The sequence below is a fragment of the Rhinolophus sinicus genome, linkage group LG03 (assembly GCF_036562045.2).
Source record: "Rhinolophus sinicus isolate RSC01 linkage group LG03, ASM3656204v1, whole genome shotgun sequence".
Lineage (NCBI taxonomy): Eukaryota > Metazoa > Chordata > Mammalia > Chiroptera > Rhinolophidae > Rhinolophus > Rhinolophus sinicus.
Genome location: NC_133753.1, coordinates 79259447 through 79508468, shown reverse-complemented (window position 1 = coordinate 79508468; position 249022 = coordinate 79259447). Strand labels below are relative to the sequence as shown.

The 249022-nt window shown below is 38.9% G+C and overlaps 1 protein-coding gene, 1 long non-coding RNA gene, 2 other non-coding genes and 2 pseudogenes across 7 annotated transcripts; 1 reads left to right on the top strand and 5 right to left on the bottom strand.

The window, feature by feature from the left end:
• Positions 1-10986: 10986 nt before the first annotated feature.
• LOC141570374 (uncharacterized) lies at positions 10987-68022 on the bottom strand. The gene is made up of 3 exons (XR_012494377.1): positions 67960-68022; positions 18621-18876; positions 10987-11126 (listed from the first exon to the last, which is right to left on the bottom strand). It is a non-coding gene; the product is annotated as an uncharacterized LOC141570374 (long non-coding RNA).
• Positions 68023-68154: 132 nt separating this feature from the next.
• On the top strand, positions 68155-68261 carry LOC141570974 (U6 spliceosomal RNA). The gene has a single exon (XR_012495399.1). It is a non-coding gene; the product is annotated as a U6 spliceosomal RNA (small nuclear RNA).
• A 994-nt stretch (positions 68262-69255) lies between these two features.
• On the bottom strand, positions 69256-69362 carry LOC141570973 (U6 spliceosomal RNA). The gene has a single exon (XR_012495398.1). It is a non-coding gene; the product is annotated as a U6 spliceosomal RNA (small nuclear RNA).
• A 9343-nt stretch (positions 69363-78705) lies between these two features.
• ARHGAP5 (Rho GTPase activating protein 5) lies at positions 78706-186335 on the bottom strand. 4 transcript variants are annotated; one of them, XM_019754531.2, is made up of 8 exons: positions 186113-186335; positions 160091-160179; positions 142993-146889; positions 120670-120817; positions 90003-90080; positions 87256-87387; positions 85450-85555; positions 78706-81644 (listed from the first exon to the last, which is right to left on the bottom strand). In XM_019754531.2, exons 3-8 carry the CDS (start codon positions 146719-146721, stop codon positions 81317-81319), a joined length of 4521 nt encoding a protein of 1506 aa, XP_019610090.1. In that variant the 5' UTR covers positions 146722-146889; positions 160091-160179; positions 186113-186335; the 3' UTR covers positions 78706-81316. The 4 variants fall into 4 exon arrangements, with proteins under 4 accessions (XP_019610090.1, XP_074184228.1, XP_074184229.1 ...); XM_074328127.1 differs by lacking the exons at positions 160091-160179; positions 186113-186335 and adding an exon at positions 159271-159415; XM_074328128.1 differs by lacking the exons at positions 160091-160179; positions 186113-186335 and adding an exon at positions 158898-159068 and having other exon boundaries at positions 120670-120814.
• Positions 186336-197202: 10867 nt separating this feature from the next.
• On the bottom strand, positions 197203-213821 carry LOC109459756 (prefoldin subunit 4; annotated as a pseudogene).
• An 8720-nt stretch (positions 213822-222541) lies between these two features.
• LOC109459757 (large ribosomal subunit protein uL23) lies at positions 222542-229063 on the bottom strand (annotated as a pseudogene).
• Positions 229064-249022: the final 19959 nt, after the last annotated feature.

The following is a 249022-nucleotide window of genomic DNA, read 5'->3' as shown; positions in this document are numbered from 1 at the left end:
CAGCCACACCCCTATAGTCATAGTATGCTGTGGACTGAATTTTGTCTGCAAAAATTCATATGGTAAAGCCCTCATACCCTATGTGACTGCATTTGGGGCTCTAACAAAGTAATAAAGGTTAAGTGAAGTCGTAAGAGTGGGTCCTAATCCAAAGGGACTGGTGTCCTTACAGAAGACAAAGAAATTTCAGAGCTCTCCCCCCACCACACACACACACACACACCCCCACACGCATCAAAGAAAGGCCAAGAGAGGACACAGCAAGAAGGCGTCTGTCTGCAAACCAGGAAGAGACTTCTCACCAGAAACCAAATCAGCTATAACCTTGATCTTGAACTTCTAGCCTCCAGAACTGTGAGAAAATAAATTTCTGTTGGTTACACCAGTTAATCTATGGTATTTTGCTATGGCAGCCTGAGCAGACTAATACACAGGAAGTTATAGTTACCTAAAGTCAGTGGGAGCAAACTGTGAGATAATGTTGTCCAAAAGACTAATGCAGTCTTCATTTGCATTGAGAAAACAATAATGCACTGTTGATGAACAATAATTTTCATGTTTTTCTCTACCACAGATAAAAAAGAAACAGTCAGAAGCCAACCGGGATGATGAGTCACCATTTAGGAAAAACTGAAATTGCTGACTTAGAAAAAAATGAGGTAGTGGTTTTCAAACAACAAAGGGGTGTCATGCTGAGGAGTGAGCAAATCTTGTTCTGGGTACCTAAAAAAAAAACAACTAGAAGACCAATGGGGAAAGAAAAGGTAAAGCTGGTTTCAGCTTAACATTAGAAAGCTCTCACAAAGAGCTGACCAACAATTGAAATGGAATATCTTGTTACTGAAAACAGACGAGCAGAGCATGAATAAGCATCTCTCAGAAATATCAAGCAAGTAATTCTCAGCATAAGGTTGAACTATAAAATTCTATTTCTTCTTCCAAGTCTGTGATCTTATGAAATCTCTGACTAATAAGACTGCTGGTTTCAAATCTCACCTCTGTCACAAACAGTGTGATTGTGAATAAGTTACTTGCTCATCTGTAAAATCAGGGCACTAAGAGTATTTTCTTCATCGTGTGATGGTTAAGTTAATACATGTAAAGAACCTAGGACAGCACCTAGCCCATGGTAAGCTTCCATTAAGTGTTAGCCATTGTTACCAATAGCTGAGTGACAACTTCCTGCTCAACCCATGAGAGCTCAAGTAGGATACAAAGATGTACACCTCGTCCTGGTCCTCAAGACTAAAAGTAGGAGAAGGCAATGATAGCGATCAACTTTTCAGTTTCTACTACAAATTAAACACTTCATACAGCATCTCTATTCTCCCAAGAACCAGAAAAGTAGGCACTCCCATTCTCATTTAAAATGATAAAACCCAAAATTATGAGATTAAATAATTTGTAGCTAGTTACAAAGTGATAGTAGAATTCAATTCCTCCTCTGTGAGGCTCCTAGTAGCCATCTCAAAGCTAGTCTTCTTTCTATTACTGAATTGATGCTTTGCCATATCCTTTGAGGTATATATAGTGGACAGTACAGTAGAGTTGAATATAGTATATAGGCTCTGGAATCAGGCAACCTGCGTCAAATGGTGGCTCTGTCATTTACTAGCTGTATGACATTCAGTACTCAACTCACATCTCGGCTCCTTCATTATAAAATGAAGAGGATGAAAATAGCACCTCTGCAGAGAAGTGGTTAATCCTAATGAGGTGTATCAGCTATTATTATCATTCCCATTGATGGATCAAGAAAGTGAGGCAAATCAGCTAAAGAACTTAAGACTATAAATCAGATTTCTTGTTTCTCAACCATTTTTCCACTTGACCTTATAGTTCTACTGATATGACACATTAACATTTCTCTTCTAAAATAAAAGACTACATATCCTATTTCCACAAACTTAAATATTCGTAACACTGAGCTCTTAATCAAAATGATTATATTTCTGCCACCTCTGCAGAGCTCAAACATTCAATCTGTTTTAATTAAAGACTCAACCTTTAACCATAACAAAGTGGGTCCCTGGTCACCCCTTTTGCCCACCCTCCCGTATCACTCTGGAAAAGAAGACGCCCCTGGGGACTCTGTACCACCGCAGCCACCACAGACAAGAACGCTGCCAGGCCTCAGCCCCCATGCTTCCTGCCCCCCTACAAATCTGGGCGTGTTGCTGTTACAGAAATACTACTTTCCGCACATCTGGTTCCCATTTGCATTTCCAATGGTCACGTTTTCACTTTGTGACCCTTCCAATGATCCCTGCTGGACTTCCTAATAAACCCGCCACAGGCAAGCATTTCTTTTTGGTGAAACTCCTTGCCAGCCCAACCCTGATTATTGCTTTTATCTTATTATAGTCCCTGATGGTGACAAAGTAACACTGACTCCCCTCTCCTATTGTGGCTTGGAGACCAGAATAACGGTCCTTGGAGTAAATATAAAAAATAAAAAATAAAATGAGGCAATTAGAAATTCAAAGTACCTATTCTCCTCTCTCTCCCTCATTCTCAAATTAGGCCTCTGACCCACACTCTCACATGGATGAGGGGGCTTCTACCAGCCAGAAGATCCCAATTCTATGCCAAATATGGCTCCCCCATATGGCAACAAGGGCTGCGGCCATGGGACAGCTGCTAAGCAGAAGCAAAATCCTATTTGGAGCACTTATGGCCCAGAGGATGTCACCTCCAAGATGTTCACAGCTCCATCTCTCCCTCCCAGCCTGCCCATTAGGCTCAGAAGCAGGCATGCGGCATAATCACCCGAGCTTCTCCTGGATCCCTGAGGGGACCCCCTCCTCAGGATGGAGCGTCTGTCATATGGCTACCAGGCATCTGGTTTGAAGCCGATTTTTGTTGAGAGGAGAAATGGTGCCAGTATTGTACTGTGTCCCTTCTCTATGGACACTCATCAAAATAAATGACAACAGTAGAACAGCCCATCAAGAATTTGAGTCCCACTTTGCTAAAATGTGTTATGTTATTTGGAGCCAGGGTCTTGAATTTCATGTACTAGGAATCCCTTCCAGTCTTAAAATACAGGGGGCCTTACGTTGTTTTTCAGAGTTTATATCCTTTTCTGATTATGCCCCTACACACACACACACACACACACACAAACACACACACACACGCACACACACACACACACACACACACACACTGCAACTTGTACTTGCTTTCATATTTTTCCCTATAATTTCTCCATGTCCTTCCTAGTGATGTGGAAACACTTTGCACTTCAAATTCAGGTTGGTGAATGTTAAGGCTAAATCAGCAAGAGGCTGGGCAATACTGAGGTCAAAAGGGTCACCTCCTCCCCCAGCATCAGAAAATGCCAGAACTGGAGGGCTGGGAAAGCAATCTGGCTGGGGATAGGCACAAACCAAAAGTCAGGATAAAAATGACATTATCCAACAATGTGAAGAAAGAGGAAAAATAGGGGAGAGAAAGAAGCAAAGAGAGTGGTGAGAGATGGAATGGGGAGGAAGAAATGAACATTTATTAAGCGTCTACCAAAACCTGACAAGATGATTCCATCTTTATGGAACGTTTAATGCCCACAAGGATCCTGTAAGAGAGATGGCACCCCATTTTTACAGAGAAGTAACTCTCTTGACATTGTCTTATAGATAGTAAGTATGACATAGTACTGGAATCCAAGATTGTCAGAATCCAGAACCCTTTGCTTGTCAATGCATCAATCTGTCTCTCTCAAGTCCAAATGACTGTTCATGCTCAATCACTGAAAAATGGCTGTAACTATGGATACAAAAAATGTTAACATTAGAGGAAGCTGGGTATATGAGTATATGGGAACTCTTCTGTAAGTCTAAAATTATTTCAAAATAAGAGTTTTTGTTTTTTTCTAAAGGGATGTAACTGCATTTCACAGGGCACATGTCACCCGGACAAAGAGCTGGTGACATTGTGGATTAAGAACCCAGTGACTCAAGGATCAATAAACAGGCTTCATATACTTTACTGTATTTTTTACCTCAGATGCTAATAAGTCCAAACATTGCATCTTAATAAAATGAAGTAGTTACTTTAAAAATTGCTGTCAATCTGAAGATACTTTCCAGCTAAACCTGTTAGTGTTGCTAATGTAAGCACAGTATCAAAAACTGTCATTACCTACAATCCCACATGCTTGTAATGATTACACCTCACCTCTTTGGGATATAGGCCCCGGAATCTCATTCATGTCATAGGCAACTAAATACAGTGAAATATTTTAAGCTTTTCATGATAATACCTACTACTATTCTAATGATTGGTAACTCATCTAATTATAAATGATGGCTTTAGTTATAAAAGTTCTATGTATTTACCTGGCAGCATCCTTTCAGATATCTATTAGACAGGAAAGAGGACATATCAGAGGACACAACCAGGCAAAAGAGAGTGACAGCCATCTAAATTTGCTTCTACTTTGCCTGCTACCACCTTTTGTGTTTCTAAAGGGATGTTTTAGAAATATCCCTTTCTTTGGGGGATGTTCTCCTTTCACCCTCCTTGTGGTACTCCTGGGTCTCTCAGCCTTGACACCCTTTCCTGGCCGAAGGGTAGACATGCCCACAATCTACATCTGACCCTCTCCCCTAGTAAGTGAAATGTTGGGCAATCAAGGAACAGATGGAAGACAAGTGGAGCTGAGTCATGATGGCAGCTAAAGAGACTTTCCATGAGCTCCTCCAACTGAGATCCCTGGAGCAACCATGACTTCTATACTTGCGAGATCTTATTTTCTGTTATTGTATGAGCTACACAAAGCTATTCAATAAATTTCTTTTTCCTCTCTCTCTTTTAATAAAATTTAGTCAGTCAGTTTCTGTTACAAGCAAATTTAGAGAATCAGAACATCGTATCAGGAAGGCATCTTAGAAAGGGTCTGATAACAATGCTCCTTTACCCCTGACCATTATGTTGCAATTGAAGAAAGGGAATATTTTGTGTTTAGTCTTGCTACATGGAAAGTCAATTTTTGTCCTTGATAATGACAACACTCTAGTGTAAACAGTCTCGGAAGGCTTGTCCGTAAATATTCCACAGGATATTGCTATTAAAAAAACAAAAAAGCTTGCCTTAAAGAGTTATTGATGTCATGAACTAGCTCTCTCTCTCTAAATGAAGACCTAACAATATAGACTATTAATAGTTCTGCCGTATTTCCTATCACTGAAATGAATTACAATAGAAAGTACCTCTGAACCCTAATTTAAAGTAGCTCCTTTAAATTAGGAAAGCCTCACTGCTGTAGCTAAGAACCCCCAAATCTCAGGCTTAGAACTGTAAGAGATCACGTCTTATTCACATCACAAGCCAGTTAGGGTCATTGGAGGCCTCTGCTCCACAGTCATTCAGGACGCAGCTTCCTCCATCTTGTCACTCTGATCTCCTCTAAATCTTTGAAGCACTCCATTCAGCAGACAAATGCAGTGGGATTTGCCCAGAGGAGATTTTGATGGGTCAGGTCTGGAAGAGGAGTACATCACTTTCATTCATATTCCATTGACAAAACTCAGGCAAGGCCATACATGGCTGTAAGAGACCCCGAGAAATGAGGTCTAGTTTTGCTCCCAGAAAGAACAGAACACAGATATTAATGAGTTCAAGTGGACTCTGCCACAAGCAGCAAATTCCTTGACTTGAAAACAAGAAAAAAAAATCTGAGATTAATTTCTTTAGTGTAATATATTTCTACCTAAGTACAGAGATCACCCTCCTTAAATTAGCTACACACAGATAGGTTAAAAAAAAAACAAACAACACTTTGTCTTATAATGACACAATAGAAGCACTAAAATTATCTAAGTAATCAAGATCTGCAAGATTTGTTTCTTATTAAATAACGAAAGCAAAAAATGTATTAGGATAGAAAGTTGAATGACTAGGCCTTGAATGGAAAAAGGGGCTGTTTTCACAGACCTACTGTATTTCCCCAAAAATAAGACCTAGCCAGACCATCAGCTCTAATGCATCTTTTAGAGCAAAAATTAATATAAGACCTGGTATTATATTATATTTCATTATATTATATATATTTCATTTTCTTATATTAAGTTTTGCTCCAAAAGACGCATTAGAGCTGGTGGTCCGGCTAGGTCTTATTTTTGGGGAAACACGGTAGTTTGGTTTTGCCTGCCTCGTCTCTTTTGATGTCAGTATCATCATATCAGTAAAAGGAATGGGGTGGGGGCTACAGAAACTCTAGTGTAGAGGTCAGGAAATGATCAAAGTAAACTGTAGTTTTCAAACTGTGACGGAACATGGTCTACAGAAGTATAGTTCTGGAGGTAGGGGCAGAGAAGGACCCTTTTGGGCAGGACTTTCTATCTTCTTGCTGGAGTCTCTCAATCTTCCTCCTCCATTTCCACGGTCAGGTGGGCTGCCACCACCCCAGAACCTGATCCAGGTGTTCCTTCTGTGATTAATTGCTATGTGATTAATTTGACCCAGCCATGGTCAAATTAATAAGATCCTGGTTCTCAGCCTTGTGTGCTCCTTATGCTTCTCGTGGGCCCTGGTGAGGGCCAGCATACTGACTAAGGGGCCCTCAGGCTCACGGGGAAGAGGGGCAGACAGCAGGGACTTAAGTACCACAGAAGTACAGACTACGGTTGCCAGGGGGCACATGATGCTTCTCACCCAAATAAGGCCATCAGCTCTGGTCATCTGGTAACGCTCAGGTTTGGGATATCCCAGTAAGGAAGGCCCCAGGGTCTGAGGGCCTGTCCTGGCACACCCCACCCTGAGGAATAAAGCCCCTAGCTCCCCTGTCTCCATAGCACAAGGGCTTGGAGAGGGAGGAGGGGGAAGGCTGAGGGAGGGAAGGCCCAGCCAGCAGGCCTGTTCTGGAGGCTGTTTCTGTGAGCTGGGCCGGCAGGCCACTCAGAGCTGCCGCTTCCAGCAGGGGTTGTGCTGACCAGATCAGAGCCACACTTGAGAAGGCAGCAGCTGTGGCCGGATACATCTCCTCTAACTGCTTCTTAGCTAATGAGCTGGAAGGATCCAGAGGGAGCCAGGGAAGAATGGCTCCCCTGGGGTGTGCAGGGAGGCTTCTCCTTCCATGAATTTTCCATTTTTAATTAGGCCTGATGGTTTGGTCAGAGTAAGACTTTTTAGGTAAAATAGCATCCGGAGCAGAGGCTGCCCAAGGCTTAATTCATCAACTCCCTCAGGAACTCAGACCCAATACTTCCCCTGATTGGACCTCCTGGCTTGTTTTGAGGAGCAAAGAAGAAAGGAATAGGGTACTTTTAAAGTCTGTTTTTTGTTTCAAAAGGTACACATGATAACTATTAAAAATTGAAATATTTTTGAAATACATAACAGAGAAAGAAAATGTGCCCAAAAAACCTACCTCCCCAGAAGTAGTGATTCAGTGTTTTTGTTTAGCCTTTTTCATATGCATACAAAGATACCTGTGTGTGTTATTTACATACTCGTGTATGTAGATATTTAAGACAAAATTTTGATCATATTATACATACTCTTTTGCTACTTGCTTTTTTCCAGTATCTGTAGTTACTTAGAGATCTAGCACATTCACTTTAACAGCTGAATAGTGCTCCACGTTAAGTTTATGTTTTTAGTTAACCAATCTTTTCCTGACTAGTATTACTGCATACTTTTCAGAGTGCTTTAGTAGAACAAATTCCTGATGTAGGGATTACTAGATCAAAGGATATATACTAGTATTTATATCAGAAAGAGAGAGACTACAAACAAATCCTATTTTAACAGTCATTGCCAAATTGTAGTCTTTTTATATTTTTTGTTCATTTATAAATATGTTTCTTAAACAAATTTAGGGCAAGTTATTTGAATGACTTGGCCATGAAATAAAGCCACCAGAGAAATTCCTGCCTGCATAAGTTAAGTGCATTCAACATCTTGGTGTGTAGCTATGGAAATAGTTGGCATGACCATAAGCAAAGAATCCACTCAAAATAGACAAAACCCATGAACAGACAAATCATTTGCACAATACATTCAATTTCTGATCCTGGAAATTATTCACAATTGAAAAATATTAACTTCTATTAAAGTAAAAAGCTTGCCCCCCTGTGTTTTTATGAGAAATTCAGTCCTACACAGTTTGGAAACTAGAAATGGTACAGGTTCTATAAGGAAAGAAGCTAAGATCCAGTGCCACAGTCCTTGGCATGGAAGGGTGGGAGGAATGTCTCTAGCCTGACAAACTCTTCTCCTATATCGATACTAGAAGTCCCTGCTCTAGGCACTGGACCAGCGAAGAAGAAAAACCAGGAAAACTAGCCTCCGACTGTTGCTCCTTGGGGCCACAATTCTGCAGCTCACACAAAATTTGGCTCATTTTGCCACCCAACTTCCCTCACTCCATAAGGAACGGAACGGTCTGTGTCCTCACTTTCCTAAGCCACTCCCCAGTACACAGTAACCTGGATCCAATCCCGAACTTTTTTTTGTTTGTTTTATTACATTTATTGGGTGACATGGGTTAGTAACATTATATAAGTTTCAAGTGTGCAATTCTCTAATACATCATCTATATATTGCATTGTGTGTTCACCACCCAGAGTCAGTTCTCCTTCTATCACCATGTATTTGACCCCCTTTATCCTCCTCTACCTCCCACATGCCCTCCTTACCCCCTGGTAACCACATAAACAGTGTCTATGGTTTTTTGTTTGTTTGTCTGTCTTGTTCATTTATTGCCTTCAGTTTTATACCCCACATATGAGTGAAGTCATGTGGTTCTCGACTTTTTCTGTCTGACTTACTTCACGTAGCATGTGATTAATGTGTGCCCTAGCAGAGGTTGTCATGGAAGCTTTTGACATCACTGGAGCCAAGTGTCAACCCAGAAGAAGAAAGCGGCTTGTTCATCCTCACCCAAGCCTGTTTCAGTCTTTGTAGACCATAAAAAGTGCTCGCTGGTATTTGAATAAGAGGGAAACGGCATAAGGTAAATATTTTATGGATGTGTTTGGGAAATAGCAATATGAATTCATGTGGCCTTAAATAGTTATTTCATCCACAAGTTAAATTTTTTTTAAGTGTGGTTCAAAATTAATGACTACTGGTTGTATTAAAGCTCTGTGTACATTGAAGATAATAGAACAAAAAATCAAAGAGAAGAAGGAAAGGAACCTTCCAAGAGTGGATAGATTGATTTTCAATAAAATGATTTGGGTAGTAAATTCCTTTGTTCATTTTCAAATTAGAAATATGATACAAAGAATTAAGTAGCGTCTTGGATTTGATATCAGAATTACATGAGAATGCTGATAATCATGGTTTGATGCAATAGTTAAATTTAATGTGGAGATTAATAAAGTGAAGGGTATTTTGAATGCATCAACAGACATAATAGTTTATGTATATAAACACATACATTACAAATAATTCCCTTTAAAAAAAGAAAGATAAAGTACTGTTTTATCACCATGCCCTTTTAATATAGAATTATTATTTTTAACGTAGAGTCAGATTAGCTAATTCCTCTCCCTAACAGGAAAGCGTGTGAGTGTAAGTACACATGAGCATATGTGTGTGTGTATATAGACACGCCTCAGTATGTGCAGGTTCAGTTCCAGACCCCATAATAAAGCAAGTGTCACAATAAAGCAACTAGCAATCATTTTGCTGGTGGAGGCCTTGCCTTCAATTTGTAAAAAATGCAACATCTGTGAAGCACAATAAAGTAAAGCACAGTAAAACTAGGTATGCCTATAGACACACCCTGCCATCTTATTTTATTTCAAATCAGTGTATTCAACTGTGTTATCTTATAGTATATCCATAACAAACTTTATTAAGTAAACCTAAACTTAACAAGTCTTATTTTTTTTTAATTATATAACAACAAAAATGGGCTTTGGAATGATGTGGAACCGTGTTCAAACCCTGGCTCTACCATTTACAATTCAGGAGACCTGAGATAAATGAGTGACCCCTTTAAGACATTGTTTCCTCCCCATAGGGTTGTAATGTGAATTAGTGAGAAAAGGACCCTAGCATGTACCAGACAAATCCTGGGCATTCAATAAATTTGATTCTCTTCCCTTTAATTGAAAAGTGAGTGATTTATGCAAAAATGCTTCCTAAAGTATACATGGTCCTGTTATTAATAAACAAATTACTACAGTTAATAATGTCAAAAAAAACATAACTTTAGTGGGTTTTTTTTTTTGCTAATATTTGTCTTACGAGACCAACTCTGCGTTAAATATATAGCCACTTAGCCCTAAACATTATACCAACCAAGAGAATTTAAAGAGGAGTTTTGATATCCTATCTATGTAATCTTTCAATCGAGTGCCCAAAAAGGCAATGCCAAACCTAAAACAGACAGACTGTAAACAGGATTGTTAAAAGATAATATATTGCCCTGAAAAGAAACAAATTATTTCGAATTTGTTTTTAAATCACTCATAAGCCTTAGATGGCACAGCAAAATAAGGTAAATAAAGGAAACCACCTGATATAACACTTGAAATATAAATTGTTAAATAAACCCTTTCTCTTGTCCCCATTTCTGGCATTGAAGATGGAGGAAAGAGGCCACAAGCCATGAAACATGGGTAACCTCTAGTTGCTAGGAAGACAAGGAAATGGATTCTCCCCTAGAGCCTCCAGAAGGGAATGTGGCCCTACTGACTTCTTGATTTTAGTCAAGTGAGATTCACATGAAACATCTGATCTTCAGAACTGTAAGGTAACAAATATGTGTTGTTTTAAGTCAGTATATTGGTGGTAATTTGTTTCAGCCGCAATAAAAAATTAATATAGCCCTCTCTGATCACAATGCTGATATACTTCAATTCAAGAAATCAGTGGCAGGAGTAGAGGGTAGGAGAGATCTGGCTTTACCCTGGAGTTTCAGGGGACCCAAACTCAGCATGTTCAAAATAATTGCTAAAGCAAATGTAGAGCACATACTACGCCAGTGCAGCACTCCCACTCAACCCCGCACTTACGGATTGCTGGGTCCAGTATGAGCATTGTGTCTGCAGAGGAACACCGGCAGCCAGAGTGCTCGTGTGGTATCGCAAGGACAGCCGGGAGCCCTGAGGATGTTCCCCTGGGAGGCGGCTTGAAGCACGGTGGTCACATCTGCAAACCTTATGAGGCTGTCATGGGGAAGCAAGAATGAGACTGTGTTCTCAATGGGACAGATTAGAACCCAGCAGTAGAAACAGAGGAATCAAATTTCATTACAATATATGGAAGAGCTTTTGATCATTCAGAGATGACCGCTGTTGGAGGGTGCTGCCTTGGAACACAGAGCACTTGATGTCTCTGGAAGACATTCCTAGATAGAGTGGGTCTCTTCTAAAATTCCTTCTAAATCTAAGGTTATATTGATTGATTTATTACTAGAGAGTAGCATGGTGTCTGTCATATAGTAGGCAACTCAAGAAATAATTGGTTGGGGCTGGCCCGGTGGCTCAGGCAGTTGGAGCTCTGTGCTCCTAACTCCGAAGGCTGCTGTTTCCATTCCCACATGGTCCAGTGGGCTCTCAACCACAAAGTTGCCTATTCAGTTCCTCAACCCCCGCAAGGGATGGTGGGCTGCACCCCCTGCAACTAACAACGGGAACTGGACCTGGAGCTGAGCTGTGCCCTCCACAACTAAGATTGAAAGGACAACTTGACTTTGAAAAAGTCCTGAAATACACACTGTTCCCCAATAAAGTCCTGTTCCCCTTCCCCAATAAAAGAAAAAATAATTTGTTGAATGATTGAATGATTGAGTGAGATGAGCTTGGAGGCATAGTCAGACTGCAAAATTCATCTACTTCAGAGCTTGCCTATGTTGGTGACGCTGTCACAGGTATTTCTGGCCTTAAGAAACAGGCTTGAAAACACTGTCAGCCCAATGGTCACTAATAAGTACTTAGTATCTTGGCGATACAATCAACAGAACTTATTTTGTTATTCCTCAGATGGTTTCAAACCAGTGGTAACACTGTTTCCAGCTATTCATCATGCCAAACAATCCTCCAGTAAAGACAAAACAATGAATTGCTTAACAAGCAGTATTTGGTGGTGATGAGGTTGAATAGTATCTTTGTATTTGCCCCATTGTTAGGACCCTTTTCAAGACTACCATCTGGGCTAGACCAAATGACAATGCTTATTTCTTGGCTGGCCCAGTCTCCATGCTTATTTCACCCTTTTGGTTTCTCCGAAATCCAAGGCTTGTCTGACTCAGAACCAAAATAAGTAGTTAGTTACTACAAAGGCTTCTGAGGGTTGGTTGGTTGGTTGGTTGGTTGGTTGGTTGGTTGGTTGGTTGATTAGATTTTGTTGTTGTTTTGGGTCCAGGCATTACTTTTAATTCCCTTAGATTAAATACTACAGTGCCCTTTCCTCTTTCTCTTTAAAAATGCAGATAGTTCTCATTCAGTGTAGGAGAGTAGAGGTCATGCACTGATTGCTTTCTTAGCCCTGGAGGGACAGGGGCATCAGAACTCTGAGCACTGCAAGGGGGAAGAGGGTAAAGACTGGAAAGTGGGAAAACAGAAACACAGGGCACTACTTGCTGAGGAACAATTTTTAGAACATTTGGCTGATGAGCAAATTCACTGATTAAACTTTTCCTTAACTGTCTGCTTCTCTCTCTCATAGTGTCATAGTGGTGGGTCTTGGTCCTGGAGCAATTCTGTCTAGTGTAACTCTGACTGGACCAACAATAGCATGGAATCTAAGCTGGACCAATCAGAGTCCATCTACCAATATTTGAATTGAAATAGTGAAGAAGGAAGAAGGGAAAGACTGAGAGACAGATTGGCTCAGTCTCTTGGGACACCTCATCCAGGTACCATGAATATAGCCTTGGGACCTGTGGGCTGGCCATCTTGTACTTGCAAGGTAGATCAAAGGAGCAGAGGAAACAGGCCGAGAGAGGGAATGAGGCAGCTATGCCAAGGGGCCTCAGTGAAAGCATCAGGATGGTTTGCCTGTGTCATGCGGGGTCTCAGCTACCGCTCCCCACACCAGAATGCAGGTCATGGTGAGGCCAAAAAAGAACAACAATGGAGCCATAGATAGGGGAGTCATATCGCTATATTCTCAATGGCGGCTGGTTGGTCAAGACACAAAAGCAAACATCCGCCAGCACTCCAACGAGGGGTCTTCCTGCACCCCAGTCTCGCTGGCGGCGGGCTAGACACAGGAAGTAGGATCCATACAATCCGCAATCCGCTATCAACTTCTCTGCCAACTAACCCACCAACCAACCAACTTGCTGGCATAGCCACGGCAGTTATATTAGTGGCCAATGGCTACTGGTTACAGCTGATGGCCATCTACTACCCAAGCCAGCACCTTTTCATGTGAGGTCGAGGGCCTGGAAACTGCTCTCTGGGATCCCCACAGCCACACTTGATTTCCAGGCCTTCCAGGGGCATGGCCACATTCTTACTCAGGGTGAGAGTTGCTCTGTTGTCTTGCAAGTTAGTTTTCTCTTAGCTAATTTTAATCGGAATCTGTTGCTTGACACAATAGTATACACTTGTGGTACAGGCTTTTTAAGGTGTCATCTTGACCAGGCTGAACTACATTTCCCAGAATTCCCTATCCTGTATATTTCTGATGATGACTGGCTACAAGAAAGATTCCTGTGGGAGGTTTGGTGGACAGAAATGATGCAGCGCAATCTGTAGCTCACACAGATTGCTGCTTATCTTTGCTGGATCACTTCATTGTCACGAAGCATCAGCTGGGCCGACAATTTGTTCTACTTTCCCCTGGATCCTCCCTGAGCTTCTCCAATTCCTGGGCCAGATGTGTATGTTTCGCTCTATGAAAAATTCTAAATATTTTTATCCACATATTATTTCACCCTGTGGATACCAGGCCCACTTCTCAATCTATCGAAATCATTTTGAGTATCTGCCATTCTGTACATTAGCTGCCTAGTCTGGCTATTCTTATGGCAAGTTTTGGCCCTGCACCAGAAAACAGGAAACCCCAGCTTCTCCCATCTCTGACGCATGGCAAACATTCCTCACCCTTTTCTCTTCCTTTCTCAGAACTGTACAACGGTAAAGTCAGGGAAAGTATCTGACGTGTTCACAGCCTATGCCCCCATCCTGCATATGCCTGGCACAAGTAGGTACTTGATAAGAATTGCTGTTCTCTGCGGTACTATAAGCTTACACAAGGCCCATTTTGACACTGAGGACTCAGGAAATCCTAGCAAACCCTACACTGCAGCACAAACGCCACCCTCCACGCCCACAGCGGTGGACACATCACCAGCCCTGACTCATGACAACATTTGGGAGGAAGAAAAGAAGGGAAGAAAGGAAAGACAGTGATTTACTCCTTTTTATCAAACCCACAATTTCAATTTAAAACTAGAGGCTAGGCAAATATATTATTATCCTTAAGCCCTTTTAATTCTGAGTCCTAGAAAGTAATTTAAACTGAAATGTACCTGCCAACTTGGAGAAGTAGCGAATTCCGGTCTGGAGCAGGAAGTGTGAAAGATAAGCCCGGAATAACTTGTTACACCAAAAAGTAAAGAAGTTATCAAACACTACTAGAGTTGTATCTAGAGGACCCTGGAGCCAACTTGAATGCTCCTGCTGGGCAAAATATGGAAAAATTTAGGCACCAATAAGGATAATGTCTGCAATGGTAGATAGTTGCTTATGTTTCTGCCCTGTTCAGGGGAGATCTGAGAACTCTTAATTTCCATTAAACAGAGAGAATGCTCATCCTTATTGTCTAGACTAGTATATAGTAGACCCTCAACAAACACTGCATAAATAAGGAAATGATAAATAGAAAAAAAGACATGCACCCAAACACTGCTTTTTCCTTGAGACATCACTCAAGGGTTCTAAGTCATATCAAAGACAGAACAGCAAGAACGATTTTTTAAAGTTTCAACTAAATAAAAAATAATTCAGATACACAAAATGCAATGCTTCTCAGACACAGATCCACTTTTTTAAATGTGTTATCTTTTGACAGATCATGAAAACAAATTTCAGAGTGTTCAAGTTTGAACTTCAAGACCATAATTACCTATTTTCTTACCTAAGAATATGAATAGGTTTCTACCTCATTTATTTTTACCTTTCACCAACCTTAGTTGGATCCTTTTGAAAGGCTTCCTTTTTCATAATGCTGCCAGTAGCACTTTTTATTTACAAGTTTTCATGAAACTGGCCCAGAGGTGATTAGGATTAGTCAGAAACTTGCATAATGACCATAATTTTTCATTACTAGAAATGTCTCTGCATTTTTAAATAGGTGAATCATTATATTCCAGATAATGACATATTTTTCATGTGAAATCTATACTGTGTGGTTAAATACATGGCAGGGAAGGGAGGATTTTAATTCTACATGTGATACCTGAAATAGAGTTCAACTTCCCCTCAAAAAGGTAGCCTGCTTGGGTTAAATAAAGTAAGATAAGTCTACCTGGCCCTGTCATCACCTCCAAGAACCCCTTCCCTTCTCTACTTAGAAACACACACACACACACACACACGCACGCACGCACGCATGCACACACACAGCAGGATGACCGAAAGATAACTTGTAAAGTGTATCTGCCTGCCTCTAGCCACAAGACTCTGAGTCCCTGAAGGCACAGAGCAAACATGATTCCTCTTTGATCCTGTGTCTGCCACAGGAAGCTTTGGATATGTCTCAGATGAATGAAGATTGGTCAGTTCTGGGTACAAGATTCAAACCAGATATAAATTGTGGAGGGATTTATTGTGCTACCAGGCTACGGGGTTTAATATTCTATTGTTTCCTATCCTGGAAAGCCCATTCCTTCACCCAGCAATATTAAGCAGCTTAGTCTAGAAACTAGGCACTGTTATATTTCTTGGGATATATCAGAGAATAGAACGGAAAGTCCTTTCCCTCATCGCCTAACATTCTAGTGAAGGGGAGACAGACAATGGCAAATAATTATAATAATCTATAGCCAATGTCAGTGTAGTGGAAAAGGAACAAGACAGAGCAGGGTAACGGAGATCAGGTGTGCAGGGGGCAGTGGCTGTGCTTTTAAGAAGGGTGGTCAGGGTAGGCTTCCTTAAGAAGGGACCATCAAAAAAGACTTGGGAGAAGTGAGAGAATAAGCCATGTGGGTATTTGGGGGAAGGGCAGTCAGAGGAAACAGCTCCTGTGAAGACCTTGTGTGGAGAGAGCCTGGGCGGCTTGGAGATTCACAGTAGGCGGCTAGAGCGGGGTGGGCAAGGGGAGAGGAGGTCAGAGAAGGGGTAGGGGAAGATCATGTGCCATGTGGGCCTGTGTACAGACTTTGGCTTTTACTCTAAAATAGAAATCCTCTGGGTGATTTTTGAACTGAGGAGGACATAATCCGACTTAGGTTAAGCAAGATCGTTCGAACTGCTCAGTTGGAAGAGGCTGAAGCAAGAAGAACAGGAGGCTCTTGCCGTCATCCAAATGAGAGACGATCTCCATGTTTGTTTGCTAGGGCTGCTGCAGCAAAGTGCCACAAGCTGGGTGGTTTAACCAAAAGACACTTAGTGTCTCACAGTCTGGAGGGCAGAAGTCTGGAATCCCAGTGTCAGCAGGGCCGTGTTCCCTCTGAAGGCCTTAGGCACCTGTTCCAGGCCCCTCCCTTAGTTTCTGGTGGCTTCAGGTGTGCTTTGGCTTGTAAACGGCTGACCCCTCCCCGTGTCTCTTCACATCAGTGAAGGTAATGAGAAGTGGCCAGGTTCTGGACAGAATTTGAAGGTTTGCCCACAGATCGTTTTGACAGATTGAATGTGGGGAATGTACAAAAGACAGGAATAAAGGACGAGTCCCTGATTCTGACCTACGAACAGGAGGTGGTGCCATTATAATGGGGAAAACTACAGACAGAGAAGCGGGGATGGCAGCCGTGGAGGTACATCCTTCAGGTCTCTCTGCTACTCAGCAGTGGAGTTAGCTGCCAGTCTGCAGCGCACGTCCCTCCCTCCAGGCCTGGAGGCAGCATTCAGGCCAAGGCCACAGACTCCCTGGACCACTCAGCCAGTGACTGCTCAGAGCAGGGCTGTGAGAGCAGGGCCATTCCTGCCGGGGCAGGAGGCCTCCAAGGGCAGCTCGGCTCTGATTCCCTACCTGCCTGCTGAGACCTTTCTCAGAGCTGCGCTGAGCCTCAGGCTTTTCTCACCCTTTCCTTCTGTCTTTCCTCTCCTCGTTCACAGGTTTCAGATGGACAGCGCCCTCCGAAGGCGCCCCCTTCTACTTCCGCTCCCCTTTATCCTTCACAGGGGTCTCCCCCTATGACTCCCTTGCACTCCTAATTCCACCTTGGCATCTCCATCTACAGAACATGAACTAACAATCGGTAGCAGGGGTAGGCTGAGAAAGCGGGCAGGGAGGTAGGATTGGGGGCTGGATCATCCACCCTTCTTGTGGCAAAGGAGAGCACATCCCAGGTGCTTTGTGGGGCATGGACAGTCCCCGCAAGAGGTGGGAGGCAAACTGAGCTGAAGATTTTACTACTAATGATGAGGGGACATGCGCCAGTGCAGGGGAAGACCCTTGCCAGTAAGGTGCGGGCATTTGAAAGGTAAGGGGGAAACAGTACATAATAGGACAGTGAAGTCAGTGGGCTGTCACTAAGTTGTATTTCCCTGCAGAAGGATAGTGAACACCTTGAGAGAACCTACTAACAGTTAAAGACTAAATATAGCAATCAGAAAACCTTTCTGGTAGTTTACAAAGAGGCTCTTATCTCTCATACTGGAAGAGTAGACACAACTGAGGAACAAACCCAGGGCTGAATGGTTACAAAGCTCCAGCACCATTTGAATGCTTATCCGAGGCAGGTTGTTATGCAAAACTCCTCACTGGAAAAGCCCAGGACCCATATGGGGGCATTAGGGTTAAAGCCCCTGAGGATTGTGGCTCTACAGACTCCACCGAACCCCCAGAGCCTGCAGAGGTGGCCCACCACTCCTTGTTAGGAGCGAGCACACCCCAGGCAGAAGACACCCCCAGGCAGCACACACCACCTTCAGGAGGGGCCCCACCTTGTCTCCCGGGTGTCAAAATGATAACTAGAGATAAGTTTCAGCATAATCTTTGGTGACATGCTAGGGCCAATAAGAGCAAAAAGAGAGAACCCTCCCAGAGGAGCTGTAAGAACTAGCCAGCAGGTCCCGACAGTCCAGGGTAGGACTTCAGTGGCTGGATTTTGAGGGTGCTTGAGCAAGGGAGGAGGACTGTAAGACTGTACAAGCAAGAATCTCTTGGGACATGGGATTTAACACCCTGCCAGAGACCCCAGGGAAGGAGCAAACTTTTAGGGTGGTGCCTGGAAGCCTGGGAAAAACTATAGCTATGCTAAGACAAGGGAAAATGCTTGAGTTGCCACAGCAGGCAGCAGAAGAAGGGTAAGAGGCTAAGGGGAGCGGCTACCTGCTGGAGGGAGGCAGCGCCGCTCCTGAAGGTGGCATATGCTGCCTGGGGCAGAGAGGTCTCTGCGGTGTCTTCCTGCCTGGGCGATGTGCCAGGTCCTAACAAGAAGGGGAAGGCCACCTCTGCAGCACATCTGGCTCTGTGTGTTGCCAAATGAGCCAACAGAGGATTACGAGTATAGTTTGTAGGAGAGCCAAGAGGGACACTTCACTTACCAAGGCCGTCAGGAACTGGCTGGTGTGACAGGACCGAGCATCAGGAGAACCCACTGAGAAAGCTTCCATGGTGGCTCTCCTCTGCAGGCCGGAGACTACGGCGGGAGAGGCGGTCACAGGGCGTGGCTTGTCAATACTGATAGTGTGGATGGGACAACCCCAAAGCAACAGAGGCCAGGTGGCAGCACAGCAGCCAGGAAGACAAAATTACTGCAATGGCTGGTAAGGTGAGAGGGACAGCCATCTGGTCAGAGATCTGAAAGGAAAAGATATCAGAAGATCAGAGGCAAAAAGATCCATGTTAATGGACATATAGTTGTGAGCATGAAGTATGAAGATTTTTGTATCATGTGTTAGTGCCCATTGGAAAGCATCCGCCATGGAATAGGCACTGAACAATTCAACAGGCAAAATGACTTGGCCAGGTGACATGAGTCAGCTTTGTCATCAACCACCCTGAACTAACAAGATGGGCACATGCCCACATTGGCAGAGAGGAAGGCTATACCTGGGCCCAACAGCGTGATTCCCACTTACCAAGGCCAATCTACCTACAGCCATCTCGGAATTTCCAACCTCAGAGATCAATGCAGGGCATCCTACATATATGGCACTATTCCTTGAGGAAACCAACTAGCCACTTGGTGGCAAGCTGACACTATGCCCCTTCCAGGGCCAATGATTCATTCTCAGAGGAGTAGACACTTATTCTGAGTACGGGTTGGCCTTTACTATCTGCAGAAACTCAAGCAGCACCACTATCCAGGGATGACAATGTGCCTATTTCACAGACACGGAATCCCATAAAACATAGCCTGTGACCAAGGAACCCACTGCACATTGAAGGACACTGGTCATGTCACATACTGCACCATCCAGAAGCCACCAGCCTGACAGAGTATTGGCATGTCCTGTTGAAGGGACAGCTGAAATACCAGTTTGGAAGCAATTTTCTGCAAGGATGGTGTGCCATCCTCCAGGATGCATATAGGTGTTTAATCTGTGCTCCAACAGGAAGACTCCATGTATCTGGGAACGAAGAAGCGGAAGCAGTGGCCCCATTTACCATCGTTCCCCATGACCCACAGTGGGTGTTTGCATTTCCCATCCTTATGACTCTGGGCTGTGCAGGGTTAGAGGTCCTGCTCCCCAAAGGAGGCGCACTCTGTCAAGGGACCCAGATTTCTTTGACAGCATGTGTCACCTGCTAAATGCAGAGCCCCTCGTTCTCTTCAGTTTGGGATTAGAGACATAGGCAAGACATCACCAACTACACTTCTAGAGTTCATGATTGGACCATGTGTGCATTGCAGAAATTGCATGTTTGGGATTCCCAGTACATCTGGTTCTACCAGTATTTTATAACGTGATTGAAGCACAAATGACTATCTTCTGGTTTATGTGCGTGCTGCTTACAAAACTGTCAAATTACTTAAACTGACTTCCTCAAGGACTGTTTTCCTGTAAAAGTCCCAGTTTAGTAAGAGATCAAAAGAACCCACCTACTGGCTGGGGCCAGGGCTGAGTTGGTTGATGAGTCACAGTTCATTTGTTTAACTCTTTTCCATTTCCCAGAGGTGAGTGACATACCTCCTTCTTTGGAAGGAGAAGAGGAAACATGATGAACACCTAAGACCAGATATTTAAAATAATGCATTTTTGTTGTAATGAATGGAATGTTAGAAATCATGTTCTTAATATGCAGAGGCTAAAATGAAAGGTCAGTTTTCTGTAGTGGATTAGAAAGTGGGCAGATGTTGTTTGTGTTACAAGAAAGAAGGCAGCATTCTAACCATACTCTTCCTCTAAAATTCCTATAGCACTTGTGATATTTTGTTGTTGTGGGTAACTAAGATATTTAAAATTCTGAGGCACTGGAGAAATTAAAGAGTTAAATCTCACTAACTCATATGACCAAAAAGAAAAAGAAATGGAGAGCTTAGCTATCTTTTCTCCTTCTAAAAAACAGCAGTCCCCCCCTTATCCACAGGGGATACGTTCCAAGACCACCAGCGGATGCCTGAAACCAAAGATAGTACAAAATCCTACATGGATTACGTTTTTTCCTATCCATACATCTCTATGATAAACTCCAGTTTATAAATTAGGCACAGTAAGAGATTAATAATAACTAATAATAAAATAGAACTATATAACAATATACTTTAATGAAAAATATAAAAATGAAAATGTGATCTCTCTCTCTCTCCCTCCCTCCCTCTCTCCCTCTCTCTCTCTCTCTCTGAACCAATCTGATAACCAAATGGCTACTAAGTGACTAGTATACAGCATGGATACACTGGACAAGGGGCTGAGTCATGTCCCAGGTGGGATGGAGTGAGATGAAGCAAGATTTCATCACACTCCTCAGAATGGCACACAATTTAAAATGTATGAATTGTTTATTTTTGGAATTTTCCATTTAATATTTTTGGATTGTGGTTAACCGTGGATAACTGAAATTGCAGAAAGCAACCCCACAGATAAGGGGGACTACTGTAGTGCACGGTCAGGGATTTAAGGCACCTTCCCTTAAAGTAAATTTTGTACAAACAGCGTCCAGAGTACCTGTTCTACAAGATTATTCCTTCTAGAAAATTCACATTCAACAAAGTAACAAAGATAGCGATTAGGATTCAAAAACTGACACTCCAATAAGCACCCCCTTTTTATACCCAAATAAAATTTTATTTGTACAGGCCTGTGGTATAAAAGAAAAGGGCTCGGTTTCTAAAGATAAATGCGGTGAAAGCTGGGGAGTCTAGACAGTATCCCCAGAGTTGCTGTTTACTTGGCAGCAGATACTTTGAGTTTTTGAATCAAAGCCATACTATGGTACAAAGGAGACCGTGGGTTTGAAGGGCCTTCCGTGGAGTTTGAATTTCCTGGAATGCCACGGGAGGAAAGTTTAGGCCAACCCAGCCTGTCCTTTCTGAGGGATAGCCAAACCTTTGTGATGATCTGATCTGGGCGGCCAAGAAGTCTTAATTTTTATCTTCTGTAAGGAAACGTTGGGACTCTGCCCAAGTCAACAGAAAAGGGAAGAGGCTGGGATGGGAATAAAGCCTGGGAGATGAGCCCCACCTACACACTGGGCAGGCATGGCCCGTCTGAGGCTTCCCACTTGCCTGCTTAGGCCCTGCGCAATTACTGAACTGCTGTGTACTGAACCTTTCCCTAGAGCATATATTCATTTACTGTGTCTCTGTCAGGCTGTGTTAAAACATCCTCGAGAGGGTCTGCCCTGTGACTTTTGACACTGAGCTAGACAGCAGAACCCTGTTCTCTCTCCAGAACCCTTTCCTGGGAGGTCTAAATCAACGCCCTGCTTCTCTGAATTCTGGACATGGAGGAGGATAAGACAGCTGGGTTCTACTGACCTATGCAAGCTGCTTTCTCTGTAGCATGTCCCTGAGGAGGCAGTATGGCGTAATGGTTTCAAACATGGGTCATGAAGTCAGAGCTGGGTCAGTTCCCACTCCTACCACTTACTATCTATATAAATTCCTGCAAGTGTTTTAAAGCTCTAAAAGCCACTATTTCCTCATCTGAAAAAAAACAGGAATATACCTTCTCACAAAAATTAATGAGACAACATATGGAAAGTGCTTGACATATAGTAAGTGTTTGACATCAGTGTTATCCTTATTACCAACAGAGCAATGAATTGAGGAAAAGAGAAACAGGAAAGCGATTTCTCATCTGTGACTGTTTCCCAAGTTATATAATAGGTGCATGATTACTATACCCATTTACCTTAACAGATATTTGAAAGACAAATGAGATGACAAATGTGAACCCCATTGGGAAAGAAACACAAGATGGTGTCATTAACCAAAGGTTATGACCTGAGGAAACCAGGACATGGCCTTGACGTTTAATTGCTCCCTTTTGGGAGTATTATTCCTGAACTCTACCTTTCTGCTTTCTAATTCTCCTAAGACATAGGAGAATTCACATTTTCAATTGCCATTGAGTGACATTCTGAGATTTCAAGATGCAGGTAATGTAGAAATCCCATAAGCTCTTTCAGGCAAGAAAATTAAAAAAACAAAAAACAAAAAAACTACCAGGTGATGAAAAATGAAGGTACTGTATGTCCAGCCTTTACTGAGTTAACAAGCAAATCCCAGCAAACTTCAATCCAATCACCTTCAATGAAAGAGAATTTAACTTGACCTAATTCTATCGGAAATAAGACCTCTTTTTGCCCCACTGGGGAAAAAAACTCGTTCTCTTACCAAAATTCTTCAAATGCTAACAATCCTGCAATGTTTCACTTTTGTTGAAAAGTTTTTTTCCTACAGTTTATTGCTCTTCCTTGAAAATAATATACACAAAGTCCTAAATATTTACCAGATGATACAGATCTGCCAGCGTTTTCAGCCAAGTTTCAAAAGTTTTATGAAATCACTTCTTGGACATATTTCTAACGATCTGGCTCACGAAAATTAAACTGGGGAGGACTTTTCCACCTTCTTCACATGGCCTTTAGGTCATAAGCCTCTGTGTGTGTCCATATGAAACTTACACCATGCAATCTGAATGTTCTTGTTCAGTTCAGAAGCAGTGGTTACCAACAGATAAATATACAAACAAAAAAAAAAGTTTATTCTCTGGGAACATCTATTTCCAATGAAGAGACCATGTGTTCTGGCTTCAGTACAAACTTATTTTCCCAGCCTCCACCTCTTCAGATCTCCACTATCTGCTCTCTTAACAAAATATCTTCTCAATGAGCAATTTCAGTTCAGTCTTTCTACACCTGCAATTTTCAATTCAATTTCCACGGAGCTGAGTACCAAACCTGCCTCAATCAGAGTAACTCCACTTTTTTTTTTCTTTAATCTTTGTATGTTATTTGAATTAGTCTTTAAAACATTTGAAAACCAATCCTACTCTTCTGTAATTATAACACTTCATAAAGAAAAAAGTCAGTTCATTACTTCAGTTATTAGAATCTTTGACTAATTAGAGTAAAATATCATACTCCCATTTAAAAATCTTGCAGAAGTGTTGTATGCCTCTGAGAAATTTTAAGAAGAAAACAGAGAGGCTGGACCTCCATATCCTGTCCCAGTTGCCTTGAGGGTCTGACTGCCAAAAAACTAACCCATGGGAGTTCCAAACACACATCCAACCAAGAAAGGTCACATTCCATCCAGACTCCACAGGAAGAAAATGACCCAAAGGGGTGCGAAACCAGGCCAAGCATTATCACAGACCAAATTTCATCTAGAAAGCAGCGACCCAGTTAGTGAAGAGATATTATCCTCATTCTGCTACACTATTATTTTTGTGTTTCTATGTGGGTCACAGCAGAGAAAAATCCATGGAGAATTTGCCAGGGAAAATATGGAAGTTACAATTGGGGATTGTTGACCCCACTTTTCCACTCAAGTTGTCACTCGGAGGGAAAGGTAAGACCATAGGGAATAAATAGCAAACCGCATTTGCCCAGACTTTGGAATTTCACAGATGGGAAAATATTTTAAAGACTAGGGAACTGATTTACACTTGCTAACTTTTCCTTTTTCGAAGTACGCATATGCTCAAAGTGATCCCTCTCATCGGTTACCATCATTTTACAAAAGTAGGGAAATTATCTCAGAAAAGAAGGGCATTCCTTTCCTGAATAGGTCTGTTGGTCCTCTCATACTGACATCACAACAAAGGCAGCCCCCCCCCCTTTAAATCCAAAGTAAATCCAGTTACTTTGGATTTAATCTTTTGTTTTGTTCCCACTTTAAACCAGTGAAAAGTACTTCAAGGCAATGCCAGTCAACGGACTGAGTACCCAGAGGAGGTGATACAAGCTCCCAAAGCATCCTGGGCCTGAGGTGGCTGAGCTCAGCAGACTGGTGGGTACATCTCTGTGGGACAGCTCTAGTTGTGAATTAAGGTGATCTAGCAGAAAACCCAAGGCACGGTGACATTGAACGAGCCTTGCTGCACTCTGCCCTGCCCTGCGAGAGGGATGGAGGGGCCAAGAATGCACACTCCCCTCCGCGTTGCTGGTCAGCTTTCCAAACTTGGTAATCCTTTTCCAGCAGATGGCAGAACACACACATAGAAAACTCCAAAGCCACCCAAGTTTTCTGCCTCTCTTTTGGTCCTCGGTGTTATTTCTTTAAATGTAGCCATGTGTAAGAAGAAATTTTGCAAATAAAAAGCCCCACCCACATTCCATCCGTGAATCCTGTTTACACAGCACTCTGGTCTTCATGAAGAGGCTGAAACTCTTTGCAAAGAGAAGGACCACTAAGTAAAGAAATCTTGATACACAGCAAAGACCAGGATAAACATCTCCTTGCTGTTAGAGAGCCCAGTAAATAAGTTGTGCAGTTTGGTTTTTATTTTATTTCTAAACCCAGTCAAAACGTTCATTAATCTTCATCACATGCACCTATAAAGGTTTAGTTCTGAAGTGTCTTTTCTTAAAGGAGACCATGGATTTTATGTTGCCTTTCTCCAAGAAGAGAAGTCATAGAGTATCCAAAGTTACACAGTGTCAGAAGTACAGCCACGGAAACAGATCAGGTGTCTCTCTACAGGAGTATGTTTTCACAAAAGCAAAATTGTGTTTCAGGCTGAAAAAGTATTTCCTAAAATATTTCAGGCACAATACAATAGTGAGTAAGTAGGTCACTTGCTCTCTAGGATTCAAAGAATATTTGCCTGTGGTATTCCATTTCTATCCTGAACAGGAAAGTTAAAGGGAAAACACTCTACACAAGAAGAAAACCCACACTGCAAAGCTCGCTACAGCAGCAGCTACAACTCGGGGATCAGATCCATGACCATGACTTTTAGAGATAACTTTCAAAACTCATCTGACCTACAAAAGTATGAGTAATTAGGCTTACCCCCAAAATCTGCAACAACTATATCCACACTACCACCCTCCCTTCTAGGTAATTGCTAGTCAGAAATTGGACCCAGGAATAAATGCCCTAGAAACATTTTTTCAAATGGCCCAAATTTGATTGTCAAATCATGCCCCCATCTTTTTTTTCAATGTCTAATCTGGTCCTTCCCCTGCCCTCAAAATAATTATCCAGTGTTCCCAGGAGTACCCCATCATCTGTGCCTTTCCCGGATGCTATCTGCCATGCAAATAGAAAGTGAGAGCTAGAAAGAACCTGACAGGAACTAATACAGCTGCTTCTACAATGAGGAAACTTGGCCCTGAAAAATAAACTCTCCGAGGCCACAACTTGACAGAGCCAGACTTATAACTCTATGCCTCCGTATCCACACCCCTCCAGGTCTCATCAGATTGCTCATTTTCACCAAACAATAAGTGTGGGCCCAAGTATCTGGCTTCATTACTACTTCTCGCAGAAAAACAGATCTTTAATTAACAAAGGGGTTTGGTTTAGAAATTTCAGGAAATACTTGTTGGAGCAGACACAAGTTTGAGCAGTGGGTACTTTCCATGTCCTCAAATCACATTCTGCTTATAAATAAACTGCTCTTTAAAAATGTAAACATGGAGGACTGAGCTGTGGTGACCTGGCCCTTGGCTACTGTAAAGAATGTAAGCTCCATGAGGGCAGGACTCCGTTTTATTCACGTCTGTAGCCTCAGTGCCTAGAACAGAAGCTGGCACTGAAGAGCAGCTCAACAATAAATATTTGTTAGATGAACAAAATGAAGGAATGGAATATCCTTCTTCCCTTCTCTCTATAGTCCAGCTCTAATCCCCTCTGCTCTCTATTATACGTAAGTCTAGCTCCTTTAATCACTACTCTGTTTTCAGGTAATATCCATCAGTCATTTATAGTTTAGTAGCCTTTTAGCCACTGCTTGGAATTTTAGTTTTACTTCTTAAAAAAAAACCTTTGGCCCTTTGCAGGCCCAGTCTCAGTCGGCACTGGAAGACCTTTGTGACCAGGCCCTATCCATCTTCCTCTCCAAGCACGTGGCCGAACTTTAAATTCTTTGGAAGAATGGCAAATTATTCATAGAACAGCTGCCTTCCCCAGTGATCTCCGGATTCCTCCTGTGGCTCTCCTTAGCTTTCACATCTTTATAAAATAATCTAAAATCCTATCTTCCTGCTGTCTCTATCTTCCTTCCTCAGCTGTCAAAACCTAAAAGACATGCGGCTGTCGCTCAGCAGCGCTGTTCAATAAATGCCAAGCTGCTTATTTCCCTCACCTCAGCCTGTGAAGCCAGAACACACCTATTTATTAAGTCAACCAGGAGCCCATATTGACACACTAGGGGGCGCTGTTGCTGTATCCACACCCAAGGAACTTGGCTACATGGAGGAAAAGGAAGTGACAGCTTTCAGGGTCCTGGAAGACATTTCTAGCTGGGCCTGTCTGCACAACCCCTCTGAACAGTTTCTCAGAATCAAAGACATTTACACCTCATCCAATTACACAATTCCAGGGTGAAGCTTACACATGATGCAATAAAAAGGGCGGGCTGACCACAACCACAAAATAATAAAAAGTTATTATAATTTAAAAAAAAAAAAAAAAAAAAAAAGGAGAGCTGAAGATCTCCAAACTAAAGGTTTTACTGTAAGACTCGTTTAGGTATACAGGCTTACATAATAGTATTTATGACGACTGCTGAATGTGAATAATTTTTTCAGGTGTACAAAGCAACTATACTAGTTAGACATTTACACCCCTCACAAAGTGACATCTCCCCCCCCCAAGCTACTACCCCTCTGACATCTTATATAACTGTTACAATACCATTGACTATCTTCCTTATACGATACTGTACACAGTATACTATACTATACCATGACTATATATATGATATATATGATATATTATATAATATATATGATATATTATAGTTAACATACAATATTACTCTACTTCAGCTTCAGGTGTACAGCACAGTGGTCAGGCATCTACACAGCCTGTGAAGTGATCCCCTTGATAAGTCCAGTGCCCATATGACACCCTACATAATCTTTACAACATTATTGATTGTATTCCCCATACTGTATTTCATATCCCCGTGGCTATATTGCATCTATTAATTTGCTCTTTCTAATCCCTTCACCTTCTCTCCTATCCCCTCCCCCTTCCATCTAGCAACCAAGAGGTTTTTTTTCTATATCTCTGAGTCTATTTCTGTTTAGTTTGCTCATTTATTTTGTTTATATAGTCTACATATAACTGAGATCATATGGTATTTGTCTTTCTCAGTCTGACTTACTTCACTTAGCATAATATTCTTAAGGTCCATCCATGTTGTTGCAAATGGTAAGAATTCATTCTTTTTCATATCTGAGTAATACTCCGTTGTATAAATGTACCACAGTTTCTTCATCCAATGGTCTATCGATGGGCATTTCATTTGTTTCCCTATCTTGGCTATTGTGAATAGTGCTACAATAAACATAGGGGTGCATGTATTTTTTCGAATTAGTGTTTTGGATTTCTTTGGAAAGATACCCAGGAGTGGAATTGCTGGGTCATAAGGTAGTTCCAGGCATCCTACTGAGTGGGAGAAGATATTTGCCAATGATACATCTGATAAGGGTTTAATATCCAAAATTTATAAAAATCTTATACAACTCAATACCAAAAAAACAAACAACCCAATTAAACAATGGACAGAAGACATGAAGAGCTATTTCTCTAAAGAAGACATACAGATGGCAAACAGACATATGAAAAAATGCTCAACGGTCACTAATCATCAGAGAAATGCAAATTAAAAGCACAACGAGATACCACTTCACTCAGGTCAAAATGGCTATCATCAATAAATCAACAAATAACAAGTGTTGGGAGGATGTGGAGAAAAGGGAGCCCTCGTGCACTGTTGGTGGGATTGCAGATTGGTGCAGCCACAATGGGAAACAGTATGGAAGTACTACCTCAAAACATTGAAAATGAAACTATCTTATAGATGTGAATAATTAATCCTCGTTCACCACCAGAGAAGAAAATTCTGTTTAGACAACCAAGTAGCAGACATTGTCACACAGAATTAGATGTTGCAAAGGCAACCAAAAGAGCCAGGAAACACTTGAGTTTGTCCTTGCTTTGCACAATCATCTTTCCTGGTATGTGATGTCTAAGACTTTGGGAATGAAAGCTTTGTACACAAACAAATGAATGTCAGCGTCTCTCAGCCCTCAGCTTGGCTACTGCACAAAGCCTGCAGGCTGCCAGAGAAGCCTCCAGGCCACAGTTAACTCTTTCTTTGAATGACTGGTGGACGTGCACTGCAGGAAAAGCTCTCTCCTACAGCAGAAGGCCTTCTCAAATTTCCGAACAAGTCACGACAAAGGATTTTGTTGGGTCCGTGGTTTTTTTCAGATCAGTTGAGAAAAATGTGTATTTTTAAAAAGTTCTCTGAATGAGATTCTTACCTAACAGCATGAACATTAAACATTCCCACACAGAGAATGGATCTGCACCAAGGGAAGTAACTCTGGTATTAATCCAAGGAGAAACAATCCTGTTCACCCTCCCCCCACCACAAGCTGGGTTTTCACACCCTTTGTTGGTGTGATTTGGGCATTCTATACAAATGCTAATGAGCAACGACTCACTAATGATAATGGTTAGAACTTTCTTTGGCTCGGAAAGCCACCCAGCTGAGCTAGAAACCTTAAGAATCCCAAAGTGGTTCAAGAGGGTCTCCAACAGCCAGAGGTGCTATTTTAGGGAAATAGTACACAGAATGGTTTTCTGTTTGCCCTCAACTCCCATCCATAAAAGGAGCAGAATCCCCACTAAAGGTACATCAAATTTTCAGATGCAATGCAATGAATTTCCAGTCCCTGGATTTTTTCACATAAAGCTTGATGTTTTTCACATAAAGCTCTGAAGACAAGGATAAATATAGAGTGTTGGGTAAACGTTTTAAAAAGTGGCTCTCCACCTAATTTCTGTCCTCACATACCCGAAAAATACACTCCTGTCAGTTACCAAGGCTGACTACTGCAAGGCTGACTACTGCAGTTTTACTTCACTGGGGCCCCTAGGGAGCAGATCAGAATGAGGAGGCTGGGGATGCGATGAGGGGTGTAGTTTGGAAAAGGCTTACTCTGAAAACGCAACTCTGAATTTCCTTTGGAAATCACTGAGGCTAACATCGTCCTATGCCAAAGACAGCACTCAGGAGGGCAACAGAATATATTCGTGGTTTAAGGTCCTGATAAATGGTGGGTGAGCATTTCTAGGCCTAATACGCTGAAATTTTAGTCTTTCAAATAAAAACACAAAGACAAAGCCTTGTACCAGGTGCCATCCAAAAACCTGCATATGAAAAATGCAAATTGGTTTAAAAAGTAATAGCAGAAAGCAAGTTCTAATTGAACATTATCAGCTACATTTTTAAAATTGTTTCATAGTCATTCCTATGATTTCCTAATCAAAATGGTGAAGATGAAGTCTTGTCCCCTTAGCTAATTCAGCAGTGATCTCAACCATGCTGGCCCATTAGATTAACCTGAAAAGATTAAAATATCCTTGCCTTGACACGCCCCCAAGGGATTGTCACTTTTAATTGGATTGGGGATGGCACCTAGGCCTCACCCTTTTTTAAACTCAGGTGTACAGCAAGGTTGAGAACCACTGCACTGGTAGATCCAGGCTTAGTACCTGAACATAACTAACTGCCTTCTTTGAACTTTCCCATATCTGAATTTTATTCTGCAACATGAAGTTAATCAAGAGTCCGGAGGTGGGAGGGGCCTCAACCATCAGGCAGAACCTGTGGGCCTATATGCCGGGACGACCCCATTGGTCTCCCAGTCTGTGAGGTTACCCCGAAAGTCCTGCTCCTCTTCGAAAGCCTTGGACAGTGAGTTGAAGTTGCCAGCTCCAAAACCCTGCGGCAGGAGAGAGGAGCCAGCCCTGCTGCCCGCACCCCCACCACTACATCTCCCCCCACCCCGGGCTCAGGGAGGACCCCACCTGGATCTGGGACTTCTTCCTGCCTGGTGCTGGTTCATTAACGGGCATCTTGATTGATTCCTCATAACTGGCCCCCACGATGACATGCACAGAGCTGTTCTCCGTGAGCACCCGCGTGTCATCCATGAACCAGAAACGGTGCAACTGCAGATTATTCAGGTTACACATGACGAAACTAAGGCCCGGGAAGATGAAGACTTGCCAAACAATTTGTCCACTGTGGTTAGAAAATGCTGACCCAGAACTGGGAGCCAGACCACAGTTGTATCACGGAGTTTGCTGCTGTCCAATCATAGAACCAATCCCTTCTTTCAAGGTTTCAAGGAGCTTAGCATCCGTGGGGGAACATGTATGTGAAGGCTGCCTGAACTTCGTCACTTTCTAAAGTCCAGAACAGGTCCTGGTAAGCATTTTCTGTAGAGCTAGATAGCAAATATTTCAGGCTTTGAGGGCCATATGGCCTCTGCTGCAAATATTCAACTCTGCTGTTGTGGTAAGTAAATGAATTGAGGAGGCTGTGTGCCAATAAAACTTCATTTACAAAAACAGGCAGTGAGGGGGGAAAAAGAGGCAGTAGGCCAGCTTTGGAGCAAAGGCCAATAGTCTGTCCACTCCTGCCCTAAACAAACAAAAGTTTCTTTCTTCTAATAGGGGAGTTATTAGGTTGATGGAAATTACAGTTTCTGCAATTTTTTTAATGTTTTAAATCACAATTACTTTTGCACCAACCTAATAGCTTTGGCCTCTGATTTGCTGAATTGCCTTCAATATATTGCTTAACCTCTCTGAACCTCCTATTCCCATTTCTGAACATCAGGGAGAACTGTAGAACAGAGAACTGTCTCTGTTATCTACAGGGATAAGAGCGACTATGTGTCCAATGCTTTGCATTTAATGTAACAACCCTGTGAGGCAGGTATTATTATTATACCCATTTTACAGTTCAGGAAACTGAGGCTCAGAGAAGCCAAGTGGTTCATACTAGTAAGTGGTGGAGTTGAGATTCATTACTCCTTATTCCCAGTCCAAGTTTCTCTTATTTTCTGGTGTGTCTCACAGCCTCCGGAGACCCTCAGGATTTTTACAGATGAAGGGGTCTGAGAAGCCATTACCTAGGGACTTAAATCTCAAATGATCCAGGAGCCAGGAGAGTGACATACAGTAGAAGAGATAAGAGCTGGGTGGGATTGTGGAGTTGCAAGCTCATGCTTTGTCAGTAAGACAATGATTACTCAGCTTCAGGCAGTTGTTGCCTGTAGGGACGTGGGCCGAGTTTGCTCAGATTTTGATCAAAAGAAGCTGGAAATTTGAATTGTTACGTGAAATCCATTGACTTAAAAATTACATTGTTTTAAATTCCACTTATATGAAATATCCAGGATAGGTAAATCCACAGAGAGAATGCAGGCTGGTGGGTGCCCGGAGCTGGGGGAAGGGACGAATGACTGCTAATAGACACGGGGTTTCCATTGGGGTGATGGAAATGTTTTGGAACTAGATAGAGATGGTGGTTACACAACATTGTAAATATGCTAAATGCCACCGAACTGTTCACTTAAAAAAAATGGTTGTTTATGCATATGTTGCATGAATCTCATCTCAATTAAAAAAGTCGTATTGATTCAAAAAAAAAAAAAGAGTCCACCCACCTGAATATAGTGAAAACACAACTATACTCATAAGGAACTTTGAGGTAACGGGGAGAAAAGAGGAAGTGGGTACTTTTCATCTTCATATTTGAAACCAATGGCACTGCTGATGATGAAGCCACAAGATGTTGATGAGATTGCGATCTGATATAGCAAATATGTAGCAAATAGTAATTCTGAGGTAATAATTAATGTACTAATCTCCTTACCAAAGAATCGATTGCATTGAAGAATTTAGCTCTAAATTCAAACAAAGCAGTAGAGGGACAGAGAAAAGAAAGGGACGTGAGAAGCCTGCATCATGAAAACTCTCAACTCAGCTCCAGATGATGGTAGAGGAGAGGTTGAAATCCCTAGTCCGGTGGTGCGAACTCAACAAAGTCACCTAAGGCCAAGTGCATCCTGCTGGCCAGCCTCTCCTTGCTTCCCCGCCCCAACACCCTCCCTACCGCTGCCTACACACCTCCATGCAAGAACAATGGACCCAGTGGGGGTTCCTGACTGAAACCATTCAGATGCCCTCTGCCAGGAATGGCAGAGCAGTCAGGCCCTCACTGCTGGCACAGGTTAAGGGGACACAGACCCCTTTAGGGCCTGAAACATAGCTCAGCACCAAATCAGATCTTGGGAGTAAGAATCAATAAACTGAACCATGGAAGTTAGGATTCTCTGAGTCCCAACTTGACTTCAGAAAAAGAGGCCAAGTGACACGCCTCAGATACACAACCTCTCAACCGGCAAATTTCACCTTCTCAGAAAACGAGAACCACAGACCCACGTGGCCAGCAGAAGATGGCACATCTCCACTCCCCCACACCTACAGCTTCACCATGACAGTAACACAGCTGCCTACATAAGGACAAAACACACGAAACACCTTACATAATCAAAGATATGCGGAAATGGGACATGCATGGACCTGTGTTGGAATTTCACACGGGCAAAGTCTCTAGCTCCTTCCAAATGTGTTTTTAATGACCTAATTTGGTCAGGATTTTGGTGATACAGCTTAGCAATCAGCACAAAGTAACTTCCCAATTCCTTACTACCATGCACCCACAAGCCCTGTTTCTACTCTTCTCTCAACCCTTCCTAGTCAGGGCAAGCCCTGGGTTTTCAGTTTCCTAAACAGGGCTTGGGCCACCGCCACAATTCTTCACGCAGTCCCCTCAAACTCTAGCTTCTAGAAAACGGAAGCATGCGGATGAGAAAACTAATAGCCACCAGTTATCAAGCACATGCACTGTCCTAGGCTTTTATCTCGATTTCACCATCACAGCAATTTATAATGTGGGCATATTATCCCTATTTTACAGATAAGGAAATTGGAGCACAGAGAAGTTAACTTCTGTCTAAGGTCACAGAATTAGTTAGCAATAGAGCAAACTTTGAACTCAGGTTTGTCGAACCCTAAACTCACATTCTTTAAAATAATAATGGTGGATTTTTACATAGCATGTGTCAAGGACTGATCTAAACACTCTTCAAATCGAACTTGTTTCATCTTCACAACAACCCTAGAAGAGAGCTACTATTTTTACCACTGCCAGCATGCAGATGAGAAAACAGAGGAACAAAGTGATTCAACAGCTCTTAAAGTAGCAAAGTTTCTAAGTGACAGCACCAGGATTTAGACCCAGGCAGGCTAGTTCCAGCATCCAGGCCTTAACCCCAGCACGTACTGCCCCCTCATTCTCCCTAGAACTTAGTTCTTTCTCTGTTCATTCATTCCAATATTGCTTAGGCCCCTTCTCTTGCACCTAACGTCCTACAGGTGTTATAGAAAGATAACCGCTATTTGATAGAGTCCTTCCCTCAGAGAGCAGCAATCGAGATGGGCAAAAGCAGCAAAATAGTATTAAGAAGGCAGTCGCCAGACTGTGAAGCCAGCTATTGCATGCTCGGGGCGGCAGCAAGACGCCAGCACTGGAGCTCACAGGACGACCTCACTGGGCGCTGAGAGTGAGTGGAATTTGGGCCGGTGGGGAGAATGGTCCAGGTTGGGGGGAATTATGTGAGCAAAGGGAAGAGTAGAGGGCTGGGATGGAGGGAGGTCACCACCCCATGCCACACTCTGTCCCACTGTTTTCTGTGTGTTATCTCATTGAATCCTCACACAGGCCTATACGGCGTCAGCATTTAACAGATAAAGAAAAGGAAGTGCGGAAAGTTCAACAACTTGGTCACGGTCACACAACCACCCAGGGACAGAGCTAGGTTTGTCTGCCTCCGACACCGTTTCTCTAAACAAGGGGCCTCTGCACACGGGTGAACATAAACTGAGAGGCCAAGGAACCCAGCAAAGCACTGGCAGGGCCCGGCCTCTTCTGACCAATCTGATTGCTAGAGCCCTTAGAGCGACCAGGGCTTTGTCCTCCTCCCATGCCCCAGACGGCTGCGTGCATTTTCAGCTCAGGAGCCTCTCTCTGTGGTGTCCCCACTCTGTTCCCCCGCTGCACACTGCATATCATGACTTGCCTGGTCCAAATATAGAGCAATCCTCTAGAGCCATTCAAGCTCGCCAGGGAAGGGCCCGGCTAAGGACAAGCTCTCTGCTGGGGAGGGCAGCTGGTGGGGACGTGGGCTAGGCCTGGGGGACCTCCAAGATCACCTAATCCAGACCCCTTTGTCAAGAGGAACAGGCTGAGGCTCAGAGAGGGGAGGAAAGGGAGTCACTGACGGCATTCCCTCACCCTACCGAAAAATAAAAATTAAAAAGAAATCTGATGTGGCTGGAATATGAAATGTATTTGGCAAGCAGAGGTCTGAAATTCCTCCAACAGCTTGGGGAGGAGGTAACTAAGGATCTGCCTTCCCACAGAGTCTGTCTTTAGACTCCAGTGCTGCTAAGGCTAAAAAGAGCAAATCTGTTTTCTTAGCAAGGTTCAAGCTTGGCTCAAATTTTGTTGTTGTTAAGGAAGGGATGGGGGTCGGGGAGCATCTAAATGTGAACCATCAGCTTTTTTTTTTTTTTTTTCAATTACAGTTGACATTCAATATTATTTTATATTAGTTTCAGGCGTACAGCATAGTGGTTAGATATTTATACAATTTACGAAATGATCCCCCAATTAGGCCAGCACCCATGACTCATCAGCTTTTAATCAGCAGCCTGGGGAGTGGGATGTGTTAGGAAACTGTGCCTTCTTGAGACCTTGAATTCACTCTCCTCCCTCTGCAGGGAAAGCAGGCCCTGAGGTGACAGCACCACCCACTACAGCCTCTTACAGCACCCACTCCTGTAATAGCAATACAGGTGTCACGACACTTCTGCCATTGTACCCTCAGGTGGCCCTCTAAACAGACCTCAACTGACCACAGCAATGGACAATCTGCTGTCCAGAGATAAAAGCAGCCCCCATTACACCACTGTCAAAATGTTAAAATGTGTATCAAGATCATTACTCATCCAACTTTCCCTCTGGGAACAGATATAGCCCATTGCTCTTTTTAAGGCCAAAGGACTGTGTGCTACTTTCTATTAATATTTCCTGTCATTCTTCAGTTCCATTTGTACCAATCATCACGTTAGACCACAGCCAAAGACACAACATTTTAAAAAAATGTGCTAACCTTAATGTGTTCAGAGTATTTATAGGTCAATTTCCCTGCCGGCTTCTTTTAGTGCAGTTGTACAATGTGTAAAGAGAATTTCTCCTCATTCTCTTCAGCATTAGGCAAAATCCTCAGTGGGAGCAGAATCTAGATGTGTTTCAATAAAGTAGACCAATGACCTTGGGCTATATCATTTACATGGCAGTGGCTGGATATGCACTTTTTTTCTAATCTAGGATTTATTGACCAAAAGTAATTTCAAATATTTGTGAACCTAGAGATTGGATGGCTTAAATGTGAGGAAGTTTGACCATTCCCTCTTTCTTTAAATTCTGTCTTCCCCTCTACTGTGCTTCCCTGAAAATAAGACCTAGCCAGACGATCATCTCTAATGTGTCTTTTGGAGCAAAAATTAATATAAGACCCAGTCTTATTTTACTATAATATAAGACCAGATCTTATATAATGTAACATACTGTAAGGCCCGGTCTTATATTAATTTTTGCTCCAAAGAGGCATTAGAACTGATTGTCCGGCAAGGTCTTATTTTCGGGGAAACAGGATATACACCTCTCTGTTTGCCTTCTACTTCTCTGACCACTCACGGCCCCTCTCCCTCTACCAAGCACTTAAAGGTTAGTACTTCCCTGAACGAACTTATCTACTACCACGTCTACATCATATCACCCAAAATCTGTGCTTCCACTGATCTCTCTTCAGAACTTCCGAGCCACTCAGCCAGCTGCCAAGTACACATCTCTAGGACGTCCCACAAGGTCCTCAACTCAACATGGAGAAAAGTGAACTCATCATCTCTCTATCACTTTCCCACATCCATTGCTCTTTCTCTTCTCTGTTTTGTTAATGGCACCACCTGCTCTCATTGCCCAAATCAGAGACTTGGGAGTCATTCTTCACTCTTTGCTCCTCCTCACCCAGGGTCCCTCACATCCAATCAATATCAAGGATGGTCAATTCCTTCTTTTGAATCCATCTTCCAAGCCATTCTTTACGTTGCACTCAGGGATCTTTCTGATATGTATATCTAAGCATGTCCTACCTCTCCCTAAAAACAGACCTGAAGCCCCTCTCCTTCTGTAGCCCCCCCCCTCCATTTAGGATGAAGTCCAAATGCCTCAACCAGCTGAAGAGATCCTGCGTAACTTGTAGAGGTCGTGGAGACCTCCACGACTTCTATAGTCTCATTTCTCACCAGAATTCCTTCACGTTTCATATTCCAGCCACACAGAATTTCTTTTAGATCTTCAAACCTGTTGCTTTCTCTCTTGCCTGCAAACCTTCTTAGGATCATAGAATTGCAGACAAAAGGGACTGAAAAATACCCAAATGAGAGCTTTCGACCAACTTTCTCCTTATCTTCAGAAAACTCAATCCAATTCCTTAAATATTTATTGAATGCTCACCAAGGGTGAAGCACTACCTTAGCAGCTGAAAAGACACTCATTAATAAGACGTAGTCCATGCCCGATGGAACTTGTCATTTCATTGCTTCACTCAAACTGTGTTTAAAAGTTCAACTTCCTAGGGCCGGCCCAGTGGCTCAGGGGATTAGAGCGCCTAACTCCGAAGGCTGCCGGTTCGATTCCCACATGGGCCAGTGGGTTCTCAACCACAAGGTTGCCAGTTCAATACCTCGACTCCCGCAAGGGATGGTGGGCTCTGCCCCCTGCAACTAAGATTGAACATGGCACCTTAAGCTGAGCTGCCTCCCGGATGGCTCAGTTGGTTGGAGCGTGTCCTCTCAACCACAAGGTTGCCGGTTTGACTCCTGCAAGGGATGGTGGGCTGCGCCCCCTGCAACTAGCAACGGCAACTGGACCTGGAGCTGAGCTGCGCCCTCCACAACTAAGACTGAAAGGACAGCAACTTGAAGCTGAACAGCACCGTCCACAACTGAGATTGAAAGGACAACAACTTGACTTGGAAAAAAGAAGTCCTGGAAGTACACACTGTACCTCAATAAAGTCCTGTTCCCCTTCCCCAATAAAATCTTTTAAAAAATAAATAAATAAAAGTTCAACTTCCTAAAATTTAGTTCCTGTCCTGAAACTTAAGTTCAAGACACACTAAGAAAGTATCTGTTGACATTGGCTCGTGCCTATGTTCACTTTTACCAGAATATTTCACCCCTTCTCTACCAATCCAGGGCCTAGGTATCTTCTCCCAATTTGTACACTTCAAAGAATCCCCAGCTGGCTGTTTATGCGAAGATTCAAGAACTCTTAAGTTTCTGTTGGCTTTCTCAGCTGTTGCTTAAGGCACTGCAATTGGCACTGATCACCAGCGATTCCCAGGAGCCAGAAGCCCTGCACTGAGTAACTATGTGTGGTGTTGCATCAGTCAGCACTGGATAGGATTTTTAAGTGTAAAATACTGGGAATCAGGAAAGAGGTAGAGGGAAGAGCCATCCTGAGGAAATGAATAGCGAGCACTTCTGGGTTACCCCTGGTCACACACACAGCAAAATGATGGAGCTAGGCAAAGAACACCTATCTAGAATCAGAAGACTATCTTTTATATCTTTGCTCAGTTAGGAATGTTATTTGATGATGAAGACACAACCTTGGGTATAGTTTTCCTTCTTCTTGGTAGGTAGATGACGAGAAGGCTGAGTATTACTCGAATTGCCAAAAGGCATCCCCTCCAGGTAGACAGATGACAAAATGTCACCCCTTCCTCCTGAATGACTGGAAGCAGGCTTTATTCAGGGCCTACGCTGCACGTCCACACATGCCTGGCCCTGTATGACCCCTCTTTGCCTTCCAAATTCATGGCTATCTACATACACAGGAGACACTGTCTCAGGTTTCTCACCACCCAGCCTTGAACAAGAGAGGGTCTACTTTCTAAACAAACAAAGTTCATATAATACATTTTACATACTTATTCTCTGCTTGAAAACTCATGTCAAGTTTCCTAATGCGTTGAACTTTCATCATCACTTCCTAACGGCCAATGCTCACCTCCCTCCTCCCCGTCACCCTCAGTGAGGCAGAAATTTGGATTGTTCTCAAGTAAAACACAAATAGAATTCCTGGCAACCAGAGTTTTCCCCAGAGGTGATACTGATGCATGATCATCCCTGGCTGACAGAAGCCCAATGACTATTCATAGTGAGAAGCAACATGAAAGCATCCAACAGGGGAGAGCGCATGCTACAGCTGGCTTGAAACACTAAATAATTAGGAATAGGATATAAAGAATCACGTGGCCGTTTGACCAATGTCTTATTCCCTTAGGATTTTGAGGCTGGATCGATTCCAGTCTAGTTCAAGGTGGGGCACGTACTAGCCTAATTTTGTTTGGGAGTCAACCAAGGATTCTGGGTGCTCCTTTTAAGGCAAACCCCAGACCTTAGAGTGTTCCTAGATGTAAGACACCTTCCCTTTCATCCATGGCAAAGTAGGTCTGCGAGTGTATGTCAAACAGCAACAGAAATAAGCAGGAGCGTCAAAAAGACTAGATGTGGCATCAACCCTGTATTGCACTTGCATCCCTAGAGGCCTGAAGATTCTGCATGTGGGGTAGCAAAACCCCAGGTGGATGGGCTGCACACAGAGCAACTTTCATATTTTCCGTACCTTTGGCATGGGCTTGATACTCAAAGGACATAAACCCCCCTATTCCACCTAATAACCTTTCGGTGAGTCTTTCAGTCTACAGGAAGAATCAAATAAGGGAATTAGTGATTTACAGGCCAAAGGTATTTATTGATTTTCAAAACATTGATCAATTACTTTTTCTGTGGAAACCAATCAATTTAGCACTAGGGTGGGGTAGGGTAGGGTGAGGGAGGGTTTGAAAGATGAGATACAGAAGGAGCCTCCCCTCACAGGACCTTAAAAATGGGAAAACTGACGCAGGCATGAAACAAATAATACAAAAGAGGGACTGAGCCCAGGGGTCAGAGCTTGTGCTTGCTGAAAGAGAACCACATTTGGAACTTGCCATACCACCGACACTTTTTAAATATCTTTCATTACTCCAGAGTAAAATCTTATCATCCTTGCCAAGGAGAGAAACTACAATAAACAGAAATATGCACCTTGGGGGAATATTTGTCTGCACTCTTTTGCTATTCCCAGAATAGCGGCCATGAGGTCCATTTTCTAGTTGAGTTGCTTTTGATGTGTGAATGATTTGGTCAATAAGATGTAAAGTAGCCCAACAGATCAAAAGGATTCGGAAGGCCGACTGAAGCAAGATTAGAATCCCGCCACCAAAAGGTGTTTGGGCTCTGCAGCAGGGCTGCACACCAACAGATTCAGGGAGATGACACCTCACTGTGTGCCCCAAGGGTCTTTTACACCCTGGGGGAGACAGAAATTGCAGTCCTAACAGGAAGGTCTGTGAAACCAACTGCAGAGCTCCACAGTACGCTGCATTACAAGCCATTGAAAGTGGAGGCTCTGCTGAGAAGAGAAATGGAGCATTAAAGAAAGACAGTACTCAGGATACTGAAAATCCTCAATGAGACCCACCACGGCTGCATTGTAATTCTCGACTTCAGGCCTATTTCTGAAAGACATCAAACACAAAAAGAAAAAGAAAGAAGTCTGAGAAAAACAAAGCTCATTCCATTTGGAGGAGAGAGAATGAGACATCTAACAAATGGAAAGGGGAAGGGAAAAGGGCTTAATACACTCGCTCCTGGATTAGGCATTCTTTTGATTAAAATCAGCATATGCAGGGCAGAGGCAGAACAACTTCACACTGCTCTGACTCATTGTGCTCCAGGGTACGCAGCCACCACCATGCAGGTGAGACGGGGAAGCCATACGCACAGGCCCTGCTATGAAGAAGCATCGTAATTGGTGAACTGGACTGTGAAGGTTCTTGCCTTGCTCTTTGATGTCATGAAAGTCCTGGCCACAGAAAGAACAACTCCTGCGGTACAGAAACAGAAGAGCTCAGCTCCTTAGTACCAAGCACAGTGCCAGATACATCAGCGCTTAGTTGTGCTTTGAATGAGTGAAAGCATAACTTTTTCGTTATGTCTGTGAGGTTTAGACGGGGTCAGGTGCAGTCTGTGGCCATACGTCCTGATCGGCCTGACAGTCCCACTTTATACCTGTTGTATCAGCATAATCAGGAATGCCTTTCACTTGCAAGAGGGTATCCGTTTGGACAGCAAATTGTGTTTTACCTTAGGTATATATGTCTGTCACCAAAATCAATGGTTTCCATTGATTAGATGATCACAAACATACTTGGCGCCCTTTACTTTGTCCCTCATATCACCCCTCAGTCCTTGTAGAGCCTGTCTTCAGTGGACTCTGTGAAGCCCTTTTCTCTCTGGTCTCCCATTTTATCTCTTCGCCCATGTCTCCATTATTTCTTCCATCCTTGTCTTTCCCTCAGGTGTCCCGGCTCTACTCCTAGGGGAGGGGAGTGTGAATCAGCTTCTCTATGTCCTGTGAGTCCTCATAACTGCAAGTCCTTCGGAGTCTAGTAAGGACACCACTTCAAACACACGTTTCCTTGCTAATATTCACCACATTTCGTAGCACAACTTCAATATACTTTTGTGCTGATAAAGTCTTTTTTTTTTCCTGACTTCCTAAAGACTCCTCCCGAGAAGGAGTGATAATGAAGAAAAAGAAAGGAAGCAAGACAGAAAGAAAATCCTATCATGCTCCAAATGAATAAATGAATCAGTAGGTGGAGTGAGGTCCTATATATGGCAAGGAGATGGACTTTTAGCCCTGTGGAGTTTTCTTGCCGACCAGGAAGAAAGGACTGAATTACCCGCTTGCTTTTTAAGCAAGGAGTCTGATTCATCCCTGGGACTTATATCTATTTCCATGCATTTAGCTTAGCGTTCACACCAGCAGGATTCAAGAACAAATTCTATTTTGTGCAAGATACATCACCAGTCACTCCGGGAAGCCCAAAACCATCACAAAAATAAAGAGAAGTAGGAGGAAAAGGAGTTTTGGTAAGAATTGGATCCCTGAAAGTGTTTGGGATTTTGATATTTTTAATGTAAAATTTTTTTCAACCTTTCTCTCAGACCATGAGTGGGAGTTTGTCATCTGGTGTATAAACTTCTTATGAGCTTCTGGAGTCATTGCTAATAAGGAAATAATAGCAGGTCAATAGTCTTTGTCTTCATAAAAGGAAGAAGAGACTAATCTGGTCATATCAGATGCAAAACTGAATTAGGAACCTTAAAAAAAATAAATTCAACTCCACACAGTACCATGTAAAGTCAGAGTCTGAAGACATGGATTTGAATCTCATTCTGTCTGTCCCTAGCTATATGGCCTTAGACAAATCTCTTGGGCCTCAGTTTCTCACCTGCACAATGAGGGACTTGTTTGCTTAAGCTCTACCCATCACTCAAGCTCTATGCATCTATGACTTCATCATTCGGTCAGGGAGAATTTCTTTCTCCCATCAGCCCCATGTCGAAGGGTATCAAATGCTCACTCCCTCTCCTACTCCCACACCCACTAGTTACCTTCTGACTTCCCTAACAGGTGCCCCTGGGAACTCTAAGCTCTCTCACTGCCCCCATCGTTCCCTGAATCAGACCCTCTGGATTATATAACTTCATCAGGGTGATTTCTGTTAAATGACAACTGTCTCTGCTCACAGTACCTGGCTGTCCTTTAGGTATGAGCTCTCGGAGCACAGCAACACGTCTCAGGTCAAAGTGTCCATCTGTCTTTAGATGGGAAATAGAGTTAGAATGACCAAGTTTGCTACAGATTGGCCAGCTCTGGTCCACCATTGAGAAATCAATTTCTCAGCCTTCCATGTCTCTCCTGAACCAATGTATGTTCAGTGGTTTCAACAATACAATTTCCACCCTTCCTCCTCCTTGGCAAAGTATGTTATTGCATCCCCCTGCCTGGAAAGGTACCAACATTCCCTGACTTGCTGTTAACACTCACGGATTCAAACCTGGCTCCCAAGCATGTCTGCTTATTAAAAAGAGCTGAACCAAAGCACATCTTATTCATTTCCTCCTTTGTTAGAGAAGATTTTACCGGACCTTCTTGTCAATGTGGTTTAAAAATAGTAGCCACAAGTCACTAGTACTCTCTGTTCCAAGGAGATGGAAATACCTTTACATAGTCAGGCCCAGGGGTCTTAAACCCCATTTGAACATTTCCTGAAAGTTCTCTCATAACTACCTCATGGAATTGCTGGCACCATGAAATGAGATGATGCATGTGAAGTATACAAAGCCCAGAACATTATAGGAACTCTATTTTTTTTTCTCACACTAGAGTGTTGCAGGAGCTCTCTTGGTGATGGTAGCGAAGGGTTCTTGTAAGTGGTAAAATGGTAGGGGCAGAAGCTAAGGAATGGATGCATACGTAGATAGAAAAGTGAAATAGATATATAATACCCCATGAGCACAATGTGGGAAAGTTCTCCTGACACTGGCTTCTCAGCATCTCAAATGCTACACTCATAGAAACCTGGTTTTCTGGTGGATCTCAAGTTCCATTCTCATTACAGAGTCTATCATCCATCTATGAACCTCCCCTCCTCGCTCTCTGAATGCTGCAATCGTAAGAACGCACTCTCTGCTCCCTAGTTCTTGTGTGTAATTCCTACATCTCTCCTATGGGACCAATGACATTCATATCTCCACATTTGATTTCTCTGGTCTGTATGGAAACAGCCACCTGAGATTCTGTTTTCCAGATAATTTGGTAATTCTATGATGTTGGAACACATGCACATTTAATTAGGAATTGTATCTACCACGGCTCTGCTGTGTGCAAGGGCCCATGGTTGATATTTGCTTCATAGCAGTCATGGAAGGCATATATAGACTTCCAAATGCTCTCAATGCCTAGCTGAAAACAACTCCCACACTAGGAAGAAATTTCCTATTCCAAACATCAATGCTGCCTTCCAGCTCTCCTACGTTGGTAAACTCTGTCTATCTAGCCTAGTAAAATACTTCCTAGAAAAGAAGTCCATCAAAGGCCTCCATAATTCTAAACCTTAGGTTTGCTAGGTAGACTGACTCCCCCACTCCCACACCCTGGCTGTAAGACAGATTCCTCACTGACCCTGAATCCTGTTCCCTGTCCCTACTATAACTGGGTTCGGGTAGAGTGGCTGGTACAAGACTTTCTTAAGAATGAGACTTCCAATCCAAATCTACCAATAACAACATTAAACCCTTAGAATGGACTTGTTCCCAGTCTCTTTTCCTTTATTTTCTTTCTCTAGCTTCCTCTGTCCTTTCCATAATGACTGCTTTTTGTATTATCAACGAGCCTCTCCTTCCTTCTGTCATCTCCTAAACCTCCTTGAAATAATTCTCTGGCAAGTTCTGGATATTATAAAAAGTATCAAGAATGCTAAAAAACAGTCAAACCACAAAGGGAAGCATGCATTTGTTTCTGGAAACCACGTACTTTACACTAGCTTAGGCACTAGCACACAGGGTCCCTCGAGGAAAAGTCAGGCTACGTTACTTAATACTGAGTATCTTGGCAGTGCTTCTAGGTGATATTTACCATGACTTTCCTTGTACCAAGGGCTGGATTTCCAGCACCTCCTTCCCTGGAGTCAATGTCTAACATCTTTATGACCAGAAATTGCTGCGCAACTGGGAGTTGGGGGCAGGAATTAGATCTAGGCCCAAGGTGTCACTGGCGTTCTGTACAAAAAGCTGGCCCCTGCAGGGAATAAAGGCTGGGAACTACTCTGGTCACTTGGCAATATGAGGGTATCACTAGTTGCAGGAAATGTCTGAGGTCCAATCCAGATAAAAGAGGAAGCTGGTACCTCACCTACCAGCTCTACAGGGAAGTAAGCTTCTTCCAGCAGCCAGACAGGTGGTAACACCACCCAGCGCCAGGCCCTAACCCTCCCTTCACCATTCCCCAGTGGGAAAGCATTCCCAGTACCAGGTTCAACAACACTCTCTGTAAAGGTGACCAAGAAGGGGTTTATAGCTTGACTGTCTTATCCGAAGTGACGAGAAACCTAGACAGAGACTAACTGCATCCTTACATGGACACCACAGTCTACCTCACATCTTTGTGTCAATGAGAGGCCCTCATCTGGGGGACATAGCCCCATGGGCACACAGCTTGGGGGGAACACGGGCATGATTTCTGGCCCCACTGCTTCCTGCACTCGGGAATGGTGCACAACACACAGCCACACAGAGCTGCCCCATTCCATAGCTCAGGGACTAAAAATAATTAGGTTCAAGGGAAAATATCAGCAAAGATGGCAGGTACCATGTCTGCATCAGCCCAAACCAAACGCAGCCTTCTTGCACCCCTCTGTGCACGGGGGCATCACTCTGTGCCAGGCTAGTAGAGGACAGGGGTATTAGGAGGAGAAAGGGTAGAGGGAACATGGTGGCAGGACTGACACTCAAGCTAGCCATGTCCTAACCTCACTTTGACACAGCCATTGAGACCCAACCCACTCCAGTCACCACCATCTGTCTCTGAGGAAAATTATCAACAACAATTCATGCGTGCTTGTTGTGAATGCATTTGGAGATCCAATAGGGATGGGAGGTTTGAAAAATGGGCCGAGCAGTACCGTCACCAATGAAAGAATCAAAAGGAAGAGGGGAAAGATCTCAAATCAGGGTGTTTTGGTTCCTAAAAGAGGAGGAATGGGACGACACCCTCTCATCACTTTTCTAAACATAAAGTAACAGATAAAATGTAAAAAGAAGATAATTAAAAAGTGGGCTCAAAAGTAAGATAATGATTTCTTTGGACCCAACTGATTTCAGCTCTTGGAGATTCGTGGTGACTAGAGATGCTTCACACATGGCGGGTGCCCTGAGCCAGGCTTACTGTGGGCAAATAGGGCTGAACCAATGGCCCCCGCCCACCTTACCCATGACAGGAGAGCTACTGCAGCTGCTGCCGGAGGTTAAGCCTCCTGTGAAGCTGCAAACCTAGGGACACAGGAGGAAACTGGCGCAGTCCTGAAATCAAGCTGACCTGAACGAAAACCTGAGCAAGGCTACCCACAAATGAATGCAGGGTCTATGCCTGTAGCACACAGGTCAGGACTCTCCCGCTACCCATGTAACACCCAGTTCTGAACAGGGGTCCCAGAGGGTTTGGGCTAGAGACAACCATCCAGGGAGGGATGAGGAAAAGAGAAAGTGAGAATTTCTCAGTAAACAAAGACAACCAATAAAAGTCAGCCAACGTTGCAAATGTAATAAAAATAATAGGATAATCTAAAAAGTGTTTATGTATTTTTAAGATCCTCACAGAGATAAAGGAAGGAATGACATTCATTTAAAAAACGAAAACAAAAACATGTATATCTAATCAATTCCACAAGAGCATATAGAGAGATAATAGGAGAGAAGATATTCAAAGTGTTAGTGGCTAATAGTTTTTGAGAACTGAAGAAATGTTAAGAGTCCACAGTTAGAAAATGTACTCTGAGACGCAAGTTGAATCAATAAGAAGAAACCCATGACCCTAGCGGTCAAACTATGGAACATTGCAAAAGTTACTAGAGAGAAAAAGACAGTCTATGAAGGAATGACAATTAGACTGACAACAAAAGTATCAACAGCAACAATCAATGCCAAAAGAAAATGGAGTAATATCTTCCACATCCTGAGAGAAAATAATTATCCACCTTGAATCCCATACCCAGCTATTCAGGTGTAATAGACTAAGGGAGCTTACGATCCAGAGACACTCACTGAAAGCAAACAAGCAAACAAGCACCTAAAGAATGCACTTCAGAAGTAAAGAATCCAGGATAATGAAAATAGAAACTAATAAAAATATAGTAATAGTATATTGAATCCTTAACCATAAAAATAACTATTTTTGTGGTTTTGAAACGTTGAAATAAAACCCTAGACAACAATAAGAAGAAAGATGTATGGAATGTCTGTATAAGGGGAGGGGAGAAATGAAGAGATTCTTTTCTTAGCCAGAAGAAAAGAGATATATCGAATAAACATAAGCTTTATGGAATTTTTTTAAAACTATGTATGTTAAAACTGTAAGGGTAAAATAAGAGAACTACATTTTATATTCTAAGCAAACAAAAGGAATAAAGGAGAATAGAAAAATAGTTATCAATCCCACAGGAAACAGAAAAGGAAAACAAAACAAAACAAAAAACAAAACCAAAAAAACAGGGTGGCTGTGCTGTGGCAAAAGTGTCTGGATGTGTGCCAAATAGTTGTGTTCCTCTACCATAGTGAGGAATTATTGTTGAGAAGTGGCCATCATGCCAGGAACTACATTTCCCATGCCCACCTTGCTTCTAGGTAAGACCATGTGACTAGTTCTCATCGACCAAATGTGAGCAGTAATGATATAAATGACTTTCAGGCTGATGTGGTTAAGACGCAGGTGTGCTTTCTCTACCCTTTCTTTCCCTTTCTATGGTGATTTTGGAATCCACATGTTGGGAGTGGCAAAGCCACAAAATGGAAGAAGCCTGGGTCCCTGAATGACTGTGTAGGATACACCATCCCCTCTGTGTCACTGACTGGATTTTTATATAACACAATGTATGCTTCTATTGCATTAAGGCATTGAGGTTTCTGGGTTCATCTGTAACCTCAGTTAGCACTGCCTTAAATAATGCACACAGAGGGTAAACAGCAAGCACAAAATAAGATGATAGAAATAAGTCCAGATATATTATCAATCACAAAAATGTAAATGGATTAAGCCCAGGGGCTGGCAAACTATACCTAGCAGGCCAAATGTGGCCATGTGCATTCCTTTATGTACTCTCAGTGGCTACTTTTGAGTAATAACAAGAAACCATATGGCCCACAAAGTCAAAAAATATTAATTATCTGGCCTTTTATAGGAAAAGGTTGCCTACCCCTGGATTAAACGCACTTGTTATAAACTGGACTAAGAGAGTGGGTCAATTTTTTAAAGATCCAAGTAATGTTATTTACAAGAAAACAATTTTTTAAAATGACTCCAAAGGTTTGAAAATAAAGATATCAATAAAGATATGTGTGGGGGCGGAGCCCCAGAGAGTAGTTTCCAGGCTCTCGGCCTCACATAGACAGGTGCTGGCTCAGGTAGTAAATGGCCAACTGTGATTGCATGGCCATCAGCTGTGGCTAGTTGGCCGTCAGCTGTAACCAGTGAGCCATTGGCCACAATATAACTGCTGTGGCTACGCTAGGAGAGAGAGGAGGAGAGAGAGAGAATGGGGCTAGCAAGAAGATGGCAGCTGGGCTGGCAAGCGTGGATGGCGGTTTGCGGACAGTGTGGATCCAGCCTCCAGTGAGAGTATAGTGCCGCCAGAGAGAATATAGTGGTATGACTCCCCTACCTATGGCTCCGTGGGTGTTCCGTATGGGGAGCGGGAGCAGAGACCCTGCAGGCCTCCCAGCACGACAAATGGCGCAGCGAGCAGGGTCTCCCGCATGACACATGGCGTAGTCGGCAGGATATGGTGCCGGCCAAAGCTCTCCAAAGGACGGTGGAGCAGTTTGTGCGTATGAACACCCAGTCTGAGGAAGACCAGGAGGAGCAGCTGCCGGAGAGCTGGACCCCCGTGGAGGGGTGGGAGGACGTGGACGGTTCTCCCACCAGCACAGGAAAAGCCATGCAGCTGCTGCAGAGATGGAGCCCCGTGGAGAGGTGGAAAGATGTGGACGGTTCCCCAACCAGCACAGGCCGGAGAAAGCGAAGGTCGTTGCAGCCCTGTGGGCCGGGGAAGTTCCTGCTCAGGCAGCCCGGATGCAGGACTTATAGTCCCAGGAGGTAACGCTTGCTGAGTCCTCCGTGGGAGATGAGGGTGAGGTCAAGGTCGTCCCTCACCCCCAGGACAGCCCTGGTGAATGACTATGGACTATGGGGAATTGCCTTCCATCCCTAATTTAATGGACCGCTTGACTGTTTGTTTGGGAACTGTTGTTAGTGGAACTGGGGGATATTTGCTTTTGTCTCTTGACTGGCCGCCATTGAGAATATGTAAGCACCTTGATTGTGAGTCGCTGTTGTTCCAGCAGGGTACCCTGAGAGGCACAGAGAGAGTGGCAGTGCCTTGAGAGCCCTGGCTGAGTCCAGGAAGTCTGGCTGAGCCCTGAAGGTACCCTGGCTGTGCCCAGGAAGTCGGGCTGTTCCCAGAGAGAGTGGCAGTGCCCTGAGAGCCCTGGCTGAGTCCAGGAAGTCTGGCTGAGCCCTGAAGGTACCCTGGCTGTGCCCAGGAAGTCGGGCTGTTCCCAGAGAGAGTGGCAGTGCCCTGAGAGCCCTGGCGGGGTACAGGAGGTTTGGCTGAGCCCTGAAGGTAGCCTGGCAGTGCCCAGGAAGTCGGGCCTGTTCCCAGAGAGAGTGGCGGTGCCCTGAGAGCCCTGGCTGTGTCCAAGAAGTGTGGCTGTGCCCACAGAGAGTGGCGGTGCCCTGAGAAGCCCTGGCTGTGTCCAGGAAGTGTGGCTGTTCCCAGAGAAAGTGGCAGTGCCCTGAGAAATCCTAGCTGTGCCCGGGAAGACAGGTGGTACCCTAAGAAGTCCAGGAAGTCTGGCTGTGCCCAGGAGTACTGGTGGTGCCCTGAGAAACCCTGGCTGTGTCCGGGAAGACAGGTGGTACCCTAAGAAGTCCAGGAAGTCTGAAACCCTGGCTGTGTCCGGGAAGACAGGTGGTACCCTAAGAAGTCCAGGAAGTCTGGCAGTGCCCAGGAGTACTGGTGGTGCCCTGAGAAACCCTGGCTGTGTCCGGGAAGACAGGTGGTACCCTAAGAAGTCCAGGAAGTCTCGGAGCCCCAGAGAGTAGTTTCCAGGCTCTCGGCCTCACATAGACAGGTGCTGGCTCAGGTAGTAAATGGCCAACTGTGATTGCATGGCCATCAGCTGTGGCTAGTTGGCCGTCAGCTGTAACCAGTGAGCCATTGGCCACAATATAACTGCTGAGGGTAAGGAAGGAAGAGAAGGAGAGAAGAAGGATGGGGCTAGCAAGAAGATGGCGGCTGGGCTGGCAAGCGTGGATGGCGGTTTGCGGACAGTGTGTATCCAGCCTCCAGTGAGAGTATAGTGCCGCCAGAGAGAATAAAGTGGTATGACTCCCCTACCTATGGCTCCGTGGGTGTTCCTTTTTGGCCTCACCATATCCTGCGTTCTTGTATGGGGAGCGGGAGCAGAGACCCCGCAGGCCTCCCAGCACGACAAATGGCGCAGCGAGCAGGGTCTCCCGCACGACAATATGCCACGAAAATATTAACCAAAAGAAAACATACTTAGAAATAGTAATATCAGACAATATAAAAGTTAATGCAGCATTAACAGAGACAATGATAAAGACACATAAACAGAAACTTCCCAAGATAATATAACAATCTTGAACTTCTAAGCACCTAATTATATAAAGCAAAAGTGATAGAATTACAATGAAAACTTTTTTAGAACTATAAATACAGTGGTACATTTTACCACAAATCTTTCAGAAACTGATAAATCAAGCCAATACATTTTAGTTCTATTAAAGAAGAAGCAATTAGGAGATTTGAAAGCTATGACACCGGATAGAAAATGAGTGGGAGTTTCAGAACCACCTGAAGAACATTTTCAAGTAATACACACACTGCTCACCTTACCGAGAGAGGTGCAAAGGGAGAACTCCTTTGAGCACTGATTTAGTACACCTGCAATTGCCAGAAAGCAAGGCTCCTTAGTGGTGTTATGCTGTGATAAAAAGAGGCTATAAGTCTGTATCAAGGTAGTAGAGAGTGGTCAACCTCAATAATAAGTGCTCTGAAAAGAAACATATTGATTTATCAAGTACTTAAACCATTTCCAAGGTGAGCGTCTCCTTGGCTACCAGAGACACCAAAGAACTGGAATAAAAGCAAAAGATTGGAGAGATCCAAGATGGCAGAGTAGATAAACACAGCGCCTGCTTCCTCCCATGAACACATTAAAATTACAACTAAATTACAGAACAATCAACCTGGGGAACCACCTGAAGTCTGGCTGAACAGAAGTTTTATAACTAAGAATACAAAGAAGCCATGTCAAGATTGGCAGGAGGGGTGGAGACGCAAAATGGGCTGGCCCCAAACCTCAATGTGGTAGTTGAGAACTGAAAGGGATATCTTGGCTATGGAGGTTCCCCCCGGAGGAGGGAGAGACACGAGCCCCAAACTGGCCTCCCAAGCCCAGAATACTGGTGCCAGGAAAAAGAGCATTCACAACATCTTGCTGTGAGAAACAGTGGGGATTCTGACCATCTGCGTGCAATGGAAGACTGTGGGAAACCCAAGCGTCCTCTTAAACAGTCTGCACACAGACTCTCTCACAGCCAGGCACTCACCCTGGGCTCCGGCAGAGGGACGGTGACTCGGGGGATGTTGGAGGCATTCAGGGGTGCTGATTGAGGTGTGTGGCTTTGAGGCAGGGCTGGAGAACAGTCACCACTTTCCCTGTGTGGTCCTTGTCCCGTGGCAGGCGGGCGCCACCTTTCCTGTGTTGAGCCCTCCCACCACGCAGCCAAATCTGAATCTGATTGGCCTGGTGAGCTCCACTGCTCCACTCTGCTGACTCACTGGGAACCCGCCCTACCAACTCCCCCAATGCAGGAGGCACTTTTGGGTGAGCAGCCGGCCGGTCCACATTGCACTCTTTCTTGGTAAACTATCGAGTCCCTGGGCCTCAGATGGGTAGCAGCTGGCCTTGGTGTGTTCTGAGAATTGCTGAGTTGCTTCAGGATCAGCACTAGCACCAAACCAGAGTCTACATTAACGTGGTGACTACAAATCTTCCCACTGTAGTGACTCCCTAAGACCCTGCCTCACCCAACTAGCATACTGCACGAGGCTTTACCAATGGCTGAACCTTATGGGAGCCAGAAGGTGGCAGCTGGCCTTAGGGTATCCTGGCTTTTTGCAGAGTGACCCCAGGCCTGGTACTGGTGACAGTTGTCTTCGGTTTGCAGTGTGTCCTCTCTTACGTGCCTCCAACCCTAGCACAGGCAACAAACAACCGTGGATAGCTTTATAGGTCCTAGCAGGTAGTCCCTGACTGGTCAAAGGCAGTGGATGACCTAGGCCTGCACCAGAGCCCCTCCCAAGAGACCCCAGAACCAATATACTTGGACGTTGGCTTCACAACACAGCAGAGCACTGCCTAACTAGCCCTACAAGTGGCACAAACAAAGGGTGGGCTAAACAGGAACCGGAGCCCACTGGGGTAAATCCCACTCAGTGGAGTAAGTACCCCACCCCAGCAGCCCATAAGCTGTGGATGTGGCCAAACCCCACAGCCAATCCACCTCAGGGCCAATCCTATCCACTGATGTGCCAATAGCAATCAAGCTCAACTATAATAAGAGGGCACACATAAGGGACACTCCTGGAGCACCCAGAGCAGGTGACTAAGGAGACTGTGCCAAGGCACCCACTACATAAGGCCACCCTGCCAAGACTGGGAGACACAGCAGATCTACCTAATACATAGAAACAAACACAAAGAGGCAGCCAAAATGAGGAAACAAAAAAAGAACAGGAGAAAGATCCAGAAAAACAACTAAACAAAATGAAAGCAAGCAACCTACCAGGCACAGAGTTAAAAACAGTGATTATAAGGATGCTCAAGGAACTCAGTGAGAACTTCAACAAAGAGCTAGCAAGCATAGAAACCATAAAAAAAGAACCAGTCAGAAGTGAAAAATACAATAACTGAAATGAAGAATGCACTAGAAGGAATCATCAACAGCCTAGATGAAGCAGAGGACTGAATCAGCAATTTGGAAGACACAGCAGCAGAAAACACCCAATCAGAGCAGCAAAAGGAAAAAACAATTAAAAAAAAATGAGAATAGTTTAAGAGATCTCTGGGACAGCATCAAACATAACAACAAGCATGATAGGGGTAACACAAGGAGAAGAGAGAAAGCAAGGGATTCAGAATTTATTTGAAGAAATAGTGACTGAAAATTTTCCTAATCTGGTGAAGGAAAGCACAGAGAGTTCCAAACAAGAAGAACCCAAACAGGCCTACATCAAGACATATTGTATTTAGAATGGCAAAGGTTAAAGACAAAGACACTAGTGAATTCTACCAAACCTTCAAAGAGGATCTAATACCAATACTGCTCAAACTCTTCCAAAACATTGAAGAAGAGACAGTACTCCCTAACTCATTTTATGAGGCCAACATTACCCTGATACCAAAACCTGGTAAGGACAACACAAAAAAAGAAAACTACAGACCAATATCTCTGATGAATACAGATGCAAAAATACTAAACAAAATTCTAGCAAATCGAATACAACAATGCATTAAAAAGATTATTCATCACGACCAAGTGGGGTTCATCCCTGGGGCACAAGGATGATTCAACATCCGCAAATCCATCAATGTGATACATCACATAAACAAAATAAAGGACAAAAATCATATGATTATATCAATTGATGCAGAAAAAGGATTTGACAAGATACATCTATTTATGATTAAAACACTTAATAAAATAGGTATAGAAGGAAAATACCTTAACATAATAAAGGCCATATATGACAAGCCCTCAGCTAATCTCATAATTAATGGTGAAAAACTGAAGCCCTTTGCTCTACATTCAGGAACACGACAGGGCTGTCCCCTATCACCTCTGCTTTTCAACATAGTGTTGGAAGTCCTTGCTAGAGCAATCAGGCAAGAGAAAGAATAAAAGGCATCCAAATTGGGAATGACGAAGTTAAATTGTTACTCTTTGCAGATGACATGATGCTATATATAGAAAACCCTAAAGACTCCACCAAAAAGCTATTAGAAACAATCAACGAATACAGTAAAGTTGCCGGCTACAAAATCAACGTACAAAAGTCCATTGCATTCCTATATACTAACAATGAAATCTCAGAAAAAGAAATACAAAAAACAATTCCTTTTGCAATTGCAGCAAAAAGAATAAAATACCTAGGAATAAACTTAACCAAGGATGTGAAGGACCTATATGCTGAAAACTATAAGACATTTTTGAAAGAAATTGAAGAAGACACAAAGAAATGGAGAGACATTCCGTGCTCATGGATTGGAAGAATCAACATAGTTAAAATGGCCATAGTACCCAAAGCAATATACAGATTTAATGCAATCCCCATCAAAATCCCAACGGCATTTTTTAAAGAAATAGAACAAAAAATCATCAGATTTGTTTGGAACCACCAAAGACCCCAAATAGCCAAAGCAATCTTAAGAAAAAAGAACAATACTGGAGGTATCACACTCCCTGACTTTACAATAATCAAAACAGCATGGTATTGGCAGAAAAACAGACACATAGACCAACGGAATAGAATTGAGAACCCAGAAATAAAACCACATAAATATGGACAGATAATTTTTGACAAAGAAGCTAAAAACATACAATGGAAGAAAGACAGCCTCTTCAATAAATGGTGCTGGGAGAATTGGATAGCCACGCACAAAAGAATGAAACTGGAATGCTGTCTGTCATCATGTACCAAAATTAATTCAAAATGGATCAAAGACTTAAGCCTAAGACCTGACACAATAAACTGCATAGAAGAAAACATAGGTACTAAACTTATGGACCTTGGGTTCAAAGAGCATTTTATGAATTTGACTCCAAAGGCAAAGGAAGTAAAAGCTAAAATAAACGAATGGGACTATATGAAACTTAAAGGCTTCTGCACAGCAAAAGAAACCATCGACAAAATAAAGAGGCAACCAACTGAATGGGAGAAGGATTTTGCAAACAGTGCCTCCGATAAGGGGCTAATATCAAAAATATACAAGGAACTCATGAAACTCAACAACAAAAAAACAAACAACCCAATTGAAAAATAGGCAGACGACCCGAAGAGATATTTCTCCAAAGAGGACATATAAATGGCAAATAGACATATGAAAAAATGCTCAACATCACTAATCATCAGAGAAATGCAAATCAAAACCACAATGAGATACCACCTCACCCCAGTCAGAATGGCTATCATCAACAAGACAAGTAGTAACAAATGTTGGAGAGGCTGTGGAGAAAAAGGAACCCTCTTACACTGTTGGTGGGAATGCAGACTGGTGCAGCCATTATGGAAGGCAGTGTGGAGGTTCCTCAAAAAATTATGAATAGAATTACCATATGACCCAGCAATCCCTCTCCTGGGTATCTACCCAAAAAATCTGAAAACATTTTTACATAAAGACATGTGTGCTCCATTGTTCATTGCAGCTTTGTTTACGGTGGCCAAGACATGGAAACAACCAAAATGTCCTTCGATAGATGAATGGATAAAGAAGTTGTGGTACATATACACAATGGAATACTATTGGGCGGTAAGAAAAGATGATATAGGAACATTTGTGACAATATGGATGGATCTTGAGAGTATGATGCTAAGCGAAATAAGTCAGACAGAAAAAGCAGAGAACCATGATTTCACTGATATGTGGTATATAAACCAAAAACAACAAAAGAACAAGACAAATGAGAAACAAAAACTCATAGACACAGACAATAGTTTAGTGGTTACCAGAGGGTAAAGGGGGTGGAGGATGGGAGATGAGGGTAAGGGGGATCAAATATATGATGATGGAAGGAGAACTGACTCTGGGTGGTGAACACACAATGGGATTTATAGATGATGTAATACAGAATTGTACACCTGAAATCTATGTAATTTTACTAACAATTGTCACCCCAATAAATTTTTAAAAATTAAATAAATAAATAAATGTTTTTAAAAAAGGAAAAAAAATAAATAAAGACAAAGAAAGAATCCCAAAAGCAGCAAGAGAAAGGCAATTGGCAACTGATAAGGGAGCTCCCATAAGATTGTCAGCTTCTCAACAGAAACTTTGCAGGCCAGAAGTGAGTAGCACAAAATATTCAGTGATGAAAAGTAAGGACCTACAACCAAGATTACTCTATCCAGCAAGGCTATCATTTAATATCGGAGGACAAAGAATTTCCCAGACAAGAAAAAGCGAAAGGAGTTCATTACCACCAAATCAGTATTACAAGGAATGTTAGTGGGACTTCTTTAAGATGGGAACAAAAGATGAAAATTATAAACAATAAAATGGCAATAACTACATATCTATCAATGATTAATTTCAATGTAAATGGATGAAATGTTCCAATCGAAAGACATAGGAGAGTTGACTAGATGAGAAAACAAACCCTTACTTAAGCTGCTTACTAGATAGAGCCTTGCTTCAGATTGAAAGACAGACAGACAGACAGAAAGTAAAAAGATGGAAAAAGTTTTTTCATAAAAATGGACACAAAACAAAACAAAAAAAAGCTAGGGTAGCAATACTTATAACAGACAAAATAAACTTTTAAAACAAAGGCTATAACAAGAGACAAAGATGGACCCAGTAATCCCACTTTTGGGTCTTTATCCAAGGACACCCAAAATGCTATTTCAAGGGAACATGTGCATCCATATATTCATTGCAACATTGTTTACAATGGCCAAATGTGGAGGCAGCCTGGGTGTCTGTTGATGGAAGGATGGACAAAGAGGTGGTGGTACATTTATACAATGGACTATTGCTTGGCCATGAAAGAGAACAGGTTCTTGCCATCTGCGGGGCCAAGGATGGACCTGGAAGGCACTGTGCTGAGTGGAGTGTCACACAGAGAAAGACAATGTGATTTCACTTATATATGGAATCTAAAGAACAAAATTAACAAAAAGAACAGAAACAATTTCATAGATACAGAAAACATTTTGATGGTTGCTAGATGGGAGGGAGGTTCGGGGTCTGGGTGAAAAAGGGGAAGGGATTAAGAAGTATAAATTGGTTGTTAAAAGGTAGTTACGGGGATGTAGAGTATAGCATAAGGAGTATAGTCAATAATATTGTAATAACTATGTATGGTAGGTGATAGATTGGTGTTGAGGGCAGAGTGAAAAAGGTGAAGGGATTAAGAAGTACAAATTGGTAGTGGGATGTAAAGCATAGGGAATATATTCAATGGTATGGTAATAACTATGTATAGTGCCAGCTGGGTACTAGTCAGGGGGATCACATCTTAAATTACATAAATATCTAACCACTATGCTGTACACCTGAAATATAAAATAATATTGAATGTTAATTGTAATTGAAAAATTAAAAAGGGGGGGAAGGTGAAGGGGAATAAGGGATCCAAATTTCCAGGTATAAAACAAATAAGTCATGGGGATGTAATGTACAGCATAGGGAACTTAATAATATTGTGATAGCGTGGTACAGTGTCAGATGGTTGCTGGACTTTATCATGGTGATCAATTCTTTATATAAATGTTGAACAACTATGGTGTACCCCTGAAACTAATATAATATTGCATGTTAGCTATATTTTTAATAAAAACCTTTGGAAAAAGAAGAACAAAAGATCTCTTATGATAATGACCACCTATCTCTCCTGAATTTCTGGATAATTGTTTCTAATTTTCAAAACATGCCACAGCTTTGTCTTTGTAGATTCAGTTTAATTAAGTATACAACTGCTCAGGACAGGAAATATTTTTTTTTAATGTTGACTATATATTGACTTAAAATTTTGGCTGTCCATCTTTAGAAAAATGTTACCAATAAACATATTAAAAAGTATTCTACACCCTCTAAAAGTTCAAGGTTAAAGTTCATTAAGAGAATTCCAATTTATCTAAGGAAACCACCAAAGTGAAGATTAACTCTGTGATAAAATAGAAGAATGTAAGTCCTCATCCAATCAATCCATCAATCCACATTGTGTCCCCTCTAGCCCTTGCCGATGGGAAGGGGTTTATAATAATACAGTCAATGTATGAAAATTCCCTGTTAATAAAGTAGTTCTATTTTCATGAAAGTTTATAATGAATATATTTTAAGAATATATACTCAAATGCAAGAGTAAGGAAATTGTCTAAATAACGAACTGGATTAGTTCATATACTAAAAATACATAATTTTAGAGCAATGAGAAGCATAATTGATAGAAAACATAACATACTAAGGAAAGAAGTTCAGTTCTGATATGAGAGACTGAGAATCACTACTTATTCTTGAGTAGGTGAGTGACATGGTGAAAACAATGTTTGTACAAAATGACAGTCAACTGTGTGAAAGAGGATTAGAGCAGGCAAGAAAAGCTTTTAGATAGTCCAAGTGTGAGTTGGTGAAAACAGAGATTTTAGAGGGGTGGCCTTGAGAATGAGATGTAATGAGATGTGAATGAAGACTGGGGAGGGGGAACTAACCAGACTTAGTGAATGATGAGATAAGAGAGAAGAAAAAGAAGGAAGGAGGAGAGGAGGGAGGAGGAAAGAGGAGGAAGATAGAAGAACAAAGATTACACTGATTACATTTACTAGACTTTGGTTCCAGGCATGATGACAGGTAAGGGAAACTTATGTCTGTTGTGGAAAGTTAGTTTTAAGCTCATTGAATTTAAGATAAAAGGTAAAAATCAGGCCGGCAGTTGGAGAACACAGTGATTCTCAAAGAGAAGCCCACATACTGGTAGCTCTGCATCAGAATCCTCACGGTGCCTATTAAAATGCAGATTCCAGGGCTTCTGTCCAGATCTATTGAATCACAACCCCAGGAATCTTGATTAAATGAGTTCTGAGGAGATAAATACTGAGCACACCGGAATGTGTCCCACTGAAGCAGAGATAAGCTATGCACACTCTGCAGACTGAACCCCAAGTGGCTGAGCTCAAAGTTATTAAAGAGGAAAGCAGGATCTAAGCATAAGTCTGGGGGTGGAGAGAAGGAAGAGTCTCAACAGCTATGGGTCATAGACAAAGAGCAGCCAATGAAGGATACAGAACAAAGGTAGTTTGTGAGCTTTGCATGAACCAGAATTATACATTATCATAGGATACAGGACTTTCTAGTGAAAACACTATTGTGTGCTTAAATGTTTCATTTTTTTCCCTCTGAAGTCCTAGCTAATTACATTGGCACTCTTACTGCTGCTGATAGGACCCTAGACAATAAGAGAAACCAATAGGCTACCAGTAGGTACAAAGTAGTATGACTTTTAAGTCTTAACTTCCCCATAGTGACAACAGATCTTATCTCTGTCATTTTCATCATGTATTTAATAAGGATAACCCAAATGTACATAGCTTTGGGGTTTTTAAAAAAATGATTAGGAAATGTACGCTTTGGGGGAAAAAAAGGTGATTGGCCGCAAGTGTGCTTTTCTTCCCAGTTATATTTTTTTCCTTTCCAGTGTTTTTAAATGCTCCTAGTTTCCAAGGTAACAGCCAATGGATGTTGGATTGTATTCCTCCCAGTTTAAGAGTTGTAAGCAGGTGCTCCTCAGGATGTAGTGAAGGCCTCTGATGCAAATACCCAAATGCTCTTCTTGAATTAATGAGTAAAAATACTCAGTCACTGCAAACCTTAAAGCTGAAAAAGCTTCTCATGGCAACAACAGCTATTTACACACCTGCAAAGCTTTGCAATGCACATGGCACTTTCCCAAACACTTCTCACAGATCCTTCTGTCAGCAAAGTAGACATTATTATTATCCCTATTTCACAAGAGGATGTGGGTTGTCCAAGGGGTGGAGCTGGAATTTGAACTCTGACCATAATACCTGGGGATCTAGCCAGGATACCCCAAACACACAATTAATCAAAAGAGATTTTTTCCCCCTTCAGAAATAAATCTGAGAGGAAGATTTGGTTGATAAATGTTTTATTTGCAGATTACGTTATCAAATATTTCAATGGGGTTAGCCTTAGTTTTTCTGGTGGACTTGAAACTTAAATTTCCTGGGGAAACAAAAACCTTCAGCTGTCTGAATGAACACAGTTGGTGGAGGAAGTGAAACCACAGTGGGGATAAGGAGATGTGAACTGCAAATGCTTTATGCAGCTGGGGTCTTGGGATAAAAACCAAACTCCTACTTACCTTACAATCCAGAAACACAGAGCCACCCCTAGAAGCAGTGAGGCTGGCCCAAAGAGTCAATCTTTCATGAGGGCCTTGAAGGCTTCCTGAAGGAGTGAGTGGAGTTCCCGTAACAGAGGTCCAGGGTGAGGGGCCAGGGTGTGGGTGTCCATCACTCTGAGTGAGCATTTTGGAATGATTCAGGACTAAATCCTAGCTAGAGTAGAGGTGGCTGAGATACAAAGAAGTTAAAGAATCAAACAAAGGATTACCTCCATCTTCCCGAGACCATGGGAACCCAAGGCAACACTGTCTTGTGGCACTAGTTGTGCTGAAGCGAAGCAGGAGAGTATGCTGAGTATAGTAGTTATTTCTGGAATAGCCCGTGTGAGCAGAGGCCGTCTTACCATGGTATAAATCGTGTAGTCATAGAAATATCATGTTCTTACAGTTCTTGCAGCTTTTTTACACATTAATTCATTCAGAAAGTATTTATTGAGGCCAGACTTTGTGATAGATAGCAGTGAACAAAACAGATGAAGTCTTACTCTTTGGAAGTTTTATTCTGGTCGGGGAAGATAGAAAACAAAACAAAACAAAACAAAAAAACAAAATGTGTGGTGAAGGTAGTGGCCACAGAAAAGACTGATGCAGAATAAAGGTGATGTGGCTTTGGCAAAACACAAAATGTGTTTCTATTTTAAATGTTTTTATACATCATCAAAAGTCCATTAGATTAATTTTAGTAGTTGTGATAGTTGAAAAACATTTCATAATGATAACAGGATCAATTACTCAAGAAGACATAACAATCCTAAATGTGTGTGTATCGAACAACAGAGCGTGAAATACATGAAGCACAAACTGTTGGAATTCAAAGGCCAAACAGAATTCCGTAATTATAGGTAGAGATTTCAACAGTCCTCTCTCAATAACTGATTAAAGAAGTACCAAAAATCAGTAAGAATATAGGTGATTTGAACATTATCAACTAACTTGATCAATTAATATTTATAGAACATTCCAGCCAACCACTGCACATTTTTTTTTCTGTGCACATGGAATATACACTAGGCATACCACATCCTGGGCTACAAAACAAGTCTCAATAAATTTAAAATAATTGCAATCATACTACAAGGGATTTAAATTAGGTAAATAATATAAAAATACCTAGAAAATCCCCCAAATATTTGGAAACTAAATATAAACATCTAAGTAATCCATGTGACAAAGAAACAGTAAATATTTTGAATTAAGTGAAAATATACATCCAGCACATTAAAATTTGTAGGATACAGCTACAACAGCTAAAATTGCCTAGCAGCAAGCTTAATCTTGAAAAGCTCCTATTAGAAAAAAAAGAAAAGTCTAAAAGTAATAATCTAAATTTCCACTACAAGAAACTAGAGAAAGAAGAGCAAGTTAAACCTACAGTAAATAGAAAGGAGGAAGTAATAAAAAGCAGAAATCAATGATATAGAAATGAACAAACAATAGGAAATAAATGAAACAAAAAACTGGCCTTTTTTTTGCAAAATACAATAAAGTTGATAAAATTCTAGCCAGATATATCAAGAAAATAGGAGAGGAAACAAATTACTAACACCAGGAATGAAAGAAGAGACCTCATTACAGATACTGGAGAGAGTAAAACAAAAATAAGGCAATATTGTGAAAAATTTCATGCTGCTGCTTGAGGACAAAATTAGTGTTTTTCTTGAAAAAACAGAAGCACATACACAGTTATATTTCTCTGAAACTATTGCTTTTCAGTGTAGTCTCAACCACTTATAATAATGTGACTTTTAACCAAAGTAACTTCTATCCTGCAGAGAAAACCGGGGGGTAGATAATGTGAACTGTCATACCCCAGCATTTTATCAGACTAGCAAAGCTCATGAATTCATATAACACAACATTCTACAGTTGCTAATATCCCATATATAGCTTCTCAAAGTAGGGAAAATGAACACGTTCATTAACATGACCTAGAGATATATAGCCTTTCTATAACATATAAAAATGAGAAGCAAAGGTATAAAAAGTTAAAATTATGCTTAATAATTAATACTGTAGTATTCAATCTTACTTAGAAATGATCTAGGTATCCAATGATTTTCCCTTATTTAACCCAATTTAATACCAATCCAAAATTTTAAGTTACCTAGATCTTGGAAATTTATCTTCAAGCTGACATACTACAGAACATAATGATTAATGAAATAAAGTTCATCAGAATAACAATGCAATTTGGTTAAACACTAATTGACATTTTTCATAAGTAATCATTAGTTAGAAGTAATGCTAGCTCATTTGATCAGTAAACCTGTATGAGTTTAGAAAAACATACCCAAGTATAATAAAAATGTGCGCTTGTATTATATATAACACTGATAAATCAGACAAGACATAGCTGTTATTATTAAACCAAATAATTAAACTAGTTTAGTTTGCCAAAGATTTACCTAAATTATGTAAACTTAAATTCTTAAAATGTTTCTGAGCTGGATTCTGTTAAAATATTTTTTAAATCTAGCACATTTTATATCATAGAAGTTCCATTTCCTTATTTTCTGAGAATTATAGAAATATTATATTTATATAAGCACTTATAAGCCAAGCCAAAACAGAGTGCCTTTAATTTAGTAGATTTTATAATCTAACTTATTAGTACCATCTGGATTTTGGAAAACATTACACATTCATACAATGAGAGGTAAACAACTTTTCTGAATTATGGGCATATAGACATACAGACATAGAGTTTATAGCTTCAATTCTAAAATTTCAGTCGTGAATCAAGAACAAACACAGAAGCACAAAAAATTTACTGATTCAGATATGAAAGAGTTGTTCTTCTTGGTGGCAGACAACATTCTTACTTGAGTTGAACCCAAACAGATGAATAGGCAAATAAGCAAGACTAACAAACTAGTTTCTCAGTTGTCTCTCACCCAACAGACATTAGATCTCTACAAATCATTCATTCATTCACAAAGTTCACCAAATGGTCAAACCATAGTACCAAATACCCAATCATTGCTATGAACAGTGGGCAATGACTTATTGCTGTAAACTAAACAAACCACAAAATTAATAGAGAACGATATTAAAATTAGAAAAAACAGAGAGTCAGCAAAGTTCTATGGTCATTTTTGACAGCCAAAAAAAGATGTGTCTGGGCTTTAAGCAGTCCACGAGCTGCACTTCTCTAATGAAAAGTAAACCTGGTTTGGTTAGGTGACTCCATGGGGCATCTCAGTAGAAGATCACCAAACTATTAAAAGACAATTTTTTTAAAAAGTAAATATCATGCCTCTCATACAGATAACAAAACAAGCATGTGTTAAAGATTTTATTGAATGTATTAATCAATGAAGGAACAGGTAGATGCAACCAGCTCCAAGGAGAAATTAAAAATCACAAATTCATATGAAGTAAAGGAATGTTGAAATGAATGTGCAAATGGAAGCAAAACTAGCTTCTTCCATAGTGGTAGAGGGAAGCCAACTGAACTTGTACTGGTCAGGACAGATTTTGCAAGTCAATAAACAAGAATTATTTTCTGTTGCTATCAATTATCTACAATTGACAGAGTTGTAAGATAGTTTCCATAGTTGGAACCAGATAACCCTAGGGGTTATCTGGGGGTCTATTCTTTAGAGTACAGGCAATTCAGTTGTCCACCTGGGCACAAGTTTTTCCCGTACAAGGTACACTTCTCCCCTGAAACCAAAAGAGAGGAAATAGGGATGTGTGTGAATATAGGTACATTTGCAGTAAAGACAAGAAATTCAAGAAATTAAGGAAGCTCATTTGATAATCTCTCTTCTTTTTTTCAGTGAAATAGAGCATGAGGTTATCTGCTACAAATTACAGGAACTGGTTGTTGTAAAAGGCTCCATGCACAAAAACATCTCACACCAGCCTTACTGCAGTGACTTTCTCACTTCATTAAAAATGGGCTGTAAAACACAGGTCATCCAGGAGATTATGGTGGTGCATCCTCTGAATGCCTTTACACGGGACATTATAAGAAGTTGGGTCTGGAAATCTATGACTAGGCAAGTTTTGGAAACTACTCTAGCATGTTTTAGTTCATGGGGTTAGCTAGCAGAGCCTTCAAGAAATAAAACCCAGGGTGGGTGAGTTTTGAAAGATCCTTGGAATTCCTTCTAGGTGGGACATTTAGGGGGCATCCCAGGGAGTCAACACGAGGGAAGGGGGTACGGTCATAAAAGGAAGGAAGTAGCAAAGGAAGGGGCTTCACGGGGAATTCAGACAAGTTTCACCTGATGGACAGTATGTCCCACGGAAAGAAAAGGAGACAAGAAGGAAGAAAGAAGGGTGCTGACAAGCCTGAAGCAGATGTGTGAAGGCAGTAGACAGAGACAGAAACAGAGAACAATTAAATCAGAACTTTCAGGGGTGAGTTTGGGCACTGGTATTTTATAAAGCTCTCGTGGTGATTACCTCCTGCAGCCCAAGTTGATAACCTCTGTTCCTCAGCTGGAGTTGACCATTTTCACACCAGGTAAAGCTGGTAATTGATGCCATAGTTGTCAGTGACTCATCTAGTCCCTGTTCAAGAGGATGTGAGGATTTTGATTGAGTTCTTCTTTTTAATTAGAGAAAAATTCCTGAAGCGGAAATGACTGGTGGTTTTTGCATTTCAACTGAGTAATATCATGGGATGTTCCCTTTATGTGAATAAATAAATAAATAAACAAATAAACAAATAAATAAATAAGGTAGGCTTCCCACTTATCAGTGCGTGCTATCCTGTTGTTGCAGTCAAATGAACGGAACTTAGAAATGTAACTGTAAAATGGCAGACTTGAAGTCTTCATTCTTTTCTTTGTAATATAATGCAAATGGTATGAACCAGTGTGGGGACAGAGCCAGGAGTGCAGTTTCCAGGCTCTCGGCCTCACGTGGAAAGGTGCTGGCTCGGGTAGTAAATGGCCATCAACTGTGATTGGATGGCCATCAGCTGTGGCTAGTTGGCCGTCAGCTGTAACCAGTGAGCCATTGGCCACTAATATAACTGCTGTGGCTACGCTAGCAGCAAATGGGGGCTAGCAAGAAGATGGCGGCTGGGCTAGCAAGCGCGGATTGCAGTTAGCAAAGGGTTGGTTGGTTGGCAGAGAAGCAGACGACAGGTTGCTGATCACGTGGCTCCTGCCTCCTGTGTCTCCAGCCCAGCCGCCAGTGAGACTATAGTGGTATGTCTCCCCTATCTGTGGCTCCGTGGGTGTTCCTTTCTGGCCTCACCATATGTCATGTGGGGCGGCCTGCGGGGTCTCTGCTCCCGCCCCCCACATAAGAACGCAGGATGTGGTGAGGCCAAAAAGGAACCCCCACGGAGCCATAAGTAGGGGAATCATACCACTATAGTCTCACTAGAGGCTGGATTCACATGACTTGCGACCTGCTGTTCCCTTTTCTGCCAACCGACCGACTCTCCTCGACTCCCCTTGACTCGACTCCCCAACGCAACCGCGGCAGTTATATTAGTGGCCAATGGCTCACTGGTTACAGCTGACGGCCAACTAGCCACAGCTGACGGCCATCTACCAGAGCCAGCACCTTTCCACGTGAGGCCAAGAGCCTGGAAACTGCTTTCTGGGGCTCTGTCCCCACACCATATCCTGCGTTCCTATGTGGGGAGCAGGAACTGAGACCCCGCATGACACCCTACATGACACCCAGTGTGGGGACAGAGCCCCAGAAAGCAGTTTCCAGGCTCTCGGCCTCACATAGACAGGTGCTGGCTCAGGTAGTAAATGGCCATCAATGTGATTGGATGGCCATCAGCTGTGGCTAGTTGGCCATTAGCTGTAACCAGTGAGCCATTGGCCACTAATATAACTGCTGTGGCTACGCTAGCAGAAAGGAAAGAGAAGAATGGGTGCTAGCAAGAAGATGGTGGCTGAGCCTGCAAGCAGAGCGATGAGGGTTGACAATTATGTGGCTCCTGTTTCCTGTTTCTCCAACCCAGTCGCCAGTGAGAATATAGTGGTATGACTCCCCTACCTATGGCTCCGTGGGTGTTCCTTTTTGGCCTCACCATGTCCTGCGTTCTTATGTGGGGAGCGGGAGCAGAGACCTCGCCTGGCACCCTGCATGACAAATGGCGCAGCGAGCAGGGCCTCCCTGCACGACACCCAGTAATACTACAAAGTGCAATAGGATGAGCAATGGATTTGGCCCCAGAAGATGGTAGGTCCAGTGCCAGTATTACCCTGGGAAATCACTACACACTTATCTCAGCCTCAGTTTCCTTCTCTGAAAAATGAGATACTACAGCTCTTTCGGCCTAAAATGCCATTGATTGTTCAAGATGCACCACAGTTTTATACATTACTAAGAAAAGACAGATAATTGTATTATTCCACTATTAATGTAAATAGTTGGAATTATTATGACATTTATTGGTAATAGAGTCCAAATGCTCCAGAATATAAAACTTTTTTTTGTTAAAAAATTGATGAAATTAAGAAAAATCCTTTAAATCAATCTCTCCTAAAGTCAATTTGTTAACAATGCCCATTGAGGAGGCTCTTTCTTCTCCTGAGTAAATCTTAACTCAAGATACAAAATAATTAAATGAAAAGCCAACCGACTACCTCATAACTTTCCTATATGACTTCCAAAAGATGTGATACACTATCTCTCCCTAAGAAAGTCATTGGAGATTTACATATACTTAACCAGTGATAAGAGCAAGAACTGTTTCTGTCAAAATGCAAATATGGGATCTTAAGTATTTTTTAGTTCAGCAGAAGCCAATAACAGTGTTTTAATGTTGCAAATGTGCGAAGACATGAACATGATTACAATGGCATGAAGTGAACCGGGTAAATGTATTCAGTTAGTAAAATATGCAATGTAGATGGGGGGGATGTATAAGTTGGGGGAAGAAGAAACAGGAATAAAAGACTATAGAGGAACATAAGAGTTTGGGGAGGAAAAGAGATACTGTGTAACGGTAATGAGAGAACAGAACAAGGAAATCCAAGATGATAAATCTGAATGCCTCTAGCACATTTTCCTACTGGATGAAGCTTCACTAAATACAGCCTGACTGAAAACAACATTCAGAAAATATCCAGAAAAGAAACATCAGCCTGCATTCAAACAGAGATGAGGAAGGATGAGCTATATTCTTACCCAATTGATTCTACAAAAGAAAGTGTAGCTAAAGGATAGACCACTGTGAGACAGGTAGGGCCTGGAGACCCAGCACTCAGGGCCAACATTAAGTGGGTCCAGAAGAACCTCTTAGTGAGAAGGCAGAAACACAACCTCAATCTTGCCTAAGAAAGATAATTTGTTACTTTACATAATCACACTGTGCAGCGGAACGAATGATTCCAGAGATACAAACGACATCGACACTCTTCCTTCATTTCTTTTCCTGGTCTTATTTTCTTAGTTTTTCTCCTTGGAGCACAGAACTTGGACACACCAGGGGCCTCGGGTTTTCATCCTTATAGCTCATGAGCCAAGGGTAAAAAACCAACAAAACACCCTCTATCTGGGCACCGTTCATCAATGTATTCTAAAATCACTACGTGAAAGATTTATGGGAAACTTTATAATGGAGGGTTAAAGTGATGACCTCACCTGAACCCATTGGTTCAGCCAAACATTACACGTGTCAAGTTGAGATGCAACAGGAAGTATGTGCTCTGCCAATGAGCCACGCATACTAAAAAAATGGAACCAGGATCTAATTAGGCCTTTAGATCTAACTATGAGTTTTCAAGTAACATGGCGGATAGAGAAACAAGTTAAATGACATGATCAGTAAGAAATGGGCCAAATGCAAGAATTGTGACATTTCACAGGGCAAATATCCCGTTTCCTCAATAAGTGAATGGCATGAAGAGAAAGGGGTGGAGGGGCATTAGAAGATAACAGGACCCTAAGAGACATAGCAACTGATACGAGGGACTAAGGGACTTTGTTTGGATCCTTAAACACAAACCAACAATAAAAGGCATCTTTGAAATAATCAAGGAAATTTGAACGTACAGTGAATATTAAGTGATATTAAGGAATTACCTTAACTTTTCGAGGTGTGATAACGGCTGAGTGATTAATTTTTCTTTTCTTTTTTTAATTTAGATACTCATCAGAGGAAGTTTAAATGGGGAATGACGTGCTCTAAAAGTATGGCGCAGTCCCGGCCCCGCTCTCCCCCACCACTGCTGCCTCGCCGACAACGCCTCTCCAGCTCCTCAGGCCTTCGAAGCGCCAGGCGTGCTAAGGTGTCGATCACGCTCACCGCTCCCGGCATACCCCACGTGCCCAGGGTCCTACGGCCAGGGAGCCCTCAGCTCGGCCTCCGGTCCCGCGACCGGACCCCTTACCCAAGATGCCCCGGGAGCTTATTTGCATGTCTCACCCGACAGGTAAATCCGGCAGGTCAGTCGTGGCCCAGCGATCCTAGCGCCAAACGTGGGAACTCTTGAGGTGATTTAATTGCATCAGATTTCCCTAAGCGTTCCGAGGTCGCTGGGAAAGCGCGCCGTTCAGTCACCGTAACTGTAAAGAAGAGAGGCCACTGTGCCTTATATACGCTGTTGACAAAGATTGTAGCGTGCTCGCTTCGGCAGCACATATACTAAAATTGGAACGATACAGAGAAGATTAGCATGGCCCCTGCGCAAGGATGACACGCAAATTCGTGAAGCGTTCCATATTTTGTGCAAGGCCCGCAGCCTCCCTCACACCACTTACTGGTTAGCTCCCAAAAAACAATGTCAAAGCACAACATAAGGCACTCAATAGCAAAATTGTGATTTTTTTCTTGATAAAAATATTCGTGTAAGGCAATCTGAAATGAAACAAAGCTGAGTTACACCTGGGTACTGATGTGCAAATATGTCGCCTTATATTTCTTTCATAAATCATAAAAGTTCTGAAATCTACTTGTGGTCTTGTCAGCACAAACTGTCTCAACAGCACAAATTCCAAACCCAGGTGGGTTGGTTTTGTTTCACTGGAACACTGCCTGGCCCATAAATTGCTCGATGAATCCTTGCCAAACCATTTCTAAATGATTAAATTGGTAAATTATTGCTAAAATAATGAATTCTTACAAAAGGTAAGCAACATTAAACATTAATGCACATTTCTTGTGTATTTTGTGACATTCTTCGGTCGTGTTAGACCTGAGTGCGTACGCCCAGTCTCACACTGCGAGCTGCACAAAGGCCGACTGCTACCAAGGAGTGGAGGTCAATATTGCTCCGTGCTTGTGGATTTTAGAGCGCCAGAATCAACTGAAAACTAGCTGGAAGCAGTAAGCCCATTCCCATTCAGATCTACTTTCACAAGTCTTTCCGCGATGTTTTGTATGCCTGCTTTCATCTGGCCTCTAAGGGGCACTCAAAAATGCCGGTTGACCTAAAACGGCCGATTCTGTAATGGGAAATTTGATCAAGAGTTCATTGCCCAAACCCAAAGCAGACTTTAATAAGTAAAAACCAGCATTCGGATGCAGACACCAGGATTAACCACGTCATTTAATGGAAAGGTGACTGTGGTGGCCATGGGGCTGGTGAAGAGACCGTCAAGGTGGGGTCGCCCTAGAGAGCCTCGGCGCTGGCCTAGAGCGACTCTCTTGGGATACCACTGCTGACCCCACCTTCTTTTGCGTTTATCAGCAAAGGGTGTGAGGGAGCCTGCGGTAACTAAACAAAATATGGAACGCTTCACGAATTTGCGTGTCATCCTTGCGCAGGGGCCATGCTAATCTTCTCTGTATCGTTCCAATTTTAGTATATGTGCTGCCGAAGCGAGCACGCTACAATCTCTGTCAACAGCGTATATAAGGCACAGTGGCCTCTCTTCTTTACAGTTACGGTGACTGAACGGCGCGCCTTCTCAGCGACCTCGGAATGCTTAGGGAAATTTGATGCAACTGAATCACCCTCAAGAGTTCCCACGTTTGGCGCTAGCATCGCTGGGCCACGACTGACCTACCGGATTTACCTGTCGGGTGAGACATGCAAATAAGCTCCCGGGGCATCTTGGGTAAGGGGTCCGGTCGCGGGACCCGGGGCCGAGCTGTGCTCCCCGCCGTCGCGCGGGGCCCGTAAAGCATGCCGGGAGCGGCGAGCACGGCAGGCTCCCCAGCGGTGCGGGCGACGCGTAGTCCGTGGGGATATCCGTGGTGTGGAGAGAGCTGGGCCAGGTTGGTGTAACCGAGGCGGCCTCTCTCCATATCGGTTGCCCTTTTGGGCCACTTGGGCTCAGTCGAGGACGGGCCCGCCCAGCAAAACATGGAACGTATCATGGATGTTTTACCCGTGACACAGGGCCTGTGCCAGTTGCAGAAAGCGTTGTTGAAATGAGCCCAGAGACCAGCCCTCCGGGAAAATCCAACGACTCGACTACTGAGTTCTAGACCGTCAGCGCCACTCTCCATTTTGCACCCGGCTCTGCGAACTTTGGCCCAAGTATCTCAGGCCTCAGTCCATTCTGCGCAGGCGCCAGTGGTGGGTGGCCTCCCCCTTCACAGGTGTGTTCGCCCTAGCCCACCTTGGAGCCAGGTCTCCAACCTGCTGGAGCAGCGAACACGCCGAAGCCAACCTTTTTGGCCTGAGAGGTGGGTTCGAGGAATTACACTATTAGAGTTGAACTGGAGAATCATTCGTGTATGTCCTTATATTTTCCTGCATGCTGACCCTAGTCATATTATGATATTCAGAACAGACCTACTTGCAAGAAATACCAGAACGTTAAATATTTTTTACTGCAAAAACCATACTGCTCAAGTCATAGCCTTGCAAGTGGTGAAATGAGAGCCAAAGGTGAAAGCCTCTGGTATTGAGTTGGTTACACTACTCCATGTATTGAAGTGACGCGCATAGATGTGCCTGCGTTAAGATGGCACCCTTAATAAGGAATAGGGCATATGTATAGTTTTTTTCTCTTTCCTAATAAGGAATATGGCATATGTATAGAATAAGTAGTTTTTTCTTTCCTGGGTTGTCTTACCATCTCTCCAAAACGTTTCAAGTAAAAACGTGCGAAAGATCAGTAATTTTCAGTTTTTAAATTAGTACCCAATTTTATGGTGTACAAAAAGTGTGAAACCATTCAAGAGTTCCTGGTATTGCTGAAACAAAAATAGAGAAATGAACAGAAAGCCTAGAGATAATTGTTAAACCTACCTTTCTCTGTCTTTATGGTTATAATTCTTTTCTTTCAAAACTTTTAGTAGTAAGAACACTATGTTCTTCCCTACCACAAAAAAAACAGGCAAAAATGACATACCTAGAGTCAACTGTCAAATTACAAATAAAATCTGCTTTGATATATTTCTTCTAATGACCTCTTTCCAATAAGCCATTTCTGACTTCAAAGCTACTTCATAGAGAACTGGTGTTCAATTTTATGACTTGAGTATATCAGAAACCCTTCCTCTTCTTGCTGTCTTCAGAAACCTTACAATCAGTTATTAAAGGATACGTGGTTAGAACAATCTATAGTTGGAAGAATGGTCAGAGTTCCAGGATCATGGACTTAATTTCTCTACGAATTTTAAGCTTCTTCAATCAAGCTACACTCCTGAATGACATTTAAACCCTTTATGTTCTGAAAAAGAGGAAAAATGTTTGCCACATACAGGAAAAAAAGGGACGGGGGATTGACAAGAGATCAAATCCTTTGGGGAAAAAATCTTTATAATGGCTCTAAATTATACAAGTAGCAAGAAGTATAGGGTCATGTCACTGCTCAAAGATGTGCTATTAAAGAACTAGAGCAGGATTTCTCACAGGTGCTTTATGTGTGACCCCTTTCAAAGCAATTAAATTCTTTCTAGACTTCTAGTATTGCTGAAATTCCTATCAGTTATTTAAATATGTATAAACATGAAACTGTATAAACTCATTCTCATAGCTGTTATAAAAACAAAGCATATTTAAAAATTAAATACAAAACTACAAATCAATACAATTCAAATTAACATTAATTTATTGAAGTAGATGATGTGTTTGGCTAAAACTGAATCACCATTGTTGGGTTTATAGTTGAAAGATGTAGCCTGAAGTTCAGTTCTATACTTAACCTGCTTCCGTGTTTTGACTAATGCAGAGAATACCAATTCACATAAGTATGTTCTGAAAAAAAAAAAACAACCCCTCAACCATTGTATTAAATTATATAAATACTGGACCATATATTTTTTTTCATATTTTAACATCCTTGAAATCAGGACACAGCACTCAATAAATGGGGAGTCAAGAGTTTATGAAATAAGGTAGTTTAGAAAAATCAGGCCTCACACTTAACACTCTGCCCGTGAGCAATCCTTGAATGCCAACATATTACTTGATGACGCTATAAAGCTGTATTTTTTATTTCAGTGTGGAGTTAGCATAACAGTATAATTTAAATCATCACTATCAAATATTGCTGAAATTTGAACAAGATTTTCTGAAGTTAAATTCTTAGAAACTTTTTTTTTTTTTTCAGTTCCAGCCGAGCTCATGTAGGTGAAGAAGGAACTAGGCTTCTAATGTTTTATTTACATTTTCTGGGCCATATAAAATCTATAATGTGCAGTTTCATCTGACACCATGAGCAGCTTTCTCACTTTCAAGAAACAGATTTTTCTTAATTATGAATCTCTGATATATATTGGAACTGCTTCCCAGTATATCAGGCCTTCCCCACAGTCAGTGCATTAACGGTGACTCAAGTATTACTCTGGTCATATTCAAGGGGCACACACACAGAATTTTTCTCCTTTCTGAATCTGCTGATGTGGTAACTCCTGGAGGAGTTACCAGTCAGTACATTCGTAAGATTTGTCTAGTATGGGTTCTCTGATAACGTATTTAATAAAACAATTTTTTTCCATGAAGTCTCTCTAGTACAAATAGTTTTTCAGTCCAGTTAATCTGGCACTTGAGTGACTTCTGGGCAAAGGCTTTTCCATGGGCACTGCATTCAAATGGCTTCTTGACAGTGTGAATTTTCTGAACTGCAATCAAGACTGGCTTACAGGCGAAGCCATTTTCAAATTCAATACCTATACTGTTTTTCCCTAAAAATAAGACCGAGTCTTATAATAATTTTTGCTCCATTAGGGTTTATTTTTCAGGGGATGTCTTTTTCATGTACAACAATCTACATTTATTCAATTAGTCATGTCACTTTCTGAAAAATCATAACGTACTAAATGCGTCCATCTGGCTGAGCTCTTAACTGGGGCTTATTTTCAGGGTAGGTCTTATTTTCGGGGAAACACTATATAAGTCTCTCTCCAGTGTGAGCATCAGAGTACAAGATATTTGATCTTTTAGTGAATGCTACCCCATATTTAATGCGTGTATAAAATTTTTCTCCTGAATGTTTGCAGATATTCACTGAGGTGTGACTTCAAAGAATTTTCCAGGTACTATAGTCCTCCAGTATGAGTTCTCTGATGTTCAAATGTCTTCTGAATGAAGGCCTGTTCACATTCAGTACACCTGTTTCTCTTGTATACAAATTCTTCAAAGGAACCTGAATACTGATGGTGGGTGAGGTCTTTCCTACTTTATTCCTTATGTTCTCAACTCTACTTTCCACAGTAGCCTGGAGGTGGGTGGGTTGTCTTTTAAGTTCCAGAGCTGCTGGGAGGCAAGCTAGTCTCAGGAATTATCTCACAGCCACAACCTGAGATACCAGAAAGTCTAAATCTTGTGGGTTTGAGAACTTAAAAAGATTTAATGCTCAGACTACCTCAGGAACGAAACTGTGGGAACTCTCAATGTCAATAGTAAACTGCCTGAGGACCACGTCTGCTTTCCTTACTTTTTATTTACTGAAGGCCTACAAGTGATGAAGTACTTTAGCTTTTGTTTGTCTAGAACCATCTTCATTCCACCAGGACCTTTTTCATTGGCATTTCCTGCCCTCAGCACTTTACAGATGTCATTCCATTTTCTTCTGTCCTTCATCGTTTCTATTGAAATATCAACTTCAGTCTTATTGGTGCTGCACTGAAGGCAATGTATCTTTTCTCCTCTTTGATTTTCAGCATTTTTGCCATGGGAACCTGGGTGTAATTTTTAACATTTAGTTCTGCCTGACTGGAATTGGCCAAATTTCAATATGTGGGCTCTCTTTCATCAGTTTTGGAAAACTGTTAGCTATCTCGTCATTGTTCCTGCTCCATTCCTTCTCTAAGACTCCAAATTACATGTCAGACACCAAACATATCCTGCTTCATTGGTATTAACTATTGATAATCTTGTCTTCCAGCTCACTAATTTTGTTTTCTGGTGCAATCTGTTACCTCACATCTAGAGTTCTTAATGTAATTCTGTTTTTTCCCCCAGTTCTAGAATGTCCTTTTGAAACAAAAAACTAAAAAACTCTTTTGACAAAGTTTTTCCCTCATTTGTGAACCTTTTTGGCTATTTTCTTTCACATTAAATCACATTTGTCATTGTCTAATTCCACAATCGAGATCATTGATTCAACTATATTTTTCCCTATGTTATATCATATGATTACTGCTTTACATAGCTAGTAATTTCCAAATTTTATGCTGGATGTTGTGTATAAAAGAACAGTAGAGGCTCCAAGACAATTCCTTCTTCTGAACAGGATCCCCCTTTCCTCTGTTAGACAAAGTTAAGAGTTTTGGTAAGATTTAGCCTAATTCATCCCTGTTCTTAGGGTATGGACCTAGAAAGTTTCCAATTAAGAACCTGAGCCTTTGTTTCCTCAGGCTTAAAAGACTGCAAGGGATTCAGCTCTGCCTTTCAGAAATTTTTGGCTTAGTTTTTTTAGCTTAAGCTCCAACATTTAACAAATTATCTTGACAGAAAGACTGACTATTCTTTTAAGGCCTTTCAAAACTTCAATGTTGTCTGTCACTCCAGCCCTATGCAATCATTAAAAGCATAACTGGTTTCTTTTTCCCTTACCGTGGTCAAAATCCAGATGCCCAGACTGAGACCAGATTCTGCAAAAGAAATCAGATGGGGGAAAATCCTCTGAATAGTTCTCCCCTCTGTGAGGCTGAATCTATTTTAGACCTCATTTCAACATCACACTGATGCTTTTAAAAACATGGCTTTTGAAAGTTATCCTTTTTTGTTGTTATTGGTGTGTTGACCTGCTGTGACCTACTATATATCTCATAGGAAAACCGAACCTCTATAGAGGTTCAGTATAGTAAGGCAAATATTAAAGTGGTAGAAAAATGAAAATCGCAGCTTTGGAAAATTCAGGATGTACAAAGTTAAATTAGAATACTAAAAAGCATTCTACAATATAAATTACTCTCCTCTAATTCCTTGCCCTATTCCTTTCACTATCACTGTTTTCTCCTATTTCTTTAGTAGAACACTTATTCAGTTAAGGGGGAGATGGAATTGTAAAGTTAAATTTTCTAGAAAATAACATTAAAAGCTTCCTAATAAGCCCAGAACTCTGCCATTAAAAAGCTTAGTTTTGACTAGATTATTACAATCTATGATTACAAAATTGCTTAGTAACTATCAAGTCTATGTATTGATATAATGTTGTGTTTAAATTTAAATGTCAAGGTTTTCTATGTAATTAACCCTTACCATATAATTTCTTCCAGAAACTCTTTTTGTCTTCCCCAGAAGCAATGTATAAGGACATAACTGGAAATAAATCGGTTCTTCTTACACCTTCGAGATTTCTGTAGTTGGACAATTTCTGGATATCTTGATTCTTAGAAAGTTGCCAAAAGTGATTCTGATGTTTGGAAACCACTGCTGTAAACAGAAAAATACTAACAACCCAGCATATTCTGAAAACTCCTATGGTTATTTTTAGCTAAAGGAAGTTGTTTTAACTTAAGTCTGAATCTGTTAAGATTTATCACCTATAATTCTCATGTAGCACTGAGACTACAAACAGCCAAAAAGATTTCAGCAGAGACGTACACTTTGAAGAGCCCATCCATTAAATAATGGTCACATTCTTCCAGATCCATTATGGACATGATTTTGGTATTTTGGGGTTAGCAGTTTAAAAACATTAATCACCTCATTAATCTATGTCACAACTTATTGAAATATTTATATGATCATGACTAAAGTGTAGTGTGTGGAGATAACAATTGTTGCCCTGAAAAATACTTTAAGTCATCCTTAATACAAGTAAGACTGTGAAAGCAATTCAGTTCTGAGGTATACAATTATATCATCAGTTTTATCTTCTGGATGTAATGTTTTAGTAATTTATTATGATCTTTTAAAACGATTATTCCACATAGCACTCATTACTTTCAACTAAAAAAAGTGATTCCCTTTGGGGAAAAAAGGTATTAAGAATAGAGGGCAACTATCATTCTTTGTAAAATTTTACTTTGACCTATCTTGAGTTAATCCATCATAAATTATTCCACATGGTTAAAACTTGGAAGATTTAATTTTACTAATAGTCTAAGCCAGGGTTCACCCAACTATTCTATAATTAAAGAATTGAATTTGGTTTGTATTTTAAAAGTACATTTCTGGTAATGGTTTCTCTCTACAAACCAAAAGCATTAAGCAACTATACCTATCAGTGCCAACAAAGATGAAAAACCTGGCAATGAAATTTCCAAGAAGTAAATCTGAGAGAGTATCTAAAGACTACATTCTCTCATAATTTTTTTTTAATCTTTTCAGGTACACATTTAAAATAACCCAAGTCCTACAAAAATAATAGTACGGAAATGTGCCCTGCTTCTAATTTTACTTATCATTTTAGAGTGCTAAATATAAGTTGGCTTCATTGAACACCTACAAAGACATTTATTTATTCAAATACAAAAAATCTAGAGAAAAGAGAAACTAAGAACTCCAAAATTAAAACTGGTAAAATATTTTAAAAACTGGTGAGTACCTAAAAATATTGATTGATTAGGACAAAATACTCAGTTCAAGAAAATGATCTGATGAGTACAGATACATATTTAAAACTAATCTGGATAAATTAGTGCCATGATGAATAAAAAGGTTAATTCCTAAACCTATACCACTTATATTGCAATAAGATTTAATACAAAATAGAAATTTGAAAAAATAGGTTATGACACTAACAGAATCTTAAGTAAAAATTAGGTAAACTATTAGAACAGGAAAGCCATTATTAATTTGTCCACAATAATTTTTACCAGTTGAGGCAAATAAAACTGATAGAAAATCTGTACTGTAGGAATAAGCAAGTATTAAGTTGTTTCTAAACTACAAATTCCTTGACAACTACTTACTCAAAGCCAAAGTTCATATGTTGCAAGTCTTAGCACTCCTAACTACCAGTATAAATGACTAAACCTGAACTGCCAGCATTGCATTAATTTCAAGGTTTATAATTTTATATATTCAACTTAGCAATAACTGAAATTTAAACTTTCCTGGACTACCATTAAGCTTTTAAAAATTATTCCTAGCCTTCAAAATTTTTATTAAAAACTAGTATTAAACACTTCGAGATTTAAACAATGTGAGAACTATGGATTACCCTACCTACACACATAACCACAGAGATAAAACTAACATTATGGGGAAAAATGCAGTAATGCTCATAGTATGATGATGAGATTCAACTGAATACTGAATATTCCCAAAGTTCATTAATTAGATTTTAACTGCTTTAAAAAGATCATGGTACTGGATCCCAGTAATTATCCCATTATCACATCACTATCTCATATCCAATATCCACTTATTGAACATTAGAGGTGAGATGTTAATATTAGAGATGAGATATTAATGCTTCCACAGCCTTCTCAACTACACACAGATGCTACCATAAGAAATCAATTTTGAAGAGTAGATCCTTCCCTTATTAAATCTTAGAAAATTTTATTTTCAGACATTTGATAAATTGAAAAAGCCTACTGAGAACTTCAGGAGTTCAACTACAATAAAAAATTAAACACATCCCATAACTATTGAAACAAATCAGCAATTGTTCAGCCTAAGAATTAAAGTAATTAAAATGATTAAATTCAAGATAAACACAGATTCAAGTCAACCAGACCTTACATAGTTAGATCCATAGAATCTGACAAAAACACCCAACAAGTTTGGCTTAATATTCATAAACCAGGAAGAGAAAACAAAAATATGTTCTTCAATGTAAGCAGCTCTGCTATAAACTAGAATAGGCTTTGAAATATTTCTAGTGGCTGAAATAAATGTCTAGCTACAGCTTAAAAATCTAGATCCAGGTTAACAGCTGAGTCTTGTAAATATGTGCAATCTTGTTTTCCTGAACATTTTAAAAAATACAGAAGAATTTTCATCTGTATGTATATACATGCAGAATAAAATTTGAATCTCTCATGATAAAGTAAAAGCTTAGCAGTATACCTCCCTAATAAAGCTTTCATCATATTGACATCAATCTAAATTATTTCTATTTTCCTATTTTATGCATAAAAAATTAGCTGATTTTTACCAATGAAATGGTAAAATTAGAGGCAACTATGACTTAAAATTACACAGCTTCTTAATGTTTTATTTATAGCATTCTTTATACAGATGGAGCTTCACTGATATTTAATTTACTACAGCATCCTGTGGGTGAAGCACAAAATTGTATTAATTATAAACAAAAAACAAAGCACTTTTGACTTTTAAAAATTACATATATATATATATATATATATATATATATATATATATATATATATATTTATATCCAGTTGACAAATAGCATCACAATTATTAATGTATAAAAAACTAAAAATCACCATGGAAGCTAAGGCCTAAGTTCTTATTCCAACTGTTCCCTTTTGTTTATATCTAAGAGGTATTAGAAATTAAATTCCAGTACCTCAAAGAAAATCTCTACATTATTTACAAACAGTATGGAAAATAAAACTGCTTTTCAGCTAAGTTAGATTGCTGTTACCTACAGTATTTACATTGTAAATGTTAGGGAGAAAAAGTACTACTAACAAATACCATCTCAAATAGAAACATATTGTGCCTGGAATTTTATTCTAAAATTAATTGTATATCCTAATGTTTGTTGAACAGAATCTGACTTCCAATAAATCTACTGAAAATTTGAAACAGAGTACCACTAAGCTTCTTATTGCTAATCTAAATACTGTTACAATATTGTAATAACTAGAAGTACTGAAGCTTAAATGAAACAATGGCAACATGTGTGTAGATGGAATTTTATTTAAAATTGTAAAATTATAATGCCTTAATGTTTACCCATAATTATGAGACTACTATTCTTTTCATTCTTTAAGAAGTCTCATATATGTCCCTAAACAGTGAAACCTTCCAGTAACTTACCAGAAAAAAAGTTTAATTATATTATTCTGTTCTTAGAATTATTTTTCTAATATTTAAAAACATATCTAAACCCTTGGCAAAACAAACACAATCAATTCAGTGTAACAGACTGAGCTTTAAACCGCACTTTAACTTTCAATATACTGTAACCTACTCATTAACTGAATCAAATGTAGACTTTTAAATGACTGACTGAAGATTTTTAAATCAATTATAGAATGCAGAGAAAAGTGAAATAAGTTTTGGGGAAGGTGTAAGGTAGGTAATGTAGAAAATGATAAATGCTAGTTTTAATAACAAAAAATGGTACTAAATGCACATAAAAGTTAAATAAACACAGTATAAAAGAGAATAGCTTAAATAAACTGGGATTCACATGTTACAATAGCAAAGTTATGAAAGAGTGAACTGAAGACACGAACAGTTCTGAAAATTCTCTTTTCAGCCTACTTCCAAAGAAATAGTCAGGCTTTTTTCCTGTACATAGTTTTGAGCTTTGTCTATACCATATATAGTAGAAAAATAAATTCTTTAGCAACCTAGAAACAGTTTATAAAACTCTTAAAGTTTAATTTTCTTTGCCAGACATGCCAATATTAAACTGACAGCTATAAATTAAAGCTATATAGACAATAGGTATTAAGTAATATAGAACAAGTTAAGAATACTACATTTACCGGATTTTTCTTTTTAAAAATTATTGTACTTTCTTAATTCCTGTGTGCTTTGCAATAGGAATAATAGGGACTTTGTTTTCTTAGAAAAGATAATAACATGTAAGAGTATAACACAAGTAAGATAATTTATAATATACATGTACTTCAACAGCAGCCTGGTTCATGTCGACATCTTGATTCTGAAGTTAAAATCAGAAGTACAATCAATACCTAGGACATAACAGTTGGGAAAGACAACATTTATTTTAGGAAAAAATGGAGCAAATCAAACTCTTAGGAGCCTCAAATCTCAAAATCATCTATTTACTATAATACACATAAGATAACCTTAAAATTGCAGTATGAATGAAGATTACAAAATGGAACAAAAGATTTTCTCTTTACTACACAAAATATAACCCAGCAATGAAAAACAAACCATTTTTTTTTTCTTACCAGAAAAAAATGGCACGGTGTGATAATGAACAAATTTTGAATAAAGCCAAATAAAATTTACCTATGCCCCTACTCTGAAAATTTTATCGTTAATTTAGTGTTCTGGTTGTTATCTTCACTAACAAAATGTTTAACCCCAGAAGCAGAAGTCATTTACAGCAAATCTGGTACCAACATCAAAGGAAAAAACTGGGTTTAAAAAATGGTGCAAAAGCCACTTTAGATTTTACTACAACATATCACAGAAAAGAATTCGAATACAAGTTTGCAATTATATATATATACACACTCCAAAGAGGCTGTCAGTACCCAAAGTATTTTTATTGCTATATTAGCAATGGATTTTTGGATATGTTTTTAAGGGTCACATAAAAATAGATTCAAGGAACAGATTAAACTGAAGTCCTAGATTAAAATGTTTGGTTTAAAGAATTTTCTACAACAAATTTCATGTTTATGTATGAAAAGTTATATAACCTTATATGAAAATGTCATGAAGTATTTTCTACACTATACTAAATGTATTTCCCAAGAGGGAAAAAAATTAAAATATCTAAAATATATTAGATTAAGATTACAAGACCATCATAGATCTTTTGAACATGCATCTGTTTATAGAATTAACAGTATACAAAAATGTTTATTTCAGTATGGACCATAAAGAAATGAGTTGGTGACAACTATCTTTTGCACAACATCAACTCACTTTAGCCACAAGCATGTCCTTGGTATGTGTGTACAAGAATTACGTTCATTTACCCCTCATCATATCATCCACAGGTTTACTTAGAAGTAAAGATGAAGGTACAGAAATGTTAAGTGTAGTTTTCTTTCTTTCAAACAACATCCCAAGCATGGCATTAAGTAGCCTGAAATTATAAAATACTTAACTGGGCTTTTAATCATCTACACAGACTTCTAAAATGTAAATTAGGTTGCCCAAATTAGCACATAAAATAACAAAACCAGCCATAAAGCAGGCTGAAAAGCATTAAATGTTTCATATATGTGAGTTTTTTAATCATTTAATTTCTATAGAAAAATTTTATTCACAATATAATGTGACAGAAAATGCCACAGGAATAATATACTGATTGCAATAAGGTTGCATGCAACAGCAGCTTTGTATTTTATAGCTATTTTCGTTTATAAAAATTAAACCTCTCCAGTCATGCTTATCACATGGTCTTAGATTTGTAATGTAAATGATTAAGGAATACCATATATTTCAAAGAGAAAAATGTCTCATCATTTTGAATGTGAATTATCTGTAAGAAACATGAATTATACTACTAAACCCTGAAACATGCATGTCTAGATTTGCTTTTTGTCCATTTTCAGGCTGTCTGCAATCACTTCCTACTCATATAATACCAAGAGGATCCGTCTGTAACTGTGGTTGTATCAGCTGAGGTTGCAATGGTGGTGGTAACTGAAGCGGTACCATTGGTTCCACCAACTGTCCTGGGTTTGAAGGTGGTGGAGGAGCCACAGTATTCGCAATTTCTACAATTTCTCCATTGTAAAAGAAAAACTGACACTGTTGAATGAATGTTTCAACAACAGATTGATGGATCTTAGTGGTAGACAGAAATTCTCGATTTTCAAAATCGGGTCTCATCAAGGTTGGCCAAAAACAGATGGATAAGTTGTCTGCTGTCATTAGGTTGACTTTATTTTGCTGACTAACCCTGAAATGATGATAGGAAAAAAAATTAGAAAATCAATCAAAACTCATTACAATTAAAAAGTCCTAGAGCTGGAAATGATCTCAGATGATTTCTTTTTTCACCTTTTAAATTCAAATTTAAAACATTCTTCTTGTGCATTCTATATTCAACTACATTCTAATTAACAGGAAACAGAAGTAAAATCCATTCCGTATGAGAATCAAAGGTAGTCTTTTAAAAATGTCATACACTGGGGTTTTATGATTTACTTATAGAAGCTACCTTAATTTATGTCAAACAAACTTTTTCTCAAGGTAAAAAAAAGTGACAAATTATTTAAAGAGTTTCTGGCAACAGAAACAGAAAATTTTAAAACATATTCAAATTCCTTGACTATTGTGAGAGGAAAAAAACACACCATAGTATGCCATCTCTTTGAACCTTGGAAAATTAGAACTTTGAACTTTGGGAAAATCACTTTATCATACCCTCCAACCAGGAGACTTTTCAACTTTCAAAAAAATTAGTTTCCAGTATTCTAAAAAACAAACTTTTCAATCATTAAATGTCTTGTACATGTTACAAATTTAATTTGAAAGCCAACACTCAGTTCACAGACACACATTCCACCTTAAAATTCTTCAAATGATTTAACAATATAAACATATATATATATAAAAATATATAAAGAGATATTAACTTTATTGCATCCAGTCCTTTACATATGAGAGCAAGGACTTCTACACTAAAAGGCAAATCTTGAATTATAACTCCAAATTACTGAGAAAAAAATCTTAGGTATTTTACCCAACCCTCTCATTTCACACATAAAGAAACAGCTCATTTGCCAGGTAGCAGGAAAATGTTATACTTAAATTTGCATGTCAAAATATTTAAAGGAACCCCCACCACACATAGGATTTACATCTGAGGTAAATATGTGCCCTAAAAAATGTGTTCTGTGATAAAATTCTTCGCTTTTTAAGAAATTAAATTAGAATATTCTGAAGAAAACAACCTTTCGTTAAAATGTGGGCCCAGTCAGGTTTTTTAATGTAGTAGGCAAGTGTAGATTCTGAAAATACCGATAAAGTTGAAAGACATAAGAATATGGGCATCAGGTCTAAGTGGTGCGTCAAAAAGAACAAATCGGTTGGAGATGAGGTGGCCAGGGAAGGCTTCCTTAAAGAGGTAATGTTTGAGTTGATTCCAAGGTGATGAGCTTTGGTAAAATGGTAGGAAAGAAGGGTAATTCAGTCAAAACTGTGGTTTTCTCTACTTCGGTGTACATACCTCTTGGAGGGCTTGTTAAAACACAGATTGAAGACTAGGTCTGGGATGGGGCCTGATAATCTGCATTCCTAACAAGTTCCCAGGTGGTGCTGCCAGCGGCTAGTTTGAGGACTGCATTTTGAGAAAGACTGAACTAGTCATGTTAAGATATGATGAAGGATGAGGCATAAATTGAATCTTTTGGTTAAGTGCTATTAGTTTAATACAGTGGCACTTGGTGTGTGCATGAGGTAAAAGGAAAGGAAATGTAATCAAAGAAGGTAGAACTAGACCACTTAATGTTTAACCGTTTGGATTTTTTCTTCAAGATATACAGTGTTATTTAATCAGCAGTGATCTTTACAGAAAAATCTTTTAGAAAGATCATTCTGACATCAGGATCAAGGGAGAATTAAGAGGAAAAACTGGCAGGGAGAGAGCTCAATCACAAACAAACTCAAGTTCCCCTAAATGAGACATGATAAAGTATAAACTAAAGCAGTGGTAGAAGAACAAAATGGAAAAATTAGGACAAAAAACTGATTTGATGCAATCAATCACTAAATAAGGAGGGTGAAAGAAAATATAACCAAAGAATAACTGGATTAATTTTTGTAATTTTTCAATCACCCATCATACATTTATTTATCATTTATTTCCTAGGACTGTAAGTTCCATGAAATAGGTGACTTATTTATTCACTGTTATGTCCCTAGCCCTTATGAGAGCACAGGAACACAAAGTAACCATTACATACGCATTGAGTATTCCTCTTAAAATTTAAGTCTGATGATGTTATTTCTGGTTCTACTCTCCTGTGGCTTCCCATTACCATTCAGATTAAAGACATGCAATGCTATTTTCATTGAGAAAGTCGTTCACCCCTCCCCCCTCGCCCCAGCGAAGTAAATGTCATTTGAATGCCAGTGTGCTTAGTGACATATACGAGTATACATGAAGCTTCCTTTTTATCTTCTCAGTAAAACATTTTGAGGACTAAAGCTGGTAGCAGTACTGTTCTATATGATCTGGCACTGCCTCTCTTCCCTTTCTGACTTTATCTCTTACTCTGTCCATCCTTCTCTGCTTGAGTCACATAGGCCTCTTTGTTGCTCCTAAACACATCAAACATAATTTTGCCTGTGTTGTTGTATCACTGGAGCGAAAAAGTGTCTAAAATAATATAGACGGTGGGCTAGCACTATTATTCTTTGAACATACTCTTCCCTTTGTCACTTTTTCCTATTCTTTTTAATGAAGTACAATTGTTATTTTAGCACTTTCACCAGGCCAGACAATAATGTTTACAAACGATCCCTACACTCCATATTGGATAAGGTCTCCTACGGTACCTTGTAAAACACCTATTATACCACGAACCACTTGTATGGTAATTTTCAAAAGAGGAAATTCCACCAATTACACTGCAATACTACGAATGCTGGTATTTTCTCAGGGAGGGAGACTTCAGAGAATAGATACACTAGAAATGCTAATATAATTTTTTTCTATATTGATAGCAACAAAACTTTAAACATTGGTTACTAGTCTCTTCTAAAAGTACAGAAGAGATGTACTTGGTTTGGGCACTGATGATATTAATTAAAAAAACAAACTTCAGTTCATAAAAATGCCAGTAGAAAATATTATGAAGAGTAGACTTTTGACAAAATTAGTACAAATATTAATAATTCTATTCAGTCCCAAGAACAACTTTGTGAATCTTATTCTTCTCAGTTTTACAGATGAGAAAAATCAAGATTCAGCAAGGGTAAGTAATTTGCCCAAAGTCGCAGAATTAAAAGTGTTTCAAAACCAAGCCTGTTTGATTCCCTGGTTTGTGATTTAAGTATGAGAGTTAAGCTATTATACAATGCTGCCTTTCACTTAATTTATGGCATTGGGAGGAGCATCTTTTTAGACAAAAGCACAAACTTGAAGCTTAACATAGTTAAGGCTATTGATACAGGATTAATGTCCTGCATGTTAGGTAACAGCCAGGGTGGACAATAATATGAATTGAAGTTTCTGATAAAATTTCATTGTGTCAAATATCCAAATAAAACTAGCAAGATACACCAGAGCAACACGGTGTGATAGAAAAAGCAAATGGAACTTCTTAATAAGACTTGGATTCTAGTCATAAGATGTGTCATTCATTAATTATATGACATTAGGCATATAATTTTCTTCTAAATTTAAACCTGAATTTTTCCAACTTCAAATAGGTTGATTGGGTTAATTATCTAAGTGTCATTTCATACTTAAAATTTTAAGATTCTATAAAAGAGAACTGTTAAAGAGTAACAGTGATAATAAAAAAAATGTACTCATACTTATTATTTATATAATCATTACATGTATGAAGAGTCATATACCTTTCTTTAAACAAGTTAATGAAAAATCTGTTTTAAAAATCCAGAAAAACTTAAAGAACCAAAATTGAACTGTGTTCAAATAAGTTTGTATCCTTTTTTTATCTTATACTTACCAATTTAGTTACGTTTGAAATTTGTAGTGTATTTTATTAGCAAAAATAAAAAAATAAAAATACCTGTTTAGATGTGTTATTACATATCTGAATACGTCATAGTTTACAGGATGAAACTTCTTAACAATTTCTTTCAATGCATGAAGACGTTCTGTTTTATCTGGGATTTCTGTAAAATTAAAGTAGTAAGGAATTTGTGTGAAACTCATACATTTAAAAATATTTCATAAAGCTTCCTACTATGCTTATTGTAAAGAAATAATCAAGAATGTGTTTGAACCATTTTGCAAGTAAAACTAATCACTGAAGAACAAGTGACTCAGATGGCAAAACGGGAAATGCTGTATTAGCAATTTACTCAATAAATTTATGTAAGTAGATACTGATTTAGAATTAACTAATTACTTATAAAGCTGTTAGGCTCTTAATATTCATGCTACAAAGAGTAAATATTTTAGGTTTTGCAGGCGCAACTACTTAACTCTGCAATTGTAGCACAAAAGCAGCCACAGGCAGTAAGTAACAAATGAATGCTGTTGTGTTGCAATAAAACTTTTGAAATCTGAATTGCATATAATTTTAATATGTCATGAAATTTCTTTTTAATTTTGTCAACTATTTAAAAATGTAAAAATGATTCTTAGCTTGCAAAAACCTACCAAAAACTGGCAGCAGGCTGAATTTGGCCTGTAGGCAAAAGTTTGTCAATGCCTGATTTAAAAGTATCACCCTATACTTATTTATAATCTACTTTTTTATTGAAAATCTTTCTTCACAAGCAGTACAAGCATTTAACTGTTACTCTCCAAATTTGAGCAAATTATGAAACAGGAAAACTGCAATGTGGTTCTGTAGTAAATAGGAGGTAAGAGAGTGCTTTACTGCTCTTCTTTCTTTCTTTCTTCCAAAAAGTAGGTAATAATGGTTTCCTCTGGAGGAGGCCAATCTGCATACCAACTCATGGTAGTCTAACCAAGTACAACACATCTCATTTGCCACAGATTACTTCTAAATCAGTCCTCAAAAATTTCCTAAGCAGAAAAATTCTGAGGCTATTGTTTACAGTCAAAAAGTAAGAAAATCTAAGCTATCAATTGAACCAATTTCCTAGTTTACATAGGAAAGACTGTATGTATACCTTGTGACAACATACTGTGTTTTTTAACGCAATTTTTTTTAACTTTTATTTACTGTAAGTCTGTTTTTCCAGGACCCATTAGCTCCAAGTCAAGTAGTTGTTCCAATCTAGTTGTGGAGGGCGCAGCTCACAGTGGCCTATGTGGAGATCGAACCAGCAGCCTTGTTGTTAAGAGCACTGCTCTCAAACCAAGCTAACCAGCTGCTCCCTTAACACAATTTTTAATGTAAAGAAAATTAAACAAGAATTCTAACATAAGAAATTTAACAAAATTTAACATAAAATAAGAAAGTAGTCTTACTTTAAAGAGAAGACTTGTAATCAAAAGGAAACAGTAAAAAAGAAATACTCAGAAACTACATTCATTTTAGTCATTGAGAAAACAATGTGGATTAAGCACTACGGTAGGTTACCTGATATTCAAAACAAATCTTCTGCATCATTTTCCAGATAACAAATGAGTATTTGTTTGATAGCAACATCTGGTTGAATGATGCCCAAGTAGGAATAAATACTAAATACCCATTTTCCTGCTTTACTTTTTTCAAAAAGTGACTTTAGACACAAGGCCAAAGACAATTCGATTTTATTCAGAGAAGAATACCATTAACAAACAGTTTTAATAAGTTGAATTTTTATTAGCTACACATTCTAGTGCATGGCTGATTTGAACACATAGCAATCAATATACAGAATCTATCATCCCTCAGAAAAAGGAGGCTTATACTTACTTGCTGCTTCCAATAGCTCTGGATGAAGAGAATATGGAATTAAAGGATCTGGCAGATCTGCAAAGAAAGCTTTAAGAGCTCCAGCTACAGCATTCACTGTTACTTCCATTGATACTAGACTGATACTATGATCTACAAGACAAAAATTAAAATATTTATAATTTATATAATGAAATTTGTATTATAGGAGAAATACGGTAAACAAGTACTTGTAGACCCAAAGATATTTAGGTCTTCTCATCGGCCACCTTTCTTTACAGTCTGATTCATCTCTCCTCCATTATTTTAATATAAACTATATAGATAAGGGAAGAGAGAACCAAGCAAGAAGCATTTTTTGTTACAATATAAAATGTTGTTAGGTATATTGGTATATCGAAGAACATTAGCTGTTACTAACATCTTCTTTAAAATATTTTCTTTACATAAGCTATTTAAAAGAGACCATAAAATTTTTTTTAAAAAAGGGGCCATAAGTAAACAGGAAGACAAAAGATAGGAATTATGCATACAAACTCAAGTTTATACCTTTGAAGTTATATTTAAAATTTTTAATATAAAAATTTAAATTTAAATACTCAGTAAAGTTCTGACTTAAACAATGGGACATAACTAAAAGTGTATCATAAGGTTAATTTTCTATTAAAAATCATTTTTCCTTATAATGAATAATTAGGACAGAACATGTAAAAATACAGACCACAAAAAGAAAACATATTACCCCCATCACCCAGAGACAATCACTGTTTATACTTCAGTATGCTTCCTTTCAGCCCTTTTCTGATTATTAAAACACACACACACACCAAAATATATATCTACATTTTATGATGAATCTCATTATTAAGGCATTGCATAGGTTATCAAAGTTTCACAATTTTCAAAACGTTTTTGAGGGCTTGGTAACATTTAATTGTAATTTCAAACTTGTAGAAAATTGCAAGAATAGAACTAAGAACTCACATATATCCCTAATGAAGAATCACCAATTATTAAACATTTTGTCCTACATAAATATTTTTAATGGCTACAAAATATTCCCTAGGTTTAACAATTTATATAATATTCCAATACTAAACATTTAGATTTATTTCATTTAAAAACATAAAGATGCTATGATAAAGACTTATATGTACTAAAGCTTATTTCCTTAAGGCTGTATTCCTTGTAATAATAGTTACCCAACAAACATTTAATATGGTGTCTGGCACAAAAAATTTTCTTATTTCATTATTCTTCATAGTTACTCTTATCATTCCCATTCTAGATGTGAGAGAGTTGAGATTTAGAAAGATTTAACTTCCCTCTGGCACAATTAAGTGCCAGAACCAGAAAACCAAACCAGGAAGATTAATTACAGAGGCTCTGACATTAACTACTACTTACTTCATTACTGGAAATGAAACTACCAATTTGATACTATAAAATTTAAATAGTTTTTCTAACAAAATATTTTTCAAATGAAATAATACATTAAACAATTCTCTTTCAAAGCAAGGTAAACCACGCACACCACTGAACAACTGACATTTTACCATTTCAACACACATATTAAATTACTTTAGATGGCTATCTAGTATTCTTCCTATAAACACAGGGTAGTCCTCCTTCCTTTAAAAAAAAAATTACAAAAAAAGACTGTAATGAATGCCCTTTTAAGTTATATACCATGTTTCTCCGAAAATAAGACCTAACCGGACAATCAGCTCTAATGCGTCTTTTGGAGCAAAAATTAATATAAGACCTGGTCTTATTTTACTATAATATAAGACCCGGTCTCATAGAATATAATAAGAGAGAGTCTTATATTAATTTTTGCTCCAAAAGATGCATTTGAGCTGATTGTCCGGCTAGGTCTTATTTTCAGGGAAACACACTATTGGTATGCCTACACAAAGACTTTACAAGCTGAATTTCTCTAGCAAAGCTACCTGGATTTTAATAGATATTCATAAACTGTCTCTCAAAAAGCACCCAACCAACAGTATACAACATACTGGCTTGCCTACACCCTACCAACAATCTTTTTCACTCTGATAATAACAATTACAATCTTTTTGTTTTAATTTTTATTTCTTTATAACTGATAGAGGCAGAGCCTATTTTCATGTATGTGCTGGTTGCTTTCTTCTGATGTGAATTCCTTAATCTAGCATAGATATTCCACACCTTCCCCAGATTTATAGTTTTTCTCCTGATTTTATGTTTTATCCACTGCCTCAATACAGAATTTTTACAGTTTTAGGTAGTCCAGTTTATCATTTTGTTTATACTTTCCAGGTTTCATATCAAGTTTAGGCCTTTCCTTACTCCAAGACTATAAAAAAATAATCCCTCAGTTTTCTCCCTAGTACTTATAATTTTCATTTTTTACCTTTGATCTCATATGGAATTTACTTTAATATGAGTAGGGAATTCAGCTTTGTTTTCCCTCCTAATGGTTAATTAGTTGGCCCAATATCATGGGGATAAAGTTTTAATTGCATTTTTAAATAAGTATTATCTGAGACATACAAAGATGCTGATGTATAAGTTAATTTATTGCTCTTCCAATTCTGGTAATAGATTCATAGTTCTACTGTTTCTTGATGGTGATATCTATTAAGTATTTCTAATCCCACTTTAAAACTCTCTCCTCTCAACATCCATATCCTTAGAAGGTTTTCATACGAAATCATTCTTCCCACCATAAAATTTCAATAAGGAAAACAGTAAAACAAGGATTTTATTTTATATAATTATCTTACCTTGATCAAACTGCTTTTGAATATTGTCTTGATCAGTTTTGTTCCCACTAACTCGGTAGAGTCCTTCAGTACATAATCCTAGAAGAAGAAAGAAATGCATGTTTTTATACATGCATATGTATCTACAACAAATATACTTGACTTTATGTACATCTTAGTGACTTACAAAAATATGGTGGCAGAATATTTTAAATAATTAAATATTTTTGGGTACTTCATTTTAAATAAGCTCTGAATGAATTTTTTTTTTTATATTTTAAACCATTTAGGATATCCAGTTCCAAGCAAAATAAGGAGACACATTTCTTGCACTAAACACAGCTAAATTCCTGAATACAACATATAAAAAAACAAACAGCAAAAGACTGAATGGAGAGAAGGTGTATTAGCTAGTGACCCCGGAGCTTGAAGAACAACATGACACAGTTCCCTAGAACAACATGACAAAGTTCCCTGGATTTCCTTTTTGCCTGTTATATGAGTATATCCTGGACTGGGCAACAGAGAAGCCTACAACTCAGAAATACCAATGAGCATAGGTAAAAAATAAAAACAAAACAACACACAGAAAACCAGTAAAAACAAGAAAAGCCTGCTCTCTGTAATGAAATTAAGAAAGGTACAGCCTAGCAAACAAAACAAACACATTTACTAAAACTGTCCTACTACAGCCAAACACCATGGAACCCACTAATTCTCACATGCATTAGTGGTGACCAAGTGGGGAGCCTAGAATTCTACCTTTGCCCAGTAGTAACTAAGGTGCTCGTTCTCATCCCTGGAGTGTCAGCAAGGGCTGAGTGGAGAGCTTGAACTCCCACTCCTCCCCCAAGGTAAGAGAAACCCTCTCCTCCCCATTGTGGTAGTGTCAGCAGAAGCCAGTGGAGACCAAGTTGAGAATGAGGCAGTCAGTAATGGGGCAGCCTTTCTCCCCCGATGATGCAGTGTCAAAGGAAGCTTACTAAAATACAAGATTTAATTAAGATTCAAATACTCATAGCATAATATCCAAAATGTCCAAGATACAATAATAAAACTAAAATCATTCATTATACCAAGAAGAAAATCGCAATTTGAATGAAAACAGTCACAAACACAAAGATGTCAGTTGTGGAATTATCTGACAATTTTAAATCAAATAATTATCTGACAAGGATTTTAAAGCAGCTATCATAAAATACTTCAATGAGCAATTATAAACACACCTGAAATAAAGATCTAACATTTATATCATTGGCCAAAATTCTATACCTATCTCTGTGTTCAATGGAGCACTTCTGAAGCACTTCTGAAAGAGACTCAATTTGATAAGGCATTGTACTCTTCTGATCACAGGCAAAAAAGAATCAATGGGCAAGGATTCTGTCAAACTTATTCCTGGACCAATGTCAAGGCCTCTGTATGGGACAACGTATTAATTCCTTCTAATTTTTCACCTGGTTACAATTATTTTATTCTTTTACAAAGATTGTATAAAGATATGAAAGAGGAACAAAATGTATCTCATACTGGGAGGAAAAAGTCAAAACTCAGAAATCTATAGATATAAAGGGAGCAAAAATTCACTGACAAAAGTTTCATGGGCCAAAGTTATATTTTTAAAAGTTATGAAGTTTTACTGATATAGCCAACATGAATTAATCTCTGATAAATGAAAGAAACCAGACTCAAAAGAATTTAATATGATTCCACTTATATGATGTTCCAAATCAAGCAATACTATTCATAGCGGGGTGAAGATCAGAATAGAGGTTATCTCTGGTGCTTGGAATATTAATTGGGGAGAGACATAAAGGGTGATGAAAATGTTCTATATATTGACAGGTGTGTGGATTAAACAGGCGTATGCATTTGTTATAACTCATCTAATTGTACTCTTAAGTTTGGTGCATTTCACTCTATGTAATTAGACCTCAGAAATAAAAAATAAATAAATAAAAAACCTGTGAGCAAATAAGGAACTCTATAGTTAGTAGGTTACCAATCTAGAGTGGTATATATACTTTTTATGTACTCTGGGCTTGAACAAATGAGTAAATATGTTGAGGATAAAGGGAGCAAGAATTCTCATTGCTAGAAGAGAGTTAGTAATAACAAAAGTGGGACTAGAACTAAAATGTACTTCTGTGGTGTTGGACTGAAATTGGAGGTTATCAGCTTAAATTCATGTTTTTAAATTACAGATAGTTGTAGAAATAAGTATATATATGCAAATGTAAATACATTTATTTCCTAGCTTTGTCTGAGAGGGTCCAGAAGTAGCCCCAATAATGGTTTCTAAATATCATTCTCTATGAAAATAAGCCAGAGCTCTTTGGAGAAAAAGACTGATTCCAAGGCTGGATCAGGAAAAATGTAAGCTAAGCCTGGTACATCTTGTGTATAAAGGAGGTGCTTAAAGAGTTATGGGGACATATCTTAAAACACATGAATGGATTATAACTCATTAAATACAGTAAAAGTACATGTGTCCATACCAATATAAATAAATAGAGTTATTAAATCCAAAATTTTAACTTCAATGAAGAAGTTTGACAGACACAACCAAATGACCAAAATTAATATCACCTACATTGGGACAAAGTGACATTCTATTTCAACAGGTATGATGAACTTACAAGGATATAACCATGTTAGTGGCATTTCTAACAAAAATGCCTAATTCCAATCTAATAGTGAGGAAACATCAGACAAACTCAAATTGAGGGAGAAAGAAACGTTTATTTGGACAGTATAAAGCCAACCAATAAAACACAGGAGAAATGAAAGAGGGGGAAAAAATCATCAATGGAGACTAAAACTAGTGGTTGAAAGTCTGATGACAGTCTTAAAGTCAAGCAAGACAAAAGAGGCTGAGGAACTCTTCTGAATTAAAGGTGTTGAAAAAGACATAATCACCAAACGCAATGCACGTAGATTAGATCCTGGACTGCTCCTCCAATAAAAAATTAAATGGCCCAAAATGTCAATAGTGCTGAGCTTGAGAGAAACCCTGACATAATGATAGCCTTTAGTATTATTTGCTAAGTGAAAAGTCTAAGGTACTTAATCATCCATGCCAAAAACCTTGCCTTCCATTCACTAATAACTGAATGATGTGAAAAAATAAACAAAAACACTAACTCAATTATCCAGATGTGAATTATCTATGTTTTACTTAGACTTAAATCACATAAATCCCAAAGTATCTATTCAGGGCTTACAAGCAATAAAGGCCTTAGAAATCCATCCCAATATTCCAAAATAAAATATAAAAATTTAGAAATTTAAAATACCTTTATTGATCAAGTACCATCATTTTTTTCTAATTAGGTAACGAACCATTGTAACACACAGAATTCTTGATATCTAAAAGTTCTAAAATGGTGTTGCTAATTTGAGTTGCTTATACAACATGAGAGTTTTACTGCTTGTTTCTGTATACCTTTAGGTCAAATTAATTATAAGTCATAAAATAAATTACAAAGAGTAGAGAAGTAAGGTGCATAGATAATCCATAAATTAGATAAGTATGTCTGTGGAAAATGGCATCAACAAAAGAAATCGAGATGGGAATTTCACGACTTGGTTCCCCCACAAAAGCAACTAATGATGAGCTGCCCAAAAGTGTCAGAACCAGCTTTTGCAGGAATCTGGAATCTGGGGGTTGGGGGTATCGTAGGGGGTGGGGGCAGGAAATCACAACCATCAGAAGGCTTGGTGAAGAAAAGACACTTTAAACTGCCCACCTACCAACCCCTCACCCCAGATTGGCAATGATCATGAGGACAGCAGCGTGAACTCTGGGTGCAGGTTGCAAGTGCCAGGGGGAGCAATACAGATCTTATTCTCAAAGAATTGCGGTTAGTGCCTCAATACAGAACCAATCTGCAAAGACCTGGAAATAATTTTTTTCCAGTGGTTCCAGGCATTTAAGGGAACTGTGAAAACACTAGCTAACAACTAAGCTACAGAATACAGACCTCAGTGGCCACTAATGTAATATAGACTTTACAAAAACAGTTTAGAAAACTCACAGAACAAGCAAACATAGTCAATAAACAGCAACAACAAACCCTATTAATGGGGAGAACCTGATTTTCAGATTCATATTGTAGATGTCATATTATAGATGACATATTTCAGACATCATATTATAATATGCAAAACCTTTGTTTTCAACAACAACAAAAAAGAAACATGGAAATAGAAACAAAACAGGCTGATACATTCAAGAAAAAAATTTAATAGAAATTGTCCATAAGAAAACCCAGGTATTGCACTTACTAGACAAAGACTTTAAATCAACTATTTTAAAAATGCACAAGAAATTAAAGAAAACCATGAACAAAAAACTAAAGGAAACCAGGAGAACGATGACTTAAATAGTGGATATCAATACATGCAGAGAAATTATTAAAAAACTAAAGAGAAATTCTGGAGCTGAAAAATATAACTAAAATGAAAAATTCACTAGAGAGGTTTAACAGCAGATTTTAGCAGGCAGGAAAAAACAATCAGTGAAAATTGGTTGAGATTTTTCAGTCTGGGAGAAAAAGAAAATAATGAAGAAAAATGAACAGCATCTAAGAGACTTCTGGGACACCATCAAACGTTACCAACATATGCATAAAGTTTTTCCCAGATAAAAAAAGGAGAAAGAAGAATATCGGAAGAAATAATGGCTGAAAACTTCCAAACATTAAAAATAAACCCACAAATCTGCATACCCAAGTTCAACAAACTGCGAGCAGGATACGAGTTACACTGAAAAAACAAGAGAAGCAACTCATCACATCCTAGGAATCCACAATAAAGATTAACAGCATATTTCTCTTCAGGGAAAAAAAAAATGGAGGCTAGAAGGCAGCGGGATGATATATAGTCCTGAAAGAAACTCTCAACCAAGAATTCTTTATCTGGAAAAGCTACCATTCAAAAATGAAGGAAAAGTTAAGACATTCTTAAAATGGTAAACAAAAGTTGAGGTAGTTCATGCCTCGTAGACATGCCTTACAATAAACGCTAATGGGGGTCCTCCAGGCTGAAATGAAAGTGCATCATACATTAACATGAAGCCATACAAAAAGGAAAAAAGTAAACAACTGCACAGGTAAGTATATAAGCCAGTAATAGTATTGTATTTTTTATTTGTACCATCTCCTTTTGTTCCCATGATTTTAAAAAAATGCATAAAATAATTATAAATCTATGTTAATGGGCACATATCCATAAAGATGTAATTTGTGATAATAACAAAGGGGACAAGGACAGGAGACACAGCTGTAAAGGAGCAAAGATTTTATATACTACTGAAACAAAGTTGTTTTTAATTCAAATGATTGCTACAAAGTTAAGATGTCCATTGTAATCCCCAGGATAATGACTAAGAAAATAATTTAAAAACATACAGAAAAGGAGACAAGAAAGGAATCAGAAGGATACATCAGGGGGAAAAAAAAAAAATCGAAGAAAGCAGTAATACAGGAATTGACAAATAAAAGATTTAAGATATAAAACAAATAGGAAAATGGTAGAATTAAGTTCTCCTCAGTAATTATTTTAAAAGTAAATGGTTTAAGGCGGCCGGTTAGCTTAGTTGGTTAGAGCGCGGTGCTCTTAACATGGGCCAATGTGAGCTGCGCCCTCCACAACTAGATTGAAACAACTACTTGACTTGGAGCTGATGGTTCCTGGAAAAACACACTTAAAATAAATAAAGGTTTTTTTTTTTTTAAAGTAAATGGTTTAAACTCTCCTATTAAAAGACAAAATGGATTAAAAAAACACAATCCAACTATATAAATTCTATAGGACACTCACTATTGATCCAAAGACATAAATATGTTGAATGTAAAAGGATGGGAAAATACATTCCATGTAACTAGTAACCAAATAGCTGGGTGGTTACCCTAATTTCAGAAAAAATAAGACTTTAAGACAAAAATTGTTGTAAGAGACACTGAAGGACATTATACATTGATAACAGGGTGGGCCCCAAAATATGTGATGCAAAACCTGACAGAATTGAAGGGAGAAATAATTGAACTATAAAAGTTTGGAAACTTTATTACTCCACTTTCAATAATGAATAGAACAACTAAACAGAAGATCACCAAGAAAATAGCAAATCTGAATAATACTATAAACCAACTAAACCAAATAAACATAAAGATAACACACCCACTCAATAACAACACACTATACATTCCTCCCAAATGCACATGAAACATTCTCTAGGACAGACTAGATGTTAGATCACAAAACAAAGAAATGTAAAGGTTGTGAAATGATACAAAGTATGTTCTCTGACCACAAAAAAAAAACAACTAGAAATAAGTAACAAAAGGAAAATTCACAAATAGTCATATGTGGAAATTAAAAAATACACTCTTACAACAGTCAATGGATTAAAGGAGAAACTTCAAGTGAAATTAGAAAATATTTTGAGATGAAGAAAAAAGGAAGACACAACATACCAAAACCTATGGGATGCAGCAAAAGCAGTGGTCAGAAGGAAATCTGCAGCTGTAAATGCCTACATTAAAAAAGAAGAAAATTTCAACTATAAGGTTAGGTTAACCTCAAGGAAATAGAAAAAGAACAGCAGACTAAACTCAAAGCTGGCAAAATGAAGGAAATAATAAAGATTAAAATGAATATAAACAAAATATAAAGTAGAAAAACAGAAGAGAGAATAACAAAGAGACTTGCTTTTGTCTCTTCTAAATAAACACTGTACTGGAGTTCTAGCTAGAATAATTTCTAGCTAGGAAAGAAAAAGAAATAAAAGGAACCCAAATGTAAAGGAATGAAGTATAATTATTCCTAATTTCTATGGACTTTACTTACAAAATGTAAGAGCTAACGCTATAAAACTTTTAGGAAAAATGAGGGTTAAAATTTTCATGACCTTGGATTTGAAAATTTAGATTCTTACATATGGCACCAATACCCGAGGAACAAAATAAAAATTGGATTTCATCAAAATTTAAAATGTTAGTGCATCAAAGGACATTATCAAAAAAGATAACCTATAAGATGGGAGAAAATTATTTGCAAACCGTTTCTGATAGGGTCTAGTATCCAGAATATTTAAAGAATTATCAAAACCAAACAAGAAGAAGAAAAACAACCCAAAGTAAAAGTTGGCAAAAGATTTCAAGAGACATTTCTGCAAAGATACAGGAATGGTCAACAAGCACTTAAAAATATGCTCAACATCATTGGTATTTAGAGAAGAGCAAACCCAAACCACTCCACACCCACAAATGATGGCTGTAATAAAAATTAAAAATAAAGGAAAACAAGTGTTGGTGAGGATGTGAAGAAATGGGAACTCTCATACATTGCTGGTAGGAATGTAAACTGATGTGGGCTCTTCTTCAAAAAGTTAAACATGTATCCTAAAGAATTCATAACAGTTACTCAAAGAAATACTTGTACACGAATGTTCATAAAAGCACTATTAATATCACCATAGCCAAAAAGTGTAAATAACTCAAATATTCATCAAAGGATGAATAGCTAAACAAAATGTGGTATATCCACAAAATGGAATATTACTCAGCCATAAAAAGGAATGAAGTGTGGATACAAGCTGTAATATGGACTAATCTAAAAAATATTATGCTTAATGGAAGAGCCAGACATAAAAGGTCACATATTTTGATTTCAGTTATATGAAATAACCAGAACAGGCAAATTTATAGACATAGAAAACAGACTGATGGTTGCCAGGGACTGTAAGAAGAGTGAATGAGGAGCGAGTGACTGCTTAATGGGTACAGGATTTCCTTTTGGAGTAATGAAATATGTTTGAACTGAAAAGAGGTGATGGTTACACAACATTGTGAATGTACTAAATGCCACTGAATTGTACACTTAAAAATGGTTAATTATGTATTATGTGATTTTTACCTCAACAAAAAACGTGTGAAAAAATATATCAAGCAATGGTAGTATATAAGCTTATTCAAACTATATGCTACAAAATTAAAAGTACATTGTTATTCCTTAATATAAATGTAAGGATCACTTATGGACGTATATGGGTAAATGGTGGTATTAAGGCAAAATCATACTTCAAGAAAACTGTACAATTCAATATGCATTTAAACACACTAAAGTGTATTCCACATTAACCTATTATCAAAAGAAAGTAATTTTTTTTAAGCACTCAATATTTTTAAGTAGGAGAAATATGTGGGGATAGGAAGACAACTAGATCAGAGGCAACCAGCTGTAGAAATGTGATATAAGTTCTTAACATTGGTGACACTGAAAAATAAGATATAAGCAAAAAATACTGCTAAAAAGGGTCAAGGCTTGTCAATTGGTGTGTGGGCACACTGGGTAAAAGAGGAGTCAGATTAATGAAATACCTTTGCTTGTGTTAATTGGGAGGAAAACATTGGCATTATCAGATAGATACACACACACACACACACACACACACACACACACACACACACACACATCAAGAGAAGTGGCCTGTGGGGAAGATGAACTGAATTTTCATCTTAAGTCCAAGATACCATACCCAAGTGTTCAGTAGGCAGTGAGGAATATAGGAAAACATTGGGGTGTGAGAAAAAGAAATGGGAATCATTCTCACCAATGTGATGGCTTAAACCCCAAATCAAATATAAAACAGAATATGTAAAAATGAGATCAACACTAAATGAGATGGCTATAACTTGTTGAAATTAATTAAAGGTAGACTTAGTAGATGCAAAAGATCTAAGCACATGTGGAGATATATTATGGGTTTTGATTTGAAACCAGATTTAATGTTCCTAAATAAAACACCTAATATGTGCTACATATTAGAATATGTATATGTGACATAAGATATAAAATATATTATGACATATATGACATAGTATATACAGTTCAACAAGCCAGCTATTCTGAGTCTTAAAACAATGGCTGATGTAAATATGTTCATGAATCTCAAGCTAAATGAAGTGAGCTTTTTCACACGCTAAATAAAAAGCTGTAAGTCCTGACTGTAATGTCCTGACAAAGACATTGCAAGAAAACTATAGACCAACATCTCTCATGAATATAGCTGCAAAAATCATCGAAGTATTAGCAAATTAAATCAAAAAAGTTTAAAAAGAATTACACACTATGACCAAGTCAGATTTATCCCAGGTATGTAAGGCTAGTTTAATATTCACAAATCAATTAATGTAATCCATCACACTGTTAAGAGTAAAAAAAGAATAATCACACAATATCAACAGATGCAGAAAAAGCATCTGACAAAATTCAACATTCATTCCTGATAAAATCTCAGCAAACTAGGAGTAGAGGAGAACTTCCTTAATTTGATGAAGACTACAAAAAACCCACAGCTAACATTTAATAGTGAGAAATTTGAGGCTTTCCCAGGAAGATCAGGTACAAGGCAAGGATGCCCCCTCTCACCATGCTTTTCAACACTGTACTGGAAGTCCTTGCTGAACAGCAATACAAGAAAAGAAAATCAAAGATAAACAGATGGGGAAGGAAAACATAAAACTATCATTTTCCACAGATGACATTATCATTTATATAAAATACCAATAGGCAAAAAAACCTCCTATTATTACTAGTAAGTAATTATAGCAAGGTTGCAAGATACAAGGATACAAAATTGCTTTCCTTATATAGCAACGAACATGTGGAATTTAAAATTAAAAACACAGTACCATTTACAGTAATAGCCCCCAAAATGAAATAATTAAGTATAAACCTAACAAATATGTACAAGATCTATATGAGGAAAACTATAAAACTCTGATGAATGAAATCAAAGAACTAAATAAATGGAGATATGCCATGTTCATGGGTAGGAACACACAATATTGTCAAGATGTCAGGTCTTCCCTACTTGATCTATAAATTCAATGCAAGCTCAATAAAATTCCCAGCAAGTCATTTTATAAAATGTCAACAGATTCTAAAGTTTACACAGAGAGGTCAAGACCGAAAGTTAATACGGTATTCAAAGAGAAGAACAAAATTGGAGGCTGACACTACCTGACATTAAGACTTACTGTAAAGCTACAGTAATCAAGACAAGATGGCGTTGAGGAAAGCATAGGAAAACAGATCAATGGAATAGAATAGAGAGCCCAGAAACAGACACCCATTAATAGTCAATTGATCTTTGAAAAAGGAGCAAATACTATAAATATAACAGAACAAAGATAAGCCTTTTCAACAAATGGTGCTAGGAATACTGGACATGCCAAAAAAAGGGGAAAATAACCTTACAACCTCGACAAAAATGAACTCAAAATGGATCATGGACTTAAACGTAAAATGCAGAACTATAAAATTCATAGAAGATAACATAGAAAACCTAGATGACCTTGGGTATGGTGATGCCTTTTTAGATACACCGCCAATGACAGTTAATTAAAATATATATATATTGGTAAGCTGGACTTCATTAAAATGAAAAACTTTTACTCTGTGAAAGACAATGTCAAGATAATTAGACGACAAGTCATAGATGGGGAGAAAATATTTACAAAAGACACATCTGATAAAGGGCTGTTAGCCAAAATATACAAAGAACTCTTAAAACTCAGTAATAAGAGAACTCTACTACAAAATGGGCAAAAGACCTTAACAGACACCTCATCAAGGCAGATATACAGATGGCAAATAAACATATGAAAAGATGCTCCACACATCGTATGTTATTAAGGAATTGCAAATTAAGACAATGAGATACCACTACATGTTGTCACGCAGCAGCCTACCCGTCTGTCCCCTCCTACCTACCCCTAAAAAAAAGAGAATCTGTGAGACTAATCCTTTCAAGGACTTTGTTTCACCTTTGTGTTTACACCTTATGTCTCCGTTTGGCCCTGGAGGATGGCTGGTTAGCAAATGACGAGTAAAATGACGTGGGGAATTCCCCACGGCGGGGGTGGGGGGTGGGGACAACTCAAGCCAGGCACAGTCGAGTGGGGACCAGCAGGAGAACCCACGGGGTTGACAGAGGTGGGCATAGACCCCACCTTACCCGGGTTAAGGAGAACTTCTGCCTTTGTGGCCGTATTCCTTCCCACATCCTGCTTGGGAAGAGATTCAATGATATAATAATATCAGTTCTCCATCAATCCATTTCAGTAAGTTTCAGCATAAAGGTTTTGGCTCTTGGGGAGGTACATCCTGAAACTGACAGTTCAGCTGCTTGCAGGCAAAGGTAATTAGTTCAAATCAGTTTCTTAGTATAATGTGTGAAATTTACAGACCTTGGAGAAAACAATGTTGCTTTCTTTTGTGTGCATCCATAAAAGCCACAAGGCCGGGACCCCCCCCCCCCATTGGATTCTGATTCGGGGTCCTCAGTCCTTTGAGGCTGTGAGACCCTTGGCCCCTATAACTTTCTTGATTTCTGTTTCTTACTCTTAACTCTTTGCCTCCCTTTCTCCTTCACTTACTGCCTGTGTGTGCTGGACGCGACAACTACAAACCTATTAGAATGACCAAAATCTAGAACTTTGACAAAACCAATTGCTGGCGAAGATATGAAAGAAGAACTCTTACTCATTGCTGGTGAGAAAGCAAAATGGTAGACACTTTTGAAGACAGTTCGGTAGTTTCTCACAAAACTAAACACGCTCTTACCATACTATGCAGTAATCGCGCTCCTAGCTATTTAACCAAAGGAGTTGAAAGCTTATGTCCATACAAAAATCTACACATGTATGTTTATAGCATCTTTATTAATAATTGCCAAAAGCTGGAAGCAACTTGGATGTCCTTCAGTAGGTGAATGGATAAACTGTAATACATCCTGACAATAGAATATTATTGAGCAGTAAAAAGAAATGAACTATCAAGCCTCAAATGCATATTCCAAGTGAAAGAAGCCAATCTGAGAAGTCTACATACACTATGATTCCAACTATATAATACTGTGAAAAAGGCAAAACTGAAGACAAAAAGGAAAATATATATATCAGTGGTCGCCAGGGGTCGGGAAAGAAATGAATAGGCAGAGCACAGAGGATTTTTAGGGCAGTGGAAAATACTCTATGTTGTATAACGATAGAGCTATGTCATTTTACATTTGTCAAAACCCACAGAATGTATAATACCAAGCGTTAACCCTAATATACACTATGGACTTTGGGTGATTACGGTTATGTCAATGTAGGTTCATCCTTGGCAAAAAATGCACCATTCTAGTGAGTGATGATGATAATATGGGATGAGGGGGTTTGCATGTACGGGGCAGGGGACATATGGGAAACCTCTCTGTAACTTCCTCTCAATTTTGTTATAAACCTAACATTGCTCTCAAGATATGCAGACACTTGTATCTACATATAAAGCTTATAAGAATAAAGTAACATCAATGGAGCAAGATTCTTTTAGCAGTGGTAAGTGACAGGCACAAGCCCACCGCACAAATACTATGGCTAAAAGCAGTATTTTCTTTTCTCAATTAACCAAAAACAGTATTTTTAAATTACACTTGGTGGGTGGTATTTACTTCCTACAACTTGAATTTACTAAATTAAAACGTCACTACTTTCCAGCCACTAAATATTTAATATTTGAGGAAAAGCAACTTAGCTTTCCAATCTTTCCTTTTGTTACTTTCTTTATATAAAATGATTAAAAGATCATAAAGTATTACATACATCATTTTCATTCCATCTTCAAAATAACTGGCTAGAGCCTTATTTAAAGATAACAAGCTTAGAAAAGTGAAGTGACCTCCTAAAGGTCACACACTGAGCAAGCTAGGGACATTAGTTTGTTCCATTTATTAAAGGATGTACTTTTGAAATGCCTCCCCAATTGTTTTATAGTGAATGGTTTTCTCTCTGTGCATGCTTTCTATCACTGGGGTTGTACACAGCAATTTCATGTTCTGACTTTTTTCCTAGAAAATAAAAAATATAAACATGTAAAGACTTAGGTTCAGAAACAGAGGATTACTGAATAAATTATGATTATCAAGATGTTAGAATATGATAGATAAATCATAAAAAGTAATTACAAATATAAGTATCTTCACACGAAATGAAGTTGTTCATGTATTAAAAATATTATAAAATTACGTTTAATTTTCCCCTTTGAAAAAGCTGTTTATGTTTAAAATGTGTATTATACATAGTATAAATATAAAGAGAAAGAAAACTTATCTTTTTTTTTTTTGAGTCAGACCAACAGCTTTATTGAAAGATGAGGAGAGCCAAACCCCCTACCCCTACAATGCAGGCGGTGTTGGCCTCAAGCTTGGGGCATCTGGGTGTCCTGCAGCTGGAGAGACAGAAAACTTATCTCTTGATCATGAAATCTCAGGTGATTTTCAGTTCTATTCCTTAATGTACAGATCTGTATTTTTTTCCCTATTATAATGTAATAGTTCCTCTCCTTAAGAAAAAAATAACCCTGGTTATCAAAAATCACTTGTAAGCAGTATGTTAAGTGGGGTCTGGGCTAGAGCATAATTGTGTGAGCTCAGACAATTTCTCTCGGCCTTAGTTTCTTCCTCTGTAAAATGGAGATAGTAACTGCATACACACTCCACAGAGGTATAAAATTAAATGAATAAACAACACACTTATTTTATAGCATATTGCAAGTTTACAAATACTAAACATATAGTAAAAGCTGATTCTATTTTCAAAGTTATTGTTTCACCTGAGAAATAAAAAAAGTAAGGGCTAGAGTGTTTCTTCAGACTTGCGCAACATTCATTTTCTTATATTCCACATCTGGTTGTCAACAATATCATGTTTCAATTTAACTTAAAAAACCAAGCATTGAAGATAGCTGTCACCTAAGAACTGCCTTTCTTTCCTTATTATAACCACAGATAATCTTGCACATTGTGTTATCAAAATGTGAAACCCGTGCTTTTACATTATGACTTAGTGACTCCGCATAATGCAAATTACTAAGCTGATATATAAAGATCAATTTTGAAAAGTCTTACTAATACAAATGCCTCCATTCTCTCATTTGCAATGATCATATATTCTTTGTATTTGTAGGGAAAAAATAAATGCTAATTTCTAGTTTGCAAAATAAAGACAAATATTAATGTATAACTAATATCACAAGGATATTCAGGGTTCTTTCAAAGACACTGAGGTTTCTTTTTCAAACATTTATTAAATAAGGACAATAAGGACTTAATTACAGACACCTCATCAAGGCAGATATACAGATGGCAAATAAACATATGAAAAGATGCTCCACACATCGTATGTTATTAAGGAATTGCAAATTAAGACAATGAGATACCACTACATGTTGTCACGCAGCAGCCTACCCGTCTGTCCCCTCCTACCTACCCCTAAAAAAAAAGAGAATCTGTGAGACTAATCCTTTCAAGGACTTTGTTTCACCTTTGTGTTTACACCTTATGTCTCCGTTTGGCCCTGGAGGATGGCTGGTTAGCAAATGACGAGTAAAATGACGTGGGGAATTCCCCACGGCGGGGGTGGGGGGTGGGGACAACTCAAGCCAGGCACAGTCGAGTGGGGACCAGCAGGAGAACCCACGGGGTTGACAGAGGTGGGCATAGACCCCACCTTACCCGGGTTAAGGAGAGCTTCTGCCTTTGTGGCCATATTCCTTCCCACATCCTGCTTGGGAAGAGATTCAATGATATAATAATATCAGTTCTCCATCAATCCATTTCAGTAAGTTTCAGCATAAAGGTTTTGGCTCTTGGGGAGGTACATCCTGAAACTGACAGTTCAGCTGCTTGCAGGCAAAGGTAATTAGTTCAAATCAGTTTCTTAGTATAATGTGTGAAATTTACAGACCTTGGAGAAAACAATGTTGCTTTCTTTTGTGTGCATCCATAAAAGCCACAAGGCCGGGACCCCCCCCCCCCCCCATTGGATTCTGATTCGGGGTCCTCAGTCCTTTGAGGCTGTGAGACCCCTGGCCCCTATAACTTTCTTGATTTCTGTTTCTTACTCTTAACTCTTTGCCTCCCTTTCTCCTTCACTTACTGCCTGTGTGTGCTGGACGCGACAACTACAAACCTATTAGAATGACCAAAATCTAGAACTTTGACAACACCAATTGCTGGCGAAGATATGAAAGAAGAACTCTTACTCATTGCTGGTGAGAAAGCAAAATGGTAGACACTTTTGAAGACAGTTCGGTAGTTTCTCACAAAACTAAACACGCCTTACCATACTATGCAGTAATCGCGCTCCTAGCTATTTAACCAAAGGAGTTGAAAGCTTATGTCCATACAAAAATCTACACATGTATGTTTATAGCATCTTTATTAATAATTGCCAAAAGCTGGAAGCAACTTGGATGTCCTTCAGTAGGTGAATGGATAAACTGTAATACATCCTGACAATAGAATATTATTGAGCAGTAAAAAGAAATGAACTATCAAGCCTCAAATGCATATTCCAAGTGAAAGAAGCCAATCTGAGAAGTCTACATACACTATGATTCCAACTATATAATACTGTGAAAAAGGCAAAACTGAAGACAAAAAGGAAAATATATATATCAGTGGTTGCCAGGGGTCGGGAAAGAAATGAATAGGCAGAGCACAGAGGATTTTTAGGGCAGTGGAAAATACTCTATGTTGTATAACGATAGAGCTATGTCATTTTACATTTGTCAAAACCCACAGAATGTATAATACCAAGCGTTAACCCTAATATACACTATGGACTTTGGGTGATTACGGTTATGTCAATGTAGGTTCATCCTTGGCAAAAAATGCACCATTCTAGTGAGTGATGATGATAATATGGGATGAGGGGGTTTGCATGTACGGGGCAGGGGACATATGGGAAACCTCTCTGTAACTTCCTCTCAATTTTGTTATAAACCTAACATTGCTCTCAAGATATGCAGACACTTGTATCTACATATAAAGCTTATAAGAATAAAGTAACATCAATGGAGCAAGATTCTTTTAGCAGTGGTAAGTGACAGGCACAAGCCCACCGCACAAATACTATGGCTAAAAGCAGTATTTTCTTTTCTCAATTAACCAAAAACAGTATTTTTAAATTACACTTGGTGGGTGGTATTTACTTCCTACAACTTGAATTTACTAAATTAAAACGTCACTACTTTCCAGCCACTAAATATTTAATATTTGAGGAAAAGCAACTTAGCTTTCCAATCTTTCCTTTTGTTACTTTCTTTATATAAAATGATTAAAAGATCATAAAGTATTACATACATCATTTTCATTCCATCTTCAAAATAACTGGCTAGAGCCTTATTTAAAGATAACAAGCTTAGAAAAGTGAAGTGACCTCCTAAAGGTCACACACTGAGCAAGCTAGGGACATTAGTTTGTTCCATTTATTAAAGGATGTACTTTTGAAATGCCTCCCCAATTGTTTTATAGTGAATGGTTTTCTCTCTGTGCATGCTTTCTATCACTGGGGTTGTACACAGCAATTTCATGTTCTGACTTTTTTCCTAGAAAATAAAAAATATAAACATGTAAAGACTTAGGTTCAGAAACAGAGGATTACTGAATAAATTATGATTATCAAGATGTTAGAATATGATAGATAAATCATAAAAAGTAATTACAAATATAAGTATCTTCACACGAAATGAAGTTGTTCATGTATTAAAAATATTATAAAATTACGTTTAATTTTCCCCTTTGAAAAAGCTGTTTATGTTTAAAATGTGTATTATACATAGTATAAATATAAAGAGAAAGAAAACTTATCTTTTTTTTTTTTTTTTGAGTCAGACCAACAGCTTTATTGAAAGATGAGGAGAGCCAAACCCCCCTACCCCTACAATGCAGGCGGTGTTGGCCTCAAGCTTGGGGCATCTGGGTGTCCTGCAGCTGGAGAGACAGAAAACTTATCTCTTGATCATGAAATCTCAGGTGATTTTCAGTTCTATTCCTTAATGTACAGATCTGTATTTTTTTCCCTATTATAATGTAATAGTTCCTCTCCTTAAGAAAAAAATAACCCTGGTTATCAAAAATCACTTGTAAGCAGTATGTTAAGTGGGGTCTGGGCTAGAGCATAATTGTGTGACCTCAGACAATTTCTCTCGGCCTTAGTTTCTTCCTCTGTAAAATGGAGATAGTAACTGCATACACACTCCACAGAGGTATAAAATTAAATGAATAAACAACACACTTATTTTATAGCATATTGCAAGTTTACAAATACTAAACATATAGTAAAAGCTGATTCTATTTTCAAAGTTATTGTTTCACCTGAGAAATAAAAAAAGTAAGGGCTAGAGTGTTTCTTCAGACTTGCGCAACATTCATTTTCTTATATTCCACATCTGGTTGTCAACAATATCATGTTTCAATTTAACTTAAAAAACCAAGCATTGAAGATAGCTGTCACCTAAGAACTGCCTTTCTTTCCTTATTATAACCACAGATAATCTTGCACATTGTGTTTTTATCAAAATGTGAAACCCGTGCTTTTACATTATGACTTAGTGACTCCGCATAATGCAAATTACTAAGCTGATATATAAAGATCAATTTTGAAAAGTCTTACTAATACAAATGCCTCCATTCTCTCATTTGCAATGATCATATATTCTTTGTATTTGTAGGGAAAAAATAAATGCTAATTTCTAGTTTGCAAAATAAAGACAAATATTAATGTATAACTAATATCACAAGGATATTCAGGGTTCTTTCAAAGACACTGAGGTTTCTTTTTCAAACATTTATTAAATAAGGACAATAAGGACTTAATTACAGACACTGTTTTAGGAGCTAGGGTCCCTATTGTCATGGAGATTATGGTCTAAAGGCTGTGGTGTAAAAACATATTTTTTAAAAGCTTTAGCAAAGACCCAATGACAGGCTATGTCAAGACAGCAATGCTCTTGCTAACAGATAAAAACATACTTCAAAGTTAGAAACCACAAAAGGTAGTATTAATATACCAGAAAACCTCAAGGAATTTCTGCTAAACACAGGCATACTAAAAGTATCTAAAGAACAGCTTTAAGGGCTAATTTATAATTCCTCTTTGCTAGATCAAGAATAGGTCACACTTTAATCATTAAATTCAGATGTCAATGATACCAATTTTTAGCACTTATCTGACACTGCTAAGGTTATTAAAAGCCCAGAATTTCAAAAGCAACATTAAGAAGTCCTTTAGAAAATGACATTTGTCTCCTAATGCATCCTGTGATGCATTAAGAAGGATATATCAACTCTATGGAGAATTCCAGCCAAAAATGTTTAACTGGAATCTGACTAGGAATTAGACAACTAGAATTTAGGAACATTCTGGGGAAAAAAAGGCTTAAAATCTTCAAAAGATGTCATAAAAACACACACAAAAGGCTAGGCAATAATTCTAAATTAAAGAAAACTAAAGAGACATAACAAGAAATGTAAGGTACGATCCTTTGCTGGAACCTCAACTGAAAGAACAAAAGCACTAGCTGTAAGAGTACATTACCAGGACAAAGGAGGGAATTTGAAAATAGAGACAATATTAGATAATATGATTTTATCAAAGTTAAATTTCCTGAAGGTGGTATTTATATTGTGGTTATGTGGGGAAAATGTCCTTGTTCTTGGGAGATATATGCTAAAAAAATTTAGTGCCATGTTGTCTATAACTCTCAAACAGCTGGTCAAAAAAAAAAAAAGTTGGAGAAGAAATGTGGCAAAAAAGTAACTGATGAATCTAGGTAAAAGGTATATGGATGCTTAATCATACTATTCTTGCAACATTTCTGAAGTTCAAAACTTTTCAAAATTTAAGAAAATACAAAATGGTTATTTGAAATAAGAAATAATCCTTTATGAAAGCAAGAGAACAAACTGGGGAATTATGGGATGATTACTTCAGATTTGTGGTCATATGTTTAAAGTGAAATGCACAGTTTTTATTTTTCTACAACCATGGTCCATTTTCGGGTCCAACCACAGAGTAATCAGGAAATTAGTTTAACCAAAGTTGAAGTTTTGCCAATTGAATAACATGGTGGGGGTTGAGAAGGTATGCAAGGGAATGAATATAAAAATGGGTTTAGAAATAAAAAAACCATGTCAGTTGACACAGAAAAATCATTTAACAAAATCCAACACCCTTTCATGATAAAATATACTCAACAAACTACAAGGTGACTTTATTTGGAAATAGGATCATTACAGATATAATTAGTTAAAATAAGACGAGGTCATACTGGAGTAGGGTGACTCCTTAACCTAATGACTGGTATATCCTGGTAAGACAGACACACAGGGAGAGCCCCAAAAGCAAAAATTGGAGTAACACAGCTGTAATCCAAGGAACAGCAAGGATTGACGTCCTCACCACCAGAAGCTAGGAAGAGGCAAGTAAGGACTCTACTCAGAGCCTCAGAAGGAATGTGACCAGCTGTATCTTGATTTCAGACTTCCAACCGCCGACTGAGTGAATAAATTTCTGTTGTTTTAAGCTACCCAATTTGTGGCGCTTTGTTATGGCAGCCCCAGGAAAGTAATATAGAAGGAAACTTAACTTCCTCAACATACTAAAAAGCATTTATGAAAAACACAGCTAATATCATAATGGTGAAAGAATGAAAGCTGTCCTCTAAAATAAGGAATAAGCTAAGAATGCCAGCTTTCACCACAGCTAGTTCAAACCAAAGCAATTAGGCAAGAAAAGTAACTTTATAAAAGGCCTCCAAATCTGAAAGGAACAAAGTAAACCTATGCCTATTCATAGAGGACATCACCTTATATATACACAAAATCCCAAAGAACACACAAAAGATAGAGCTAATAAAAAAATTAAGCAAAGTTGCAGAATAAAAGATCATCACACAAAAATCAGTTCTATACACCAGCAACAAACATTCCAGAAATGAAATTAAGAAAACAATTCTGTTTACAACAGCATCCAAAAGAATAAAATAACTAGGAATAAACTTAACCAAGGAGGTACAAGACTTGTAAACTGAAAACTATGAAACAGTATTGAGATAAATTAAAGAATACCTAAATAAATGGGCTTTCATGTTCACGGACTGGAAGACTTAATACTGTTAAGATGACATATTATCAAAATGATCTACAGATCAAAACGCAATCCCTATCAAAAGGGATAGGATGACTAGAATTAAAACACATACACACACACACACCCGAATATAACAAGTTGGCAAGGATGTGGACAATTTTTAACCCTTGTACACTGCTGATGGAAATGTGAAATTGTAGAAATGTGAAATTTTCTACTACATCCACAGTAGAAAAGTCTGACAGTTCAAGTTAAATAAGGAATTACCATGTGACCCACCATTCCACTCCTAGGTACCCAAAAGAATTGAAAACAAGTACTCAAACAAATATTTGTACATGAATGTTCATACCGTATTTCCTGAAAATAAGACCTAACCGGACAATCAGCTCTAATGTGTCTTTTGGAGTAAAAAATAATATAAGACCTGGTCTTATTTTACTATATTATGTTATATTATATTGATTATATTATAGTTATATTATAGCATAATATATAATATGTATTATACTATAATATACTATACTACACTAGTATAATAGTATAGTATAATGTATTATACTATAATATAGTATAGTATAATACGGGGTCTTATATTAATTTTTGCTCCAAAAGACGCATTAGAGCTGACTGTCCAGCTAGGTCTTTTTCTCGGGGAAATACGGTAGCAGCACTGTTCACAATAGCCAAAGGGTGAAAACAAACCAAATATCTACCAACTTATGAATGAATAAAGAAAACATGGTATATATCAATACAATGACACATGCTACAACATAGATGAACCTCAGAAACATCATGTGAAGTGACAGAAGCCAGACAAATGGTCACATATGGTATCTTGAATAAGTAAATCCAATGACAGAAAGCAGGTTGGTGGTTGCCAGATGCTGGGGCAAGAGGGCCCTTAGGGAAGAGTAACTGCTTAATGAGTACAGAGTTCTCTTTGGGGTGATGAAAATCTTTGCAACTAAGTAAGACAGTGGTTGCACCACATTGTACATGTACTGCATGCCAGGTAACTGTATACTTAAAAATGATTAATTTTATATAAATTTCACCTCAATAAAAATATTTTAAAAAGTATCAAAGTCATCTGACCTGTGCACATTCAATGCCTGATAACCATGCTACCTTCTTATTAAAAATTTCTTCTCCTTAGTGTTTTAGGGCTCCACTCTTATATGGCCTATTTGCATTGTGACGTTTTCTTCTCACTCTATACGTTCACCCTCAATTTCACTAACTCATAGCTTACATTGGTATCTATACAATGGCAATTACCCAAATCTTATTTTAAGGCCAAACTATTTTTCAAAGATCTATAGCCATAATGATAAACCAAGTCTTGGGTATCCCACATGCACCTTAAGATTCAACACGTACATAATAGGAATCCATTATCAAATTGTCAAATCTACATTTTATACTATGATTTTTATTTTCATTAATGATACACCACCTACAGTCACCCTTAATATAGCAAAGTGAGAGGCATTTTTTGAGTCCTCTTTCAACCCCGTATCAAATTTATCATCCTAGTATTTCCTGAGAGAGGCCTATTTTCCCTTTCTTTCAAATCTCTCTCCTCCGTATTACCTCTTTTTGTCTACTTTAAATTTATACTAATATTTCAAGGATCATTTCCCAACAGGAACTTAGTACAACTTATTATACAGTACCTATTATAAAAGCTGCTATAAAGATACCTGATTTCACCACGAAGGATTAACTGTTATGGCAATTCTCCTACTGTAGTAAAACACCTAAAACCTGGAAAAATTATATGAAACACCAGTTTTCAGACACCGAACAACAGGCAGCTCAAAACTGATCTATGAGGGGAGAAAAAAGCAAATATGTTAAACTCTATGAATGTCCCAAATTAATGACTGAAGACAGTTTTTAGATAGTAGTGCCGAAAGGTGGAATCCCATCAGAGCAGAATGGCCTACCAGAACTGAGAAGATGGAGACAGGAGTTCAGAAAGAATGGGAAGACTAGAATTTGTAGGGAAGTACCAAAAAACAGGGACAGATACACAGAGAGCCTCAGAGATGTGCAGAAAAGTCCCTGGAGTCTTTGGTTGAATACTGTACCATGTATGAGAGGAAACTTCCTGAAGCCAAGAGCTGAGAATAATTCAAGTTTTATTCTGAAAAGATCTTTTAACAGGCAGGGCATTGGGTCAAATCCTCATACCTTATTATAGGTCTAAATAAATATTAGAATAAAAGCTGCTCTGGATCTGCCAAAACTTATAAGCAAGCCTAGAAAGGACCAAACATTCACAAAACTACCTAACACGTGACAAAAAAAAATCCAAGTCTTCAAAGGAACACTAGAAAAGTAACCACCCAATAACATAAAATTCAAAATGTCTGACATTAAATCACAACCACCAAAGAAGTAGAAAATAATCCATAATAAAGAGAAAAATCAACAGAAAGAGACCCAGAAATGAAATGACAGAATTAGTAAAACAAGTACCTTAAATAAGCCATTATAAATTTTAAAAGTATATTCAAAGTTGTAAACGAAAATACCAACACGATGGGTAGAAAAATGAAAGACATAAAAGAGACTTAAATGGACATCTATCTTTGACCATGTAAGAAAAAAAAAAATCAGTGAACTAGAAGATACAGTAATAGACATATACTCTAATCAAAATGAAACTTAGAAAGAAAATAGATTTTAACAAAATGAACAGAGCCTCAGTTGAGTGAGCTGCGGGACAATTTCAAGATGTCTAACACACATGTATAATGGGAGTACAGAAGCAGAAGTAGGGGGAATAGGAAAACAGAAAAAAATATTTCAAGAGATAATGGTCTAAATTTTTACAAATTTGAAAATTATAAACCAAGTGATCCAAGAAGCTCCAGAAAACTCAAGCAGAAGTGTGTAGCCTCAGAGGAGCTCAGACGGCAGAATAGACGGGCGCTGTGCCAATTGCCTCCCAAATAATTTATACAACATTCAACTTCGGAATTCATCTGAACACTAGCTGAACAAACAGAACCTCTACACTAAGGATTTAAAGAAGAGGCCACATGGACACTGGTAGGAGGGGCGGCGATGTGAGGCAGGCTGATTCCAGGCTCATGGAGAGAGGGCAAACGCCGCCAGTGCACCTCAGTGGTGGAGGTTTCCCCCATTGGGCTGCCCCATGATGGGTTCCCTAGCCCAGAGTTCCTCTCCCAGGAAGGGGAGTTCCACGGAAGGTGAGTTCCACAATAGCTGGCAGTAGAAAACAGTGAGGGCTTTCTTTGCTCAACTCGGTGGGGTAGAGGGCAACCAGAGACCCAGTCGCCCTCCTGTGGAGCCGGCACACAGACTTGCTCTCTGGGGAGCACTCACCCGGTCCCTGGTGGAGGGGAGTGGCTCTGCGGGTGGGTGCCCAGGAGCCTAATGGGAAGGACCGAGCTGAGCATCTGTAGTGCAGGAGCTGGAAGTTTGGGGACCACTGTTTCCCGTGTGGAGCTTGCACATGGGTGGTGGACAGGAGAGCACCGTTTTTTCAGGGTTAAGCTCTCCCACAGAGGGTGTTTCGGTATCGCACTGGTCTGGCGGAATAGGCTCAGGTGTGAGCGTGTGCACGCGCATGCTGCCTCGGGACCCGCTGACTGAGACGTGGGCGCGTGAGCACGCTGCCTTAGGTTACCTTAGGTACCCTGTGCAGCGTTGCCAGGGTGGTACCTGACTGTCAAGCTGCTCTACCTGATCCACAGGCTGCTGACCGAGACAGGCCGAGACTGAGAGTTTTCCTGAGTGTTGGACTGGGAGCTGCTTGGTGGTGCGACCTGGCAAAAACATTCATGGCACGTTTTTGCAGACTGGTTGGCGGTGGAGCATACCGTGTTCTGACTTGGTGGGGGCCACTGACTACACCCCGTGGTGCCCTGGGGGACTGCCCCAACCACCTAAAGCTGCGTTGCTGGGGGCACCCTGGGCCCCTGGTGCCTGGCCGCCACCTCCACAGGTCACAGAGGGTTTTTGCAAAAGCGAACAGTCCACAGCGACCTGTGGGGATTTTGGGTGGTGAGCACACCCCCAGGGCCCACAGCAGCCAACTGCGGACCCCTCACTGCAAGCTTGAGAGGGAGGCTGCCGCACAACGTGCTGGGCCCTTCCCCTCAACACAACAGGTGCGGAGTCACCCGGACACTACTGCTGAGCAAGTGGCTTGCAGGTTAAAGAGGGCGGAGAGCCTTTTTTTTTTCTTCTTCTCTGTCCGTTTGTTTTTTCTTTTCTCTGTTAGTCCTTCCCTTTTTTCTTCCCTCTTTTTTTAACTACCAATTTTTCTTTTCTTTTGTTCTTGTTTTTCTTTTCTTTTTCATCTTTTTGTTCCTTTTTCTTCTTTTTCTTTCATCTGTTTTCTTTTTGTTGTTATTTCTCGGGTTGGTCTTGTTATTGCTTAGGTTACTGTTTTTCTCCCTTGTTCTGGTCTTTTTGTCTCTTTTATATATTTTTGTTTCTCCTATCTCTTCATTTTTTATCGTGTTTCTGTGGGGGTGTATTTGTTTTTTGGTGTTGATTTGCCCTGCTTTGTTTTTGTTCTTGTTTTGGGAAGTGGAAGTGGGTCTAGCACTGGTCCAGGAGCCAAGAGTACAATGAATTTGTGGAAACCACTGACCACAGCCTTTACCCACCTGTAACACCACCTCGCCCACCTACTGCTGCAATGAGAGAGGCACTCTGGGTGCCTGTGTGACTGGCCCCACCCCCACAAACTGAGGACAAGGATTTTTACAATAGCAGATGGTCCGCAGAACCCTGGGGTCATCTTGGTGGTGGTTCAGTGACCCCAAACCTGCATCAGAGCCCCTCGGGAGCAGCTCTCGGGAATTTGTGAGCTTGAGGTAGATGCTGGCTGTAGTGCCCTTGGGGTGCTGTACAAGGGGGTCACAGTCAAGGTATTGGCGTAAGAACTGAATCTGCATTAACATCTTTAAAACCACCAATCACGTCTCATAACTCACTTGAACTACATCCTGCCCAGCTAATGCTGAATCGCCGAGGGCACCCTCAACACCGGGTCAAACAGCCAGACACATGCTCCTAAAGAGCCTCTTTCAATAGCTGGGCCTTAATGGCAATTGACAGGTGGCAACAGGCCTAGGGGGCACTGGGCCTTTTGCTAAACTGCCTCAGGACCAATAATGGTGGCAGCCAGCCTCAGTTCACAGAGAGACCACCCCCACGACTCCAGGTCCAGCATGGGCAGCAGCCAACTGCATACAGTTTTGAGGCACCTACCAGGTCGCCACAGTCCATTAATAGACAGGGTTGAAACAGCCCTGAGTGGCAGCCCCACCCAAGCGACACCAGAACCAATACACCCAGAGGCCAGCATCAGACCAAACCAGAGCAGTACCTGGTTGAACCTACAAGTGACACTTCAAAGGAAATTTTCCACAGGAACAAGTGCCCACAGGGCGAACCTCCACACAGCAGCTCATACACTGTGAGCAGAGCTAATTCTCCCAGCTAATCAGCCTGGGGGTCAATCCCACCCTCAAACAACTCAAAAGTAATTAAAGATCAACTTCAATAGTGACACCTCTGGAACACAAGGGACAGGAGAATAGGGAGACTGTGCAATCCAAATATAAAGGACACATGCTACACAAGACCATCTAGCAATGACTGAGAGATGTAGATGATCTACCTAATACACTGTAGCAAACACAGAGCGACAGCCAGAATGAGGAAACACAGAAACATATACCAAGTAAAAGATCAGAAAAAAACCTCTAGAAATGGAACTAAATAGAACAGAGGCATCCAAACTATCAGACTGATTATAGAACACTGGTGATAAGGAACTTAGTGAGAACATAAAGAAAGATAGAGAAATCATAAAAAAAACAATCAGTTAGAACTAAAGAATATAATAACTGAAATGAAGAACACACTCAAAGGAATCACCAAACTAGATGAAGCAAAGGACTGCATCAGCAATTTAGAAGACAAGCTAGCAGAAGTCACCCAACTAGAACAAAAAGAAACAAGAATAAAAAACAACAAAAATAGTTTAAGAGACCTGTGGGACAACATCAAGCGCAACAATATTCACATCATAGGAATACCAGAAGGAGAAGAGAAGCAGCAAGGGATCAAGAACACATTTAAAGGAATAAGGACCAAAAACTTCCTTACCCTGGTGAAGGAAATCGACATACAAGCCCAGTAAGTGCAGAGTTCCAAACAAGATGAACCTAAACTGGCCCCACCAAGACACATTATAGTTAAAATGCCAAAAGTTAAGACAAAAAGAGAATCCTAAAAGCAGCAAGAGAAAGACAGTAGATTAAATACAAGGGAACTCCTATAAGACTATCAACTGACTTTTCTATAGAAAAATCTGCAGGCCAGAAGGGAGTGGCAGGAAATATTCAAAGTGATGATAACCAAAGGCCTACATCCAAGATTACTCTACCCAGCAAGGCTATCACTTAAAATTGAAGGAGCAATAAAGAGCTTCTCAGAAAACAATAAGCTACGGAATTCATTACCACCAAACCAACATTGCGTGAAATGTTAAACGGGCTTTTTTTAAACAATAGAGAGGGAAAACAAACTAACAAAGGAAGACCAGAATTACTAATAACAAAATGGCAATAAATACAGTGGTACCTCGGTAGTTGAACGTCGCGGTTGACGAACATTTTGGTTTACAAACGCCATAAATTTTATGGATCTATGGTATCATTAGATAGTAAAATTCATGTTAAATTTGCAGTTTTAGGGGTTGATTTTAAAGGTCTGAAATGGATGAACCCATACTGCATTACTTTCTATGGTTTGTGCCTTGTTTTTGAATGTTTCAGAACTCGAACAGTCTTTCGGAACGGATTACGTTAAAAAACCGAGGTACCACTGTATATACCTATCAATAATCACTTTAAATGTGAATGGGCCAAATAAAAAGACATAGAGTGGCTGAGTGGATAAGAAAACAGGACCCATGCATATGCTATTTACAAGAGACTCATCTCAGATCAAAATACACACACAGACTGAAAGTAAAGGGATGGAATAAGACATTTCACGCAAATGAAAACGAGAAAACATCTGGGGTGGCAATACTTATTTCGGACAAAATAGCCTTTAAAACGAAGACGACAATAAAAGACAAAAAAGGGCACTACATAATAGTAAAGGGATTGATCCAACAAAAGGACATAACCCTAGTAAACATCGATGCACTCAACATAGGAGCTCCTGAATATATAAAACACTTTATGACCAAAATAAAGTCAGAGATTAACAATAGCACTGTCATACTATGGGACTTCAACACCCCGTTGTCACCAATGGACAGATCCTCCAGACAGAAAATCAACACGGAAACAGTGGCCTTAAGTGACACTTTAGACCAGTTAAATTTAATCGATATTTTTAGATCATTTCACCCCAAAGCAGAATATACATTTTTCTCAAGTGCACATGAAACATTTTCCAAGATAAACCACATGGTAGGCCACAAAACAAGTCTCAATAAATTTAAGAAGACTGAAATCATATCAAGCGTCTTCTCTGACCACCATGCTATGAAACTAGAAATCAATTATAAAAAGAAATCCGGAAAACACACAAATACATGGAGGCTGAATAACACGTTAATAATAGCGAGTGGGTCAATAATGAGATCAAGGAAGAAATCAAAAGATACCTCAAGACAAACGAAAATGAAAATAGAACTACCCAAAATCTATAGGATGCAGCGAAAGCAGTCCTAAGAGGGAAATTCAAAGCAATGCAGGCCTATCTAAAGAAACAAGAAAATCTCAAATCAACAGACTATCTTTACACCTAAGGAAATTGGAAAAAGAACAGCAAAACAAGCCCAAAGGAAGTACAGGAAGGAAATAAGAAAGATCAGAGCAGAAGTAAATGAAATAGAGACCCAAAAACCAATATAAAAGATCAATGAAACCAAGAGCTGGTTTTTTGAAAAGATAAACAAAATGGACAGACTCTTAGCCAGAGTTACCAACAAAAAGAGAGGACCTAAATTAATAAAATCAGAAATGAAAGAGGAGAAGTGACAACAGATACCACAGAAATACAGAAAATTTTAAGAAAATACAACGAGCAACTATACGCCAACAATCTGGAAGAAATGGATACATTTCTAGAAGTATACAATCTTCCAAGACTGAATCAAGAAGAAACAGAAACTCTGAACAGACCAATTACTACCAAAGAAATTGAATCAGCAATCAACAAGCGCCCAACAAAAGTTCTGGACCAGATGGCTTCACAGGTGAATTTTACAAAACATTCAAAGAAGAATTAACACCCATTCTCCTCAAACTATTCCAAAAACTCCAGAAGGAGGGAAGGCTCCCAAGCACATTTTATGAGGCCAGTATTACTCTGATGCCAAAACCAGACAAAGACATTACAAAAAAAGAAAACTACAGGCTGATATCCTTAATGAACATAGATGCAAAAATCCTCAGCAAAATACTAGAAAACTGGATTCAGCAACACATTAAAAAGATCACATATCATCATCAAGTGGGATTCATTCCTGGTATGTGAGGTTGGTTCAATACCCACAAATCAATTATTGTAACACACCACATTAACAAAATGAAAACTAACAATCATATGATCATATCAATAGATGCGGAAAAAGCACCCAACAAAATCAACAATCATTTTGGATAAAAACACAGCAAACTAGGAACAGAAGGAAGGGTACTTCTCAACCTGATAAAAAGCATCTAAAAAACTAGCAACTAACACCATATTTAATGATGAAACACTTGACGCTTTTTGGGGTGATAAACATGTTCTATATCTTGAATGTGGAAATGCTTACGATGATAAGAGTTATCAAAACTTATACTGTACCATTAAAATTGAATTTTATTGTATTAATAAAGTTGATTTTTAAAATCCACCATAATTTCTTTCAGGTTGTTTAAAAAGTTTAGTTCTTTAAACAAGAATGTTGCTTATAATAATAAAAGTATTGCTCATTTGTATCACGGTGTCTAAGGATTCATAAACAATGAAATACAACTTTTAATTAATAGGTATCTGATATATACATTATTACAAGTTGAACTTTAAATAGAAGCTAGCTCTGCTACAGTCCATATTGAGAATTCAATATTGAATGCTTAAGAAAGTGGGAATTTCTGCTAAAACTGATCAGCATTAATCAGTAATATAACCAAACAATATACTATAATAACAAAAGAACTAGCTTTAATCTTTTATATAACTATTCTTGTGGTCTTATCTTACAGTGTATTTCTAAAAAAGCGCTTAAACATATAAATTACCTGTCAGCTGACTGACCTAATTCAAATTGTGCTAAGAATTGGACTAAAATTTCCTTTTATCTTACACGTGGAATTCTCTCATTTTCCTCAAACCAAATCACTCAACTACCATCAAAATATTCAAGAAATGGGTACTATTAATTATAAAAATAAATGTATAAAATGGTACCCATTATTACTTAAAGTATTTTCTAACTGCTCAGTCATACCCATAAGGTCTAATTATATTACTAGAGGAAAATGAGAATTCTTTAAGCTCAAAGCAGGAAGCTAATATCATAAGAACATTTGCATTTCTGCTCTGCTAAATATGGACAGGAATAGAGACAAGAAATTTGCCTTTTACATATTTTGTTGAAGGAAAAACAAATGACTATGGGTGTAGCCAAATGAAGGCTCTATAAACTAACACTTCTTAATGGAAGGGAGAAGATATTTCAACTATAATACTAGTAGATAACAAGTATTAGCCCATATTTCCACTCCTTTATTAAAACTGAAAGCCAGCACTTCTCGCCAGACAACCCAGTATGAATAGAACTTAGCTGATAATCAGACTAAAAGGTAACATGTACACCTAAGTAAAAATGAGATCGAATTTTTAGATAGGATGTGGGTATCCTAGTTTGTTTTTTAAATAATGCTTATTTATCAAAGGAGATCATTAAGAACAAATAACGCTAAAATGGAATTAGCTCATGTTTTCAAACCATTAATTCTGCAGTCCATTCAATCTCTAAGGTTTCATGGTTAACTCAGCTTACTTTAAATGCACATAAACACTATTAACAGTCTACCTTTATTCCTCAACTCTGACTAGTCCAACCCTCAGATAATGGTTTACATTGGACAAAGTAAACGTAAGCAGGCTTGTTTTTAAAATAGTGAGGATATCTACACACTCCTTAAAAATACAACTCAAGCCTATAAACCACGAGTTAGTGCTAAATAAATAGTAACATTCCAAACTGCCTTTCATTCATAAATATTGCTGAGTTTTAAGAGAAAAATTCATGTGTAAAGTGAGTAAGAAAAATTACTTAAAAACATTGAAACTTTCAAATTATAGATTTAAATTACAACTATGTATGATTAAATAGCATAATTTAATATCAAGTTATTCTACATTCCAGAATAAGGTAAATTCAACATTTTATCATTTGACTTAGCCAATCATTAAAGAGAACTCCAACAAGCGCATTATTGGCCAACAACAAAACTTCTTTCAAATATCAGATGGTTACATCTAGAGTTAATACTGAAGACAATCCTAATAATGAGAACTATACATCTCTTTCAAAACTTTAATGAATCATGAGCATTTGACAAACTGTTGGTGTAGCAGAAGTGAAATTTTAAACCAAATCTCTTTCAATGATATTTCTATCCTACCTGTATCTTCAATAAATTCCACACATTTTTCAACAAATAGTGGTATGGGCTTCTCCGCTGTAACCAGATCCTGGAGGGGCATCCCAAAGTAATTACTTTCCCAATTTCTACGTGTTGGTGGATTGAAGTTCTTAGTTTTCTTTCTCTGCTGTAAGAAAACATATTCAAGTTAAAACTATTAAATTAAAATTAATTGCCTTCAGAATAACATTAGTATTGAGCAATATAAATACATTTTTTTTAATCAAAGAAATATTTAAACACTACATTCCAACCATGTCCATCAATATGGGGCTCATTAATAAGTTCTGCTAGAAGCAGCAACTTGAGCAATGGAAAGAGACAAAAGTGAACAGAGAAAAACATGGCTGACTAGAAAAAATGTTCACTTTGGAAAATAATAAGAAACTGAGTAATTAGGGGATTTAGAAAAGATTATTTTCAGTGCCTATGCAAAGGAAAAACTAGGAGTAAGCAATGCTCAATTCACTTTAGGTGTGGTCTGTACAGCTATATTTATAAAAACATAATATAGCGCTTTTTTTTTAAGATTTTATTGGGGAAGGGGAACAGGACTTTATTGAGGAACAGTGTGTATTTCCATGACTTTTTTCCAAGTCAAGTTGTTGTCCTTTCAATCTTAGTTGTGGAGGGTGCTGTTCAGCTTCAAGTTGCTGTCCTTTCCGTCTTAGTTGTGGAGAGCGCAGCTCAGCTCCAGGTCCAGTTGCCATTGCTAGTTGCAGGGCGCGCAGCCCACCATCCCTTGTGGGAGTCGAACTGGCAACCTTGTGGTTGAGAGGATGCGCTCCAACCAACTGAGCCATTTGGGAGCTCAGCGGCAGCTCAGCTCAAGTTGCCGTGTTCAATCTTAGTTGCAGGGGGCACTGCCCACCATCCCTTGTGGGAGTCGAGGAATCGAACTGGCAACCTTGTGGTTGAGAGCTCACGCTCCAGCCAACTGAGCCATCCAGGAGGCAGCTCAGCTCAAGGTGCCATGTTCAATCGTGGTTGCAGGGGGCGCCGCCCACCATTCTTTGTGGGACTCCAGGAATCGAACTGGCAACCTTGTGGTTGAGAGCCCACTGGCCCATGTGGAAATCGAACCAGCAGCCTTCGGAGTTAGGAGCAAGGAGCTCCAACCGCCTGAGCCACCGGGCCAGCCCAATATAGCTTTAATTATTGATTATACAATGAAGCTATGTAACTCCATAAACTTTTAGTCCCATCATTTGTCCCTTATCTTCCCATTTTCCTCCCATCTACTGACTCGATTTCTTAATTAGAAATAATTTTCATATGCCATGGACAAAACATTTTCACAATAGTAAAAACAAAATTAAATAAGAATTTTCAGAGTTTATGTTCAATCTAGCATTGGGAGAAAGTGGGTTCTTAACTAGGGAGTGAACGTCTCAAAAACCTAAGGAAGTGCTATCTGGATTTCAACTGCTGAGGAGACTGAGTCTTTCTGGAGCAGGGCATAGTAAGCATCTCCACAGATGACTACTGAGCACCCCCAGTTGAGAATCTGAAATATAGGCAGATGAGGAAGTTTTCAGACATTCAAAGATGTTAGAGCACTTTTATTGACAGTGCTTGTTCCTTTTCTAGGCCAATTTTATTTGCAAATTTGTATTTTCCCTGGTATAACAAATCTATTATTTTTCCTATCATTCCTCACTTAAAAACAGGATAAAAATATACCATTTCTAATTAAAATGGTGTGTCTGTGGGGGAAGGAATACAGGCAGAGCTTTCAATGCCTAAAGCAACAATCATCTTGATTTCCTATTGTTTCTGGAGAGTCTTTCCTTTGGATGGATTCCCCCATGTACAGAGGGTGCCAAAAAAATGTATACACATTTTAAGAAAACTATTAAAATTGTAATATTCAATATTTACCAATAACAAAAGATGAATACATGTCACGTTTGACTTCTGCAATTACAAGAGGTGCTCAATGTGGTTACCATCAGCATCCAGACACTTCTGATTATGGCAAACTACTGCTTGAGTAACGTTGACCAAAGTGTCCGCTTGTATACATTTTCATTTTTTTGGCACCTCTGGTATTCTTTCAAGTCTCTGGATATCTTGAATAATTAAGTCCTTTCTTCATTTCAATTTCAGGTTGCTCCACCTAACAAACCTCCAGGGCTCATGAAATCCATCTTTAAATCCTCATATACTATCATCACTCTCTGGTAATACAGATTATATACACTATAACCAAATGTCTGGAATATTGCCAACAAAGCATTCAAGTGTTTGATCTGGCTCAAGAACTAACCTACCAAATCAAGTAGTATGGATCCTTACTCCTTAAATGATCCTTCCACTACCACCACCACCAAAACAGAACAATGTGTAAGGAAGTGGAAATGAAGATACTATAATTTCAAAGCTGATGTAGGGATACACTGGCCAAATCCTTTTTCTCAGGAGCACTAAGGTATGTTTTAGCCAGCAAACCATTTGATTAGAAAAATGAAAAGTGAAGCAAATTTTTTGAGAGAGGTAGTACAGTGGTGAAAAGATTATATGAGGTAGATTAATGAAAACAATGCCTAGTCTATGGCAAGAGCAACAAGAAGAGATAAAAATATTGCCTTGAGGAGGCAATGCCACCTCAAGAACACAAAGTTTTAAGAAAAGTAAGCTAGCTAGTCCTAACTGTTCCAATCAACTCTGTAGAAATCCTATTAACGTTGCCCTTTAGGAACCAATCTAAACTCTCAGATGACTCTGAAATCATTCCACATTTATTTTACCATTCAGATTATGGGGGAGAGGTAAGTGTAAACTATCTAAGTAACCCTTGAATACTTGACTAAAATTGGGGAGTGGAGACAGGGAAGCAAAATAATGTTGATTCTCTGGCATATGCTCAGGGAATATTCTCCAAGGTCCATAAAGTTACAAGGGCAAGTTATTTAATTCTGTAGTTACATCAAGATTCAGAGCTAGTAATCTAAGGTAATGAAAGGCTAAGTTGCTTATATCATGGAATTTCTGGCAAACTATTAAGGGGTAATTTACTAACAGAACTGTCCTGATAGTCAAGTTGTAACAGGGGGGAAAAGGCATAAAAAGCTTATGTGAGTTTTAATTTTTCTACTAATTGACACTGCTAAAAGAAATTCTACAGAAGAAGTTTTGTATTAGACATTCTTGCAGTAGCTTTATGATGAATAAAAATGCATACAATTCTTTTTTTCTTTAAGTGATAGCTCTTAAGCAGCAGAATCACTTCAGGGAGTTCTTTTAAAACATGTGAATTTTGACTAACTCTACATAATCATGATGCACACCTCCTTGGTTAAGAGTTGATCTATAACTATAAATTTATACCAATTCAAAATGATTTATATAAATTTAAAATCTATTTCATAAATTAAACTATCTAAGGCTAGATGATTACAACTGCTATAAAATGTCACCAAGATATTCTGAAATGCAAAAAAAAGATGACTATGGTTTTTGGTCATTTATAGCTTATGGTCAACCATTAGTCAGAAATGGAGCCCCCAATTAAATAACTGTGCTAGCTGGAAAATGAGATCTGATTTACGATAATCCAACTTTTCATTCACCACATTTACACATATCTTAATTTCTACCTAAATGCAAATGCCTACAGTCTTTCTTTCTAGCTACTCAAGCAAACCGCATGTCTGGAAAAGTATATCCACAGTAAAATAAACATTCCATCACAAATAATGTAAACAACATTACCAATTAAGTGTCCAGCAGATATTAAAAACTATTAGTACGAGTAAACAGGACCAGGAAAAGGTAAATAAACAGCTCTTTCCAGAAACTGCTCTCCCACTTCAGTAATATCAGCAACAGTAAGTGGGTATCTAAGCAATATCCTCAAATAAATATTATGATCAATAACATTAACAAAAACACAATACTCAACTGCTTCATTTGCAACCAACGAACTCAAGAACCTTAAGTAGCAAAAAGCAGTTGTCAAAGTTTTTAAAGAATCAATCCAGGAAACAAGAAAACATGGACTTCTCTATTCTCATACATTTAAGATGGGATTGTTGAAATAAAAGATTTTTTTAAAATGTGACAACAGGAGGTGAAATGTAAAGAAACTGAAGGAAAAAACCCATTAAAGAAATGAAAAGCTTTTGGGTAAAACACTTGAAAAGATCAGAATAAAGTGGCAAAGATCAAAATTCATTTTTCTGCTGTATCACTCCTATGACACGCACCAAAAAAATATTCTTTAGCTCTCATTAAAAAAAAAAGGCTCAATTCCCCTCTCCCTTTCAGCTACTTGCCCCATAATGCTACTCCCTTTTGCTGACAAATTCTGAAGAAGTCATCTGTACTTGATGGCCTAATTCCCCTCCTTCCATTCCCTCTTGCATGTACTCAAATTAGTCTATCACCCTCATCACTCCACTAAATCTGTTCTAATTAAGGTCACCAATGATTGTTTTGCTCTTATCTTACCTGACCTTTCAACAGTCACTTTTGACTGGACTTTCAGGACACCATCTCTATTACCTCACTCACTCTCCCCTTATTAGTTTTCTTTGCTAGTCCTTCCTCGCCAAACGTGTAATGTTGAGACCACCCCAGGCCTCAGTAGTACCTGACTGACTTTTTTCTCAGCATCTATATTTACCCTCTTGGTAATGTTATCCATATGCTGATAACCCAAATTATACTTCCAGCTCAGCTCTTTCTGAACTCTAGACTTATCTGAAACATTTTACCTGACGTCTTCACTTGAATGTCTAAAAGGTATCTGTCTCAACATGTGCAAAACTGAACTCCAGATGATCCTTCAATAGATGACTGGATAAAGATGTGGTACATATATACAATGGAATGCTACTCAGCCATATGATGAAATAGTGCCATATGCAACAACATGATGAATGGATTTTGAGAATATCATGCTAAGCGACATAAGTCAGATGGAAAAAGTCAAGAACCACATGATTTCACTCATATGTGGGATATAAAACTGAAAGCAACAAATGAACAAACAAACAGACAACAGTATGGTGATTACCAGAGGGAAAAGGGGCTGGGCAGAAAGTAGACAAAGGTAAAGGGGGTCAAATATATGGTGACAGAGGAGATCTGACTTTGGGTGGTGAATACACAATGCAATATACAGATTATGTATTATAGTATTGTACACTTGAAACGTATATAATTTTATTAACCAATGTCATACCAAAAATTTAATAAAAATATTTAAAAGGATGGCAAAAGTAATGACTTCTTGGTTTTAAAAGAGCAATATTAACATTGATGTTTTCTTCAAGGCAGAAAGCTTTGACTGCACAGAGTTAACCCTACCTAACCCCATCCCTTTTCCCCTAGCTTCATTGGGTCTCTCCCAAATTATTCTTATGAATGTATAAATACTCTCTAGTATCTCTCATTTTAAAAAACAAACACGAAACCCACCTTTGATCCCACACTGACCTCTAGTTACTGCCCCAATTCTTGCTCCCTTTCACAACAAAACTTCTTGATGATGTCATCTATGCCTACTATCCCCACTTTTCACATTCCATTCAACCTATTTTCATCTGGCGTTCTCTTCCATTCCACTAAACTGCTTGTCAAGATCAGATACTTCTGTACTATCAAATCAAAAAGTAAGTTTTCTCTCTGTCCTTCCTGAGGTCGTAGCAATATTCTTTGACTGCTTCTCCTCCTTAAACACATGCTCTCTTGGCTCCCATGTCACTCACTACTCTTCACAAGTTTTTCCTCTTTCCTCACCAAGGATTCCTTTTCCAGCTTTATCTCCCAACACCTCTTCCCGGTCTACTCAAACTTAGTTCTGAGCCCTCTCTTCTTCTCTAGATGTACTCTCCCTTTACATGAATTTATCTAATGCCATAGCTTTAAATCCTTTTATATCCTGATAACTTTTCCTCTGAGCACCAGATTCATACTTCTAACTTTAATACTTCCACTGGGATGTCAACACAGATATTTTAAACATAAATAGAAAGCACAAACAGTTGTCTCAATTCCACCTGGCCAGAAACTTTTCACCTTTAGTCATCATTATCTCAGTAAACGTACCCAGTTGCTTAAACCATAAATTAAGAGTCAACCTTGATTTTCCCTTTTCCTTTACTATCCACAGCTAATGCCTGCAAAGCCCTGTTGGTACGACTTCCCAAATACTATCTAGAATATGTTCACTTTTCCCATTTTTGATACCTGTACCTGGCACAATATAGCACATGGTAGATGCTCATTAAACAATGACAGAAGCAAACAATTATAAACAGGAGCCAGGGAAAGCTTTTACCATGTAATATTTCTATTAATAAATATACAAAGTATTGTTGGTTTATTTACCAATTTATGTAGCTTCATTATACCTAATTATTCATTCCTATGGGAGTCACTATACAGGTATCCTAAGCTTATGCATCCAAACCTAATGAAATCAGGATTCATACAAAATAATGATTACTTATAAAATTACAAGAAAAATTAAACAGCCAACTCTACGTGAATTCATTTGGATATGAAGTGATATACTTTCAACAGTGTGTAAGAAATGAGCACTTATTGTGTGCGTAACATCATGCTAGGTATTGTGCAGGATACAAGAATCAGTGGAAGTAAAGTTAAATGCCCTCAAGAAACAGATAATCTATTATGAAGAAAAAAAATCTCATTATCAGTCATTTAATTAAAAGGACATACAAAATAGTATATGATTAAGTGTCAAAATAATTTGATGTAAGGCTTAAACCCAGACTTCAAAAGGTAGAACTTATAAAGCAAGAGATGACATCAGGGACATTTCAGGAACTTAGAAAGAATCTGGTCTGTAAGTCATTCACTCATCTAAACATTTGGGTGTCTACTATATTTCAGCCTAAATACTCAGAAATTACTAGAAACTGCCATTTATTTACTGTTCACTATATATATTAGGTACTTGTTAATAGTATATGCATAATCTAATCACCGCAACAGCTCTGAGTTAGTTATGGTTTTGCATCTATTTCAACATACCTACAACTATATAAAGTATCTACAGAAATGAATAATGAGGGTAGAAAGGTAGGCAAGGGCCACATCACAAATGGCTGTAAGTGCCTAAATAAGGAATTGGAACTTTATACAGAGGCTACAAATTTAATTTGTAGAGAGAAGATTAAGCACTTCTATTAGTCATATCCCCAGAAAGTACCATACAAGAATAGTTTGAAGCAAATGAATAGGAGACACAGAAACTTAATTTAAAAGTTTCTACACCATCAATGCTGATGAGGACATGGAGAAACTGGATCTGTTACATATTGCTGGTGGGAATTTAAAATAGTACACCATTCTAGAAAACAGTTAGGCAGTTTCTTATTAAGACAAAATATGAATCAAATATATGGTGATGGAAAGAGAACTAACTCTGGGTGGTGAACACATAATGTGATGTGTGGATGATATATTACAGAATTATACACCTGAAATCTATGTAGTTTTACTAACAATTGTCACCCCAATAAACTTTAATAAAAAAAGACTAAATACGAAATTACCATTTGACCCAGCAACTGCACTCCTGGGTTTAAGAAATGAAAATTTATGTTTATATAAAAATCTGCACTCGATTGTTCGCAGTAACCTTATTCATAATAGCTCCAAACCAGAAACAGCACAGATGTCATTCAACAGGTTAAAAAACTGTACTGTATCCATATACAGAATATTACTCAACAATAAAAAGGAACAAACTATTGATTTATGCAACAACTGGACTGAATCTCAAGGGAATTATACTGTGTGAAAAAAAAAACAAAAAACAATCAACCCCAGAAAGTTACATACTGCATGATCCCATTTATACAACATTCTGGAACTGGCAAAATTATAAAACGACAAAATGGAAAACAAATTAGTGGTTGCCAGGGGTTATATATGGAAGGGAATGAGAAGGGAGAGTGTGGCTATAAAAGGTAAACAGGAGGGATCTGTTGGTGACAGAACTGTTTTGCATCTTGATTGTGGTGGTAGATACACAAACCTACATATGAAAAATTGCACAGAACTAAAAACATCTAATACATGGTAATGGAAAGAGAACTGACTCTGGGTGGTGAACACACAATGTGAGCTATAGATGATGTATTACATACAGAATTGTACACATGAAATCTATGTAAGTTTACTAACAATTGTCACGCCAATAAACTTAAAAAACAAAAAAAAAAGAACTAAATACAAACACAAATGAGTGCAAGTAAAACTGGGGAAATCTAAATAAGATCTGTGGGTCATATTAATGTCAACACCCTGTTGTAATCTTGTACTATAATTTTGCAAGATGTTACTTTTGTGGGAAACTGGGCAAAAGGTGCATGGGATCTCTCTGCATTATCTTATGGCATGTCAATATACAATTATCTCAAATTAAAATAAGTTTTTAAAAAAGGTTATTGGAATAATATAAGTAAAAAGTTATGACAATCTCAACTACAACTGTGACAATGAAATGAAACTATACAGCAGAATAAAAATCAGCTAAGTAGAACAGCAATTGCCTGCAGCTTTGCCCCACAGTAGCTTCTTCCTAAAAATATATTCTTACCCAAATATGGTGAGGACAGGGAAGTAAAATCTATGACGTATGAGGAAAAACCTGCCTTTCCTAATGAAGCAGGTACAAACATGCCTTGTATGAATTACTTCTAGAATCTCACAGGAAATTTCCTTAAAGACCACACTCTGCTATACATGGTTTCTCAACTTTAGTATTATTGACATTTTGGGTTGTATAATCCTTTGTTGTGGGATATCACTTAGGAATTTGAGGTGGCTTAGCAGAATTCCTGGCCTCTTACCCAATGGGTACCAGTAGCAAAACTCCCCATCCCAGTTGTTTAACAGCCAAAAATGTCTCCAGACATTGTCAGATGCTTCCTGGAGAGCAAAATTAACCCTGTGGAGAACCATTGTGCTAGGGTAACAAAAACAAGGACCAAGAACTCAAGTTTGGGAGATGGCCACAGTGGTATTTTGAGAAATCTGAGAATTTTAATTTTAAAATGAATTAATACATAACTCAAAACTGAGAAACACTAATGTAAGGTACACAAAAATGAATGATAATCATTAATTGCTCTCAAAAAGCTTACAATGTAGTAAGAAAAACAAAATTTATTAAACTACAAAGCAATAAAACTACATGAGGTGGGAGGAGTTAAGTATTACACCACTGCACAACATCAGTATAAGAAAGAAGTCTTTAGTGGGAGCCAGGACTCTATGAAGGTTTACTTAACCTTTTTCAGAAGTCTATAAAAGCTGTAGGTGCTGGATGAGAGTCCAAACACACTTTGAAAATCTAAGATGTTGTGAAGGCTCTTTCATACCCTTTAAGCTGACGCTAGGTGAAAAGAGGGAGAGAAAATAATTGAAGGGTAAATAAATGTGGTCTGGTTTCCTGTATACACCAACAAACTGGTTCTAGCATTGATTCATCTCTAAGACGACATCGTCATACTAAGCATTTCAACATATATTATCTACCTGGCAGGTATTTTACTAATGCCATTAACAACTTCACGAACAAAAAACATACCGGGAGTCACCTAGAAAGGGTCCTAGCAAAACACCTAGCTATTCAACTGAATAATGGGTGGATTTCTTCCCAGGTTCTCCAAATATATACTTCAAAATGCATTCAAATGAAAATAAATTTTATATTACACCCAGCATCTCCCTCTTAAAACCAGTGTTTCTCCCTTTGCTTCCCATCTCATCTGTTAGGTACTTTCTTTTACTCTAATGGTTGCCAATCAGAGCATCAGCAAAGAATGAAAAATTTCAGGGTGTCTTCGTCCTCCCTAACATCAACAGAGGTTCTTCAGCTAGAGTCCTTAAAACTCCAATAAAATTTTGTGCATGTGCCTTTTTCCAGGGAAAATACTAAACCTGTCCTCAAGTTTTTAAAGATTATGAACAATTTCAAAAAAGCCCCAAACAATTACTTTATACAAAGTATGTAAGGTGTACCTTTTATTTGGACAAACTTAGATAAAAATCACAAGATCACTTTTGTCCCAACCTTATATTTTGCTCTAAGAATTGGAAACATCAATAATTACTGCTTTCTTTACTTGAGGACTCTTTTACAACATAATTGAGATTACAAGAAAACATTACAGAACTAGAAATTATAAAACTACACCTATTGTAGAAATAACTCTTCTTGGACTGTGTAGGACAACATGTCATATACCAAATACTGGAGTACATAAAATTGACAACCCTATAAACTTACCTGTAAATCTTGTAATAGTAACAATCGTCACTGATATAAAATTATACTAAAAACACAGTATGTTGTAGGAGTTAAATGCCTCCTTGACATATTAACTAAATACATTCTAAGAATTGTAATTTTGCAGAAATAGAAGTAATTTCAATAATTTGCGCTATGTCCCTTTTTGCTCAACATTCAGTATACTGCTATGAAAGCTAAGGAAAAAAAGCTTAAATAGAAAGCCACACTGAAGAAATTTATATTTGCTTTTAAATTAGTGAAAACAAGCATACCTCTTACCCAATCAGTTAAATGAAGTCTCGTGAGAATACATGAATCAGAAATATACTTTAATAACTGACCACTTAGTTGCATTTCAATCTCAAGCTGAAATGTAATAAATCGTGGTCAAATAGATAGCACAGAAAAGACATAGCAAATACTAAAATATAAGCAGAAATACAGTATATATTCATACTTATATAATACCATAAATTGATGTAGCCAGCACCAGAAAAGCTACTAAAGAAACCAATTCTAATTTTCTGAAAAATTTTACAAACACCATGAAATATAATCAATTAGAGGTAGGCCTATCCATAACTAAGTCATCCCTGTATACTTAGCTTCAGTGTTCAGGCATAGTGGGCATTCAGGAAGAGGCTTGTTGAATAAAACGACAAGTTTCTTGAGTCAAAATAAACTTATTAAACAAACACATAAACTGTTCTTTTATTACTACTGCAAAAACAAAGCCATATACTCATACTGACTTCAACTGATCACAATACAATATACTATGCTATGGAGATCAATTATAAACAAGATATAAATCTTGCTTGTAGCACACATTGTGGTTTTCATCCCTTAGAAATTAACCCAATTTGGGGGAAAGCCAACTTCAGAGCCCTAGGAAGAAAAGCTCAAGCCTGTATCAATAGCCTAATTCTATTCCCTGGCCAGAATTTACTTGTTAGGAATGGATACAGAACCCAACTAAAGGCACAGAGGCTGGAAAAGATGCTAGTTGAAGGGTCTGGGAACACAGCTTTCTCATTCTTTTGATCATACTTCTTTTACAAAAGTGACCCTCTCTTTCTCCTGTAAGGAAGTGTCTACAAGTAATAATGATATCCATATACTAACTGCCAAGAAATCTAACTGAGGTATTCCCAAAAACTAAGTGGGAAAAAAAAGAAAATCTGAAACTCAAGGAGCTCAGGATTTTGTTAAATGCCCTTGCTCTTTAAACAAAGCGCAAGCCTACCCTATCTGTATCGTATCTAAAGTACTGCTCTTCCTACAGTAAGCTTTTTAGCATACAATTTTTATTTAGCCTTAATTAAAATTCTTTCAAGAACCTAGTTTCTTTCAGATATGAACACTGATAGTCAACCAAATGACTGTCAAGAGATTAAGCGATATGCACTACAAATGAAAAGCATTTACCCTGTAACTTACACATTTTGATATAGACAAACAGCAATTCAACATAGACATGTTTTCATATATTTCATAACTTTTACACCTGAATGAACAATTTATGGATCAAGAGAAAATTCTGGTCATCACTGTTTGGTTAACAGTATTTTAAAAAGGCATTTTACTTAATAAAGACTGAGGTTCTAGAAGTCAGAGGTCAAATAATTCTAAACCTAAGATTTACTACATTCTAAAGGATCTACCATATTCAGGTACCAATTCACTATTTGCTAATATTAAATTAACATCTTAGGACTCAATATCCATACATATATATACACATATACATATAGATATCTATCTGTTCAGTTCTTTAAAGAAAACACACCATTTTGGTGTTCTTCCCCAAACAAGCTCCAAAACCCTATCACAAAGACTAAAGCAGCAGAATCTAAACCCGGGGTTTAGTAAGAAAGGAGCAGTAAAATAAATACACATGGACTGAAAGGAACATTTGAGAATAAAATAGGAATTGTAGTTGCTAATATAAATAAGAGGATGAAAAAAATTCAAGATCTGAAAACAAGATAGGAAAACAATTTAAAACGCTGAAAATGAAAATCATCAGAAGACCAACTTGCTCTAATGCACCATGAAATTCACCAAGTATTTTACTATTTACTGTCTGAATCAAGCTGACAGCACTGAAATAGAAACTGAAGAAAAAACAAACTAGCTTAAACACAGGTACCTCACTTCATTGAACAGATGTGTTAAACACTGGCAATTTTATCAACACAACTAAAAATTTCTCATTCAGTTCATTGTCTCAAAGCACTGTTTTTTAAACAGCTATAGGTTATAAAATCAATTCAGTAGGTCACAATCAGAACTTTTTCTCACAGTAAAAGACTAGAAAATCAAAATATATACAGTAGAGGTAAGTATTGTTTTGTGAGATTTCATCTATGCGGAAATATTTACATGTATAAATGGGTCATAATTAAAAACAAATTCTCACTGATGGTTGTAATCAAGAAATGTCTTAAGAGGTTTTCTTCCTACAACGAACACTAAACTCATTTTGGAGTACAGAATCAAAGACAATAGGTCAAATATACGGTGATGAAGGAGAACTGACTGGGTAGTGAACACATAATGTGATATATAGATGATGCATAACAGAATTGCACACCTGAAATCTATGTAACTTTACTAACAATTGTCACCCCAATAAACTTTAATTAAAAAAAAAAAAGTATCAAAGACAATCAAGCATAAAGCCTTCGCTGATTGGCAGAAATAACAACTAAAGCAAGTTTAAGAGAAACAGCTCTCTGAGCCTTCCTTAGATGCCACTGTTGCCCTAAAGCTATGATTTTCTGTGTCTAAGAAAGGACTCCTAGACTATGGCTCCCATCTTCGAACCAAAGAGTGAAGGTAAACAGAATGAACTTAATAATAGCCTTTACTGAGCACCAATATATGCCAGGCACTTGAGACACATATTCCAGTTTCTAACACAACTCCATAAAAGTATTATACAGATGCTCCTCAACTTATGATGGGGTTACATCCCGTTAAACCCACTGTGAGTTGAAAATATCACAAGTCGAAAATGCACTTAATACACCCAAAGTACTGAACATCATAGTTTAGCCTAGCCTACCTTAAACAAGCTCACAACACAATATCCAAAAAACACTGGCAACACAGTACACTGTAAAGTATCAATTGTTAGCCCTTGTGACCACGTGCCCAATTGGGAGCAGCAGCTTGATGCCAATGGCCAGCATTATAAGAGTATTGTACTTCATATCACTAAGCCTGGAAAAGATCAAAATTCAAAATTAGAAGTATGGTTTCTACCGAATGTGTATTGCTTCAAAAAGTCAAAAAATCCTAAATCGAACCATTGTTAAGTCAGGGACCATCTGTTATTCCTAATTTACAGGTAAAGAATCAGCTAAGAAAGGGTAAGTGGTTGGTTTATTCTTCCTCTCTACCTACCGTTCTTAAGGATCAGTACGACTTGGTCATTCAACACTGGCAGTTCCTCAAGGTTCTGTTAGGCACTTCTTTGTCTTCACTCCATAGGTCATTTCACCTATTACCACCCCTACTACACTGTCTCCTAAATGTTTCTCCAACTCAGACCTCTCCTCTGAGAACCCATATTGCTAACGGCAAACTAAAACCAGTTATAATTTCCACACTAACTCCCAAACCGGGTAAATTTCCAAATTTCATCATGAACATCACTGATAGAAGCTGCATAAGCTAGAAACCAACAAGCTATCTTTCCTATCTTGTTCATCATCCTCACCCTTCCCCCACAGACAAAACATCAAATCCTATGATTTTAAGTATCTCTATCCCATTCTATCCATTGCCACCATTCTCCAACCCATTCCAATTACTCAAAGCTTTCATCATGGTGCACTCAGGCTATTGTAACACGCCAACTGGTCTTCCACATCACTCAACCCATTCTCTACACTAAAATCAAGTGATTTAAAATCCACTCACTGTCTAGTTTCAAATTACTCTTGGGCTAAATAACAAAAATTCCTAACATTGTTAAAAAGGTCTGAGTCTAGTCCCTACTCTCAAGTCTCTCCCACTGATGACGAGTCAGCAGAACTACAGCTTGGGGCCTCAATCCAGCCTGCTGCCTGTTTTTGAAAATAGCCATAGCTCATCCATTTTCGTATTTTCTTTGGCTGCTTTCACACTGCAACAGATTTCAGTAGTTATAACAAGGTTGTGTTACCCTCAAAGCCTAAACTATCTATTCTCTGGTTCTTTGCAGAAAGATGTCAACACCGCCTGAAATCAGTGACCAGCCAGTAACCTACTGTAAGAACACACCGTGGTCCCTCTCACATGAACATTCTAGTCATTTAGCTTTAAATATTCTTCCACCACCCAGCCATCCCCTGGTTAAATGCTATTCTATCAGATCTGACTTCAAATGACCCTTCTCAGGGAAACCTGTTCTGACCCTCTAGACCAGCACATCTCCATTCAGACTATCCTCATGTCAAGTGTTCAATAGCTGCATGGGCTATCATGCTGAAGGACAGCTCCAAGTCAGAGGTCTACGTGGTTTGGGGGCTCTCTATTCTATTCTATTGGTCAATATGCCTATCCCAGTACCAATACCACATTATCTTAAATACTAAAGTTTACATCTGATGGAATAAGCACACACACGTCATCACCACTACACCTCTGCGTTTCTTATTCAAAAGTGTCCGGACTATTCTAGGTTCTTTGCTCTTCCATATATGGATTAGAATTAGTGGGTGAAATTTCTTGAAAACCCTTGACACTTGAAATGAAACAACACTGAGTCCAGAGATCAGTTTGAAGAGCAACTTCTTTATGATATGCCATATTCATGGACAGGAAAGCACTAGCTCCCCATTTATTTAGGTCTTCTTTACTATCTTTCAATAAAAATTTTATACTTTTCCACATAGAGATCTGTACGTCATAACTACTCCCAGGTACTTGATGATCTGCCGTGCTTTTGTAAATGGTATCTAGTTGTTTACTGCTGCTGTATAGCGATGTAATCGACTTCTGACTACTGAACTTACATCAAGCTATTTTGCTATTTTATCAATACTAGTAATTTATCTGTAGATCCTTTTTGGCTTTTACATAGACAATCATAGCAACCAATAACAAGTTTGTTTCCTCCATGCCAATACTCATGCTTCTCCCCCTTATCTTAACTGAATAGAAGTGGTGACTGTGTCTGTTCTTAATTGAAAAGGGAATCCATTTCCCCATTTAGCATGATGTTTATTGCAGATTTCATTTATTTGTGTATTTGTAGATACCTTTTTTGAAGTTAAGCAAGTTCTCATCTGTTCATAATATAGCAGCTTTCTTATGAATCTACTGTATTTTGCAGTGTATAATGCTCACTTTTTAGCCCAAATTTGTGAGGGAAAAATAAGGACAAGCATTATACATGGGTAGTACTAATTCCGTATCTATATAAATGTTTTTCATTATTTTATTTATGCTTATGAGTTAAAAGTGTAACTCTATAAAATCAATAACAATATCCATATGAAAAAATAATACCCTGGTATATGATCATTGGTTTTGTTGAACTTATAACGAATTTGCAACAACAAAGAATTCTTGGCCTTCTATGATGCTTAAATATCTTAAATTTGTTACCAGTACATAAAATTTCTTGCACCTTGTATCTGTTCTTCTGCTTTATTTGTTACATAAAATTTCTTGTACCATAGTATGTTAAAAAATAAATGCCAGAATTCCTTTACAATATAATAAAAACAAGTACCTCAATGTAAACAAATAAAAATTTGAATTAAAAAATTAAAACGAGGGCCGGCCTGGTGGCTCAGGCGGTTAGAGCTCCGTGCTCCTAACTCCGAAGGCTGCCGGTTCGATTCCCACATGGGCCAGTGGGCTCTCAACCACAAGGTTGCCAGTTCAATTCCTCGAGTCCCGCAAGGGATGGTGGGCAGCGCCCCCTGCAACTAAGATTGAACACAGCACCTTGAGCTGAGCTGCCGCTGAGCTCCCGGATGGCTCAGTTGGTTGGAGCGCGTCCTCTCAACCACAAGGTTGCCGGCTCGACTCCCGCAAGGGATGGTGGGCTGTGCCCCCTGCAACTAGCAACGGCAACTGGACCTGGACCTGAGCTGCGCCCTCCACAACTAAGACTGAAAGAACAACTTGAAGCTGAACAGAACCCTCCACAACTAAGATTGAAAGGACAACAATTTGACCATTGTTCCCCAATAAAGTCCTGTTCCCCTTCCCCAATAAAATCTTTAAAAAAAAAAAAAAAAAAAATTAAAACGAAAGATTTTTTCCCCAAAACTTTGGGCTAAAACGTGGGTCCGCATTATACACAGGAGCACTTTATACATGGCAAAACATGGTAAATTTTATCAAGTGCCTTTTATATACTGTTGGATGTTTTTGCTATTATATGTCTAAAATTCCTTATCTAAAACTATCTAAGATAAATTTTAGAATTCTGAAATTCTTAGCTAGCCATGCGTACAGTACAAAAAATGTCTATTATGTAAAAATCCCAGCAAATTGTGGATTGGTACTCTGTACTCAAATACACTAACATTTTGGCAGTGAATTGTATAGCTATTTACTCTAAATAAGATAAACACTATTAAGTAGTCTCATATCACTTTGAGTCAGGTTTTAACAACAACAAAAAAATCAGGTTGTGCTGCCAAGTTCTAAAAAAAGCTTGATTTTCAGGTTACTGGACTACAAAATTGCAATTAAAGGTCTATGGACTGTCTTTTATTTAGGATTTTTACATGTACCCTCATAATTAAAATGGGACTATAATTTTCCTTTCTTATACCACCCTTGTCTGGTTCTGCAATTAAGGATACACGACTTCAGAGAATAAAATAAAGAATGTATTCTCCTGCTTTCTATTTTCTGGAACAATTTGTAGAATACTGAAATGATTTGTTCCTTGAAAATTCTCCTGTAAAATTATCTGGGCCTCATGTTTTTGTGGCAAGATGCAAGTACTACCTCACAATTTATTTAAGTTACAAGATTATTCAAAGTTTTCTCATCTAGGTAAATTGTTCTTTCTAGGATTTTAATTTTTTTTAAACTTTCAAATTTGTTGACATAAAATTGTTAATAGTACTCACTATTATCTTTTTAATCTGATCTATCTATAATTATGTTCCTCTTTACATTCTTGGTGTTTATGCTTTCTCTTATTTTCTGATCAGTCTTGCCAAATGTTTGTCTATATTTCTAGTCTTAAAAATCAACTTCTAGCTGTGTTGATTTCTCATTTGGTCTCTGTACCCCTATCACTTTAAATGTGTACATCAGCCTCCTACCTAGACTACTTGATGTCAACCTCTTTCAAAATTACAACTTGAAGTCCAACCCAACTTTCCTTACTGCTCAGGCAGGCCCTACTTAAGTAACTGCTTTCAAATTTAAAATAAAATAGCTCTTCAGTTTAGCAGAATCTTATAAATGCAATGCTATTTTACAATACCCTGAATTAGAACAATTTCCTATCATATCTCACCTTGCTTAGTCACAATTTTATGCTGCTTTACAAATGAATTTCCCCACCTAAAATATCTTTTCTCCTTCTTAAAAGCCAATCAACATCCTCAACACTGATAATTTACCTTTTTCATGAAATTTTGTGAAACTAACGCCACACACTCTATGGTGACTTCTCATCCTGTATTCCCTGTATATTTATATTTGAACAATACTATCACAAAATATAGTGTACATAGTCTCTTACTTAACAAATTTACCATGTGTTGGGTACTCTAAATCGATATGAACTTGTTTCTCATAGCAGCCCTAAGAAGTATGACTTTCCTGGATGGAAGTACTGAGAAGTTATACACTGACACAGCTAGTAAGTGGCAGAGCCTGCATTCAAATCCCAGAAGTGGGCTCTAGACCATGTACTCTTAATTACTACACCATGCTTCCTTAAGTTGCTCTTGTAGTACTTTCTAACCCTGCCCCAACCACAGGGTACTACTGTCTCTCAAACTAATACTGAAGCTCTTTAAGGGATGCACAGCTTCAACTTTTTATGTACTTCAACACCTTTTTTACAGACTTAAGCATGTTTTTAGTGTGTGCTTACTGAATTAAAACATAAGACAACTTTAATTACTCAAGTCCAGCTCCACTATGAGAATAATTTTTAGGCAAACTAAGCTGCACTAAAGTGCTCCAGACTTTCTGTAATGCTTAAAGGAAAAACCAGACGGATAACTGTAATACAGTTAACCACAGAGAGATGCAAGGCATGTCACTGTGTATATATAAATACAAAACCCTAAAATATAATATATGTGGCACAAAAGTGTATCTATGAAGTTGCCTTGTAACCTATGTTTATCTTTTTAGGATAACAGGTCCAGACACCAAACATTTTAAGTGACATCAGATTTTAGAAATTACTTATAGATCTAAAATATCATTTCTGTAATTTTGTTAAGAATTCAAATATCATAACGCAGAAAACTAAAAATTAAACAATGTTATATAAAAGTGCATGAAAATTCTGTAACAGCTCTAAAAGTAAGATAGCCGAGACCACTGTCAAATCAATAGAAAGCAGATTAGAAGTAAAACTCAAAGCCAATTCACTACATCAATACAACCGAGGAAAACTGACATCAAATGAAAAGAGGTATATTATACAAAGTATTGTGTGGAATCAAACATGAATCATTTACAAGTGGGGAGGAAGAGAATCTAGGTCTGATATGAATTCCCATTTGTATTTGTGGAATACAAATACAAGGAATAATCATCAAAGTCAAATTACTGTACTTAGTAAGGTTAAGATTCCAATGATTAAAAACAGCACCATTATTTACCTCTAAAAAAGAAAAAAACCTGTTAAATTATGACATGCCATCAATCCAGATTTAAGACATTTTTAAAAGTTTAAAAAATGGATTCTAGAATCATTGAAATATAATTAAGTGACTATGTAGGACAAATCAGATGAGAGGAGATTTAATTCAATTCAAGGAACATTATCATTAATAAACTAACTGGAATCAGGGACCATGCCAAAATTTCACGATATAAATACAAATTTGGCATACTCCTTTCCCTCACAGTGCTCATAGTTAAGAAATTAACACTGCAAGATCTATAGGAATAATAAATACCAAGTCATTGAAATACTCAAGCTTTCTGTACATGTATCCTAAAGAAATAATCTAAAGGAACAAACTTTTATGCAAATTGGCCACTGCAATAAAAGTGAAAATTAAAAGTTGAGGGCCTGCCCAGTGGCTCAGGTGGTTGGAGTGCTGTGCTCCTAACACCAAGGTCGCCAGTTCAATTCCCACATGGACCAGTGAGCTGCGCCCTCTACAGCTAAGATTGTGAACAATGGCTCGCCCTGGAGCTGGGCTGCTGCACTGCCATGAGTGGCCCAGATGGGCCAGCGTGAGCGGCCGACTGAGGACTGGTGACCAACTGCCTCAGGGAAGTGGGGAGGGGGGCGCAAGGCTCATAATACCAGCATGGGCCAGGGAGCTGTGTCCTACACAACTAGACTGAGAAACAATGGCTTGAACCAGAGTCGGGGAGAGGCGGAAGAAGGGAAAAAAGAAAAAAAATTAAAACTTGGAAGCCTAACCATCCGATTTTGATACAATTTGCTAAATGGAAAACTATGTAATGACTAAAAGTATAATTTGAAAGACTATGAGCAATGTGGAGAAATAAAACTAAGTGAAAAAATATGGAAAAATATTATGTATACACTATAATTCCAACTAAATAAAAATTGGGTATTCTGGTGTCAAAAAACACTATTGGGACATAGGTTCAAAATGTTCAAAAATCTGTTTTTGAACAAAATCTGTTTTTGAACATAGACTGTAGATTAAATACAGTAGTCCTCTACCCCCATTCACGGCTTCCCTTTTCAGTTTGTTACCTGCATCAACCTCAGTCCAAAAACATTAAATGGAAAATTCCAAAAATAAACAATTCATAAGTTTCAAATTACACACTTGAGTAGTGGAATAAAACCTCTAGCTGTCCCAATTCATCCTGCCCAGGACATGATTTATCCCTTTGTCCAGTATATACCCACTGTATATGTCATCCACTCATTAGTCATTAGTATACATCTAGGTTATCAGATCGACCATCACAGTGCTTGTGTTCAAGTACCATTAATTTACTCAATAATGCCACACTCACATAACTTTTATTACGGCATATCATTGTAATTGTTACCTATTACTATTAGTTATCGTTAATCTCTTACTGTGCTAATTTATAAATTAAACTTTATCATAGGTATGTATGTATAAGAAAAAACAGTAAATACAGTGTTTGGTACTAACTGCAATCCACTGGGGGTCTTGGAACTATCCCCTGTGGATAAGGGGTACTATTGTAGTATTGCAACACTGTTAAATTTCATAATTTAGTATCTGTACTGTTGCCATTTAAGAGAATGTTCTTGTTATTAGGAAATACACAATAAAGCATTTCATGATAAAGAGTCCTATATATCCAACTTGATCTCAAAGGGCTCAAAAACAAATAAATAAATCCCTACACACACACACACACACACACACACACACACACACACACACACACGGCTCAAGCCAAGTGGGACAAAATGTATACAGCTGGTAAATCTTGGGAAAGTATACAAGAGCTCTGTTTACTCTTCCTGCAACTATTCTCTAAGTTGAAATTATATTAAAATAAAAAGTTAACAAAACAATTAAGTAGACTTGTGATCAAAAATGGAAAAATAACACTCAAAAATAAAAGCAATTTAAAATAGAAAGATGGTGGATGCTTTATTTTTACTAATAAGCATTAAGTAATTTTAATAACATAAGCAAATTAAAAGAAAAATCCTGAAGTCTTTTAGGAGTGATAAAATATGTAGCAAGAACTAGTGTACCAGGGTGACTGAAAAGATGCCAGAGATATTTAATTAGTAGTGTGCCGTGAATTGAGTTTGTGCTGTAAGTCTGGCTGAATCTTACTTCAAAACAGTTTACATGCCTAATCTAGAGCATAGTAAATGAGAAGAAAACATTGAAACTTAGAAAATATTAAACTTAGAAAATAAAATGGAGTCTATCCCACTATAATGGACAGCAATTACTAGGCGTAGGAAACTATCTGAAATAAGCTTTTCAAAATATCTGTATCTTTAATTGGGGTTAGTAAACAGTAGTCGGCTGTAGTAAATAGTAAGATTACTGATTTAACTGATAAAGAAATTATCAATACATAGAATAAAAGCTTACTGAATGCTATCTTTAAAACCTTGAATAAAAGTTTGTGTACAGTCAGGTGTCAAATAGTATTGGAAGTGAAGGTGCTGAAGTACCACTGTGAAAAAGATCTAATAAAAATTTAAATGACTAAATACAATTTTAATAGCATACATATTTGGGTTTCTAATGCTTAACACCATGAGACTAGTAACCATTTAAACTAGTAACCATTTAAAATATAACAACTTGCTATTTAGTCAAGATTCTACAATTCAAACTAAAGAAACCTTTCTGCAAGTCTTTAGGCAGTATACCACTCACTATCCACAAAGAAGCTGCTTGGAAAAGTTAATAAATTTCCAAGACTACAAATTATTACAGTTTGACTGTATTGGTAATATCCTTGAGTGAGATAGGTGTATCAAATTAATATTGCAAAACTGGTAGGTCAGAGGGGAAAAAGACAAATGGAATGCTTTCAAACAAAAAAAAAGAATAAAATCACTTTATATCTGAGTTTCTGTAAAGAGAATAAACATAGTCACTCAGAATTTTTATGCTGAGGAACATAAGAACACAAAACCAAACTTTTTCCCTCAAATAAGATAAAGCACAAATAAACGAAATGCAATTAAAATAAAAAATAATCTACCCTCACAAAATATTCAGAAAATTAAAGAGCTAATTATATTTACTGAGTGACATAAGGCAGCTTAAGTTCTCACTGATGTCAAATCCATTATCTTTAAATATATATATATAATTTTTAAAAGGCAAAAACAAACATCTGTATAAACATTATTGACCATAAATTAAACTTACCTTTTTATCTTCTTTTACTTTGTGGGTTTTCTTCTTCATTTTTTTATCATCTAATTCCTGGTCTGAAGTGATTGCAGGGTTATCAATACCACCTTTCCACGTTTCAACAGGAGAAAGAAGTGGATCTTCTTCGCTTCCACGATGTCTTCCTTTCCTTTTTGTTTTAGAAGTAGTGAAAGCTTCATCGTCACTTGCATCTGAGTGTGTTCTTCTATAGTATGACTTGGCTTTACTAAACAGGGTTTTAGATTTGTATTTGTATTTTGAAGGTCTCCGTTCCCCATGACTTTTTGAGGTTCTATCAGAATACCCATTTTCTTCATCCCCTTGGGTGTTATTTACAAACGAGTTTCGAATTTTAATAATGCGATTCTGACTATCATCTGGAACAACATATATCTCATCAGAATAGCCCTTCTGTTTGAAAATTGTGTCAATGGGTTCCGCATAGTTATCTGAAGGATCAATATCTTCAGGATGTGCCAAAGGCACCCGGGAAGTCTGTTTTCTTGGATTTTTACCAATACCAGCTTCAATTGTTTTTAAAAGGTTTGGGTCCAGTTTTTTCACATTTGTCTTAGGTACAACTGGTTTAGGTTTAATAGGTGGAGGCACTTTATGGTTGCGTTCATGGTCATGACAGTTGGGGGTGCTATGAATAGGATATTCATTTCCTTCCAAATCTAATCTATATCTGGAACGGTCACTAGGTGTTGGAAGCAACTGTACATCATCCCCAATTGGACTATAAGGAGGTGGTGCTTCTGTATCATCATCTGAATCAGGGTAGTTGTTATAGGGAAAACAGTCCCTGGGAGATGGTAGAAAAACATCCTCACTTTGATGGGTTGATTCCCTTGTATTATCAGATAAATAGGAATTTTCTATCATATTTTTTTTCTCTAGAACATCACTGAAAAACAGTGTAAAGACCTCGGTTTGCCGATGATACTGAGACAAAGAATACAATGCTGTAAATTTAGCAGTTATCTCAGTTGCAATATGTTCTCCTTCAGTCATTAACTCCTTGATGGCCTCATTTTCAAAAAAATCTGCCTGGCTGTCGGTAACTGCCACCAGCTGTACAGGAATGGTGTCCTGAACTTCTGATAGAAATGCTCGAAGCATTCCCATTGATGCTTTCCGTTTGGCAGAATAAACTAATATATATCCGTGAACCAGTTCATCTTTCCTTACTCCAATCGAGGAATGATATGATAATATTGTGATCTGTATTCGCCTCCTTTTTTCACCAATGATTTTATCAAGCATTAGGGAATTATTCTGTCCAGCTTGAGCAGCACTGCAAGAATGAGACTCAAGGAAGGGTGAAAGAATAAGATCCACACTAAATGGATCACCACACATGGCACACATGACAATTCTCAAATCAGCTTCTGATACATCCTTATTGGTGGGAACTGGGCTCACCACATCTAAATTATGTTTAACTGATTCTAATACTCCTCTTAGAGCTTGCTTTATTTGGGTTTCATTAAATTTACGAGGATATGTACTAGCAGGTACATCTACAAAAGGACACTGTAACTTGTTTGCCAGCTGTTGCCCTTGGTGCCTGAGAATTGGTAGATTCTTACTGGTAGAACTGGTAGAATCCCTCTGATTAGCCAGAATTAATGTAAATGGAAGATTAGCCATATATTTGTCTTTTCTGATCTGAGAAGCTTCAGTTCTTATTTTTCCAATAAATTCCCCAATAAAATTCAGTGACTCAATGGAATTAAATACACAGAAGCACCCATGTGGTTTAAAGGCAGCAGTCCATAACTGACTTAAAAAGTAAGGCGACTTGGCATCAATTGGTCGAAGATCAAGTTCATAAATTTTTCCATCTAAGGCATACTCATCATCAGTGGATTGTGTCCTTATCTCATTTGCTAGTTCTTGGGCAAGGCCATCCTTCCCTAAAATGAAAAGGTTAACTTTATCTATATTGGTACTATCATGATACAACCGTAAGCGGCCATGATCCAACTGCAAAAGACTACTGGCAAGTAACTGTTCTACTTTAATGTCTGTACAATTTTGGCCACTAAGACATGTTTCTTTAGTGGGATGATAAACAAACCCTATATGCTTAAGTAGAAGAGACTCCCTATCAGGTGCAAGTTTCTGTAAAGCTTTATATCTAGGTTCTTCACTCAAAACTGTATGAATTTCACTCATTTTATCTGAACTAGGTGTTGCATTAAGATCTAAATCATAAAAAAGTTCAGAATGCTCAAAAAGCATTTCCTGAAACTCTTCTTTGGCTTTTTCAACAATTTCTCGCTGATGCCTACCATACACTTCTTTGCTATCAGCCTCAGTAATATATTTGAAGGCTTCATCCTCCATAACAAAGCACATAACTTCCTCCCACGGTTGCCCAGGTGATATGAACTGAATTTTTTCCAAAGTCTTTTTGAATTTTTCCTTCATTTCTACCCTCCGTTTCTCTGATATTAGATGTTGTACATGATTCTGATAGACTTTTTCAGCTTCTAAAGTGCTTAGGAGGTCAAATGGGATTCGCCTATCATTAATTTTATCTATATGGTCAGTTTCATCCCAAGGTGTTTTTTCTAGCACCACAAAACATAATTGAAAATCTGCTCTCTTCTCCATTAACTTCAAAGCTTCTGACCAATTCAAATGTTCAATCTCTTCTAGATTTGGCAAAAGAGTGTTAAATGCTCTTGGTAAGGTATTTATATATTCTTCTCTCCTTTTTCTTATATGTTCCTGTTTAAGTTGTTCTATATGTTTTGAGAATGTACTTCTGGCCTTTCTTGTTCCCTCTAAGTTGATGTATTCTTCATAATCAGGATGATTTTTTAATTTATTACTAACAGTTTTCCAAGTTGCATGATAATCTCTCACAGTCTGCACAAGTTTTTCAAACTTATCTGTTGCTGTGACAACAAGTTGTCTCTGTGTTTTATAAGCATCCAGATAGGGAATAATTTTAGGCTTTCCACGAGTTTTATCCAACATTTGTACCAGTGCAGTGAAACATGTTTCAATGTTGACATTAAATCGTGCTGATGTTTCCACTACAAGAAGATTCTTCTTGTTTGAAGCAAATGCCTGAACTTCTCTAAGATAATGATCCACACATTCATCACATTTAGTTGCTGCTATTATTACAGGTTTTTTTGACTTTGATAGTTGAACAAAAAGATTATTCACAAATTTAAGTTGATCATCAAATTTCCTATTGCATCCCTGACTGACGTCAATGCACAATAAAAATCCATCTACATTGAGTTTCCCTTCAGGCATTTGCTTCTGTTCGAAGTCTTGCTCCAAGCCTAGTTGATCAGTGCAAATGTACATTAGTTTTTCTGCCGACTGCAATTTAGAGGCAGCTGCACGTTTTATATATGGTTGCAAATTCGTACTCCGATGAGGCAAGAAAGTCTGGTCATCAATGAACTCTGTTTGTTCAATGACATGAATTTTGCATTCTATTCCATCTTCACCACTTTGTGTTATGTCACCCCAGTACAAAAAGTGATCATTGTTTACTACTCGTCCTCCAAAGTCAATGGTGCTAAGCACAGAAGTATGCTCCGGATAATATTCATCTGCTTTTGAGCGTACAAATCTATTGCACAAACAAGACTTTCCAACTCCACAGTTACCTTTGTCTTTTTCAGTCCCAGAGAGTCCAACTACACTGATAGTATAGGATGGGGGACGAGGCTCTTTGTTTTTTGCCATCATAACTCTCTTCTCATGTCTCTACATTCACAAAGGTAACCAGATATACTGCTCATTCTGAAAATAAAATCATCTCAAAATACCGATCCTGAATTTCGGAACTATATTTGGTTGTTTGTATTTCCCTCATTTCTGTGCAGAAAGGTCTTCAAGATCATATGGATCATCTTCCTAGAAAAAGGAGAAAAACAGACAAATCTTAAATATGAATTACACACATTAAACTATATACATATTAAAGATGTTCATAACAATGCACTATGCAAATTAACGTTATATGTTTCAAGAAATCAGTTTATGATTGTTATAAATAAATGCACGATGACCTCAAAATTTACAATTCTGACAATTAAAATAACACAAAAATTTAGTTATCTCACAAATTTAAAATAGCCCTTATTAACTAAATATGCATGTTGTCTCGACTCCTTCCAACGAGTTTGAGGAAACTCGTCCTTTCCCCTCCCTCAATTTTTCTTTCTATGACTGGAGACTATGCTTGGTGTTAACTAAAATGTACTAGTTACCTTAACAACTTCCTCAAAACTTTTAAAAACAACCTGATTTCTATTACATGTTTCCTCAAAACTAATTCCCTAAAACGTAATTTCGTATTAGATTTTAGAATTTACAAAATTTTTCAAGAAGTTTCAATACACTCCTGTGATATCTACCAAATTTTATGCCCCAAAACAATTAGGATATTCAAATACTTAAAAAGGGAAATAGAAGTGGACAGTTAATACAAATAGTGACAGTATTTAACTATCTATGCTTCTCCAACTATCTAAGGTGAAGCACCAATTTTTATTTCATATCTGCAAGCCCACTTTTGCAAAACATATAAAATGTTCAAAAAAAAAAAATCTAAGCCCCATCCTTACTAGATTCAAGAGACATAAAATTACTGTCAAATTGTTTTTAAATGTTCTTGGATTCTGCATTTATTTCCTCTGACTAGTTACAAAGAGCTCATGAACCACATTTTGATGAGAACCAAGCTAAAGAATTTTAAGATTATATATTTGAGACAATCTTTCAGAAGTATTTGATATACCAGCAACATTAAATAACCTTTAAGAATTACATGTAATTTTAATTTAGGTTATTTATGTGAAAGCAATGAATAAGTCTCTTATAAAGTTTTATTTGGAGATTCTTCACATTCTTGAGGTTGAATTAAAATACATGATTGCTGTCGCATCAAAATTTTACGAGGGAAAATATCTAGCTATGTACATCAACATACGTGAAAATTATCTTTAATCAGACAAAATCAAGACTATAAAGAACATGAAGAAAAAAGGAAAAGAAAGGTTAAGAAAAGAACCACCACCACCTGGCTGTAAATACCTGACTTCTCCTTTGACCACAACTGCAAGTAAACATCTATTAAGATTATACTGCATATTTGCCACACTAACAACTAATGGTAATGAGAAACTGTTCTTGTAATTTAAATTTTTGACTAATATTTCAGCTAAAATAATAAATTTTCAGTCTTATAGTCTAGAGGTTTATTGTATTAGCCTCAACTAAATATTAATTTTAACAATATCAGCCATAAGGTAGTCAAACAAAATGTTTAGTAATTTCACTTTTGTAATAAATAAAACATTACTGTTAAGGAGCAACAAAAAAGTAGAAAACATGAGTAAATAGAACTAATTTCAAATTTGAGTATTATTTCCTAATTTATGACAAGAGTAAAGCCCAAAACCTCTTCAGACATGATTCCCCTATCTATAAAGTGGGGCCACATATCTATACAAATTTAAGAATTAAGTAATTTTTTTTAAATGTTCAGTGTCTAACAAAAGGTGCTTAATAAATATTAGTTCTGCTTCTCAGAACCAGGGAAGCTGTTGAAGATTAAAAAATGGTATGATCAGACTTGTGACTTACAAATATTTACCTGGCAGCAAATTATACAGTAAGTAGAAGAAATTAGAGCAGTCCCACCCAATCTCATTAACTAGTTTTTTTTTCACTAATTTTTTTTTTAAATCTTAATCTGATCAAACTTAGCATTTGTACCTACCATCAAGTTTAACATTCTTTCCCTAAACTATGTGAGAACAATTGGCCTATTTCATTTATAGATATTTACCAAAAATAAAACAGTGAATTAACTGGATAACAAAGTTAGACATAATGATAAAAAGGGAAATTAGTTTGTGAAAACGGCACGATTGCATAGCTAACAATTAAGGAAAAAATTGAAAATAGTAGAATACGAGGTCTGTCCTTACTAGAAAAGCCAAAACTACAGATAATATACTTTAAAATATACATCAGAAGAAAACATATCTAGCGATTACCCTGGGGAATTTTTATGTTAAACAGTACAAACACTAGAACTACTTATAGCCCTTTATTAAACAAACATCTATTCTGAAAACTAAGGGCAATTCAAAGACATACAAGACTGTCCCCTGCCTTCTACAATTTAAGAGACACACAAAAATGTTAATAGAAAAGTAACAATACAATGTCACATCACGGATTTGAGTATTGAAGAAATTTTTAAGTATAAATCTAATCCTTGCCATAGTCACATCTTTATTAATATTTCTTATATATGCTTACCCAAACACATTAAAAGACTCCTTTCTGCTCTCCTATAGCACAAATCTCAAAATACTGAGATTCCTTTCTCTTTTAAGTTACAGCTTAAGAACAAAAATGAAAACACTCCATCACAAAATGTATTTTGTTTCAGAAAGAAAAAGGCCTTAAAATTAAATGAAAACGAATGAAGTCATCACCCTTTCACTGGTCACTGAAAACTGGAAGGCTTTTTATCAAATAGAGAAATAAACTCTATTATATTGAGGATAAATTTTAATACTGAGGCTTCAACACACCCTAATTAGCAGTCTGAATCATAAATATTCAAGTTTAAATTAAAAATAAGTTAGCTTTGCATGACATTTATGGTTTTTCACACCAAATTCACAGTAAACTACCAATTAGATACAGTGAGGAACACATCCATGACCTTCTTTATAACAATGCTCTCAGGCAAGCTACCTGCTGGTATTCTGAAGTCAGCTCCAGAGCTTATGTCAGGAGTCACCATAAAGTGATTTTCAAACTGTGATGGAAAAATTATTTCATCTAGACATAGGAAACAATATTGGGCAAATAGTTGCTCTCTCCTTCCAACTTTCTCAACAAAGCAGTGTTTTCTTTTTCTGATTTACGGGTTTATTTAACTCAGAAGCTTTAGTTTTAAGTGTTTTCAGATTTCAAAAAAGTTTGAGAAACTCTAGACTAGAAAAAAAATGCCATCACCCTGCCCTCAAAAAGATTTTGCCATTTGTTTGGGTGAGATTGTTATTACCACCTCACAGGAGAAACAAAGCTTTTATGAGGTTGGCTGTAATAGGCTATAAGGGAATCTAATTTCAGACATACATGAATTATCCTCAACATCCAGGTCAAAATTGCCCTCCATTAACTAAGGTAGTTTTTCTTCTGTGCTGCAAAAAAAAAAAAAAAAAAAAAAAAAAAAGGAACAAATCTATTCTCTTCTTGTGCTCCCACTAATAAACTAATGGCCAATGTCTACATACGAGAAATTTCAAAAATTCCTTTCAAATATATTTAATGGTGATATTTATGTCAACCTGTATTTCTACTTTTGATGTAACTTTACTTTAACCTGTTGTCATTTTCTTGTAATTTCTAGCATTGTGCTTATTCTTACTCATGAAGAAACTAAGACAAAACTAACAATGATCTACTCAAAGTTAAGGGTTAAGAGCATCTTGATGACCAATCTTTAATAAACATTAGAAAGCTTTTGTTATTAAGCTTTTAAGTTTGCAATGCAGTTTCTCATTATGCCTTAGATCACCTTATTTCAAGGAAATGTCTGGATTAAGTGTCCTTACAGAAATGAATGACAATGCATTAATTTGAATGGAACTGTCCTACAACTGCTGAAATGAAGCTCTCTCTACATCTAAGTTTTCTAAGATATTTTACTAAGCCATTCAAACATAACATGCTCCTTTTAATGGAGTTTTAGTAATATGGAGTAGCTTTCTACAAAAATAAGCTTTCAATTCTACAAAGATTCTAGGAAGCTGAAAAAAATAGATTCTCAGTAATTCTGGATTTGAACTAAAATTTTACTTTGTACCTTTTCACAAAACTTGCATTCACTTTAACAAGTTATTATGGTGTGTCAGGAAATTCCTATTGGCCCTATCTTCAAAATATATCAAGAATTTATCACTTTTCACTACCTTTACTGCTATAACTTTGACCATCATCTCTGGCCCTAGATTATTAGAAAGGCTTCTAATTCCCCTGCTTCCACTTCTGCTCCTCTTCCCTAGGTTATTCATATCAGAGTAGCCAGAATGTTCCTTTTTAAAACATAAGTCAGAGCCTCCAATTCTTCTGCTGAAAACTCTCCAGTGGCTCCTAAAAGTAAAAAACAAATCCTTTCAATGGTTTACCATAAGACCTTCCTTCTCCAACCCTGTCTTTCTCTCTGATCTACTCTATTACTATTACTACTACTCTTACTATTCGCCCCACTCTCATTCTGCTCCAGTCACAATGAAAACACCGAACTCTTCACTGTTCCTTGACATGTTAAGCATATTCTGGCCTTTGCACTTACTTTTCCCAATACTTCCCAAAATCTCCCTTGCTAACTCCTTACTCCTAACTTACTACACAACATATTTCTTTATTACTTGTCATTAACCCACCCACTTCAGGTTTAATAAAGATCTACAAATCTTTATATCCCAAGAACCCAGAGCAGTGCCTCCCACATAGCAACTACTCAATAAATGCATGAATCGCAATAAATTTAAAATCAAAATGCTCTTAATCCTTTGGCAAATAAAAAAGTATGTTATGTTTACTAAATAAGTGCTGTAATTTACTAATCTAAAAGGTTTTCTAAAGCTATTTATGAGAGGAAATACACCTATATTTCAAGGTCCCAAAAATTTAGTCAAAAATTAAGCAATGAGAATGCAGACTATGATCTATAGCAATGTATTCAGCCAGAATAATCGTCTAATTTTTATTTTTGAAACTTTTAAAATCACAATATAGGAAATTACATTTTCAAGACATAATTATGTGCTCCATCTTCTTTAAGTCAAATAAATAAAATATCCCTAATATAAACAGATATTCAAGAGACAAGAAAGCTCTAAGCCCAAAGATTATCACATATCCCACAATCTTAGGTAAACTTATCTAGAAGAATTTAAGAATAAAACTGTCAACTGTATACTAAAAGATGGATATGATATATTGATATACTATTATTTTCTTTAATGTTGCTCATTTTTTCTTTTTGTTTTTATTATTGGGGAACAGTGTATTTTTCCAGGATGTCAAGTTGTTGTGTTTTTTTTTTTCCAATCTAGTTGTGGGGGGGGCGCAGCTCACTGGCACATGTGGGACTTCAACCAATGAGCAATGCACTCTAACCACTGAGCAAACCGGCCGCCCACCGGAGGCTCAGCTCCAAGCTCAAGCTGTTGCTTCTCAATGGACCATGTGGGGATCGAACTGGCAACCCTGTTGTTAAGAGCTCTCGTTCTAACCAACTGAGCCATCCAGCTGCCCAATGTTGCTCATTTTCAATCACAAATTTATCAATGCTGTGAAAAATTAGAAGAGGAAATGCACAAGCTATTTTAACATATATAAGATAGCTAAGTAATTAAACAGTTTAGTACCTGTAAGAGGGTTGATCATAGTATTTTCTTTGACCAAGGTTTCTACAACATAAACACACAATCTTAAAGTTGAAAGAAACGCTAAAAAGTCATCATTCCTATAAATTAGTCTTTAGACAAGACTATAATCAGGTGAATGAAAAGAGAATGTACTAATAATTTCAACAATTTATATAGTGACTAAATAACCTAGTATTATTGTGGTAGGATTTTGGGTTAAACTCTGTTAGGATGAAGATTTTGTTTGTTTTGTTTTTTACCATATTTCCAGCACCCAGAACAGTGCCTGACACACAGTGGGTACTCAAATATTTGATGACTAGACAAATCAATCTCCTCAGATCCTAAATCATTAGGCAATCTTGGTCACATCTATAGTAGCAATTAACAAAAATCACAAACTGCTACGGGCCCAGAAAGATTAGAATAGCAGAATATTCTAATATAAAAAGTCCAGTTATTTTTAAGAACTATAGTCTGCTCATTAACACAAATTATGGGCTTATAAACAGTAAGCCTGAAAGTTCAATGAAGTATTTCCAGGACCATCCAAATAGGCAGTACTCTGAAAGCTCCCCGAGCCCTACTCAGCAAAGGTAATTCCGCTTTTACCCATTTTTACCTTTCGATATTTCAAGTATCTGTTTTTAAAAAAGTTTCACTGAATAAAATATTTAAAAACCAATGACCTAAACCATTCCCAAACAGATTAACTGCCTACCCTATTAGTCGACACTTTCTTCTAACAGGTCACTGAGGCCTTGGTGTAAAAGTTATTCTCAACTTTTCCTAGACCATTTCCTTATCCTGTGCTGAAAGCAGAAGAACCAAAGGTCACTTCATTTGTATCAACCTATGTAAACAACACATTAAGTATTTACTGTGCTTAGCTACTATCTGCTTAGCTTCATGTCAGAAGTTTTGAGGGTACAAAGGTATGTATAGAGAAGTCCACCAGTGCTATGAATGTGCTCTCCTCCCTTCCAGGGTCTGAGTCCTTTCTCCTCATTTTGGAGAATTGAGATAGTGGCGGAAAGGGCATAATTTAACATTCAATACTGCAATGCTATTAAAGGAGAACACCCTTATTTTAATTATACAACTATACTAGGTAAGGTTTAACAATTTTCTTAATGATGGTGACATTAACAAGTCGAGTAAGAATCTCAAGAAGGGGTATAGACTAAAAAGGAGGTGTGGATTCTTTTTTACAAGGCTCAAAAGTACTTTCCCCACTATTCTTAAGTAGCTTTATAGTACCATAGCTAAGGAGACAAAGGTAATGTGCTATACTATGGAAATGATAAATGCAATAAGGATTCAAATAGTACAAATTGGAATATATCAGGGGTTGGAAATTTTTCTCTGTAAAAGGCCAACAGTAAGTATTTTAGGCTTTGCCTTCCATACAGTGTCTGTTACGATTCAACTCCGCATCATAGTGCAAAAAAACCACTGACAATACTTAAATGAATGACCATGGTTGTGTTTATGGACACTGAAATTTGAATTTCATAATTTTGACATATCACAAAATATTATTCTTTTGTTTCCTTAACCATTTCAAAATGTAAAAAGCTATTATACCAAAACAGGCAGGTGGTCAGATTTGGCCCAAAGGCTATATTCTGCAGACCTCTAAGCTTCAGTGAAGAGAAAGGATTTGAGTGTACTTTAAAAAATAGATTAGATTTGGATTTAAAACAGAAGTCATTCCACGTGTGTGATTAGGGAAGTGGTAGAGCACTGCTGCCATGATGGAAAGTAGAGGCATTTTCTTATTTCTTTTATTTCTGAAGATATAAGATATGACTATAGAAGGTCTTCAGTGGCTAAAAGGAATTAGACCTTATAATAAGCAATAAGATGATATTCTAGACTGGAAGTGGGATACAAAATTAGATTTGGTGGGGCAAAAAGCCTATGAGATGGTTAAATATTGCAGGCTTTAATGCACCTGAACTATCACAGAACTTTAAAAAAGCAAACCAAGACACAGAGAGCTTGGGGACTGGCTGCTAGATATAAAAAAAAACAAATCAGTCAATGTTTCTTAATGAAACAAAATAATTGGTTTCAGCAATAAACGGTGGTTATCACTTCAGTTTCAGGTGACAATATTTCCAAAGACAAATGAAAATACAGAAATGAAATGAGGCAAGGTCTAGAATATAGTAATATGAAGATCATAAACTTTTAGAAAATTATTTAAAGGACCTCTTAATATTCTTATAAGAAATACCAAAAGGGTTACATACTTAGTTCATAGAGAAGAAGAGAAATCTGGCCCTGCCAATTCTCCAGATCATAGGAATGTTAATTTTCCACTAGTTTACTAGTCAACCAAAATAAGTAAATATAAAAGAGGTATTATCTTGGCTCTGAAAAGGTAAGTACAGAAAGAAACATAAAATTTTGGGTCAAGAAGGGTACACGATCAACAGGAAGAAAATGAACTATACATCAGAAGCCAAGGTAGTTTGTCCAAGGTTCTTTAACAATACAACAAAGATCGATAGACAGTAACGCAAACATTATTTCCCCACCACTCCATTAACTTTGTGTTAACACTTTCCCTCACTTCTTTGAATTTGGGTTATAAGGTACAAACTGATAGGCTTACATTTTTACTTTATATTCCCCCCCCCACTTGCTAATCTATCCTGCACTTCCCTGTACTTTAGTCAAGCATCATTAACTTACATGAGTCTTTTTTTCCTCACTTATCCCAATCCTATGAAACTTTCAAATGTCATCTCCTTTATCTAAATTCCCTTCTCACCGATTTTTAAATCGGTGTGTATTGCCTTGTATGTGGTTCTTCTACTTTGCCTTGAACTGGCATTTAACTATTCCTAAATTGTCAAACTCCCTAACCAGGGCTATAAGCTCTTTTAAGAGAGTAATATTTTGTATTTCCTTGTATTCCTCACAGTGCCCAGCTGCTCAATAAAATATTGGTTAGGGATAATAAAATAGGCAAAATCTAATATGAAGCTAGAAAAATGAAAATTTACTTTTACTATTAATGTTTCATAATGAAAAGCTTGAGAATCTAACTGACATACACTAGTCAAATTTAACCCTAAAATTACAATTATACATATCTCTTTTTCCTAAGTAATAGTTCTTATTCTACGTAGTAAAACAGGTGTGTGACCAAATACTAACAACCTATTTTATATATTTGACTGCTAGTCTAAGTTATTGTGGACAGTTCACCTCCAAAAGACTGTGAAAAAAAACCATCTTTGTTTACTGTGTCTCACATTCAAACTCCCACTTGCAGTGAAAATATCCAAATTCAAATGTTTCTTCTTCTGTTAAAGGAGTCCCAAAGAGGCCTTGATAGAAATAGTTGTTTTCTTTTGTGCATCTTTTAGTACTTGTAACTATTTACTCCCTCTTCAACTAAAGCTTCAGGTACACACATCTCCAATTTACCAAGGCCAGATACACAGTAAGTGCTAAATAAAGGAAATATGAATTAATGAATAACAAATCAGAGGCTTTCAATTCTCTTTAATGCAAATGATTTCTTTTTTCTTTTTCAAATGAATTCTTACATTTAAGCACATTTCATAAAAATAGAAACTGCCTTTGTCTGGGAGGGTGAGTTGTCAGAGGAAGCCTCAAGACACCCAGGAAAAATCGATAAGGAGTCCAAGGAACAGAGTCTGAACACCAATCAATTTAAAATTATACTTAAAATTCTTACCATTAAAACTATTTTTCTTAATTTCTAGTATGATTTTTCCTGGTTTGATAAAATGATCAACAACCTTCACTTGAACAAATAGAAGTTTGATTACTCAAGTCACCAAATGATGAATCACTTTTATCAAAGTTTCTTCATAGTTCTTTCAAAAACCAAATTCCCCTGGTGAACTTTAAGTGTATTTTATAAACATAGACCATCACTGAACACAATACTACACAATGCTTCTTCAGTCAATTACACTAGCCTCATACCTTCTTGGTGTACAAAGAAAAAATCATGGGTTTCACAGCCCAAATAGATAGCTTTTAAAAATTTTAAATAATATATGAAACTGAAGTCATGACAGTTAAAACTTATTCTGTAGCTATAAAGAAAATCTCTTTTATGCCGTTTCATATTTAAGAAGTGAATACTAAAGACAACAATTACCTTAAGTCCTGCTAATGTTAAAAAAGTAAAAGCTTAATGCAGTCTTCATGAGACTTAACTTTTTCAATGTAAAAAATTGAGTTACAAAATTGTTACTCTAAGCTATGTAACTTCAATTCCAAAAAAGGAATGCAAATACAATTATTTTATTCCTTAAAAAACCTTAACTTACAAGGTAAGGTTAAAATAATTTATTTTCTCCAAAAGAGTAACTATACTAAATCTGTCTCATAAAAGGGGGACGGGGGAGATGGTTTCAAAACATTTTGGGTAAGCACGTGACAGAATTAAGATTGTAATTTTGCAATACATTTTTTAAATTGCTAAAGTAATTTAAATGGGGAGGGGAGAGGTATTAAAAAACTGATAAAGACATCAGAATTCTGTGACGTCTTTCTTATGTCAAAGTGTAATCCACCCCATTCCCCCATGTTCTTATAATTAATGTACAAATAGTAAAATAAGACCAGCTGAAGTGGTTAAAAAATGTAGCCTACACATGCCGACCCAAATCAATTGTTTTCTAGTCATCTGTATCATTCTAATTTCTGCTTAATTCAATCAGATCAATAGAGCTATTTCTTGAAAGTTACATGCATAGGCATACCCAGCTTTCCAATCGTGTATATTTAATCATGAAGTGCCTGAAGGCCTACATAAGTTTTTGGTGATGTGCACTTAACCACACTCACACTCTTCCTTTGCTCTACAATGGATAAAAGAAATGTGGGTCAATTACAAAGAACGGATGAAAGAGCAAAAAATGAGAAAGCAATTTAAAATGGAAGCAAAACCTTAATCTGGAAACTGTCTAGTAGGTTATCTATATGGTCACTATGTTTACCTAAAAATAGAGCACTTTTATCATATTAATGTTAAGTAAATTGGAAATGTTAAGTAAACATTTCCAAACACATTTTACTAATATAGCTTAACCAAATATTTTTCCGAATAGTTGCATCTAGATCGAATTGTTGTTGTAACAACTATTTTAAATGGACATTTACAGAAATATTCCCTGAAATGAATGAGATCCTGAATGCAAACAAACACCCCCTAATATGGTGTTCAAATTGAGTACTGGTTTTGGATGTAAGTGGAGCCGGCAACCCCGCCACCAACACCTGTAGAAGGCATAAGCAAAGGAAGCTACTCGAAGACCAGTAAATACAGCGACATATTTCACTGTTTCACATCTGAACATTTTTAAAAATAATATCGTTTCCTACCTATCACAAAGGAAAAAGCAAGTTATCGTTGGGAATTTGAACTTGAAAATGCGCGTACACACCATCCACATGCTGCATGTCTAGATTTAAAACTTAAATTCCCATTTATTAAGCAAGCAGGGGCGAAAACTGGATCTCTATCACATGGTGAAAGAGTCTCCCCTACAACTTTCTCGAAATTTTACTAAACGTCCTAATAGTTTGCCTTTACTTCCGAGCACCTTTCAGCCTCAGCTGCACCCAGAGCCTCCTCCTCACTTGCATTTCTAATAACGCTGTGGAGGGAGGGTGTGAGGGAGGGAGTGAGTGTATTTATGTGTGGATAAGTGCGCGCGCGCTCCCGCGCGCTTCCCCACCCCCACCCCGATACTTTTCTTTAGTGGAAACGGAGGTAGAATCTAAAGGTTATTCTAGCGAAAACTCAGTATCAGAGCCTCAACCCAGTCGCAGTCAACCGATAGGACTCTGTGTTTTGGTTGCGCAGTGCAACTTCTCACACCCTAGCCCCAGCAGCAGCTGGGAAATTGGTGAAGAGAACCCAGGAAGGAGTGGAGGAGACAGGGGAAAGTGAAAGGGCCGAGCCCCCTGAAAGGCGCTTTAAGTTTGCAACGAAGATCGTGTTTCTGCAAATATGCGCCCACCCCCTCTCCCCCTTCCAGGTGGAACTCGTTAGCAGCAACCCAGCCAACAGACACCACCACCTTCCTTCCCCACGTACCATCCGAGACCAGCGCAAGTGAGGGCGGCGGGCGAGAGCGGACGCCTGGCGGGGCCGGCGCGATCCTGGCCACCAGGCCTCCGCCGACCCCAGCCCGTCACCTGTGGAGAAAGCGCCCCCTCCCCCGGCCTCGCTGCCCTTCACGCCGACCGTATTCCCCCAGCGGCAGCCACCCCCCGCCGGCTTGCGAGGACTGAGCGCGGAGCCAGGTTCCCCTCAGCGGCTGTGGGGCCCCAGCCCCTTGAACTGGTTACAACCGGCAGCGGCCACCGAGCGGGCAGCCGGCGGCGGCAGGGCCCTAGTCGTGGCGGAGAGGGGGCGAGCGGTCAGGCCCGGAGGAGAAGGGGGTCGCAAGGTCCTACCTAACACCGTCGGTCTCCTCCGTCTCCTCCTCAACGGCAGCGGCCCCGGCGGTGGCGGCGGCAGCGACATTCCTGGGGAGCGCTCCCGCCGCCGCCTCCTCCTCCACTCTCTGCTCGCCTCTTTCCTGGCGCGCTCACCGAGCGTCGCGTCCCTTCAGCCACCTCCCCCGCCCTCCCCAACACACACGCCCCGAAACCTTGAGCCCTACGGCTCCCGCTGCCGGGTAACCCACCCTCCCTCCCTCCCCGCCACCAGTGGCGGCCCCGTCCCTCCCCCCTTCCCCTGCTCTGGCTGCCGCGCCGGGCTCAGTAATGGCGGCCACTCGGGCTCCCTCGCGCTGACGGAGCTCTCTCCTTCTCTCCCGAACTTTACCTCAGCATCTCTCCCGGCGCGCACCGCCGGAACGCACGCGCGCGCGCTCAGCCACACACCCGGCCGGGGGCGGAGCGGCGGCGCAGCCTCGACGGGGCGCGCGCGCGCACCCGCACCGCCCTCCCCACAATCCCCCACCCCGGCCGCCCTCACCTCGCGACGCCTCCCGCGCCGCGCGCCGGGCTGAGCCCCGCCCCTGCCCTCGTCTCCCGGGAGCCTGGGAAGGCGCGAGCGCTTGGAGCCGGTGGGAGGGGAGCAAGCGCGGGGCCGCGTCCTCGCTGGCGTCCTGGCTCTCCCATTGGCTTCTGCCCCTCCCCCTTCTTCCTTCACCTCTCCCATCCATTGGTTCCCTCTCCTACTCCATTCCTTCTCACCTTTTCCCTTTTACCCATTGGCGTGAGTATTTTTCCTCAGCTTTCCCCTTTCTCCGTATTCTGCTCCTCCTCTGTCCCATCCTCCACGCTTTAGAAGATACAGACTGTGCAGCCCAGAGCACTGTTGTCTCCGAATCTTCCCTGCTTTCTCCCTTTCCTTCTGTTCCGGTTTCTGGCCGAAACAGTGCAAACCACAATACTGCAAAGGAACCTGACATTGTTAGCGGTTGCAAAACATCGCTTGGGCACTGAATGATTCTCGATACACCCCTTTACGGTTTCTAAGCATTAAAGAATTAATGGGAGGAAAATATGCGCCCAAGCTCGTTCGCAGGGACATGCTCGTGTGTGTGTGTGTGTGCTCCTGTGTGTGCAGCCAGCCTTCTGCCTGGGGAGCATAAGCCAACTACAGACATCACCCGCCCGGGACCTGGTGATGTACTCACCTAGAAGGCAAAACTCCATGGGAGCCAGAAGAATCTTTTTCTCCGTCGACAGAGCACAGGGAGGCATCAGGCCCTCGGCTTAATCTGTCCTTATGGAAATAAAGCGAAATTTAAAACTTGGTATGGGTTTGAGGGTGGCCCCAAAGACCCTTTCTCACACCACTATCAGCACAACCTTAGGAACCATTAGCCACCTGAATTTCATTATACTGCCTTAAATATATTCAATATTTTTGAGACTTCACAAGTTTGGGGGTACACTAGACTTTTGGTGTATTTCTCTCATCTGGGCGTTGGCATTGAATGGTGGAGAAAGGACAGTAGAAAACTGCTTTTCCTTTCACCATTGAAAATGAGGTCTTGTGACTTTACCAAGGTCATCAGAATCTGTTTTATTTAGAGGTCTTAAAATAGTTGCCAGCAGATAAAAGAATGAGAAAAAACATAAATCTACCCCAAATTCGTTGTTAAGTCTAAACGAAAGAAGTAATTAGGGCTAGAATTTCTCTTTGGGGAAAGATTTGTTTCATTATTAGTGAAGTTAACTTATAAAAAGTCTTTTAAATTCAAGTTATTCTTTATTTTGTGTGTTACATAAGGTAGTGAAGTTAGCCAAGTTTGTTTTTTAGTGTTCTAATGATGCAGCTGCTGCCAACCACGTATATTTATGGTCTGTTAGTAAAGAAAAAAAAAACTGTCTTTTGGTAAAAACCTCTTAGAAAATGTTTGTCAGTAAATCTGTCACAATATTCCAGCAGAAGTTATATTCGTTTGTTCCCCACCCCTGTACCTCTACTCTCCATATTTCTCAAAGGTTAACTTTATAGACAAAAGCAGAAGAAATAGGTTTAATTTTACTACCTCTCTTAATCCCTAATTATAGAAATGCATGACTAAAATTCCTTACTCCAGCCACTCTCTTGTATGAGAATGGTACCAAATAGGTTAAGTAAGGTCTAGGTACTTCTTTCTTTCAGTTACAAACCATAGTCAGGGAAGAAAGATGCTAAAGAAAACTTGCAATGAAAGTAAATACAAACGGGAGGAAAGGACAAAAAAAGAGGAGGAAGTTGGGGAGAGGGAATGGAACCATCAAAATGTGGTACTAATGTCAGAAGTACCCATACCTCTTGTACAGGTTGAAGAAGTCATACATTTAAATGCATTTCTTGACCTTTGCACAGAAAGTCCTTAAAAATACAAGAAGCCAATTTAAAGTTATAATTTTGATTTCGAAATGTTAAGGACTAGAGCATGTCCACCCTATGATATATTTTGAAAATTATTTCCTAAATAATCAGAAATTTCATAACAATGGACATGTGTCAACATAAACCAAAGGCAAATAAATCAGAGCTTTTAAAGGAAACATTAACATATCTTCTTTATATGTTAACCTTTCCTGTAAAACAGACATGATACTGAAGAATCAGGACATGATACCAAAAGGAAAAAAAAAATCTCATTTTCTCATAACTAAGACAGCAGAAAATGTTTTGTCTTGTTTTGTTTTAAGCCATGGTTTTTGAGCAATAATTTTCACAGCTGACATTATTTATAGTCATTCTACATCATCCATTTTCATTTAAGGAGTCTGGAACTTTAAGACTTTGCTCCATGTTAATACTATTAGTCTAAAGTTAATATTTTTGTTAGTTTGTTTTTATGTTACTTGCTCTCTCAAAAAATGAAGCATACAGTTTCTTGTACAAATAAAAATATGAAAATGGGAATTGGGAACCTAAGTTCTGTGGTTGAAAATGCTCAGATATCTACAAATAAAAGGTAATAAAGAGCAGAAAATAAAAACCAAAGGATAATATGGCATCTTTTAAAATTGATCAGGAGCTATGTCCTCAGAGAAATAACTTGAAACACCCACTCTCCCCACCCAAAAGGAGAAATTTTGAGGAAATGAATAATTTATTCTTTATACAGAGACAGAAGTAGAGTAAATATTACCAAGCCCTCTCAGATCAACTATTCTTCTTATCTAAAATTAAAAAAAAAATTAAGCACTTACTCAGCTGTATTGGATAATTAAAATCACCCGAAGCTTTGTTCTTTATTTACTTTGAAAGAAATAGTAGAATACGATTTCAGTCAGGCGTTTTAGGTTTTTAATTTAAATATTCTTCACAAATTTCTAGCTATTTAACATATCCTAATAAAGTATTAATATATATGGTTGCTGTTTTTTAGGATCAAAAGAGATGACAACCATGAAAAATGTTATCAAACTTCCAGCTTAGGGCATCAGTGGTGGTAACAATACACGTTTCAGATGTTTGGCTACAAAAGAATTTACCCTACAGACGCAACTACACCCCCTGCTGGAAATTTCTGATCATAACTACTTTGGCTTTTGTAACCTCAACCAAGAACATGAAAAGGCCAATAAAGAGCCTTTTCATTCATTACAAAATTGACCAATACTTTTTGCCTGTCTGATATAAAACATGCTTTTGGAGAACAAACTATCTCAGAAAATCACCCTGGTTACAGACAAAATATACCAAGAAGTTGGAGAATAACGAAGACAACGAGAGCACTGAAAGATTGTTTATTGTCTAATTTCCTATTGAATTTCACAACTCATTTCCACCCCACCTCACCCACCTCCTGCGTAGACTTCTCTCTTTCTCCCTTGTCTCATACAGTTAGGGTAAGATGGGATGTTATTCCCATCAGTAGGCAAATCATGATAGTATAGCAATAACCATAGCAGCCATTTGCTGAATTAAGGTGCTGAAAGGGTTTCTCCAAATTTCTTTTATGGCTACCAATGATATTTTCAGCATGAAGAAAAGGTGCTAATTATGTCTTGGCTGTTACTGTAGAAAATATTTTGACAAGAGTTAAGGTAATTGTGAGCATGGACTGGAACAGTAAGAAAGTAATGCATTGACCTTCCTGGCATTTTGTTCCACAGAGCCTTATTCTGTTGATTTTCCAGAATTGTATTTTCAGACTGAAATCCCAAAGATGGTATCAGAGTTTAGCTTCAAAATGTCATGTTCATGCTGCTCTGGTCCTAGGGCATAACTGAAATAGTGAAAGTAGAACTCTATTTTTGAATAATTAGTATTCTATAAAGATTATTTGTAATGCAGGCTCCTTTTAAAGGAATAACAATTCATTCAGGTCCCACCAGCACAATACTTTAATTAGACAAAAATCTTCAAGTTATTTCCTCTCACAAAAGGTGGTATTGTTGGGCCATCTGGACCCTCCATTGAGTTTTTATGAAAGATCACAGCTTGAATTTAATCAACCCCAATAAGGTTAACCCCATAAAGCTAAAAATAATTGCAAGGTTGCTAACTGAATTCTCTGAGATTGTTACCACTGTCGTCTGCAAATCATTACATTGAGAAGCAGGAACTTGTATTCCTTGACTATTTAACCACAGAACATAATTTTTGTTAATATCCTTTATTCCCACTCTCTTTAGGCAAATTTAGATTGTGAGCTACTCTAGGTAGGAGTCACAAATTAAAGTTTGGGTCTATATAATAACTAGAATATCATTAGTAGAAAGCTCAATAGATTTTTGATAATAATTTGAAACACTCTAGGTTTTATGGATTTCTGAAGATATATTGCTAACAGAAGGCTTTAGATTATATTTGGAAGTACCAGCTGAGATAATTACTTTGGAAAATACAAATCATTTAAAGAAACTGCTGAATTAGCCTGTGGAAGTTGAGTTGGCGGTCCTTTCCCAAGTACAATCCACACTTCTCCACATAATATCTTCCTAGTAGGTAAATGTGACTTGACTTGCTAGCAACTAATAACTGGGGATCTAAACATCAGGGAATACTCTGAAGAATTGGTCAGCATCAGAGTTTCTGAAATCAATAATAAGGTGTCTAATCACTTTACAATGAAGGCTTTGTCATTTTTCCATATTACTATAAGTTGCAGTAGATGATAGGTGTTTGCTTTGCCAATCCATACTTCAACATTGTCTTCAAAAAGAATCTCAGATAACAGTGATTTTTCTGATAAACGCACGACTTCTTTCAACACATCTATTGCATAGTGAGGAATAATAATACTCATCTTTCCCCAGCTAGGCTTCCCTCTCCAGTCCAGAATAGGGCTGTAGCATATAATTCATTTATTTCTAGCTTTTGTTCCCAAAGGAATGCATATTAAACAACTCTTTTCTAGTCTTTACCCCAAAAAGTATTTACATTAGGAATTCTCAGATTTTGCAAACATGATAATGCAAAAGTAGCAAAAATTCATAGTTATGTGTCCTATAAATCAAATTCTTATAAAATTAAATGAAAGCAAATATTTTAAATATTTTAAAAGTATATGTTTATTGAGGTAGAAAATTATCCATTTTATTTTTTAATTTTCTGTGAAAAAAAGTCAGGCTACAAAGCAATAAAGGTGTATGATTCCATTTTTGTAAAAAGAAAATGTTTTGAAAACAAGATGATGATATTATTGACCAACATGTTAATAGAGATTTAATCTAGATGGTAGGATTATAGCTAATGTTTAATTTCTTCTTTTTGCTTTTTGGTATTTTCTAATTTTTTACAATGAACATATTATTTCTCCTGCAATAAAAATTGGGATTATAGTGATGTTGAAAATTGAGAAAGAGAGGCAATGTATAAAGCTAGATAAGGTAAACCATCTTAAAGCAATTGATCTGCCTTTTCTCTTTTATTCTTCCCTTCTCTGTTCTTTTTCTGTCTCTTACTCCTACATTAGATGTTTCTTCCTTCTTCCTTTCTTTTTCTTCTTTTTTTCCTTCTCTGTTACTTATCTTTTGGGCCTTTTACAGACCATCTTGGTCATTGCCAGTTTCTGTCTACAGCAACTTCTGATGTAATGGAATAAAATGGTCTAGGCAAACATAATGTTGCTACCACTGGATTGTGTTGTCTTTGATGACTCTTATTTTAAGTTCTTATAGACCAAAACATATCAAGCAAATAACTTTTTATTATATTTAATGACTCTTTATTTTTAAGTATGTAAATCTGCCAATAGTATTGCCTATATTGCTATGGTCTCATGACACAGATTCTGTTTTTAAACTCTGTTTCTACACTAAGACTGTTCAAAAGATTTTGGTAATAGATAGTTTCTCTAATACTAATAAAGCTGAAATGATCTTTCTACATGCTCTGGTATTTCCCTTTGATCATAAGGTTTTGTGATAAAATGTGTTCCATTTAGATGGTTTCCCATGTGGATTTTCTTACCTTTGGCTTCCATGACCCCAAGGACTCGGGGTTGATTTTCTAAGTCTGGACATTTATCTTGTAGTGTTCTTCCTCCACTACATCCTTTTTAGCACAGTACAATGAACTACCAGTTTAAAGAAAAGGTAAAAATGGTCTTACCATTTTGCAAAGGAATGCCGGGCACAAAGTAGTCTAAAATGGAAAGACCACTGAACTGGGAGTCAGGAGACCGGAATTTGTATCTCAGTTTCTGCTTACTGTGTGACCTTCAGAGGCCATTGAATCTCTCTAAGCTGAAGTTTCCACAAAATGGTCTCTTTGCTACTCTAACATTATTTAGTTTGAAATTATTTTTCAGGGTTAGCCCATAGACCAGGCTTCACTTTTTCCTGGTTCACACTTAATTTAACACTGATCCACAACCGCTACCACACACAGGAGAAAGTTGTTAGTCTTATCTTCCCAGTTGGTTTTATCTGGGGCCCTTACATCATCCCTCCCAACAAAGAAAAAAAAAAAAGAAAAAAAAAAAAGAAAGAAAGAAAAGCAACTTCATCCTGATGAAACCAAGTTAATTTGCATTTTTCCAAAACCCATCCCTCAAATCTATTTTATTAAGTTTGGACCTCCAGATTCCCCAGAACAAGCTTGCCTCATCCCTGATATAAGGTCAGCTGCTCCAAACTTTCTTTGCCATAGGTTGCCTTGTAGTTTCTAAACCCTCAGTTCCACAATTTGTATATCACTTTGTGCCCAACCCCCACCAGCAGTACAATCCAGTATCCAGGTAACCAATTCTGGGTTCCCACAATCCTATTTAGTAATCCATTTGGGCTGCTCATGGTCTCACCCATGTCCTTTCTCCCTTGTGCTCATTTAGTCAGTCCTGTTGCTATCTTGAGCCCCAGACAACCATTAATCTTCTATCTCTAAGGATTTGCCCATTCTGGGCATTTAATATAAATGGAATCATACAATATGAGGTCCGTGCATCTGGCTTCTTTCATTCATCATAATATTTTTGAGGTTCATCCATATTTTAGCATGTATCAGTAATTCCTTCCTTTTCATTGCTGAATAGTAATCTACTGTATGGATAGACCACATCTTGTTTATCCATTCACCAGTTAGTTGACATTTAGATTATTTTTTCCAAAGTGGTTGTATCATTTTATATGCCTGTCAGCAATGTATGAGGGTTCTACTTCCTCTACAACCCGGCCTATACTTGTTATTGTCTGTCTTTTTTATTATAGCCATCCTAATGTATCTTGTTGTAGTTTGAATTCACATTTCCTAATGACAAGTGATGATGAGCATCTTTTTATATGCTTATTAACTATTGGTATTTCTTCTTTGATAAGATATCTATTCAAATCTTTTGCTCATTTTTTTAATTGGGCTGTTAGCCTCATAATTGAGTTGAGCCTCATTGGATCCTAATTTCTCAGATTGAGTTTTCCCGAAAAGAAATCCTTATGATTTTTCTTAATTCAAAGATGACTTTAATATTTCCCAAAGCTTCCCAAGAATTACTATTTTGCATTTTTTCAATACTTCTTTTTCTCAACTTGCAAAATTTTGTAAAAGATACAATATCATTGAGTAAAATATTTTCTCTTCCAGGGCATTCTTATAGCCAGTTTATGTAATTGGCAATACAGTCATTGTGTAGACTTTCTTTCCCCTTTTCTCCTTGTTCAAACAAAATAGCTTCATAACAGTTATCTTATTTGATTTTGTTAGAAACAGTACACTTATTTTATCAGAAAATCTGAGTGAAGGACTACTAAACTGACCAAGATGCACCTGATCCAGGATAGTTGGGATCTCTGTTTCAATATCATGACCCTTGAAAGAAATTTTAAGACATTTCAATCAAAAGTTAGTAAATAGGGGCCAGCCCGGTGGCTCAGGTGGTTAGAGCTCCATGCTCCTAACTCCGAAGGCTGCCGGTTTGATTCCCACATAGGTCAGTGGGCTCTCAACCACAAGGTTGCCAGTTCAATTCCTCAAGTCCCACAATGGATGGTGGGCTCCGCCCCCTGCAACTAAGATTGAACACAGCACCTTGAGCTGAGCTGCCTCCCGGATGGCTCAGTTGGTTGGAGCGTGGGCTCTCAACCACAAGGTTGCCAGTTCAATTCCTCAAGTCCCACAAGGGATGGTGGGCTGCGCCCCCTGCACCTAGAAATGGCAACTGGACTTGGAGCTGAGCTGCGCCCTCCACAACTAAGACTGAAAGGACAGCAACTTGAAGCTGAATGGCACCCTCCACAACTAAGATTGAAGGGACAACAACTTGACTTGGAAAAACGGCCTGAAAGTACACACTGTTCCCCAATAAAGTCCTGTTCCCCTTCCCCAATAAAATCTTTAAAAAATAAAAATAAAAAATAAGAATTAAAAGAAAAAAAAGTTAGTAAATACAACTAACCTTCTTCTTGGTGCCTAATTCATTTTCAGTTAGTAAGTTTTTATGAAAGTGAGTTAACTCTTTTAAGCCAAATGAGTACAACTTTAGAGTACTTCAAAGTGATCTCTTCATTTGATACCTCGAAACACTGCCATGCTTTATAGTATTTTGCAGCGCAAGACAACTTCTTGGCCCAAAAGAAATCAAGTGCCACAGTGATTTAGGGATTAGAAAGAAAGGAGGCTACTTCAGTTTGGACACTCACTTCTGATTTACTCTGTGTACATCCACTGTGTGCCCTGCGGGTTCATGTTACTGCAGTATGTATCCCAAGTGTCATCCTAATTCTAGTAAAAGAGCTCTGGCTTTGACAGTGTTCTGTCTGTTCACCGTGTATTGGAACAGGCTGCTGACAATTCTTTGAATTTACCTGAGGGTAAAACTCTTCACCCTCCCAAATCCTCTCATCAGCTAACTCGCTGACATCAGCTGCCACAGCCCACCATTCAGATAAGTATTTTTAGCTAAATCATCACCATAATAGGTATTTGCAAAAGTATTTTCAAATCAGATGCCACTATGTACATCTGCAGCTTAGAGGGAATGCTTGCCCATCAAACTCTTTGAAGACATAAAGAATAAATACTCTCTGTAAGTTGCTAAGATGAAACATCTTCATTTGAAAATGGAAAAGTATTCATACAAAGTGGAAACATTTTAGGAATGCTGACAATCTCTCCTTAGTCCCACTGGTCCTATAATGTTGATCCAAATCTCACTTAGTTTTAGTTTTTAGATTAATTTTGTTGAGAACTCTTATTGTTTGAAAGTGATATATATTAAGTGTAAACTGGTCATAGGGTAATTATTTTTAGTTTATTCTGGATTATTTTATATATGAAATATATTTGGAGTTTGATATATTCTAGATAGTCAATATGATCCCAAATTTGTTCAAATATAAAAAACATGTGAATACTTAAATATGGAAGAAAATACATAAAAATATTAACAATGGCTATCTCTGGATAATTTTCTGAAAAGTTTTTTCATCATATATACTTTCTTACATATTCATCTTATATACTTTCTCATATATACTTTCTTAGAATTTAAAAAAGGACTTATTTAATGTTGCACATATTAATAATATCTTCACAACATTTCTTAAAATCATATTGACTGGTAAAATACAATGAACAAACGTTCTGAAACTTAGGTAGACCATCTCTTTGGAATGCTATTTTAATATATTCTGTCATGCAACAACTGTCAATTTGTACCCACTAGTTGCCAAAGGCTGTGCTCAAATCAGAAACAGAATCATGGAAGGAATGGTTCCTACCTCTAATGAGTTCATTTTCATGTCCTAGGATTGGATCTTAACTGAGAAGCAGTCCCATAGACTACATCTTTTAATGAAGAGCAAACAAGTCTTTCAATTTCGATTATTCTATAATAGCGTCATCATTTACAATTTCTCATTTTAAACATGACAAACATAGATATAGATAGATAGACAGACAGACAGACAGATAGATAGATGATAGAACCTTCTGAAAACATGACAAATTTGAACAGGCAATAATTTTTCCTTAATCAAACTACCCAACTAACTTCTTCAAATTAATTTTGTGACTAGGGCATTTTCAGACTCACATTCTGAATGTTAGAGGCATTTTGAATCAACTCATTTTTTCTCTTCTATTGTCAAATTTGTATGTAGTCTTGTGGTTTTGTTTTTTGCAGTCTAGGTTAGTGCCATACCACCAAATCACATACAGGCCATTCCAAGCCTGAGTGAAGTCTTGTTTTAACTGGCATATAACTGTTTTTATTTGGGTTTCTGTGGAATTTGGAAGTCTGCAACTCATCCAAAATAAGGGCATTCCACAAATTCCATTTCATAAAAGCCATCCTCCTTTATATACTGTTTCCATTTCCTTCAATGTAACTAAACTTTTAGCAGGACATTCCAAGAAAAGTGATAAAGGGAGGTGTTTTAGACAAGCAAACACAGAATTCTTACTCAGTAAGTCCTCTTGGTGGTATTAATAGCAGTAGCCACAGGAGCAGTAGTAATAACATAGAAAAATAATAATCATAATATAGTTGAACACTTAAAACATCAACCCTTTTAAACAAATTTAGAAAATCCAAGAATTAAAAATATCAATGTTGGTACATGTATTAGTTAGTTCAATACAAATAATAGTCACAATTCTTTAGCAATATGTGCTATTTCTCAAATTAAACATCAAGGCGAGCAAGAACCCACAGAATATAATAGCAGAGGAGACTGAGAACATTCTATGAATGAGCAGAGTTTGTTTGTTGAATTGTAATGAGGGTTGCATTCCGGGTCCTCATTTCATCTGGGAAAGCCTTGGCATGTTTTCTCGAACCCTTCTTTTATGCAGACTCATGGCAGAGTGTTTTGTTTTAGTGATATGCTGTGCATGGTCTACTTATGGAGCACAATTTAATACAAATATTTCCGAGTGTGCTAATTTGTGGGAAATATGCTCCTTAAGAGCTGAAGTAACTTGGATTTCTTTTGCCTGAGAAAGGGAAAACTATTTTTAAGTCTATAAAGGATACAGTGAAGGATGAACAAAAGGAAATGAGCTTACACTGCCATAAGGTTAAAAAGAAGGAAGACCTGACAGTGCTGATTTTAAAAATTAGATACCATAGGGTCTTGCAGGCTTCTCTAGAGATATTTAAAAACCAGAGAGAGTCAGGGGTGCTGCTGACACATCAGGATAAAGGACTAGGTAGATACTCCTATGATACTACTCTTGTCAAGTGAAAAATGCCATCGAAAGCAAATGTTCTGTGTGTCTCAATATGCTTATAAAACAAGGAGATTACCTTTCACTTGGCATGAGAGCACATGGTAAACAATTCTCCAGGGGCACAGGATACATAACTATATCAGAGTTTTATTGTCTTATTTTGTTTCATTGGATTACTGTTCTGAGCCTTTGGTCTTAGACTCATCTTTGCATCCTCGGTTCCCACAGTTAATGATAATAATATAGTAACTAATAATAAATCATTATTCCTTTCCAATATTTGTGACATTTTAAATCATTCAAAATGTTAATAAATAGATGGGAGAAGGGAGATTTGTCATGGATCCCAAAGTTTACACATTCACTTCAAAATGTGTCAGTGGTTTCCATGTGATAGCTTGCGTTTTGAGAACCTATTGATAAGACAAACACAAATACAACAACAAAATCTACCATGAATTTCTTTTCATTTTAAAATGAGTATATTTTGTTAATCCCAGTGGCATTTATGTACATTTGAAAAACTGTACCTGGGGGACACTATATGTTGTCTCCAGACAATGTTTGGTACACATATTTCAAAGGTACGAACAAAAGTTAGCGTCCTAAGGGAAATAACCACCAGAGCTAAACTGAGGAGATCTGGGTCTGCCTAACTCCTTGAACACATGAACAAACTTCTCTGTTCTGAACCTTAATTTTCTTATCTATAAAATAAGGAGGTTAGATTAGCTGCTCTTTAAGAATCCATTGAGCTGTAAAACTTTTTCGATTATATCAGGTCCTTTATTTAGCAACTATACACAACTGGATTTAAATATCACACGTGGATGTAAATGTTAATGTGTGGCAATATCAATGCTTTTCATAATTGGGAAGTTGTTCTTATAAAAAATTTATCAATATTCCTATGCATTTGTGTTTAGTGAACCCAATGTAAATATCCAGCATGCCCATTCTTAAATACTGCTTTATTTTTTACATTTCATTTGGTCAATAGATCCTAAAAATTAGGTTGTAAGATATTTATCCTTACATTATAGATGGAAACATCGAAGACTGTCCAAAGAATCACATGGTAAGTCAGTGAAATAGTTTAAAATGGAGCTGTCGTTAAGAGATAATTTCTGCAAAGACACTAAAAATATCTGTTTATGCTCTCTTCATAGTAATGAATAAGTTATTGAAGTAATCACTGTAGGTAATATGTTTCTCCAAAATTATCACTGTCTTAATTACTGATGACTATTAACTCAGTATTTTCCTAGTTTATATTATTTAATTGTAATTGATTAAAAGATTATAATGTTGCTGTATATTATATACACAGGGTTTGTGTATATTTTTAAATGTTGAAGTTGAACTATACCTTAAAATATTTAACATTAACATTATTATTGCTTATATAAATAACATTTGCAGGAAAATTTTGAGAATGAATGAGTTAGTGGAATTCTAATAAGTGCCATTCTTAGTAAATTTCAATAAACTATTATACTTTTTAATTTTAAAATATCAAGTCATATTTTAATTTTAATATTTATATCCCTATTTGATACGTTTACTTTTCTTCAGTAATATAATACTAGTGTTACCGTTAGCATTTATTTTACTTTTTTGACCATTTTTTACTAAAGTGAGTTTATATACAAAACTAATATGACTTTATATACAAATATACATATATATACTATTTAAATGCCATGCATACATCTCTACCTTTACTTGATCGTTTTGAACTCTCAGTGAACATTTTAGGTAGCTGCAGGTATAACTTTTATTCATAACTGTATCATCATTTTAAAGCCTAATTATAGGAAAATATTTTTGTTTTAAAATTCGGAGAGTCTAGAAATAAAGAGATTCCTACTCCAAGAAACTTGCGATAGCCAGTGTTTTAAGAGCAACTGGGCACCTAAGGTACTCAGAAGATTTGGAAGAAAATAACTATTGCCCAGAATAAATCAGTACCAGTTAAACAAGAGTTTAGTATGTTTACATTTCACCAAGGTATAAAACTCATATTGAGTAAAAATCTAAGAAGTCATGTCAAGATAAGCATTATAAAGGTCCAGAGGTTTAGCTGGTAGTGAAAAGGAGAAATTAGAGCTTAAATCACAAGGAACCTAAACCCAGAAAACATCCACAGAGCCAGGAAGTATGGCATTGAGACTGCTGTCAACTCAACTCTTCCTTCTTTTTATCCTTTTCCTTCCTGAATGAATTAGGATGACTGGGCCTCATTGCAGGCCCCTATAGGGGTTGGCCCCCTTCACAGTCACTCTTCTGTGTGGATATAGTTGCATTCATGAAAACTGACTTTGTAAACTGGAGCAAGCTTTGCACCCTGATTAACTTAAGCACTTGCAAATTCAAGGTTGCTAACGAGTCTCTTCATGGAGCTTTCCCAGGGTTGCACGGTGGGGTAAAGACCTTCCTCAAAAATAAACTGATTAAGGAGTGGTTCAGATACAATCTGGAAAATGCTGTATGAGATGAGTACGGTAAGAAGCAACTAGTCAGAAACTCACAGAGGCATAAATAGGCCCTTGAATGGACACTGCATGATGGGATGACACAAAATGGGAATCTAGACACAGACACAAATAAAAACTTGAGAAATACGACTATGGTTTCAAGGTGAAAAAAAATTTCTGAAATTAATTTTAGCTTTACATAATCACACAGGAAGCAATTAAATGAAACAAGACAAACTGCTTATTCAGAAATTAATTTCTATGCTAATCTTGAACCCTAAATTTTTGCAAATCCTGTGTCAGTTTAATCACTTTTACAAAAGCACACACATTTAACCATGTTTCCCAAATGCCACTGTTTGGCAATTTCCACAGCATATTTTGTTATGATAAAGGTCTTGTCATTCTTGCCCTCAACTAAAAACAATAACAAAAAGACAATCAAACTTAAACACAATCCCACACAAATTTTGGAATGTTTCTTGGTGCAAATGCCCCTGAAAAGTACAAATTTTATAAATCAGTTTGGCTCAGTACAATCAATCAGAGTTCTCTACAATATATCTCTAGAATAACTTCCACCAGCTAAGTAAAAATCTAGTGAATTACCAAATGATGGATGGACAATTGCTGCCATGCTTTTTGGCACATTAACAAACACCATATTATGCAGTAGGCATTTTCCAAAGTAAGGTTATCATTTCTACACAAAAACTTTAAAAGATTCTAAGTAAAATGACTATAGCTTTAATGTGGACTCCGAAAGTAGAGAGGATCTCTAATCAATCCATCTTCCACTAGATTGAAATACTCTTATGACATCTAAGAAAGGATTATTTGTGAAATTGTTTTATTCAGTCAATTGTTCATTCATTCATTCATTCATTCATTCATTCATTCATTCATTCAACATTTACTGAGTGCTGGATGTTGTGCTTGGTGCTGGAGATATAAAGGTAAAGCCAAGTCCCCTATCCTTTAATGGGAGAGACAAACAGGAGAACAATATCACATTATAATGATAAGCATGATCGAAGAATGCTCTCCACTGAGAGTGAGGGTATACCAAGAGTGGCTTCCATCACCAAGAAGGTGATGACTGACCAGAGTCTGAAGGAAGAGAAGGAGCCGCAATGGTGAAAAGAGTAGGAAGGGCCAGCAAATGGGCACATGTGCAAAGGGCACGGAGAGAGAGGAGTTTGATTTGATCATTTTGTTCTCCTTAGCCATCATTTTTTTTAATAAAAAGCAGATGAAAGAAACTCAGTAGGAACCATTTGGAAAGACCGATGATTACACTAGAATGCAGCGCATAGTTTTATTGCTTCAGGACAAGATAAAGGAGTCAATGGTCTCCAAGGACTCCTTTTCTACTTTAAAATTTTCTGACTTTTAAGCTGTGGCACAAAGTTAACAATAATGTGATAAAGAAGATCAACTTTCCTTTGTGACCATAGCAGTCAGGGTAGGCAGGGGAGGGTACCAGCAGAACACAGGAGGGAGTCCAGGAAGCATGGCCAAACAACCCATAAAAACCGTCATCCAATAGTCTCCCAAAACTCTATGGCCTTAGTTCCTCAGTCTGTATTGAACATTATCCATAACTTCCCACTTGAGAGGCTGAGAAATATCCCGTTTTCAGAAATCTCCATGACCTTTTTATTTAAAAAATGTTTTCTCCATGATCTTTTTTAAAGATAGCCTCAAAAATGACCCATATAGTTGTAGCCCGCATGTCTCATTTTTAACACTTAAAAATTCAGAATTCTTAGATGTTTCCCTTTTTTTGTGATATAAAGGAAATAATAGAAGCATTTGTCCCCGCCCAAAAAACCCCCAAACCCAGAAAAAGTACATTAAATTTAGCAGCAATTATTTTGTAGGGCTTCAATAGAACTGGATTGCAACTATCTAATCTACTGAGGAGCATTCCATCCCATATTTGCCGGCCCCCCTCTAAAATCCATGATGTAAAATAACTTTTTTAAGTGACTACTCATTTAAATAGTTAAACTCCCCTTGGATATGGTACAAGATAAAATAAATATAAAACTTAAACTGAACTCAACTTTAAAATGAATCTTGTTATGGTGAAAACCAAATATTAAGACATTAGAGCTTCCTGATTAAAGCTTACTGATTAAAGCTAAAGCTACTTTATGCTGGCATCTCATTGTATTCAAAGGATCAGTTAAAATAAGAGTAGAATCCCAACCTTGTGTAAAACAGGGAAGAATAACCAAATAGCAACAATTACTAAATATTGCAATAGATTGTTCTCAGTGGCATTCAAAAAATGGTGTGCCTTTTAACACAGCAATTCTACCTCTAGGACTCTATCCTGGTAAATAGATAAGAATGTCCACTGCTGTATTATTTATATTGTGAAAAAGGGAAAACAAACTTATTCTGATTAAAAGAGGAATGGAGCAATCAATTATGATAGAACCATGGTATGGAATAGTATGCAACCATTAGAAAGAATGAGATCAACTTACATGTACTAACCTAAAAAGATCTCCAAGACATAAGTGAAAAAAAGCATGTTGCTTAATAAAATATATATAGCTGGATCCCATTTATCTGGAAAATTGTACATATATCTATACATTTAATATAGAGGAAAGGTTTGGAAGGATGCAATATCTTTAGAAAAATGCATGGAGTACCAGGGAAGTGGATCAGGAGATGACAAATACGAATTTCTTACTTTGGGTGATTTTACGTTGTTTACATTTTGATGACTAAAACTTTTTTAAAAGTTAAAAAGAAAACAGTATTCATCGATTGTTAACCAAGAGATAAGAACAGCAACAAAAAGTCATAAAATAAAAGGAAATTAGGGCAATAGCACGTATTAGAGAGGGGTACTGGATATCTATTTGAGAAGACTGAAAACTGTCTTGGTAGCAGCTTCTTGGTTTTTTCTTGATATCAGATAAGGTATTTTCAAACAGTGAATTATGTAACCGAAAAGCATAACATGTTTGATTGGTATGCACTGCGACTTTATACTCTACAGATTGTATCATTTCATAATATGTGTCAAACTTGTCACTTAAAAAGGCATGAAACATATACTTTTTACCTGTGATAAATCACCTTGACTAGGTCACAGAACAAGTAGATTGCAGACTGCAGAGTTTTCTAAGTGCCACACAAGAGCCCTGAAACACGGTGACGCTTCTCTCATTTTGCTAGCATAAATGACACATGCCATCAAAATCACCATCCTATCTCACATGTTACATTTTTGACAAGCAGTTTTCATTCAGTAATGCTTGCTCATGTATATTGGCATAAAACAAAAGAAGGCATACATCAGTTGTTTTTTTTATTTCAAAAGTATGAAGGAATATTCAACTATATTTTTATTATGTTGGTAATGTCTTATAATTATTAGAATTAATATGATAAAATATAAATATTGAAAACACAACTTGAATAATTATATAGAGATTTTTGTTCTATGGTACTCAAATTTACCTAGTATTTAGTTCACTATGTTCCTCTCTTTCTCCTTCCTTTCTTCTCTTTTTTTCCTCCCATCTTTTCTTCCTGCCTTCCATAATTATGTATATATTAAACATGTGTTTTGTATCAAGCAGTGTGCTGGGTGCTAGGGATCCAAAGATGAGTAAGACAGAATTCCTGCCTTATATGAGTTTATAGTATAGTGAAGTAGATCCATATGTGAACACATTAATCTGAATAAAATGTGGTGTTATAAACAAAACCCCGATGAGAAAGAGAATAACATTTATTGGGTATCTACTACTGTTAGATGTTTCGTATGCAGTATTCATTTAACCTTCGTATTTAATCTTTATAACTGGACATAGGTATTTTTACTTTCTTTTTGCAAATGAGGGACTTGAATTGCAGAAATATTAAGTAGTGTTTAAAAAGTTTGAAGCTTTTAAGAAATAATCAGCAGTGTTATTAAGGTGGTAAATTATAAACTATTAAGCTGGATTAATTGACTTGTCAATACCTGTTCCTGAACTAGAACCCAAAAATCTTGCTACCCACTGCCGGAGCTCACATTTCGACAGACAGAAAGAAATGGCTGCTGTAGGTCATTACAAGGAAACGCAGTGCTTGTTTTTAATAACTGGGTTTTGAACTTTAAGTATAAGAAGGCAACAGTATCATTTTACTAACAATTAATTAGAAAAGAACTGCTAATTGGGCAAGTGAATTCTCCTGAAAACAAAACTATTGACAACACATAGAAAATGCTCTTGAATGGCTTATCTGACCTCAATTTTACGAAGTTTCTTAATTTCACAGTTTATATGCATTGTAAAATAGGAAATAATTTTCTTCCATTTTTGGGACAGTATTGATTCAATTTCTGTAGCTAAGAAGTATCTCGAGGACTTTAGGCTGTGTCATTTTCACATATTATAGTAAGCTTTTTTTGGGGGGTGGGAAGGAGGAAGCAGGCATTTTATAGCTGGTGAAACTGAAGATCCAAGAGTATTAAGTAATTAGGAATAGAGACAGTGGAAATGTAATGGCTCTGTGCGATGTCAGAGGGGCAGTGGATGGGGGAGGGTGGTTCACACAGTGTGAAGGATATAAATGATAAACGTCTAAGTATTGCTTTGTCTTGTGCACCTGAAACTAATAAAAAAAAAAAAAAGCATAGTAACTAAAGTGTGAAAGAAGGGACAGTTAATGAGCCTTCCTCATAAATACAATGAGTCAACAGACCTAAAGCCAGATGAGGAAGTTTTGCATGCTTCAACAAGGAGCTTAGGCTTTGTGCTGTAGGCTGCAGAAAACAAAGAACGGAGTGGAATAAAAGAGTGCGTGTATGTGTGTATGTGTGTATGTGTGTGTGTGTGTGTGTGTGTGTGTGTGTGTGTGTGTGTGTAAGATAATGCTTGCGGCTGAGAGTGGGCTGGAGCACAAAATCTACCTTTAATTGTAACAGTCTATGAGAAAGAAGGGGCTGCCCTGAGGCTCTATGTGATAATGTGATTTAGAATAAGAAATGTATATTTGGTCGTTGTCCCCAGTCCCTAATACAGGGCTCCTAAAACCCTTGTAAATACTTAAGTGCTAAGAGCACTAGAGCAGCTTTTGTTCTAGTGAGGCAACTCTGGCTGAGTACCTGGATGGGGGCTGATCACCGGTAAGACCAAGCCTTGAGCAGAAGCTTGGAATTTTCAGTTCCATCAGCCCACGCCACTTATATATAGAGAGGAGAGGGGCTGGAAATGGAGTTAATAATTGATCATGTCTGTGTGAGGAAGCCTCCATAAAATCCCAACGGTAAAGGGTTTGGAGAGCTTCCAGGTTGGCAAACACTTCACACCAGGAGGGTGACATAACCCCAACTCCACAGCGACAGAAGCACCTGCACTTGGGACTCCCCCCCAGATCTCACCCAGTGTATCTCTTCATCTGGCTGTTCATGGGTATCCTTTATCATGTCCTTTAATAAGCTGGTAAACATAAGAAAGTGTTTCCATGAGTTCTGTGAGCCACTCTAGCAAATTACTCAAACCCAAGGAGTAGGTAGTGGGAACCTCAGATTTACAGCCAAGTCTAATAAGTGGGTAATCTGGGGACCTACTAATGCGATGGCATCTGAAATGGGATGGGAGCTGTCTTGTGAACCCTTAACCTGTGGGATCTCAACTATATCCTAGGAGATAGTGTCAGAAATGAGTTAAATTATAGAATACCCAGCTAGGGTCCAGAGAATTGCTTGTTGTGGTGGTGTGTGTGTGTGTGTGTGGGGGAACCCACACATTTTGTAACCAGAAGTGTCAGAAGTGAAGTGTTCTGTGTGAAAGTAAAGGAGAAAGACACAGGAGGAAAATCTGTTTTTTCTTTCTTTTTTTTTCTTAATTTACTCTAGTTCTGGGGATGTCCAAGTATTTTAGCAGCCTATGTTGTGCAGGATGCTGAGGGGGTTAAGAACACCAGGTAATAAGGGAAGTAATTATATACACCCCTACATGCCATGTTATTGTGCTAAGCATTTATATATACACATATATATATTTATATATTTATAATATATATATATAATATATATATATTATTCACTCCATCCTCACAACAACCCTTGGAGGTTCTTTCTTTCTCTATTTTGCAGAGGAGAACTCTGATTGTTAGGAAAGTTATCTAAGGTCACACAGGTGATCCCTGGCAGAGCTGGAATCCAAACCACCCAAGTCTGTCTTCCTCCAAAGCCCGGGGCCTTTCACAGAGGACACACTCAAGGACACGTTTATTTAATAGTTCCATTCATTCCAGTTTGCGGTCACTGAATTTAAATAAAGTGCCTTGGAGAGCCAAAGTGTTAGAGCAGCAAATAGAGAAGACAAAATAAGGGTCACAAAGCAGGTCTATAAAATACAGGCCTAGTTAGGGGCTCTTTTGAAAAGGACGTTCCGTACTTCACCTTTGTTGGCATACTGCCATTCTCCTACAAGGGAAATTTCTAGAGATGCATGTGTCATTTGCACTTGTGGTTTTGGAAACATCCCAGAAAACTCTGATCTGAATAAAAGGATGTGATATTAATGTAAAAATTACACTTAGCTTTACCTAGCAACCAAACTTCCAGAATCAAGGTTATTACTAAAATGATTTTGAGTAGGCTTAGTGCATTTAGATGTGTATACACACACACACGCACACACACACACACACACACACACACACACACACACACACACACACAGTGTCTTTTTAGAGAAACTCGTCTAGCCTGCTTCGCTCAGGAACTATTTGTAATATTGCATGCCAGTGACTAAACGGTCTTGATATTTACATTAAGCATCACACTGCTGTGGCAAGGTGCAATTGTACTTGTACTATCATTCATTACATTTTACAAGTAGATTGGTAAAGATAATCCACATGGTATGAGTGCTATATAAATGCTGGTTGCTGCTGCTGTCGTTATTCATCATTATTATTATTATTTTTTCCCATCCAACCAGTCACCAGCATTACCATTCCCAGGGGTAGACCCTAAAACTGGAGGGTAAGCTGTAGCAGAAATCGCATTATGCCTTTGACCGAAAAATTATATTCTTTTACCCGAAAAGAGCATTCTTCAGATAATCAGATTGACTCAAACAAGCCAAGCACCATCTCACGATTTTCCTCTTCTATTTCCCCCCCTCTTTTCTTCCTCTCCTTCAAAAAATCCTGATGATTTATGAACCCTGGTGATTACTTCATCCATGTATTCAACAAATATTTATTGAGTGCGTACTCTATGACAGACCTGGTTCCAGATGCTGGGATTAGAGTAGCAAACCAGGCAGACAAAAATACCTGCCCTCAAGAAGATGCCATTCTAATGGACTGGTCATGCCACACATTTCAACCAGACCATCAGTCCACCTGATGGCTGGTATCAGCACCCTGTCAGGACTCAGGACTGGCAATAGGTGAAGAGTGTGGTAATCAGACAGCTGCCCCGCCCCACCCCATCCCAGACTCTCACCCTTCCCCCTGCCCTCCTGCCAGAGTCTGACTACAAACCAGTGTGAAAACCAAGACTCATGACCGCAGGCCCTACTCAGGCACCTTCCCATTAGGTCCGAACTTGTACCTACCGAGGAGCTGTGCAATCTAGGAATCCATCCACACACAGAGTCCACCTCTGCTGAGCTAGAAATGCACGTCAACAATGCCTCAAGGGCATGACCAGGGAGACGGAATTTGACATATTTCAAGGGCAGAACCAGGGAGATGAAATTTGACCTACTTCATATTCAGCCTCCCTCTCTGTAGGATTTTAATGAGTTTTCTTAAACCAAATATTTTCGGTTTCCCTAAAAAGTAAGGAAGGAAACAAGATTCAAAATGATTCATTTAGAAATACCCTTATATTGTGCAATGTTGATAAAAACCACTATTTTAAAATGAGGGCATGTAAGTGGATGACTACCACTTATCCGTTATAAGAGCAGAAACAGAAACTATCTAAAAATAGGCAAACTCCCAGAAAAGTGAAAAAAAATGTATTTTGGCCCGTGATTCATCCTCTTTCCTTCACACCAAATCTTTTACTAAAAGTAATAACATGAGGAAAATGGATGCTTTGAGTTGAATTTCTTATTTTCTCTTTCCTCCTGGTAGATGTGACTAATGAATAGTGAAATGGCCAAGAGGTAGTCAGGAAGCCACAGAGGCGAAGAGGAGGAGCAAAGGACAGAAATACTCGACAAATGGTAGCTAGGTTGGAAAGAATGTGTAATTCAGTGCACTTCCACTTTACAAGGTAAGGGAAGAGCCATGGAAAATAATAGTTATATAATTTAAGTAATGACAGTAATTAATAGTTGCATGCCTCTACTATGCTAGGCCTAGTGCCTGCCAGGTATTTTATATCCATGATCTCTCAGCAATCCTGCAAACGCAGCATTATTCTTCTTTAAAGAAGAAAAATTGGAGTCTTACAGAGCTGAGTAACTTGCCCAGGCCTACAGAGCAAGGTGGTAGAGCCTAGATTGGAACTCAAACTCAGTGCCCTTCTCCTCCACCACAGGTCTCCTTCACACCGCTCCACATTACACATTTCTGAAATGGAAATATATTATGCTGTTACAACAATTTAAAACACAGTAAGCAACAGTCTAGTGACACATACAGGATATCATTGGCCTATGGAATACAAACTTTAATGTACAGAAAAATTACCTAGAAAGCTTGTTTAAATTATATATTCCTGACTGCCACCCCTGGAAGATTGAGATTCAATAGATGTGGAGTACAGTCCAGGAATCCACATTTTCAACAGGCATCCAAGTAATTAATATAGCTGATCCTCAGATTACACTTCAAAAAACAATGTCATAGACCTTACCCCAAATTGCCAATTCTCAATTGACTATTCCCTTGCCTTGCCACTTACTTTACTCTAAGATATATGGAGCCATGTAAATGAGACAGTAGTCTGATGTAGCGGGGGAGGATATACAATACTGGTGGGGAGAGGCCTAGGTTCTTGGTAGAACTGCTGCTAACTACAGAGTTGGGTAAAATCAAACAATTGCTTTATATGTTTGTGGGTCTTTGCTTCCTCATTTGTAAAATGAAGAGTTTCTAAAATCACACATCTATGATTTGGTTTGGCTAAAGAAAGTCAATTTTTTAAATGATGATGATCTATAGAGCCCAAACATTTCAAAGGTGAAATGTAAGAAGTAGAGTCTACTTTTATAAATTTTTATCATATTAACAGTGCCTCCAAATATCATGAGTTTGGGGGAAGGGAATGGGAATCCAAAGCTGGAAGCCAGTATAACTTAAGTTATATTTTTAAAACAGTTGTTTGCTTAGTAACCAACTTCTTCAAGCAGGTAGTTGCATCTATACTAAGAATTCTTCAAGTATACGAGTATAGTATTTCAAATATGAGAAAGCATGTTGTTACACAATCATTCATTCCAATTTTCAGTAGCATCTTGAAGTTCAAAGCTATTTTGAGTTTGTTTTTAAAGAACTAAAGATAGCTTTTGATTTACATCAACATACACTTGGATACTGAAAACACAGGTTGAGAATTGCTGATTTCTACCTTGTTTTAAAACGTCCAACATATGGCTTATTAGATGGTTAGTGTCCATGGAGACAAGCATAACAAGTGAAATGAGTCACACAAATGAAGTCACAAGTTACAAAAGAGAAGGAAGACCATTGGTGAAAGAGCTATAGTTCTAACTCAAGGAAGAAAATCACAAAGAAAACTTGCTGCACTTTCAGAAAATTATGTATATATTTACTTCCCTTGAAATATTCCTCTTTGCTCTGTTACCACCCCTGGAAGGCACTTATTACCACCCCTGGAAGGCACTAATTCGCTTGCTCAAACAACCTAGTCTAGTGGCAGAATTTGGTTACAGAAAGAGACAAGGAAAAGATATTACATGGGAAACAAAAGAAACAATTCACTCAATTATGAACTAAGTTGAGATGCGCTACTTATAGCAATGTTTAGGGAGACATTAATTTCACATTTAGGTAGTGTGTAATATTTTCTCCTGCATTTTGCAGTATAATTTAGCAGTTTTTATTTAAAAAGGAACTTTTCAACTCAATTGATGCTAGTTTTATATCCAAAGCTTTCAATTAAACCACATTCCCCAAAGCATCATATTAAGTAAACTCAGTGCATTCATAATCCTACATAGTCTGCACAGCATAGTAGAATCACTTAGGGAAGTGTTCTGAGATTATTTTGCATGTATCATAAGGATAAATATACTTTTTTTCTATGTATTTTCTAGCTATTTCCTTAGCAAAATCTTGTGAAGCTCATAAATTGACTTTGACTTCTTTAGTTTATGATTTTGCAGCATCCAAGAAAGATAAAATGTTTTCTGCTGCAGCTAAGGAGTAGAATATAGCTACAGACTAGATACTTGTATTGCCAGGTAAGCTCAGCGGTTAAAATAAAAAGTTCACTTTTTTAGGTCAAGAATTCTGAGGACACATTTTTTTTATATTCCATACTAATCTTTAATAACATTCATAAATGCTATGACCTAAAAAAACCAAAGTAACTTTTTTTTTTCTGGCTTAAAAAAATTCTAGCCAATAACCTCTAATCCATACATAACCCAAAATATGAACTCCAGAACCAAAACACTGATGAATTTTCAAAGAACAGATGGGCACCAGGCTATGTAGGTGCTCGAGAACCTTCTCCTTTCACATTTTACTGCATCTCCTAAAATGAAAAACAGTTCTGTGAGCCTGAAAGGGGCTGGTGGAACTACAGAGCTCTCTCTACCAAGACCAATGAGAAGAGTATGTCCCCAGCAGGCCCAGGAAGGTCTATAACCATGACTTTCAGAAATCATTGGAAGACTGCTTGGCCTGAAAAATTTGCATTTACCTAATTTCTTAGAGGCTCTGGGCCCATTTAAACATCATTGGGTATAATTATGGTCTGAGGATATCCTATCAGTGCTGAGGTGAATACAGAGAGACAGGTTTTTGTTGAATATATGTCTATTTTGTACTTAAGAGCAAATAGTTTTCCTAGAATTATTGTTTAGGCATTCAGAATTTGGATAGGTTAAAAAATTCTCCATAATGATTCTGAATAATTCTGGCATCTGAAAGGCCAGAAGAAGGAATATCAAAGTAGATGAAATGAATTGATAATAATGGCAGCTAAAATTTTTCAAGTATTTGACCTGAATGGTCTTGCTTAACCCTCACAGTAATCCTTTAAGGTAGGTATAATATATTCCATTTTACAAATGTGGAAACTCAGGTCCAAAGAAGTTAAGCAACTTGCTTAAGGATTCATAGCTGGGAATGGCAGAATAAGAATTTAACCCAGGCAGCAAGGTTCCAGATCTGACATGTGTAAAGAGTATGATAGACATTCCAGAAGGCCTCTTTTGTTTCCACAAAGTCCAGCTCTGCAACAGGCAGCTGGTCTCTGCCCACCTGTCATTAGCTGCCAAGGAAATGAGACAATTTCTAAGATAAGCAGCATAAAATGTTCAAATGAGATTTAAATAAGGAGCTTGCATTTTTATTTATGCTACATTGTGCTGTACTAAAGGCAATTTATTTCATTCTGTACTTCAGAAGCCATATTATTAATTTTGGAATGTGAGCATGGAAGATTTGCCCCATGTCACTCTTTTCTATAAAAATTACTCTGGCATCAAAGATACATTGAAGGATCTCGATGTATGGCCTCTGTGAATGCATTTCAGGTTAGGGAAGATGGGGCAACTCTCTACCTAGAATTTGTGGGAAGTGACCATAAGACAGGTTGAATTCTCACTTTTGTTGCTTTGTCTGGGAAAACCTCACTGCCTTGAGGATCGTGGAAGAACCTTTTTGCCCTCTCTGAGCCTGCGATGTCCCAGCAGCACCTCCTCAGCAGTGAACGCTGACAATTCACCCCTCACTTGCAGGGGTTCTGTGTTATCTGTACTCATATAGATCTCCATGCCTTTGAAAAGTGGCAATGATCAAGCTGTCTTATCAATCAATTTACTCAAAGCTTGTGGTCAAAACAGACAGAAATTATTTGAAAAGATTAGAAAGGCTAAGAAGTTTTTAGTAAATTATGTAACATATTAAATTGCCTAAAAGTACAGTGCCTTTTCAAACGACAGGATCCTAATTTGTAATTGCACTCTTATTGTTTAGATACAAGTTCACCCTATAATTCAAAAAAAATTATATTATTTCCTCATCTGGCAATGGTTACTCTTGACCCTGTGGTCACATAAGAAGTTTCGGCAGATGTTACTTTCAATTTAAATGGATTTTTATGCCATTAAAAGGAATGTTTGCTCTGTCTAAGAGGAGTATTGACTATAAAAGTCACAGGCTCTGGACCATTTCCTGTGAGATTTTTCCACTGTCCTTCCAATTAGTCAGTCAATGTGATGTTTCTCTAAACATGATCATTTATTTTTCTCTGGAGGGTTCCCTTTTATCCTATTCAAGAAAGATGATCCTGGAAAATAAAGAACGCTTTCTATACCCCCAGTGCAATATTTATGATTAATTGCAGCCCGTCATATTGAATGACAAAAGAAAAAAGCATTCAGTTTCCTTGCTCTTATATAAAAAAGCATTTGTTGCAATTTGAGTCCCAGCCAACTTCCATTGTTTAGACAATAATTAGTCAAATTATACCAATCACCAACAGTCATAACAGAAATTATGTAATTGTAATTTAGACCAATGACCTTGAACTTATGACAATAGAATATGGAGTATGTAACTACATAATGTGACACTAGAGTTTTATACCTGTAAAGTCAAGGTTTTTATATTAGTTAATTAATTTGCAATACCTCGTATCTAAACATTTCTGAAAGTGACAAAATTATGTAAGTTCCACAAAATATCCAAAGAGCATCTTATTTCAAACAAACTAATCCATATTAAAAATAAATCAATAAATATAAATAATGCCTTCATAAATGTAAATATAAATAATGACTTCATATATTTCAGAAATTTGAATGGACTTGGCAGCAAACATGTTTAAATTGAATTGTTTCAGGGAATTGGTCTAGTATAAATTATTGAATGATTAAAACAAATTGACATCTTTTCTAACCAGAGAAATGCTGAATCTGTTAAATACTCACTGTCAGTAGAGTTCCCCTTAAGAAACAGAATGGGTAATGCATACAAAAACAAAACAAGTTGGATGCTTCACATCAACAGAACGATGAATAAAAGACTCTTCCAGCACAGTAGGCAAATTTCCCCTTTAATAAGCAGCCAGGAAAAAGCAATATTTCAATGTTTGCTTTCCTTCCTCTGAGAGAGAAGGTTTCGCTATGACTTATTTTACTTCCTTTTCATTCTGTCCTATTTTCTTGGCTCTCACAGACAGCTCCAGTAGCAACATGACAATACCACTCTGCACTTGCCGAAAGCGCCTTTTCTCTAAAACGCTAAGCTGTGGTCTATGCGAGGAGAGTATAAAACAGGGGAAACGACGCAAACATTGAAGTTCATCCTCTTGTGCAAACATTTTGAGAGACTAAGACCCATCTTAACACTAGACTGGGAATGAGAGACACCAAAACAAACATAACTCCTCCCAAAGTTCATGCTAAGTATCCTTGAGGCCTTTGGCAAGATTTGTCATTATCTCGAGTTCTGTCTCACATATAAAATAAAACAATGCCATTTTCTTTATGAGGATGTGGAAAGTAACTAGATTGCATTTTCTAAAATAAATCTTGGAAAGAAAGCAGATTCTTAGAATTCTAAAAATAAGCTTAAAGTGGGTGCCTACAGCCTATCAGTCTTTAAAGTATTTTTTAATGGAAGAAAAAAACATTTTCTTTGCAAACATCAGAGCTCTCTGTTGTATATTAAGATTATTTAAGATTACTACCATAAGTCAGAGATTTTGGACTCCCCAGATTTCTTTTTTTTTTTATTTTTTTATTTGTTTTTTAATTAGTTTCAGGTGCACAAGACAAAGCAAAACTTAGACGTTTATCATTTATATCCCTCACACTGTGTGAACCCCCCTCCCCCCATCCACTATCCCTCTGTACGTTCCCCAAATTAATTTTCAAACCCCCATGACCATCTTGTGGTTACCGACTATTTTCCAAAACCTCTCACCTTCCCCTTATCCCCACCCCCCCGCCCCTCTAGCAACCCTCTGTTTTTCCTCCATGTTTCCAAAACTGTCTCTGATTAGTTCATTCACTTATTCTGTTCTTTAGATTCCGCATATAAGTGAGATCATATGGTATTTGCCTTTCTCTTTCTGACTTATTTCACTTAACATAATGTTCTCTAGGTCCATCCATGTTGTTGCAAATGGTAAGATTTCTTTCTTCTTTATGGCTGCGTAATACTCCATTGTATAAATATACCACAGTTTCTTAATCCAGTCATCTACTGATGGGCATTTCGGTTGTTTCCAGGTCTTGGCTATTGTGTATAGTGCTGCAATAAACATAGGAGTGCATAAAGATTTTTGAATTGGAGTTTTGGATTTCTCCGGATAGATACCTAGGAGTGGGATTGCTGGATCATAAGGTAGTTCCATTTTCAGATTTTTGAGATACCTCCAAACTGTTTTCCATAGTGGCTGCACCAATCTGCATTCCCACCAACAGTGCACCAGCGTTCCCTTTTCTCCACATCCACGCCAGCACTTGTTGTTTGTTGATTTATTGATGATAGCCATCCTGACTGGGGTGAGGTGGTATCTCATTGTGGTTTTTATTTGCATTTCTCTGATGGTTAGTGAGGTTGAACATTTCTTCATATGTCTGTTTGCCATCTGTGTGTCCTTTTTAGAAAAATGTCTCTTCATGTCCTCTGCCCATTTTTTAATTGGGTTGTTTGTTTTTTTGGAGTTGAGTTGAGTGAGTTTTTTATAAATTTGTGATATTAACCCCTTATCAGATATATCATTGGCAAATATCTTTTCCCAATCAGTAGGATCCCTTTTTGTTTTATTGATGGTTTCCTTTGCTGTGAAAAAGCTTTTTAGTTTGATGTAATCCCACATGTTTATTTTTTCTCTTACTTCCCTCGCGCGAGGGGATATATCAGTGAAAATCTTACTCCGGGTAATGTCTGTGAAGTTTCTTCCTATATTTTCTTCTAGGAATTTTATGGTTTCAGATCTTACATTTAAATCTTTAAGCCATTTTGAATTTATTTTTGTATGTGGTATAAGGAGGTGATCCAGCTTCATCTTTTTGCATGTGTCTTGGACTCCCCAGATTTCTGACGATCATGTAATCATCTCAATATTCACATGGAAGCATTTCAAAAAATTCTACATCTACTTATGATACTTTTAGCCAGTTAGGAAATGAAGGGAAATTTCTTTACCTAATAAAGGGCATCTATAAAAACCCTTCAGCTAACATCATACCCAATGGTGAAAGAATTCACTTAGAACAGGAGCAAGGTAGGGGTATCTGCTCTCACCACTCTATTCAATATCATACTGAAGGTCCTGGCTAATGCAATAATGTAAGAAAAAATAAATAAAAGATATACAGATTGGAAAAGAAATAAAATTTTCTCTATTTGAGGATAAAAAATACATCGAAAGATACTCAACAACATTATTTATTAGGGAAATGAATATTAAAACCACCATTATATACCATGACGTACATAATAGTGTAGCTTAAAGAAAAAACTGATCATACTAAGTGCTGATCAGGATATGGAGCAACTAGAACACTTATACCTGTTAGTGGAAATGTGAATGTGAAACAGCCACGCTGGAAAACATTTTGGCATAATAAGAGAAATAAAAATGTTCTTATAAACATTTATTTAACATATGACTCAGTAATCCCATTCCTAGGTAATTACCTTAGAGAAATAAAAACCAGTGGCTTTACTCAAATTGCTGAAAACCGGAAACAACTCAAATGTTTTTTTGGTAAGTAGAAGCAAACTGTGGCACATGTATATGAAGAATATTACTCATCAATATAAAGAAATGAACTATTCAGACACATAACAACATAGATGAATCTCAAATGCCTCATGCTATGTGAAAGAAGTCAGACTCAAAAGGCTACATCCTGTACAATTCCAGTTAAATGACATTTTAGAAATGGCAAAATTATAGGAACATAAAACAGATCAGTGGTCAACAGGGGCTGAAGATGGGAGTAAGAGGTTTATTTTTTGAGGTTGATGGAACTTTTCTGTATCTTGATTGTACCGGTGGCTATATGACAGTGTGTGATAGTCAAAATTCATAGAACAGTACACCAAAAGTGTGACCTTTACTGTAGGTAAATACAGTAAACTTAAAACGTGAATCAACACTCACAAGTGTTGAGTTATATATCCTGGAAGGATATATAACAAAATACTGATGGTGATTAGCTCTTATATATGGTACTATGGGTGATTTTAATTTTCTTCCTTGTCCTCTTCTGAAATTTTAAAATTATCCCCAATCAATATGTATTACTTTTGTTTCTAGGAGAAAATAAAATCACATTTATTTCACCTGTTGAATGTGAGCCTCCAGACCGAGTTAAGATTGCAACTGGCTTTCGGAGGCCTCCATAACTCTAGTTTTCTTTCCCTTCTTCCCTTCTTTCCTCTTCAGCTCTAGCAGGAACCTTTAGCTCTCATCAAGTTGATGTCCTAACCTTTCAGGTACAGCACCAAGCTCTTCTTGTCTTTAGGTCATTGGTTTATTGTTCCCTCAGCCCAGAACAACATCTCTTTCTCTTTTCCACTTTCTGTCTTACCCTAGCCTACCTGACTAAGCTCAAGTTTCTCTCTGTCCAAGACATTTCTTTATATGCCTCCTGGGGATGGGCACTGATGGTTGTATGGGCATTAATTTTGTCTTTGATTAAAGTGGCCATCCAATCAGGTAGTCATTAGCTTTATGTGATCATTTAAACTTCAATTCATTAAAATCAAATAAAATTAAGAATTCTAGCTCCTCATTTACACTAGCCACATTTCAAGGGCTTAATAGCCGTAAGTGGCTGGTGTCAACTATGTTGGATAACAACAATACAGAGCATTTCTGTCACCAGAGAAAGTTTTATTGAAGACTGTTGGTCTAAAAATGCAAACTTTTGGAAGGTGAGGCCTATAGCTAAGGTTCTAAAATCCAGCAGTGCATAACACAGTAATTACATAGGAGGAACCCAGTTGAGTAGTTAGTTATGTTTTGCTTTACTGATTCACTGAGGGTATTCACATTTGATGGGAATACTAATGTAGGCATGATCATTTGACCTAGGCTACAAAATACTGATTGATTAAGTTATTTATACAATTTCCTGTATCAGGCTTATTTGACAAACACTTTCAATGTTAAACAGATTCCGCATTTCAACCAAACTATAATTAAGACTTGAAAGAGAAAGTCTTATTCTAGGATACATGATTAACATTCGTAAGAATAAAAGGAGGATAGATGTGAGTTTCAACAAGTGAAATTAGCAAAATGAACCTGATTTTATATTTCTGGCATTTCCTGATAGCATAGCTCCTGAAATCATAGCACAAATAATGGCCCCAATTATTAAAACTGAGAAATTTAACAAGGCACAAGATCAAAGCACAGGCACACTAGGTTAACCTCACACTCATTCAGTCACAATTATTAAAAAATGCTTTCTGCTAGGCTGGTACTTTGAATTCCAGAGGATTTCTTAACTGACAGCAAATTTATAGCCTTTCCTTATTGCAGCAAATTTGCTTGACTTTTGGTCTTTATGCTGACATTTTGATAAACTAGTACTTCAATCCCATCGAGAAATAGCATGATAATAATCTATGGCAAACACTCGCAAATTAAAAAAAAAAAAAAAAAGGAACAGCGATAGCAGGATAACATGAAACTGTCCACTAAGAACATCCAAACCTGTGAAGAATTTTTACGAGTTTATTTGGGCCAAATTGACGACAATTGCTGGGAAGCAAAATCTCAACAAATTGAGAAAATGTTCCAGAGAATGGCAGTTTTGCAGCTTATTTTATGCATTAGAATATAGGAGGAGATGTAAAGAGAGTTACATGAAATCCATTGGTGGTAGATTAAGGGGGTGGGGGGAAGCCATATGGGGAAATCTCTGGGATTGGATAAAAAGTGAAATGGAGAGACACATACCTATTTTACACCGGTGGGTACAGGAGCGTTAATAATTAACATTAACAGCATATAGAGATGGTATGTGGGGAACAAGATAACAATGAGGGGTTCTGTGGTCTCATGCTTTGTTGCCAGTGGTTGTGCCCTGAGGGGTCTGGAAAAGGAGATTACTCTGACATTTCAAAGGCATGTTATCTTAGATGCAAAAAGACAATAGACAGGCTCACTTAAGGTAACGATTGACCTTTGTCAAGGAAGCTACAGGCCTAAGACATGACTACCCACCATGACCAGCTTTTAGTTAGGGATTTTTATGTTCAGACCATATATGTGGTTACTTTTGGTCTCTGAGTTTGTTAGGCCCTCTGAGAACGTGGCCCCTTTTTCATCCACACAACTCTCCAACATCAGAAAAAGTAATCAACATTACCAACAAAAACCTTATTTGCAGTCTCTTTGCTTTTGTCCATATTGAAATCTGCTCCTCCTCCACCCCCGTTCCCTGGGAGGTACACTGAATCTTTTCGTTAAAGAGATGGGATGGGATGGGAAGGTAGGGAGTCAGAGACAGAAGGACATAGAGTGTGATGAAGAGATACAGAGAGAGGGAGAGAGGGAGAGAGGGAGAGAGGGAGAGAGGGAGAGAGAGAGCGAGAGAGAGCGAGAGCGAGAGCGAGAGCGAGAGCGAGAGAGAGAGAGAGAGAGAGAGAGCCCAAGACTGATGACATGGTGAGAGGGGCTGAGAGTGAAATAAAAACCTCTAACTTAGAGCTAATTGGTAGTAGGTTAAGTGTTGAGTGAAGAGTGAAACAAAGGTGGATGTATTCAGCTTTGACTTCCTCAGTGGTCCAACCATATTTTCCCTGACCTTTCCACCACATTGCACCCCCAGTTCACATTCAGGGACTCTCTTTTGAGCATCATCAAACCTTGATATATTCACTCAGGCTGTTCCAGTCGGGTCAATCACCAAAAAGCAGAGAACACTAATTTGTAACCTCCAAGATATTTGGATCAGAAGTTATTTTTCATTTGAAACTCAAATGTCTGAGCCACTCATCCCCTGATACCATTATACAGCGCAGCTACCCAGGTTGCTCTCCAATCTTGGCATTTCATTAATTACTACAGGAGATGATTGCCTCCAACGTTTGTATTAGTCAAAGCATCCTCTTTACCAGTGAAGCAGGAGGTAGGAGGTATTGTAGGATTGACTGATTCTGGGGGATTGATAACATAAAGCAAGCGTCTGTGTGATCTGCTCACACTGGCCTATTGTGCACAACAGAAGATACTGAGTGCTCTGGTAAACTTCATTTTCAGAAACGAGCCAATAACATTAACTATGCCAGTGGTTCCCAAACTTTAGCTTGCATCAGAATCATCTGGACTGGAGGGCTTGTTAGAACACACACTACTGGGCCTTCCCCCAAGAATTTCTGACTCAATAGGTTTGGGGACCCACCCTGAAAACCCAGCAATCCCAAGTAATTTAGGAGGGAAAGCCTGTGGGGAAATGGAATAGGTTCTTACATGCAAAGAAGGAAGAAGAGGCCTCCTATAGACCAGTGTTTTTTAAACTTGAAGGTGACTATAAATCACCTGGAGATCTTGTTAAAATGTCTCACTGAGTAGGCCTGGTGTGTGTCCTGAGATTCTGCATTTCTAATAAACTCCCAGGCGATGTTGATGCTGCCAGCCCAGGAACCACACTGAGTTTCAAGGCTCTATATGACCCAGGGCAGTGTTTTTTAACTGGGGACCATCCATATCAAAATCATGAGTTGACTGAGGAGGGAGGGTATTGTTATTAGTGCAGATTCCCAGGCCCACCCTTAGATATACTGCATCCAAAGCTCTGGACGTGGGGCTCCAGTAATGCAAATACGTTTCTATGATTTTTATACAGACTACCAGAGCCCCTAATTATTTTCTCTCTCTTATTTATTCTATTGCCCACCTTACAAGTTTTGACAATTAAGTTCATGAACTTGTTGCAACGGTGTTGCTAACCTTTTTTGACATCGGAGGGATGATTCATTATGAATTTCTATTAATTGGACAAACAGTTAACTAAGTTTACTATTTGGAAGTGCTGAAAAGGCTGAATGAAAAAGTTAGACGTAAATGACCTGAACTTTTTGCCAACAATTCATGGCTCTTGCATCATGACAATGCACCAGCTCACCCGGCACTGTCTGTGAGGGAGTTTTTAGCCAGTAAACAAATCACTGTATTGGACCACCCTCCCTACTCACCTGATCTGGACCCCAATGACTTCTTTCTTTACCCCAAGATAAAGGAAATATTGAAAGGAAGACATTTGGATGACATTCAGGACATGAAGGTTAATACAAAGACAGCTCTGATGGTCATTCCAGAAAAAGAATTCCAAAATCACTTTGAAGGGTGGACTAGCCTCTGGCATCAGTGCATAGCTTCCCAAGGAGAGTACTTTGAAGTTGATCATAGGGATATTCAGTGATTCAGTATGTAGCACTTTTTCTAGGATAAGTTGGTGACTTAATTGTCCAACTTCGTATGTTGGCCATTGGTGACATCATCAGAAAAAGTAGCTAGGATCCTAAAAGAAGGGGTGAAACTTCTAATGGCCTAATTTGCTCTGTATCAGCAAAAGCTTAGTAAGGGAAAAAAGGGAACTGTAGGCCACATTTAAAAATTTTTCCATAAATTGAAATTATTCCTGCTTTACCTGTCCTCTGTTTCCATTGACAACCACAAATTGTTGTCTAGACTTCTTTTGTTAGTAGTAAGTGAAAAATGTTTCTGTAATGATTACTTAATATGTTGCTAAATCCAGGAGACAGCAACTGTCTGCCAGCAAGTGCCATATTGAAGTTTCCTAAACACTACAAAAAATAGAAATTATTTACAGTTGGCATTCAACATTGGCAAACAAGTAATGCTATTAAAGATGTATTTGCATATGTTATATTAAGAGGCATGCAAATGTATGTGCAAAACTGGGCATAATTAATCATTTCCACCAGTGATGAATATCCCATTTCCAATCTTGCCATCCAATCCCCCCTTTCTTTTTAGCACAGATGTGTGTTTCTAACCTCCTGGGATCCCAGCATTATGGGCAATACCCATCTCCCCACTCTAATTCCTACACCTACATGTAAAGGACTGAACCATGGAAAATGATTCCAAGTTCTTAGACTAAGAAAATAACGTTTGAACAATAGTAAATATGGAGAGTTGTTTCTAGTCCTAGTTCTTATCGTCAGGAACATCTATGGAACTTTTCAAAAATTCAGATTCCTCAGTAACCACAAGATTCATATTCAAAAGGTTTGGGATAGGCCAGGAAATTTATAACTGTCTAAAACACCCCAGGTAATTCAGATGATCAGCCAGGATCGGCCACTAGTGACATACATAAATGAGCATTGCATAGAATCAGGGAACTTTGATAATATTGTAGTTATTATTTTTGTTGTTAATAGTTTTTATTAATATTAAATGAGTTCTTCCTATATATCAAGCATGTTACTAAGCACTTTACATATATTATCACTGAATCGTCATGACAACCATCCATCTTGTGGATGAGGAAACTAAGACTTAGAAAAGTTAAGTCATTTGTCTAAAGCCAGAGATAGTAAGTGGCAAAGCAGGAATTTGGTTTCATCACTAAGTAGTACATGAGTCATTTGAAAAGCTATGTGAGTCATTTAAATCATTACGTTTTCTCAATTGCAAATAAGGGCTGTTGGGCTGGACACTAGATCACTTCTAATCTTTCCAGCTCTAATGTTTACTTGTGGAATTGAGTTGTACTGAAGACGTATTTTTTGGCCTTCTGGAGCTCAAGATATGTTGTCAGACTTCCTTGCCCTCCTTCCCATTTCATGTTTCAAATGCCACTTCATCTATGGCTCTTTATTTTCTATAGAGCAAAAACTCCTTCACCATTAGCCCTCATTCTCTCTCGCTTCATCTCCCAGCACCTCAGGGCAGAACCCCAACCCTCCAGCCCCGTTGGGTAACAGGCTTGCCCGGCTCTGAGCCCTCGCTCACAGTCTTCTTTCTGTCTCAATGCTTTGCCCTTCTTGGGTGCTTGATGGAATAATCCTGCTTGCCCTTCAGAGCCAACCCACATTATTAACTCCTTTGTGTAGACATCCCTCTTTTCCTGGCCAGCATTAATTTGCTCCTTTAAGATTTCATTTTGTCCTGTGTTATATAGGTAGAATGAACTTAAGTCCTAGCTCTCTGGCAATCTCAGTTTCAAATATCCACATAAGCATACCAGTACTTGGTAGTCTTGGTTTAGACTCGTGTAAGGGCACTAATCCCATTCATAAGGGCTCCATCCTTACGACCTCATCTGCTCCTAATAACCTTCCAAAGGCCCCACCTCCTAATACCATCACAACGTGAGGTGTGGCTTCAACATATGAATTTTAGGGAGACACAAATATTTATTATTCCTTAATAGGCCATCATCAGACCCTCAAGTCCAAATCATTGAACCTACCACAGCACAGGGTGGCAGCATTCAGGGGAAAATAAATGTAGTAGGCTTCCAAAAGGGGTTTCTGTGTACTTAGACACCAAGAGAATAACTCGTATAAAAAGAAAATTTTAGTCAATTTTGAATTCTTTTTCAGGCATTGTTCTTTGGCAACTTGTGGAAGCTTTCACTGACTTCCCACGGTCTTCGTAAGTATCTCTTTTCTGTGTTCCCAGACCATGTATCTCCCCTCTTAACCATACCATGGGTTGTTATGACTTTACCTATTACCCACATGGAACTGAAAGCTCTACAAAGACAAGGTGTCATTCAATTCGGCGTTCCCGCAGAAATTACTCAATATATGTTTAATGAATTAATGAAAGGAGAAATTAGCCGTCTGTACCTGTCATTATGACCATGTACGGACTTTTAGGTGGAAGGTATTGTTTGTGTCATCCTGATGAAAAAGTAGGCTGTCTCAGACTAGAGGTAAGTTTTTGACCCTGGGGAAGTCTAAGGTTGGTGATAACGTGTTAGAAATAATAAACTCATAGGGGGTCTCGTTGGACTAAATCCCCTCTGAAACAGAACACCAGACCTTTACTATCCCAGCAATTGCTAGAAAGAAGTTCTAATTCTGATTTTATTCTAGCAGAATAGGCAAATGTTCCCTTTTCAAGGGTTTGTCCTTCTCTTTCTGATTTTGCACGAGTATCCAAAGAATCTTACAGAGGTAGCAAATGGTCTCCTCCTTGTGCAAGATGAGAATTACAGCTTTAACATATACTTCCTCTTAACCAGGGCCTGGGAATACTGAATCAATAAGACCAGCCAGTCAAAGATAGATGATTCCTGCCTCAGCTCTATTAAATAAAATGATGCATTAAAGAAACAAACAAACAAACACATGGTCTATGGTGAATTGTCAACACGGTGACTCTTTTGTCCCTTTTCACTTCTCATTCCTTTCCCTAGTACACACCTAAAGAACATGACGCAGCTCAATGTCAATTGATGGAAGCAGAAGGGACTATTTCGCTATAATTTTCTTTCCTAAAAGACCTCAAATAATTGGGGTCCCATCCTTCTAAGATTATCTTGTGTTATTTTTATTGTTTGTGACCCTTTACTGTAAAAATCTCCAGGAAGAACAATCTGTTTCTTTTTTCCATTTTTTAAAATCTAGTCACTGAATTATTTAAACATAATTGTGCGTGTGTGTGTGCGTGTGTGTGTGTGTGTGTGTGTGTGTGTGGTGTTTCCAACTACTGTGGGGATTTTATATGAACTGTAACTCTCAAGTTCCTTTTGGCTGGGAAGTTTTAAAGTCAGATGAGATCTAGGTTGAGTTTTTTTTATTTTTTTGCTTAACTGATTTGAATAACATGACATAAAACCCCTACACTTGATACAATCATCATGCAAAATACATAGACAAATACTGTCTTTTTAAAAAAATATAAAATAAGTAAGCAAGACATGAAAATAGGCAAATTTCCATTGAATACATTAAAATTAAAAAATAAGAAAGTTTTGCTTTCCATATCATTTAAAGAAGGGAAATTAGCATTTAAACAATATTCAAGTTTATTAAACAAATTTTAAAAAGTGTCATAAAATGTTTAACTTTCATCAGCTTCAAGGTTTCTATTGCTCCCAAATTTGGCATAGAACTGAACTTTCAAATCTGCTAACACCCACTGAATTGATTTCACTCTGGATTCTAAGCCGTCAATTTCTTCTTGCAAATCTTTCTTTGTTTCTTCTAACATTTCCTGTGTTTCTTCTTCAGAATGGCTAATGAAAACATCACCAATTTGATAAGGTATCATTAATCAGTCGTCCTCTGCAAGCATGATGCCCTCAGAAGCATCTAAGTTTTGGAGTTGTTTCTTTTTTACATCTATTTCTTCCTTCAGCTCTGTGATTCTACTTGTATTTCATGCAAATTTGTTTATCTTTTGTTGATCTTCAAAAGTAACATTGACATCGTCTGCAGCAGCATTCTCATGGTGACCACCATGTTGGGACTAGGTTAAGTTTTAAGAGGAGTCTTTTAGTGGTAAAAATAGCAAAGCATTTAAGAAAGTGTTATCCACAAACAAATAGGTCATACCTTCAAAGAATATTTCATTGCATCTAACATTCAACAATCCTGACCATTTCAATAGATGGCCATACACAGAGAGTATAATCCTTCCTCTTCTTTATTATTTCTGATAGTGATATCACAGACAAAAGGATCATTAAAATTGGGCCCAGGATTTTTATTTTCTTCAAAGGAAGTTGTCAAGATAAAATATATGTTTAAATCAGCTTATCACTGACAAGTCACTCCTTAGATTATTAAAGTTGCAAGAACTTCCATAAACTTCATTTACTTTTTATCGAGAAAAAATTTAATTATTATGGTAAGAAGAGAATAATGCAAGTCTATTCAGAATTGTTGAGAGGCATAACTCACAAGATATTATGCAGTACTTTGCAATACTGTCACCTCTCAATCATTTGAGTTCTGAATCTCCGTTATGTGTATGAGCAAAATCTTTTGCTGCTGCTTATCTCATTAGGGCTAGAAAACCCTTTCTCCAGACTATGTGGTGTGTTGTTTCTCAAACTGATGTTTTGCAAAGCACGGATCTTCAGGATGGTGGAAGAGACAATAGAGCAAAGTGGTTGGGACAATAGTTGTTACAGGAACGAGCTAAACATGGATCGGTGCGAAGATATGTAATCGACCCAGGATACTGATTAATCCAATTCTGTGCACCTGATGTCAACATTTTAAGAGCAGACTTTAATGTAGTGTTAGCTCTGGCATTTCCATCTCTATCAGTTTAAATAAGTTACCCCCTCTAATCCTCAATCTCATTATTTATAAAACGGGCATGATAAAATAGACCCTGTCTCATTAGCTGTGAGATAAGATGAGATCACGTATGCCAATATTTTGTTCATATGTTGGTTTACTTGTTTATTGTCTGTCTACCTCACCCCCAAGTAAAAATCAGGGACTTGTCTTGTTCATGGAGGTGTCCCCAAAGCCATGAACAATGTAGTACACATAGCAGGAGCTCAACAAATGCTTTTTTGAAAACAAATGAATGACCAAAACAATACATGACAAGTTTATGGCATGATGCCTGGCAAATAGTAAGTGCTCAATAAATATTAGCATAAAAACAGCCTAGTCCTGTGAGCTGTTTCTCAAATAAAGGATGTTGTATAATATATATCATAAAGACAGGGATATCCTTTAGTGAAGAAATTTGTATAACTTTGTTAGCTCCCCTTATCAATCTTATTTGACCAGAAAACCCTTTCTTCCCAGCTATACCTATTAACATTGTATAACATCACTGTACATTTGAACATAATTTGGGAAATAATGGATTTGTTCAGTATCCCTATTTTAAAGGGAAGGAAACTGAGGGCCAGAGAGTAAATGGTTTGCCTGAGTCAAGCAGCTATTCCAGAACTACAGGCACTGCTCCAACACCAAGGCCTGCATTCTTTCCCTCAGGCCAGGTGAGCAGTGGCATGTGGGCAGTGACATTATCACTTTGGTATCAGAAGGTATTGGATTCAAATCCCACCTGCATTTTCTAGCACTGAGGTCTGTATCACACTCTGCTGGCACTCTATCTTACATCCTCTTTCCTTAAGGTGTCCTCTTTGATAGGTGAGCATGGTGTACCTACTGAAATTGGCCCCCAAGAATGTGCAACCTGGAAGTGCAGGGGTCTTGATATCGTCCAGGGTAACCGTTCACCAATAGGGCATGGTTGCTAATGGGTAACCCCTATCCCCTGCTATACCTCAGGCAGATAACTCTGATGTGCATTCTGTAGGTGTCCCTTTAGGGTCCCTGTGGGATTGATCCCAGTTGCACATATCAGTGACACAGTGCACAGCTGGATAGGCAAATTCTCCAGATTCCTAGCCTTTCTCCTTTCCAGTCTCACTACCTTTTCCCAGCTGTGTTACGCTTTTGCTTACTATTGAAAACAGCTGTGTCATCTCTTGTGAGCCCATTAAACAGGTGCTGGATTTCACACCAAAGGTGGTTGCAATTTGGCAAGTGGAGGTGTGAAATAGGAAGTGACATCTAAATATAAATTGAACTAGAATGGAGGCCTCTAACAGATGAGAGGTGCTACTAGGCTCCAGGCTCTGTTCTTTTTTTCTCCCCCAGTTTTCAAGGATTTTTGAGAAGGCATAAGAACAAAGTGTTTATAAACATACTCTGTGTTCATGACACCTTCTGGTTTCCTCGTTATGCTGAAGAAAAAGAGGGAGCTACTCCTGATGTGGGAAAACAATGAAATCTGAGATAATTACCACAATCATTTAACAATGTTAGGTAACCTACCAGACAACAGAGGTTCAAGCTTACTGTTCTGCTCTCAGTCCCCAAGCGAGAACGGGAGGCAGTGCTGAATGACTGTGGAAATAAATAGGCCCCGAAATCTCAGTTTATTTCCTGCTTATGTAATAATATTAGGTTGGTGCAAAAGTAATTGTGGTTTTTGCAATTATTTTTAACCTTTAAACTGCAAATACTTTTGCACCAACCTAATACAATACAGGTGTTCCAGCTCAGCAGTTTTCGTCCATGTTATGACTCAGGGACATGGGCTCTTCCATACTGTGGCTCTGTCATTCTCTGGAAATTTGTCCTCATCATCTGCATTCAGCTGGCAGAAGAGGAGAGTATGGAGAAGGCACTCCACCCATAGGTGACACTCAAAACCAAAGCTCCACTGGCAAAAACTAGTCACGTGGCTTCCCCTTAGAAGGAGGATGGGAAATGCCGTGACTAGGCAGGTTGTAACACGGGGACCTGGTATAAGAAAGTGCTTCATGCTTCGTTATTTAGAAAGGAACAGTGGTTGGAGCCGGCACTCCAAATATCAGGAGAAGTCATTAAAATTTTCACTGGCAAATCCTCGTATTTATTATATCTGCCTTCAATTTGCTGTGGGTTAACTTGGTTTCCCAAACCTTATGAGTAAATTTTAAAATCAATTTACTTACTATCCCTGGTTGCAGTTTGTCTACATTTACCCATCTGCCATATTGCCATCAGAGTTCTTTTCCCGGTATAAATCTCATTATTTTACATTCCTTTTTAAACATCCAAATTGCTTCCTTTCTACCTCTAAGGTAAGCTCCACCTTCTTAGTCTGGCGTATCAGGGCTTTTAGGTGCTGCCACCCTGGCTCAGCGTCTACCCTCCCCTTTACCACCTTTCCACTAATGCCCTACTGTACTGGATTTTCTCCATTCCCTTTCACACTTTTCTGACTATATATGCTCTTCTCTACTAGGAATTCCATTCCCTACCCCATCACCACCTGGCAAACGCCCGTTTATCCTTGAAGGCCCAACTCACTCGATATCTTCTCTCCCATTTAGCACCCAATACCTGTTCACTGAATTTTTATTGGAAGTCAAAACCCTGACACCACAGAGGCGTCTGGAACATGGAAACAAAATCACTCATTCTCCTGTGTATGTTTCTTATTATGCAGGATCTTTACTTCTCAAGAGTTATTTTATGTTGGATCACAGTCTATAGAGTACGAAAGAGAAATGAGTCCACATTTTCCATAAGTTTACATGATGAAAGCTTCGATTCCTATTTAAAATCTAGGAAAAGTGTATGAATTTTTTATAAGTCATGTGATTCTCATACATCCTCTCTTATGCCTTTTCTCTTAATAAAAGTGTCATCATTGGAGAGTAATAAAGTCACAAAGGTATGTTAACTGGAGACATGGACTGAAACCACATTTCTCTACATGGGGACAGAGACCCTCTGTGGGCTTTTGAAAATTAATCTATTATCAGACTTCCTTTCTGCAGAGGAAAACTTCTACTTTAGATTCTTTCAAGGAAGTTGGCATTTGGAGATGTGTCTGAGGCTGGTATGGTTGTCACAAAGATCAGAGGGTACTTCTGGCATTTAGTGGGTGGGACCCAGGAATGCCAAATACCTTGCAATGTACGGGTCAGTCATGTAAACTGAATGCTGTCCCACTCAATGCCAATAACCACCCATCTGAGAACCACTGAGTTAACCATTGATATGCTTAAGGCCATTTTTTTTTTTAATGGGAAGAGAGCAAACCATAGGAATCCAAAAGGAAGTTCCTGCCTCAGTTTAAAGAAATACATACTTTTTTCTTCTGTGTGCAAAATATGGCTTATGTCCCATTCACTAGAAACAGGAAACTCCTAACAGAATTAACAAGAAAAAGCACTTAGCATGTCCTCTTGCTCGTGAATATAGGATAGAATAGCAGAATAAAGTGGTTCTTCCTTTGTAATGCATTTAATTTAATAAAACACCAAATTAAAGGTAGGACAGTCTCATCCCTATTACAAAATAACCTGCAGAGTGAAAAGTGAAACATGCACAATTTCATTAACCTTCCATTCATAAGCCTAATGTAGGCAGAATGCCATTTTAATATCCAACTGAATAAGGCTATTTCCATGCTTTGATAGAGCTTCACATACTAACATTACTCATCAGTGTGGATACAGGAAATAGTGTAGAGGAAAAAAAATATCATACAAAGTATTTAGAAATACTTATCCTTTTAATCATCCATTTTTGAATGAAGATATTTCCTTTTTGTACAGTGTTTTGTCTGCTTTGTTAAATATTATTAACAGGCTGTCCAGGAAAAGCATGTCAGTTTGTGACTTAGTGATATTTATAATACGTGGGGAATTCTGTTAACATCCTGACCTGGGGAGTGTAGAATCATAGAACTTTATTTATTTATTTATTTATTTATTTATTTATTTATTTATTTAATTTATTTTATTGGGGAACAATGCGTTTCTCCAGGGCCCATCAGCTCTAAGTTGTTATCCTTCAATCTAGTTGTGGAGGGTGCAGCTCACCTCCAAGTCCAGTCACCATTTTCAATCTTAAAGTTGCAGGGGGGCGCAGTCCACCATTCCATGAGGGAATCGAACCAGCAACCCTGTTGTTCAGAGCTCACGCTCTAACCAACTGAGCCATCCGGCCACCTTAGAACCTTAGAACCTCAGATCATCAAAAGCCCTAGGGACCACAGGGTCCAGTTCTCTATTTTGCAGATGAGAAAACTAAGGCACCATGGAGATTAGGGACAGTGGATGCGACAGCTCCCTCTGGGACACAGGAGAGACAACAGCCAATCTGGGTGGGTTGCTTTGTGAGCACTCAGCATCTTCCAGCTACAGACTGTTTTTTAGTGAACCTTTAATTATTTTCTGAATAGATAATGGCAACTCAAAACCCCACTCAGTTTATAGTATTCTTTAGCTGTTACTGGTACTCATAGAATGAGCTCCTGATCAAAAAAAGAGAAAGAGAAGTTGGAACTAAAACAAACATGCAATTTATAAAACTGCAAGACATAAGCACCTAACATTTGAAAAACATGTCATGTTTCATTAAGATATTATGTTGCATTCCACTACAGTCATTGTAGAAGGATGGAGCACCCGTTCACCTTCTCTGGCTCTAATGGGTTGGCACAAGGCAGGCACAGCTTTGGGCACCCATCTCTTCCTCCCTCCCCCATCATGCCATTTGCAAATGAATTATACACCTAACATTTGCTTTGTACAAGCGAATTTTAAACCCAGGAAACAATGCAGTATATTTTAGTATGCTATAGCAATAGTCTTCAAGTTTAATGAGATTTGGATCTAATGTAGCAATTTGGAAGTCTCTTTAAGCTTATTAAAATGAGATTCTACCCAAGTTTATAAGCAGGTACAATAACACTTGGAATATGACCTTGTCTTGTATCCAGAGGCTTTTTTGGAGTCTATGTAAAGCAAATTGCTTATGTAATACTCTCCTTTCCTCTCCAGGGTTCTACTCTATGACCATTAAAACTGGAACAAAATGTTCCCATTTGACAGATATTGTAGTATTCTGGTAATTAGCTTAAAATACAGCTGATTTGTCCTCCTGCTGCTTACCCTGAGGCGACCAGTAACTGAAAGCTTATTTTAAAGCCAGTCAACAAGCAGGAAGAACCACACCTGTTGCATCTGATTTCCTCCCCTTTAAATCAGAATGAATAATTTAATAACTGCTTATGCACAGACACTCCAGTGGCTGGTTGAAAGGAGATTGTCAGGATGCTGGCATTTTTTGCTATTTCTGGCTGGTCTTGACGGAAACTTGTTTTCTTCCCCCCAGTGGCAGTAAGCCAAATAGCCCTGTGACCTCAAACTTTCACCTAAGCCTTTAGTGCACCAGGATCTTTTCACTGTGACAAAGGCCATTATTTATTTTGTAACTGTGGCAGACACTGTTCGTTGACTGCTCAACTAAACCTCACCCCCCCCCCCCATCTTCCTATAGATTGAAATAGACAGATACTTGTATTCCTAGCCTCCATTAGAGCCAGGGGGTTCATGTGACTCAGGTCTAAACAATGAAGCATAAAGGTAAAGTCTGCTGAGGCTTCTGGGAATTCTCTTCTTCCCTAACTGAGAGGTGGTTTGGCACTGTAAGGGCTTTGGAGACAAACTGCCTGGGTTTGAATCCCAGCTTTACCATTCCTTGTCTGTGTGACCCTGATAAAGTTAATTATACTCTCTGTGCTTCATCTGCTGTAAAATTAAATGGGTTAATACATATAAAGTGCTTAGGATAGTCTCTGACATACAGTAAATGGTCAAAAAATGTTAGTTATGATTATACTTAATAAAAGAAGGAAGGCACATGATGAACATTTCTGCTAGCTGCTTTTGGAAATGGCTTTGTGAGGTCACGATGTCTGGAGTTATGGCAACCATTTTGTAACATGCTGGCCACTGCATGCAAACATCTTAATGGACTGCAGGGGTTCTAATCTGGCAACTCACAGGCTGTGGGGGTCTTTTTAATCTCCAGGCATCATAGTGTGTAGGCTTTGATGGGAATCCAAGGCCACCACAGGTATGGACAAAGAGGGGAGAACTGAGTGGGCCTCGACTGTCACATGATGCTTCTTTGCCAAGGACACGGTAAAGCTGCCCCACCTCTCCTCTGCCAGTGTACTTAAGTTTGTTCTCTACGCTTCTTTGTTTTCCAGTGCACTCCTGGGAAGATTCTTCGGAGAAATATTGGAGGCAATGAACTTGTAGAAGGATGGAGGAAGGAAGAAATACAAAAGCAGAAGCTCTGGGACTCACTCCTCTCTAGACAATTGGCTTCTCTGCTTCTACACCCAACTTTGATGATAAGCCCCTAAGGATGTCTCTCAGTTTGTTCTTTACTGAAAACACTGCAAAATCACAGTAAAGACAAAGGTAATGAAGACAGGGTCAATTCGTAGCCCATCTGGGTTCTGGAATTAAATCCAGCTCAGGTCAGGAACAGGTCATGACACCCAGTTGCTGTCACCCATCATCAGACCTCAACGACATTTTCAGTATTTCCAATGCATTTGTAGATGATTTCTCTATTATATAAAATTCCGAATGAGAAAGAAGTTTCTCTGGGGAAATTTAGAAGAAAGAAAGCCACATTCATCTATTGCTTGAATCTGTTTTCATGTTGAAGCATATCAGTGCATGTATTATTTAGCGAGATTCCACAAGGTGTCACATACATGGATCAACACATTGCCATGGGCACCATTCTCAGAAGAGACTGCACCCTCTGGAAGCTGACATAAAGGATTTAGGTTGTTAAGGTTAATGACTTGCCCCGTGCTTCAGCACCCCTTCTCCTGCTACCTCCCAGGATTGTTTATTTGACGGAATAGTTTGACTCAATATACATGAGAGACACACCACCATACACATCACTGTGGGATGAGCCGGGGTTGGACAGGGACCTGGGTTTGTAGAACTACCAGAAATAACGGAAGCTCCTTCGTGGCTTTTCTAGCCTACAGTGTCAGGCTTGCCTGAGCCCCCTGTCCAGCTAAACAAGCCATTTCCCCCGCCAATGCTTCCTGAGTCCTTAATCCTTCTACTGAGAAGCCAGAAAAAGAGGTCAGTGCAAACGAGTGTTGGAAAAAAAACACCCTGGGTTTCTTTTACCCAAGAAAAAGAGGGCAGTTTTGAATTCTGGCTCTGACACAGAAAAGCCCTGTCTCTCAGTCCCAGCTCACGATGACTGCCTGCGGACTTGTTGGAAAGTCTTCTGGCTGATACTAATTGCCGTGATCACATATCCCGGGAGAAACACTTTAAAACTACCCAGAGCCACTTTTCTAGAAGCAAGTAGGCCAAGCAGTTTACTACTGTACATTAAGTTTAAATGAGAGAACACGAGGTATGACAATTAAGTTCACGAACTTGTTGCACCAATGTTGCTAACTTTTTTGATATCAGAGAGATTATTCATTATGAATTTGTACCCACTGAACAAACAGTTAACCCCGTTTATTATTTGGAAGTGCTGCAAAGGCTGCATGAAAAAGTTAGACGACCTGAACTTTTCACCAACAATTCATGGCTCTTGCATCACGACAATGCACCAGCTCACACAGCACTGTCTGTTAGGGAGTTTTTAGCCAGTAAACAAATAACTGTATTGGAATACCTTCCCTATTCACCTGATCTGGCCCCCAATGACTTCTTTCTTTACCTGAAGATAAAGGAAATATTGAAAGGAAGACATTTGGATGACATTCAGGACATTAAGGGGAATAGGACAACAGTTCTGATGGCCATTCCAGAAAAAGAGTTCCAAAATTGCTTTGAAGGGTGGACTAGGAGCTGGCGTCAATGCATAGCTTCCCAAGGGGAGTACTTTGAAGGTGACCATAGTGATATTCAGCAATGAGGCATGTAGCACTTTTTCTAGGATGAGTTCGTGAACTTAATTGTCTGACCTCATATACATATATATTATACATAAAAGGGCTTTAAGATCTGTAAAGTCTTAGATGAGTGCCTAGCCCTGTGCCAACCTCCTTAGCACTGAAGTTAGAAGATTCAGAAGACAATCTTATCTTCCAAGAACTGGGATTCTGGGAGGGAGACAGAACTGTCCTAAACAAAATAATTAAACAATTAAGTGCTCAACTGTGTGGTAGTAAGTAGAGCTATGCTAGGTGGCCATGGGAAAGCACTGGAGTTGAAATTGTCAGGGACACTTGGCAGAGAAACTTCAAACCCAGTGGCTGGTAGTGTGTCAGGGAGATAATGAATTTAGAAAGAGAGATGGGGCAACTTGTTTTTTATCCACAAAGGGTATCTGTGTGGGTCAGGAATGCAATCAGACAACTTACGTTGGTCTGACTCAAACTTTGTACTTAGTTCAAGGTATGACTTACAGCTTCAAAGACTTTTACCTATATACACAAAGACCCTGCTAAATGATTTGAGTATTTAAAATAAACAATTGAGAGCTGGTTTTACTATAGCACGTGGATGTGGAAGAACGAATATGTTTGATGGCTCTTTCGTCCCATGAAGATGACAAGTCAGGACTTTAGTTTTCAGGAAACAAACATTCATAGCTTTAGTCACCTCCTTGCTATTTTAGACAATAGGAGGAGGAAATGAATTCATTCCATCCATGTGTTTCACTTTGCCTTGATTCCCAAAGTAATGAATGATTTTTTTAAAGCAGCAATTGCTGAATTCTTATTGCTTGTCTTGACATGCAGACTACTTAAGAGGAAAATCAAGCCTGGGAAGTATTGAGGGGGAAGAGTAGTGATACCTGTAATTTACTTTGAAGTGCATTGAAAATGGATTATTGGGTGGATAGAAGGATGGATAGATATGTAGACATGTGGTAAGGCAAGTACAGTAAAATATTAATGAAATAATCCAGGTGGTAAGTAAAAGGGCATTCATGTAAAATTATTCTGACTTTCAACTATTACTAAAAATTTTATAATAATATGGTGGGAAAAAACTGAGTCAGGGTTTGTTTTTTGGTTTTTGTTTTCTTGCCCTTTCTTCTCATAGGTAAAGATCATTACCTGAAAAGACACAGGAATAAAATAGCCTGGACTAAGTCTGAGATATGAATGAAATGTAAGAATTGTGTATGTGATTTATTTTGTTTGTTTGTTTATTTTGTTCTTTATATTCCACATATAAGTGAGATCATATGGTATTTGTCTTTCTCCGTCTGACTTATTTCACTTAGCATAATGTTCTCTAGGTCCATCCATGTTGTTGCAAATTGTAAGATTTCATTCTGTTTTTATGGCCAAGCAGTATTCCACTGTATAAACATACCACACCTTCTTTATCCAATGGTCTATTGATGGACACTTAGATTGCTTCCATATATTGGCTATTGTAAGTAATGCTACAATGAACAAATTAGAGTTTTGGATTTCTATGGATAAATACCCAGGAGTGGAACTGCTGGGTCATAAGGTAGGTCTAGTTTTGATTTTTTGAGGAACCTCCATACTGTTTTCCATAGTGGCTGCACCAATTCACAATCCCACCAACTGTGCACAAGGGGGCCCTTTTCTCCACATCCTTACCAACACTTGTTGTCTGTTGATATGTATGTGATTTTAAAAAAACAAACCCTTAAATTTATCTCTATCAGTCAACAGTTGATGGCTGAAATTTTAACATTAGAAACATGGTCTGTTGAGTTAAGGGGTTAGTATACAAAAACCTCCTGGGATTCTTGGAGGACGACCACTCAATTGCAAATCTTAAGTGACCATTTCCAAATAATATGTAGTGGGAAAGTCTGGGATAAGGTAGAGGGAAAAGAGAACATAGCCCTGGATGTCTTAGGGGAGGAGAGCAAGATACAGAAAGAATATATGGAAAGGGGTTAAAAATCACCTTCACCTTCTTACGAGAAGGCCAACCCAAACCCTGATATTAATGTTTGTTGCTCTTGAATTGTATACAAAATTTTTCTGAAACTCCAATGGAGATGTCCTATGGCAATGTAAAAAGGCTTATAAACTACTTTTCTATAGCTCTTGCTACTTGATACCAAGTACTCAAGCCCAGATCTTATCTCCATTAAGGATAAGATTTGTACCATGTGCTGTTCATCTATGGTTACGCTTAAACTTGGACTTATCCTTCCTCTGGGGAGGGGAATATATTCATTGTTGTACATTTATCTATTTTTCTATCTTCAGAGATACCCTTTTTCTTAGCCTGACTTCTTCGAAAAGCAGATCCTGAAGCAAGGTTTCATATGCAACTACAGAGGGTGCCAAAAAAATATACACACATTTTAAGAAAGGAAAACTATATTAAGATTGTAATACTCGATATTTACCAATAACAAAAGATGAATACAAGTCACTCTTGACTTCAGCAATTACAAGAGGTGCTCAGTGGTTACCATCAGCATCCAGACACTTCTGATTATGGTGAACTACTGCTTGAGCAATGTTGACCAAAGTGTCCACTTGTATACATTTTTTTTGGCACCCCTGGTATTTAAGGAGGAAGGGTACACCAAGGATCAGGAGTGACACAAAGGAAGTGAGACAGGAAAGAAGATAGAACCAATGCAAGGAAGTGTATTGAGTTGGACACTGCTAGGGTTTCCAGGCGGGAATTCCCACCTGTTCTCAGGAATTTTTTTCGCTTTCCTGTCCCGGAATCCCAAGATATAAACTGTTTTCTGTTCTCCACGATGAATCATTTCCACAAAGTCATGGCTGATACTACCAACCACCTGGGTTCAAGAAGCCGATTTTCCCGATTTCCCGACCAACTTTTCTCGAGATTTGGGAACGGAAAAGTGAAAAAAATTCCCGAAAACAGGCAGAAATTCCTGCCCAGAAACCCTAGCAATAAATAGGAAAAATGTCTAAGAGATACATTATGAGTAGTACGTTTATGTCCCATTGTGGGTATTACTGGGTTCAAGGAGCCGATTTTCCCAATTTCCTGACCAACTTTTCTTGGGATTCGGGAATGGGAAAGTGAAAAAAATTCCTGAGAACAGGCGGGAATTCCTGCCTGGAAACCTGAGACACTGCTGAGCACAATTGATTTTCGATGTTACACAACCATCTTCTACAAAGCCATATAAATAATGTCCCAGAAATGTCCCTCTAGGGGAGAAAAGTGGAAGACTTTATTACCCCCTACTCCCATATCCTATTGGTCAAAGTTTCACTCTTTAGAGTTAATTCTCCCACACACCCAGGATGTATATGGGAAAGGGTTGCTGTGAACTTTTCTGTGTTGGTTTCAAAGAAGTCTCAGAGTAATGGGCGAGCAGCGCACAACACGCGCGAGAGGCAAACTGCTGTCCGGTTGTGCCATTGTGAAGCTGCTTGCTGCAGCAACAGCGGGAATAAGACACAAGTGAAGCTAAGAGATCTAAAGTGGTGAATAAGAACAGTCTAATATAGTCCAGCCCTTGCACCAAGCAGACTGTTTGCACCCTGGCCCATGTAGCATATATACTTGGAGTTTCTGTTTTTCTGGGAACAAGGTACCTTCATTTCTTTCTCTGAAGGGGGAGGTCTGTGTCTAATCAGTCACAGAGTCTTTCTCAAGCTGGTGGCAGTTGAAATTACGGAGGGACCCAAGGCACAAGAGTTAGTCAAGTAAGATGCAGTCCCACAGCTGCAGCCGGTCCTACGGCCAAAACTGACATTGCTCATCCCCTTCTCCCAGCTCCCGTTTAGGTTTCCATCGCTTTGGCCAGCACGTTCCCACTGAGCTGCCCTGCTCCAAGAACCTATATAAACTGCATCCCAGAGGCTGGATGTTGTATTGATATGGGAGAAAAAGATGGAAGAATTTCTTCACCATCGGGGGTGTGGGGAACTCCCATTGCCCACTGGTCAAAGAGTTAAGCCACAGCGCAGCAAGGAAAACTGTATAATACTGTGGTTTAATGTAATAGAAGTCAGCATTATCTGGATCTTTCTAATATCATTTCAGCCATTGAAGTACCAGGGTCTCCATCAATATAGACACTATATTCTGACTCAATTACGTAGTGCATTAACAGTAGTGGTTTACAGCAAAAAAAAAAAAAAAAAAAATTTAAGCCACAGGATTGTTAGCTCTCTTGCATTTTCAGGTTGTTGCTCAGGTAAGGGCATTTAGTGGGGGTCACATGACTGTGTCAAGAGCAAAGCCCCAGGAATAAGGTGACAGCCTTGCCAAGTACAGTTATGAGACTAGACAGCGCCAGGTGGCACCTGTGGGAAGTCCACTGCAGCCCACACAGAGCGGGAGACTGCTGCAGTCGCTGCAACAAGACAGGCGAGGCTGAGAATAACTGGAATACAAGATTAACTGTTTGATACACCCCTCAGAAGCACATTTCCAAAGAAGTATGACCCATCTGTCTCCAGGCTATAGGAATCAATGAAGCAATTTTATCCTCAATATGGAGTTTTACTGGTTTGTAGGATTCCCTCTGTGTTACTCCCTCTCTGCATTGTAGGTATTCTTGCGAGTCCCGGGGGATATCTCAACAGTGTTTGAGACTCTTTCTGGGCCCATGTTCACCGAGATAATGCTTCTGTGTGCATCCTTTACCAACACTGCCCGCCCGTGCCCCTTTAGGCTGACAGCTTTGCTCTGGAGGCAGAGCCTGCCCAAGTGCCTTGCCACCTAGCACACTGCCTGCCACCCAGGAAGGAAAAGGTATTCTTCTCTGTGTTATGCTCTGTTGGAGAGAGGCCTCGTCCTGCAGTAGAGTTGCTTGGGCACTGTGGTGGTACAGAGCTTGGTGACTCTGCTTTTCCAGTTTTATTTATTCTTCTCACTAGGGCAAGCATACAACACTGAGATAATTGGGCCAGGGTGCCTTCAAACAACAGCCTCCGTACTGACCCAAGAGTCATTGCTCCTTTGACCCTGAAGTTCTACTGCTAAGCCCAGCTTGCTGTGCCAGAGTTTTTCTTCCCTGAAGGATACATTTCCTCCCAGGGAGTGCACAGCTCTTGCAATTTAGTATTTGCTTCATCTTTCTCCTCCAAATCCCTATCCTCCAGTCTGCTAGGGGGCTCAGTGCAAATTCTTTGTCCAGTAGTTTCGTGAGGACTCTTTAAACCAGGATATTAGGGCTGGGAGTGTTATTTGTCCAGTTCCTCCCACCAGTCATGTCTGACCTTCAGCTCTTGCTCAACACTGAGGACTCCCTAATCCTTAGGAGAGGAGAACAAAGAAATCATCTCCTACACACACACACACACACACACACACACACACACAGAGAGAGAGAGACAGAGAGAGACAGAGAGAGACAGAGAGAGACAGAGAGACAGAGAGACAGAGCGAGAGAGAGGAGAGAGAGAGAGAGAGAGAGAGAGAGAGAGAGAGAGAGAGTCAGGTTAGTGATTTAAAATTTTAAGTTGGAAACCGTTTTTAAAAACCTGTTAAATGCTTACAGAGCTTGTACCTGTACAGCATCCTTGCTCATTGTGGTCATTTTGATGATCACTTTCTTACTGGTTTTTGGTGCCCCTAAAGTTTGCACTACACAGAGACCAGGAAGCCTGGTGATAGCCTCAGGGAAGCAGAGACATGTTTACAAGACAATGTGCAATGGCCATCCTCCTCGCTCAGGGCTCCAATCATCAGTCACTATCACTGCCTCTCAGGAGATGGAACCCAGTGGTCATCCCAACACAATGGGGATGCCTAGCATCCCTGTAAAGTTATTAGGCTCCCAGATCCCGTCTTTTCAGACTTTAGTGGGAACTTCCCTTTGACATTTGCATTGTTCCTTGGACAAAGGAAGTAGAATTTTACGCCAGCCATGACCCCAGTTTGTCAATACAAACCTGGCTGACACGATATTGAAGAAAGCATTTTACATGATGCTGCAGGTAGATACGCCCTGAACTAGGCTGTCTTCTGCTAAAATACTCATGTAAAGGCTCACTTCAAAATGTAAGTGCAGGTCAGATCCTCAGAGAAATTCCAAGATACTGCTAGTGTTGTTTTACTGGGCTATCATCGTGTGGTGGCTTCTTAAGCGGTCTCATTGCCATCTTCCTTTGGACAGCACTGGGCACACAGCTGGTGTTAAAAATGCTCATTAAATAACTGGGTGAAAGAATTAAATGTAGAAATCATTACTTGAATTAAATGCCATGAGCAAGGGATCTGTATTTTTTATTTTATTTTATTTTTTGATGATACAGCAAGTTTTTATAGTGGGGAAACTTTTTAAAAAGAGAATTGATCTATAACCCATTTGAATATTTGTCTAGACATTAGTAAACATGGAGCGATACAGGGTTATAATTCTGATGTGCAAGAAAAGGAAAGAGTACAGCTCTGTCTTACTTGTTATTTTGTTTGTACGTATTCCTGTGCTGTAATACGTTAGAAATGTTAAAGCTGGAGGAGAGCCACCAGATAAGAACACTGAGGCCTGAGGAAAGGAAGTGACTTGCCCAAGGTCACACATTAGTTAGGAGCAGACCCTGGACTGGAGCCCAGATTCCTGACTCCTATGAAGCAATTCCCCTTCTATTCCCTGCTCAGGGATGAAGCCATCTCCTTAGCTGTATTTTCCCTAAATGTCACACAAACGTCTCCTCCTGTAATTTTGAAGTCCACTGTGCCAGAGGTGAGCCGGTCTCACTCCTTGAGAAGAGGCTGCTGAAAAGGCAGTCTATTACCACCAGATTTTAGTCATTCTCTTTCTTAAATGACATCTCCGAGGAACTGGTGAAAACACTGCTGCCTGAAATATTTCCAAATCAATAGTCACATCTTCATTTCAGTAGCAGTGCTGATTTTAAAAGAGGCAATATTGTGGAAACATTTGGTTAGAAATGGCATGATTTTCTCTTCTATTCCCCTGACTTATGTCTCTCTCTCTCTCTCTCTCTCTCTCTCTCTCTCTCCAACAGCAGTTGTTTCCTGCACTCAAAAGGCTACAAAGGAATCTGAGAAGTTATCCAGATTGTTTTCCTTAGACATGACCACACCCACACATCCCAGATGCAAACGAATTGGACTGTTTGTACAGAACACTCCTCCCTCAGAAGCACTCTGTTGTTTCTAATAACTTACACTAAGAGTGGCCCCCATATGCGTGCATACCACACACAGGCAGTACGGGCAGCCAAGGGAGCCGAAGAACCCCCACTGCCCTTGGAGGCCCACGAAAGGCAGTGCTGATGGAAAAGGGTACAGTCTCCATTTTCTACACTCATCATGCTGAGCTCTTTATCGGGGAGCTTACCCTGGAAGACGTGCCCCAACAGTCACCCCCTTCTAAATGGAGACACCTGAGGTATGGCAGGAAGCTTATATCTGGTGCAAGAGTCTCTGGATTCATCATACCATCCATCTCCTTATGAAGAAATCTTTCCTATCCTAACCCCTCATAGCAAAGGCCATTCCTATCACTTTTGTTGACCACTGCAAAGACGTAGAAAAGTGAGTGACCCCTTCTGTACTACTGTTGACCCTTAGCTTTCTACAGGCTAAATTATCATCGCATGAGAGATACATCTGGCCTCTTACCAGATGCTGGCAGCTACTGTTAGGAAATTCATTGACTAGACTTTTATTGAGGACATCCTATCTGCTGAGCTCTTAGTATATAAAACCTGTACATGAAAAACTTATGATCTAGTGAGAAAGGTGATATTGATGATGAGTGATAATAATTAGTGCATCCCAGCCCTTTACTGACTCAGTTCATCCCCACATCAACCCTATTATGTACTATTATCGCCAATATTTATTCTTGAGGAAGCTGAGGTTCAGAGAGGTTGAGTAACTCGCCCAAAGTCACACAGCTAATTAGTCACAGAGCCAAATGACCTTTCTCCAAAATCCATGGAGCAACCACTGTGAAAAAGTAGACAATTCAGTAGAAGGTGGTAAGAACTATAAAGGAGTGTGTACAAGATATCTGGGGAACACAGAGAAGTCATCAAACTTAGTATGAGGAATTATAGAAGGTTTCCTAGAGATGTTCTTTGAGTGGCCTTAGACCTCAAATCCCGAATACAGAGACAGGGTCACTAATGCTGTAACAAAGGCTGGTAGCCACCTCCACCTCTATACATGACCTGCCTAAACTGTTGTTGGTCCTGGTACCAGACTCTTATTCAGAAGGAGTTTATTCTCCTTATGCTTCTGCACCTCCTCCCACCCCCAGCTCAGTTGCTCAGTTCCTATACAGTCTAAAGCAAGTCACAGAATTGGATGCTGCCTCCGTTTCACCACTAAGTGAACCCGGGTGGCATGCAGGGAGAATTAATACATTGAATCTGACCGAATACATCTGGGATGGAGTGACTCCATTACAAACTCATTGTGTCATACTTGAACAATATAAGGATTCTTTCCTTCCCTCTGAGAGTCCACAGCTGCAATATTTCTGTGTTGCTTTGCAGACTCTTATCAGAGTTTTCATGAAGTGTAGTTAGTTTGAAGCAAAGTGTGTCTGTCCTCATAAAAAAAATAATAATAAATTTTGGTCTTGTACTGTGTATTCAGCTTTAAAATAGGACTCAGAGCTCATTATTCAGAAAACAGTAACTTATTTTCATCCTCAAATATTAACTGTGCTGCTGTGTATTTTCACCTAATAGGATGATGAGCTCATTAACAGGAAAGGTTTTCCCATAGGGAAAGATTGATTACAATGATCTAGAAATCGGTTGCTAAGAAAGAATTTGAAAAGGCCAGAAACTGCCATGCTGAAGGGGGGAGTTCTTTGGCTGGAAAAAAAGAAACTAATTACCACACACAATCCTAATGACATTCGAAGACAAACCAGTATGGCCGCTGGGATGTTTGCAACATTTGTAAAATGTCTCTGGCTGCACTTTTTTGTAGCAATAATCACTGATTATGAAGACAGGGGAATAACTCAAGGTCTTTTAGCCCATCCTCTAATCTATATGTCAGATGCACAAGACTACCTCTCCGTTTAAAGATTGCTAATAGTTTTAATCTCAGGAGACTGGCACACAATAGTTGCTCAATAAATATTTTTGAATGAATAAACCAATATGAATGCCTGTTCTGGCTTTCCTTGACCTCCCAAGAGTGATTGTCAGCCAAGCTTTCTATCATAGAGTGCAAGAAGCAATCTAATGTTTCCAGTCATGGCTCTGAAAGAAGCAGTGAACATAACTTAGAAGGGGTAAAAAAGAAAAGAAAAAAGAAAAGGAAGAAGTGGAGAAAGAATAAAGGGAGGAAAGAGATGAATGAAAGAAGGAAAGACAGAAAGAAGGAAGGAAAGGAAGAAGAGAAAGAAAGTGGGGGTGTAGGGAAGCAGAAAGAACAGAGGAGAATATAAGAGTAAAGAAGGGTAGTGGGGTAGCCAGACTGGAGGGACAGAGGCATCTCGTCACGCAGTTAATGGCCTAATAGCAGCTTTAGGCAGCTCTGGGTTATCGAAAACAAGTGATGTGACCCGGTAGCCTCAAATAAATGGGAGGCAGAAATACCCCCTGGGAAGTTTGCGGTGGGTTAACAGACTGAATAAAAGGGATGGGAAGGAAGGAAAGATGGAAGGAAGGAGGGAGGGAGGGAGGGACGGATGGAGGAAGGGAGGGGGAAAGAGAGAGAGAGAGAGAGAGAGAGAGAGAGAGAGAGAGAGAGAGAGAGAGAGAAAGGCTGGAAAGGAGGGGAGGGAGGGAGGAAGGAAGGAAGGAAGGAAGGGAGAAAAGGAGGAAAATCCCCTCCTTTAGTCTACAGTCTTGCTAGACCTGTCAGTAAGTTTACTTTAACAGTGATGAGAAAGGCTCCAGTTTCCAAACGCAAGTTTTCTAGGGAGAGACCCTAAAATTACCAAGCCCACAGGGTAGCGTGCTGGTTATGGGAAATTACACCTGCTTATGCTAGAAAGCAGACTTAATTCAGGTAATGTAGACTCTTCCCTCGTGGGAAACTCAGCTCACTTCATTGCTTTCTCCCCGTATATAGGCCAAAGGCCAAGATTATGGTTTTACTTGCCCTGCTTAGAAACTTAAAATGCTCATTACCAGCAAGTTTTTTCATTATGTCTAACCTGTATCTCTCTTGCTTTAATACAAATTTCTTTCTCCAGCCTCAAAAGATGAGATTAATTAGTGCTTATCTTCTGTATAGGACATTCCTTCATATTCTTTACTGTTAGGTCATTCATTAGCCATCTTCCCCCAGGGAAGGCTTCTGAAAAATAACTAAATAGATAATGAGACATGGTCCTGCTGCCTTTTCCTAACATGCCCTAGCATTATGGGCCTTTCATGGGGAAGAGAATCACAATAAAACAATTTCCGATTGGGAATTGACTGCATATTTCTTTAACATGTAGCCTAGATACCACCCATAGATTGACCACATAATGTTCCCAACATTTTTATACGATTCACATGGGGCAGAAATGATCACCTCTACGTGAGGGAAGAAACTGGAACATGCCTTTCCCCAGCAGGTTATCAGCAGGGCCAGGATAAACCTCCAGTGTCTGGACTTGAACTTCTTTGCCCTGCCCAGGGCACAAAGAATGCTTTATACCTTCACGTTAAAAGTCCAGGAAAACCTCAAGGAAAATCTGAGAGCTGCAGCCACGAAGGGGAGCCTGTTCCTGGTCTCCCTGACATTCTAACACTTCCCTGAACCTCCCGATTCATGCTCCTACCACACCAGACTTCTCACCCAGAAATTTTCTTTCTCTAGAAAAAAAAAAAAAGACTTGCAAGAAATGCTTCAGAAATTGAACTGGTTCATGACGACAACTTTCTCAAAATTTTCCATTAGGCATCAGCTGCTCTTTAAGTTCAGAGTGAAGAGAAAGGTCATCGCCTTTCTTGCTGCTTAAACTGGAGCATGACTCAGAAGAATGAACAGGGGAGAGATGGCATTAATCCCCACATTATTTTTTAATATCCCACATGGTCCTGCAGTCCCCACACAACTAGATCCAGGACTAAAGTAAGTCTATCTTTCCTTACGTAACTCTTTACCTTTGTACAGACTCCCTCATCTCCAGGACAGGTAGGTGGCTGTCGAAACGGTACTACATTCCTTTTCCCTCATACTGGACTGAAACCCACCCGGCAAGACCGGCTTTCTCTGTGGTCAGGGACGCAGATGGCCAACCCCATGTCAGAACAGAAGGTGTGGAGCTGAGAGTGTGCACCGACCTTCTCACAAAGGCTGTCAGACAAGGTGGTGGGGACCAAGGGGAGATGAAGAGGTCCTATTCCCAGCCAACACTCCCTCCCAGGCTCAACAGCATCTGTGAAATTCCATCATTAGAAATTCCTTGCCCTTGTCTCCTGGGAGAAGACAACAAACCACACACTGAATCATTAACAAGCCACTGGGAATTTGTTCATCAGGTTACTCCCTCTGGAAGTGGGGCTGGCGGCAGCAGGAGCTCCCAGGTATGCAGGCAGACTCTTCCATTAGCTGTGCTGCCCAGGCCCCATCTAAGAGGATACAAGCTGGAGCTGCGCAAGAGGAGGGAGCAGGCAGCCGCTCTTCTCTCCTTGGTCCAGCTAGTGGTTTTTAAGACTCCAGGACTAGTTTCTGCTCTTTGGCCTACTAGGCTGGCATGGCCTTTGTACACATACTCAGAACAGTGCTGCTGTCAGAATGGACCCCTCACAATCTTGTTCGGCAGCCCTAGGTTTTCAGCCCATTGTTTTACTAGATACAATATCAAATTAGGTGAATAGAATCTCAGCTTTGGTATCTTGGCAATTCTCTCTGAAAGGTCTGGCTTTAAAAAAGAAAAAAAAAAAAAAGGAAAGAAGGAAAGTTGACACCTGCACGGCTACATTTTGGGTGAGTGTCGGTGAAGCTACCTTCACCATGTCAAGCGTGAGGAGGGCTCTACCCTCTCTGTGCTGAATAGGCTGCAGCGGCTGGGAGCCTCCTTTTTACCCCAAATTGCTGATAATGCACGTCTCAATGGCAACTGCCAAAACACAGGGTGTGAACTCTCTTTTCTGGGTTTTAAGGCTGGAGTTTCAGAAGTGATTTCAAGTTTGATCTGTTAGTTCTCATTTTTTTATGGATTCTGGCAAGCCAGCTGTCCACGACAGCACTTGCATCCAGTAGCCCCCACCCTCGCTGCTGTGCATTTCAAACTGAGGTAATCCCATCCTGAGCTATGAGATCTCTTGCTTCATTTAAAAGAGCAAGTCTCCCAGCACACAGCTGCGGGTGAACCTCTGGGTTAAAGGAGAGCCATTGTCCCTCAGCTTTGGCAGGTACTGTGATTTCCTCGGGACATCCCCCACATGAAAATGTAGCTTCAGTCTCTTGGTGGAATGCCTCCCAGATTTTGCTGGGTGGCTTAATTGACATTTCCACCTAGACAGGAGAAGAGTAATGGATTGAGAAACACAATTGTGACTGTTTTCTTCTGCAACCAAGTTTTTCAAAGAATTGGCCAATTATTCTTCTGGCCATGGTAGGTCTCAGTCGTATCCACATTCTTCATTTAGGGCAAATTCTCACCACCTCAATGGCAGTGGGACACTATGTAATTCTCTGGGCCATTTAGGCAAGGTCGCAGTTGTATCTGCATCATCTAGGTTAACTTAGGAACAGGCTAGAATTTTCCCTGGAAACTTGTCTCCACATTCTGTTTCACTTCGGAGACCTGTCTTTTTAGATATAACTGGAGTCTTACAAACCTCGCCTATATGGATTACTTGTGCCAAAGCGGTCATAGTATGAAGTTGGGAAGGGATTAGATTTTGGGTTCTCTTATTTTACTTCTCAGTTTCTATCTTATTTTAGGGTAGCTAGAGGTTATACATCTCCTTTTATGTCCATTATTTCCACTCCAAAATGAAAAAGGAAGAAGTTAATGACCAAATAGTTTCGATCATCTCTCAGAATATTCCTTATAGGTCTATCCAGAGAGGATAGAGGCTGCGTGTTGATGCTGTCTGTGAAAGACCGAGACAAGTGGGCTTAAATAATGCACAGCTTTTCAATCTATTAAGGAGGGGGCCATGTGGTTGTTTATCATACTTAAATGACTGAGAATTGGCAGGAACTGACATTGAAATGACACCTACATGCGGGCCCAGGATGGAAAGATGGTGGTGGCAGTGCCGAAATGATGATTTGTTAAACAACTGCAGCCCTCTCCTAGCATATGCAACATTTTGGTTGGTATTGCTACTCATTTCCATTATGCTCTGTTTCTCAAACCAGAACACACACCTCCCTATTCCCAGAGAGAACGTAGCCCTGTGCCCAGGACTGGTAGCCAAAGAATAAATAAGTCCATCTTCCTGGAATATGAATTCTTCCCCAAAGATGTGGGGATTGGGACATATAAAACAATTTAACTAATAATTTAAATAATTTTATATTTAAAAAGCAATATATTATGGAGTAAAGTATAACCTTCTAATATATTTTTAACACCAAAGAGGAGAGCGAAACCAACTTTTCCTACTTCTGTGAGTAGCCTGCTAAACGCCAGGCTTCTGGGGAGTTGCCCTTCCTCATTCCAGCAGGTCGGGTAGCTGGGTGGAAACTTTTGGAAGCACATCCTGCTGTGTCTGATAAAGACTGCCTTCCATATCAGTGTTGGGGGGGGCGGGGGCGGCCAGCAGCTGGGGTTCTGTTGGACAGGGCTGACCCAGGCACTCAGTTGTACGGGCTGCTTGCATGATACCTGAGCTGAAATGAGCCATTCCACCCCTCTTGCTGTAAATAAATCCCCACTGTCTGCCCGTTGCTATTGCTTGTCACTTGACAGTAGTTATGAGGCCATTAGTAGAAAACAGGAATCTGCTCTTTCCCCATCTGCATATTGGACAAGTCCTGCACTATTTAGCTAGTGAGGCCTGATAAGAATCCAGCACAATCTGCCCATTGACTGCTGGCCTTCTTTCCAGTCCCAAGTACCAGAGTCTCCTGGCTTAGATTCTTATTTTGCATGTCTCTCGCTGTCCCCAATTGAATGCTTTTCAGTTGCACCTGCATTGCACTTGTAAGAGAAGAGAAAGGGGTCCCTTTGAGCTAATTCAAACTCCTGGCCCTCACACTTGTTCCACTCTTATGTGTGCTGTAGATCTCTAACGTGAGGCCTAAACATGTTTAAAGAATGCTGTTTTCATGTGTCCACAATGCACTGTTTATTTTGACCCATACTCCTAGGAACATGCTGGGTACTTTCCGTGTACTTTTTTTTGCAAAGAAGAAGGCCAGGCAGTGATGACAGGGCTCTTTCTCCATGAAGACTCTGAGGTCAACCATGCCTCTGTCCAGGCCTTCAGGGAGGAGGCTTCATAGCAATCTCCTCTGGATTGTAGCATCTTAAGTATCTCTCTGGATCTGGTTCTCTGTTTGTTGATTTTAAAGTACAGAAACTTACTCAGCCCCCTGCCATACTCCCATGACGGCTTACCACATTTGAAAATTATTATCATGATGACAGAATATTGAAAGCCACGATGAACTAGGAAATTCAGATGCCAATTTATAATGCAGCGAGGTTTAAAAAGAATTACTATCATAGCTGTTGTTACCAGAATCCCTTTTGTCAAGAGAACTGATTGCTAAGTACCATGAGGATAAGGCTTCTACCTCTTTTACTCCTCTTTGAATACTCAGCGCCTAGCTCAGTAGTGGGCACATAATAGGTGCTTGATAAATGTTTGTTGAGAAAAAAAATGAATGCATAAAAAAACATACTGAGGGGTCATTTAGATAGACTAAATACAGCATCTGGAAGGATGAGGCAGGACAAAGGAAAAGCTGAATGATTTTGCATAAGAAAATGGAAAAAACAATTAGCTCTTAAGAGGAGAGAGAAAGGGAAGAGTAAGAAGGCTGAACAAGTCAGGAGTCAGGAGCAGAGATTTTTAAGTCTCAGGTGCATTAAATTCAGTTTTAAGTTACATTTCAGGGTTATAAAATCCTTCCATCTCCCCATATTTATATAAAGTCTGCTATACACACAAAGGTCTCAAATGAGGGCTTTCGGTTGTTTTACTTGCTTCACAGAGAGCAGTGGAAGGTGTTGACTTTCATGTGTGGGAAAGTACCAACACAGCAAGGACTGCACACATGGATGGTCAACTGGTCTATAAACTATTTCACTGGAAGCAGGAATCAAGAGCCAGAGGTTCCACCTCCTCCTTCCTCCTCTACCCAAATTCCAAGAAAGTTTAGATGGTGTGGAGTTCACCCTGTACATGAGGGATGGGGTTCATCTTGATCTCTGCTGACATCTAATCATGGTAAGAAACGACCATCGGGCTACCTACTTCATTGGTATCTGATATGGCTCGTCTTGTGTTTTCTTTCAACCTTTCCCATTATCCTCCTCTGCCGTTCTTTATAATGCCTTGAATAATTTTCATTATCATGAAATATGAGAAGAGAAAAAGAAGCAACAAAATGAGAAATACATTTATTCCCATAATATCTCAGAAACATGTAGGCCAGGGGTTATCACCTATGAAATCTGTTATTGCTCTCTGTAAGACCCAGCTTACTATAGACAGAATGGCTTTTGAAAAATGCTTGTCATCCTGAATCCCAAGTAATAATTAATTAAATAAGAGAAATTATGATAAAATCTAAAACTACAAGTGAGATTTGTTAAAGAAAAAAAAATCTTCTACATCACTGAAAAAAATGTGCCCTTCCCGTCTCCAAGCATCTCAACCACCGTGATGCATTAGTGAGATTAAGACAATAACTGTCCCTGTACCGCTATGGTAGCAGCTGTTTTTATCATATCTCTTAATTTAAATTTTAAAAAATGAATTTGATTAAATTTGAACTTGTAGGAAACCTGAATACCAGGTTAATGTTCTTTGAAATTATTTCAGGCTTTCCTCCAAATTCTCCAAAGATTTCTCCCAGAACAATATCCTGGGAAATTAATGGGGAGGGCATAGCCTTGGCATTTGAGGATTTCACACTGACATATTTACAATCTGCAATTTCTGCTGTTTGTAAGTGACCCAGGAGTTCTATAGTATATAGGAATTTGTCATTTTGAAACTATCTTAACGTGGCTTTGTGTAGTTTTTTACAGTAAAAAAATTTTATATGTAGAATTAGCCAGCTGGACTCAGTTTAGATGCTCCCAATTTTGTTGTCAACATCGGAAGCGTCATAGTCAGGAGCCAGGGGAACATATGCCTGCTTCTCTCCATCAGGCCTGACCAGGGTGCTGGCCTTGCCCTGTCCATGCCATGGAGCTTCTTCACAGCCCGTTTGACCTGGTGCTTGTTGACCTTGACATCCACAGTGAACACAAGTGTGTTGTCTTCCACCTTCTTCATGGCTGACTCGGTCGTCAGGGGGAATTTGATGACGGCGCAGTGGCCAAGCTTGTTTCTCCTGGGGGCGCTTCTCTGAGGATAAGTGGGCTGCCTTTGGAGCCGCACGGTCTTGGGCCTTCAGAAGGTGGGTGATGTGTGAATCTTCTTTTTTGTGTGGCTGTGGACACCTTTCAGCGCTGCTTTCTTTGCCTTCAAAGCCTGTGCTTTGGCTTCGACTTTGGGAGGGGTGGGACTTCCTGCTTTGCTTTCGGCACCATTTCTGTGAAAAGGCACCACGGCTTTATTGTTTTCTACTGCTCTGGTACTCAGTAGCTTTTCAGAAGTGATAAAATCTTTCTCTATGAAAAATGACCAATAAATTTATTGAACGTTGAAAAGGTGGTTAATTCACGATGTGAAGGATGGGACAAGAAACAGACTTTTGCTTGGAATGTCGTTCTACAAACACCTGGATTCCCCAAAGTAAGGAGAGGCAACCTTTTCAAATATTAATAAGCTGTCTGCTGGTGCTGAGTGAAAGAAATTAAGATTTAAGAAGAATAATTCTCATTACCAGTTCTTGGCTCACACTAATATAGAGGTGTAGTATAGGAGTGACATTATACTCAGATTCTATTTCCCACTCACCCACTAGCCAACTTTGTACATTTGGGATAGTTACATCACCTCTCTGGTCATTGTCATCATTACCACTATTATCATGGCTAACATTTACTGAACACTTACTATGAGTTAGGCACTCTGCTAAACTCCGTACCTGGATTATCTCATTTAATGCTTGCAACAGCCTGATACAGAAAGCATTATTATTATCTGTAGAAGCAAATAATACTGGATAACAACAGCTGACAGTGATTGAATGCTTATTATGGGGGATATTATGCCAAGCGTTTTACATGGATCATCTCATATAATCCTCATAATGATGAGCTAGGTACCATTAAACCTCTATTTAACAGATAGGAAGTTGAGGTTTAGACAGATTCATTAATTGATCCAAGACGACACAGCTAGTACTAAGAGATGAAGGAAGATTTTGAATTAAAAACTCTTTGACTCTGAAGCTCAAGATCTTAACCACTAGGCTCTCTGGAGTATATAAAGGAAATAGTCATGCTGAAAAAATAGACACACGTGTACAGATGTTGAGTTCTTTATATTTACATAAGCACCAAGTGTTGGTAATATACTGTCCGTCAGTATGTCATATAGTTGTTATTTCCCACTGGCAAGGTCGGCCTTCAGAGCCATTTCCTGTATAGTAATTTTCATAGCCATATTCGTCTCATGTGGCTTCCTACATGCAACCAAGAGTGAACACTGAAAGGACAACTGGTTGAGGTTCAGGTGGTAGAAATGCTATGAAGCCAGGTTTCATCTGTGTGCACCTCTCAGTGGCCCCTAAGGCACTGAACCTGGGACCCAGTTACATTAGGGCCACACTTCACTCAGAGAAACCAATTACCCTCAGCAAATCCTAAGTGTTCTCTTGAGCAATTTCATTTTTTGGACCCTGGTAAGCAGATGGCAAGAATCTGTGTTTCTGACAGCTGAGCAAACTTTCTTCTTGCCTTTGAAGGATGAAGGAATGGAAAATGGGAATTCACTCATTCACTGGGACAAGCAGAAGGCAGATCTCTAATGTAGATTATCCAAATCCTACGCACACACACGCATACGTGCACAGCCAGCAACAGCAGGACAGCAGACACAGGATGACCAGTGATTTGTCTACCATGAGAGCAAAGTGGGAGATTTGATAATGCCTCATTTGCATGCATTTTCTTTAAGGAATCACAGGTCAATGTTTAGACTTCAATCAAACAAATACAATCTCTTAGATTAATTGTAACTCTGAGGAGCAGTTGTATCCAAATTATAGTTATTAATGTTATTTCTGTCTCTGAATGATAAATTACATTCAAGTCCATTACTTAGCAGAGTTATTATGCCTTCAGGAACTTCATTTGGGGAGAGTTTTGATTTTCTCTGGGAGAGAAAAGGCAGATTCATCTTTTGGCTGAAGCATGACTATTTTGGGATCTAGTCAGATATAATCTTCTTGAGAGAGAGAGGGAGAGACCGGCCACGTGTCACTCTTATCCTCCATGGGTGGTGCAGATGAAAAGAGAAGGCTTATGCAGGGGATTTGTTCTCAGCTTCATAATGATACTCTTCTTTCATCTGACATTCACTAAAAATAACATTTGAATGAAGGAATTGGGTCACCTGGTGACATTTTTGGTAGTAGCAATACATTGTGGGGGAAGCCTTTATGTTTCCATATAGAATTGCGCAAGTTCAGTGTTGGGTTTGTAGAAGGCATTTCCAAAGAGAGTTATGGAAATTCCTCATTTGGTTCTTTTAAAGCACAGGAGAGAGGGCTGCATTTCTGGGGCAACTTATGGAAACTCCCTCATGCAAGCAGGGGCCAAAGCAGATAAATAAAACTTCAAAGTCTAGTTCCAATACTGTAATTCTATATCTTTTTCAATGTGAAATACTGGCCCTAAGGAGTAATCACATTACTCAATCACTTTCTCTGCCCTAATACATTTGTTCCATTTTCTGAGCATGGAAAATACAAGCTGGAGATTATTTTAGTGTCAGATGGCTGTAGTGAAATTTGGAGCCCGGAAAGACATGCGACACTTGTATTCTAAATCCTGATTCCAGGACTTTCAGGAGACCTGGCACATAGCCGAGTTCAATAAAGATTACTGAATAAATAATAATAATTGGAAACCTCTTACAGCCTCTCTGATGCTGCTTTCACCCTCAATCACTCCGCCCAGCCACACGGGTCCCCTGGCTGATGCCCCGACACACCAAGCACATGCCTCCCTTTGCATTCACTGTACTCTTGGCCTGGAATGCTTCCCCTCTGTATTTGTGGGACTGGCTCTCCTACTTCCTAAGGTCTCTACTCGAAAGTCACCTTATCAGTGAGGACTCCTGTCATTTCCTGTCCCCCCAACTCTCACATTTTTCCATTGTACCTACGAGCATCTGATATAGTATCAATTTACTTGTTTATTTATTTAGCATCTTTATCCCCCCATTAGAATGTGAGCCCTGTAAGACCAGAGGCTTTGTCTTGTTCGTTGCTGGATCTCCAGAGCTTAAAAATAAGTATTGATTGAATGAATGAGCAAATGAATGAACACGCGTTTTAGTTATCCCTCCTCTGATTGATGAGAACAGATACTAACTCGAGCAATCTCAAAGGAAATTTACCATAATGAGAAGGAATCATACAGAAATCCAAGAACAGGAGTGTTGGATTTGCTAGGCTCCTTGCTAGGGCCAGATGTCCTGGAGGCAAGAACCAGAGGAGCCACCAGGGCTTCAATGGCACAGCTGATAAGATCTCAACTCCAGCCCTCCAGCATTACCACACTTCACCTCTTCTCTCCTCCTCCATTCTGATTTCCGCACAACTTCAGTCTGTACCATGCCATGTGACCAGTCCAGCTAGGAGTTAACTGACTTACCTCCTTCAGCTCTCTCAGTCTAAGTTTACCCACAAAGGAGTCCAGTGATCTCAGATCATCTTTTCAAGCCTAACAGTTCTGAAGTCTCTAGCTTCTTGACTGGTTGAGCCAGTTCCCTCCCCAGCTCCGCTCACCTATGATACAATGCAGGCATCATGTGATCTGATCCCCATTCAGCAGAAGTCACTTGAGGGTCAACTTCTAGAAGGATCAGGCTATCGACCTCCCAAATACTATCCTTCTCCTTCTCTAAGAATGTTCTGTCATCTCCTACATTCCCCCTTAAAGGCAGTAGGAAGTTCATTGCATCTTTTTATTTGATTGATGCTTTTCATCAATGAGTTTTACCCCAAAAATGCCTTAAAAATTATGACTTGTTAGGTTAAAGACTCATAATTAATGTAAAACCCAAAAATCACATAAGTACTCTTTTTGTCTTGGGCATCACAGGCAGATTCTGGAAGGAATCTGACAAGTGCAACTGGTGTGGCAGATCCTGCACCATTCCTGGATGGAGGAGTTCTCACAAATACAGTTGACCAGAAATGCTCTATCTAGGGGCTCTCTTCTCTTTCCGGTTAGGAGGACTGCTTGAGCTTGGGAGAGCAAATATACTGAGATGGCTAAATTCAAAACAATGGGACTGGCAGAACATAATTACTTTGTTTGGCTCAGAGGCTGGAAGCCAAGGCACTTGAAAAGTATGTAATTAATCCCTCCTATGTCCTCTTTAAGTCTCCTCTCAAGCCCAGGATTTGTTTTCCTTTCTGGTCTCAAGATTTCACTATTAAGAACCCTAAGCTCAGTAGACTGAGGCTCAGCATGGACCTTGATGACGTTTCTGGGAGACTTACTCTCAGCAGGCTGCTGAAAGCAGGCAGCCATGAGGAAATGACCCTTACAGAAGAAGCCCATGAATGCATTTGACAGCCCGGGGGCCAGTCGCACTGCTCAGTGGACCTCAGCAAGTAACAGCCCCTGTGGGCCTCAGTTTCCTCAGCTCTAAATCTCAGAGTTATGAGGATCGAAATCTAATTGACACATTGTATATAGAAAGTGCCTAGGTTTAAGATCATCACGTAAGAGATTTTACCTTTTATAACCGGAGATGACAACTATGGTCCATGGGCCGAATCCAGCTTGTTGCCTGTTTTAATGACCTGTGAGCTAAAAAGGGGTGTGTTGTTTTTTTTTAAGGTTGAAAAAATAAATCAAAATAATAATAATATTTCATGACATGAAAATGATATGAAATTCAGATTTCAGTGTCCATAAGTAAAGATTTATTGGAACACAGACCTGCTCGGTCATTTGCATATTGTTTATGGCTGCTTTCCCACAACAATGGCAGAGTAATTGTGACAGAGACCATATGACCCATGAAACCTAAAATACTTACTTTCTAGCCCTTTACAGAGAAAGTTTGCCAACTCCTGTTCCAGAGTGTAGAGGCTGAAAGTAACCAGCTGGGTCAGACAGGCCTAGGTTTAAACCATAGCTCACCCCTAACTAGCTGTGTGACCTTGGAAAGTTACTTAACCTTTGCTGACTCCACTTCCCTCCTCTGTAAAATGAAGATAAAAACAGTCCTTATCTCAAGGGGTCATTGGGAGGAATTGAATGAGATCACCGTGAGGCTCTGAGCAGAGATCCCAGCCCAGCTGAGTGAATCAAGGCATGACTGTGAGTTTCTTACTCTCAGCATCAGTGTTAAATCTGAGTTTGTGGGATAAATACATGAATAAACCACAGAGTATAAATTTCATATTATTTTGGAGTATCACCTGAGGTGTCTGGGGCCCAATAGCCAACGAGAGAAATGGAAAAGACAAGCCAGAAGTCTAAGAGGGGTCAGGAACAAGCGGAATGAGCCCAGCCACGAGCTGCTGTTCCCATAGGGCCAACCAAGACATGGGGGTGGCTCTCCCTTGGCACTGAGATTTTTGCTTCTACTCAGGTTTATTACAGTACTTACTCCTGCAATTACAGGCCATTCACTCACTCACTCAATCACTCATTCACCCAGCCAGTATGAAATCTTTTTGGCTTTAGCTTTAAAACATAGATAGAACCCTCTGTTTCTCTCGTTTTCCTCCCTCTGCCATTCCTACTGCTCTGGGCTGAGCCACCATCTCTCACCTTGATTATTGCAACAGTCTCCTACCTGGTCTCTCTGCTTCCTCCTTTATCCTCCTATAATCTGTTCTTAGTACAGACTCTCATTGAATCTGCCAGGAATCTGACCACCTCTTTGAAGCCTTTTGTGCCAGTATCTTAGGTTTTATAAAGGAAACTATGGGAAAAACTGCCCTCTCCCCAGTGGAATCTGAGGGAGCCCAAACTATACCCCAACTTCAGCTGTACCCTCTGGGCCAGAAATGACCACATTGAGGATGAATTATCAGCATGGGACTGTTCAAACTCTTGCTTTTTCCCTTCCCCTTGCTTTGTTTTTGCACCAGCATTATTGACACGATCTGCATAACTTGAGCAAAGGGGTGGGGGAAGACATAAACCTCAACAGCACTGACTTTTCCAGCTTATACTAAAGATCTGGCAGGAAAGAGTTTGAAATGCTGGCAAGAACTAGGGGTAGAGTCTGTGTACCGAGTTATCCCAATTACCTCAGAGAATGGTGCGATTATATCATCACCTCTGAGGAGGATGAAAGGAGAATATGAAAAGGCTGCAATCTCCGCAGGTTCCGTACCCTGCCCGGCGCACCACGGGCACATTCTGCGAAGCAGATTGCTACTCACAGATGCACAGGCCCTAGTTGTCACGTAGGGAGGAATCGCATCAGTGTTCACGGGAAACATCCCGAAGGCTCTACCCTCTGGCCCATGTGCCAGGGGAGATGGCTGTGGTCAGAGTCCTCATAAAGCTTAAGTATATATGGATCATAAATGATGAATAACCGCATTATAAATTTTGCAAGACTTGTTTCACAGAGATGAGATTTATACTTAAAGAAACTGGAAGGGAAGCCTCCCTCTACCCTTTTAAGGCCTCAGGATACTCAGCAATAAATACGGAAAGGAAATAGCCTAAAGAATTTATTGAAGAAAGTCCTTGATCAGCCTCAGCCAGGGCCACTCCTGGTGTTGGCTCCCAGAGTGACGCATGGACTCTATCTAGCTTTACCTTCCACGAGTATTCTTTTACTTCTCGAGTTGATATGTAAAGGATAGGGAGAGGAGGAGGACAATGATCACGGGAGAGCAGAGTTTAGGCTACATTTCTGGGTTCCTCTGTAGAACCTGGAGGTTTGAGGTCAAGTTTTAACTCCTCTCTTGAATACAGAGCTATTTACTGATATAGAAGAGGCATCTAGATTCCGCCCCCCACCCCCCACCCCCGCCAACTATCAATTTTGTGGGTATGCTTTTTTTTCCCTAAAAAAATAAGCCAGGCCCTTGCTTCTCTCTGCTCCTGCCCAGTCAGAACCTAAGGAATAAAAGAAGAGAAATCTGTGTGCTTTACAATGACCCCTCCGGCAGTGGTGCCCGCCCCTCACCCTGGCCCAGTGAGTCTATTTGCAAAACTGATTTAAGATGAAAAGCAAAGTGTAGTGAACAAGCTGTACCCTTCTGCCCTGGTGAATATTTTCTGAGTGAAGTTTGACCAGCCTCAAAATTCTTCACAAACTCAAGAGGAAAAGGCATTAGGCTTCTAAATGGCCTGGATCAGGTTTCCATAGTAGCTTGGTTAGACAACAGACCTTTTCCCAAGAGTTATGCAGATCTTGTCAATAATGCTGGTGGAAAAACAAGAAAGCCAACAATGGGGTCTTGTTCATTTTAAGCTGAGTCATGAAAATCATGCACTAAAACCATCCTTGGAGAAAGACCTGATTGGGAAAGCAACAGCCAGTAAACTTGGAAGGAATTTTCGAAAGGAAATGTTACCCTCTGTATTCTAAAAGGCATTCAAAGCAATGAGAGATTGAAGAAAAATAATTTGACATTGTACTCCTCAACCTCATAAAACATTTTTAAAACTAACTCATTATCATAATTTATAGCAGGAACTAGTCTCTTAAGTCTCAATGGACAGTCTGTCTGACATCATGGTCCCATTTGTATGATTCATTTTTTCAAAGGCAATCTTGCCAGACCATTAAAAAGTAAAACAATTAATTACTTTTATGATAGCTGGTTGCCTTCTGGCCTCTAGTTTTTCTCTTTGCAGGGAACATTATCACTCATGCAGTCTTGTCTGATATTTCTGCCAGTGCATGTCAGAATGCTGCCTGCATGACAACACGAACTCCAAAACATGCAAAATGAGGCCCTCATTTCTTTGGGCATTGCAAATTTAATATGTGTCTTTCTCACGTTGCTTACAGCTCTGCCTTCTACTCTGGGATCCTTTCACAGCAAAGCAATTATTCAACCTGACCTGTATTACCATTACACCAAATGTCACCATTTATTCCAACAAATAGGAAAGCATTAGTTAAGGACAGAGCTGTTTTCACTGGTTTTCTCAAAGGAGACATCGAGAAGGCTGTGGTGATGTAGAATAAATGATTAGGAAAATATTGCTTCTGAGACTCTTCTAATCTCCGTCTACCTCCAAGGGAAAATCAGATGCCATCTAAGTCAAAGCAAGCCTGATTTTCATTTCTCTACCCCCTCCTTTTCACTTCCCAATCTTCTTCACAATTACAGAAAAAGTAGAAAACCACTTCTCTCTTTAGATTCTCTATTGCTTACTATAATTATTATGGCAACAATTGCTAGGTGGCTTTGCAATCTCTGCTGTTTTTCCGCAATGAAGACATTAAATCCTCTTATGAACATGATCTCATTAATTTCTATAATGATACTTTGATATGAAACAAGGATAAGACCTTCGATAGTCATTCACACAGATAGGGAGAACAAGGCAAGGTGCTGGGAGGACACAAGGGAATCAGCTAAGCTGGAATTAAAACCTAGTGTTCTGATTGTCATTTAGTGCTAGTGCTACCCTGAATGATTCTATATCTGAGAGGTTCGAAATAAACACACGAGGATCATCCAGGATGGTGTGAAAATAAAAATTATTCCATAGAGTTTCAGTAGCAGGTCTGTAACTTTTAACTGTAGCTCTTTGCCTGGAGTAGAGCATATAAAACCAAAGGAGAGTAAGACACAAGAGACTGAAACCTTGAGACCTCACAAGAAACATGATAATTCATCCATTGACATAGAAAGCAAATAGTGGGGGTAACCATCAATGACTGATGAAAACAGAGGAAACTTTAAGCTAGTGATTTATTTCTAAAGATTCTATAGTATGAACTGCAAAGGGAAACTGTGAAGCATGTGAAGGCCACCCATATTCTACTTCATTCAAATATAGTTTGTCCTTTGAGTTGAACCTTAAGTTTCATCTTCCCCATGAAGCCTTCTTAGATTGCTATAGCCCAGAGTAATTTCTACATTGGCTGAACGCTTATAACACTTTCCATCTAAACCATGGTTCTAGTTATAGTGTATGTCATTATAAGGGAAAAACAACAACAACCACTAAAACCATCTCGAGTGAAAAGGGAGTTACTGAAAGGAGTAATTTTTAACTATGATAAAAATTAAATATCTTAGAAACACAAAGAGGACTTAGCTGGAAAATTGTCAGGTAGAAATCTATTTTTCTCTCAGCCTCTGGAATATTTCTATTTCTCTCTCATGCATCTATTCTAGTCTCTGCAGACCACCCCCCCATGGTTTTTGCTTTCCAGATCCAAAACTTGGCCATGACTTTGGCTTGTTCTAGTACCCACTCCATTGCCAACTCTATATGACCTTCCTCGCCAAACACCAACGATCTGACTGCAATCTCTGAGTCTCTTAATCCACATTCTTAGAGGGAAATCTCAATGGTTAGGCCCTATCTATGGATCGGTACCTTTTGCCTTGGGTGTTCAGTCCTGGTCCAGCTCCTGTGACTTGAGTGTGTGGGGGGGATAATGTGTTAGCAGAGATGCTGCTGCAGCTAGAAGCAGAAGTCAGGCTCCTCTCACCTATTTGTTCCAACCAGTCTTAGCATGCAACTGCATTCTGCCTTGCCTTCATCTTTAACTTGTTTTGTATGTGTGACTTGTATTCCTGGTATAGTAAAAGCTTCTTGAGATTAGAACTCTACCTAATTTTCTTTCTGTTTCTTTCAGGGCCTTGTACATGGGAGATCAAAAATACTGGTGAAACTGCTTTTTATTCCTCTATGGTATAAAGGAAAGTAGAAAACATAAACACTTCTTAGCTATTTGATGCGTGAATTCATGGGGTTACATTTTCAATATCTTTTAAACATTCATTAAATAGTCATAGTTTTCTTTACAAAAGCTTGGTTTTCTCATTGTCAATTATCACATACAAGCATTTGTTCTTTACACATTTCAAAATGGTTTTAAGATGACATGTTCAGAGACGTCAGTATCCCACAATGACAGAGTAACTGATACCTAGCTTATCTTTCTACTAAAATAAATTATAACAATGAACAAAATATATGAGGCAGCTGTTTTTAGGCAAAGAACAGCGGGCAGCATAGGAAGGGAAGCATGAGATGAGCCCCACAATTGCCCCTGTTTTCTGCCATGGGTACATTCTTGCCATAACAGAACCAAAGCAGAGTGAGCAGATAAGGCAGAAATTACAGTTCTAGTCTAGTTTGAATTTGTGAGATCAGGTGCTAGAAAAAGGACCTGTGCAGATGGGAGGTCCCAAAAGTCTGTGTGGGGATTCACCAAGGGTCGTTGGCAAGGGAGAGGCTGCACTTCACAGAGTAAGACTCCATGAGGCCTAGTAGAGATTGACTGCTGTGGGGCAGAGAGCTGAGTGGTAACACCAAAGGTAAGGCTAGAGATCGTGTAGTCTGGGACACATTGGAGATCTGGTCCAGGATTCAGTTGAGACCCAAGAAAGATGGTGCCTTAGGAATACAGTCCCTACTTCAGAAACAAGCACCTTAGAAGTAAGAACCCCATCATAGAGTAAGGGCTACACCTAGGACTAAATTCAAAACCAAAATTGCCCTGCCCTAACAGACAAAACTGAGCCTGACAGAACCAAAAAGTAGGTGCCAGTGATTTAACTGCCCACAAGAACAAAATAACAATCTTTAAACTCAACACTCAATACATAACCCAGAGTCTCTATAATGTATCATCTATAATGTCCAGGCTACCATAAAAATTTATTAGGCATGCACAGTAAAAGAAAATTTTGACCCAAACTAAAGAAATAAAGAAAAAAATAGAGACAGAATCCCCAAAGATCCAGATGTTAGAATTACTAGACAAGCACTTTAAAGGAGCTACTACAAATATAATAAGGACTTAAAGTAAAAGATGGTCAAAATAACTGTACAGATGGGAAATCTCAGCAGAGAAATGGAAAATATAGAAAAGAACAAAATGAAAATTCTAAAACTGAAAAGTACAATATATGAAGTGAAAATTTTACTGGATGGATTTAGCAAAAGGTTAGAGACTGCAGATTAAATGATTAGTAAACTTGAAGAAAGGGAAATAGAAATTATCCAATCTGGATCAGGTGAGAGATAGGTTTAAAAAGTGAACAAACCCCAGTGATCTATGAGACAATCATGTGGTCTAACATACTTAAAGGTATTCCATTCACTCAAAAGTACTGTCAGAAAAAGAAGAACAAAAGACATAGGAGGCAACTAGAAAAAATTAATAAAGATGGTAAACTTAAAACTAATAATTATATTACATGTAAATGAACTAAATATTCCAATTAAAAGCAAGAGATTAAAAAGTAAGACCCACCTAAATATTGCCTATAAGAGATATAATTGAAATATAAAGACAGAGATAACTTAAAGTGAAAGGATGGAAAGAGATATACCATGTAAACAGTAAGCATAAGAAAACTGCTGTGGTTTATTTATATAAGACAAAGTAAAGAGTATAACTACAGATTAAAAAAAGGAAATTTTTAAGGAAAAGTATTGATTGAATCAGAAACATGTAAAAATTCTAAATGTATACTTACCTAATTACAGAGCTTCCAAATATATGAAGCAACAATTGACAGAATTAAAGGAAAAAACAGATCACTGTAGTTGAAAATTTTAGCACCCTTCTCTCAGTAATTGATGCAATTAGACAAAATAATCAGAGTGGATAAGAAAGATTTGAACAAAACTATCAACTAACTTGACCCAACTGCCATTTAGAAAACAGCATACTCAGTACCTGAGAATACACATTTTCTTCAATAGCACAAGAATGTTCACCATAAAAGACAAAAGACCATATAATGGGCCATAAGGTAAGTCTCAATACATTCAAAAGATTGAAATCTTACAAAGCATGATCTGTGACTAAAATTAAATTAAATATCTATAAAGTAATAATATCTGGAAAATGTTCAGATATTTGGAAAGGAAACTACTCTTTTAAATAACTCATAGGTCAAAGAAGAAATCACAAGGAAAATGAGAAAATATTTTGAACTGAATGATAATGATATACAACATACCAAAATTTGTGTGATGCAGCTAAAGCAGTGCTTGGAAGAAATTTTTTAGCTTTAAATTCTTATATTAGAAGAAAAGAATGATTTAAATTCAAAGCTCTCAAGAAAAAGAAGCAAATTAAACCCAAAGTAAGTTGAAACAAAGAAACAAGAAAAATAGCAGAAATCAAAGAACTAGAAAACAAAGAAATGATGGAGAAAATTAACAAAGCCAAATTTGGTTCTTAGAAAAGGTTAATAAAATTAGGAATACCGTAGCATGATCAAGAAAAAAGAGATACTCATGTCAAGAATATTACTATAGACATCTTACATACATTAAAAGGATAAGGCAATATTATGATATGTTCACGCCAACAAATTTCACAATTTAGAAGTACTAGAAAAATTCCTTGAAAAACTGCAATTGTCAAAACAAAAACAAGAAGAGAAAAATCTGATGATTTCTGTACCTTTAAAGAAATTGAATTTGTAATTTAAAATTTCCCCACAAAGAAAACTCTAGGCCCATACAGTTTTTATAGTGAATTCTCTCAAACATTTAAGGAAGAAATATTACCACCATCAAGGAGTTAAAGGATGCAGGGGTGGTGATTCCACCCATAGCTCCAATCAACTTGCCTATTTGGCCTGTGCAGGAATCAAATGGATCTTAGAGAATGACAGTTGATGATTGTAAATTTAATCAGGTGCTGACTCCAATTGCAGCTGCTGTTCCAGATGTAGTTTCACTGTTTGAGCAAATAAATACTTCCTCTGGTATCTGATATGCAACTATTGATCTGACAAATGACTTTTCTCAAAACCTGTTAGTAAAGACCCCCAGAAGCAGTTTGCTTTCAGTTGGCAAGACCAGCAATACACCTTCACTGTACTACTTAGAGGGTATATCAGCTCTCTGACCCTACACCATAATTTAGTCCACACATACCCTGATCACCTTTCCCTTCGCAAAGACATCACACAGGTCTTACTATGGGCCACCAAGTTACTATGCAATCTGAGCTTCCCATCATAAATTGGGTGTTGTCTGACCCACCAAGCCGTAAAGTTGGGCATGCATAGAAGCACTCCATTACCAAATGGAAATGGTATATACAAGATTGGGCTCAAGTAGGTCCTGAAGGTACAAGTAAGCTACATAAAGAAGTGGCCCAAATATCCATGGTCCCCACTCTTGCTACATTGCCTGCTTTCTCCTAGTCCACACCTATGACCTCCTGGGGAGTTTCCTACAATAAGCTGACTGAGGAAAAAAAAGACTTGTGCCCATGCTCATAGATTTCACTGGTCTTACTGTCTTCCTCTTCATTCTGAAGCAGCTGCCTTGATAGAATAGTGGAACAGCCTTTTGAAAACTGTAACCAGTGCCCCCTAGGTGACAATACCTTGCAGGACTGTGGGGATGTCCTCCAAGAGGCTATGCATGCTTTTAATCAGCATACAATATATGGTGCTGTTTCTCCCCCAGTCAGAATTTAGGAGTCCAAGAATCGAGCAGTGGAAATAGCAGGGGCACCACTCACTATTACCCGTGATCCACCAGGGAAATTTTTGCTTCCCATCCCTGTGACCTTATGATTTGTTGGTCTAGGGGTCTTAGCTCGACAGGGAGGAATGCTTCTACCAGGAGACACAACAATGATTCCATTGAACTGGAAGTTATGACTGCCATCCAGCCACTTTGGCTTCTCATGCCTCTGAGTGAACAGGCAAAGAAGAGGGTTACTGTACTAGCTAGAGTTATTGATCCTGATTATCAAGGGGAAACTGGGCTGGTACAATACAACACATGTAAGGAAGAGTATAGCTGGAACACGAGAGTCCCTTAGGCGGTCACTACCATGCCCTGTGATTGAAGTTAGTGGAAAAGCTTTAACAATCCAGTTCAAGTAGGACTGCTAATGGCCCAGACCCTTCAAAAATGAAGGTTTGAGTCACCGCACCAGGCAAAGAACTACCAACAGTGGAGGTACTCACTGCAGGCAAAAGGAATATGGAAATCGTTGTATAAGAAGATAGTTAAATACCGGCTATGATCACATGACCCATTGCAGAAATGAGAACTATAATTGGTAAGAGCATTTTTTGCTTATTTTGTATAAAGATGTTTATATTTTATATATTTTTAATATGTATTTCAATATTTTTGTTTTTTCCCTTCTTATCTCCGTATCATCTAACATAAGATATATTAATAATAGTTAACTTTACATCACAGTATTTAAGTTATAGGATGTTAAGGAGAAGAGTGAATATCATCCAAGGCCTTTGCTCCCTTCTCTGGAGAAAGGGTCAGTGCGTTTTTGGTTATACAGAGGATAGTTGTGTCATATTAGGCAAAAGTAGGGCTTTGTTATTGTCTTTATTTGGAGATTAAGTATAATTTAAGGAGACGTGTATGGGTGCTGAGTTGCAAAGGAATAGACTATGATAGTCAATTTTATGTCAACTCTACTAGGCATAGTCCCCAGTTATTCAATCAAACACTAATCTAGGTGTCACCCTAAAGGTATTTTATTGATGTGATTAACATCTACAATCAGCTAACTTTAAGTAAAGGCGATTATCCTCAATAATCTGGATGGGCCTGAACCAAGGAGCTAAAAGACCTTAAGAGCAGAACTGAGGTTTCCCTGAAGAAGAAAAAGTTACGCTATGGCTGTGGACTGAAGCTTCAACTCCTACCCACATGTTTCCAACCTGCCCTCCTTGCTGATCAGTCCTACAGATGTTGGACCTAACTAGCCAGCACCCACACCTGTATAATCAATACCTTGCAACACAGCTATCTATCTATCTATCTATCTATCTATCTATCTATCTATCTATCTATCTATCTATCTATCTACACACACATATATTTATATAAACATGTATTTATCCAACTAGATCTTTTTCTGGTGGAACCCTAAATTAGATAAACTTCTTTCTCAACTCCTTTTATGAGTCCAGAAGACCTCTGATCAATACTTGACAGTAACATACAGGCAAAGAAAATTACAAACCAATATCGCTCATGAATTATAGACACAAAAATTCATAATAAAATGCTAGCAAATCAAATGCAGCAACAAAAAGGATAATACATCATGACCAAGTGGAGTTTATTCCAAAGTGAAAGTTGGCACAATTCTTGGAAATCAATCACTGAAATTCATCACTGCAACAGAATAAAAGAGAAAAGCCAGATCACCATCTTAATGGAGCAACAAAGCATTTGACATTCCACATTTATTTGTGGTAAAAATTCTCAGTAAATGAGAACTAGAGGGAACTTTCCAGAATTTGATAAAGAGCATCTGTAAAAAACCCACAGCAAATATCTTACTCAGTTCGCTAAGAATGAGAACAAGGCAAGAATGTCTACTCTTATATTTCTAGCCATCAGTAAACATAGAGGTCATAACTAGTATAACAAAGCAAGAAAAAGAAATGAAAAGCATAAAGTTATGAAAGAAAAAGTAAAACTGTCTATTTGCAGATGGCATGGTTGCTTATGTTGAATGGTGACTCCATCACTTATTAGCTCTGTGATTTAGGCTGATTTAGTATAACAAGCCTTATTGTCCTCAACTTGATATCAAGTTATGAGGATGGGCTGAAATAATAAACGAAAGTGTCACCATGCCAGGTGCATGAGTTGTTAATGTTGATTAATGATGGTGGTAGTGGTGGTAACTTAAAAAAATCCAGGACTTTATCCAGAGTTTTAACTTCTTTGTGCCTCAGTTTTCTCATCTGCTAAGTAGATAATACTATCGCCTACCACCTAGCGTTCTGTGAGGATTACAACAAATGCATATAAAGTGCTTTGAACAATGCCTGAAACAAAATGTGTCAATATGTGTTAGCCACTGTTATTATTTCCTAATTTATATGTCCTACACTTAGAATCATCTCATATTTTTAAATTGTTCTCCAAGAAGCCACCTTACTAGAAAGGACTGTGAGATTCAATCTTCTTGGTGAGAAACATACCGGTAGTGGAGCTTCTTTGGAACCCTAAAGTGATTTGTAGCCAAAGAGATTGAATCATTTTTAATAAGCAGTTATTGAATACCTAGTGTACACCAGTCACTGCTAGGCATTATTATGTTTTAATCTCCTTTAAGCCTTAAACCAACTTTTGAATGGGTACTACCCTCAGGCCCATTTTATGGGAAACTGAGATGGGTAAGTTATTTGCCCAAAGTCCCACTGCCAGTAACAGATCAAGTTATCATGTAAGGCATCCAAGCTCAACCATCCCCACTGCATCTCAGCCATGTACAATACAAGCAGCTTTCAACTAACCTCACCAGATTGTGCTTATTCTTTGTACATAGATAAAATTAGTCACGAGTACTTATTCTAAGTGTCCAAATTAACACTGTAAGTGCGTGTCGAATGAATCCAAACTGTTGGTGGGGTTGGGGAAAGAGGGAGGGAGCAGATTTCTCTCCATTCCAAGTGATTTGGATCAACACCAGCATTTCTGCCCCAGCTTTCTACACTCTGCTAAGAGGAAGAGAAATCAGGGTGCCTAGTAAATGGAGTCTCACCAAACTCTATGCTCAATTCTTGCCAGGAAATAAAGCAGCAGCTGCTAAAAATGTAACCTGTATTGGATCCTTACACAAAGTCAGCCTTCATTACTTACTGCTACTTGTTGGTCTAGAAGAAATATTTCATTAACTACACTCTTGCTGTAGATTTTTATCTAGTTGCCATAGAAACTTTGGAGGAAAAGCTTGCTTTTAACCCTTGGACTAGGTTTGCTACCCGATTTTATAGCTCTATTTAAAGAGCCCCCTTGTTATTTTAAACTCTTTCCCTTCTGTTCACCTGTTTTCTCCTCCTCTGAGACAGCTGGACAGGACCTGTTGTGACCTTTCAACTACCACCTGTGATTCTGAAGTCACAATTCCTGCGGGTAGATGGTAAGAGCCAACAGTGCTTTTCTGTGTTTGTGAGATAGGCTCCAGTTGCAACAGATTTTTTTTTAAAGCTGAAGTTTCACTTCATCAAAAATAAAAATGAACTGCCTAGTTTCTATCGCCTCTGTCAGCCAGGCTTCCCTACCTAACTTAAGTCTTTACAGAAGGCATCATGAGCCCCCCAACATCCCAGACAGCCTCCAGATTGAAAGTGTTTGGTCTGTAGATACCCCAAGTCCTTCTATCCTCCCACAGGCCCCCTCCTCACTGCTCCTCATGTTCCGAAACACACCACCCAAGCTATGCTTGCCTGCACAACTCCCCCTTCCCTGAGGGACATACACATGTAACTCAGAACAGGAATCTAGGCTTAGTTTACAGCCAGTGGGCTCCCAGGATGTGAACTCCTGCCCGTCTCCATGCTGGGTGACATATTTCCAACACTGTTCCTTTGTTCTCCTGCCTGGGAGCTTGTTTTACACATATGGAAATTCTCATCTGGTTACAATTGGTTTTGTTCCACTGGAGTCAGGTGGGTATTGGCCAACGGGCTGCATTTAGTGGGGTCACTTGGGGCCTGGCCTTGCTCTGGTTTGGAGGGAAATTTGAGGGCCAGATGTTGGGCATTTCTGGAAGTTAGAAAATGTAATCTGTTGAGTATAAAAAGATTGCTTCCAAGCTCTTTTAATTTGGGTCATAGGTAGAGGTGTGGTTTATACCATAGCTGAGAACAATTTCACATAAATAATGTACTGACCCTGCCAAGGCAGATATAGCCTCCCAGAGAGGAAGTGGAAGGAAGGGCCTCACTTGTCTCCAGGTCAGGACTGCCATTCCATGGATTTCGTCTTTCAAGGTGAAGATGCAAATTGGGTGAAATGGCCTATCAAGGAGCTTGAAACCGCCAGGCAATTACACTTTGCACGAGTGCCACCCAGAGAGTAGGATGTCTTATAGTAGAGCTTTCACGACCATATCTCTGACTATGGAGCCCCAGAGAAAGGCCTCGATGACTCCCACAAGCATAGGGAAGGAGAAAGATTCATTGAAACCTGTTCTGTTCATGTTATTACTAACTAACAAGTGAGATAAGCCTACTCATCGGTGAAACACCCCCTGGAGATGAAAAGACTTTGGGGTTGCCAAGACCTGCAGTCTTTCCCTGGGAGAAAGTGCAAAGGTAAGCACTGCGGTGGGGTGGGTGTCTACACCTGGCTCTAGGCTGGCAAATATTCCAGGTGAGCCCTAGATATGGGCAAGGAGGAGTTTCAATTGCATGTATAGGTTACTCCTTGTCTGCCTCTCATGTCTCAGATGAAGCCTGGCACATAGCAGATACTGAACAAGTTAAATGTGTATGTGGTTGAGTTTTTTGGTCTTGTTTTGCTTTTTGCTATAGATTATACATATTTTTCAAATAACAGCTTTATTGAGATATACTTTATATACCATTCAGTTCAGTGGGTTCACATACAATTCAGTGGGTTTTTGAGATGTGCAATTATCACCGCTATCCTACATTTTCATCAACACCCCCTCAAACTCTGTACCCATTAGCCATCACTCCCCATCCCCCACCCCTCAGCCCCCGACAACCACTAACTAAATTACTTTCTGTCTCTGACCATAGGTTTCTGACCACTGCATTCAGCAGTTTTACAGATCTCTGCATAAGCACGCAAAGCAAAATTTCCTCCCAGGTCATGCTCTTCAGAAAGCCTGTCTTGTGTTACCCTGGTTCTAGCTAATGCAGTCTCATCCTTTCTATCACTTAAAAGAACAGATGGCTGCAGCCTTCTCCAGGCCAAGGCTGAGTCTCCGAATTGCCAAACATGTTAATGAGCACTGAAATTCAGCCCAGATTCACAATGAAAGCAAATGTGAAATACCTGGACATCGCCAGAGCAATTCAGGCATTTCCCCAGGAGCTAGCACCATTTAGCAACTATATGGGTGACCCATTTTGGAGCAATGACTCTTAGCAGAAATGGAATTAGGGGCACGCCAGGTCAGTGATGCGTGGTCCGAAAAGGTAGCATTGAAGGTGGGCAGTGGTGTCAGCCCTGGGAATTCACACGAGGGAGCACCAAGCGCTGGGTTTAGGGTGAAGCCCCAAATCTGAAGCCCAGGGGTACGAAACGGCACTGGGAGCAGGGAGCAGAGCCTGAAGATCCCAAGCCCAGGGCAGAGGTGGTTCAGGAGCCAGGGTGGAGAGCAAGTGCTGAACACAGGAATCAGCGGAGGCTAAACAAGGTGAACAGGGTGGTTCTGAGGGCTTTGCCAAATAGCTCGCTGCTACCTCGGTCGGCGTGATTAACCCAGGTCAGCAGTTTTGGCCTGAGAGCATTTTAAAGGCACCACAGGGTCTTTGACACTGGGAACTGAGAATCACTGATGGATAACCGCATGAGGGAGGTTAGTGCTTCCTTCAACAGCTCAGCCTCTTTAGAAAATGAAAGTTGGTGAGAACAATTCTCCAGTTCTAAGAACAGCGTGGCGGTTTCCCTTAGACGGAGTGAGGAAGCTTTGTGTTATGTCTACAGTTGGTTGTTAACATGTGGCTTTTCCAGGCTAGAATGTAAGTGTCCTGCAGGGAGAGTCCATGCCATTTTCATTTTTGTATCTCAGTGCCCAGCAGTGGCTGGCACATAATAATCACTCAATAAGGACATATTTAGAGTGTGAATAAATTTCTAATACGTGTCTCCAAAAAGGATAGGTTCCCATTTTCTTTTTCTAATTTCTTAAGGAGATAGGAGGGAAATAAGAGTAGTAAGATTTTGCACAGAACTCGGTGGCAAAAAGAGTACCTTTCCTCCAAAAATCATTGTATTGAGGAGGGCAATTACAATAAAATGTAAATGGGTGCTTTAAAATATGCTTATCAGGAGAAGAACTAGTACTATACATGCAAAGGGGAAATATGTGAGCTGAATATTAAACAAAACAAAACAAAACACTTGATGTGAGGCCAGGGAAACAAGCTCTGAATGCTGGTGCAGAGCTGGCAAATCCCTCGCATGCATGTTGACCCTCTTCCTCCCAGGCCCTCGGCAGACTGCTAATCAAGTCTGGGCTATTCTTTTCCACCAAAGTGAGGCTTAACTCTGGAATCCTTGTCAACACTGTATTTCATATGGTCATTACTAGGTGGATGGCGTTGACAGATGTGATATAAACCATTAGTCATGGCTGAGCTAGAGTGTAGGAACGACAGGCCAGGAAAAAGGGTAAGGTCATCTAAGGAAGACGAGAATGGGACCTGGGAGGAGCCCCGATGCATGGCGGGGATCCGTGGTCTGGCTCAAGTCTTCTATGTAGGTTGTTGCGTGAGTGCAGAAGAGTCTCGGCCCACCTCAAGGAATGCGCTGGGGCTGGATGTGAGAAAAAGCATTCTGTTTTCCAAGAGACGCAAGGAGCTAAGCTAAGGAGTCAGGTGACCTGGCAAAGTCTGTTACCCTACAGCCTGAGTCTAGAGGAGCAGCCAGTTTACTGAAGGAGGAGTGAAACAGCATTAATTCTGCACCAGGCTCATTGTTGAATAATTGAGTCTGCCCAGGAGACATGCCTCAGCTATAAGTGGCCTAGACCCCAAGATCTCCTGTCAATGTGGAAGATACTGACGTTATACAATTTGACGGAGCAAACTGCATTTGCCCTGTGTTGGGAGTGACAAGACAAGGAAGGAAGGACTTGCTTCAGAAGTGAAGGGGTCCTGTCCTCTCTGAGTTCCAGGGATGCTGGTTAGAGGAGGACATTCTCTTTTCTTGTCTTCCCAGGAGAGGACAACAGAAAATCACCTGGGGTACAGCCTGTTGTTTCGCAGTAGCTTCTTTGTAAACCCAAAAAGGCTTGCACCTAATCTTCATAGCACAGCTCTGTAGCACAGAGTGGAAGAACTGAAACCCAGACAAGCTGCACAGCGAGTTCTCTGACACACCGTGAGACAGCCGGGATCAGCCTTTAGGCTCCTCTTGTTCAAGACCACTTTTCTCACTGACTGCACTGACTCGTCTGGGCTGACAGTAGAAAGCATGATGCCCAACAGTTCACATCACAAGATAATCAAAAAAGCCCTGAAGAGAGGCGGCAGGAACTGCTACATACCTCATTTGATTTTCCTATAGCATTTTTTCCTCTGAGAAGCTAGAAGCATTTTCTTGCCTTAGAAGTGAAGAGACTTGATAAATATATATTTTTTGATGTCGATAACATTCTTCTAATATGCATGTTTGACCATGGATCAGAAAAGTCAGGGTAAGGGCTGGCTTACCCTGTCTCAGTGGGAGTGTGGAATAACAGAAGTTAAGAAGACCTCAATTCCAGCTTCAGCACGTACTAGTTATGCTGCCTCAGGTAATTACTTCCACTCTCTGAGCAACCGTAAATTTAGGATATGGTCCTTAAGGGCTGTCTTGAGGATTAACAGTATATGTACATAGCTTAACACATAATGTGTGATCAATAATGCTAAATCCACCCCTGCTAGGCAAAATGGATGCTGGTGGTTTTGTCCTTAGAAAGTTGGCAACATCAGAGAAGTCAGTGATAGAGACGACGCTGGACTCCTGGATTTCCAGATGTCCGGGCCAAAGCTCTTCCCTCTTCTCCGTCTTTCTGCCGTCTCACTGGCCTGCAGGCTGAGGCCAGGGATGAAGGTGGTGACGGGGAGAAGGCACTCAGCAACTCAGCAGGCTGAGGGGACTGTGGCTTTCAGGGCCCTGGCTCCTCAATGGAAGCCGGCAGCGGTACCCTGCCCTGGGGGCTGCTTTTGGGTTCATTTCAAATGAAGCACAATTTGGAGAGAATTACAATCATATTGCTGGGAGGTGACAACAGCACAAAAGTCTGAGGGGGGAGCTGGAATTGAGGGGAGACAGAGGATGGGGTCATACCACGGTGGCAACCCCTGGCACTGGGGAATGGTCCAAAAGAGCACCTAAGCTGGTTGCTGATGAATTCCCTTCCTGGCTCAGAAAGCACAAGTGTATCTCAGAGTCCCTTCCCAATCTCCTCCCCTTCCTCATGAGCCCAGGCTGCTCTCTTCCTCTGGGCTCAGCCTCTGCCAGCTTCCCCAGCCAAGCCCACAGCTTGCCAGGAGGTCAGTTCCAAAACACAATTGCAACAGCAAGAGTGAAGGCTGAGCAAACAGCCCCAAACTGATGATGAAAAGCTGAACTGGGGGAGCAGGCAGGCAGTCTGGGAATGACACCAACATGATAAATCATGGCAACAAGGCCTCCAGTTCTCCAGCCCAGGAGTTTAGCTGGGAGTGGTGGCGCAAGGGAACTGGCTACTTCCGAGCACATTCTGGAAAAGCAGCACCTTTTCTTTTAAAATAATACATTCACATGATGGTTGTTAAGACCACGATGAAAAGCCATTGGAGGAAAATGTGACAGTTGGGACCAGAGGCCTCAGGGAAGGCAGACAAAGGCTGGCACATTAAAAAAAAAAAAAAATCTTCCTCAGCAACTAGCAATATAGTCCTGCCCTCGGCTAAGCGTCCAGCATAGATTCTGTGCTTTGTCCTGGAGGGACTCAAATCTCTGCAAGGGAGCAGGAGGCAATGACCCTTAATACCACCAACCTCCCGCCTTGAATACAGAACTGTGGTGCTGGGAAGAAAGGTTTTCCATCCTGTTCTGTGTGGGGAGTGAGCGAAAGTTGAACACAGCCCTGGGGAAGGGAAGGTTGGCCTGAAAACCCACCCAGGGGTGTCAGGACAGCATGAAGACCTACAAAACCCTCTCCTTTGTCCTCATTAGCCATCTGCTCCCTGGCCACTGGTTCCCTGGGAGCAGTCACTTGTACCTTCAGAAAAATCAGATTTCTCAGGCCTTGAAAGAGCATCAGGTGTCTCTAGTTGAGGCCAGCCTGTCATTTCTTTCTCCAATATCTTTTCCTTCTCTTCATTCCAGCATCACCCTAGCCCTGATTGTGTCATCTCATTCTTAGATACCTGCAATGGCTACCATGTGACGTTCTCAGCACAGCTCGCTCCCTTTTGGGTCTTCCTGGCCATGACCATAGACTTTCTTCCTAAATGACTTTCTTATCATGAAATTACTTCCAGTTTTACGTCAATATCCTGTTATGCAGTGTCTGGAGCCCAGACTCCTGTGTCTGGTTTTCCAAATCCTCCATGATCTAGCCCCAGCCTCTCCTACAGCTTGTGGAGAATCTGGACTCTTCATTCCAGCAAAGCCAGGCTCTCCCCTGTTCTCTGTTCATGCCACATGCGCCCCCAACTCCAGTTCTTATCCTCCTTCCTGCAATACCATCCTCAGCCTCTCTGCCTAATAAAATTCTACCCCTCCTTCAAGCCCAGATGCAGTCTCATTTACTCCTTGCCTTATAGGATTTCTTAGGCCACCACGATATCTCACTCCTCTGAATTTCAGCTGAAGTCGGTGGCCCAACATGGCTCCTGATGAGTTTCTGATTGTCTCATTTGTCTAACTAGTGTGCAAGAAATTTGAGAGCAGGGCCATTGCTTGTAACCTTCAATGGCCTTAAGAGAACTAGGACAGAGCATGGTGCTCACAATAAAAGGGTCACAATTCATATTTCTACAAAGTCCTGGGTGACCTTGAATCACAGTGAGGTCATTCATTCATTCAGCAAATGTCTACTGAGTACCTACTATGTGCTGTGATCTGTGCTGGAGATAAACATGTGAAAAAAGACAGGCGTGGTCCTCAGGGAACTTACATACCAGTGGGAAAGACAGATAGTTAAATACGCAGTTACGATGCGAACTAGCATGGTGATGCTGTGATAGGGAACATATAGCACACTACGCGGGTACAGAAAAAGGTCAATGCAGTAGTCTTGGGAGATAATGGAAGGTTTGCCAGGGTTGGTGTTTCTTAAAATAAGACCTTGAGTTAGCTGGTTAAAGGTGCTCAGGACAATGAGAGAAGTGTCCTTTAAAAGACCTGAAAGACATTTCATGTAGTTTGATCATTTCTAGGAATAGCACCTTGGTTTTTCTCTATTTACTTCAAGGACCTTTATGCCTTACACAGTTATTAAATGGTAAAGTAATTATCTGTTTCTATCTATTGATCTATCCATCTATCTATTCTTAGCCAAGTGTATGAAAGTCCTGAGTACTTTCTAGATGTGCTCTGAGTAGAAGCATGAGGATACGTTCGTTATAGCATCTCTGTAGATTTTCATTCTTAGCTGTCTGAGAGGTTTGGCAGAGTGTTGCTTACAAATGGAGGGTCGGGAGAGAAGGATGGATGGGGACTCTCACAGAATACTCTCGTCCATTGGTTGTACACACTCTATTGTTATTCACAGCATTTCTTTTTCAATTGCTACGTGAGAATAACCTGACTGCCAAGCTAGTGTGGATAAAATGAAGAGACTGCCTACGTACAAATCTGTGGTCCCTTTCCATCACCGAGAGCCAAAGGGCTAAGGCCCATCCCAGCTTGATTTTCACATGTTCAGATTAGCAGAATAGGTCCTCAAGTAGAAAGAAGGCACGATTTAAACATCACCCATCTCTCAGAACAGAGTCCCAGTCTAGATGTACGGGCATTTTCTTAGGTTACTTCTGGATTATTTATTGAATACTGTTTCATTCAATTTTAAAGAACACAGGTAGGTTTTATAAATAAAACATGGAATGCCAGGGTACAAAAATGGATGGTTAAATGCAAGTATGATGCCTGTGTGTTTATGCAGGAGAACAGATACTACTTTATGACTGAAGATCCTTCTGGTCACACTGAGACCATCCATCCTGTCCATGGACCTGCGGGTACAGAGGCACGGTGCTGCCTAGCAAACGGAACTCTACCCGAATTTGTCCAAGTACCACAGCCTTCCATTGCCCTGCAGAGGAGTAGCTGGATCTCCCCGCCTCCTGCTAAAGATTCAGGGCACAAACATCAAACTCTTCTTTGTTTTCCAGGGAAAAGCAAAGGGCTGTGAAATGTACTCAGGGCCCCACACCTCTATTGACTGGTGTGGAAACAGGAAGGCCCTGGCTGCGATATTCAACTGCATTAAATGAGCAGCATTATCCAGAGCCCTGCAACATGAGTTCATTGTCTTGCTGGTCTTTGACGCTGAGCACACTGGAGAAAGACACTGTGTAATTAGGAGCCGGCCTGGTGAAAAGGGCTGCGCTCACCGCACATGCCCAGTTTTTGTCCTTAGACGAGAGTGTCTATCTGAGAAAGAGTAAGTCCCTAGGGAGATACATTTATAAAGCATTTTGAGGATGTGTGGCTATCTTGTTACGGTGACTCAGGGTTAGAGAGGAGAGTCCTGGTCAGAATTTTGATTTAGGCCAGGACACTTGCCAGTGACAGACTCGAATAGGACTCAGCTGTTGATAATTGTGCACTGTGAGCTGTGGGCTCCTGTGCTGGGGGGCTGGGATGTAGTTTTCTAATAAATTCCCCCCCAGTTTGCTGTGAATCATTTCCAGGTACTTAAATGACTCAATGACTTAATATTTCATTTTAAATCACGCTTCGCGCAAGACACAAGACTGACATTAGGATTTTCAGACTTTCGATGTACCTCATCCATCCAGGTTGGCTTCAAACCCTGAGGTAGCATTACAGAAATACTTCTTATAAATGTCAATAAATAACCCACATTGTTCTTTAGAAAAGTAGAATCAGTCTTTTCAATGACTTGAAAAAGTTTTGAAATGAGGAGAATATGGAGGTGGTTAACACTCTTTAGACATAACTACAATCTCTCCAACTGGAGGTTCTCCCGCCCATATTGCCGGCTTTCTCTTGCTAGACCACAAGTTTCCTTCAATTCTTGGACCCTTTAGCTTGTAATGTTTTAAATAATCGTGTACATTCCCGTTCCTGAGGATCCCAATAATCTAAATATTCTAACAAGCTTTCATCCCCCTTCCTTCACTCCTAGTGTGGTTTCCAGGCTGAATCGCACCCACCTGAGCAGTTCTGTTGTCCCCCACCTCCACCCCAGTCTGGCCATGGAGATGTGTGCTCAGAGCTTTGAGCAGACTTGGCTGTGCTGAGACCAGCTCTTGTGATTTAACCATAAGCAAAACTCAGGACCTTACTATAGGAAGGGAACCTGAAAGTCATTTGGTTTAATGTCTTTTCCCAACAGTCATGTCACCTCTAGTTAAAATCCTCACTACTTTATAAGGCAGTCGGTGTAACAGTTGGATATCAGTATGTAATTTCCATAGAGATCTCCCACCCCTCACCCCAGTAGTTCTACTTCAGTCCCATTTTCCTTGCATAGCCCTGAAGCAGCCCTCTTTATAATGATCATAGCTAGTTGTTTGTATATCGTTTTTCTGTGCTGAACTCTTGAAGGCAGGAGCCCTGTCTTATTCATCTTTGTATCT

What these genes read in the sequence shown, in the direction of transcription:
- ARHGAP5 (XM_019754531.2), bottom strand. Translation starts at nt 146,721, where the DNA reads ATGATGGCAAAAAACAAAGAGCCTCGTCCCCCATCCTATACTATCAGT. An exon ending in AAGTAAAAGAAGATAAAAAG is followed by an intron (nt 120,818 to 142,992) that starts GTAAGTTTAATT and finishes GTTTTCTTACAG; the next exon opens with CAGAGAAAGAAAACTAAGAA. An exon ending in AGAGCTATTGGAAGCAGCAA is followed by an intron (nt 85,556 to 87,255) that starts GTAAGTATAAGC and finishes TTAATTTTACAG; the next exon opens with AAATCCCAGATAAAACAGAA.